This window comes from Budorcas taxicolor, chromosome 10, assembly GCF_023091745.1.
Source record: "Budorcas taxicolor isolate Tak-1 chromosome 10, Takin1.1, whole genome shotgun sequence".
Lineage (NCBI taxonomy): Eukaryota > Metazoa > Chordata > Mammalia > Artiodactyla > Bovidae > Budorcas > Budorcas taxicolor.
Window position 1 is genome coordinate 34,873,036 of NC_068919.1, and position 256,711 is coordinate 35,129,746.

At 44.5% G+C, this 256,711-nt stretch overlaps 5 protein-coding genes across 7 annotated transcripts; 3 read left to right on the forward strand and 2 right to left on the reverse strand.

Annotated features, from left to right (window-relative positions):
* Positions 1-16,825: 16,825 nt before the first annotated feature.
* RHOV (ras homolog family member V) lies at positions 16,826-18,523 on the reverse strand. Its single transcript, XM_052647078.1, has 3 exons — positions 18,288-18,523; positions 17,456-17,514; positions 16,826-17,269 (listed from the first exon to the last, which is right to left on the reverse strand). The coding sequence occupies exons 1-3, from the start codon at positions 18,493-18,495 to the stop codon at positions 16,826-16,828; spliced, it is 711 nt and encodes a 236-aa protein (XP_052503038.1). The 5' UTR covers positions 18,496-18,523.
* A 20,717-nt stretch (positions 18,524-39,240) lies between these two features.
* VPS18 (VPS18 core subunit of CORVET and HOPS complexes) lies at positions 39,241-47,943 on the forward strand. Of its 2 annotated transcripts, XM_052646452.1 has the most exons (5): positions 39,241-39,619; positions 40,695-40,836; positions 43,647-43,738; positions 43,865-45,735; positions 46,601-47,943. In XM_052646452.1, the coding sequence occupies exons 1-5, from the start codon at positions 39,529-39,531 to the stop codon at positions 47,324-47,326; spliced, it is 2,922 nt and encodes a 973-aa protein (XP_052502412.1). In that variant the 5' UTR covers positions 39,241-39,528; the 3' UTR covers positions 47,327-47,943. The 2 variants fall into 2 exon arrangements, with proteins under 2 accessions (XP_052502412.1, XP_052502413.1); XM_052646453.1 differs by lacking the exons at positions 39,241-39,619; positions 40,695-40,836 and adding an exon at positions 41,086-41,196.
* A 22,342-nt stretch (positions 47,944-70,285) lies between these two features.
* DLL4 (delta like canonical Notch ligand 4) lies at positions 70,286-79,378 on the forward strand. Its single transcript, XM_052646536.1, has 11 exons — positions 70,286-70,640; positions 70,745-71,014; positions 71,502-71,559; positions 72,336-72,599; positions 72,998-73,058; positions 73,144-73,274; positions 74,750-74,919; positions 75,103-75,322; positions 76,478-77,180; positions 77,675-77,783; positions 78,317-79,378. Exons 1-11 carry the CDS (start codon positions 70,575-70,577, stop codon positions 78,320-78,322), a joined length of 2,058 nt encoding a protein of 685 aa, XP_052502496.1. The 5' UTR covers positions 70,286-70,574; the 3' UTR covers positions 78,323-79,378.
* Positions 79,379-92,858: 13,480 nt separating this feature from the next.
* CHAC1 (ChaC glutathione specific gamma-glutamylcyclotransferase 1) lies at positions 92,859-95,224 on the forward strand. Its single transcript, XM_052646955.1, has 3 exons — positions 92,859-93,191; positions 93,627-93,662; positions 94,103-95,224. Exons 1-3 carry the CDS (start codon positions 92,970-92,972, stop codon positions 94,502-94,504), a joined length of 660 nt encoding a protein of 219 aa, XP_052502915.1. The 5' UTR covers positions 92,859-92,969; the 3' UTR covers positions 94,505-95,224.
* A 17,462-nt stretch (positions 95,225-112,686) lies between these two features.
* Positions 112,687-204,682, reverse strand: INO80 (INO80 complex ATPase subunit). Of its 2 annotated transcripts, none has more exons than XM_052646168.1 (35): positions 204,513-204,682; positions 204,095-204,264; positions 203,934-204,001; positions 201,056-201,238; positions 198,676-198,796; positions 197,387-197,601; positions 191,768-191,821; positions 190,508-190,711; positions 188,159-188,354; positions 187,217-187,284; positions 185,902-186,111; positions 185,370-185,450; positions 184,422-184,517; positions 178,904-178,963; positions 178,348-178,490; positions 176,720-176,804; positions 175,723-175,840; positions 174,719-174,804; positions 171,663-171,830; positions 171,312-171,445; positions 170,823-170,890; positions 169,996-170,089; positions 169,064-169,235; positions 155,635-155,775; positions 149,860-150,085; positions 145,021-145,148; positions 135,589-135,683; positions 129,591-129,663; positions 121,090-121,248; positions 120,347-120,449; positions 119,429-119,517; positions 117,776-117,928; positions 117,315-117,474; positions 116,395-116,610; positions 112,687-114,239 (listed from the first exon to the last, which is right to left on the reverse strand). In XM_052646168.1, exons 1-35 carry the CDS (start codon positions 204,653-204,655, stop codon positions 114,022-114,024), a joined length of 4,698 nt encoding a protein of 1,565 aa, XP_052502128.1. In that variant the 5' UTR covers positions 204,656-204,682; the 3' UTR covers positions 112,687-114,021. The 2 variants fall into 2 exon arrangements, with proteins under 2 accessions (XP_052502128.1, XP_052502127.1); XM_052646167.1 differs by having other exon boundaries at positions 117,776-117,931.
* Between the last annotated feature and the right edge of the window lie 52,029 nt (positions 204,683-256,711).

The following is a 256,711-nucleotide window of genomic DNA, read 5'->3' on the forward strand; positions in this document are numbered from 1 at the left end:
TCCTGCTCGGCAGGTTTTCCCACCCTTCCGGAAACTGTCCTAGCCCCAGCCCCTGAGGGTGGAGAGACTTGCCAAGTCTGACCACGGTGGGGGGGGAGAAAGAGCCCTGGGAGTAGGGACCTAGGGAGGCCATGGAGCTCTGTTTCTTCCCGGTTTGGGCCTGAAGTATGTAGTCGAGGACTAGGGGGGTGGGGGGTGCATAGGCTTGAACCCTGGTTTGGTTTTTTCGTTTTGTGGCCGAGGCTTTCAGCATCTTAGTTTCCTGACCGGGGGTTGAACCTGGGCCCCTGCAGGGGAGCCACTGGACCACCAGGGAATTTCCCTGAACCCTGGTTCTTATCTCTACTCCTTTGGTGCAGGGGCTGGGGACAAGGGGCCCATCTGGTCACCCACAGAAGCCTTTGCTTCTCACAGGAGTGTAGCTGCTCCCCAGGCTCTGAGCTCCTGCCTTTAGTTCAGGTTCTCGCCTCCAATCCACACCCCTCTGTATAAGCTACCTACCTGCTTGTGCAAAAAAAAAAATCATTCTGTTAATTTACTAATTTATTCAACTAATTATTTATTGAGCTATGTACCAGGCACCACCAACCCTTAGAAATTTGGTATTTTTAAGCATATAGGAAGCACTGCGTAAGTGCTTTACATATCTCAAGTGATTGCCTCAGCATACAATCCAAGGATGAAGGTATTATCATTATCCTCATTTTACAGGCGAGGAAACCAACTCAGCAAAGATCATTTCCTAAGGTCTTAGAGCTGGTGCCGGAGGATTGATTTAAACCTTTACATTACAAAAGAGAGACTTTTTTAAATTATGGAAAGTGCCACACAGAAAAATCAAATAGCAGTGTGAGAGGTTGGAGACTACTTTTTTAAAGGGTTGAAGAGCAACTGAGGTTAATGTCCATATTTCAGTCCTAAGTGTACAGCTCAATAAATTGCCATAACGGCACACACCCAGGAGCCAAGCACCCAGATCAAGACGCAGAACCTTGGGGCTTCCCAGGCAGTCCAGCGGTGCCCCCAGTGCAGGGGCCCGGTTTTGATCCCTGGCCGGGGGGTGGCGCTGGTGGTAAAGAACCCGCCTGCCAATGCAGGAGACTTAAGAGAGGCAGGTTCGATCCCTGGGTTGGGAAGATCCCCTGGAGGAGGGCATGGCAACCCACTCCAGTATTCTTGCCTGGAGAATCCCATGGACAGAGGAGCCTGGCGGGCTACAGTCCATAGGGTCACAAAGAGTTGGACACGGCTGAAGCGACTTAGCACACAAAGCACACACACAGGGAACTAGGTCCCACATACCACAACCAAGTGTTCACATGCCACAACTAAGACTTGGTGCAACCAAATAATAAGTAAATGAATTTTTTTTTAAAGAAGCAAACCCTTATTAGAAGCCCAGGACAGACCTCTTTGTGATGCCTTTCTCATAGCCCTTGCACCTGTGGTACTGAACTGGCCCATCTTCACCCTTCTCATGAGTGCCCATTCCTGAGACCCTCTCAGGATTACTCCCTGCTCTACAGGCCTGTGTCTGCTAACAGGGCCCTCATCACCAAGCACCCCCTTTTCCATTTAGTTACCTGTCTTCCCACAGTGCTGCAGACACAGATGGCATCTAAATCACCTCTGAGTCTGCAGCTCGCCACACCCCCTCTATGACCTTAGTAAATGGTAGTGGTTCAATAAACATTGAGTAGATGGCAGGGGTGGGGCCTTTACTGTGCTTTGGCTGTTTCCATTTCAAAGGGCACTGTATTTTGCTTCCTACCTTGCCAGCCGCTCATGCATCCTTCAAGTTTCAAAATGGGCATGATTCCTCCTCTGGTCCCCACAGCGCCAGGAAACTTCATTATCCCTTGGTTCTCTATGAGCACTTCCAGGCTGATGTCAGTTCTGTATCTCAATGCCTAGAAGAGTAATCAACACAGAATAAGAGTTTAATAAGTGTTTGGTGGACCGAAGGGAGCATCCTCCTCTTATGGAGGGTGGAGATGAAGCGAGATGACGGCAGACAAAATGCCTTCCCTAGCAAGAGCTGCTGGGAAGCAGGCAGGGCTGAGTCAGCTGGGTGACAAGAGGTGGGAACACAGAGGAGCCACTAGGGGGCGCGCTTACCACTGCCAGGAGCTGTCTTTGTGGCAAGAGTTGAACCCAGAGTAGTACACAGTCCCAGACAGGTGTCAGGTATGGAGCAATAAAAGTTGACATGCAGCACCTGCTTTTCTGGAGCTTACACACTGGAGTGCAGGCGGAAGGAATGCAAATACTGTACCTAAACAATTTGGTCCCCAAACTGCTGAGACATTCCCAACTGTTTTCTGCTCTGTCCCCAGCCAAATGACTCCTTTTCTCAGAACTTTCATACCTCTCTTTCTTTGTATAGGCAGTTGCCTCCACCTTGAATGTCTCTTTGCCTCTAGAAAGCTTCTACTTCATGATCCAGCTGAAAAAGCCACCCTCTCATAGCTTCTCTGCATACACACGACCGGGTGTTAGCGTAAGTGGGACAAGGCTCCTCCAGGCCGGGAAGGAGGCCGGGTCTCATTTACCTCAGTATCCACCGTGCCAGAATGCCCTTTCAGATACAGGGTATCCCACAAATGGCCGTTGAATGAAACAGGCTGGTCAAGCCACGGAAATTAAGAAAGAGGTTGGGAAATGGCTTCATAAGTTCAGTTCAGTTCAGTTCAGTTGCTCAGTTGTGTCCGACTCTGAGACTCCATGGACTGCAGCACGCCAGGCCTCCCTGTCCATCACCAACTCCCGGAGTTCACTCAAACTCATGTCCATTGAGTCGGTGATGCCATCCAACCATTGTATCCTCTGTTGTCCCCTTCTCCCTCACCGTCAATCTTTCCCAGATCAGGGTCTTTTCAAATGAGTCAGTTCTTCGCCTCAGGTGGCCAAAGTATTGGAGTTTCAGCTTCAGGATCAGTCCTTCCAATGAATATTCAGGACTGCCTTCTTTTAGGATGGACTGGTTGGATCTCCTTGCAGTACAAGTCTTCTGCAACACCGCAGTTCAAAAGCATCAACTCTTCGATGCTCAGCTTTCTTTATAGTCCAACTCTCACATCCATACATGACTACTGGAAAAACAATAGCTTTGACTAGACAGACCTTTGTTGGCAAAGTAATGTCTCTGCTTTTTAATATGCTGTCTAGGTTGGTGATAACTTTTCTTCCAAGGAGCAAGCATCTTTTAATTTCATGGCTGCAGTCACCATCTGCAGTGATTTTGGAGCCCCCAAAAAATGAAGTCCCTGTGACTGTTTCCACTGTTTCCCCATCTATCTGCCATGAAGTAATGGGACCAGATGCCATGATCTTCGTTTTCTGAATGTTGAGTTTTAAGCCAGCTTTTTCACTCTCCTCTTTCACTTTCATCAAGAGGCTCTTTAGTTCTTCACTTTCTGCCATAAGGATGGTGTCATCTGCATATCTGAGGTTATTGATATTTCTCCCAGCAATCTTGATTCCAGTTTGTGCTTCATCCAGTCCAGCATTTCTCATGATGTACTCTGCATATAAGTTAAATAAGCAAGGTGACAATATGCAGCCTTGACGTACTCCTTTTCCTATTTGGAACCAGTCTGTTGTTCCATATCCAGTTTTAACTGTTGCTTCTTGACCTGCATACAGATTTCTCAAGAGGCAGATCAGGTGGTCTGGTATTCCCATCTCTTTCAGAATTTTCCAGTTTATTGTGATCCATACAGTCAAAGGCTTTGGTGTAGTCAATAAAGCAGAAAGAGATGTTTTTCTGGAACTCTCTTGCTTTTTCGATGATCCAATGCATGTTGGCAATTTGATCTCTGGTTCCTGTGCCTTTTCTAAATCCAGCTTGAACATCTGGAAGTTCATGGTTCACGTACTGTTGAAGCTCAGCTTGGAGAATTTTGAGCATTTCTTTGCTAGCCTGTGAGATGAGTGCATTTGTGTGGTTGTTTGAATATTCTTTGGCATTGCCTTTCTTTGGGATTGGAATGAAAACTGACCTTTTCCAGTCCTGTGGCCACTGCTGAGTTTTCCAAATTTGCCAGCATATTGAGTGCAGCACTTTCACAGCATCATCTTTTAGGACTTGAAATAACTCAACTGGAATTCTGTCACCTCCACTAGCTTTGTTCATAGTGATGCTTCCTAAGGCCCACTTGACTTCACATTCCAGGATGTCTGGCTCTAGGTGAATGATCACACCATCATGGTTATCTGGGTCATGAAGATCTTTTTTTGTATAGTTCTTCTGTGTATTCTTGCCACTTCTTCTTAATATCTTCTGCTTCTGTTAGGTCCCTACCATTTCTGTCCTTTATCGTGCCCATCTTGCATGAAATGTTCCCTTAGTATCTCTGATTTTCTTGAAGAGATCTCTAGTCTTTCCCATTCTATTGTTTTTCTCTATTTCTTTGCACTGATTACTGAGGAAGGCTTTCTAATCTCTCCTTGCTATTCTTTGGAACTCTGCGTTCAAATGGATATATCTTTCCTTTTCTCCTTTGCCTTTTGCATCTCTTCTTTTCTTAGCTATTTGTAAGGTCTTCTCAGACAACCATTTTGCCTTTTTGCGTTGTTTCCTTTGGGGTGGTCTTGATCACTGCCTCCGGTACAATGTCACAAACCTCCATCCATAGCTCCTCAGGCATTCTGTCTATCAGATCTATTCCCTTGAATCTACTTGTCATTTCCACTGCATAATCATAAAGGATTTGATTTAGGTCATACATGAATGTTTTAGTGGTTTTCCCTACTTTCTTCAATTTAAGTCTGAATTTAGCAATAAGGAGTTCATGATCTGAGCTACAATCAGCTCCTGGTCTTGTTTTTGCTGACTGTACAGAGCTTCTCCATGTTTGGCTGCAAAGAATATAATCAATCTGATTTTGGTATTGACCATTTGGTGATGTCCATGTGTAAAGTCTTTTCTTGTGTTGTTGGAAAAGGATGTTGACTATGACCAGTGCATCTCTTGGCAAAACTCTGTTAGCCTTTGACTTGATTCGTTTTGTACTACAAGGCCAAATTTGCCTGTTACTCCAGTATCTCTTGACTTCCTATTTTTGCATTCTAGTCCCCTATAATGAAAACGACTTCTTTTTTGGGTGTTAGTTCTAGAAGATCTTGTAGGTCTTCATAGAACCGTTCAACTTCAGCTTCTTCAGCAGTACTGGTTGGGGCATAGGCTTGGATTACTGTGATATTGAATGGTTTGCCTTGGAAATGAACAGAGATCATTCTGTCATTTTTGAGATTGCATCCAAGTACTGCATTTCAGACTCTTTTGTTGACTATGAGGGCTAGCTCATTTCTTCTAAGGGATTTTTGCCCACAGTAGTAGATATAATGGTCATCTGAGTTAAATTCGCCCATTCCAGTCCATTTTTAGGTCACTGATTCCTAAAATGTCTATATTCATTCTTGCCATCTCTTGTTTGACCACTTCCAATTTGCCTTGATTCATGGACCTAACATTCCAAGTTCCTATGCAATATTGCTCTGTACAGCATCAGACTTTACTTCTATCACCAGTCACGTCCACAACTGGGTGTTGTTGTTGCTGTGGCTTCATCTCTTCATTCTTTCTGGAGTTAGTTCTTCACTGATCTCCAGTAGCATATTGGCCACCTGCAAACCTGGCGAGTTCATCTTTCAATGTCATATCTTTTTGCCTTTTCATACTGTTCTTGGGGTTTTCAAGGCAAGAATACTGAAGTGGTTTGCCATTTCCTTCTCCGTGGACCACCTTTTGTCAGAACTCTCCACCATGACCTGTCCATCTTGGGTGCCCCTACACAGCATGGCTCATAGTTTCATTGAGTTAGACAAGGCAGTGGTCCATGTGATTAGATTGGTTAGTTTTCTGTGATTGTGTTTTTCAGTCTGTCTGCCCTCTAATGGAGAAGGATAAAGAGACTATGGAAGCTTCCTGATGGGATAGACAGACTGAGGGGGAAACTGGGTCTTGTTTTGATGGGTGGGGCCATGCTCAGTAAACCCTTAATCCAATCTTCTATTGATGGGCGGGGGTGTGTTCCCTCCCTGTTGTCTGACCTGAGGCCAAACTATGGTGGAGGTAAATAAGATGATGACCTCCTTCAAAAGTGCAGGCACTGCTGCACTCAGTGCCCCCAACCCTGCAGCAGGCCACCACTGACCCATGCCTCCACCAGAGACTCCTGGACCTTAACGAACAAGTCTGGGTCAGTCTCTGGTGGGGTCACTGCTCCTTTCTCCTGGGTCCTGGTGCACACAAGGCTTTGTATGTACCCTCCAAGAGTCTGTTTCCCCAGTCTTGTGCAAGTTCTGGTGGCTCTCTGGTGGGGTTAATGGCGACCTCCTCCAAGAGGGCTTTTGCCATACCCAGGTCTACTGCACCCAGAGCCCCTGTCCCTGCAGCAGGCCACTGCTGACCTGCGTCTCCACAGGAGACACTCAAACACAGTTCTGGCTCAGTCTCTGTGGGGTCTCTGGGTCCTGGTGTGCACAAGGTTTGTTTGAGCCCTCCAAGCATCTCTGGCGGGTATGGGGTTTGATTCAAAATGTAATTTCTCCCCTCCTACCATCTTGCTGGGGCTTCTCCTTTGCCCTTGGACATGGGGTATCTTTTTTGGTGGGATCCAACAGTCTCCAGTCAACGGTTGTTCAGCAGTGTGTTGTAATTTTGGCATTCTCACAGGAGAAGATGAGTGCATGTTCTTCTAGTCTGCCGTCTTGGAGACAGCTTCATGAAGGAGGTATAAAACGAGATGAACGGGTGGCTGTGTGTGCTGCAGGCATAACAAAATCGAAGTGAGCAAAAGCTGGGCAGTGGAGATCACGGTTCTTGTTTTGATGGGGGTCCAGCCAGCTGCTCGGTTTGGCTCAAACACTAAGAGGAAAAGCTGGGAGGCTGGTAGGTAGAGATCACATTGGTGGGCACTTGGGGATTTGAGCAGAGGGACAAGGGAAGGGAAATCCAAACTGAACTTTAAGAAGTGGACATATAAGCAGGCTATATCATTAGAGGTGGAAACCCAGAGAGAGGGAAGGGAGGAGGAAGCCACACTAAGTAAGTTAGGCAGAGTGACCTTTGTGAAGTACATGGTAGACAGGCAGTAAAGCCTAGTTGGAAAGGTTGCACGCTGGCAATCAGTTGTGCTGTGACCCAAACAGTGGTTTAATTTCTTTAATTAGTTATTACATTTAAAGAATCGGGAAACTTTATTTAAAACACACACACATATCTAGCTTCGAGGTCCACATTCCTGCAGTGATTTAGGCACTAGGTCCTCTTGATCCCCTCAGGCACTAACTGCCCCCATCCCCCATCCACCCTACATCTCCCTAGGTTAGGTGCTTGCCTGGGCCCTCCAGGCATTCAGCTTTGAGCGTCTTATCCCTAATAACCCATCCTCCTTCCCTCATATGGGTGTGTTTTCTCTAGAACTTACTGGTCCTAGCAGCTCACATGAGGTGAGGTGAAAGTTACTCAGTCATATCTTTGCGACCCCATGAACTTACACAGTCCATGGAAATCTCTAGGCCAGAATACTAGAGTGGGTAGCCTTTCCCTTCTCCAGGGGATCTTCCCAACCCAGGGATCGAACCTAGGTCTCCAGCATTGTAGGCAGATTCTTTACCAGCTGAGCCACAAGGGAAGCCCAAGAATATTGGAGTGGGTAGCCTATCCCTTCTCCAGGGGATCTTCCCAACCCAGGAATCAAACTGGGGTCTCCTGCATTGCAGGCGGATTCTTTAAAAGTTGAGCTATCAGGGAAGCCTAATAAACACTGACAAAAACTGTATTGCTTCTGAGGACTTCCCTGGTGGCCCAGTGGTTAGGAATCCATCTACCAATGCAGGGGGCCCAGGTTAGATCCCTGGTCTGGGAAGATTCCACGTGCCACGGGGTGACTAAGCACGTGCGCCGCAGCTACTGAGCCCACTCTCTAGAACTGGTGCACGGCAACAAGAGAAGCCGCTGCAGTTGAAGAGCCCACACACTGCAAGAGTGGCCCCCACTCAGGGCAACTAGCGCGCTGTTCTTGCACAACAGTGAAGACCCAGCACAGCCAATAAGCAAATAAATAGATTTTAAAAAAGAAAACAAAACAGGATTGTTTCTTTGGAACCCATCCCTGCCCCTTTAAACAAACAGCTCTGAATGAGGAGTGGTTTGTCTTATTGCACAAGACCACTCCCTTCCCCACCTTCCCAGGCTTCAGCTAGACTGAGCCCGGGAAGGCACTTCTCAGCCCACCCCCACCCCCCACCCCCAAGGTCAAGAGTGACACCTGGAAACCGCAAACCCAGAAGCTGGCTTCAGCCCCGGAGGTGGCCGAAACTCCCCCACAGTACTCTCCTCCCTTACCTGCAGTAGCTCCTGGGGTTCCATCAGCTGAGCCCAGAACCAGGAAGACCAAGAAAATACACTAGGAAAGAAACTAAGAAGAGCTTAAACATACACACACACACAAAACTCTTTTACATAAAACTGAAAAAGATTTTTACCCAAATGCCTACAGTGTTTTCTTTTTGATAAAATTATAGGTGGTTTTCACATTCTTCTTTTTGTTGACTTGCATTTTTGAAAATTTTCTACAATGAATATCTAATGGTTTCTGAAAAGATACTGAGGTCTGTTTCAGAAAAAAACAAATCATTAGATCAGGAGTCTCTGAGATGGGATAGAGAATGAGGGGCTGGTAAAGGACAGAGAAGCTCTGAGACTTGGTGACTGACTGGCTCGTGCAGACAGAGAAGCTGAGTCAGCGGGGCCTTCAGGTTTTCTGTGCCAGGAATCTGGCAGTGCCACCAATAGAAACAGGGCCCAGGGGAGAAAGGCAGCTTCAGGAGAACCAGGCAGAAGGTGAGGGCTGTCAGGGACCAGATGGAGACTGGTTTTGTTGATCTTATTGTGGGTCTTTGTGGGCTCTTATTGTTGGTCTTAGTTTTTGTTTGCTTTTGTCTAGCCTTACTGGGGAAAGATTTAAAGGCAAATTAAAAGGGTCTATAAACTATGAGATGAGTACAAAGGAACAAGATTTAAAAAGAAACCTAAGAAGGAACATAAGATAGGGCTAGGAATAAGGCAAAAACATACGAGTCTTGTAGTCTTTGGGCCACACACTTAGCTCTGTGTCCCAGCTGTGGGTGCCTCCTGGTGAGGCCCCCAACACCCTGGAGGTGAGTGTGTGGGCCTGGTGGAGAGAATAACCCCTGTAAGGGTGAAGGTGAGGAAGGAGGAGACTACTTGTGGAGAGAGAGTAAACCTAGAGGGGAGAGCGGGAAGTGAGGAAAAAGCAGCTGAGGAGGAGCAGTCAGAGGGGCAGCAGGAAGAAAGAGGCTCGAAGGTAAGGGGTTTCAAAGTCTGCCAGGGTCAGGAAAGGACGATGCTGGGAATGAGCTGCCAGCTGATCTTCATGAATGGTTGAGGAGCCAGGTTGACTCCTAGCAGGTGGCAGAGAGCAGAGTCGGAATGAAATAGTGGGGAAGGGGAGGAGAGGCCCAGGCTGGGTTTCAGGCATGGACGGAGAGGCTGAGAGGACTGGGGACGATTGAACACTGATGGAGTACAAAAGATTACATTGTTGACTCACCAACCCACTTGGAGTTGTCTTGCCAGTGGATTTTCTCTGATCCACTTACCCTCTCCTGCTCGATCCTCTTTGTAACCAGTTTATGATCTTAGGTTAACCAGGACTAGTCTGTGGCCCCCAGAAAATCCATAGTGCTCTATGAAAAGTGAAGGACCTGGACTAGGTGGCAAATCCTTTCTAATTCCTAAACTATGGTTTCAGGTTACAGATTCTAGGGCCACCTGAATACATGACTGGTGGAGGCTGTCAGAGCCAAGTTGTTGAGGCCCAGAGATGGGCAGTGACTTGCCCATGGTCACATAGCCAGTGTCTGGGGACAGAATAGGCCAGGAAGTCTGAGCCCCAAACTTTTTGCTCTGAGGTCTCATCTTCTCCAGATGCCCAGGCTCCTGGGTTAAGTGTCTGTCATTTCTCTGGAAGTGGGACAAAGGAGCCAGGCCAAGGAGCAGTCAGGGCTGTTCCCAAGCCTCAGGAGGCTGGGATCCCAAGGCCCACACACCCCTGTAAACACAGGCCAGAACCGCTGCTTCACATACTGGACAGCTTCCTCCAAATCAGTTCCCCACTCTTCTTGTGCATCTTGAATGTCCCCTGGGAGCCAGGGAGGGGCAGAGAGTACTAATCCCGCTTCACAACTGGGAGAAACTCAGACAAGGAAGAAGGCAGTAATTTGGCCAAAGTCACCCAGTGAGTTGGGGATAGAACTGAGACTGGAGAACCCATGGGAGATGGGGTGGTCGGCGGGACACATGGCCTGTTGGGCAGGGGTGGAACAGTGCCATAGGCAGAAAAGCACACATGTCCTGGGGAATAGAGGGTCCCTGTCTCACCAGGGGGATGATCTTGCCATCTCCAGCAGGTATGGGGTGCTGGGGAGGGAGAGAAGATGGGCAGAAGCAGTGCAACACAGCGAGTACAGATCTGAGGGGGAAACACACAATGGGTCAAGCGTCCCTGGTTGGGGGCTGGGCTCCTCGCTTTTCTGCCAGTTTCAAGGGGCCCCAGGGAATCACTGTGCCCCACCTGGCCCAAAGGCCCCCCTGCTGCCCCTCACCGCCCAGGGGCCAGAGAGTACAGACTGGTACAGGCAAGGGTCAAGGAAGCCAAGAAGCTGCCCAGGCAGGACCAGTGACTGGCTCTGCCTTCCAGAAGGGTATGAGCAGGGTGACCATACGCCCAGGTTATTAATAGAGTTCCCATTCAATCTCAGAAATATCCTGAGTCTGATGATGAATTCCATGGTCATCCCAGTTAGGGGACAAATCTGTTCAGTGGAGGAAGCATCGAGAACATTCCAGTAGGAGGGCAGGCCCGCTTCAGTGCCAACATCCCTTCTCACACTCCACTCCAACCCTGTCTCCCTCTGTCCCACTCTGAGCCTAGGACAACCTAATCTGTCTGTCCCATCAACCATGCCTCCCAGCCCTGCCCTCTGAGAGGTCTATTTCTCGGGGGCAGAGCCTCCAGGCGGCACACTAGAAAGAAGCCTGGACGCAGGGTCAGGGCCCAGGTCCAAGCGCCATCTTGGCCTTGGCTTCAGTCTCATCTGAAAATTGGAGCTAATAAGAGCCCTCTGGCCCATCTGGAAGTTCAGTTGTAAGAATGGAAGGCAATACTGGAGCAGACCAGGCTGCCTAAGCATCGCCACAGCCAGGGACAGAAAACAGTGGTTTCCTGGGACAGTCAGCACTGCCTAGGCCTGGGAAGTCACTCCCTACTGTTGCCACAGCGTGACTAATGTGGCCTCTTGGCTGGCTGAGTTCCGCTCGCCAGAGGATTTGGCCCAGGCCCAGGGAGGGCGCTGACAGCGCAGCCCTGCTGGGAGCGGGGTTTCCTGGCAGCCGGGCACAGTGGGCAGGTCTGACCTGTGAGAGCCTGGTTACCGCCTGGGGCTTGGGCTGGTTGCAAAAGGGGCCGGTACTCCTGACGCAGTCTGCTCTCGGTCTCACTCACTCTCCCAAGCTGGTTCCCAGGAGAATGAGGAGATCAGAGGGTGTGTCACCTCTGCCCTGGCACCGCTCTGCTACCCGGGGGAAGGCGAGTAAGGCCCAGCTCCCTCAAGTGTGCACTCACACACCAGCCCAGCACACACACCCAGCACAAAGATGCTCGTGGAGAAACCCCATCCCCCACACACACAAAGACCCACTCAGAATTGAGCCTGGGCACACACAGACACATAGACATACTGTCCCGAAGAAACAAGGCCCAAACCTAGATGTACACACACAGGCACAGAGACCAACACACATCCAACACACCCATGCATACGTGCTAAGTCTTTGTGACCCCATGGACTGTAGCTTACCAGGTTCTTCTGTCCATGGGGATTCTCCAGGCAAGAATACTGGAGTGGGTTGCCATGCCCTCCTCCATGGGATCCTTCCAAACCAGGAACTGAACCCAGGTGTCCAAGTCAGCAGGATTCTTTACTACTGAGCCAACTGGGAAGCCCAACACACAGCCAGTTACACACATAGAATTGTGCATAATACACACTCCTAACGGCAGGTATTATGTGGATACACAAACATACACATGCGGAGCTACACACATGTCACATGAAGACAGACATCCACGTTTACACATGTAGATACACAGACTTGCACATGCATGGAAGGGTTCAGAAGTCTGCACAAAGGTAACAGCCACTTGAAATACACAGGAGCAAAAACAGGGACGCAGAGGGATGTACATGAACACCAATATGTCATATATACATACCTTGTCATCATGTAGTATTTATTGAACACCCACAATCTGCTAGTCATGCTTCAACAGAAAGAGCCTCTGACAAGTCAACAGGCAAAGCTCCCTCATAGGCCCCATTCACGATCATATGGTGGCCCAGTCTCCAAGCCAAAATTGAAGGATGTTTTTTCTGTAGATGGTCACCAATCCATGGTGGAAAAAATAATCAACTGTGGATTTAATCTCATTTATAAAAGGAAAAAAATATTTAAAGGAAAACAACCTTAATGCACCCAAATGGGGATCTAGTTGAAGAAATTATGATCAGAGTGAAATAGTAAACAAACATACATAAGTGGTTACAGATTCTAATCAGAGTTTGTAATAACATGAAAAAGCTGTTAAAATTTTAAACAGAAAATACAAAATTATATCGAGCATAATCACAAGAAATAGTTCAAAAATATACAGAGAAAACCAAAAGGAAGTAACATCAAATTGTTACTATGGATTATCTTTGGGAATTAAGACTATCGGTACATTTCAATCTTCTAGTGCTTTGGATTTTCCAGTTTTTCTGTAAGAGAAGCATTTATTGTGAAAAAAGAAAATAGATATTTAAAAACATCAACTAAGGGTTGGTTCCACAGATATTAAAAATAATTTTACATCAATAAGCACTAATTTAAGACTGTATATGTAAGAAACATACATTCCTTTCCAGTTAATATATTCAATGTTCCTTTAGATTCAAGAGCAGAGAAAAGAGGGGAAAAGAGGTAAATGAGAGAGATAAAGAGATAAAAACAGTCCCAGAAAAGTAGAGAGAGATCACATGGTAGAGACACAGCGAGTGAGATGGTGGGTTTGGAACAGGAGGTAAATCCCCTTTTGCTCTGTACAGGCATGGGCCCCAGTGCCTCAGAAGGCCTTTCCAGCAAGCCATTGCTCTTTAAAAAAAATATTTATCTCTACTGTATCCAGGTCTTAGTTGCATCATGCGAGATCTTCATGGTAGCATGCAGGATCATTTAGCTGATGCATGCGAGATCTTTAGTAGCAGCATTCGAACTCCTAGCTGTAGCATGTGAGATCTAGTCCCCTCACCAGGGATCAAACCCAGGCCCCCTGCAGTGGCATCAAGGAGCCTTAACCACTGGACCACCAGGGAAATCCCAAGCCATTCCATTACTCTTTAGGCCTGTGGTAAGGGCCCTGGGCAAAGACTTGGAGATGAACTTTATCCTTGGGATCTCCTGCAGGGCTCACTGCTTGGCTTTTTATCTCAAGCACTTAACGAAACTGAAAGTCGCTCAGTTGTGTCCAATTCTTTGCAACCCCATGGACTATACAGCCCCTGGAATTCTCCAGGCCAAAATACTGGAGTGGGTAGCCTTCCCCTTCTCTAGGGGATCTTTCCAACCCAAGGATCAAATCCAAGTCTCTCACATTGCAGGCAGATTCTTTACCATCAGAGCCACAAGGGAAGCCCCAAGCACTAATTGGCCAGCAGCAAATGTTGCCTGGGCCCATGATCCTGTGGGAACACAGGGGCATGAATGGGACTTGTTCCTTCTCCATTTAGCTGGTGATGGTGGGTGGGGGGCGGTGGTGTAGCTTGAGCAAAGGACTAAATTTAAGACAGCAGTGCAGACATTAATGATCCAGGTCCTGCAGAGTATTGACTGGAAATATTGACTTGAGTAGTGACTAGAAGATGGTTACAGGAGAAATTGGGCATTTGGTTGGGAGAGGAGGTGGGGGGCACTTTCTAGAGGATTTGGCAAAAGCAAAGACTTGGAGTCAGAAGTAAAAAATGGGGATCAGGGAGTGGGGATCACTGGGACAATCTGGACTTGTCCAGGTTGGTGTCAGGTTTGTGGTCTTGAGTGCTGAAATGAGAAGCTGGGAGTTCGTTGCAGGCACTGAGATCTAGGAAGAATCTTGAGTCAGGGAAGCGCCAGGAGAAAAGCAGCAGCACTAGGGGGACCGGGGTGGGAAGCGGCAGCGGCAGAGATGCAGGTGCAAGGCGGACAAGGCTCAGTGACCCAGCAGGAGAGAAGACAAAGTGACACGGGTATACTAGTACCATCAGAGAATTAGGGAAGAAGCTGGAGGTGGGAGAGACCCCGAAGATCACTTGATTAGGCTTCCTCCCCCAACCCATAGCGCCTTAAGTCACCTTGGAGCCGTTTGAAAATCTCTAATCCGGAGACTTGAGTGTTTCATTTTGCGAATGAGGAAACTGAGGCACAAGGAAGGAAAAAAAAAATTGCCTAAGGTCATGGTTGATGCCAGGCCCTGAACTTGAACTGGGGTCTCTGCCCCCAGGAAAGGGAGTGTGTCAGGCTGGGTTGAGGTAACAGCCAGCCATGGAGCAGGGGCGTGAGACTCCATCCACCTGAGGGGCAAGGGGCAAAGGGAGACAGCTGGCTGGAGCTCTGGGGGAAGAGCCCAGGTGGGGCAGAAGGTGGACAGTCTTGGCCAAAACTAAACTTGGGGATTATCTGAGGTTTCACTTGGCTAGGATTTTTGTCCCACAGCCACGTTCTTTCTCACACACACACAACTTCCTGCAGAGGGAGCTGGGCTGAGACAGAGGGCTCACCTGGCCCATTAGTTGCCTAGCAAGCGTCCCAGGTGTGCCTTAGAAATACCTCTCCACACGAACAACACTTACCATATACCAACTCTAGAGTTTGCAAAGTGCTCTTATGGCTACTTATAATAGTATATTACTTGGGATATTACCTTTTTTCTCTGAGCCTCCCTTTCCTTACAGGTAAAGTGGTGCCCCTCCCACTCCAAATTCACCTGTTAAACGTCCTTCCAGCTCCAAGTCCAGGGAATGTTCTCTGAATCCCTGCTCCTCTCCAAGTCCTCAATCAATGAACCTTCACTCTCAAAGAATTTCTGGGACCAAACTTCTATTTAAATTGTTGACCAGAGTTCCCTTGTGGCCCACTGGTTAGGACACTTCACTCTCACTGCTGAGGGCAGGTTCAATCCCTGGTTGGGGAACTAAGATCCCACAACCTGCACAGAAGAAGCCAAAAAAAGAGTAAAAAGCAATATAAATTGTTGACACTGGCATCCTGACCTTCACTAGGTCCTTATGTAGCCTTTGAGTGCTAAGTCTAAAGACTGAGTTCAACCAACCCAAGTCCAAGAAGTTTGGCCAGTGGTTGAGGTTTAAGTTGTATGGGGGTCCCTTCGTGTCTGGGGTCTAAACCAGAGAGGCCCTCCCCAATCTGAAACCCTTGGGCACTGCAGACTGTTGGAAGGATCAGAGCAGGAAGGTTAGAGGGCTCAGGATTGCCCCAGAGCCCAGGGCTGAGCACTGTGCTCCAGAAGGGAGGGGGAGAGGGGAGGGGCACCACCCGCCCGGTGAGGTCATGGGAAAGCAGCTCTGGCGCTGACACCTGGGGAAACCCGTTTCCAGGCTGCTTCCCACGCTAGCTCTCCTGGGAACCAGCTAAGCCCCAAACGGGGTGCCCCAAACCCCTCCCCGCAGGCCAGTTCCCATCACTGTTCCATCTAGACCAGTCCTCACCTTTCAATCTAGCCTCAGTCTTTTGGTACCCAAGCTGTCTATCCAAACTGTTGGGTCTTGAGGGACCAACATGCTGACCTCTCCAGAAAAAGACACAGAGACAGCAGCTTCAGAAACTTAAGGCTTTATTTGCAGATTCCACATTGCCCTGTCTTCTAGGCTATGACTTTGGAGAAAGCCCCTTCTTCCTTTAGGCTCCGATTTGCAGCTCCTCCCCCTCCTCTTGCTAGGCCTTGCCTCTCACTTCCTGCCCCACTCCTGTCCAGCCAGTTTGGGCAGTGCTTAGGGAGCCCTGAGACCCAGTTCTTCTCAGGCACCAGCCCCGCCCTCCCTGGCCTTGAGGCTTTGAGGACAGCCCAAGTGTCAGCCTTGCTCTTCAGCTGCCCCACTTCTCTTCTCTCCTTTCTCTTCTTCGTTCCAAGTGAAGCCCTCTGATCTGTCCCCAGCCTGCCTCTAGTCCTAAGGCTCCAAGGCTGTACTTTCTGCTCCTTCTGAATCTCTCACAGACCTCTGTCTTATTCAATTCATTCTAAACTCTCCAAATCAGGGCTGGATACCTTCCAGCCTTCTGAGATGCCCAGCTGTTCTTCAGGCTCTTCCTCACCCCTGGGCCAAGGAAGGGGTGGGGACCACCGAAAGCGGTCCTACTTCAGCCAGGCTGGCTTGAGGGCCCATAATAAGAAACTGGGAATTGGATCCCAAGCTGCTTGGAGGCAGCTGACGCTGTCAGGATCATCCCATGAAAATCAAAGTACTGGCATTTCTCTGTCAGCCTTGACCACAGAAATCCAAGTCAGAGCCTTCCCTCCTCCAGGCCCTAGGCTCACCCTGGCATCTAAGAGCGGGCAGTTAAAGGCCCATGGTTCCACAGCGTTCAGATGGGAACTGAGTCCCAGGGGGGTGGCCTGGCCCTGCCAGCAGAGCCCCTCAAAGGCCCCACACCTCAGGTTCTAGAAGTCTGTGGCCATTGGCCTACTGATCATTTTGCTGCCACAGCTGTTCAAACAAAACAGAAGAACTTCTTCCAGCGGCAGCGGGAGAGGGTGCGCACACCTTTGGCGTTCAGCTTCTTCTCCAGCCGGGCTTTGTGCTCAATGGCACTGAGAATGGCCGAGTCAAACACCTCCTTCAAGTTCTTCTGCGTCAAGGCAGAGCACTCCAGGTAGCAGCAGGCCCGGATTTTCTCCGCCAGACCCTGAGCCTGGGGTTGAGGCACCGGGCCTTCCCGGCCCCCCTGGTCCAGCTGAATCAGTACATTGACATCATCCCTCAGGTCGGCCTGGGTACCCACCAGCAGCACGGGCGCCTGGGGATTGTGAGTACGAATCTCTGGCAGCCATTTCTCTGTGATGTTTTGGAAGGAGCTGGGCTGCACCACACTGAAGCAGGCCAGGAAGACATCTGTATCCGGGTAGCAGAGGGAGCGAAGGCGGTCAAAGTCTTCCTAGGATGGAAAGTCCAGGCCATTATTCCCTGCCACAGGATGCAGGTAATCCCTTGTCACCTGGGTTTAGAGACTGAGACTCATAACTAAGGGCTCAAGCCCTTCTCCATTCCTGATGGACCCGGGATCCTCCCAGCCTCCAACCCACCTCACCCCAGATCAGTAGAGGATGCTCCTACTTCTCACCTGTCCCGCTGTGTCCCAGAGCTCAATGCGCACCGGCGCTCCATCAACCAGGACTTGCACTGCAGGGGAGAGGCAGGGGAAAGACTGAGTTAGAAAGAGCGTTCTGAGATTAGGTTTGATGTAGATACACTACCGTGTATAAAATAGCTAGTGGGAACCTACAGTTCAGCCCAGAGAGCTCAGCTCTGTGCTCTGTGATGGGTGGTATGGGGGGAGGCGAGTGTTCAAGAGGGAGGCATAGGTATACGTATAGCTGATTCACTTCGTTGCAGAGCAGAAACTAACACAACATTGTAAAGAAATTATACTCGAATAAAGAAAAGAAAAAGAGGCTTCCCTGGTGGCTCAGTGGTAAGAATCCATCTGCCAATGCAGGAGATACTGGTTCGAGCCCTGGTCCAGGAAGATCCCACCTGCCTCAGAGCAGCTGAGTCCATGACCACAACTATTGAGCCTGTGCTCTAGAGCCCTGGAACCGAAACTAAACATGCGGTAACTACTGAAGCCGGGACGCTGTAGAGCCGGTGCTCCGCAACAAGTGAAGCCGCCGCAGCGAGAAGCAGCGAACTACAACCAACAGTAGTCCCCACTCGCCGCAACTAGAGAAAAACCCGCGCAGCAACGAAGACCCAGCACAGCTAAAGATAAATGAAGAAAAAAATTTTTTTAAAGAAAAAGAAAGAGCGTCTTGGATCCCACCCAGCCTCAGCAGCGCCACCTCGGGGCCTGCTCCCGCCAGCCTCCCCGGGGGCTTCGGTGCACTGGTTCCTCTGCTCCAGACGCAGCCCCCGAGTGCACAACCCCACCCCAGCCACGCGGCCGTCGAACGTACCGGAGAAGGTGTCCAGCGCTGTGGGCCGGTAGCGCGCGGGGTACCCATTGCAGGTGTAGCTGACGATGAGGCTGCTCTTGCCCACCGCGCCGTCGCCCACCAGCACGCACTTTATGCCCAGCTCGGGGGACGCGCTGCCCCGTCCCGGGGGAGGGGTCGGGGATCGGAGAGGGGACGACTCGGCTTCGCTTAGCTCCCGCGGGGGCATGGCCCGCTCCGGGGACAGCCGGGGACCAGGCTCCGCTGTGATCGGTGAAGCACGTTCCGTAGGTTGCCTCTGACTGAATCCGCGGAGACCCAGCTCAACCGCCAGCCGCTACCCGTGGGTATATGTGGACCCCGCCCACCTCATCTGCATACCCCAAGCGGCCTCGGACCCCGCCCACCCTCCGAGCCTTCTCCAGGACCTCCCTCTACAGCACGCCGCAAGAGGTCAGGCAGTCTCTAATACCAGGAGGTAGAGACGCGGGCCGAAAACGGACGCTCAGGGAATCACACAAGTTCGAGAACAAAGAATTGCCCAGATGAGGCAGATCTCGGTATCCTGGCAGAGACAGATATCCAGGATTTATTGTTAGGGAGAAGAAGCAAATTGCAGAACACACACTGCAACATGTTCAAATTAAACGTTTATTCAAATGAAAACAATAAAAAAAGACATGTTTGAGTATTAAAAAGGCTGGATAATTTTATTAATGAATTACTTTTTAAAAATAAAGAGATTATGAAGAGGCAGAAGATAAACTCAAGAGGGAACACGGCCGGCAAGAATATATTGTACCTCTTCCACAGAAGAGCTTCCTCTAGATTCAGCCTGAAGGCAGGCTTTAAACACCTTCACTCTGCTCCTTTGAAGGATCTCGGGATGCTGGAGAAGCTAGCTGGGGAGGATCTTCAAGGACAATTCTCCAAGTGAATATTTTCTATATCCCCAAAGTCTCTAATATTATCTTCATCATCATCAAAAGCAGATAATAATTACCTGTTTGCTGATGCTGTCCTGGGCCACCCATTGTCCTTGCCCTAGAAGGTGTTTATAGATAGAGACATGATATCTCATGTAGCCCTAGGAAGGTCACCAAGAGAGCAAGCGAAGAATAGCCTGATGCTAATTTCATCTCTTTATTGTAGCCACACCAAGTGACACCAGGCCCAGAATCCTTTCTCTGAATTCCAAGCCTATACAAAGATCTCAGCCTATATAAAGATCATTGAAAACACCTCCTTCACGAGTTGTTGAAGGGAGAGTGTTGGGAGTAGGTCAGTGAAAATTGAAGAAAAGAAATAATTGTATTTTTCAAGCAGTAGGTAGTATAAAAATCCCTAAGTCCAAATTTCAAAATCTCTTGAAAAAAGTTTCAAGATTTCTGATTTTTATTCCTTACCCTCCCCTCCCCACCAACTGTTGATCAAATGTTGAGGACAACAACTAGAAAGTGGCTGATTTAACCATTAAAAACTTGACTGTGGGGAAATGGTAGGATCCCCAGTATTCACTTCTGTATCCCAGTGTCTACATCCTACATTTCTTACCTCCAAGTATCTGTGGATGCTAATAACCCCTTGGTGATGGACAGGGATGCCTGGTGTGCTGTGATTCATGGGGTTGCAAAGAGTCGGACACGACTGAGCGACTGAACTGAACTGAACTGATAGCCCCTGTGACTTCTCAGACACATCCACATAAGACATCCGGCGAGTGAAAGAAGCCTAAAAGTGCTGCCTTCACACTGTGGCACTCAGAAGGTCTGAAAGCTATTCTTTTTGCTCTCCTGGAAAGGGAGCCAAGAATGGGGATTTGAAAAGACCTAGACATCAAGAGACCTGCCCCAGTATTCCCACTTCTTCAACTCATTAGCTGTGTAATTCCTGAGAAATCACTTGCTCCATCTCAGCTGTAACATGCTAGGTGAAGCTTCCTTATTTAATATTTATTTCTTAAATATTTCTTATTTCTGGTGCTAGCAATCTGTGATTCAGGGAACCTAGGGAAATTGCCCCAGTCTGGGTGTCTGAGACAAAATTACTACACACACACTCTTCTTCACCATGCTCTTATCCTTTTACCCAAACTATTATTAAAAATAGTTTTATTGTAGCTGTAAATTTGAGAGTAATCATGTTTAATTCTTTCTGCAGGTAGAAAAGGGAATATAAATAATACAAATGGGGGAGGTATCAGCTGGTCATGGTTAAACCCCACTTGGCCTGCAACAGGCCATTCTTTGCTGGCCCTGTGGATGGGGACACTTTCTAACCTGAGCTGGTTTAGGGACAGTCTTGTCAGCAAGAGATGGGAGGAGGAGACAACCTGGGGAGCTGGTGAGTCATCTATTTCTCACTAAAGACTTGCAATTCTGGTTGCTGCTGCTGCTGGGAAAGTCCCCTCCCGAGGGTGGCCTGAGTCTTATTCCTGTCCACCTGAGAAATTGTCCCAACTTCCGTCAGATACACATTTGCTAAGATTAAAATGTTGCCTTGACTTTCTCCTTGGAGGGATGATCGAATTTAGGACTGGAGCAGGAAATATACAAGATGAGCCTGGGACATTTTGTAGTACAGAAAGTAAAGCAGTGCCAAACAAACAAAGCAACAGGAAGCTGGAGATACATTAGAGGACCCAGAAGCCAACTGAAAGAGCTTCCACAGGCCAAACCTGGGACAGTTTGAGCAATAAAATAAACCAGTATTGGATTATAACCCCAAATATAAAATAAATAGCATATCTATTCTGGTATAAATGGGGGATAATATATAAAACTTCTCGTGAATGATCCAAAATACTGTATGTAGATATTCTACCCTTAAGAGAGCAAACCACCACTCTTGTGGGCCGTGCATAGTGACTTTCTTGCAAAGACTTAAAAGGGTAGGGGAGAAAACAACTTTACAGTGGAAAATCCAGACAAACACCACCTCAAGCAGGTGATCAAGATTAAGATCAACATTGATAAGTCAAGTTGATGGTATGTACCTTTGATGTGATGCAGAGAATGACATTTACCTCTGTGGCCTTCCTCTCAAGAATCGCAGTCTAATCATGAGGAAAACAGGAAAATTCCAACTGAGAGACACTCTACCAAAAGGTGGTCCAGTACTTCTCAAAACTGTCAAGGTCATCAAACAAGGAAAGTATGGAAAACGGCCCCAGACAAGAGGAGCCCAAGGAGACATGACAACTAAATGTAATGTGGTATTCTGAGTGGGAGTTTGGAAGAGAAACAGGACATTAGGTAAAAACTAAGGAATTCTGAGTAAAATGTAAACCTGAGCTAATAATAATGGACTAAAAAATAATAATAATAATAATAATGGACTAATTCTGGTTCATTAATTGTGACAATCAGTGACATCAAAATGTACAATCAGTTCAGTTCAGTCACTCAGTCATGTCTGACTCTTTGAGACCCCATGGACTGCAGCACACCAGGCCTCCCTGTCCATCACCAACTCCCAGAGTTCATTCAAACTCATGTCCACTGAGACAGTGATGCCATCCAACCATTGTATCCTCTGTTGTCCCCTTCTCCTCCTGCCTTCAATCTTTCCCAGCATCAGGGTCTTTTCAAATCAGTCAGCTCTTCACATCAGGTGGCCAAAGTATTGGAGTTTCAGCTTCAACATCAGTCCTTCCAATGAACACTCAGGACCGATCTCCTTTAGGATGGACTGGCTGGATCTCCTTGCAGTCCAAGGACCTCTCAAGAGTCTTTTCTAACACCACAGTTCAAAAACATCAATTCTTCAGCGCTCAGCTTTCTTTATAGTCCAACTCTCACATCCATACATGACTACTGGAAAATATGTACAATATAATGTAAAATATTTATAATAGGGGAACCTGAGTGTGAAAGACAGGGAAACTCTGTGCTATCTTCTTGATTTTTCTATAAGTCTAAACTGTTCTAAAGTTTATTAAAAAAACAAACAAAAAACCCTAATTTTAAAAGTATGGTATTAACACAAAAAAAGACACATAGATCAATGGAACAGAATATAGAACCCAGAAATAAACCCATGCTAATATGATCAATTAATCTACAATAAAGGCGGCAAGAATATAGAATGGGGAAAAGACAGGCTCTTCAATAAATGCTGTGGGTGACCCTGGAGAGCTACATGCAAAAGTATCAAACCTGGACTACTTTCTCACACCATACCCCGAAATAAACTCAAAATGGATTAAGACTTAAAGGTAAGACCCGAAACCATAAAACTCCTAGAAGAATACATAAGCAGTATGCTCTCTGACATCAATCTTAGCAATATTTTTTGGGGGGTCTGTCTCCTAGAAAGGGAAATAAAAGCAAAAATAAGCAAACAGGACTACATCAAACTAAAAAGATTTTGCACATGGAAAGAAACTATCAACAAAACAAAAAGACAGCCTACTGAATGGGGAAGATATTTGCAAACAATATACTCAATAAAGGGACTATATTGAAACTATATCCAAAATGCGCAAAGAACTCATACAGTTCAACAACAACAACGACAAAACACTTGATTTAAAAATGGCAGAGGACCTGAATAGACGTTTTTCTAAATAAGACACACAAATGGCCAACAGGCATATGAAAAGATGTTCAGCACCAGGGAAATGCAAGTTAAAAGCACAGCTGTGAGAATGGCTATCATCAAAAAGAACAATGTGTTGGTGAGAATGTGGAGAGAACACTTGCACATTATTGGTGGGAGTGTAAATTGATGCAGTCACTATGGAAAAGAGTATGAAGTTTCCTCAAAATATTAAAAATAGAACTACCAGGTGTTAGTCACTCAATCATGTCCAACTCTTTGTGACTTCATGGACTGTAACCTGCCAGGCTCCCCTGTCCATAAAATGCTCCAGGCAAGAATACTGGAGCAGGTAGCCATTCCCTTCCCCAGGGGATTTTCCTAGCCCAAGGATCAAACCCAGTTCTCCTGCATTTCTGCTTCCCTGGTGGCTCAGACGGTAAAGAAGAGCTACCCTATGATCCAGCAATTTCACTTCTGGGTATTTATCTGAAGAAAACAAAAAACAGTAATTCAAAAAGATATATGCACTCCAGTATTCATTGTAGTATTATTTACAATAGCCAAGAAACAACTTCAGTGTCCATCAATAGATGAATGGAAAAAGATGTTGTGTACATGTACCAAGGAATATTACTCAGCCATAACCAGTGAAATTTTGCCATTTGTTACAACATGGATGGATCTAGAGGGTATTATATTAAGTGAACTAAATCTGACAGAGAAAGACAAATCCTCTATGACCTGACTTATGTGTAGACTCTAAAAAACAAAACAATTCGGGACTTCTCAGGCAATTCAGTGGTTAAGACTCCACCTTTCCACTGCAGGGGGTTCAGTTTCAATCCTTGGTTGGGGGACTAAGATCTCAGATGCTGTGTGGCACAGCCTAAAAAAAATGAATTAAAATGTTTAAAAGACAAAACAAAATAAAAACAGATTCATCTATGAGTTCTACAGAGAACAAACAGGTAGATGCCAGAAGGAAGGAGGATGGGGGTGAAATACTTGGGAGATTAAGATGTACAAACCTCAAGTTATAAAATAAACCATGAGGATGTAATATACAGCATAGCATAAGGTATATGGTCAATAATATTGTAATAACTTTGTGTGGTGACAGATGGTTACCAGACTTACGGTGATCATCTCATAATGTATGCAAATGTCAAATCACTATGTAGTACATCTGAAACTAATATTTTAAGTCAACTATATTAAAAAAAAACTAAGCCTTAAGTTAAAAAAAAATTAGCTAGCTTAGGCAGAGTGTAAGATTAATAAAATAGTTGTATTTAGTGAAAAAACAAACACACAAAAAAAACTGAAACGTGGTCCTGACATTGAATCATGGCAGTCATAAAGTTTTGTTTCCAAAGTGTCCAACACAAGGTGTATGGAGCTTTAGACTTGTGAAGCTTCTTTAGTTTGCTCTATCTCATAAGATATCCAAGTGCAATTGCTGAGCCGTTTGAGCGATGTGGGCGGAGTATACGGGGGAAGTTAGGAAACTAGCCTCAGGATCAAAGAGGCTCCTAACTGGCAGACCATCCCAAAACTAGCAATCAATAGGTTCGCCAGAAGGCAATGGCACCCCACTCCAGTACTCTTTTGCTTGGAAAATCCCATGGACAGAGGAGCCTGGCAGGCTTCAGTCCATGTGGTCGCTAAGAGTCGGACACAACTGAGTGACTTCACTTTCACTTTTCACTGTCATGCATTGGAGAAGGAAACGGCAACCCACTCCAGTATTCTTGCCTGGAGAATCCCAGGGACAGGGGAGTCTCGTGGACTGCCATCTATGGGGTCACACAGAGTTGGACACGACTGAAGCGACTTAGCAGCAGCAGCAAGCAGGTGTGGTCAAATTCCTAGGCATTTCTGTTAAGCCCTGATCTTATTTAAAATTACTGCATACATTGGAATACCTCCAGCAAAACCTCAACTCAATAAACCAAAAGAAATCTACCCATGTCCACCACTAAGATTCTCCTATTGTTGAAAAAAGGATTAGCAAAAAAAGGAAGAGTTTGCCCAAAAAGTTCGGTGCTGAGGCCCTTTGTCAGTGAAACGTGCCTCTTGTAATCTTTTGCTATATTCTCTGCATACTCCACTCCGAGACTTCTGAATCAGGCCTGCTGCTCAGAAGGAGCCCAGAGACTCAATGAGTAGGTCAGAAAGCTTTGAAATAAAAAGAGGATGCAAGAAAAAGAATTTTATATCCAACACTTAATAAACCTAGGAAAAACTAATTTACCTACATACTGATGATTATAAGGCAATAATTGGATTTTTCTCAACTCCCTAGATGCATCCTGGGAGGGTGTTAAAAGCAAAATTCAGTGGCCTGTGCTGAGTTAGCCTCCTGGTACCAGGGGAACAGATCTTGTTCATCTCCCCTCCAGCTTCTTCATGCCATCTGTCCCAAGGATCTGGCCTACCTCCTTGGCTTCTGCCCAGCCCTGCCCTTCTCCCAACATCCAGCCTTAGTCTTTTCTCCTCCCTGCCTTTCTCTCCACCTCATCTCTACCCACTCGATCCCACTGCTTCTACCTCCTCAAACCTCTCGCTTATGCTCAGACTTCGCTCTCAAGCCCTGCCCAGTACTTTTGTTTGTTTTTAACCTCCTGCAGGAGTTCCAGCTAAAAATGTTCATATAAAAGTACTCTTCTCTCATTTCATTAATAGAGCTCTCCTCCTAACTTCCTCATTTCTGAAAATGCTAACCCAATTCTCTCCAGCTAATGGATTGGAAAGAGTTGGAGCCGACTAGTCTTCAAACCTCACAATGTGCTTGGACTCCTTCCTCTCCATCTTCAGTCCTTTTTGTGAAGTACTTGACACTCCTCTTCCTTTTGGCATCCCTTGCCCAAAGAATCACCTCCTGCCTGCCTCCCTGACTTTGTTTTTCTCATTTCCAGTGCGCTTAGGCTTCCTAAGACAACAAGTTTATTGTTACTCTCCCATTCAAAACACTACAGTGAATCCCTGTTCACTGCCGGATGGTATATGAATCTCTGCTGTCATCCACAGCTTCTGATTACAGTACACTCCCAGGATGGGGTAAACAACCACTAAAACAATCCTTAAGAGAACTTCCAATGATGTAGGAAAGTGTTTTAAAAAATAATGTAAAATGATACAGAATTACACAAACAGTTTTAGCCAAGTATTTTTTTTTTAAGTGTACAGTTAGAATAAAAAAGTCCTGTAAGAAGGGCATAGACCAAAATGTAGACAGTCATTGCTACTGGCTGGGAAGCTGATTTTGCCTGATATGTAATGAACACTTAAGCACAAGTTAGCTATTAATATTATGCTGCTTTATCATCATTTTATCTCCCTTTTCAACAATGAACAAGTTACTTTTATGCAAAAAAAAAAAAACTGAAATAAAAAATACACATTCAGGGACTTCCCTGGTGGTCCAGTGGCTAAGAATCCAAGTTCCCAACACATGGGGCCCAGGTTCGATCCCTGGTCAGTGAATGAGATCCCACATGCCACAACTAAAACTGAGAAGAGCCAAATAAATAAATATTTTAAAAAATACACATTCATTGTATATTTAGAAAAAAAGGAAGCACACCAACATGTCAACAATGTCAGAATGGCAGGATCGTGAATTATGATTATGTTCTCATTCACCCCTTCAATTCCATGAGGTTCTTTTCAAACCCACTGGGGTATAAGCACTGTGGAAAGTGCTCAGTGCACAGTGATGAACAAATCAGGGCTCATGTGTTCCTCCACCTTGCTTTATCCTATGTTAACCCTCCTTCTCTGAACTCAAGGTCTGTCTCACTCATTTTGAGAACATTCCGTGTTTCCTGTGTGCATATCTTATACACAGGATAGGGGACAAGGAGGGACTCATACAACTTCTGGCTCTTACTGCCCTAGCCCAGTGGCATCCCACTTAAGAGGAGCTTATTAACTCTTTGTGGAATGAATAAATGAATGGTGAGGCATGATTTGCCAAATGATAAAGAGATTAGCCCCATGTTCCTTGATGTCACAAGCACTTGTCCAAATGGCTCAGCCAGTCCTCACTTGCTTCTCCTCAAAGACTGGCTCCACTGGTCCAAAGTCTCCGTGGATAGGAATTGGGGCCTGAGACCACCAAGGTCCACTCAACCTTCTGCAGTTAACCCTAGAGCATGTGTTTTCCTTTGATAATCAAGATGAACATTAGCAGCTTTACAAAAAAGAGGACCCAATAAAGAAGCATTCAGTTAATAATGATATCCAAATGCTCTCCTTGGCATTGCTTATATAAACTGCATTTTATATAGTTTGAACCAAGGATGGCATTTACATTATTTAACAGCTGGTTTGGCCCACAGAGAGATGCTGGTCCTTGGGCTGGAGCAGCTTTTTAGAAAATCTCTAGTATGCCGGAGAATAAACCTTTAATGGCTGGCTCCTGGGGAGGAGTGATGGTGAGAGACACACTCACAGAAGTGGATATTTTAATCGCTGGCGTGACCACATAGGTGTGTACCTGCTGAATTTCATCAGTCTGGTTGGGTTTGGAGTGAGTGTGAACCAAGCAAAGAGGGCTTGGAAACAGGCTGAAGGAATAGCAGAAATCCGGCCCAGAAGGGAAAGACTCTGGTCCATTTTGTAACTAAAATTAGCTCAGCTCACCAAGGAAGTGAGTGGTGAGAAATGAGTTGGGAAGGGAGGCGAGAGCCCAATCCAGGTCACATCACAGCTTTTCTTTTCCTTCAGGGTTATTTCACCAGGAAACAGCTAGACCTAGAGATACCTCCCCAGGATACAAAACTTTCAGCTCTAAAACCATGAGGGTTGGTCTCCCTAACCCTGTTAGTAGGGTAGCCTGCTCTTTAGCTAAACCACAGCAATTGAAACTAGAAACAGAGCAGGATTTTCTACACCAACATAAAATTAGCTTTCACTATTTTTTATAAAAGTGTTGATATGAAAGGTACTGCGTTTTGTTCACATTTGTTTGTATAAAGTTAGTATTTCTAAATCAAGTTCTTTTCCCTGCCTTTATTACAAATTATGCTTTTGTCAACAAGAGATAAGCTACCTTGATGGTTAAGAGCACAGATTCTGGGTCAAAGCACTTGGATTGGTATTCAGGTTGTATCCCTTACTAGCTGTTGCCTTTTTTTCTGGGCCTCAGTTTGCTTGTCTGTAAAATGGGATTAAGATAGTGCCTGCCGCATAGAATGTTGTGGGGATTAAACGAATTATAGAGAACGCTTGGAATAGTGTCTGTACAGAGAGAGTACTCTGCAAGGGTGCACTAGTATTATAATCATCTTCCCCTGGGTCAGGTCATGTTTTTTTCAGATGAAGTCACAACCCTGCCTAAGAGTGAACAATACGCACTTGTCAGATAAGATAGGTTCAGGGGCTTCCCAGGTGGTCCAGTGGTTAAGAATCCACCTGTCAGTGCAGTGGACACAGTTTAAATCCCTGGTACGGGACGATCCCACACGCCTGGGAGTAGCTAAGGCCCTGGGCCACAACAACTGAGGCCACGGGCTAGAGCCCATGACCCTCAGCTACTGAAGCCTGTGCACCTAGAGCCTGCGCTCTGCGAAAGAGCAGCCGCTGTAATGAGACGCTGGGACAGCACAACTGGAGAGGAGCTCCAGCTCGCCTCAGCCAGAGAACACCCTCAGGCAGCAGCTGTGAAGAATTGGCACCGCCAAAAATATATAATAAATATTAATTAATGTTAAAAACAGATAGGTTCAGAATTTTGTCTTCTGTGACTCAGACAGGGAACACAAAAAGTCATCATTCTAATATACTGGTATTGTTGTTATCTTTACTTTACAGATAGGGAAACTGAGTCTTCATAGAAGTTACATGACTTGCCCAAGGCCTCACACCTAAGATACAGCCAGGATTACAGAGCCCCATTTATTGCTTCACCACCACCTACTTTTCAGTCCACCCCTTAAGGATGATGGGATAGCCCATCAAGAGGTACAGTTTAGGAAAACACGATAGATAGATAGAGACATTACACACAGAATGGAATATTACTCAGCCATAAAAAATGAAATATCGCCATTTACAGCATCGATGGACCTAGAGAATATTATACTTGGTGAAGCAAGTCAGACAAATATTATACGGTATCACTTATATGTGGAATCTAAAAAATAGTACAAATGAATCTGTATACAAAACAGAAACAGATACAGAAAACAGGCTTACAGTTATGAAAAGGGAAGGTGCAGGGAGGGATAAACTAGGAATATGGGATTAACAGATACATACTACTATGCCTAAAATAGATAAGCAACAAGGACTTATTTATAACATAGGGAAATGTATTCAATATCTTGCAGTAACCTATAATGGAAGATAATCTGAAGATTATCTTCAGAAATATATGAAAAAAATATATAACTGAATCACTTTGCTATCCGCCTGAAACTAACACAATATTGTAAACCAACTATACTTCAGTTTTTTAAAAAATGTAAAGAAAAATAATTATGGGCTTCAAAGCATTTTATCTTTTATCTTATAAACTCTATCCATTCTGACATTTGGGCAGAGATCTTTTTAAAATTTTGCTATTGCAGGGCTTCCCTGGTGGCTCAGTCGTAAAGAATCTGCCTGCCAATGCAGAAGACACGGGCTTGATCCCTGATCCGAGAAAATCCCACATGCTGAGGAGCAACTTAGCCTGAGCGCCGCAACTGTTGAGCCTGTGCTCTAGAGTCGAGGAGCCACATCTACTGAGCCCAAATCCACAACTCTTGAAGCCTGCAGAGTGCCCATGCTCCACAACTTGAGAAGCCACCACAGTGAGAAGTCTGTGCATCACAATGAAGAGTAGCCCTCACTCTCCGCAGCTAGAGAAAAGCTTGCATGGCAACGAAGATCCTGCACAGCCAAACATAAATAATAAAAATAAGTAAATAAAATTATTAAAAAATAAAATTATATTTGGTATAACAATCAACTCTATTGAGATATTTACATCTAAGATACATCCATTTTGACTGTATAGTTTAAGGAGTTTCAACCAATGTATTCACCACCACCACAATCAAGATACAAAACATTTCCATTTCCTCTATAAAGTTCCTTCTTGCCTCTTTCTAGTCAATCCTCCACCCCATGCCAGTTCCCAAGCAAACACTGAACAGTTTTCTGTTGATAAAGTTTTATAGTTTTAAATAAACAGAATCAGGCTCTGTCTACTGTCTTATGTCTGACCTCTTAAAACTCAGCATGCTTTTGAAATTCATTCATGCTGTTGTATGTAAGGGTTGTTGTTATTTAGTAACTAAGTTGTGTCTGATTCTTTTGCGATTCTATGGACTGTAGCCCGCCAGGCTCCTCTGTCCATGAGATTTTCCAGGCAAGAATACTAAAGTGGGTTGCCATTTCTTTCTCCAGGGGATCTTCCTGACCCAGGGATGGAACATGCATCTCCTGAACTGCAGGCTGATTCTTTACCACTGAGCTACTAGGGAAGCCCTGTGTGTAAGCATAATTTTTTTCTTTTTAAATTCTGAATAGTATTGAATGGATGTACTACTATTTGTTTATTCTCTTATTGATAGACATTTGAGTTGTTTCCAGCTTGCGGCTATTATGAATAAAGCTGCTATAAACTTTTGGTCCAAATCTTTAAATGGGTATATGTTTTCTTCCTCTCAGGTAAATACCCAGGTATGGAAGTGCTGAGTCATAAAGTCAGTGCATGTTAAGTGGCTATGAACAGTTGCACCATTTTACATTCCCACCAGCAATGAGTTCCAGTTGCTTTACAGCCTCACAACACTACATATTACTGGTCTTCTTGAACAATTTGGATTTTACTGTTTTTGTTGTGTTATTATTTTTATTCTTAATACAAAGATCTCATTATTTTTAAGTTTGAAAACAGTTTCTGCAGGAGGACATGTGGGTGAATACATAGACATACGTAGTGTGATGGTATGCATGTAAATACACATTAGTGTGTCAAGTCATGCATTAATACAGCAGGCACTTCCCAAGTGCTTACAGTGTGTCAGGTCTTATGACCTAAAAGATTGGAGGCAGGATGAGGACTGGTTGTTAGATTTTATTTGGTTCCACATAATCAGAGAAGGCTTCTTGGCTGAAGCATCTTTTAAAATGTATCCTAGACTAAGGGATAGATAAGAAGCATAGAAACCGGCTTGGAGGCAGTGACGTGAAAACCAGTATTCCCTGGGAGCTGTCCCCACGTGTCTCCAAAGGAACTGTCAGAAGGGTTTGGCTTTCAGAGAACCACAGACTGTTAAGAGATAGTCTTGTTCTACCTTCACCATTTACAGGTGAGGAAATGAGAGGCATTCAGAGGAGCCGGTGACTCGTCCAGCAGCATCTGACTAAGTTAGGTTCCACATACTGAGAAGAAGAGCTTCTGGAGAAACAGCGCAGGAGGGTGGTGGTAGGGAGAGCAACAGCCAGCCTGGGAGTGGCGCCTGGTGAGGTGGTGCTGGGACAAAGCATCTGCCTCCCCTCTAAGACTCCCAAACTCCCTAAAAATGAATAAAACTGTAGGTGCCTGTGTGCTAAGTCGCTTCAGTGGTGTCTGACTCTTTGCGACCTTACAGGCTGCAGCCCACCAGCCTCCTCTGTCCTCTGACTCTGCAGGCAAGAATACTGAGGTGGGTTGCCGTGTCCTCCTCCAGGGGATCTTCCTGACCCAGGGATCAAACCCTTATCTGTTATGTCTCCTGCATTGGCAGGCAGGTTCTTTACTACTAGTGCCACCTGGGAAGCCCCAAACTATAGGTACTGACAACCAAAACTTTTCACCTTAAGACCAAGCAGCTGCAGAGAATGCCACTTCTAGTACACTGTGAATATTGACATTTAAATAAAACTATGACCTCACTCTTACATCCGCACATTGGAAACTAAAATACCAAACTCGTTTGATATCCTACCACATCCGTTTAAAATAATGTGGGGGGCACTCTCTCGTCCCCCTTCTGATGTCTATGTCAGAAGCTTTCTCTGTCTCTTTTTCACTTTAATAAAACTCTGTGACACACACACACACACAAAGAATAATGTAAACAAGCTCCACTTTAACAGTTGGAAAATTTATGTTATTCATTTTCTCTTTCAATATTTCAGTCTTCCTCTCATGTATGTTATGATTGGAATTTTTATTGGTATTGTATCCTAACTGGGTGTAATTAGTATATATATGTTTTTTAACATTACGTTATATATCTTGTGGCTGTGAGGCTCTAAGTCTTTACTTGTTTTCTTTTAAATTTGAATTAAATTATCATTACAATCATTCAATATCAAAGCACAAATATATTACACATTTTGATAACCATGGGATTTTCCAGGCAAGAATACTGGAGTGGGTTGCCATTTCCTTCTCCAGGGGATCTTCCCGATCCAGGGATCAAACCCGGGTCTCCTGCATTGCGGGCAGACGCTTTACCGTCTGAGCCACCAGGGAAGCCCTTATATGTCTTGTGACTGTGAGGCTCTAAGTATTTACTTGCTTTCTTTTAAATTTGAATTAAATTGTCATTACAATCATTCAACATCAAAGCACAAATGTATTACACATTTTGATAAAGTTATATATGAAAAGTAAAATTATACTATAAATACATCTGTTGATGAAATGCATCAGGCTTTTGGGGGGTTTGTTTTCAATTAGTTTATGTATTCATGGATAGAATGCTTGAACGTGACAAAATTCATCATCAGTTTTCTTACTGTTTTGTTCTGTTTAATGTAAATGCGGAGAAACCTTGTTTACACGCATCTCCTTTCACGATAGTTATTTATTATTTTTGGCTGTGTCGGGTCTTAGTTGCGGCATGTGGGCTCTTCGTAGAGGTGCACGCGCTTCTCCCCAGGTGCCCAGCCTCAGTAGTTGAGGCACAGGGGCTTAGTTGCCTCGCAGCATGTGAGAGGTTATGTCCCTGACCCAGGATTGAATCCATGTCCACGGCATTAGGAGGCAGATTCTTAACCATCGGACCACCAGGAAAGTCCTATTCAATGTTTTCTTGTCTTTATTCTCTTTGTGGGAGAACCAACAATTCCAGAGGTCTCTTTATGGGCTCCCTGCAGATTTTTTAAGCTCTGAAGCAATGTACCAAGGGATGAGGTTTCTGTTTCACCATCCAGGTGGGTGTGTGGTGCGCTTTTCTTCTGAAGAGTCAGGAGCAGCAGCAGTGGAAGGGGACGTGACCTTGCTCCCAGGCACCTTCTCTCTTGCTGGTCACTTTTAACCACACATGCTCTGGGCACTGATTCTCATAAAACTACTTGGTGTGGTTTCCTTGGGAGAGACTTCCATACCCGAAAAGGACCTGAGAACCCCAGTTTGAGGACCGCTGACCTAGGATGCCTTCATTTCCCACTTAGACAGTTGGGAAAAAATGTACCAACAATTCAAATATATGATTAAAATAAAAAGTTAAATTTATAAATAAATTCCTAAATCTCCTATGTAGAAGAATTCCAAACCATTTGTATAATACTTAACCCCAAGGAAGCAAAACTCTCCACTTGTTAGGTGTAGGCTGTGTATAGTGACTTCCATCCAAAGGGTACAGTCTAGAACGGAGGATAAAAGCAACTGCACAGTGGAGAAGTCTGGCAAACCTCAGTCAGGGATCAACATCAACAGTGATAAGCAGTGTTGATGATATGTACCCTTGATATGAGGTGATGATAATGCTGCTTTACTTCTTAAAACCCAACAACCCCAGCCTAATCATGAAAAAAAGATAACAGACGAATTCCAATAGAGAGCATTCTACCTGCCCAGTGTTCCTCAGAATTGTCAAGGTTACCTAAAGGACCTTGAAGGAAAGTCTGAAAAAACTACCACAGTCAAGAGGAGCCTAAGGAGAAATGATAACTAAATACAAGGTCGGGACTTTCCTAGCGGTCCACTGGCTAAGACTCTGTGCTCCCAATGCTGGGGACCTGGGTTTGATCCCTGGTTGGGGAACTAGATCCCACAAGCCACAACTAAAAGATCCTGCATGATGCAACAAAGATTGAAGATCCTGCATGCAGCAATTAAGACCCAGCACAGGGAGGTGGGTGGGAAGTTCAAGAGGGAGGGGACATAGGCATACCTATGGCTGATTCATGTTGATGTATGGCAGAAACCAGCACAATATTGTAAAGCAATTATCCTCCAATTAAAAAAAAAATAAAGGCAAAGGAGCAAATAAGTGGGTAGATGAGGCAATGGATCTTATATAATCCTCTCCTGCTTCTTTCTTCTCAGGAAGATAGGACACAGATTTATTAGCTGAGAGTTAGGAGGAGGGGAAAGATTTGAATGGTGTCAAGGAAGACAGAAAGATGTGAAATAGTTACCTAAGAAAGTAGGTGAAAGATCAGAGTAGGGAAACGCCACAGAATCCTGGGGCAGGACTGAGAGCCCCCATGGAGTCAAGAGTCATCTCCTGGCTGCGCATCTGAACACTGTGGTGAAGAGGGGGATGTCCACTGGGGTTCAGACTAAACAGGAGAGAAGTGGGCAGTAATTTTAAAGTCAGATAATTCACAAAGATTAAAGATAGAGAAGCAAACAGGTCCACATTTCAAATATGAAAAGTGCCTGGAATCTTAAAGACAATTAGATATAACTGAAACATATTCTTAGAAATAAAACCAGACAATTTTAGAGCTTAAAAATGACCCTAATGAAAAAAAAAGACCCAGCACAGCCAAATAAATAAAAACAAACACTAAAAAATTATTATAAAATAAATGCAAGGTCATCTGCCGAATGGGGTCCTGGAACAGAAAGGTTCCAGGAAATCTGAATAAAGTATGGATTTCAGTGAATAATAATATATCAATACTGGTTCACTAATTTTAACACAAAACACTGCAAGGTAGATTTTTCTCCTTTAACAAATGTAGAAACTAAAGCATGAGAAAACTCATTCATGCAATTGTTTAATAAATATTTATTAGTGAGTTAGAGTGGAGAAGGCAATGGCAACCCACTCCAATACTCTTGCCTGGAAAATCCCATGGGCTGAGGAGCCTGGTAGGCTGCAGTCCTGAGGTTGCTAAGAGTCAGACACGACTGAGCGACTTCACTTTCACTTTTCACTTTCATGCATTGGAGAAGGAAATGGCAACCCACTCCAGTGTTCTTGCCTGGAGAATCCCAGGGACGGGGGAGCCTGGCAGGCTGCCATCTATGGGGTCACACAGAGTCAGACACGACCGAAGCGACTCAGCAGCAGCAGCACCAGTGAGTTAGGGAACTCCAACAGGTGCTGGGTCTCTTGGAGTAAATGCCCTGCAGGGGCCTCGAGTGCAATAATCCAGATTGAGCTCAATCACGTGACCTCTGCCCCACCCCAACCCAGCTCGTCCTCCTCCCAGACAAAGTTGTCACTGGACCATCTGCTAGGTCTCACAGCAGCTGTCCTGCATGCTTCCTTGCCAGCTCTCCACGCCCCCGCCAGTGCCTAACTTGACACTAAGCCCAGTGGCCCTTCCACAGAAACGTCTTCCCAGTCTACTCTCTCTTTTCCAGGCTGGGCCCTCTCCACTTCTCCTCTGTTTTTGCCTCAGAGCTCATCCTCTCTGATGTGGACTCCACCCAAGCCACCACCCATCTTTCCAGAACCCACATCAGGTGGTTTCATCCCCAGCCAAAACCTTCTGATGGCCCATTCAATAGCTTTCCCAAACTGGCCACCACCAGTCCCATTTCACCCACTGCCCTACTCCCAATGCTCCTCAGCCACCCCCTGCCAGTTCCCCCACCTCCCCACCAGCATCACACTATTTGCAGGTCTTTGCAGATCCACCTGCTGCTTTCCGTTTTTGGCCCTTGGAAATCACACATGCACTTCAAGTCTTAGCTCAGAGTTACCAGTTTTCATACACCAATCCTCTCTCTCCCTGGCCCAGCAGTCAGCCCTTACCTGTTTCATGGCAACTACCATATTTCTTTTCTTAATATTTATTTATTTGGTTGCACCATGTCTTAGTTGTAGCATGCAGGATCTTTTAGTTGGGGCATAAGAACTCTTAGCTGTAGAATGTGGGATCTACTTCCCTGACCAGGGATCGAACCTGGGCCCCCTACATTGGAAGCTCTGTGTCTTAGCCACTGGACCACCAGGGAAGCTTCCCACAGGGGTTTTTTGGGTAGGAGTGAGTGGATCTGCATCTCCAGCTGTAGGTTCCCTAAGGCATTTCTGTATTCAGGTGCTCAGGAATATTTGAGGTATTCCCCACAATCACATCCGTTACATCAAAGCCAAATGCCCGTGCTTCATAAATAGATGCCAGTAGAGGTCAATACAAGGAAATCCATAGCAGTTCTGAGGGAGGCATTGTGGTCAAGGGAGACTTCATGGAGGAGGTGGACTTGAGAGACTCTCAGGTTACAGCCACATTTAGAGTTTATTGAGCACGTGCTCTACATTGAACGTTGTGCTATCCCAATGAGCTTTCACCTAGATCACCTTATTTACTCTTCCACACAGACCTATTAGGTATCATTACACCTATTTCTGTAGATGAGAAGATCAACGCTAAGAGCATCAAATGTACCCAGTGTCACAGCTACCGAGTGACTAGGCATGAATAAGAAGGCTGGTCTCTGACTCTTACTCCAAAGCCCAGCCTAAGGTTGAAGACCCAGTACGTGGGGGAAAACTGCTGTAATCAGCTCAACAGGGAGTAGTATTGAGTGTGTAGGCCCACTTAGGCTCCACCCCATACATCCCAGAGAGCAGTGGAACTGAGAGGGAGCCTCTGGGGACAGTGAGGTGGCTGGAAGAACTCTGTTTCCTTGAGACACCAGCTCCATGCAGGGGGCACACTCTCCCTGCACAGTCCAGACGTGAGGATTCAGCTGTGTCACCCTTCCCTCAGCTTGTTCTGGGGTCATGGATGGTGCGGTGGTAATCTCTTAAGCATTTGCTTGCATTTGAATATTGCTTCCTGGTCTCCTCACTTGCCAGCCACATGACCTTGGACAAAATGCTCCACCATGCTGAATTTCAGTTTCCGCTTTCCTAACATGGGGAAAACAGCAGTGCCTATTTTATAGCATTAGTATGAGGTAAGATGAAATAACACTGAATATTAGGAACTTAGTGTGGTTTTTGGCATATCCGTAGCAAATGTACCTTTTCTGGTTATTTGACCTTCATCTGGACCTATTTGTGTTTATCAAAATGCAGCCAGCAGGTGATCTGGGGTGGAGCCTTACACACGAGCAGCTTCAGGGCTGGGATCACTTTTCTCTGGGCGGAAACCTCCCTACTTTGTACCTTGGGCACCTTCCCTCCTGGGACCTAACCTGCTGCTCAGCGCCCCTGGTGGCATAGCCACATTGCGGCAGCAGGTTTCAGGTGGGAGAGGCCGGCCCGGAGCTCTGGGAAGTTATTTAATATGTTGGACCGCGAAGCAGTCGGGGACACTCCAGGCCCAGAGAACCTTTGGTGAGGGCTGATGAGGGTCCAGTCCTCTGCGCCTACCAGGAAAGTTTAGCAAGAGAAGCATAACCGCACTATGTACGGTGCACATCTGGACGTTTTTGAGAATAAAGAGGGCGCTCTTAGTCATTAATCCAGGGCTGTTGGTTAAAGCCAGGACATTGGTAATCCTGCCTAGATAGAGTTTTCCACTTTAGCAAGGTAGCAAGGCCCATGAGCCCAAGGAAAGGAACAGATTCTTTCTGGGTTGCCCAGGCAGGTGGAAGAGGGAAAACCAAGAGCAGCTGCACCCAAACCCTCACTGTTTCATTGCTCTGGACTCCCCATCCGCCCCCAACATCCCTCATCCCTTGTTCCAGCCAGGCTTTTCACGCATTTGTGCTTCAACAGTGCTGTGGCCATGTCCCTTGTACACGTCTAGAGGGCAAACTTTTTTCTGCTCTGTTCTGTGTGGTGTCCCCAGAGCCAGGAACAGAGTGAGAGAGAGAGAGAGAGAGAGAGAGAGAGAGAGTATGTGTGTGTGTACACGCGCCTGCACTTGCATGCTCATTTGCGGAATGAGTGCATTGCTGAACAAATCATAAACTACTTTCTTAGCATTAACTAGGGCTTCCCTGATGGCTCAGGCCATAAAGAATCTGCCTGCAATGCAGGAGACCTGGGTTTAATCCCTGGGTTGGGAAGATCCCCTGGAGAAAGGAACAGCTATACCCACTCAAGTATTCTGGCCTGGAGAATTCCCTGGACAGAGGAGACTGACAGGCTACAGTCCACGGGGTCACAAAGAGTAGGAGAAGAGCGACTTTCACCTCACAATCAGCATTAACTACCTATTTATGGGCCCATCGCCCCTCTGGATTATGATGTTTCAGGACGGTTGTTGTACTTATCTCTGTGACCCCAGCACCTAACTCAAGTCCAGGAAGAGAGTAAGTGCTCAACACGGAGGAGCCACTACGAACCAGAGACGAGACTAGCTTCCTGCTGGCCGAGCCACCATCTCTGCCACTTTCTGGAAACTGGTGGCTCCCTGGACGTGGGAGAAGAGAGGCCAGGACTGCCTCCCTGTGCGTGTGAAGGCAGGATTTAGGTGGCGTTTAGATTGAAGAAAGGAATGTTCTCCTGGGGACCTATTGTGTGTGTTAGTCGCTTAGTCGTGTCCGACTCTTTGCGACCTCACGGACTGCAGCCCTCCAGGCTCCTCTGTCCATGGAATTCCCCAGGCAACAATACTGGAGTGGGTAGTCTTTTCCTTCACTGGGGACCTAGGGCAATGGACTATTTTTAAATGTGCGAGCGGGAGCTGACCAGAGGTTGAGTGGTCTTCTGCGGGAGGGAAGCCTGGGCGTGAAAAATGCTGGGGACTTTCTCAGAGGCTGAGGCTGGATTGCGCTGGGCGGGTCTGGGAAGGCGACAGAGAAAGCCAGGGTTGCCTCCTGGTGTCAAAATCTAGAACTGCAGCAGAGTCCAGGAGGGTGGGGCTTGTGTTCAGCGGGACCCGTCCACCACCTAGGATCTTCCTTGGTAGCTCAATCGGTAAAGAAACTGCCTGCAGTGCAGGAGACCTGGGTTCAATCCCTGGGTCAGGAAGATCCCCTGGAGAAGGAAATGGCAACCCACTCCAGTATCCTTGCCTGGAGAATCCCATGGACAGAGGAGCCTGGCGGGGTACATACAGTCCATGGGGTCGCAAGAGTCGAACATGGTTTAGTGACTAAACCACCGCCACCAGCTCGGACTATCCCCAGCAGAGAACGGAGCACTCCGCTGGAGAGCCAGCTAGGCCCATAGCCCCGCCTATCCACCACCCGACCCCGCCCCATCACCATCCGGCCCCGCCCACCGCAGACCTCACCGAACCTCCCAAGGGCCGGCTCCGCGACGTTCCTGCGCCAGCAAACGTGGGCCTCTGAGAACCCGGAAGTTACGTTATAGGCGTGCGTCCCAGGGGCGGGAGTCAGCTGAGCTGCTCGGGCGAGGTTGGGATCACCTGAGATCGGCTAGGGGGAACCGGTGCTCTCTTGGGGGCGTGAGTTGGGTGCAGGACTGCGCCAAATTCAAGGAGGCGGGCTCTCCGATCTTCTCACTCTATAAGGCGAGAGTGAAAAGGTTCTCAGGATTTTAAAGAGGAGGAGTTGGCGGTGGCGGATTGCCAGGATCTGTCAGATTCCTGTCGAGGCTGGGGAGTCGCAGCTTCCAATCCGGGGAGACGGGGGTCCCTGGGGGGAGCCCTGTTGTAATCCCTGGGACGGAGGACCCAGAGGCCGGGCACCATGGCGTCTATCCTGGATGAATACGAGGACTCCCTGTCCCGCTCGACCGTCTTGCAGCCCGGCTGCCCCAGCGTGGGCATCCCCCACTCGGGTAAGGGAAGTGAGGGCGCCGCTGCACCTCTCGGCTCTGCTGGCATCTGCATGGGAGGAGCGGAGCGGGTGGCTTCAGGAGCTCGGGTTCACCTCCTGGACCTGCTCTCTGGATTTAGGCCCTTGGTTCTCCTCAGGTTCTTATGGCCTCCAGGCGGTGGATGGTCGAAGTTTGAAAGAGCAGCAAGCACAGCCGCGTGATCTAGGCCATGCCACTAGAGTCCTTCTAAGAGGGAACTGGGACTCAGATAAGGAAGTGACTTGCTTAGAGGGCAGCAGTTGGGAAAACTGACAATAGGTTCAGATGAGAATAGGCTTCATCTGATTCAGTGTTTTTCCCATCAGTCCCCTTCTGGAGGTAAGAGAAAGAATGAGTAAAGAACTGGTGAAAGGGGACTGTTGTAGGGGAAGGAGGGATGAGCCTAGAGGGAACTCTGTCACTGAACAGGGGAAAATGAAGTATCTTAAGCTTTTGGTAGAGCTGTTTGCAGCTGGATGGTGAGGGGAAGTTTTTGTAGAAAGTAGTACAGAGTTGGCAGAGGCATCTGAAGTGCTGGAATATTTTGAGTAGTGATAGAGAAATGAAAGTAAAGGCTAGAGAGAAAGTACCAGCAGTTTGTTAACCAACTGATTGGAAGGGTTTCTCAGGGATCCCTCTGCCCTCATTCTTCTGGAGACTCATTGAGAGCATTATTGCATGGGCAGGGAGGAGGGAAGAAAGTGGAACTAGACTTTAGTTGAGCTGGGATTGCTTGGCCAAAGACTAATAAGGGAGAACCCTCAAACTTTCCCTCATTACCACCAGGAGCAGGTACATAGTGGTGTAATAGCATCCCAAGGGTTCAAAGAATCAACCCCTTACTGCTTTCAGAGGTGTGGGAAGAGCCCAGAACCTATAATGTAGCATAGGACTAATGTAGAGGTGATTAGTAAAGTGCTTGATATATTGATATTTAAAGTGTCACTAACCAACATCCTGGGATAGGAATATGTTAGAAGAAGGTGGAGAGGAGCAATCTGCCTCTTCTTGCCCTTCTTCTGTTTCATAGGTAACCTTTCCTTTGCTCCTTGCCTAGGATATGTGAATGCCCAGCTAGAGAAGGAAGAACCCATCTTCACAAAGCAGCGCATTGACTTTACCCCTTCCGAGCGCATCACCAGTCTTGTTGTCTCCTGCAATCAGCTCTGCATGAGCCTCGGCAAGGATACACTACTCCGGTAAATGAAGACGCAGAAGGTTTAGGAGTGTAGGAAGTGGATTGGTGGTATTTTGGAACTGTTGACTGACCAGGCCTTTCTTCTATTCTGGGCAGTGATTTGGGGTTTTGGGGAAATATCCTATCCTTTTGCAGAGAGAACTGATGTAGTGTAGTAGACCTGGACTCAGAGCTCAGCTCTGCCACTTACAGCAATGGAATCTTGAGCAAGTCACCTGGTCTCTCTGAACATGTCCCTTCATCTGTTACAGACTCTGTGTGTGTGTTTAGTCACCAAGTTGTGTCCGACTCTTTGTGACCCCATGGACTGTAGCCCACCAGACTTCTCTGTCCATGAGATTTCCCAGGCGAAAATACTAGAGTAGGTTGCTATTTCCTTCTCCAGGGGATTTTCTTGACCTAGGGATTGAACCTCTGTCTCCTGTATTGTGGGCAAATTCTTTACCACTGAGCCACCAAGGAAGCCCCTTATAAACAGTACCAACCCACAAAGTTAGTCATGTAGATAAGTGGAACTGTCTAGAGTCCTGAAATAAATTCACTATAGGTAGAAATAAAATCTCTCAATAAAACTAGAAATATCTCAAGTAAATAGAAATAATACATGATAAAAGGTGTTAGCAAAATTTTTTTATCTATTCAGAATAACCATCTGAGAGGAAACAGAGCTAAATCTCTGTATCACAAAAATGAATTCTAAGTAGGATAATTATTTAAATATAAAAAAATAAGCAGTGTGAATATTAAAGAATATTTAATAAATTTCTATGTCCTTGGGCTTAAGGGAGACCTTCTTATTCAAGCTAGAAAATCAAGAATCCACAAAGGAAAAGATAGATATGACTATGTAGTAATTGCTGTTATGACAGAATAAAAATAGAAAAGCATATGAGGCAGGTCAGGACAAAAGACGATGAGAAAATAATGTTTTTCCATATATGACTTAAAGATTTATATTCCTGTTCCTTAAAAAACCCTTTGAAATTAATAAGAAAAAGACAGTTCAGTAGAAGAGGAAAGGTAAACAATACAAACAAGCAGTTCACAGAAGAGGAACTCCAAATTTCCAGTAAATATCTGAAAATAGTTTAAACCTGTGGGAAATGCACATTAAAATAACAGTAAGGGACTTCCCTGGTGGTCCGGTGATTAAGGCTCTATGCTTCCAATGCAGGGGACGTGGGTTCAACCCCTGATTGGGGAACTAAGATCCCTCATGTTGTGCGGTATGGCCAAAAAATTAAAAAAAAAAAAAAAAAACTAAGATACTATTATTTTTAACCTATAAGATTAGCAAGAGTTTAAAATGGCAATGTATGATGCTGGTGAAGATATAGAGAGATGGACTCATATATTGCTGGAAAGAGTATAAATTGCGACCACCTTTTGGAAAAGTAATGTCTGTTAAACTTTAAAATATCTGTGACATTTCCTGGCAGTCCCACTTTGGGGAATTCAAATAATAGAAAGAAAACTACCAGTTTGAAAGGTACATATACAAGGACGTTGACTGCAGCCATGTTTCTGGTAGGAAAAACTAGACCCAAGCTGAATGCCCATCAGTAGGAAAATGATTAAGTTATGATTTGGCCATAAAAGGAAATATTATGCAGTTATTAAGACAATGAGAGCTGTATCTATTGACCTAGTGGAATGTTCATGAAATATCATTGCGAAAAGTAAGGTATAAATTTATAAAAACAGTGATAGAATAACTTTATGTTGTGAACATGGAGAAAGATGTTAATATCAGTTTTTCCTGCTGGGAATAACAGGAATTTGGAAGGAAAGTCATTAACTTTTTCTTCATACATACTTACTTTTTGTTTTTAAATTTGATTGTGTGGGGTCTTAGTTGTGGCACATGGGATCTTCAGTGCAGGTCTCAGGCTCAGTTGCCCTGAGGTTTGTGGGATCTTAGTTCGCTGACCAGGGATCAAACCCGCATTCCCTGCATTGCAAGGTGGATTCTTAACCACTGGACCACCAGGGAAGTTCCCCTTCATACAATTTTACATTGATTCTTTGGTTAGAATGAATGTATCATTTGAAAAGGTTTTAAGAAGGGAAATACCTTAAATAGGGAGTAACCTTAAGGAAATACCCCTCAAGATTACTGTGAAGATTAATTGAGGTCATCCTAGCTCAAGCTGTTAGCATGGTGCTGGGTATCTAGAAAGTGCTCAATAACCATTAGCTACTATTTGTGGTTCCCTTTTTACCCCAGCATTCTGGGATGTCCCTGCCCATCTTCTTGAAGGCACTGGGGTTATGTTGAGCAGAGGGAAAAGACTTCTGCTTAGTGACTTTTCAAAATGAAGTGGATTCTCAGAGCTGAGGGTTCTGAAGAAGGACCCCATATGTGTTTCAGAGTTCCCTTGGGATTGTATTCAGAATTTTATGTGTCTGTGTAGATTTCAGGGAGGAAAGGTTGTGCCTTTCATCTGATTATAAAGAGGTCTGCTGCTGCTGCTGCTGCTAAGTCACTTTAATTGTGTCTGACTCTGTGTGACCCCATAGATGCAGCCCACCAAGCTCCCCCATCCCTGGGATTCTCCAGGCAAGAACACTGGAGTGGGTTGCTATTTACTTCTCCAATGCATGCAAGTGAAAAATGAAAGTGAAGTTGCTCAGTTGTGTCCGACTCTTAGCGACCCCATGGACTGCAGCCAACCAGGCTCCTCCATCCATGGGATTTTCCAGGCAAGAGTACTGGAGTGGTGTGCCATTGCCTTCTTCATAAAGAGGTCTGTGATTAAAAAAAAGGCTCTGCCCTCCTCTGGAGTCATGCTCTGACTCTTGTCTTGACAGCATTGACTTGGGCAAAGCAAATGAACCCAACCACATGGAGCTGGGGCGCAAGGATGATGCCAAAGTTCACAAGATGTTCCTGGACCCCACTGGTGAGTGGTGATAGAGTTCTGAGGTGGGGGTGGGGACTGTTGAGGGTGGGTCACTGCCAGGGTGGGTGGGACCTGAGGGTGGGAAAGGCAGCATCCTCTAGGGTGCCATGCTTTGCCCCCTTCCAGGCTCTCATCTGCTGATCGCTCTGAGCAGCACTGAGGTCCTCTATGTGAATCGTAATGGACAGAAGGTTCGGCCCCTGGCACGCTGGAAGGGGCAGCTGGTGGAGAGTGTGGGCTGGAATAAGGCCCTGGGCACCGAGAGCAGCACCGGCCCCATCCTGGTCGGCACCGCCCAAGGGCAGATCTTCGAAGCAGAGCTTTCGGCCAGCGAGGGTGGGCTCTTTGGCCCTGCCCCGGATCTCTACTTCCGTCCATTGTACGTGCTAAATGAAGAAGGGGGCCCAGCACCTGTGTGCTCCCTTGAGGCTGAGCGGGGCCCTGAAGGGCGCGGTTTTGTCATCGCCACCACTCGGCAGCGCCTCTTCCAGTTCATAGGCCGAGTGGCGGAGGGAGCTGAGGCCCAGGGTTTCTCGGGGCTCTTTGCTGCCTACGCTGACCACCCACCCCCATTCCGTGAGTTCCCCAGCAGTCTGGGCTACAGCGAGCTGGCCTTTTACACCCCCAAATTGCGCTCTGCGCCCCGGGCCTTCGCCTGGATGATGGGAGATGGCGTGTTGTATGGATCGTTGGACTGTGGGCGTCCGGACTCCCTGCTGAGTGAGGAGCGGGTCTGGGAGTACCCAGAGGGGGTGGGCCCCGGGGCCAGCCCGCCCCTGGCCATCGTCCTGACCCAGTTCCACTTCCTGCTGCTGCTGGCAGACCGGGTGGAGGCAGTGTGCACGCTGACGGGGCAGGTGGTGCTGCGGGACCGCTTCCTGGAGAAGTTCGGGCCGCTGAAGCACATGGCGAAGGACCCCTCCACGGGCCACCTGTGGGCCCACTCCGAGCGGGCTGTCTTCCGCTACCACGTACAGCGGGAGGCACGGGATGTCTGGCGCACCTATCTAGACATGAACCGCTTCGACCTGGCCAAGGAGTATTGTCGAGAGCGGCCTGACTGCCTGGACACAGTCCTGGCCCGGGAGGCCGACTTCTGCTTCCGCCAGCGTCGCTACCTGGAGAGCGCCCGCTGCTATGCCCTGACTCAGAGCTACTTTGAAGAGATTGCCCTTAAGTTCTTGGAGGCCCGACAGGAGGAGGCGCTGGCCGAGTTCCTGCAGCGAAAACTGGCTAATTTGAAGCCTGCCGAACGAACCCAGGCAACCCTGCTGACCGCCTGGCTGACGGAGCTCTACTTGAGCCGGCTCGGGGCTCTGCAGGGTGACCCCGATGCCCTGAACCTCTACCGGGAAACCCGTGAGCGCTTCCGCTCCTTCCTCAGCAGCCCTCGCCACAAGGAGTGGCTCTTCGCCAGCCGGGCCTCCATCCACGAGCTCTTGGCCAGCCACGGGGACACGGAGCACATGGTGTACTTCGCTGTGATCATGCAGGACTATGAGCGCGTGGTGGCTTACCACTGCCAGCATGAGGCCTACGAGGAGGCCTTGGCCGTGCTGGCCCGCCACCGTGACCCCCAGCTCTTCTACAAGTTCTCGCCCGTCCTCATCCGTCACATCCCTCGCCAGCTGGTGGATGCCTGGATTGAGATGGGCAGCCGGCTGGATGCCCGGCAGCTCATCCCTGCCCTGGTGAACTATAGCCAAGGTGGCGAGGCCCAGCAGGTGAGCCAAGCCATCCGCTACATGGAGTTCTGCGTGAACGTGCTGGGCGAGACTGAGCAGGCCATTCACAATTACCTGCTGTCGCTCTATGCCCGGGGCCAGCCGGCCTCACTGCTGGCCTACCTGGAGCAGGCTGGGGCCAGCCCGCACCGCGTGCACTATGATCTCAAGTATGCGCTGCGGCTCTGCGCTGAGCATGGCCACCACCGTGCTTGTGTCCACGTCTACAAGGTCCTGGAGCTGTATGAGGAGGCTGTGGACTTGGCCCTGCAGGTGAGCCGGTGATCCTTGACCCCGTCTGGGAGAGAGGACTAGAAAGCATGACCTGCTTTCTAGCTGCGGGGGTGGGACCGTGGCTAAGGGGTGCTGGCCTCTCTCGCAGAGGAGCTGTTGTATAGAGGTGAAGAACACGACTCAGAAGTCAGGGTTTGAATTCTGGTTCTGCCTCGTACTAAGCTGTGTGACCTCAGACTGGTTTCTGAACCTCTTTTTGCCTCAGGTTATTCCACTGCAAAATGGGGATAATATAATAAGCACTTCCCTCACAGGTAAGTTCTACATACATGCTAGCCACAATTGCAGAATGGGAAGGTGCTGAGTTGCATTGCTCAGATCATAAATTATCACCTTAGGATTGTATAAAGTGCTATTTAAAATTTGAGGGAATTTCCTGGTGGTCCAGTGGTTAGGACTGTGCATTTTCACTGCCAAGGGCGCAGATTCAATCCCTGGTCAGGGAACTAAGATCTTGCCAGCCATGCATTGCAGTCAAAAGGAAAAAAAAAATCAAATTCCTGGGTTTGAATCCAAGACTTACTGAATCAGAATGTCTGGATGAGGGCCCTAAAATCTGTATTTTGGGTATTTGCCGAGGTGATTTTTAACTTAACTAATATTGCAGGCCCACCATCAATAAGTAGCATTTGCGTAGCTCTGACAGGGACAGGCCCATTACTGACAGGCCTTCCTGTTTCAGGTTCCTTCCTGTTTCAGTAGCCCCTATTTCAGCTCCCAGAAGCCCGATCTTTCTTGTTGCCAGGAGTGCTGGGCATCCGTTCTCTCAGGCATCTGTCTTTCCCACAGACTCTGCCCTGAGTGGGGAGGGGACTTGACCCTAACACTCTCAGCTTCCCCACAGGTTGACGTGGACCTGGCCAAGCAGTGTGCTGACCTGCCTGAGGAAGACGAGGAGCTGCGCAAGAAGCTGTGGCTGAAGATTGCACGGCACGTGGTGCAGGAGGAGGAAGATGTGCAGACAGCCATGGCCTGCCTGGCCAGCTGCCCCCTGCTCAAGATTGAAGATGTGCTGCCTTTCTTTCCTGACTTTGTCACCATTGACCACTTCAAGGAGGCCATCTGCAGCTCACTGAAGGCCTACAACCACCACATCCAAGAGCTACAGCGAGAGATGGAAGAGGCCACAGCCAGTGCCCAGCGCATCCGGAGAGACCTGCAGGAGCTGCGGGGGCGCTATGGTACCGTAGAGCCCCAGGACAAATGTGCTACCTGCGACTTCCCCCTGCTCAACCGCCCCTTTTACCTCTTCCTCTGTGGCCACATGTTCCATGCTGACTGCCTGCTGCAGGCCGTGCGGCCCGGCCTGCCGGCCTACAAGCAGGCCCGGCTCGAGGAGCTGCAACGAAAGCTGGGGGCTGCTCCACCCCCTGCCAAGGGCTCTGCCCGGGCTAAGGAGGCTGAGGGGGGCGCTGCTGCTGGGGGGCCCAGCCGGGAACAGCTCAAGGCTGACCTGGATGAACTTGTGGCCGCTGAGTGCGTATACTGTGGGGAGCTGATGATCCGCTCTATTGACCGGCCCTTCATCGACCCCCAGCGCTACGAGGAGGAGCACCTCAGTTGGTTGTAGGAAGATGTCAACCCCGAAAGGCGGGCAGGCAGTTGGGGGGCTGTCCCTTGGGAAAGCCACAGCATCATCTGTGCTCAGTCTCCTGGAGGCTGCTGGGCTGGGCCGGTGGTGGGAGGAGTGCAACTATCCCTGTGGTCTTCAGGTATCAGCTGATGCTTTCTGCCGGCTGCCTGTGCTGGTCTTCAGAGCTGCCTTAGAGCTGCTGTTTTGCCCAGGCCATAAGCCTGCTTCCCAGTAGAGGGCCATAGCCTGGAGAAGTCAGAATTCTGACCCCATCACTATCCCGCTGCATCCAACAGCTCCTTTCCTTTTCACTCTCCACACACCTGTTCTCCTTCTGGAGCATTACCTCCTATCCTAGCCTGCCTTTTTGCTGTGGCTCGTCTCTCTCAGAAGCGCTCTCTTCTGCCTGCCTCTCGGTCCCACAGGTGAAAAGACAAGCCCCCCAAGCCCTGGGCATGGGTTGGGGTGAGAGGTGGGGCTGATGGTGGGCCTGCTCTTGTGCACACACTGTCTGGGGCTCCAGTGTGAGGGGTGCCCTGGGGCAGAGAGCCTCCTGGAGGACAGTGGGAGATGGTGATGAGGTGGAGAGCATTAAACTGTCTGCATTGCCCTGATACTCTGGAGTTGGTGCCTTTGTATTGATGCTGGGGAGAGAGTGCTGTGTGAGTGATCTCCAAGAGGGGCTGGGGTGCCACAGGGAGCTGCCAAGGCCCTGCTTACTTTCAAGCCTTGGCCCTTGCTCCTCCTGGAGATGTGACAGGATGATTTTTTGATTCTTTGCCTTCACTCTGTTCTTTCTGACTCCAAGCTTGGGTTGGGCTTTAAGGCCTACCCTCCGAAGTCTGGGCTTCCCTGGTAACTCAGCTGGTAAAGAATCCACCTGCAATGCAGGAGACCCCAGTTCAATTCCTACGTCAGGAAGATCTCCTGGAGAAAGGATAGGCTACCCACTCTAGTATTCATGGGCTTCCCTGCTGGCTCAGATGGTAAAAAATCTGCCTGCAATGCGGGAGACCTGGGTTCGATCCCTGGGTCGGGAAGATCCCCTGGAGGAGGGCATGGCAACCCACTCCAGTATTCTTGCCTGGAGAGCCCATGGACAGAGGAGCCTGGCTACACACCTTGAGGTTGCAGAGTCTCAACTGAGTGACTAAGCACAGCACTCCCAAGTCTAGGAGCAGGGTCTGTTCTTCCCTTTGACCAGCAGATGGTGCTGCTCCCCACAGAACTCTCCACACCCGGGCAGCTGGGGACGCTGACTTCTCAAGTCACTCTCTTCACTAGTGCTTCCTTGGTCTGTTCCCTCCCTGTTGTCCCAGGAGTTTTCTTCTAATCTCACTGCCTAATCATAAATCTAAGCCCCTCATTCTTCCTCCCTCCACTGGCTTACACATGCTAGATTTTGCTTGCCTATCTCTTCACCAGCCTGGAACCCTGCCTTCTCAACTTCTGCCCAATTTTGATACTGCCTTACCACTATTTGGCATTTAATCATAACAGGTTTTTTTTGTTGTTGTTTGTTTCATTTTTTCATGGAGTCTTAACCACTGGACCACCAGGGAAGTCCCTTAACCGTAATGCAGAGGTCCACCATGGAGGTGAGACTGCCGCTGCTGCCATCCATAGCATTTGGCAGATATGTTTTCTCCCCATGTAGCTCCTATGACCTACCCATCCCCCCCCCCAACAACTTATACTTCTTTAGTTGTAGCTTGAGGCTAAGCCCTAGGAAGTCCTGAAGCAGGGCCTTCCTGTGACATCAGCTGAGCACCCTTTGCTCCATGGACTGGTGTTCACAGTCCACTGTCCAGCTTTATGGGTGTGGTCGGTCAGCTGCCCAGACTGAGACAAAATAACTAGTGAGTGTTCCTGGAATCAGGCTCGGGTCGAGTCACCTGGCTAATGATGGCAGGCTTCTCTCTCTTGCCGGTGCACCCTAATCCTCTCCCAAGACATTTATCCTCTGCAGTTCTGGGAGAATCTTGTCCTGCTGATTCTTCCCCAACCAGTAGAACAACAGGGTTTGTTCATGGCCCCTGCCAAGGGGTAGGGCCAGAAGCTGTCCATCTTTGATGAGCCTCAGACTCCCCATCTTCCCCCTGAAGCAAGAGTGGAAACAAAGTGGGGTAGGGTCCCATCCTAATCCTGTTCCCTTTCCAGTGTCCCAGGAAGATTTGGGGGGCCTCCTGCTCCCTTCCTCTCCATGTGGCCTAAGGCTCCCCTCACACCTAGACATGCCCAGTCCAGGGCTCAGGGTACTGCTCCCCACTGTCTACTAGGGAAATCTTGGCCTACCACTGGCATGGTCACTTGCTTACTTGGAACAGCTTGAGGCTTCTGTTTTTGCATATAATGTGTGCCTAATAACATGTTAGTTAAGCAAAGGCTGCCCTACTGCTCCCTCCTCCCAGAAGACTTGGCTAAGACAGCCTGGGACACCCCTGCCCCTTCTGTCCTCTCTTAAGCCTGCCCATCTGGTCCTAGGCTGCTTCCTCTTTCCTGGAAAAAGGCCCCAATCTTTGGCACAGGCAGAATGGGGTTCCGTTGAGTCAGGGCAACGGGAAGCCACGGCTCTTAGATCCCTGGAAACCAAGCAAGGCCTGGAGTGGAGGGAAGAGAGAAGGTCCTCGGGGCCTTGGCCCTAAGCCTGGGGGGAGGACCGGGGCTGGCGGGGGGTGGGGGAGCAGCTGCGTGGGCAGGGGCCAAGATGAATGAGCTGCTTCTGGACCGGTCACTGGAAATAGGAGGAGTGGCCACAGTCAGTGACGCTGGGATCAGGGCAGGAGGCCTGTAAACAAGGAAGCCACCTGGGGGAGATTCAGGGCGGCCACTGGTCCTGGGGAGCAGGTGCTTCCTGAGGCCCGCCCTTGAGAGGGCCCTTGTAGGGGGGCTGCGGGGGCGCCTGGCTGAGTCAGCAGCGGACACTAGGGGGCGCTGTCTACTGGCTTCCCTAACCCACCAACTACTTTCCTCTGCCCCAAGGGGAGTGGCCCCCGAGGGTGTGCCCGCCCCACGTCTGAGGCTCGGCCGACTGCCCACCGCCCTTCTCCTGGCCAAAGCCAACCCTGGCAGGGAGGGCGCAGGGCTCAGAGCCCGGACAGCCCGGGATTTAGTTCATTCCCCAGGGACCACCGACTCCCAGCAGTTTCTGCTCAGCCCCCTCCTGCCCCGCTGCGCCCAACTCGCGTCGCAGGCCGGACACCCTAACCCCATTGGTGGGAGGGCCCCACCAGGCTCCAGCCTGCCCTTGGCGCTGCCCCCCTGGCGCCAGGGAAACAAAAGGTTACGGGGCCCAGAGGGAGTTATCTGGCCCCACCACTAACACCGGGAGAGGGGGCAGGGGAGGGGGCCAAGAGGGGCACACCTCCTCCTCACTCCCTCAACTCTGCAGATTCTTCGAGACACTTTCACAGGCGGAAATTCCCAGAGGTCAGAGGAGGGAAACGGTTAATTCCTTTTATTCAATGGGTCCCCCCTACACGCCTCCCCCCAACTTCCTCCCTCCACTTCCCGCCCCCCCCTGTGTGAACAGGAAGTGGAGAGGAAAAGGCTCTGAGCAGTGCAGCTGGGAGCAGGAGGCAGGGAGTGGGCGGCAGGCTTAGTGCCAGCCCTGCCCCTCACGGGTACTTGCTGGAGGGCCAGACCCACTGTGGTCTGGGAAAGAACCTGCAGTCCCGCGGGCGGGTGGCAGCAGAGCCGGGAAGCAGCCTCGAGTGCGAGCGCTCTTCCCTCAGCCTGCTTCCAGGTCAGAGGCTGCTGCACCGACGGTGCAAAGCGTCCTCGGCCGAGACCCAACTGCCCTTGACACTGCAGCCCCACCCCCACTGCAGGCTGGGCATCCCGAGGCTGGCAGGCATCTCTTCAGGCAGCCGCCGGTCCTGGCACCGGCTCCAGCCACTCAGCCCCTTGGCCCTGCCAGTTCTTTGAAGCTCATGCAGCGCTTCCTGTTTGGGGCAGGCGATGCCAGGGCCCCTCCCCCACCATTGTTCTGTAGAGACCATAGGTCCATCTGTTGCCCCATGGTGGGGCCCCTAGGCAGTGCCACAGGGGAGCAGCCCCACAAAGGACCCTGCTGGCAAGCTTTGCTTACATGGAGCGAGGCTGGGCCCTGCAGCAGGTTGAGGGTGGTGGTCAGAGGCAGGCCCAGGATGAGCAGTGGGACAGAAGGAGGACGCTAGATAGTTCTAGTTCTAGGGCCACCCTCTGCTTCCTCCTTCACCTAGAGCATGGAGACTATACATGCTGGGAGCTATACATGCTGAAGCCACCAGGAGAGGGACACCATTCTTATGCCCAGCTTCCAAAATGGAAAACGGAGGCATAGGGACAACTCTGTCTAGGGCTGGCCCATAAAGGAGCACCAAGTAGGGTCCTTCTTTCAAGGTGATTAGCCTTGCCCACTAAATGCCCTCTATTAGGGGCTTTCCTCTCCGTGAGCAGCTTTGCCTTTTCTCAGCTTTCACCTTGAAGTAGCCTGTGAACTGAGCAACAGGAGCCAAGAGGTCATGGGAGGTTAGGGTGGCCCTTGGCTGGTGACCACAATTGATGTCCACTGAGAACAAGCCCAAGCAGGCCTGGAAGAAAAGGAGAAAGGGACATAGGTTTGACCCCCAGGAAGGTGGGTGCTCCTTCTGGTTTCCAGGCTGCTGTGGCCAAAGGTCTATTTGTGTTTCCCTGGTGGAGAGGCAAGTGCCATGTGTCTCTAGCTCACCTCCTCTGCCGAGGCCTGATCTCATGGCTCTGACCTTAACCTGCTTCCTGCCATAGGGCTAGGAGCCCAGACATGGCTTCCTGCATTTCCCTCACTAGATCCTCTAGCTTCTCTGTCCAGCCCAGGACCTGCCTTGATCACGGCTCCCAGAAGGTCAGAGTTGCAGAAACCTCAGGTGGAAGTCATAGAGTGCTGTGGGACCCTTATTCAAATAAAAGTGTCCCTTATGGATGTCCACTACCTTATATTGATATACTGAGTTTCCCTGATGGGATCTGGGCTGGAAGAAGGCAGGGAACATCCCTACTCACCGCCCTTTCTCCCCCATCCCAATTTCTATGAGCTGCCAGGATGCCCAGGATCCAAGCTGGAAAACCACTGAGCTGGCAACCCCACCTCCTGCTCTTATAGATGCTGAATCTAAGAGGAGAAATTTGTGATACACCAGGCTCCATCCAGGATCCAGTCCCTTCCCTGTGAGATTCAGCATCAGTCAGTAATGATCCCACACCTTCTGGGAGCCAGATACGGTCCTAGACCCTTTATTGTGCTCGCTCTCCATCTCCAGTCAGGTGGGTTGAGCTGAGAGACAGGGGGGCGATCTGGAAAGAGCAAGTGCAATTCTTTGCTCTGCTATTTACCAGCTGTCAGTTTAATCACACCCTCAGAATCTCAATTTCTTCACCTGTTAAATTCAAACATAACAGACCTTGAGAGGCTCATGTGAGCCTAAGGGAGAGCAGGGCAGCACATCTGTGGTAACCCAGGGCCCGGCGCCCACACACCCCTGATGCTTGCTCCACCTCCACTCTCTTTGTGCCCGTTCCTCTAGAGCTGAGAGCCTGTGACTCCCTCTCCTGCCTCTCACGAACCCTTCTGATCACGTCGGAAATCGGAAATCGGAGTGGAATTGGAAGAAAGACGCTTACTTGAGATTTTTCTGCTTCTCAAAAGGTGGTGGTTCTGGGGAGCAGAGGTTCAGGATGAGTATGAGAGAGGAAGCCCTCCAGCGTATAGAGTGTGGCCAGTGAGGTGGGACGGGGTGCCGTCGGGGGGCGGGGTCTGATCTTCTGGAGGAGAGAGGGCACTACTCCAGCTCCAGGGAGCAGATACGAGAGGCTGAGGGGACTAGGCCAGGCACGGCTCTTCTGCCAGCTTGCCCTTCTGGTCCAGCCCAGAGCTTGCACAACAGCCTGGCTGGCTGGCACTCCCCAGAGAGCCTCAGGAAGTCCCCCTTGTCCCCCCTTGACCTTTGACCTTTTGGGCCTGCTGCAGGCCAGAATTCCAGGCAGCTGTCCTCTCTTTACCTTCTGTTCCTGGCGATTTCCCTTTAAGGCTGGGACTCAGAGACACCCCAGACCCCCACTTTACAGTTCATCTTTTTACATGCTCCCAGTACAGACCAGCTGGAGCCTCCCCCAGGGCAACTCACTCTGTGAGCCAGTGGGGACCCCTGGCCACAAGCCAGGATCCTTTGGCATTGGAAGGGCCCAGTCTTTACAGGGGAGCCCCCCCAACAAGTGCTTCTGAACTCCAGACATCCGACTTTAGCCAGGCCCAACTTTTAGCCTTGTCCCAAAGTCCAGGGGGTGAAGCCAGAAACAGCAGACGGAACTCCTCTTCCTCCCCATCATCCTCTGAGCACAGTCAGGAGAACCCTTGGTACTGTTCCACTTTACACCATGTTCTACCTCACGGCACTTGGCTCCGCAATCAAATAATTCCCTTTGGTTTTTCTAGCGGACTTTTTGCTTTTATTTTTTAGGGTTTCTAGGCCTTTTTTTTTTAAGCGATCAGTCTAAATTTGTCATCACACATCCCCCATTTCCGCCCCCAAGGGCCTCCTTTTCATCCCCTGGAATCTGGAAACCATATGTGTGGGCAGAAACCCCCCAGCATCCCCCAGGCACCCTGGCTAGGCTTGGCCTCCACAGGGGCAGCCTGATAGCTGGGGGAGAATCTACAGTCCGGGCTGGGGCTGGAAAGGGAGTTTCTCTTTGGACCTTCCCAGCTCAGGCCATGGAGAAGCCGTGTGGTCTAGTGGTTAGGGCTGGAACACACGAGTTCTGTCCCCAGCCATCTCTTTGACTAATGCCAGAAGCCTGGGAAAGTCCCCTTGGTACCCAAGGGACTCAGTTTCCCCACCAGCTAAGAGTCTCAGAGCTTCACTTGCTAGCTCATCTCCTATCTGCCTTGGTAAAGAGTTTTTTGATCCAAAAATTTTTGCTCTGTCACAAGCTGTGTGATCTTGACAAATGGCTTCATCTTTCTGAACCTCAATTTCCTCTTCTGTTAATTAGAGAGTGTTATTCTGCCTGTCTCCTGGTTGTTTTTAGGCTTAAATAAGAAAACATACGCTCAAGGACCCAGCGTCAGGCCTGCTGTTAAAGAAAAGCTCAATAAACAGTGGTTGTTATTGTTAGCAATAAGTAGAAATATGTAATGAGGTGGGAGTGTGTTCTCAGCAGGCATGGCTCTGAGGCCCAACCTGTCCCTGCCTCTCCTGCCTAGGCTGCCCATCTGGACCTTCCATGGGCCTTCTCAGCTCTAGAAGGGGCAGGGATGCGTTACTAGTAACTGTGGATCAGGGCCGAGGCCCTGCTGCTCTTCCCTGTCTCCATGACGACCCCAGCCCCTCCCCTCCTTCCTTCCTCGGGAGCTTTCTGTTTACTGTAAACAGCTGCCCCAGCTCTGCCCTAGCTGATCCCGCCCAGGGCCAGCCAGACCCTCCCTGAAATGGGCACAGGCTAGATGTATGAAGGTCTGGGCCCAGCATCTGGGCTCCACACAGCCTTGAACAGGCTCTGCTTGGCCATCTTGACCAAAGGGGAGGGAAGAAGGGGGAGAGTGGGTCACCTCAGACTAGGGCAGCCAGAGCCTCAGAGACAAGAAGCAGATGGAGCATAACTGGAGAACCATGTTGAGAGAGCCTGACAGAGAGACCTCTGGCTTAGCCTTGGACTGACCTGGGTTCAAATGCTCACCTAGATTTGCTTACCGTGTGACTTCAGGCTGGTCATTTAGCTTCTCTCGATTTCACTCAGTTTATTGATTTGTAAAATGGAGATTATGATACCTTCCTCAGAGGATTTGTTGGTATTTAGATTGGTGATAATGCATGTACATTATCATGGTGTGTTGCCAGCCTGCACTGATGATATCTGGATTTATTATTTCACCTCTCAGATGCTCTCATGCTCAGGGACCTTGCATGAATCACTGTCTCTTCTGCCACCTCACATGCCTCAGTCACACTAACCTGCAAGCTTGGGTATGTATACACACAGCAAATACATACAAGCCAAGCAATAAAGTGAAACTCACAAGTGTCTGAGGCAAGAGAGAATCTTCATGAAAGTGGAGGAAGAGTCAAGCTGTTTCCTAAGCCATTACTTGGGCCTAAGTGACTCGTCATTGGAGCTGGGGCGTCTGTGTGTAACACCATCACCAGGTCACCAAATCTGCCTAATTCTCTCTCCAATCAGCCCCCAGGATCACACCCACCCTCCTCACTCAGTTGACCACAGTGCAGGAAGAAAGGGGACGCTGTTAGGGTATGGCTCCCCTTTCCTGGGGTCAAGCTTTTGGGGCAAGACGTCTGGGACGTGAGGGTCCTGGCTCCCAGCTCCCAAGGGGCCCACATTGGCTCCATTGATTCTCCAGTGTCCTTGGAAGGACCAGCCAGTTAGCAGAGCCGAAAAGGGAAAAATACAGACCTGCCATTCCCCTGACCACCAGAACCAGGGCGGGCTGGGGTTAGGCAGGGGCATTCATTGATTTGAGTCATTTCCCACAGGACCATGAGTAAGTGTGGCTCTGGATTTCCAGGTCCTACTCCCCACCAAGAGGCCTGCCGGGGTCTTCCAGGACTGGGTCCCTGTTGGCCCCAGGTGTGGCCCTGGGGCTCTGCCTTGGACTTGGCTCATTATGGAACAGGGAGTCGCAGCTGGGGAGACTTGCGGGCTTAGCTGACTCTGCTCCCACACCCCTTGGCCTACAACCGGGCCCAACTCTGGGGTTTCTGTCCTCACCGGGGCCTGGGCTGCATGAGGAAGGAGAGGAGCCCCCAGCACTAAGTCAGCCCGTGGACAGGGCTGGAAATCCCCCACTTCTTACCTTGGCTGGTTGAGGAAACAGCCTCCCGGCAGAGGGCCGCCTCCCGCCAGGGACTTTTCTCTTGGGGTGACACAGCATCCAGGGCAGCTAGAGGGACCCCAGCCGCACTTCAGCCAGCCTGGTGTACAGGGACCATCACACACGACCACCTTCTCCCTGGTGGGCAGCGTGGCACCCAAAGGTCCCAGAACCCAACGGGAACACAGGGGGCCTGAGAGGGTAGGCAGGGAGAGGGGAGGCCACAGCGGGTAGTGATGGCCCGGAAAGTCCACAATGCTGGTGACGTCTGGGCATCCCACCTGGCCCAAATGGTTCTGCACCCAGAGCTCACCAGCCCCTCCTCCACAGTTCCCTTCCCCCACCCAGTCTGAAAGCTCTCACTGATCTCCCAGAGTGGTGGTCTCCAAATTTTTTAGACTATGAATATCTCTGTATAGGTTATATAGTACAGTCAAAACACATATTAAGTATTATTTATTAAAGTTCAACTTATTTTTTAGATAAACAATTAATCTCAATAGAAATTCTCCTATTTCCTCCACCCCCTGGACAGATAGCCTTGCTCATCCCTGCACACAGCCCACTGTGGAGCCTATCACACAGAGATAGGAGGGTCCTTTTCAGAGCTGACCATCCACCTTGCATGAAGGTGCAGGGCACGGGAGGGGGCGGGCTACTTTTCTTAATACATTTGCAAACCACAAACAATAGAGTAACCCACATCTTAAGCCCTTCTGTTTGTTGTTGTGAACCTTAAAAGAGACTTGGTCATCTTAGGTAAGGCCTTATTGCTGCAATCCTGGTTATGCTGAAGCTCCCCGCCCCCAAAGCCCAGGCGGCCTCTCCCTAGAACCACAGCACCTCATGTAGAAAGTGTGCATTTATTGAGGAAGAATACAGAAGCCCAGGATGTGTGTGTGTGTGTTGTATATCCACATATGTGACTGTGTGCCTAGGATGTGCCATTCAGACAGAACTTGCCCCATGGGCACTACTGAGTGGCCTGCTCTTCCTGGCCCACTAGAGGGAAGGCAGGCCCCAGACCCTCTCCCTGCCCTTGGGCATTTGACCCCGACCATGGATCAGCCCCCTTAGCAGGGAGCAGGGCCCCCTCAGGCAGAGGATAAGGGCCTGACTTTTCTCCCAAGGCCAGAGTTGTCACTGGCTCCAGCTGGCCTGGCCGGCTCTTGGGCCAGCACTTCCTCCTTGGTTCAAAAGCCCTGCCCTGGAAGGGTGGCAGAGAGGGAGGGCTCAACCTCCAGCCCCCTCCCCCCTCACTGACAGCTGTAATCTGCTTGGGAAAATCTCTTTTTTTTTCCGCACAGGAAAAAATATTAGTTGTCCCGATAACAAGGAAAACAAAATCCAGCGCAGGGCATCAGAGACTTCCTGAGGCGGGAAACAATGTCCAGGGAGCTCGGTGGAGAAGCTCGAGCTGGGAGGCTGAGGGGGAGCCAGCCGAGAGAGGACACTGGTCCAGGCCTATCCGGCCGGCAGGGCGGGGGGGGGCGGGGGGGGGGGTTGGGGAGTGGGATGCCAGATCGAGGAACTTGGAAAAAAGATTTCCCCCCCAAAACCTTGAAGTCTGGGCTGTTGAGCTATATCCGGGAAATGATTCAGGACCAGCACACGTCCCTGAACCGGGTCGGGCTCCATCAGCTCAGGTGCTCTGAGTCTCTCTCTCTTCCCTCCTGCTCCCCTGTTTTCCTGGTGTTGTCTGGGGGGCTGGGGGTGAGGTAGGAGGGTCCCTTCCTGGGGGCCCGAAGAGGCCATGGGAACCCCCGAGTGCACCTCCCCAGCCATCTTGCCTTGTCTGCCCAGAGCCGCTTCCCTGGGTAACTTTCCATTGAGGGAGGGGGGTTTCAAGAAGAGGAGGACTTTCCCAAAGGCCCCACCCCCAGGCCTAGGAGACTCTGTTGGCCATTTCCCTCTCGGCCCAGGGCACCTGCACTGTTTGGTCCAGTAGGCAAGACCTCTGATCGCCATGGGCTTGGGGGAAGGGGAGGTGAAGCCCTAGGGTTTAAAACAGGGCCCTGTGCTCCTAACAAGCGATAGTTCTCAAAATCTGGCTGCACTCTGGGTCACTTAGGAATCTTTTGGAAAATAACAGTGCCTCCTAGGCCTCGTCCCAGATCAATTACATCAGAACCCTAGGGAGCAGCTCAGGTGATTCCTATGTGTAGTCAGGGCTGAGAACCCCTGCTCCATGAACCTGTGACCCTTTGGTCACTTGCTGGCTGATCCCCTTCACCTCTAGCATCAGCTCTGGCCTCACAGGATTCAAGCCCCTCCGAATTTACCACCTTGCCGGTGGCTCCAGAGGTGCCCACAGAGTTCCCTGACCAGCTGGAGGCCAGCTGCCCAACCCAATAGCAGGTTCTGGGTTATCCCGCCCCCTCCCTCTGCTCCTTCTCCTTCCCCCTGGGCAATGACGCCTGGGGCCTTTGTTCTCAGCCAACAGGAGTGTGACCAGAAACCTACCCGCAGCTTAATTACAGCCCCATTCACTGGCCATAGGCTGGCCACGGTCCATACTCAACCTGCCCAGCTCTCCCGCCCAGGATCCCCCACCCCCACCCCACCCCCTACAGCCTGCAGCCCAGGCAAGCCCAGCACAGCTCCTCTCTACCTCCCAGCGTCATCTCCAGTTTTGTTCTCAGGATGACCCGAGGTTCCTTCCCCACAATGCCCTTAGCCCTTGCTCTGTACAAAATTTAAGGGTCCTCAGGGAGATCTCTGCTCTGAGCCTTTGTGACTTTCCCCAGCAACTGGGGGGCCCTGCCAGAGTGCTGCTGCTGTGCCATGCCAAATACTGAGCTTACTCTAAAGTTAGACTATTTCTGATTCTTTTTTTTTTCTTGGTTCATTTTTAAATGTTTATAAGCATGTCCTAGTCTCCTAAGAGCTTCGTCTACAAGGGGATGTGCACACACAGAAAGCCACAGCCCCTCCTCTCAAAGGCTTTCTCAAAACAGAGGGAGGGACTGTAATGAGCTATCACAAGGTAACTACCATCTAAATTCCTTGAAACCTTCTCATGAATTCCCCACGAGCACAGTGCATGGAGTATTTTGAATACTCCAGAAATGTTTGTTGAGTGACTATTTGTTTCTTAAGCGGAGCACAATATGTACCTCCCCTAGCTGCTGCTGCTGCTGCTAACCTCCCCCAGCAGTACACATAAAAGAAGATCTCTCAGGGGTCTGGGACAAGGTGGGGTTCCAGTGGCATCAGATGGGGGACAGTGGAGGGTAGAATGAGCTGGGGCCTGGGGCCTGACTGAAGAGAACTCACTAGGGTCTTTTTTTGCTTCTGGCCAGGCTTTTACCAGGCAAGGGGCTTACAAGTCCTCAAGGTCTGTCCAAAGGGCCAGTGGGTTACCATTCTCTCTGTCCAAGTTGTCTTGCCCACCTGCAGAATCACCAGAGATCTTGAAAGGCTGGACCACAGACCAGGATTCTCCCTTCTTGGCCTGGGATTCCTAGGGGTCTTCCCTTCCCCCCTGGAGAAGACCACCCCGGCTCCCAACCTTCATCACAGCCCTTTCCAAACAGGTGGAAAATGCTGTGGACAAGTGGCCACCTGGCTACAGGAAAGGGGAAGCCCCAGTGCAGGTCCCTGGGGCTTCATCCTCTCCCGGGGGAAATGATTGGCCAAGAAGCCACTGCCTGCTCCCCAGAAGCTAAGGCTCTGACCCTTGGCCTGGGCAGCACGCAGCAGGCTTCAGGAGCTTGGGGTGAGGGGGCTTAGAAGGGAGGGGCTCCAGTCCCAGCTGCCTAGCTTTGGGTACTAACAGGCCACGCCGGGGGCAGCCGAGATTGGGGGGGGGGCACCACCACCTGCTTTTCCTTGTTTTGTTTTCAGGGCACTAATTACTGTGCTGAGCTCTGAGCTGCCTAATGAGGCCGTTTGGATTTCCTGTTGTTCTGGCTTCCCAAGACCCTTAAAGGGCCAGCATCACTCTAGGAGCGTGCCCGGTGGGACGCCAAGTGCTCTGGTGAGGGTGATCAAGAAGGGGCTATCCCCAGGCTTGGCCTGAATGCCAAGGGCTGTGAGAGGGGCTGATCCAGTAATTTCCCGGCCACCCTCACGCCTTCCATGAGGACCTGGTCAGAAGTGCCCTCGCCGGAAGCAGGAGCTTCAGAACGGTGTAGCCTGGCCAGAGTGTGCGGTGGGGGGAGGGAGAGGCAAGGAGGCCAGGACCAAGGAGGAAAGGCTGGTGATGTCACCAGTGCCCAGACTGTGAGAACCACTGCAGCACCAGGCAGGAGGGAAACGCGGTGACGTCCTGTTCCCCTCACCCTGGAAAATAAACACTTGTTGTCTGAGCAGCCAGCGCCGCTTCCGAAGGGCCAGGCCTGCTGAGTTAGAGGCTCGGAAATGGGCTTGAGCCCAGCTTTGAGCAAAGGTCTTTGCCCAAGTTGCATGCAGGAAGGCCTGTGGGTCAGGCAGCCTCGAGCTCAGCACCTCTACAGCACATCACCCAAACGGGGCGTACAGGGTACATTCGCCCCCTTCTGCACCTTAGCTCTCATCTCTGCAGACAGCTAGAGATGCCAGGGAAGCCCCTTCCACGCTTGTGGGCTGCAGATGCACCAGCAGGGCATGCGGCGGTGGTGGTGGGGGTCACCCGCCTCCTGAGTCTCCCTCAGATTTGAGGCACAGCCTCAGCCCTGAGACCTGTCCCGAGTGCTCCTCAGGCTGCCCTGAACTGTGGGTCCTGTGGGCCCCAAGAGGCCTGGCCCATAGTGCCCTCCCCCACAGACGGGGTGACGACATTGTTGTTCTTATACGGGGCCTTCCGCCTGGAGTTCCGGCTCCGCTAAATGGTGGGAATGAGGGTCCCAGGGACAAAGCCAGCCTGGTTCCCGCAGCCACCTCAGAATGGACGGAATCCCCATTGTGTGCGGGCGCCCCGTGCCCGCCCTCCCCTTGCCCGCGCCGGACATGCCAACAAACAGCTCATTGAGCCCGGGGGAGGGGCCCAGGAGACAACAATGTCCCCCAGCGGGCCAGGGCAGTGAGCTCAGCTGGGGGTGGGGGCTGCCATGGAGGCCGGAGGGCGATGATCTCAGCCTGGGGAGGGCCGGCCTTTGCGACAGCCTGACCCTAGCCTGGCCTCCCGGTGAGGCTGACAAGGCTGACGGGGCTGGCCTGGCCTCGCCCTTGCTGCCCCACCTCCAGAGCCGAGCTGGGAATTGACTGGCACTTCTCACGGTTAAACTGCCCCAGCCCAGGGCGCCAGGCAGGCGCAGCAGGGAGGCCCTCAAGACCTAGCAGAGCCACCTTAGACCCAAGAGGCTGGTGGACCCTCCCTCTAGCGATGCCACTCCAGAAGCCCCTCAACGAGGCCCAAACAGAACTCTCCCACACCACTAGTCTCTGATTACAGCAGGACTTTTGGATCAACCAGAGGATGTACTTTCTATAACCAGAACCACCTAAGGAGCAGGATCAGCCTGAGGAGGAGGTGAGGGTCCTGTCTCTAGAGGTATTCAAGCACATGGGTGTAGAGTATGGGGTGGGCCTAGGTGCCCTTGAGAGCTTACCTCATCCTGAGTTTCTAGATATAAGGCCCCAGCTCATTCCCTTGAGACAACTATAGATTCCTGCAGTGGGTTTCAGGCCTGAAGATGGATGAACCCAAGCTTGACCCAACCCTTTACCCTCTTTCAGGCAGGCTGCCAGGAAGGGCCTCAGGCCTCTGAGGAAAAAAGGAGGAAAGGGGGCGGGATGGGTGTGAGAGGTGGCTTAGGCAAAGCAGTCCCCATGCTCAGTATAGGAGTCAGGGATGCCCTGAGGCTGCTCTTGTTTACAGGGCTCTGTCTAAGGTAGGGTGGAAGGAGAGAGCAGCTGCTGGCAAGGAAAGCATGGGGCCTCTCCCAGCAGGTCAGCAGGGGTCTGGCAACCTCAGGTGCCCAGACATCTCAAGGATAGGACCCAGGCATTGCTGTACACCTGGCCACCAGCCACAGATGCAGAAAGGCTCATAGCTGTCTCTGGCCCTCCCTCTGCACCTCCCTATTCCAGACCACCTGCATACCACTGCCAGATAGTGGCGGAACACTCTCCTTGGCTCAAGAACCCAAAGGTTCCCCGTTGTTGCTGTTGTTCAGTTGCTAAGTCATGTACAGCTCTTTGCAACCCCATGAACTGCAGCACGCTTTATTCAGTTCAGCAGGCTTCCCTGTCCTTCACTATCTCCTGGAGCTTGCTCAGATTCAATATCCATTGAGTTAGTGATGCCATCCAACCATCTCATCCTCTGTCGTCACTTCTATTCCTGCCTTCAATGTTTCATAGCATCAGGGTCTTTTCTAATCAGTTGGTTTTTCACATCAGGTGGCCAAAGTATTGGAGCCTCAGCTTCAGCATCAGTCCTTTCAATAAATATTCAGGGTTCATTTCCTTTAGTATTGACTGGTTTGATCTTTTTGCTCTCCAAGGGACTCTCAAGAATCTTCTCCAGCACCACAATTCGAAAGCCCATCGATCAAGGCTGAATTAATCTGCCTGATAGAGCTCCATATTCTGTCCAACGTCATGTCCAACCCTCCACATACAAAGTCCACTCCAGCTATACCTACTTCGTTTCCACCTGATCCTTTTCCTCCCTCCACCCTCCTTGGCAGGAATACCCTCTCTTCTCTTTTTCTATGTCCTGCTCTTTTTTTCAGGTTCAGTGTGTTCCCCTCGTCCACCCAGAAAGCCTCCCTTGAACTTGGGGTCCCCCATGCCTCTCTGGTTCTTCAGGATATCACATTCCTTTTCAGGACCCTCAATGTTATCTGCATGTCCCATAGGCATTAGCAGCTGAATCTGATGTTCTTTTTAGCCTCACTGACCATAGCCCAGTGCTAGGCATGTAGTCAACCCCATTCACAACTGGTTGACTGATGGACCAGACTCTGAGTGTACCTGCATCCACATGCATAGGCCCTGACCCAGGGAAACATTATGGGGGTGCACAGAGCCATGCCACAAATGGAACAGGTCTTTTGCCTGCATTCTTTTGATGCCCACTCGATAGACCCATCCTAGCTCTTTCCAGCTTCCTCCTTACCTGGAGAAGGGTGGTGGTAATGGGGGTAGGGGATCAAGCCTCTTAGAAGAGGAAGGGAAGCAAGAGACAAGGGTGACGACCATAGCCACGGGGCGACACACACAGGGATCTCAGTGCAGAATGATTCCAGCAGTGGAAATGTTCGTGCCGCCTGAGCAGGACTCGTGAGAGTTGGGTGAATGGGCACAGAACCAGGCTAAAGCCTGTCTATTTCTAAACTTACAGAAATAGCTAAGGCTCGTGCTGAAGCCCCTGGTGTTGGAGATCCTAGGTATTCACCATTGCTCTGGAAATTCTCTGTGAGTTCCCAGACCTTAAAGTAAGCCTGCCTCTTTGCTGCCAAGTTCAGGTGGCTGGACAGCTCCACAGGGCTGGATCTGAGAGCAGCAGCCAGAGGCCTGGGGGCAGGAGAGGCAGAGGACATTGACTCACAGTGGTCTAACACTGTCCAAAAACCCCTCAGGGCTGAGAGGAGGCCCAGGTCCTAGCGCCTCTGAAGCCTCCCTGGACTTCTTCCTGGACAAGGAAAATCCTCTCGGTTGGAGGCTCTTTACTAATCACAGGCAAGACAAGTTACTCATTAGTAGCATCAACATGCATTTCTCATCAACTCCAGAGGAGAGTTCAACATGGATTAATGACTGGGATACATAGTGTAGACACTGTCACAGGAAGTTCTCCCATATGTCTAACCTAAATCCTTCCTGCCACAATTGAAGCCCATTTCCTCTCATTCTGACTGTGGTGGGAGACGGAGTCAGTTGGTCACCATTCTCTGCTTAAGACCCATCACCTACTTGACCATGGCAGTCAGATTGCTCCTCAGTCTTCCTCAGGGAGCTGTTCCTCAGGGAGCTGTTCCTCAGGGACCTGCTCAGGTCGCTGTTCATGGAGGTGGCACCTGCCCCTGGCTCTTTCTCTGTGTGTGAGAGTATGTGAAGCACAGCACTTCCTGGTTCTAGCCCGACCTTTCCCCCCAGGGAGGCTGGAGGGGACCCTGGCCCATCTGAGGAGTCCCCACTCCCAGGCTCTGGGGCTGCAGAGAGGGAGAGCTGTGACCCCAGCACCTATCTCTTCCTCACTTCAAGTCCTGGGTGGAGTCTGGGCCCAGAGATCAGAGGTCATGTGGAGAACTGAAGAGAGGTCAGAGTTTCTTCCAGGAGATGAGTTGTTGCTCAGCAGAGCAAGGTGAAGTGCGCACGAGGACATGGAGGGGTCAGGTGCAATGTTGGGCCTTGATGCTAAGGGGAGGCCAGAGCCAGGAGAGGAGAGTGAGGGCTGAGCAGGGGGTGGGGCAGGTGAGAGCTTCCCACCTGTCAACGGTTACTGAAAAGAGAGGTTTCAGGGACAGGTGAGCTGTATGCTGGGGAGGGGACAAGAGCAGAGGAGAGTGGAGGCTAGCACACTCATGGTGGAGGCTAGTGAGTGAGAGGGAAGAAAATCCTTGGGGCAGAGAAACTGGTCCCAGATAGAGGGCTGAGGGGCGCCTGAACCTTTACCTTCAACTCAGGCTCTGCTCCCCATCCCACCCTGTCCTTCAGCATAGTTGACAGAAGGTTCCCTGTTCTCAGCAATGCTTTTGTCCCATGCCCTCTGTTCTCTAGCCCTGTGAGCCCTCTCAGAGTCCCCTCTGTCCTGAGAGACCCAGCAGGAGGCAAGGTCAGGCTGGGCAAGGCCTGCAGCCTGAGGGTCTCCACAAAGCGGCCCCCTGAGCCTTCCCTCCCTTCCCCAGTGGCCTCCCTCCTAATTTGTAGGGTGGGGACAGGAAGGAGCTAGGGAAGGGGAAGCCAGGGGCTCTGGGAAAGTTGCCGTGGAGGCTGCCATAAACCCTGGACTCATCTGTGGCTGGAAATACCCGCGGCATGGCTCCTGGCCCAAGCTCTCCAGGCTTCCCCTGGGTTTGGCAAATGAAGCTGGGGCAGCTGCCAGGTCACCACCAATGAAGGCCCTTGCTTCCAGCCAGCAGGTCTCTGCCTTGCCTTCCTCTCTCTCCTTCTTTCCTTCTAACTAGCGGGAGTGCTTCCTTCCTACACAGTCAGAAGAGGCTTCCCAGGTCAGGGACGAAGAGGTTTCTCAGGTCAGGGACGGACCCTCAGCTGCTTCTCTTGGGCCCATTGTCTCTTCAGGCCAAAGCTATTCTTGCTGAGAAGGAGAGGGCTCAGTCCAGAGCAGTTGCCCCAGCCCTAGGCACCATTTGCCCCAGTCTTCTGAGAAGGTAAAGAAGACAGAGAATGGGGCTAGCCCAGGCCTGCAGGCTTCTGGGAGCCTGGCAGAGAGAAGGTGGGAAGCCCTCCTGATCTTATGGGGAGCCAGAGCAGGCACTCTGACTCATGTGTAATGGCCTCACCCACTTGGACATCCTTTCCTTGGGACATTTGGATCATCACTCATGAGCCATAAACCAGCGGACAGCCCAGCCCAGTCTGTGTGCCCTCTTGCTGATGCATGGAGGGCTGAGACCCCTCAATAACCAGGGCTGTTCAGAAGTTGACTTCTCCTCCCAATGCCTCTGCTCAAAAACCCCACTGTGAAGGAGGAAGGGTGGGAGCTTGAGACCTACTTGGGCCCTGGCTGGAGGTCATGTGGTCATGGGCAATTGGTTCTTCCAAACCATCTCTGTCTAAACCCATTCTCTAAGCTCCAGACTTCTCCTTTCAGTTGAGAACCTTCTCATCCTCTTCTCACAAAAGACCCGCACAGGGCCTTCTCCAGAGGAGGTTGTGCAGTCTCCTTTCCATGCCCCACCTGGCTTTCCTCTCTTTGTTTCCACCCTCTGCTCTTTTGCCTCATCCTTTATAACTGCCTTCAGCTCTCCTTTTTTTATGTTCTTTTCTCCTGGAACTTATTTGCAAATGCATAATCAGTTGCCCTCCCATCCTTTATCCCCATTGCACAAATAGGAAAACTAAGGTGTAGAGCCATAGTTGAATTATAAGCCCAAGACCATATGGTTGAGAAGTGCCAAGAGTCAGGTCTGCGTCATGCTCATTCACCCCACTCAGGCAGAGGTCGACCCTCCTGGGCTCTGCCATGGAGATTCTTCAGAACCCAGTGGCTATCAGCACAGGTGTCCCAGGTGCTATCCCTCCCTCCTTCTCACAGGGGCTCTCGCATCTTATCAACAGCCACTGCATTGTCTTCCCCCTGTGAAGCCCCCAAATGAGTCTTGAAGGCCACCACCAAGTCATCATCTTCCTCTCTCCTCCACCAGCTTCAGGCCTGTCCTATGGGAAACCCGCTCTGTCCCGGGGGAAAGACCCAGAGCAGGCAGTTCCTTGTAGGGACTCCAGAGAGAGGTGACCGAGGCCCCGCGGGGCGCCGCCTGCCGAGCGGGAATCCCGGCCCTAACCGCTGGCCCCCCTCGAGGGGAGGGGCGAGGGCGGAGGTGGTTCTGCGGCGGCATCTGTCCCAGGCGGGCGGGAAGCTGCTGCATTAAATTGTAAAATCGATTTATTGACCGGCAGGTGCGAGCAGCGGCAGATGGAGAGTAGCGCTGCTGGGGCGCATCTGCGGGGAGCGGCGGCATCGATCCCGGCCCCCCTCCGAAACCCGTCGGTCCTGGTCCTTTCACGTCGGCTCGCTCCCAACTGCAGGGCCAAGGTCCGCGAAACTGCGGCGCCTGAGCGGCTAGGGTAGCTCGGCCCCCCTCCCCCACCCGCCGCCTGGCCTCGGGGCTCGGGCTGGGCCCCCACGGCTGCCAGGCCCTGCCAGCCCCACTGCCCCAGTTGGCACGCGGCGGGCCAGGCTGACGCGTGGCAGCGCCCTGCGGCAGATGAGGCACGCGCCGGCCTCATTTCAATGTGAATGGATCGAATGGAGCAGCCATGTGGCAGCAACAGTTTGCAAATCTCCCCGCCTTCTGTGCAGCTCCCCGGCCGCCGCTCCCTGCACGTGGCCCCTTCTCCGCAGCGACCGCAGCGGCGCTCCTCAAGGCTTAAGCGCCCCGCCCAAGCCAGACTAGTTCCCCGACCCCTGGACCCCTTCGGCGGACGCTGCCCCCCGCTCCTATCGCGCTCCTACCTGGGCGCAGGTCTTCCCGCAGAGAAGGCTGTCCCCGGGGTGGGTGTGCAATCCGGCGCTGAAAGCCGGGACGACGCGCCGCCCCCTCCCACCGGGTGGCGGCGCGAAGGCTACCGAGTAGGGGAAGGGGGCCTGAGGCTCTACTTGGTCCCAGTCGCACCCTAATCACTGGGGGTCAGCTTGGGGGCAAGGCTTCAAGACAACTTTGCCCCCTCCGGGCCTCAGGTGCGGGTCTTGCCTGCTGGGGTCACTGTACAGCGGGCCAAACGGAGAGGACATCAGAAGCCAAAGGTTCCTGGGGTAGAGGCTGTGGGCCTTGCCTGAAGCCAGGCCTCGACCCTCCTTGGGCTCCAGACGTTGGGCAGTGTTGTGGATGCCGGTGGGGATGAGGAGCCGTGGACCCTCGAAGGCCCACAGTCAGTCCGAGGAAGCCCAGGTCCCTGGGGCCTTGCTTCCATGCCCCCTCTCCAGAGCGTGGCCCAGCGTCTGCATAGGAGCAGGGTCCACACATGTCCTCATGGGTCCCACCCCACTGTGACTTTCGTCCTCTGACACCCTCACAGCCTCTTGCTCCTGGGAGCCCCCAGGACACGTTTTGGGCCACAAGTCACAAGTGGGAGGCAAGTGGAGGAGCTCCAGTTGTGAAGTCTTCACATTTCTATTTCTTGCCCACAAAGCAACCCTCTCCTGCTCAGCAAATGTGAGCAAAGCTGGACCCCAGCAGACTGGAGTGGGTGTATAGGGCCAAAGACCATATCCTAGAGTCCCAGGGCAGTAAATGAATTTCTGGAACAGCACCCCTTAGCAAATAGGTGCTTCCTGAATGCCTTTTGATGGGGAAGATAATTTAACCCTTTCCTCTACAGGTCAGAGGATTTCTATTTCTTGGATCCCTTGCAAGAATTCTCGACTCGGAGGATAATGATGATGTTTGTGTCTGGTCCTTGACTGTTTGCAAAGTGCTTATAGGCACATTAGTCCGGATGTGTAGAGGGATGGAGAGTGTTCCAGTTCTTCCAATACTGAACAAGATGCCTCCGGTGGGACTGGATGTTTCCCTTGAGTGTCAGGCTAGAGCCAGAGCCAGAAAAGGAGCCAGGTTTTTGGGTTGGTTTGTTTTTCTTATTAATGAACTCTCAGGCTAGGATTTTGGGGTTGAAAAGGACAGAACTAGATAGGGTTGGATACCACCTCAGAAGAAAGTGAGGGGCACTCTTTGGCACCCTAGGCAGGCCTAAGGGACCCGTAGGGTACGGGAGGAGAACCCACTTGTCAAGATCGCTGGGAGGCCAACCCTGGGCTCCCCCTCCCTCGGGCCTGGGGACTCCGCCTGTCCATAACCTACATTAACTCTGGAGCGCAGCCTGGGCCCATCTGCCGGCCCCCGCCCCACCTCGGTTCCCCACGCCAACCCGCTCGCGCCAGATGGTGGCTGGGAGGGGTGGCCGTGCGTGGGGGACCCCGAGCCCGTCTCCTCACCTCGCCCCTCCCCCAACCCACGCTCCCAACCTCTTGTTTCTCATCCTTCTCCCCCAGTCCCGACTACCACCCTCAAGTTAAAAAAAAAAAAATCAGATCATACTCGATCTAGGCAGCTGTTGAGCTCTGCGCCGTGCCCCTCCAAGACTCCCCTGGGCCCGCGCCGCGTCCCTGCTCCCCCCGCACCGATCTTATCGCCCGACGACAGCCATAGCTGTGCGGGCGGGCTGACAGCTGAAGCCACAGGGCCCCGCCGCCCTCAGCGTCGCAGAGGGAGAGCTCTTCTGTACCCCCCGACACTGGGAGAAGCCGGCCCTCCGGGGTCTAAAGCCTCCGGGGATCACGCCGGTTCCGGGAAAGCAGCTGCACTGCCGCCGCTCTGAGAAGTGGGGCCACCCAGGGAAGACGCTAAGGAAAGACGGGGGAAGCCGCCTGAAACTCAAATGAGTCCGCGCGCTTCCAGTTCCAACCTACATGTCACCCAAGGAGGAGAGGACCCGGGTCTGCCGGACCTCGGCCCCTCATCTGGACTCTGGTGGCTTGAGCCAACTCTGGAGCCAGGAGAGTTCCTCCCTGCCCCAACGGAGCGACAGGACGCGGGGACCGGGGCTTGAGGCTGTTGGGGCTGGGGAAGAATGTAGGCGCTGGAGCTGAAGCTAAACCCAGGTGAGAAGAGGCGCTGATGGCGGAACCAGACCCTTATTACCATACAGCTGAGGACGCGCCCCCCTATGTTGGGGACCACGCCCCCTTACCCCCAGCACAGGGACCACGCGTCTTGGGACTGGCACGCGCCGAGCCCAGGCGGGAAGCAGAAGGGAGGAGGCACGCGCTGGACACGCCCCCTGCAACTGGGGAGAGAGATGCCCATCAGGTGGAGGAACCGAGCCCCCGAGCCTTGGACGCTTGGCCCTCGCCTAGTCTGCACTGGCCACAGAGATGTTAATGCGTCCGCTGACTTCCCTGCTGCGCCCGGTGGTGGTAGGGTGCGCGGGCGGATGGAGGCTCACAGGTTGGGGGCCGACGACGTCAGGGCTCCCGAAGCTCCGGGAGGGTAAAGGAGATCCGAGTCCTTCAGCGCTGGTTTCGCTTTCTGAGCTTAAGTTCCCTTTACCTGCTCGAGGGCTGCAGGTAACTAACGCTGGCCGTGGACACACCGCCCACGGGGACTCCCCAGTGTCTCCGCCCCCACTACCATCCGGAAACCACTAGCTCATCTTTCGCCCCATTCCCCCTGATGCTCCCCCTAGTCTTCCCGAGGCCAATGTCTCCTCCTGTAACCCAGCAATTGCGGAGAACTGGTCACCTCGGCACGCTCTGAGCTGGGGGACCCAGGAGCTGAGTGAGAGCGGCCCAGAGGGGCGGGGACCTGTGCCTGACTGGCTGGCGGGGAGGGGGGAAGGCGGGGGCGGAGGCCCCTCCGGGCGGCGCTGGGACTGTAGCAGCTAGAGGCCGGAGGGGAGGGGAGAGTGACCACGAGTCTGAGTGACAGGCGGGTGAAGAGAGGAGCCAATATATATAAGGAAAGCTCCGGAGAGCGCAGGTTTCAGTAGCGGCGCTGAGCGCGGTCAGTGAACGCGAGGCCAAGAGCCGCAGCTCAAGCCGCCTCAGTGCCGCGTACCCGGACACTAGCCTGCTTACAGCACCAGGATTAACCCGAGGACACGTCCTCAGAGCTGCTGCCACCCAGCCGCCCTCACCTGGATTACCTACCGCGGCAGTTGGAGCGCAGTTAGCGCGAAGGAGAGGCGGAAGGAAAGCCCCGAGCGGAGCCTGGCTTTTCAGGGACCCCTCCGGCGGTGGGGCGCGCGGGAAAGCTTCCTAGCCCGCGGGTGGAGAGCGCGACGCCCCAGGGGATGGCAGTCGCGTCCCGTCGCGCCTCGGGCTGGGCGCTACTGCTGCTGGTGGCACTTTGGCAGCAGGTAACGTCCCCACCACTCTCTCCCACCGCGCCTGGGGCCTGACCCCCGGGCGCCCACCGAGCTGACCGCTCCCCTTCTTCCTTCTCTTGGTCCCTGTGCAACAGCCCGCGGCCGGCTCCGGAGTCTTCCAGTTGCAGCTGCAGGAGTTTGCCAACGAGCGCGGCGTACTAGCCAGCGGGCGGCCGTGCGAACCTGGCTGCCGAACCTTCTTCCGCGTCTGCCTTAAGCACTTCCAGGCAGTCGTCTCTCCCGGGCCCTGCACCTTCGGCAGCGTCTCCACGCCTGTGCTGGGCACCAACTCCTTCGCCGTCGGAGACGACAGTAGCGGCGGGGGACGCAACCCTCTGCAACTACCCTTCAATTTCACCTGGCCGGTGAGTACAGCGTTGGGCGCACTGGGAGGTCACGAGAGAAGGGGGCTCCCTGGGAACAAACCCTCTCTCTAGACTTGCTCACTCCCTCCAAAAAAGGGGGGGCGCTCTTCTGATCCTTCTTTCCGACTCTTTCCTGGGACCTCACCCTCCTGTAGGCTCTCTCACCAGTCTATCTCTTCCCAGTTCTACGTCCCATCTTCTCCTAGATCTTGGGATACGATTTTCATCACCTGCCACCCCGGCTATTCCTCACCTCCGAAAGACTCCCCCGTACATTACCCCTTCCTTCAACTCTCCTGCTACCCGGGATTCTCTCGCCTTCCCTGCTCGCGCGCGCTGCTGAGCACAGACCCGTTATGTTGACCCGGGTGCTGTAACTGTATCCTGCAATTAGATTAATTAAACCGGCTGCCGAAAGGCACCCCCACCATCCCCTGTTCATCTCGCCATCTCTCTGTCTTCCCCGCCCCCTCCTTTCTGTTCCCAGGGTACCTTCTCACTCATTATTGAAGCTTGGCACGCAGCAGGAGATGACCTGCGGCCAGGTGAGTAGCTCGCTTCGCGGCCACAGGGGGGCGACACGGCGCAGCGCCGAAAGAGTTAATCTGTAATAGGCGGGGGAAGTGCAGGGTGGGGGGTGGGGGGCAGGACGCTCAGCTAGGCCGGGAGCTGCGCCCCGCGCTGGACGCTCGGATTCCGCCCGCTGCCTGGACTCTGAGCACAATTGCGTTTCCTGCGGGTTATTTTTGGCGTGGGAACGCGGGGAGCACGGCGGTGAGAAAGGCCGAAGCTGCCAGCGCCGCTGACGGGCCCCTTCCTGTATTTTACACCTTTCGCGAATTCCGCTCCTTTGGAAAGGGAATAATGGCTTTGGGATGTTGTTCTGACACAGAGGAAAAGGATATTTCAGCAGCACAACAATTCTCACTTTGAAAAGGAAAAAGAAAAGCATTACCATCTTTGAGGGCAGAACCCCTGAATGGGCACCAGAGGACCCTTTGCTCCCAGGGTCCTCAAAGGCCTGGAGAACTTTTTTTTTTTCCCTTTTATCCCCTCATTTTGACCTCTTTTCCTCTTTCCCCTGCCTATCTGCCTCCAGAACACTGGGATATCTTAACATCCTTCTATTGTCCCCTTTTTGAATGGTATCAGGCCCTCTGCACATGCACATATAGAGCAGCTAAGCAGTGGGACCCTTGGGTTCTTCTGGCCTGTGCTTGCTGGCAGGTGGGGGTCATCTGGACAACTGGTTTGATCCAGCAGTTGCTGGCACTCTTGGGGACTGGCTGCCCTTCCTTGACCCGGCCCTCTGCCCCTTCAGAGGCCTTGCCACCAGACGCGCTCATCAGCAAGATCGCCATCCAGGGCTCGCTAGCTGTGGGCCAGAACTGGTTACTGGATGAGCAGACCAGCCCTCTCACAAGGCTGCGCTACTCTTACCGGGTCATCTGCAGTGACAACTACTATGGGGACAGCTGCTCGCGTCTATGCAAGAAGCGCAATGACCACTTCGGCCACTACGTGTGTCAGCCAGATGGCAGCCTGTCTTGCCTGCCCGGCTGGACGGGGGAGTACTGCGAACAGCGTAAGCAGCCAAACTCCCACCTGCCTGGAGGGGGGTCCCCGGAACAAACACAGTGGCATCTTGTCATCTGCAGTCTGCCTCCCTTGGAGAGCGGTCTGGGCTGTCCACTAACTGGGCCTCAGGAACAGCTGGGGATGCTTAGGACGGGCTTGGACTCTGCCCTCTCTCTTCTTAGCGTTCCTCCCCATCATGCTAAGTCCACAAACACCCCGTTGTTGCACTGGATTCTCCTTCCCGGTGCCATTATTTCTCTTTAAGTCATCCATGGCTCCCTTGGGAGGCCAGGAGTGGGAAGTAAGCCCAGGAGAGCTGGGGGCACCCCCAGGGCAGGAGAGGGAGAATAGGACTTCAGAGTCATTGGCAACCCGCCCTCACCCAGCCCTGTTTTCTTTCCTCAGCTATCTGTCTTTCTGGCTGTCATGAACAGAATGGCTACTGCAGCAAGCCTGCAGAGTGCATGTGAGTAGGGGCCGGAAGCCGTGAGGGGGGAGCCATCCCCTGGCCAGGCCCTCACCTCACCCCCAGCTTGTCTTTTGTTCTACAGCTGCCGCCCGGGCTGGCAGGGCCGCCTGTGCAACGAATGCATCCCCCACAATGGCTGTCGCCATGGCACCTGCAGCACCCCCTGGCAATGCACTTGTGATGAGGGCTGGGGAGGCCTGTTCTGTGACCAAGGTGAGTCAGGGCAGAGAGAGGGGCTGGGCTGGGGGTGGAAACCAGAGCTGTCACCTGGACCTTTCCTACTTGATGACTGATGAACTTTCCCAGTATCCTTCAAGGAGCTTGGGACTTGGAAGGATCTTAACAACTGGCTTAACATGAGCTGGTGGGTCCTTCTTCCTTGGGTGCTAGGGAAAGAGGGTGGCTGGAGAAGCCAGGAGGATGACAAGTTGGCAGCCTGAAGGTGGCCTCATAAATTCCAACAAGGCCAGAGAGAGGGGTGCCAGGCTCAGTTCCTCTTTCGACCTTGTAGTTACCTATTAACCCCCTAAGTGTTTGCTTACCTGCCAGGGCTGTTTGAGCAGCTCTCCCCTAAACAGCTGTCTGGTGGGGTGTGCCCACGGGCTGCCCCGAGGCTGTGGGTGCGGGGGACTTCTGGGCGGAGTGACATCTAACCGCCTTCTCGGTGAGGCAGAAACAGCCTCCCTTGTTCTCCCCAGCAGCACTTGCCAGGCAGCTGCCTGAGCCCACAGTCTTCCTGGTGTTTGAGGGGCTGGTCACTCTTCTGGCTCTATGGGGGTCTGCCAGCCTCAGTGGTGGGGGAGGGAGCCTTTTCTCCTTCATCCTCATAGCCAGCTGCAGCGCGTTCCTCCCATTTTCAGGGTCAAATGGGGTGGCTGCTGCCATGGAGACACCAGCACAGGCCAGGATAGGGTGGGCAGGACGCTTGCCAGGATAGAAGGAACTTGCCTGGGCCCTGACTTGCTGGCAACAAGGGGCCTGGAATTCAGCCCCTGTTTTCTTTGTGGATGTGTGTGTGTGTCACTTTGTCCCCCCTCCACGCCCCTCTAACACACACACACACACACACATACACACACCTGGTTCCTGCCATGTCTCTTTCCTCCCCCAACATTTGCTCCCAGGTGATACAGCCATATACTCGTCTTACTCAAACATAGCCCTTATAGTCCCTGTATTTGCTCTGTCTGGTTCTCCCTCCCTGTCCTCCCCGAATAAGAAAACAAAGACTTATATTTCAAAATACCCCCGTGACACATTCTGCTTTAAAAAAATGCCTGGTAACCACCTATGGTGGCTCTAGCCCTCCCTCTACTCTTGCCACCTGTTAAAATTGCAGCCCCCTTCCAGGCTTACCTCAGCTGCCCCTCCGCCATGAAGCCTTTTCTGACTTCCTCCTCAATATGTGGCCTTGCTGTCGCCTCCTCCTCTTTACCTTTATGTGTTTGTGAGCTTACCTGCAGGCAGGTGTCCAACTGTGTTTTTTCAACTTTGATTGATTGCACTCCTCAGACGTGGTTCTAGGTGCTTCTATATACATTATTTCACTGGGGGAAGAAGGGTATTTGGACCTGGAAGACTTTGGGTTGAAGCGCCAGGTCCGACCATGGACAGTGAACTTGAACTCCATGGAGCCTGGAGGTGGAGACCATTTTTTGGCTCTGCTCAGCTGGTTCCTGTCTCCACAGATCTCAATTACTGCACCCACCATTCCCCATGCAAGAATGGGGCAACATGCTCCAACAGTGGGCAGCGGAGCTATACCTGCACCTGTCGCCCAGGCTACACTGGCGTAGACTGCGAGCTGGAGCTCAGCGAGTGTGATAGCAACCCCTGTCGCAACGGAGGCAGCTGTAAGGTGAGGCCTAGGCAAGCCCAGAAAGGCAAAGCTCTGGCCGGGTGGTAGCTGGGCATCCCCACCCCAGGCGGCCAGTGAATGTGCAGCCATGGGCAGGCACTATGGGCAGGTGGGAGCTAGGTCCCAGCCATGAATCCCTGCTCCCCAGGGTTTGACTTTGGCCCCTTCCTGCTCTCATTCCAGGACCAGGAGGATGGCTACCACTGCCTGTGTCCGCCGGGCTACTATGGCCTGCACTGCGAACACAGCACCTTGAGTTGTGCTGACTCCCCCTGCTTCAACGGCGGCTCCTGTCGGGAGCACAACCAGGGGACCAGCTACGCCTGTGAATGCCCCCCCAACTTCACTGGCTCCAACTGTGAGAAGAAAGTGGACAGGTGTACCAGCAACCCGTGTGCCAATGGTGCGTCCTGTTGCCTTGCTAATCTGATGGATCGGCCCTGGGGCCCAGAGAAGTTTCTGGTGAGGGAGGGTCACAAGAGGAGGAGAGAGGCCTTGTGTGTCACTCTGGGCAGGCTGAGACGGATCTGCATCTGCTCTGGATGCTGAAGAGCTTGTTTGATCATCTGGGTGGCTTTGGAAGAAGGGCAGGTTAGCAGTGGGTGCAGGCCATTGGAGAGGAAGCAGTATGCACACTGCCTGGCTTCCATTCCTGTTCCCATGTCCTGACCTGGCTGGGGTGGCCTCTGACCCTCCCCAAGAAGTCCTGGATAGAGAAAGGGATTTTGAAGGCCTCATGTCCCTCTTTGAAGGTGGCTAGCAGGTGAGGGCCCGGCTCATGGAGGACTCATCTTGCCGCATGGCTATGGGGAACCCGGAACCTTAAGGTGTCTGGAATGTTCAGCATTTGGGGGGCACCATGTATGTTGTCTTTGGTCTTTGTCTACTTGGTCCACTGGTGACCATCTGGGAGACGGACAGACAGCTGTGCAGGGGAGAAGGCTGGAGAGGGACCGGAAGGGCTGAGGTGGAACCTGCTCTCTGACTAGTCACTAGTTAACTCCCCAGAGCCATAGTTTCTTCATCACCAAGTGGGAAAATGTACTACCTGTCCTCTGTATTTCATGTGGTTGTGATGCTTAAGTGAAACAATAATTTATTTGAGCATTTACTGTACACCAGACATGGGCTCATGTCTTCATGCATTATTTTACCTGACCTTCAAAAGAGCCTATAGCATTCTTCTCCAATTTAACATGTGAGGAAACTGAGGCTTAGAAATAAAATAAAGCAGCAGGTGCCAAATCCTTAGTTAGAGAGAGACAGCTGAGATTCAAACCCAAGCTTATCTGCTTGATTCTACTGTAAAGCTCTGTAAGCAGCCAGTGGTTTTTATACATGAGCCCACTGAGGCATAGAGGGAGGACCAGGGTCATCCTTAACTCAGGGTCTCCTGACCCTTCATGCAAAGAACTCTGTAGCAGGATCTGTATATGCTGGCTGTGTTCTGGAGGCAGGAGGACCTGAGCTTGGAGCTGGTTCCTGGGATGGGGCGCCCTCTGCTCCAGGGGGCGTTCCCTGGAGATGGCTGACTTGTGGCCTGTGTGTACCCATACAGGGGGCCAGTGCCTGAACCGAGGTCCGAACCGCATGTGCCGCTGCCGTCCTGGATTCACTGGCGCCCACTGTGAGATCAGCATCAGCGACTGTGCCCGCAGCCCTTGTGTCCATGGTGGCACATGCCACGACCTGGAGAATGGGTTCGTGTGCACCTGTCCAGCCGGCTTCTCTGGCCGGCGCTGCGAGGTGCGGATGCCTGTGGAAGCCTGTGCCTCGGGACCCTGCTTCAATGGGGCCACGTGCTACACCGGCCTCCCTCCTGACAACTTCGTCTGCAACTGCCCCTATGGCTTCGTGGGCAGCCGCTGCGAGTTCCCCATGAGCATGCCCCCCAGCTTCCCCTGGGTGGCCGTGTCCCTGGGCGTGGGGCTGGTGGTGGTGCTCGTGTTACTGTGCATGGTGGTGGTGGCAGTGCGGCAGCTGCGGCTCAGGCGGCCCGACGGCGGCAGCAGGGAGGCCATGAACAATCTGTCAGACTTCCAAAAGGACAACCTGATCCCCACTGCCCAGCTCAAGAACACAAACCAGAAGAAGGAGCTGGAAGTAGACTGTGGCCTGGACAAGTCCAACTGTGGCAAACAGCAGAACCACACATTGGACTATAATCTGGCCCCAGGGCTCCTGGGGCGGGGGATCCTGCCCGGGAAGTATTCCCACAGCGATAAGAGCTTAGGGGAGAAGGCGCCACTGCGGATACACAGGTAAGCAGCACCTGGAGGCCCAGGGGCTTCCCAGGGACACATCTATGGTCCTGCCTGGGCTCCCCCAGGAGAGGTGGGAGGCTGGCCCCAAGCCCTTGACTGCTTTTAAGCAAATAGGGGCTCTTGCTGCTGACAGGCTACAAATCCAATAAGATTTCTTCCAGGCTCCTTTTATCCCTCCTTCCCATTCACTCATTCATTCATTCACAAAGTCAAATGTCCACAGTATGTCACTTGTGACTCCAATTTTCCTCCAGCATGGCTTGCCTCCAGTGGCAAACTGGCCTTTCCAGGCCTGAGACCCTCTGTGGCTCTCTCAAGGCCTGTTCCCAACTGCCTACCAGGCTAGCACTGGGTATCCCTAATCCCTGTGTATCTTCTCCCAGAGCCACCTTGGCCGGTTCCCTTTGGCTCTCCAGGGTCCAGCTTAGCGCCCCACCTCCTCCAGCCCTCTGCTCATCTCCCCCTCACCGGCCTGTCTTGTGTTCCCTCAGTGAAAAGCCAGAGTGTCGGATATCAGCCATATGCTCCCCCAGGGACTCCATGTACCAGTCTGTGTGTTTGATATCAGAAGAGAGGAATGAATGTGTCATTGCCACAGAGGTGAGTGATGGGCCCGCCTTCCCTTCTAGCATGTGCCCTCCTACCTTTAGGGAGTGAGAAAGTGGCCTGGTCACTCTTGACCCCAGGGGCCGCTCCTGAAGGGTGGGTCGGAACCCCTCCTTGGCAGGCCTGGTTCAGTGGCTCTTGGATCTCTGCTGGCTTCGTTGCCACAGAGGGTGTGAAACAGGAGCCGCAGTGGTGAGCCAGCCCGGTCTCTTCCTGCTGTGTTAGTGCTGGGCTGGGCGGCGTGGCACCTGGCCAGCTCCCGGGAGCTGCTTCCCAGCTGCTGGTGGGTGAGGGTGGTTGCCTTGGGCCCCTCCTGCCCCTACTCACTGGCTTCCTTCAGTGGCCCCCTCATGGGCACAGACTTCCAGGCATGGGTATGTGTTGGGCCGGAAGACCAGGAGGGCTGCCCCACCTCCTCTTCACACCACCTGCCTCACTGGCTTCTCCCAGGGAGGCCCAGAGCAGCCATGGAGGGAGTGCTGGTACCCCAAAGTAACCCACTTTCTCCCTTTCCACATGCCCCCCAGGTATAAGGCAGGAGCCTCCCCAGGACATCCCAGCTCCACCCCAGCAGCTGGACCTTCCTTCTGCATTGTTTACATTGCATCCTGGATGGGACATTTTTAATATGCAACGTGCTGCTCTCAGGAGGAAGAGGGAATGGCATGAACTGGACAGACTGTGAACCTGCCAAGAGATGCAGTACCCTCCCACATGTTTGGGTGTCTGTCTGGCATCAGATTGGCAGCCGCACCAGCCAGGGGAACAGAGGAGAGGAGAGGTGGCACTTGGACCCGCCCTGCCAGCAGCGGCCTTCAGAGGGCTCCTTGGGGCTCCAGCCTATTTTCCAGAGGAAGGGGCAGTGGTCCCATGGGGCCTGGAGCTGCTCTGGCTTCCACTGGCATCTGTGTTTCCAAAAGTGCCTTGGCCTGGGTTCCATGGCAACAGCTGGGTCCAAATCAGAGAGGAGAGAGGAGGCCAGTAAGGGCAGGGCCATCCGCCAGCCGGGAAGCCACCTGGTGCAGCTCTTGGCAGGAGTGTCCCTGCAGGTGAGGTGAGCTCCCGGAGCAGAGAGGAGGAGCACTTTCTGCCCCATGCTTCCAACGACTGCATGTGGGCCTTGCTCCTGACACCACCCCATCCTCTCCGTGGCCCGGGCTCTCTGGGTATGGATATTGGTAAGCCTTCCCTGGCTGCCACAGCCTCTGGCCCTGGATGCCTCAGGCTCCTGTGAGCAGATGGGGGAGGGCCTGTGCCTCTTCCCAGCCAGGGGCACCAGGCCTAACTGGGGAGCTCCGGGCAGAGATGATAGAAATTCTGTTGAGGGAGAAACTGGGTGCTGTGGACACCCAGATCCTTCCCTCCTTGAAGCCCATTCTAACGGCTTCGAGCCTGGGCTCTGCCCATACCCACTACTGCCCCCGGACTACCCTTGAAGCCGATCTTCAGAAATCAATAATATGAGTTTTTATTTTTTTTGTAGTTTATTTTGGAGTCTAGTATTTCAATAATTTAAGAATCAGAAGCACTGACCTTTCTACATTTTATAACATTATTTTGTATATAATGTGTATTTATAATATGGAACAGATGTGTACAGGAGTTTATTACTTCTTGGGTCCTGTCTTTGTGATGACAGAGTGGGAATCCTCCTGACTCCCCTTCTCATATTTCTGCCGGCTTCCCCCCACCTCCCCCGCAGAACTTCCGGGACCTGTGTATGCACTTGGGATTGGCCTGCTGTGCTCCGGGCCCTCATCCTCTTCTAGTCCTTGGGGAACCAGGCTTCACCCATCTCGTCCCCAGCCTGGGCCAGCTTTCTCTACCTGATGGCTTGAGGTTGGCTGCAACCCCCTTTTGCTCCTGCCATTCCTTGGGGGATATGCCCCCTGGCCTGACTCTACCCCTCTTTTCTCTTTAAGTCTAAAAAGGCTTATGGACACCCTAGTCAGCCTAGGAGATACACGAATTCAGGGGAAGGAGGCAATCCAGCCAGTCTTCCTCTTTACAAAAGGAGCCTCTTGTCAGAGCACAGGGTCTCTGAACCACGATAATGTCTGGGCCCTTCTTCCTGCTGCTGCAGGGTTTTAGATGGACTGGCACCCTGCTCTTTTTTTAAGCCATAGCCAGGCACTGGTCTTTGTGCCAGGGGATTTGCCTTGGGTCTGTCCTCCTTGCAGCTGGGCAAGAGAGCTGGCGCACTGTGCCTGTTCTGCCCTGAGCTGCTAGTTTCCTGAAGACTGTAGAGAGGGGATGAGGAAGAGGAGGGAGGCTTCCCTGAGTCCGGGTTTCTCTGGCTGAGGCACTACTTTTTTGACGGAGTTTCCAGTCTCAACTTCATGGCTAGCTTCTTCTAAGGCTCAAGGTGGTCCCTAGGGTGCCACAGTCTTCTCTCTACAGCCACAAACATGTCCCCTGGAGAGCAAGTGATGAAAAATGAGCCACTGACAAAAAGCCGAGCAGATGCTCCTAGCTCTCAGTCTGTCCAGTAAAGCAAAATAGACGCAGCAGATGCTCCCAGTGGAGACCAAGCACATGCAGCGCTTCGAGCTTCCCTTGTCTCCTGCCTGACACACACAGCATACTCACCCCTCATCTGGGTACTTATGCCCGATACAAGGGAGCAAGAGACCGAGGCTCGTGCACACTCACCCAAGTGCACACGTTCCACGCCTCACCACTGCTCTCTGTTCCCCTCACTGCACACACAGGGTATCAAACAGGAAAGCATTCAGGGAACCGTTCCCACAGCCTGAGCCGGCAGCAGGGGGAAGAACAACACGACCTCACTCTTCCTGCCCAAAATGAAACAGGAAAGCAGCTCCCGGGCCCTGGGGGGCGGGGGAAACTGGGCTGGGACACGAAGGCGAGATGACGAGGCTCCCATGTGGGGGACAGGTAGGACACCCGCGGGCCTGCACGTCCACACCACGGTGTTGTGCTGGGCTGCACGGGCTGCCAGGTCCTGAGGAGAGAGTCCTGAGGGGAGCTGGCTGGTCAAACCCACCCACCTGATCTGATACCGAGCCCACTTTCTGGGGAAAGAGAGGGTCTCTTCATGCACTTGGTCTGGGCAGCTTCACCCCGTAGCTTGTGCCGGGTTCCACCTCTACTGCCATGTGCCAGGCACTTGGGGTGTGAACAGGCCACAGTGGAAGCCCTTCTTTCTCTGGGATGTCCAAGTCACTCCCTGAGGGTTTGGCCCCTTCTCATAGGTAAGGTACCCAAGTTTTTCCTGATGGAGTGTTCAGGTGTATAGGAGAGGCCCCAGGCTTGGCAGACACAAAGCCAGATGATAGCTGTGGACTCACTGTGAAGTGTTCTTCATGGCTTATCAAAACACCCATGCTTAATCTGCACTGGCATTTCGCAAGAGAATTCAGAGCACTGCAGTTCCTTAGCCTGGAGGCAGTGCCCCGTCTAAAGGAAAGCCTAACCCATGGTGACTTCCAGTTCTGAGGACAGTGGCTTTTCCAGGGCTTACTGGCTGGTAACCACCTGGATATCACCGTGGGAGGTGAGGTAGAGAGAGGCTGTGAAGAAGAGTGGTTCAGCTAGGGTTCCCTCTCCTGCCTCAGAGCCAGATTGGTCAGGGGATAGAAAAAAAGGACAGTGGTTCTTACCTCGCCCTCCTTCCCCCCGTCCCCCGCCCCGTCCCGGGCTAGATGAGGCCAGTAGACAACTCAGGTTGTGTGGCTGCTCCACTTCTTACGAGGACCCACAAGGGTCCTCCTCCCTGCCACTCTCTCCCCGCGGGTCCGCAGGATGACGACCCAGCCCTCCGGCCCACGTGGCCAGCTGCATTCCGGGAAGGGATGGAAGTGATTCACTCAGGGAACTGTGAGTGTCCCTTCCCGGGGAGAGGATGCGCCTGGGAGGTCCCAGTGGCCTTCCCCAAGCGGCCGCGCCCTCCCTCGCGCCCAGGGCGCACGGCACTGCTGGATCCCGGCCGGCCTGGAGCCCCGAGCGCCGGCGGAAGAGGCAGGTGCGGCGCGGCCGCACCTGCCGCCCCGGACGCCCCGGAGGTCCAGCGGCTCCGCGCCCCCCGCCCCCCTCGAGCTCTTTGTTACAGCCCGACTTCCTGTTTGCGGCCTCCGGACCCCGGCTCACTTCCCGGGCCGGGAAGCCGCCGAAGGCCGCGAGTTTCTCGGAGACTCCCCGCCCGCTCGGCTCCGCCTCCTGCAGCCCCGAATCCCGCCCCCAGCCGGGGAGCCCGCGCCGGGCCGCGGCCGCGGGAAGCCGGTGTCGCCGGCGGGCCATCGGGCGGGACTGCCTGGGCCCCGTTGCCCGACAGCAGGGGGCGCTGAGCGGCCGCAGGGCCGCACCTGGACCGGGACCGCGGTCGCTTCGCACGCCTCGGGGTCAGCGCTTCTCTGCCCTGGAGGTCACCAGGACGAGCCGGAGGAGGGGGGCAGCTCGACGCGGGTTCAGTGTCGTCTTTGTCGCGCAGAGCTCCCTCCAGGCCTCGGCCCCCTAAGCATAGAGAGTAGATTGGAGAAAGCTCAGCGCGATGCTTTCCCCTAATTATGCTTCAGCTGTGCCTGAGAAGCGAGCCCATCCCCAAAGTCTTTGAGTTATTTTCGCAACCAGCGCCCTCCCCACCTCACGGCCCTCTGGGCCATCCCTGCCCGCATCTTGAGTGGAAGGAAACAGACCGGCCAGAAAGGACACCAGGTTTGAGCTGGGAGGCTGAAGCTTCTTCCAGGACCACCTGTCATTGCCAGATGACCTGGGACAATCCATGCATTTCTTCATTCCTTCCACACTGAGTACCTTTTATATACCAGGCATTGGCGACACCTAGGAAGCCAGGCATCTAGTTAATTATCTTTACCCTCTCAGAGAATCGCAATACCTTGTGTACATTACTATGAGGTTGAAATGAGTTAGTGTATGAAAATATTTGTGAGCAACAAGTCCGTTCCCCCCTCCCCTGCCGCCCCAGGTAGGTTCAGTACAGTTCAGTTGCTCAGTCGTGTCCGAATCTTTGCAACCCCATGAATCACAGCACGGCCAGGCCTCCCTGTCCTTCACCAACTCCCGGAGTCTACCCAAACTCATGTCCATCAAGTTGGTGATGCCATCCAGCCATCTCATCCTCTGTCGTCTCCTTCTCCTCCTGCCCCCAACCCCTCCCAGCATCAGGGTCTTTTCCAATGAGTCAGCTCTTCGCATGAGGTGGCCAAAGTATTGGAGTTCAGCTTCAGCATCAATCCTTCCAATGAACACCCAGGACTGATCTCCTTTAGGATGGACTGGTTGGATCTCCTTGCAGTCCAAGGGACTCTCAAGAGTCTTCTCCAACACCACAGTTCAAAAGCATCAATCAATTCTTCGGCGCTCAGCTTTCTTCACAGTCCAACTCTCACATCCATACGTGACCACTGGAAAAACCATAGCCTTGACTAGACGGACCTTTGTTGGCAAAGTAATGTCTCTGCTTTTTAATATGCTATCTAGGTTGGTCACACGGAGAAGGCAATGGCACCCCACTCCAGTACTTTGCCTGGAAAATCACATGGATGGAGGAGCCTGGTAGGCTGCAGTTCATGGGGTCGCGAAGAGTTGGACACAACTGAGCAACTTCACTTTCATGTATTGGAGAAGGAAATGGCAACCCACTCCAGTGTTCTTGCCTGGAGAATACCAGGGACGGGGAGCCTGGTGGGCTGCTGTCTATGGGGTCGCACAGAGTCGGACACAACTGAAGTGACTTAGCAGCAGCAGCAGCAGGTTGGTCATAACTTTCTTTCCAAGGAGTAAGTGTCTTTTAATTTCATGGCTGCAATCACCATCTGCAGTGATTTTGGAGCCCCCAAAAATAAAGTCTGACACTGTTTCCCCATCTGTTTCCCATGAAGTGATGGGACCAGATGCCATGATCTTAGTTTTCTGAATGTTGAGCTTTAAGCCAACTTTTTCACTCTCCTCTTTCACTTTCATCAAGAGGCTCTTTAGTTCTTCTTCACTTTCTGCCATAAGGGTGGTGTCATCTGCATATCTGAGGTTATTGATATTTCTCCCAGGTAGGTTAATCTTTTTTAAATTTATGCCAGCAAACCACTTTGGGAGCTTTCACCATCCCAGTCCACAGGATGGAGGAGAGGTGCTAGAGAGGAGCTTGGAATCTGGTTGGATGGTCCCAGCAGTAGCCCTGGACCAAGGAGGCAACTGAGATGCCAGGTTGCCTCCACCATTTCTTCTCTTTGTGTCCCTGTCTTTAAGGAGCATCACTAGTCTAGGTCAACCTCCTCTGACGTGGGGAGTAACGGAAGAGAGACCTGGGCTGTGGGAAGTGACAGCAGGACCCCGAGTCCTCTAGAGTCCCTTTCCCCTTGGAGATCTACCATAAGTGGCTTTTAGCCCTGCTCTTGCTAGTATTCTGGCCAAGAGTGGGCTCAGCATGTTCCCTTCATCCCCAAAGACTCTCTTAGACCATGACGCAGGGTCCAAAAAAAGCCAGCCGCAGCTACAGTCAGAGCCAGGGTAACTAGCATCTCAGGAGTCTGGATTTAGCCCTGGGCCCATGGCTGTCCTGTGTCATGGCACCCCCTGCAGGGCAGAGCCAAAACCCTGCCAGGCAGGGTGAACTGTCTGTCTCCAGTGATCCCTCCTCCTGACTCATGCTGGAGGCAAAGCAGGCCCTGGTGGTTAGCAGACAGGTGTGTGCCTTTGACCCGTCCTAGGGTTGCTTTCCCTTTCCCATAGTGGCAGGTATTTGGGCGAGGCCCATCCTACCGCTGTAGGACGTTCAGTTTCACTTCCATCAGTGACTCCCTTCCGTCAGTGCTTCCTCTTCTAGCTCTCTGATAAAAGAGAACTACAATGTTCTGGGATCTCCTGCCCCTTTTCAGTAGGCCCCTCAGGTTGTTGTCCCAGCTGCTGTCATTTAAGGCTTTACTTCCGCGGCTCTCAGAGTCTACTCCCACAGTCAGGGCTGCTTTTCTAGGTTCACTTCTAAAGCCTGGTGCCCCCACACCCCAGCATTTCTGTGGGATCTGATGTTTGCCTCTGGCCCCAGCGTCTCCCCTCTTTGCAGCTCTGTCACCCCACTGAAGTGATCCCCACTGTTGTTCTCCCCAGCCCTGAGCCAACCACTTCCTGCCCCCACAGACTACACCTTTCTTTTTCCTTGGAATTGGAAGAGAGACTCCACCATCCCAGTCCTCTGCTGGAGCCCTGGCCCCTCCCCTTCCAGGACTAAGCCCCACGGTCCGAATCTCCCAGGGTATCCTATCAGCTGTGTCTTCCCTCCTCCTTGGCAACTAGAAATCGGCAGGGAGCCAGGTTTTCCCACTTACCCATGCACCCCTCTGCCAGGGCATGAGTGACCCCTTACAGTCCCCGATTTTGTGGGCAGGGGACCAAGTGGCCTTTCTTCCCTTGGCTTTGGATTCAGTTGGTATAACCAGCAGAGCAGCTGTCTTCTCCACTTCTTTGTCTCTTCTGAGGTGGACTGTATCAAGGGTTTCAGCTCCTCCCCATCCTGCCTGAGAGTTGGTGGGAACACATGGGCCAAAGACCTGAGGATACATTGATCTCTCATAGGTTTGCAGGAGATATAGCCCCTAGTAGAATGTGGATTATTTAACTTATTTAATCATTCATTTATTTAAGCATCACCCTGCTTCCCCCAAGCACACAAAGATAATCTCCCTCTTTGGTCAAGAAACTATTCTGTTAATAGCATGCTTGGATTTATTTACACTAATGATGAAATATCAGAAAGAGAAAGCAAAAAAAAAAAAAAAAATCCTGTGTAAAATTGTGTCCAAAAGAAATACCTAGGAATAAACTTAATCAAGGAGGTGAAAGACCTAAATGCTGAAAACTTTAAAACATTGATAAAGGAAATTAAAGATGGTTCAAAGAAATGGAAAGATATCCCATGTGCTTGGATTGGAAGAATTAATATTATTAAACTGGCCATACTACTTAAAGCAATCTACAGAGTTAATGCAATTGTAATCAACATACCCATGATATTTTTCACAGAACTAGAATTAATAATCCTAAAATTTATATGGAACCACAAAGCAACTACTAAAGCAATCTTGAGGGAAAAGAACACAGTGGGATGCATAACCCTCCCAGGCTTCAGAAAATACTACAAAGCTACAGTAATCAAAACAGCATAGAATTGGCACAAAAATAGACATGAAGATCAATGGAACAGAAAAGAAAAGTCAGAAATAAACCCATATACCTACAATAAATTAATGTATGACAAAAGAGGTAAGAATATACAATGGAGAAAAGACAGTCTCTTCAGTGAGTGGTGCTGGGAATGCTAGACAACAACCAAGGAAATTAGAACACTCCCTCACACCATACACAAGAATAACCTCTAAATGGTTTAAAGACTTAAATCTAAAACAAGACATCATAAAACTCCTAGAAGAGCACATAGGCAAAACATTCTGGACATAAATCATAGGAATATTTTCCCAAGGCTAAAAGAAATAAAAGCAAACATAAATAAGTGGGTCCTAAGCAAACTTAAAAGCGTTTGTTTGCATAGCAAAGGAAAACATCAACAAAATGAAAAGAGAACTCAATCAATAAAAGGGCAGAAGACCTAAACAGACCTTTCTCCAAAGAAGATATACAAATGGCCAACCAGCGTACGAGAAGATGCTCAACATCACTAACTGTTAGAGAAATGCAAAGCAAAACTACAATGAGGTGTCACCTCACACTGGTCAGAATGGCCATCATCAAAAAGTCTATAAATAATAAAGGCTGGAGAGGGTGTGGAGTAAAGGAACACTTTTACACTATTGATGGGGAAGTAAATTGGTGCAGGCACTATGGAAAACAATATGGAGGTTCCTTACAAAGCTAAAACTAGAGCTACCATATGATCCAGCCATCCCATTCCCAGGCATATATCTGGAAAAAACAAAAACTCTCTTCTGAAAGGATATATGCACCCCCATGTAAATAGTAGCACTATATACAATAGCCAAGACATGGAAACAACCCAATTGCTGATCAACAGATGACTAATTTAAGAAGATGTGAGATATATATATCAGTTCAGTTCAGTCACTCAGTCGTGTCTGACTCTTTGCGACACTGTGGACTGCAGCACGCCAGGCCTCTCTGTCCGTCACCAACTCCCGGAGTTTACTCAAACTCACATTCATTGAGTTGGTGATGCCATCCAACCATCTCATCCTCTGTTGTCCCCTTCTCTCACCTTCAATCTTTCCCAGCATCAGGGTCTTTTCAAATGAGTCAGTTCTTCACATCAGGTGGCCAAAGTATTGGCTTCAGCATCAGTCCTTCTGATGAATACAGGACTGATTTCCATTAGGATGGACTGGTTTGGATCTGCTAGCTGTCCAAAGGACCCTCAAGAGTCTTCTCCAACACCACAGTTCAAAAGCATCAATTCTTCAGCGCTCAGATCTTTATAGTCCAACTCTCACATCCATACATGACTACTGGGAAAACCATAGCTTTGACTAGATGGACCTTTGTTGGCAAAGTAATGTCTCTGCTTTTAAATATGTGGTCTAGGTTGGTCATAACTTTTCTTCCAAGGAGCAAGCGTTTTTTAATTTCATGGCATATGGTAAATGGTGGAACTAGGCTAAAATCCGGACAAGTTAGTATTAGAGCTCATGTATGGGGAGATTTTTCATTCTTCTGGAATCAACAGCTTCATAAAGCAACTTCATCATTTAGCATAATAAATTCACACAATCCCTGGGCTCCTAAGGTACAGCCTTCCCTTGTTTCAGATAATGGTGCCCACTAACACCAGGAGTTGATTACAGTGACTGGAATGAGGAGAAGGAAATTAGAAGTGACCGCTTGGAGGAACAATAAGGAAGGATTAATTTGGGAAAGATTCAGAGAAGGAAGCCACCAGGTATGCATCATGTGCCAATCATGTGCAACTCTGCAAGGTGGAGGCAATAGTCTCATCAGCTGTTGTGAGCTGGCATCTCTGTGTGTATGACGTCTGTAGCCCCACCGAGGGGATTTTAGGAGGAAAGATGGGATAGTTGCTGCCAGTGTTGGAGAGAAACTGGATGAGGTGGGCTGTTTACTGCCTGGGAGTGTCCCACTGGGAGGGAAAGAGACAGATGTTGGCAAGGATAAGCAAGGAAGAAACAGGCGAGACAATTTCCTGGGAAGGTGGTCAAGGCCTCTGGGCCAACTTTTGTGGGGGTTCCTATTTTGAAATGGCAACCCACTCCAGTATTCTTCCCTGGAGAATTCCATGGACAAAGCAGCGTAGCAGGCTACAGTCCATAGGGTTGCAAGAGTTGGACACATCTGAGTGACTGACAGTTTTACACACTATTTTAAGAGGGTCAAAGTTAAACCTGTGTCACAGGATTCCTCCTCCTCTGAACTCCAGGGTGCCCTGGACTTTTCCAAGAGCGTCACTTCTTCTACCTTCTTTTGCAGAGAACCTTCCACGAGCCAGGACTGTGCTGGTTCTGCTGGGCCTTCAAAAATGACGTCTGCTCTCTGGGAGCTCTCAAGTTCGTAGGAGGCAGGGTGTCAAAAGCTCATTAACAAGGAGTCTCTGGGGTTGGACTGCCTGCCTTGGGCCCCAGGCTGTATCTTGCTGCTGTGTCACTGTAGCGGGTTACCTAACTTTCCTATGTTCCAGACTGCTCATCTGTGAAATGATATTTACCTCACAAAGCAGCAGAGCAAAATCACTTAGCAAACTGCCTAGCTCGAGATAAGCACTCGATACATGTTTCTGTTATAAGCATGAACTGGAAGGGACAGAACTGAGGTGAGGGGTCTGGGAGCACAGAGGAGGGAGTGACTAACTCTGCTTGGAGCAAGAGCTGGTCACTGATGAATTCTTCAAAGGTGAAGTCGCTCAGTCGTGTCCGACTCTTTGCAACCCCACACACTGTAGCTTAACCAAGCTCCTCCGTCCATGGGATTTTCCAGGCAAGAGTACTGGAGTGGGTTGCCATTTCCTTCTCCAGAGGATTTTCCTGACCCAGAGTTCGAACCCAGGCCTCCTGCATTGTAGGCAGACACTTTACCCTCTGAGCCACCAGGGAAGTTATTAAAGCCTGGGGCTTTTAGGAGGAAGTCATGGAGAGTTTAGGAGAGTGAGCATCATGAAGATATTGCCCAGGTGACTCTGATATGCTATATCAGAGAATCATTAACTACTTAGCCAACAGAGAACCATTAACTACTCTTTAAAAGTAATTTTGTATTGTTACAAGTTACATTTCATAAGCCTTGCAAAATAGAGAAAAGAATCACCTGTACTCTTAATACCCCAAATCCATCCAACATTAGTATATGGTGTCCCCATCTTTTTCCTCATGAATCTTGTTTTTGTTGTTTTAATAGTTTTAATTATAGTGCATGAAATAGTTCCTGTTTTTGTCTTACTGTGCAATCATAAGAATTTTTACTACATTGTTTTCCTATTTTAAACTTCTTTTTCTAAACATGAGTAATTTATGTTCTCTTGAGAAATTCTCAATCTCAATTGGTATAAAAAAGGAAGTGCAAATCTCAGTAGTCCTACTACTAAGAGATAATCACTGAGCATTTTTATGTTCTTCTAGATTTTTTCCTATGGAAATGAACACATATAGATTTTTTTAAGTTAAGAAAGTTATTTTAAGTTATTTTATAATCTGCTTTTCACTTAATTACATAAGTGTAGTCATACATAATTATTCCCAATGACTGCACAGATTTAATTTCATGTCTATATCAAATTTATGTAACTAATCATCCCAAAGAAAGGAAATGCCAAAGAATGCTCCAACTACCGCACAATTGCACTCATCTCACACGCTAGTAAAGTAATGCTCAAAATTCTCCAAGCCAGGCTTCAGCAATACGTGAACCGTGAACTTCCTGATGTTCAAGCTGGTTTTAGAAAAGGCAGAGGAACCAGAGATCAAATTGCCAACATCCACTGGATCATGGAAAAAGCAAGAGAGTTCCAGAAAAACATCTATTTCTGCTTTATTGACTATGCCAAAGCCTTTGACTGTGTGGATCACAATAAACTGTGGAAAATTCTGAGAGAGATGGGAATACCAGACCACTTGACCTGCCTTTTGAGAAATCTGTATGCAGGCCAGGAAGCAACAGTTAAAAGTGGACATGGAACAACAGACTGGTTCCAAATAGGAAAAGGAGTACGTCAAGGCTGTATATTGTCACCCTGCTTATTTAACTTCTATGCAGAGTACATCATGAGAAACGCTGGACTGGAAGAAACACAAGCTGGAATCAAGATTGCCAGGAGAAATATCAATAACCTCAGATATGCAGATGACACCACCCTTATGGCAGAAAGTGAAGAGGAACTAAAAAGCCTCTTGATGAAAGTGAAAAAGGAGAGTGAAAAAGTTGGCTTAAAGCTCAACATTCAGAAAACGAAGATCATGGCATCCGGTCCTATCACTTCATGGGAAATAGATGGGGAAACAGTGGAAACAGTGTCAGACTTTATTTTTTGGGGCTCCAAAATCACTGCAGATGGTGATTGCAGCCATGAAATTAAAAGACGCTTACTCCTTGGAAGAAAAATTATGACCAACCTAGATAGCATATTTAAAAGCAGAGACATTACTTTGCCAACTAAGGTCCGTCTAGTCAAGGCTATGGTTTTTCCTGTGGTCATGTATAGATGTGAGAGTTGGACTGTGAAGAAGGCTGAGTGCCGAAGAATTGATGCTTTTGAACTGTGGTGTTAGAGAAGACTCTTGAGAGTCCCTTGGACTGCAAGGAGATCCAACCAGTCCATTCTGAAGGAGATCAACCCTGGGATTTCTTTGGAAGGAATGATACTAAAGCTGAAACTCCAGTACTTTGGCCACCTCATGCGAAGAGTTGACTCATTGGAAAAGACTTTGATGCTGGGAGGGATTGGGGGCACGAGGAAAAGGGGACGACCGAGGATGAGATGGCCGGATGGCATCACTGACTCGATGGACGTGAGTCTGAGTGAACTCTGGGAGTTGGTGATGGACAGGGGGGCCTGGCTGGCTGCGATTCATGGGGTCGCAAAGAGTCGGACACGACTGAGCGACTGGACTGAACTGAACTGAACTGAATCATCTATTGCAGGATTTTAAGTCATTTTCTCTCTGTGTGTGCATTTCTCCACCTGTGGATTGACCATATTTTACTTGAACATTAAGCTATTTTTGGATATTTAAGTAGCTTTACTTCTTTTGCTTTTGCTATAATAAGGAACAATGCACTGAAAAACCTTGAGGAATATGGCCTTCCACATATTTTTAATAATTTCCTGGAGTTGAAGTAATGGGTCAAAGGGCAGGCTATTTTATGATTCTTGATTTGTATCATGAAGCTGTTTTCAAAGGGTTGTCTGTATCAATTTAGATACTTTCAGCAATGTATTAGTATCCCATTTTCACCTTCCTCCCAACTACCAAAGGAGATAGAAGGAGGGGGGATATTTCCCCTGAGCAGCAAAGGAGGTGCTCATATGGACCAAAGAGAACACGATAGAGAGGAGACGAGAAGAGGGGAGGGTGCACATGGCAAATGGAGGGAAAGAGAAAGGAAGAACCAGAAACAACCATTCATCTGTATTTTCCTCCCCAGTTGGAAAAGTAATTCATGTTCCTCGAAGAAAATCCAAACTTTTCCATAAATATTTACGTTTAATATGAAAATCCTCCTCTGGTGACAGTCTCTGCTAAAAGTTTAAATATATTATTCCATATTATTTCTTTTACTAATATTAATGGGTAACTTACTTTGTTTTTAAAGATCTAGCTTCATACTATACACACCACAGTGCATTCCTACTGGAGACTTTATCTTAGGCACCTTCGGTGTCCAGATCATTTTTAGTTTAACCACCTAATTGCTTTGTCCCCTTTCCCTGCCAGAGGACTCACCCTGCCCCTCATCAGCAGTTCCCCGACCTCGGCAACAGTCCTTTGGAGCCAGTTCTGCCAAGTGCAGGCCTTCAGCTGCCTGTTTCCGTTTGACCCTGGCCGCTACTTAGGGGGTAGGGGGTTAACCCCAGGCGGCACGACATTCCCTGGGTCGTGAAGCCAGTAGCCAAAGGCTGGTAGCTGCTTACGGTCCTCTAGAGACCTCACCTGGGCCCTCCTTGCCTTCCACTTCCAGAACCTCCGTGCCTAAGATTAACCCAACCATTGTTGCCAAAATCTCCTGTCCGAACAAAACTAAACCCATCACCTTGGGGTAGGATTGGCCTGGCTTGCTGGCTTTATGGCTTCTCTCCGCAGGCCTGGCCACCACCACCGGACTGCTGTTCCAAGCGCTCTGACCGGCTTTTCCCAAATCTTATTTTGGGCTTGGAGCGTCTCACACCTGGCCTGGGGCGTAGTCCCCACGTGATGCCCGCAAGCCCTGGCCGCCGGGTCTGACTCAGTCTCGTAGCTTCTGCAGAACACTTTGTCAGCCCCGTGACTCAGTTTCTCCATTTGCTCACGCACGCCAATAGCATGAGGCACTTATGCGGAATGCGGAGATGCCTCCGATAGCTTTTCCAGAGTACGTGCTCCCAGGTGAAGCCCCAGAGATGCGCGTTTACGCCGCCCAGAGCTCTCGTTCTTGACGTGTCCTGCACTGACCCTGGTAATGAATCCGTGCTGCCTGGGGTGGCAGTGACTCGGTCAGGTGCACTGGCAGGAGTGCTTGAGAGGCATCCTCCGGAGACCCGCCCACCATGATTCTTGAAGGGGCCAAGGCATAAAGGGGCTGCCGGGGAAATAACCGGTGCCTGCGTCCGTGCCCACTGCCGGCCGCCTGACGCAATCTGAAGCGCCCTTGCTGCATGCCTGATCTGGGAAAACCTCCTCCGCCGTTGCATCACTCCTGCCAGGTTTGCTACAGAGGTGGAGTCGAACCAATCAGCGGGCTCGCTGGGCCCGGGGCAGGCCACGTAGTTACCCACTCAGAGGGCGGCGCGGTTAACTGGACAGGAAAATCCGAAGGTGATTGGCCAAAAGGGAATTTGCCCCGCCCCAATAAACGCGAAAGCTGGCTGCGAGGGGTGGGGCTTCCCGGCCGAAGGGTTTAAAGAGCGCCTTGGACGGGGCCGCGCAGCTGGAGCGACCAAACGGTGCCAGGCCAGGTGTGCGCGTCGGTCGGTCCTTCCGTGCCCGCGCCGGAGACCAGCCCCGGAGGCCGCCCGGGCCCGTCCCTGTGCCCGGCACCATGAAGCAGGAGCCTGCAGCCCAGAACTCCCCTCCCGCCTCTCCGCCCTCCTCACAACCCCTCTCCGAAGACGGCGACCCCCAAGCGTTGTGGATTTTTGGGTACGGCTCCCTGGTGTGGAGGCCCGACTTCGCCTACAGTGACAGCCGTGTGGGCTTCGTGCGCGGCTACAGCCGCCGCTTCTGGCAGGGAGACACCTTCCATCGCGGCAGTGACAAGATGGTGAGCATCCGACCCTGCCCGGGTGAATGACGGGGGTTGGGGCAGGATAGTGAGCGCTGCGCTGGTGCCCTGGAGTATCCGGGCCTATTTGGGCTGACAGTGACTCCGTCCTGATGGGGGAAATGGGAGAACCTTGCAAGGCGTTGTGACTTAAATTTGTGTGCCTAGTGGGTCACTGTGTGATGGCTAGAGCCTGATCCTGTGGATCACCGTGTTGATGAATATTTCTGATGACCAATCTGGACCACTCCCATGTGTCTACCTCTCTTACATACATGCATCACTCCCTCCACTCCCACGCTCCCGACCTCGCCCCCCAAGAGTGGGGCTATTTGAGGCCTGCGATAGAAGGGTTACTAAGGGTTTTCTCTACCACTGAGGGCTGAACTCATTTCTAACTTGTTTTCTTTTTAAAAATCTCTCTTCCCTCCCTAGCCTGGTCGTGTGGTGACCCTCCTTGAAGATCGTGAGGTAAGTGCCAGAGTCAAGAAAGAGATTCAGCATGGAGGGGTGCAGACAGGCAGAGCTCATGGACCCTTGGCCACAGGCTAGATTAGATAGATACCCCTCTGGCTGAGAGGAAGGTTGAGTCTTGATAAGTGCTTCTCACAAGAATCACCTGAGGATCTTTTTAAAACATAGATTTTAATATGAGATTTAGAGTGGCCTGAAACGCATTCCTAACAAGCTTACAGGTGATGCCGTTGTTTTTCAGACCAAACTCTGAGCCGAATTTTTGTTCTCTCTGGGGCTAGTCTGCCTTCTCAACCCTGAGTAAGGGAGGGTGAGGGTTTGCTCTATTGATAGTAGAGGGCTCATCAGCAGTCTGCCCACTTCCCTTATCGAGCACAGGCCTGGGTGGGATCAGAAGGAACTTTGTGACTGACTCTGGTACCCATATTTTCTCCCAGGGCTGCACTTGGGGTGTGGCATACCAAGTGCAAGGCGAGCAGGTGAGCGAGGCCCTGAAGTACCTGAACGTGCGGGAGGCAGTGCTTGGCGGCTATGATACCAAGGAGGTCACCTTCTACCCTCAAGATACCCCTGACCAACCACTCAAGGCATTGGCCTACGTGGCCACCCCACAGAACCCTGGCTACCTGGGTCCTGCCCCCGAGGAGGCCATCGCTACACAGATCTTGGCCTGCCGAGGCTTCTCTGGGCACAACCTTGAGTACTTGCTGCGCCTGGCGGACTTCATGCAGCTCTGTGGGCCCCAGGCTCAGGACGAGCACCTGGCCGCCATCGTGGACGCTATAGGCACCATGCTGCCCTGCTTCTGTCCCACTGAGCAGGCTTTGGCACTGGTCTGAGGGGCTGAGCCCCTGCAGGGAGTGCCTACATGGATGCGGGGGCCAGGTCCCCACTCCAGTGCACATAGACAAGACTTGATACAGCTGGAGCTCACTGAGAGGACTCAGTGGGCTGACAGGGGCCTCTCTTAAGCCCCTGCGTGTCCACCAGCCCCCAGATCTCCTGCTTGACACCGACTTACTACTTGAAACTTTATTTATTGCACCATGTTGGTGTGGTGGGCAGGGTGGGGGGCCTGCCCTAGATACAGGGGAACTGCTGAGCAGTGCCCCACCCCAGGTGCCTGGTGCCTGGCTGGAATCCCCCCAGTGCTGCTACTATCCCCATGCTACCCAGGCCTCCATCTTCCCAGGGAACCTCCAAGAGCCTTGACCGTCTGCCCGCCCCCTCCAGACCAACCATTTCCCAGCCCTAGAAACACCGCCTGCCAAGGGTCCCAGCCTGCTGGTGAGGGTGTAGGAGGGAGTGAGGAGAGGGAGCCCTGTAGGATCTGAGGCCCTGCAGCCTGTTCATCCTCCGGGTCCCCAGGGCAGGCTGGCTCTGCAGCCCAGACACAGCTGCTGAGGCTGAGCCAAGGCCTCTTCCCCATTTGGCTTTGTTTCCCTGTTCCTCAGTCTGTCTGTCTGGGCTACTTCTGTCTGTCTGTCTATTCCTGGGAAGCTTATCACTGTAGGTAGGCCCTGGCCCTTTCCTAGTCTGTCCCATACTGTAATCCATAAACTGACCTCATTATCTGTGCTGTGCTGGAATATGGTTCTTTCTTCAGATGGGGGTTTGGGATGAGTGAGGGGGTGTGCCCCCGAAAGACTCATTAGAGGGGGAAGGGCTCCCTCTTCATCCCCCATGGCTCTCCCAGAGAGGAACTGCTGAGCAGGCAGGGCTGCGGGGTTCTTAGTGCACACGAAGAATGCCCCCCAAGGCATGCAGATTCTGCCTGGGCCGCTCCACTTGGCAGCCCTGTGAGTAGTCCTTGCCAGTGGCCTGGTAGCCTGCATCTCCCCCAGCTGCTCTGAAGAGGTGGACAGGTGTGGAGTTCACATCAGGTCTCCCTCCACTTGCAGGGTCAGCTGCTGCCTCTTCTTAACAGGGAAGCTAGACCTCTGGCTTCCTGATGAAGGAGCCATGTGGGTTCAAAGGGCTTCAAGGGCAAGGTGATGACAACTTGTGAGACAGTGCTGACAGTGCAGGCCTGGAGGACCTGGTGGCCCTTTAACTTCTGAGGTCCAGGAGCTCGTTTTTGCCTCCTGGCCCTTGGTGTGGTCTGTGCCTTCTCTGTCACCCTGACCTACCTGCCAGGACTCAAATCCAAAAGGGAGTCCCCTTTTGGACTGGGCACCCCCAGTCTGCTGTTTGTTCGACATCTGCCTGCCTCTGGCTATTCTTCCCTCCCCCAGCCCTCCCCTCCCCGCCAGGTGCAAGTCCCAGACCCCAAGATCTCAGCCTGACCCTGGGCTCCTCAACTGGAAATGGCCCTTCAGTGGATTGACCCTTTACTCCTGGACCTGTGGAATGGGTGCAGGGGCCAGATAAGGCTCTTGCAGCAGAAGCGCCTGGCTGTAACCCAGCCTCTCCCACACTTGCTCAGTGACCTCCAGAAAAGCCGTCTCTGAGCCTCTGTTTACCCTGGGGTGCTGTGTGGTGGGTGTTGCCGCCACTCTTGTTATGGCTGGTGCCCTGGTTTGGTCTTGGTGTCCCCAGCAGGGTCAGCTCTGACCAAGCTGGACAGCCGTTGTGCCTGGGAAGGGTGCCCATGTCTTGGCAGCCTTGTGTCTTGGCCATTGATGGGAAAAGAAGTCCAGCCAGGTTCTTCTGGGAGCTTGGTCAGGACAGCACAACAGGAGGAGGTGACGGGAGGCAGGGAACCCTGGGCAGCTGCCTTCTGTGGCAGGGCAGGGCCAGACAGCCAGTCTGGATACTCACATCAGAGCCTGCTCTATATGAATAGGTGTAGGGGTGGGGAAGGTCACTTGCCTGCTGCACGTGGTCTCACATACTTCAAGTCATTCATTCAGCAAGTATTTACTAAGGTGCTGCTACATGCCACGCACCAATTTAGACACTGGAGATAGAATAGAGAAGAACTCCTGCTCCTCAAAGACCTCTGAATGGTGACCATTCAGCCTGAAATGTGTCATGATGGGAACAGGGTACTCAGTGTAGAAAGGGGTCTTGACCCTGAGGTTGAGGGGAGGTCAGGGAAGGCTTTCAGGAGGAGAAATTATGAGGTTGAGAAGGGGTCTCTAGCAAACAGAGGCAGGAACAGCTTGTACCAGAGGGGTGCAAGATCAGCCCTGCTGGGACAGTGCGGTGGGGAAGAGGGCATGGGGAAGGATGGGTAGCAAGACCTCATTTCACTGGCTGCTCTGGTGAGCTGTGCTGTGGAGGTGGAATTCCTCCTGGGTTAGTGGGGGCCCCCTGTGGATTCTGAGTGGGGAAGAGGCTACTTAAAAAGGAACACTGACTGCTGTGTCAGACTGGAGGAGGAAGGTCAAAGGCCAGGGAGAGGGGAGGTGGCTGGAGCTGTGGGGTGCAGTGGGAAAAGACAGGAGGGTAGATTTGAGAGCCGTTTAGATAGTGAGAGCAGCAGGATTGCATGTGGCTGGCTGATGAGGAGAGAGTAGAGGGCCAGGGTTCTCTGCAGTGGCAGCCTTGGAAAGGGTGGGGGTGGAGATCTGCCCAGATGTTTGCCTTGGGGGCGCCTGTGGGCAGTGGCATGCACATGGGTGTTCCGGTGGCAGCTGGATATGTGGGGCTGGGACTCAGGACAGTCACATGGGCTGAAGGTAGAGATTTGGGAGCTCCACCCATCAAGCCAGTGCTTGAAGCCGTGGGAGCAGAGAGAAAGAACAAGCCCCAGGCCAACCCTGAGGCCTCCGGCCCTGGCAGGGTGAGCAAAGCAAGAAGGATTGGGAACAAGCAGCTGGAGAGGCAGGAGAAACCAGGAGAGCGTGGTTTTCTGAGAGCCAGGGTCACACTGCTGAGATCTCAAGGGAAATGAGACCAGAGGAATATCCACTGGATGAAATGCCAGGGGGTCCTCAGTGGTGTCAGTGGTGGGGAACCACAGGGTGGGGCTGAGAAGCTAGTGGGAGGGAAGTAGACAGCTCCCCAGAAAGTTGACTCTGAAGAGAGAAGCTGACGGGTGACTGAGAAGGCATGGAAGTCTGAGGACCCCAAGAGCTTCTGTTGATGTGGGATATAGCAATTGACAACATTTAGTGTATTAGGAATTGAGAAGTGTAAAACATATTTTATCAAATAAGAAAAATCCATTATATGTTAACATATTTTAAGGAAAAATGATTCTACCTTTTTAATGGAAGCAGCTGAATTCTTTTCCAAATTCACGTATAGCTCTTGAAAACTCTCCTGTACCCTTGTGAGAAAATGAGAGTGAAAGGCTGATAACCTCTCAGTAGTGTTATGAAAATCGTTTTGACCTCACAGACCTCCTGAGAGGGTTTTGAGAACTCCCAGGAGTCCGTGAGCCATTTTTATTTATTTATCTTTTTATTTTCTGTTTTAGTTGAAGGGATTTAGGCAGGATGGGTGCCCAACCATAGACCACTGGCATTCTGGGATTCAGGAGTTAGCAGGGATCTTGGAAATCATGGCTCAGTGGTAAAGAATATGCCTGCAGTGCAGGAGACATAGGAGACATCCGGTTCCATCCCTGGGTCGGGAAGATCCCCTGGAGAAGGAAATGGCAACCCACTCCAGTATTCTTGCCTGGAAAATTCCATGGACAGAGGAGCCTGGCAGCCTACAGTCCATAGCACCGCAGAGAGTCCCATAGGGTCTCAAAGAGTCGGACATGACTGAGCGACTCAATGCACACAGAGAAATCATCATCTTGTCCATCATCCCTCAAGGGCATCCTTCTGGAGAACAGGGGATGAGCAGGAAGGATCAGTCAGTTCACTCGCAGTTTGTTGTGTCTACAGCAGGCTGAGGGGCCCTGGACCTCCAGCTGCGGGGGAGCCGGACTAGCAAAGTCTCTCTCACACCTAGCCTGGGGCAACTCCGAGCTCAGGGAATAGGGCAGAGGCAGCTGGGTCAGGGAGGGCCTTAAGGAAGCTGCTGGAATCCACGGAGAGGAGGCGCACTCCAGGTTTGTGGGGATGGCGTCAGCAAATGAGGGAGGGACAGCGCGGAGGAAGCCTGCGGGTGTTGGGGACAAGGTGGCAAGCTACCTTGGAGTCAGTCCTTGGAGGCAGTGTTGGACTTTATCTTGCAGGGAAGTAGAGTTCGGTGGTGATGTTTTTGTTTTTCCTCCGACAGAAGGGTCTTTGTTTGTTTTTGTTCTTTTTGTTTTGTCTGCTTGTCAAGCAGACAAGTGTTGTGTTCGGGTCTGGGCTTAAGGAGGCTTGTGCTTGTGGCAGGGGAAGGCCGTGAGGCAGGCAGGGGCTGGGAAGGGCTGAGCCAAAACCAGCAGCAGGGAATGTGGGGACACCTCCTGGCAGCCAGTTGAAACGGGGGATAAGCAGGAGGGGATCCCAGGGTTTTGCTGCGTAAGAAGGAAACGGCAACCCACTCCAGTATTCTTGCCTGGAGAATCCCATGGACGGAGGAGCCTGGTGGGCTACAGTCCATGGGTCGCAAAGAGTCGGACGTGACTGAGCGACTTCACTTTCACATTGCAAGGGCACGTGAGCAAACACGACTTCAGCCTACAAACGCCTTTCTAGGGCTGACGGGCTCTGGGGGTTCTCCAGGTGGCTCCCCGACTGGGTCCCAGGAGGGAGATTGCTCCTGCTAGTGCTGCCATTCCTCTGAGGACAGTGATGGCAGAAACGCGAAAGGAGCTGGGCCTCGAACGGGGGACACCTTGTCTCTCCCCGGGCCTGGGTCTGAGGAGGGTCAGGGCGCTCTGGGGCCAGGCTGGGGGGATAGGTCACAGGGAGGGTGTCACTGTGGGCCTAGGTGGGAGCGTGAACGCCAGCTCTGGGATGACCACATACCCCAGAGTGCCGGGTAGACAGTCAACAGGCCTAGTTTACTCCTGTTGTTCTGAGGTAGTTATTACTTTCACTCTCAGAGCATCCAGGTTTGGGTAGTTTAAATTGCATGCTGGCTGTGGGAACAGGGACCCAGCAGTTTTTTGCCGTTGTTGTGGGTTTTTGTTGTTGTTGTTGTTTAGTTCTATTTTTCAGCCATGCAGGATCTTAACTCCCCACCAGGGCCTGAGCCCACGTCCCCTGCAATGGAAGCACCCAGCCTTAACCCCTGGTCGTCTAGGGATGTCCTTGAGCAGGGCTGCTTAATCTGGCACCTGTCAGAGGCAGTTGACAGAAACCCCTAACCACCCCTGTCCCCTCCTGCCCTCTTCGCCCTGTCCCTGGACCCCCGGACCCTGCCCAGGGGCGCGAGGGCACCACTCTTCTCTGCCCTTTCCGGGTGCCCCTGGAGAGTCCCACCAGGCCTGTGCTTCCTGGTTCATGGTTGCCCGGGCATTCCGTGGGCATGAGGGAGAGCAGACACACCCTGAAGGTGCCGCCATCAGGCACTCTCCCCCATCACCATCATCATCCTTGCCCCTCCAGGAAGGAGAGGACACCGGGCAACGCCCACACCCTCCAACTTGATCAGTGTCCCTGCCCTGCAAACACTCTTCAGGGTAGACCATTTCCCTCCACTACCACCCCCCCAGGAAGGTAGAGCCCCGGGGTGAGCACCCCCTCTGTCACCCTTAAACGTGGGCCCAGTCTCCTTTCTCAGACCTGCTGCTGTCCTCCCTGACCTAAGGGTGCCCTCCCAGCCCTCCCACCCACTCCCTAACACTGCCTCTTTCCCCAGACCACTGTCATGCCCTCCAAACTGATCCGTGTCCCCAGTTCGATGCCCTCCGGGATATTCATCTTCTACACGATTTCAAATGTAACTCTGACCACCGCTCTGCCCACGGATGACTTCCCATAGCACGTTGTGTCCATCGGGGTAAACGTCCCCGCCCCCAGCCCCTCCATCCTGCTCCTGCTTGCTGTCTCCTCCCACCTCGTGCTATTTCTGGTCACCATGCCTTTGCTTCTACTACTTTGCCCATGCGACACTTTGCCCAACCTTCTCACAGCCTTCGGAACTCAGCGCCAGCATTGTGCGTGCAGAAGCTGCTGTTGACCTGGGCTGGGGCTGGCTGGGGCTGGCTGGGTCCCCACCTCGTGTCCAGGACCCCACCCGCAGGGACGTGATCGCTTGCAGAGATGTCCCTGCTAGGCCCCGCCCATCCCCCTTCCCCAGGGCGGGAGCTGAATGTCACCCTGCACGTAGCACAGCTCTGGGCCCCACAGAAACTCAGGGGACCTATGGGGAGTGGGGTTTAATGAGACACCCCTTCTGAGCGCAGTGTCACGCTTCCCCTTGGAGGGAAAGGCCCCGTGAACACCACGGTCATGGCCAAGGGAAACGACGGCCAAGCTGCCTCCTAGGGCTAGCATTCAAAGTGAATGTTTCTGTGCATGGCCCAGGAGTGTGGGACAGGGAGCTGCTGGGGCCAGGGTGGACCAGATCTGCTCGGCTTGGGCAGACCAGCGTGTGCCTGTTGGGGGGCCACTGACTTACCCTGGGCCGCCCCTCTCTCCCCTTCAGTCAGTCGGAGAGAGGTCAGGCCCTAAACACACCAGGGGAAGGGCCGCTCTTTGCAGGCAGGTCAAGGGCAGGCTCTGAGCCCTTGCTAGTCCTCTCTGCTCTGGGCACCAACCTGGAGGGCTCTTTGTCCTGTCTCCTGGGCTAGTGCTCCCTGTCCCCACAGGAGGGGGAGCTGGGCCCTCCTGGGAATGACCTGAGGATGTTGGTGACTGGTGGAGGAGGGGACGGTAGTCATGTACCCACCTGTGTCTCCTTCCCCACCCCCATGGTCAGACTCCTGCCAGGCAGGCCGTCATGTCCCTGCCAGGTCAGCGGGGTGGCCCTGGCTGGGAGGATGCGGAGTCCATGGTGTGAAAGCTGCCCATACGGGGTGCCTGAGTCATCCATCCGCAGGAGTAGGCCCTAATTCATGGGGATTTCCGCAAGAAGGGAGACCCACTTCCTGCTCACAGGTTGCTTGCTGCCCTGAGAGGCATGACACACACCTGATATGCCTGCCACACACCTGCGATGTCCAGGGTGCCTTCTTACTTTGTAATCCACTCTCCATTAAAGCCTCATCCCTGCCGGCTCTGGCCTGGCTAACTCATCACGCAGACCTGAGGGCTCAGTTGAGATGTCCCTTCTCTAGGAAGCCTTCTCTGAACCTTCTCTACTTGTCCATCATGGCCAGGCTTTGGGGCCCTGACACGCATCTCTAATATCTGTGCTTTTTATCTTGCACATTTGATGGCACTGTGCTCCTTGTTGGCCTCCCCAGTGGACTGTGCGCCCTTGACGTGCTTCGCGGAGCCTGCACAGAGTAGGTGGTCACCTTGTTTGCTGAATGAAAGCCCACGCCCTCAGTAAGAAGCAGACCCTGGCAAGGGGAGGATGGGTTCTGAGGAGGCCGTTCTGGGCTCTATCTTCACTAAAGGGACAGTGCGGCAGACATGGGTGGGCCAGTGGGGGTGCAGGGGATAGGAGGAGACAGACCTGCAGTGATTATCCTCGACCCCGAATCTGCCAGGGCCTTACACCCTGGGCAAGACATTGAATCACCGTTCAGATGCAAAGGAAGAGAACTGGGCCGGGGCCCAGAGTTTCCAGTCCTGTTTTAAGCCTTGTGTCTTAGACCAGGCTCTTTTCTTCTCTCTGGGCCTTCATTTCCTCAAATGTAAAATGAAGAGCTGCATGAGAAGCCTGCTCCCATCCAGCTCCAGGGTCTTCCCTTTTACAGGAAAGACATGGGCTTGCATTTGAAGGGACTGAGTTCAAGAACCAGGGCTCCATGTGCCCTGTGGGTCCTGGGCCAGGTTATTCAGCATCTCTGAGCTGCAGTTTCTTCCTCTTTAAAGCAGGAATGATAATCATATCTCTTGGCTTCTTGGTATTAGATGTGCTATCAGGTGGAAGACCCTTACACACTTTAAAACAACATGCGAATGTTGGTTATTATTTAACATTGTCATTTTCCACCAACACCTAATTAGTTACTCACCAGAGTGTAAGCTCCACAAGGGCCAGAGCTGGCACCTCCCTGTTCACTGCTGTGTGCTTAGGGCCAAGCTTTGAGCCTGGCTTATCTCAGGCCTTCAAAAAATATTTGCTGGACAGAAAAATGGATAAGTGAAGTTTGTTGAATGACTGTATGAATGAACTCCGTTCACTTAGCAACCTGAGGACAAGTCAGGTTGATGGGCAGAGGGAAAAGGGTGGGGAGGCGTAGGAGGAAGGGGGGTGTTCCCTCGGCTGCCCCACTTTGCTGTGTTGGGGAGGGTGAGTGAAGAAAGGCAGGAGGGGAAATGAGGGGAAAAACAAACTTAGGGCCATAAGACAAGGCCATACAATTCTGCTGGATGTCTTCTTGCAGGTGGCCCCACTGTATCAGCCGTCTCCCTGATGAGGGCCCACCTCCACCTCTCACGGCACTGCCAGCAAATGGGGAAAGGGAGGCAAGAGGAGGGCTGGGCCATGGTGGTTTGTTTACCAATAGCACAGTCCTCCTGGGTCATGACACAGCCAGCAGCATCTGGCCCAGCTAAATATATCTCCTCTGCTGGCCTGGACCACACAGCCAGCCCCTGAAGGCCAGGGACCACCCGCTTGTCCCTCTGGGTTGGGCCCCGGGCCTCCTCCTGACCCCGGAGTTCTGTGTCCCCAGAGAGCCAAAGGCTAATCAGGGCCCAAACCAAATGCAATTGCTGGCTGAACCCAGGAAGATGGTTTCATTTGGATGGTCCCTCTGGGACTTATGGGGAGAAAATCCAAATTTTCCAGCAGTAAGACAACCAAATGGCCCATCTCCCTTCCATGGTGTATTTGCAGTCATTATGAATGTTTAGAAGAATATTTATTACTGTTCAGAAAACATTTTACTCTTTTTGCAGTACTTTCTTAACATTGCTGTATAATGTTAAATGGAAAAAAAGAGATACATAGTATGAATACAATCATGTATTTAAAAAGCATAGAAATATGTCTGGAAGGAATCACTAGGAACTGTCAACACAGTTTGTCTCCCAGGAGGGGAGCTGGGGGCCAGGGGCTGGGATGGAAGGGAGACTTTTTATTCTTATGCCCTTTTGTATGTTTTTGATTTTGAACTGTACAAATAATTACTTATTCATAAATAAGTCAAGTATATAATAAAATGCAGAGCTGCAAAACAAAAGTCCTGAGCACAGAGGCCCTGGATATCCTCTCAGAGGTTAAGAGCACTGATTTGGGTGATGGGCCATGCAGAGAGCTCCCTTTTTCTACCCAGAGGAAAAGCTGGCCCCATGCCCAGGTCAACCAGAATACCTGTTCTGTAAACCCAGAGCAGATATTGATACTCAGAATCTAATGTGAGGGATGGGAAAAGCCATACCTGCCTGAAAATATCTCCGCATGGTATCTGAATTTCTAGTCTATGCTTTTCCCTGACGTTCAGCTTCTCTAAAGTCCCCTTGAAAACATTCAGGTGTTGGGGTGGTGCTGCCTTGTCATCATTTTATCAGGAGAACTGAATTGAAATTGGAAGACAATTGTAAGAAAATTTTCTCTATGGGAAATATCTTACTTTCGTTTGGCTTTTGGGTTTTTTTCTAAATTTCCCTTAAAAACCTACTTCTTTTATTAAAGCACTTATAATAATTATATAAAAAATAACACATACTCATAATAGGAAGTTTGGAAAATACAGAATGGTATGAAGAGTTAAAACTCATTCATAATTCCACCATCGAAGAAAGTTTACTTTCTTCTAGTTCTTCTTACTACTCTATTAAAAACTTACATATATACATAAAAACATAAACCTCATCTATTTTGTGTCCTATTTTTTCAGCCTAAGATTGAATTGTAAGCGTTTTTCCTATGTCATCAGATACTCTAAAAGATATGATTTTTAATGGTCACTTAGTTCAACATAGTGATGTACAAAATTTATTTAACCAATTCTATGTCATTTCCATTTGGGTGGTTTCCAATTTTTTTGCTAAATTCTATTGTGCTGCCACAAGGCCTTTGTTTTAATTGCATACAAAACGGTCTTAAGCCAAGGAGTTATTGGTGAAACTCAACAGTTATGAGGAAGGGAGATTTTGACAAGACTCACTCTGGGTTCCTGCTCCATTCCCCTAGGGTTCAAAGCCCTGCCCTACATCACACTTGATTATTCCTGAAAATAGACCCCTAAAAGTAGAGTGGCTGGGCCAAAGGCATGGCCATTTCTTAAATTCCTGACACAGATTGTCAAACTGTCCTACACAAGGCCCTATCCCTTTTCATTCCCACCCTGGAACTGGGTGTGTGAAGCCTAAAGCCCCTTTTAAGAAACAGTATACAAAATTAAGCACAAAAGTGAATATTTAGAACAGAAAAAGAAAAAGACCTCAAAAATCATAAAATAACATTATTATATATAAATAGGTTGAAACATATGAAATTGCCATATTTGTAGATTAAAAAGCAGTTTCATGCTTTTCAACCTAAGATTTTTCCTCTTAAGTTTTTGGCTCCATCTTCTTTTTTTAATGTCTACGATCCTGTTTATTTGGAAAGTCTATGAAATGTGTCTACGCTGTAAACTATATATATTTTAAAAATTTATTTTATTTTTGGCTACACTAGAACTTGGTTGCTGCGCACGAAGTTGCAGCGAGTGGGGGCCACCCTTTAGTTGTGGTGCAGAGTGTAGGCTCTAGGATTCGAGGGCTTCAGTAAGTAGCAGCTTGAGGCCTCAGTAATTGTGGCTCAGGGCTCCAGAGCAGGGGCTCAGCAGCTGCAATGAACAGGCTTAGTTGCTACACAGCATATGGGCTCTCCCCAGACCAGGGATCAAGCTGGAGTCCCCTGTGTTAGCAGGCGGGTTCTTAACCATTGGGCCAACAAGTCAGTTAAGGATCACAGGAGAAGTTCAATTAAGTATCTAACTTTTAAGACAGTAGCGGCACCTTGTCCCCAGACTTTCCTCTTCCTATATTTCTGCAAAGCAGCACTAACCATGTAGATGAGGACAGAGCATGGAGATGGCAGAGAAAAAGGACGAAGAGAAACTTGGACCTTAAATGTGTAGTGAAAGTGTTAGTCGCTCAGTTATATCTGACTCTGTGCGACCCCATGGACAGAAGCCCATCAGGCTCCTCTGTCCTTGGGATTCTCCAGGCAAGAATACTGGGTCACTATGCCCTTCTCCAGAGGATCTTCCCAACCCCGGGATCAAACCTGGGTCTCCTGCATTGCAGGCAAATTCTTTACCATCTGATCCCCTGAAGGAAGTCCTGAAATGTGTAGAACATACTCAAATTCTTAAGGGAGAGATATATGGATTTTCCTTTTCATACTGTTCATGGGGTTCTCAAGGCAAGAATACTGAAGTGGTTTGCCAATCCCTTCTCCAGTGGACCACGTTTTGTCAGAACTCTCCACCATGACCCGTCCATCTTGGGTGGCCCTACAATGGCATGGCTCATAGTTTCACTGAGTTAGACAAGGCTCTGATCCAAGTGATCAGTGTGGTTAGTTTTCTGTAATTGTGGTTTCTACTCTGTCTGCCCACTGATGGATAAGGATAAGAGGCTTGTGGAAGCTTCCTAATGGGAGAGACTGACAGTGGGGGAATCTGGGTCTTGCTCTGATGGGCAGGGCCATGCTCAGTAAATCTTTAATCCAGTTTCTTTCTGTTGACAGGTGGGGCTGTGTTCCTTCCATGTAGTTTGGCCTGAGGCAAAACAACGGTAGGAGTAATGGCAGTAATGGAGACCTCCTTCAAAAGCATTTATGCCAGGACTGTTGTATTCAGTGCCTCTGACCCCACGGCAGACCACCGTGGACCCGTGCCTCTGCCGGAGACTCCTAGACGCTCACAGGCAAGTCTGGCTCAGTCTCTTGTGTGGCCACTGCGCCTTTCTCCTGGGTCCTGGTCTGCGCAAGGTTTTGTTTGTGCCCTCCACGAGTCTCTTTTCCCAGTCCTGTGGACGTTTTGTAATCAAATCCCACTGGCCTTCAAAGTCAAAATTCCCTGGGAGTTCTCAATCCCTTTGCTGGATCCCCAGCAAAGGAAATCTATTGTGGGCCCTAGAACTTTCATGACAGTGCGAGAACTTCTTTGGTATAATTGTTCTCCAGTTTGTGGGTTGTTTGCTCAGTGACTCTATGGTGGGGTTCACATGCCAAGCCTCCCTCTCTGCTACAGCCAGAGCCTTCATCCCCACTGCAGGTAGTCACTGCTGGCCCGTGGCTCCACAGGAGAGACTCAGACACTCAAAGGCAGGTCTGGCTCAGTCTCCCGTGGGGTCTCTGGGTCCTGGTGCACACAAGATTTTGTTTGAGCCCTCCGAACATCTGGTAGGTATGGGGTTTGATTCTAAATGTGATTTCATCTCTCCTACCATCTTGTTAGGGCTTCTCCTTTGCCCTTGGAAGTGGGGTATCTTTTTTTTTTGGTGGGATCCAACATTCTCCTGTTGATGGTTGTTCAGCAGTTAGTTGCAATTTTGGAGTTCTCACAGATGACCGCACATCCTTCTACTCTGCCATCTTGTGGATTCAAGATCAAACAAGTCAATCCTAAAGGAAATCAGTCCTGAATATTCATTGGAAGGACTGATGCTGAAGCTGAAACTCCAATACTTTGGCCCCCTGATGTGAAGAACCAACTCATTAGAAAAGACCCTGGTGCTGGAAAAGATTGAAGGCAGGAGGAGAAGGGGATGACAGATGATGAGATGGTTGGCATCACTGACGTGATGGACATGAGTTTGAGCAAGCTCCGGGGCTTGGTGATGGACAGGAAAGCCTGGTATGCTGCAGTCCATGGGGTTGCAAAGAGTCAGATAGGACTGAGTGACTGAACTGAACTGAACTGATATGGATTTACATCTTATTTAGAAATTGCATTTCTGGATCTTTCTTATAGATGGTATGCTGCCCTAACCAAAATAGATGATGACATTATTTGCTCAGAGAATTTATGGTCCAACCCATGGAGATCTGTAATTGAACAGTCCCTAGGGATGACCAGACTTTTCCCATAAAGGTGAAGCATGGGGGAATGGAGATTAGAGATCAGGTTCAATTACACTGGCCTTTGAGATCACCCAGTTAATTTTTCTTGCTCTGGCTGAACCCTAGTGATAGAATACATTTGTTTGCATTACCTCCAGCTCTTCCTTGGCAGAGCTGTTCCTAGGTGTTTAAGTTAATCAACTTTTTGGGGGGGTTTTTAAAAGAGAGATTAAAAAAATCTACAACCTTTAATGAACTGATTCAAACCAGAACAGCCAACCTAGAATACTGGGTTTATCCAGAACTCATGTACTAGAGCCCAGCAGAAGCCACAGGCATGCACTGAAGCTCAGTGTCTTTATTCCCAGGAAACTGGGCAGTTCCTCCTTCAGGATATTTACTTTTCCCTGGTTCAGAAGTTCTGAGCTAGGTTAAATGGCTTCTCGCCTCCAGTTTGGAAAAGGTAACTCTGAAAAGGGAGGTTAGATTTCGGCACAGACACTCAAGGGGCACAGGTTGTGTTCAAAGCAGACTCGAACAGCATACCAGTGTGGCTGCCAGCATGGCTTAGTGTTGGGCACATGGCAGTCTCAGCGAAGGGCACCAGATGCTTCTGTGACCCAGGTCCTCAGGAAGGGTGAAGATATGTTCAGAAGGGTTAAGCTGTGGTATTCAGAAAATCTCTTAAAAAGAGTCCTGTGCGTGCATGCTAGGTTGCTTCAGTTATGTCTGACCTTTTGAGACCCCACAGACTAGCCGACCAGACTCCTCTATGGGATTCTCCAGGCAAGAATACTCGAGTGGGATGCCATGTCCTCCTTCAGAGGATCTTTCCAACCCAGGGATTGAACCCTAGCCTCCCTGCGGCTCCTACACTGCAGGCAGGTTCTTTACCACTCAGCCACCTGGGAAGCCCTAACCGAGATAAATTCTGGTGTTTAAGGGGTTACACATCAGCTCTCTGAAAGACCAAGCTATTCAGATTCTGCATGAGAGGGTTCCTGCTGCCTTTTCCACACCCACGGGCTGAGGACAGACCGAGACCTCTGAAACTGCATGGCCCTTCTAATCCACTGCATCACCCCTCAGCCCCTCACACCCTCCACTGCCCTCCCTCCTCAGACTTTCCCAGGCAAGTGCCTTCATGATGACAAGGCATGAAGCTGCCTGGCATCTTCTAGGCCCTCTCACCTGGGAAATGTGAAGAAACAGCCCACATGTAAGCCTGATTCAGGGTGGGGTTTAGGGTGGTGGGTGCTGGTGCAGGGTTTGAGATGTTGAGTGTCCTTGGACGTTCTCCCAGAGCGCGGCTCTCAGGAGCAACAGCTGGGCTGGTGGTAGGGGATGGGGTGGGAGGGGGCTTAGAAAGCTCCCCATCATCTCCTGCAGCTGTGACCCTCTATGCCCCTGCTTCCTTTTCCCTTCAGAGGCTGTGCAGTCTGACTTCCAGTCCAGACTAGACCGAGAGGTCACCTCATCCCTTGGCCCAGGCATTCATTCTTGGCCCTTGGATCCCAGGACCTCAAAATCCCAAGGGGCAGGAGAGCAGAGAGGCACAGGCCCTGCAGGGGTGCTCCCTAGAGCCCCCGGGCCTTTGGGGAGACACTCTTCCCTCTCTAAGAGAGAGTCTCATGCTCAGGAATCTGTGTTTCTCTCAGCCAAGGTGCCAAGAACCGAAGACCAGGAACTCAGAACTGTGAAATGTATCCTGAGCTTTGTAATTCCCACTGTCTGGTTCTGCTTTTACCTGCTGTCTTTGTTTTGATGAACAAGAAAACCTTTACTATAAAAGGAAGCAAGATGCTCATTTTTCGCAGCAAGGCAACCCCCTCCAGTATTCTTGCCTGGGAAATCCAAAGGACAGAGGAGCCTGGTGGGCTACAGTCCATGGGGTCGCAAAGAGTTGGACACGACTGAAGCGATTTAGCACGCGTGCACACAACAGGAGAGAACCAAGAGGACACCTCCTGCAGCTGGAGGTAAAGGAGGGTAACTGGGATGAGAATGGGCGGCGACTGAGTCCCAGGACCTGATGCAAGGACAAAACAGGAGCACAGGAATTCAGGGGCCTGGTGATAAGGGAGGCACCCAGCTTCCACAAGGACCCAGGAAGTGGGTCTCAGGCATGTCATCCCTCCTCTTTTCCTTTCCTTCTGCCTCCCCCTACACCCAGCCCTGGGACTTTCCCCTGGGACTGGGATCTCTATAATCCAGCCATGGCACTATTTGCCCTGGACACTTCCAGGATGACAGAAGGGGTTATTCTTTTGAGGGCTGACATAGGTCAAGCTCCTGCCACCCTAGAGTCCTTAGGAACTTCCATGCAGGGACCTCCCCTCCAGGCAGATGCCTCTCTAGCAGCAGCATTTGCTACCATACAGCAAGCACTGGGGTGCACAGTTTTAAGACAACAAGCCCTGTGTTTTCTAGAACAGAGCCTGCTCTCCACAGCCAAGTAGTCTGAAAGCACCATGAAGGTGGCTGGCTGGGACAGCCAGCACCAACCAGGGCTGCCTCCCAAACTGCACGGCTTCACCACACTCTGGCAGACTCAGCAGGAGAGACCTGGCAAATTTCTCCATGCCCCTGAGAATGGCTTAGGAATTAGTTGAGAAAGCTGACTGGATGTAGCTGAAAATAGTGGGCCCAGGGATCACAGACTTTCCAGCAATGAAAAAAGCTACAGCTTGGTGATGACTATACAGGAAAGGGCAGCAGATCAGGGACCTTCCTTTATACCTAACGTGTTTAAAAGAGGTCTACCCAAGACAGAAAGGCCATGGAGAATAATCATGAATTGATAGATTTAAAGGCAAAAAAGTGAGAAAACATGTATGGGACCTAATTTTCCTGGAAATGCTAGTTTTTCATTTTCTCAGGTGGATTGAGTAATATAACATAAAATGTATTTCCTGCACAGGGCTTCCTGGCTGGGTGGGGCACACAAGCAGAGATCAGAGTTTATTCTGACAGGGCTGGAGGGGGTGCCAAGGCCTTGTTATTCCAGGTGTGGTCCAAGGCAAAGCAGCCATCACCTGAGGCATGTTAGAGATTCGGTTTCAGGTGTCATCCTAGACCTTCTGAAATTGAATATGCACTTCAAGAGGATGCAAGGTGATTCATATGTATATTAAACTTTGATAAGTATTACTTAAATAATTATCACTTATTAAATGTTCCAGGTTTTTTTTTTTTTTTTAAAAACCAAGCCTTTTTTTCCCTTTAGTTTAACGCCACACAAAATCTTAACCTGGCAGTAAAAGCAGAGCTGCTGTTTAATTTGGAGGGCCCACGTCCCTTTTCGCCTATCACTCACAAAAGCCCCTGAGGGATATCTGAGGATCTCTAAAACTCCAGGTCCAGGGGGTTTCCAGAGACTCCTGCATGGAGACTGTGCTAGAAAGCCCAGTGCAGTCTCCACATTTCCAGGGCTGTTCACAGGGACTCAGTCTTAAAATCTACTTACCTAAGGCCCCACAACTGGTTCATGTGGAGAGAGGACTCTAGTGGAAAGGATGGCCTGTGTTCCAGGCCTTCTGGAGGAATGATTCTAGCAGGTAGAATCCCTCAACAGCCCTCTTCTGTGTTTTAGGGACTGGTTCTTTGGGTTCATAGGTGAGTTGGGCTCTCACATGGGAGGCGGACAAGTGTTCATAAAGTGTGTAAGTTGGGGACAGGACTCAAGTTGTTAATGAGTTTGAAGCCTTCACTTTTAAGATTCAAGCTCCATCTATGAACCCTCAGGTAAGAGAGGGACAGGTGAGAGAAACATCAAGGCCATGAGCATCCCTGAATATGACATGTTAGCTGCTGCTTCAGGGACTGGATTGAAAATGCCTAACAGGGGAGCATGGCAGTGTGTCTGGAGAAAGAGATGACTGGAGAGCTCTGGTCCAGAACTCACATGCTTTTCAGGAGGAGGCTTTATCTAGCCTATCCACATCTGGGCGAAGCTATGCGAGGATGAGTTGTCAGGTCTATAGAGAGGTGACCACCGTTGACCTTGGTGCAGTCTGAACAGTCTTGTCACTGAGGGGCAGGCTAAGTAACGAGAACTAGAGAGGATCCATCCTAGTGGGCTTGTTGACCAGAAGCCACAGTGGTGACGACAACAGGGTATGGCTCATTGGAAAACTGACACAGGTTTGCTCTATGCAAGGCCATGGTCAAGTTTACCAGCAACAAAACAAGACCCAGCACGCATGACAGCGCTACTTAAGATCAGCAAAAGGAGGAAAAGGCTTACCCTTGTGACCAGGAAGCAGCAGATGCTCAGGAGCCAGCCCGCCCCTATCAAGGGTGTGCAGGGTGAGCCAAGGCCCAGGCGGCCACACAGCCAGCACAAACCCCGCTGGATGGTGACGCAAGAGTACATCACTGTCTTATGAAGCTCAATTAGAGAAATACTGCTAGCACAGGCTGGAGGGCTCTCTCTTCCCAACTGATCAGAGAGCTAAGTTTTCAAAGCCTGGATGTCTCTGGAATCCCTAGTTACATATTTCACTGTTTTCTTTCACGATTCTTACGACAGCTAACTCTGAGAACAGTGTTCATTTCACAGTTCCTCAGTATTTCTGCCAGCTTAACTGATAGTGGGTACTGCAACTGCAAATGGGGCAGGTTTCTGGGGTTTATATACACATATTTGTATACACATCACATTTCTAGAAACTGGGACCCTTAAGTTCCTATTAGTTGGGGATTCTATGTATAATACGTTGCTAGGATAACCTCTCACTTGTGGTTTTTGAAGAAAGAATGTGTCAGTTTTTAGACTGCCACTGTGTAAACCCCTAATGGTAGGCCCGGTCAAGCAGCCGACATTAAAGTCCTGGAGGCAAAGTCCAGAGTCATAAGGAGCCCACACCCCGAGGGCCCTGGCCTGTCAGGCACTTGGTCAAGCCACCCCTCTGATGGCTGGAGGCACATTCCTATGGCCATCAATGCCTACAGGGCACTCCTCGTCCCACTGACCACCTCTCTGATGATAAGAACGATCATGATGTCGGGGTTCTGCTTCCTCTTCATCCTGCCACTCTCCCCCAGGAGCCCTATGATGGCCCCAAGGAGAGGCAGCTGCAAAGACCACAGACACCTCAATTTACATAAAATTATCTCACTCCATTTTATTTAAGATTTTTCTCCAGTTAGTAAAAGAAAGATGTGTCTCTCTTTATACATATGTACAGGTTCAGTTATAAAAATAGACAGCACATTCAAAGAGAAAAAAAGGCTTGGCATTTTTCTGATTCCCTCTAAATAGCATCTGTACACAGGAGTCTGGGTTTGGGCAGGGGAATCTTAATGATTTAAATTAAATGATTCCCCTACCACCCCTACTCAAAAAAAAAGTTTAAAAAATCAATCTATCTAAACTCAATTCCGCGATTTTCAGGTGTGCAAATTAGAGGCGGACCCGCCCAGAAGCACCTGCTCCACCAGGGACATCAGGCTGGGGGTAGGCAGAAACACCTCCCATGTGAACACCACCCCTTTGCCGCTTCTGAAGGGAAGCGAGCTTGGGCTGGCGGGGCCAGGCTGGGAGGTGGGTGCTGAGCCTGCCCTTGCTCCATCCTCTCCATCTCACTCCACCATCCCTTCCTTTCTCAGTGCAATACAGACAGTGCATACAGCCAAGCAGGGGGCTGAAGGGCAAGGGCGGGGAGACTGTGCATTCAGGAGGGGAAAGGGGAGCCTGCAAGAGGGGCAGTGAGGCTGTCCTGCTGATTGAGGTGGCTCCTGGTCTCTTACTGGCTTCTGGGAGTCCCGGGGTGGGAGCTGCGGCTAGTTGCTGGTGGGACCTGAAGGTTCTCTGATGCGAACCATGCAGGGCAGGAGAGGAAATGCTGGGAAAACAACTGCCTCCACGCCTGCTGCCTCTAGCCTTGTGCCATCCTCACAGCCACCACCTTGTCCTATATTTGCTGCTCTCAGCCGTAACACTCTGGTGAATGGGTTTGGAGACTTGGGTTGCTCAGCTGAGAACGCCAACTACATGATTTCCTCCCTTCCGAGCCCCCCAGGAAATCACAGCCCTAAGAGAAGTCTCCACCGTGGAAGGCTCTTCACAGCACTTGTAGAGCCTTTGCAAGGGACATGGCCAGAGCTGAAGAGTGGAATGGGGATGGAGACTGTGTGCCTGAGCATCGAGACGGGGTCTCTGTCAGCCCTTCCCCAGTGTGAGGTTTAAGACTTGCCTATAAGGTCCTTTGAGAGGCTGTGGGTCTGATCCCTGTCCTTAGGCCTTTTTCCTACAGGCAACCCCAGAGCATTCCTCTAGAGACATGGATGATCCAAGTGCTCACACCAGCCACCTGCCTGTTTTTCCCTTGCTGCAGCTGGTCCTTGCTGCCCCGTGGCTTGGGATGGAAGATGCTGCACTGGGCAAGCTATCCACAGACCGCCTGCAGGCCAGGGCGTGAGCCCCTGTGTGGCTGAAGGAAGCTGGAGGGCCAGATGGTTACCGTCCTCCCGTGGGGTTGGTGCCTTTGCCCTGTTTGCGGACCAGGGAGTCTGGGGCTAGGCTGCTGGTCAAGTGGAGGCTCTTGGGAGTCCCAGGAAGATTATTTCCTTTGCCTAAAGGGGAGCTCAAGGGAGAAGAGGCGCTTGAAGGTCCAAAGTCAGCAAGGCCAGCAGGCCGAACGAGGGACGTCTGCAGAGGACTGCTGGCAGAGATTCCTGCGGGGAGAGAAAGACAGGCAAGAAGAGTGTAAGCGCCCATCCCACATGAACTGCCTCAGCACCTGACCCTGGTTCCTGGAGTCAGGTCTGGAGGTGAGGTTGTGGGGAACCCCGTACCACTTGTTGTTCCTATCAACTGTTTTTTCCTGTAAGAGAAAACCAATACCTGCCCAGCCCTCTCCACATTACTACATCTACAGGGAGCAGATGTCACCGAGGCACTCAAGAGCAGAGCACACGTTACCCGTTGGGAAGCCAAGGCTACAGGAAGAGCTGTGACAGGCACTGATGTGTTTTCTTATACAGGCCGGCTTCCTTCCTGGGACAGCACTTGTGAGCTGCTTCCTTCTTAATTTCAGATGTCCTCTACTCTGCAGTCCATCTGACCAGAGGGCACAAGGCTGCCCACTCTATCCTATGTCTACACATGCAGCTCTCGCGTTGCACACAGCCACACTGCTCTCTAAGACCTACTGCTTTTAAGGAGCTGGTTCAAATCTCCTGTACAGCAACTCTTTCTAACATTCCTAAAAAGGAATTCTACATGCTCGGTAGGCAGACTCGTGAATACTCTCACCCACAGTGGAGCTGTAGGCAATGACCGAATCCCTTGCTTTCCAAGCCCAGTCACCAAGCACTGCCAATGTTTCTTGTGACACTCTGCCTCCTGCTGCCTCTAGAAGAAAGCCTGATGAGTGTCATGTTTTGCCCCATGTGGGGGTGAAACCCTGCCACGGCAGCCTTAACTGTTGCCAGGACTGCTGTTTCCCAAGGATGTGATGAGCTGGCAAGAAGTTAAGAAACACAGGGCTAGGCTATTATACTTTACAGTTGTTGAACAAAGGAGAAAGGAGGAGAAAGGGGAGGTAAATGAACACTTATTGAGAACTTTCTATTCAATAATGCTTTTACTTGCTGCAACATCCTAAATTTTAAGCATGTGTTCTGAATGGAGAGCAGTGCCCGAACGGCAAGTGCTGCCCTTCTCACCACTCTGACCGCCCATGGTCACACGTCTGACGAGCTTCTGCCCATCAGGTCTTTCCAACCTTGACTCCCACAGGCCCTTTGCAGCACAGTCTGACTGACCTGCTTGGTGACCTCCAATATGCCTAGGTCGTTAAAACCTCTGTCACCAGTGGAAATCCTTTGTCAACCTTCTCTTTCCTTCTGAGTCTGGAAGCTTAGTCATCAAGTACATAGTTCTTCCTCCTTCTGATCTACTACAATTAAGGTCTTTCCTCTTCTCTCACTCAATGGTAACATACTACCTTCTACTGCCACTAAACACATTCCAGGCATGGCTTCCTTGTCTCATTTTCATTATATATTCAGGTACGGGGTCCATGTGTTATACTCCCATGCACACAGGTGTTGGGTTTTGTGTGTGTGTGTGTGTTTTGGCACAGTGTGGTTTGTGGGCTCTTAGTGGGATCTGAACCCAGGCCCTCAGCAGTGACAGCAGAGACCTAACCCATGGACCACTAGGGAAATCCCTACAGCAGATGTTTAATCCTAAGGTGGTGGCTCACAAAGCTGAAAGTTGCTGAGTTGTGTCCGACTCTTTTCGACCCTGTGGACTATACAGTCCATGAAATTCTTCAGGCCAGAATACTGGAATGGGTAGCCTTTCCCTTTTCCAAGGGATCTTCCCAACCCAGGTCTCCCACATTGCAGGGGGATTCTTTACCAGCTGAGCCAAAAGGGAAGCCCAAGAATATTGGAGTGGGTAGCCTACCCGTTCTCCAGCAAATATTCCCAACCCAGGAATCAAACTGGGGTCTCCTGCATTGCAGGCGGATTCTTCACCAACTAAGCTACTGGGTAACTGTTAACTATACTAGTCTGCACTACAGAAATGTAATTATTAAAATGTGAGTCGGGGGAAAAAATCAGTTCTCAAAGCAGGAGAAATGTTTAAGCAACATTGTCAAGAAATTCACCTTTTTGTTTTTCAGTTACTTCCACTCTGAAGGCAGCACTACACTAGGTCACAAGAGCACAGGGAGTGTCAGGACCACTTGGTACAGAGGCGCGCTCCAACACGGGCTCTGGGCCCAGGGGTCCTGCCTGCTCTACCTGGCAGAATGCTCAGCAGCCCTCCAGCCTGGCCCCAGCCAGAACGGCGCCTCAGTCCCTAGGGGCCCCGCACCTTTAGACACGTTGTACCCGTATGCAGCATAGGCCGCGGCGGAGGCTGCGGCAGCCCCTGCTTTGGCTCCTGCCATGGCGGCAGCACTGCCTGCAGTGGACTTCCGGCTCCGGCCCTTCCCGGCTCCTTTGGCTGTGCTCCCCGAACCTTTAGGGCGGCCTCGGCTTCGGGCTGAATGACCACGTCCTGCGGCTGGCATTTCCTGAATGGAAATCCCTGTGGGAACAAATTGGTCAAGAGGGGAAAGAAAATCAATTTCTTATGTGTGACGAGAATCTTCTCCTGGACACAGAAGATGGCTTTCGGAGTGTTTTGTTTCAGGACTCCTAGGGAGGTCTATGTCCCAATCTAATGGCTGAGCCACACAGTCACACAGCATTAGTAAGAACTGTGAGTAGCTACAATGGCCTGACACGTCAAGTTGCTCTTCATTCTCTAAGAGTGGCGCCATTGCTCCTGATTTTTTCTTTGAACTGGGTCATTACTAAACGAACTCTGGGGGTATGCTACTCGTGATTCACCTGCACAATCCAATGCTCTCCTGCCTTGGGGAATCGACTTTTACTCCCAAGTTGCAAACCTAGAGGGACTCAAGAAATAGCAGCAACACTGGGCCCCAAAGAACAAAGAGCGGAAAGGCCCGGAGAAGTTAACTATAACTAAAAACTAGCCAAAATACGGGTGAAATATGAAGAACAGGAATGGCTAGAAAACAAAGAAGTTCGAAATCTTTATGAAGTTCTTATTTTGTTTTCCTTAAGCCTTCTCATTCTCCCTTTCACTTGAATAGGCTAGTAAAACAAAGAGACTTCAAATGTTTTCTGCTCTACTCCACTCTTCTTTAAAGGAGGTAGAAAATGCCATTATCTGAGAAGGAACCAGGACCTCGCCCAAGTGGCAGGGACAGCTGCATCACTCACCATTCACAGTGTCTGAGACAGAGCCCGTTATGGAAGCAGGAGAGTTGGTGGCTCGGGACTGAGGGGCTGAGGAGGCGGGGTCGTCCACAATGACCAGCATGTCGCTGCTGCTCTCATCGGGGGGAATGGAGCCGGTGTGCAGCTCACTGCTGATGGAGATCTAGAGGCGGAAGGGTCATGATCACCACTCCTCTCAGAGCCTTCAGCCCTTGTGCCTCAGTGAGGACATGCTTCCTAGGCCTCCCCACCATTCCCTCTCCTCCCTGGCATCACTCCTGAGATTCAGACCCCCTACTGTGGCTCTGGAGAAGGCAGTTCGCCTTCATTTGCTTTTCTCCTGATGGATTCCTTGTGAAACCCCCTTTACAAGGCAGGCAAATCCCCCAAAAAGCAAAAGCTACCCAGTAAGGACACAGCCCCCATTGCTGCGATGAAGGCATCACTAATAAAAGGAGCCTCACCTCACTGAAAGGGCTGGGCATGGCTGAGTCCACGCTGATGAAGGAGTCGTCCCCATCCGCAGAGAGATTGGAGTTATCAGCTGAGGGAACAAATGGGATCACCAGGTTCATACCCTCCTTTCTCCTTTTGCCATCCAATTCATCTTCTTTTTTCTTCTGGGAACACACAAATCAAGAAATACAGAAAAAAACATGAGGCTAGGCACTGAGAGAAAAGTAGGGTTGGAGAAGAAAGTGATGACAGATATTTGACTCTTTGTAAACGTCTAAGTTTCACTTTATTCAATTAGCATATTATTAAAAAAGAAAAAAATCCCAAGGAAGGAGGAAAGGAATCACTTAGTACAAGTTCATGCATATTCTACCATAATAATACAGAGCTGAAAGGCCAGTCACACTGAATGGAGCTGTGCCAAACAGAATCCGAACAGGGCGAGGGTCGGTCAGCTTCCAGGGCAGCCTCGCAGCACTTTTCAGGCTGAACCAATGCAGCCCCACAAGCGGGAGAGCCCCTGCTCTTAGTTTATTTTTGCACATCTGTTTTTACTCTGCCTTCTTTTTAAATATGCATAAGGGGAATGAAGGTTCTTCTCATACACAAGGAATACTGAAGTGGCTTTTCATTACCTCCTCAATTTACACGAAAATGCTTAAGCACTGAATGACTGAGCTACACCGAACAGTGCTAGAGCCAAGTTCAGCAGGGCTTTGTCACAGGTTAGCGACGTGGAATCAGAGTGTGCTTAGAAAATTGTGGGAATCACATTCATCCACTGCACCTAACAGCACTTGTATCTAGAATCTGTTAGGGTTAATATGGTATGTCTTTGGGGCGTCCCTGGTGGATCAGATGGTAAAGAATCTGCCTGCAATGTAGGAGACCTGGGTTCGATCCTTGCGTCGGGAAGATCCCCTGAAGAAGGAAATGGCAACCCACTCCAGTATTCTTGCCCGGGAAATCCCATGGACAGAGGAGCCTGCTGGGCTACGGTGCACGGGTTCGCAGAGTCGGACATGACTTAGGGACTAAACAACAATAAAGACTAGCTTATGATAAGGATTACTGGCATGTGTGCAGAAACAGCAAGACAGGAAGAAATGGAGGGGAACTACATCCCATGTTGCAGCTAGGCTGGTGGGCTCAAGCAGGAAATGTCAGAAGGGATACAAAAACAAAAACAAAGCAAAAAACAGCTCAGCCCAAATCCTTGGCACGAACTGGAGAAAGATGAATAGCGTGACAGTGATTTAATTTTCCAGTAGTAGATGATACTAGAAGAATTGTGGCAGACGGGCTGGATCTAATGACCTCTTAGGCCCTTTTTAAGATTCTGCAGAATCTAATAATCTAACATTCATCTTACTCACATTTGGACTTAAGCTTTTAAAAAAAGTCCCAGCAAAAGGTTTCTACAATTACATGTGACCACAGACCCATATAATATAATTATGTCTGTGTGGGGAGTACAACCCTACCAAGGCTGCATTTCTCTTGCTCGATCGTCAGTCAGGACAGAACTGTTACATAACACACACAGATGGAGCTGGATACCAACCAGCAACCAAGATGACAAGCCTGTATTCTATAGTCTTTTCTGGAAGGACCACTCAGCACCCCCATCAGCCCCAGTCCACCACCCCAACTTGACATACCTTCTCTGCGTACTTTTCCCGCTTGCGCTTGCGTTCTTTAACTCGGTTGGTTTCCTCCTGCTGGCGTTTCTCTTCTTGCCGAAGTCTCACTATCAAGAAAATTTTAAGATCTAATGAAGCACCTGTGGCAATGTTGATACTTATTCTCTGAAACTAAGGTGGGCTTATTCTTTGATATTATGATTCAAGGTATGACTTCCATCCATTTAAGGCAGGCAGGTAACTGGTGGTTTCCTAACTTGGAGAACGAACAGAGTTCCTTGGGTTCTAAACAGTTTTGGGGTTCAGACCATGATTCAGTCTCATTGTCATGGGCCTTTCCATGCCTTTCCTTTTCCCTTTTCTTTTCAGCCTTTTAATATCTGTGCACTGCACAGATCAAGATGGTTACAGAGTCCTGAAAGGTTTTCAGAAGGCGGTGGCACACGTGAGCACCATAAGAAAGGTGCTTCAGCACATTTTTTGATGTGATGCTGTCCACGCCTGCAGAAGTTTACAAGGTTAAGTCTGAAACCCACTTTCTGGCTTCTCAAAAGCCAGAAATACTGGGAGAAGGGTCTGAATATTACATACGGCAGTGTGCTTTTCCAACTTTTCCATTAATTTCACAAAAATATTTCTCTGGACAGAAGAGAGTAAATTCATTACTGCTGAGGAAATCTAGGAGGTAGCCTTCCTGTACACATTTATTTGAAGTCGTATTACTCTTAAAATACACCTATTTCCTTATACTCCGTAACATATCCTTGTATGAGCTTTAAAACAAACTATTAACCAAAAAAGTGTTTCTCCTCAAACACAGTCTGGCTTTGTCTACCCTTGGGACATAGTCAAGGGCCCTTTCATTTTCAGATACGTGGAGCCAGAGGAATCATCTCTGTAAGGACAGCACATTAATAAGAGGTCTAGAGTACGTACATTTCTTTTCCAACTCTTCATCGTCTAGAAGAAGACTAACCACCTCTTTGGGTTTCAAGGTATCTGGTTTGAAGTTTCCACCAGAAATCACCATCCGTTGAATCTAATCCAAAGCAAAAAAAAAAAAAAAAAAAATCACCGATAGGCATCTGTTCCCTTATGGAAAATATCCAAAAAGAAAGAAACATGTTTCTCAATCTGTAATTCTGGTAAGGCCCCTGGATTTCCTATTTTTTTTTTCATTCATGTGACAGGCTCACCCAGGTCATTTGTGCCAACAGAAAGGACAATGAGAACGTCTTTGCTTGAAACTGTTGATATCTGTAAGATCCAATTATATTGAATCAAGAAGGAAAAGAACCAAAAATGATAATTTCTTTAGAAACTAGCAAATTAAGCATACAGCTCAGAGGCCGATCACACCGAGAATACCAGGGCAGGAACAACGGCCATTTCTTCCTCCCATGAACATGAAACTATGTCAAAAACAAGGGCCACAACTGGGGTCTTCTTCAAATGAACGACAGGAGAATACAGGGTGTAGATACCGTTCCAGAAGAAAAGGAGTGAGGAGTGGCTAAGCCAGTGCACGCTGCTTTTGTACAGACTTCATTTTATCTTCTAGTCACAAGAAGTTTCAGCGCTTTCGGGACCAGGGAAAGCCGAGCGTCTGCGTCTCGGTCAGTCACTGTGGCTGAACTACTTTCTCTGCCAGCACAGTGCCTCCTTTGCCTTCTGCTTACCTCGCTCTTCTCCTTGGCTCGCTGCAGAATGCGTTCTTCAATGGTGCCCTTACAGATGAGTCGGTAGACGGTAACCTGCTTTGTCTGCCCCAAGCGGTGGGCCCTGTCCATGGCCTGCTGGTCTACAGTGGGGTTCCAATCGCTATCGTAAAAAATCACCTGTGCAGGCAGGACAAGAATACAGCAAAGACTGAGGCGCTCTCAGGGCAACACCAGGAATTCTGACAGCAACCCAGCCATTCGTCTATTTCAACACTTTGATACCAGATTTTTTTCTATGATATAAAGATGAAAGATATCTACTCATAAAACCAAGCCATTCCTTCACCTGCTCTGGGTGAAAGACTCTGAGGGTTAAAAAGAGAGTGGCAACAATATTAACACTTAACATCCAGGGCTTACTATTTGCCAATCATTGCACTAGATGTTTTATGTGTATTAACTCACTTAAATTCCACTACCATATGATTTAGTCACTATTAAAAACCCCTACTTTATATAAATAGATGAGGAAACTGAGACTCAGGGAACTCAAGAGACTTTATCCAAGATCACACAGGCTAAATAAGCAGTGGGCCTGGGATGTGAAATTCTTCTTTTTAACCCTAAGCCTACCTTGGTAAGAGACAGGCATGGCTTTCCTGGCATTCTCAGGTTCCCATTAACAGGGTCATTTCCTGTCTCTTGAATTTCAGGCAAGAAATGTTTAAAGGGTTCTCTGGAAGCTACTTCTAGTTTGCTAAACAACAAACACAAAGAACAAAATGTACTCCCTACTCCCCTGACCCATAGGTGATCCTAAAACCAGTAGAATCTTGGATCTTCAGTCCTGAAGCTACTATCAACACAGTGGATCTCTTAAAAGAAAGCCAGTTCAAAGTTACCCTCATTGCTCATGTGTCTTCCTCTACGTTCAACCAAGTCACCAAATCTAGCTAGAACTTCTTCAGAAACAAACCCATTCTTTCTATATTCCCACTGTCCTTCTCCTGGACCAGGATCTCACCATCTACATCTGGCTCACTGATGCTTCAGTGGGCTGCTGTCTATGGGGTCGCACAAGAGTCAGACACGACTGAAGCGACTTAGCAGCAGCAGCAGCAGCAGCTATATACCAAGACGACTTCACTTTTATTCTTTCCTACCTCTTCCGTTTTGTCAGATAGTTCTCTTTGGTATCCCTCACTTATGTTAGTTTGACTGTACCACTTCTTGCTCAAGCTGATTTTCTGACTTAGACCTCCCTGATCTCTCCTGCCTGTAACAATGTTTCCTTTTCCTATTCCTTATGAATTCCTATTAGAAATTACAATGGTCGAAACCTGTTAAGCACTTAAAACAGATGTGCATACATATCTCACTAAATTTTCATAAAAACCTGATATATTTCCTTCATCTCATAAATTAGGAAGACTGGCCTGAGTTCACAGTCTTAATAGTCTCCTTTTAGAAGCTGCACTATTAGCAAAATGTTGCATTGCCTATCCTGGTCCAAGCTCCCACGTAATCACTATTTTCTAAAGGTATCTGATTATTTCATATGTATTATGTATTTTACAAATTTTCCCGCCTAGTGCTATTGGAGGACAGACACCATCCACCAGAACAAAGTAAAATTCTACAAATACTAGTCAATTGATACTAGAATCTCTAAGATGTGATCCAAACTAGAAAAAGCGCTAAAATGTAAGCAAAAGAGTAATTCATCTCTCTTGACACTGTTCCTCTAGATGCTTTTTCCATTGCTTAACACTACTTCCCTGGTGGCTCAGATGGTAAAGCGTCTACCTAGAATGCCGGAGACCCGGTTCAATCCCTGGGTTGGGAAGATCTCCTGGAGAAGGAAATGGCAACCCACTCCAGTATTCTTGCCTGGAAAATCTCATGGACGGAGGAGCCTGGTAGGTTATGGTCCATGGGGTCGCAAAGAGTTGGACAAGACTGAGCGACTTATGACTTATGACTAACACTATTCCTAAGTAATTTATTTTCTCATTTAATAATGGAAGCAATTCTTTTGCCATTTTCTGCAGAACTCACTTGATGTGAGGATGGATAAAAGGCATCAGCATTTTTAATGTTTTTTCCTCTAATAGTAAGAACCCCCACTGGCTCTTTCTTATGGAGCTCCTTTTGTCTTGCTCTCATATGAGGTATAATTCCTCAACTTGTAGTGTAAGTTAGAATCCTTGAGGAAAAAGAAATTACAAACTGCCTGCCAAAGAAAGAAAATCATTATGAAAGCTTATTGTTAAGCCAGTGTCCACAGATCTAGGATCTGGAAGTATACATTTGTCACTTGTTAGAGGAATACAGAAAACCTGACCACAGGACATTTTGGAACTTCAACAGGATAGGCAAAATTCTAGAAAATTCAGTTTAAACTTTCAGGGAGAACAAAGGAAGAGAGGACAGAGTTAATGCAAGTGAGACCTCCAACTGAATTGGGGTGGAGGCAACTGTTTGCCCAACAAACCTAACATGACTGCATATGTGGAAAATGAGAGTTGATGTCACACCCAAAAGACAGTACCTTCAGTAGTCCAAGCCTAAGGCAACGAATAGTTCAGCATGAACTCATAATGGGCAACCCTATATTATGAATCATTTCAGAAGTGTTTCCTCCATATTTACATTTTTCCTAGAAGTCTCAGTGGCAACCAAACCTGACTCAACTTGGGTTCTTTTGAGGTCATCAACAGTAAGAAGATTGGAGCCTAAGGAGATAGGTTTGCAATTTAACTTTCAAGTCCCCTCTTTCCCCAGTTTAGTGGCTTTTATCATTCAAATGGATTAGAAGAGGTAAAGAACTGGTGAGGAAGAGAGAATAAAATAAGATTCTACTTAGCCCTATCTAATAAGCTGTTGATGTTTAAAAAAAAAAAAAATTCTACCTAGAAAAGGACACAGAAAAATAATATGAAACATATATAAGCTAGCAAGTTAAGACAAAAATAAGAGAGATATAAACACCAGATAAGATGTATGGTTATTATCTACCTCAACAATAGAAAATGAACACTGAATCAACAATGACATAAACTCAGGGGAGAAAATGTCCATCAGGGTAGGACACTTACGATACCCGTCTTTATGGAGCTCAGTGACATTCTAGAGAAAAACAAGCAACAATTAAGAATGCAACAACTGACTTAACTAGGAAAGATCAGAGCCACTCCACAATGCGTGGCCCAGCAATGACTAATGGGAAATATATTAATTGTCAGCACTTTTATGAAGTTGTAAACAGCAAGCTGGGAGGGCACTGGGAAGGGGGAGCAAAGGAAGAAGGTGAGAGCTGAGATGTGTGGGATGCTCTTGGCTCTCTAAGTCAAAGACAGAGAGTTTCAGGGGATGAGGGAGTGAAAATGGGAAAACTGAGAGGAACAACTGGAAACAGCTGGACCAACACTTGGAGGGAATAGGGGGAGAATGTGTTAGAAGTTCAGTTCCTTGGGAGGGCTGAAAGCTGTCCCATGGTGTCTCATGGGACATAAGACTTCTCACACTGCTTGCTACTATGGGACAAAAGCTCCTCAATCTCTTTCTACACAAACATTTAAAACAGTCTAACGCAAAAACAAAACCAACAGTGCAGTTTATAACAATCCCTTACTAAACAACGTCAAATGCCTACTTTAGGAAGAATACACAAAGAACAAGGCAGAAAGTAAGGGGCAGCTGCCATTAATTTCATGCTAAAATCATGTTTTTATTAAAAGAGTGAGTCAGAGTCTCACTGTTTACAAATACATGTTTATATATGCATTCTCAATCATAAAACATTAAGTTTTTCCTGACAGTTTAGGGTGACTAACCTCTTCCTTGTCCATAAATGGTTCTGGGGATCTTCCAAAGCTAAATAATCTCAGGGCAAAGGAAAAATGCCAGGCAAGTGGTTAAACTTATTGTTTCTCTAATAATACACACAGGGAGTATAACTTGACTCCACACAAACCATTACTTAGCAACTCATTTCAATCGTGTAGTTCCATTTTTTTTTTTTTCCTGAGTATTCTAAGAGGTTCTAATCTGTGAGTCCCTTAGCCTTCCCCTCAAAATTAAATGTAAACTATATCAGAATTGGAGACTCAGAATATTCAGAGCCTCTACGTCCCAGGATGTAAAGAGAATACCTATTTCTGCTCCTCTAGTTGTGGGGTTAGGGTTCTTCCTGACCAGCAGGAGTAGTTCACTTGTGAAAGACAAGCTGTGAGAACTAGAAGCATGGGACTTCCCTGGTGGCTCAGTGGATGGGAATCTGCCTGCAATGCAGGGGATACAGGTTCGATCCCTGGTCTGGGAAGATTCCACATGCCATGGAGCAACGAAGCCCATGCACCACAATCACTGAGGCCACGTGCTCAAGAGCCCACATGCTCCAACTACTGGATCTCCGCCTAGAGTCCGTGGTCCACAACAAGAGAAGCCTGAGCAAAAAACCCACAACACCAGAAGCATGATGCAGCTCTGCCCCCTCAAACTTGCTTATTTTTTGGTTATTCCAATGAATGACTAGGTGAACCATTCCTTAAGAAACCATAGTTCAAACTTGAGATAGCCAGGCTGAGAAGGGAAAGATAGGTTCATCAAATGAACCAATGCTAGGTCTCCCCAGGTGACCTCATCCAGCCTCACGGCCTTAAACATTACCTATGACCTGGTGACTCCAAAATATATCTTGAGCTTCAATCTTTTTCCTAAAAACTACACTCTACTGCCTGCATGACACGGCTACTTAATGTCTGCTAAGAACCTTGAACTTAATACACCCCAAACCGAACTCTTGAGTTTCTTTCTCAAACCCATTCCTCTGTGCACTTTCCCTTAACCAGTAGCTGGTACCTCCATCATCCTGGTTCCTCACATTGAACACCTTGGACTTCTCCTTGACCCACATGATCCACATCCAGTCTTAGCAGTAAACCTCACTGGCTGTGCCTTCAAAATATTGATACACGCAGATTCCAAATATCTCTCAACACCGCCACTACTTCAATCCTTGCCCAAGTCACCACTGCCTTATGTCTAATTCCTAACTGAACTTCCTGCTTCCACCTTTCTCCCTATGGTCTTCCCCAGTCCACAACCCTTGAAGCCAGAAGCATACATTTTCTCTGTTCAAATCCGTCCAGTAGCCTCTCTCTTCAAAATCCTAACCATGGCCCATGAAGTCCCACACAATCTGCTTCTGTCACTTATTTGACACCACTCTGCCCACCTTCATTCTGTTCCCCCTACAAAAGGCTTCGCTTCATTTCGATTATGCCATGCGTGTTCTCACCTCAGGGCTTTGCACTTATCTCCTTTCCCTGGAATGCTCTTGTTTTAGGCCACGTACATAATTGGCTTGCTTTTCTCACTTTCTTCAGATCTTGGTGCAAATGGCACCTTATCAGAGCTTTATCAGTCTATATAAAACAGTAACCCCTGATCATGAATGGGGTTTTGAAAAACAATCAGAAGTTCCCCAGGTGGAAGAAGAGGTATGCCAAGGAGAAAGACTTATGATGAGGGAGCTGTTTACGTAGGCAGCGCTAGTGGTAAAGAACCCGCCTGCCAATGAAAGAGACACCAGTCGATCCCTGGGTCGGGAAGATCCCCTGGAGAAGGGCATGGCAACCCACTCTAGTACTCTTGCCTGGAGAATCCCATGGAGAGAGGAGTCTGGCGGGCTATAGTCCATGGGGTTGCACAAGAGTAGGACATAACTGAAGTGATTTAGCATGCACATGATACAGTATGGGAGGTTCAGGAATCAAGTCAATCATTGTTTCTGGAATATAAATTATGGAAGGAGCAGTAGTCTGGCATTAGGCTGGAAAGGGAGATAAAGGCCACAAAGTGAAGGGCCTTGTATGTGTAAAAGAGCTTACACTTTATCTTGTAGATGACAGAGACTCCCTGAAGAGTTTTAAGCAAGGGATTAGCATGGCTGATAAAGAAGGGTATAAACAAACTGAGGAGGTATGGGGCTGGGCAGCTGAGAGTGGAGTCCAAAAGATCAGCTAGGAGAAAGTGATCAGTCTTGTACTCACATTAAGAGTAAGACTATCTGGGCCCACTGCTGTCAACTCCTAGGCCACGGTCGGAGGATCCCCTTTAACCCGGGACAGAACTTAACACTTTGCTGAATTGAATCTGTGTCTGGATCAGTTCCTACGAGCTCAATTTTCTATTTCAAATATTCATTGGCTTTGGCTAGTTGGAGCAAAGCCCGGAATGTGGAGGGGAGTGGGTGGGGGAGCATGGGCATTAGATAAATGTAATAACTGGGACCCACCCACACACTAAACAGTGTTTCAACATCCATCCAAGAACCAAGTTACTTGTCTCCAAATCCTCCAATCTGCGCCTGGCCTGCCCCATTAGGCACTGCTTGGTATGAGGGAAGAACCTAGTGTGGCAAGAGACATGCTCGGCATTCTCACCCAAGTACCCATGACTCTGAGGATAACTGCAGTTGGCATGTGGAGACCAGGGCAAGAAGGGGGAAGCGGGAGACCCAGAGATAAACTCAGGCTCAGTGTTTGTGGGGGCTGTGCAGTGACAGAGCACTCTTCCAGGAAAGGCTTATCTATCAACCCTGGAGGGGACAAAGGTGCCGGAGAAGAGGCTCCTGCCCCTGGGAAGACCCTGAGAGTTTCCACCCTCCTCCAGCCACGCCTCCAGGACATAGCAATGCTGCACCAGTGCAGGGTTCTGGAGTACCGCCTCTCCATCCATCTCTCTTCCTCCTCTGAGGCTCCCAGGCCCCAGTTTTGGCGCTTCAATCCATATCATGTGTGACTTTTTTACCCATCCTGGGAATCCAAAGCCTTCCCTGGACTCCCATCCCCAGCTTTCCCATAGTAGCAGAGCTGAGCACAGAGCCAGGCAGGCAAGGCCTAAGGGAAAGGAAGGCTATTTGCGGCCTAGTATAAATAACCAAGTTCTGGACCTGGCTCTCTCATTAGGAGCTACAAGGGCCACAGGATCCCTGAGGGCTATTAATGTGCAGGCACTGGGCACACATGCTTTCTAGGCAACATTTCACAGCTATAGGAGAAGGAAGGATTATTCTATTCTGTTGAGGAGGAAACTATGGCTTAGAGCAGTCAAGCAACTGCTTCACGTTCACATAGTGAATAGCAGAGCTGGGATTCAAACCCACGTCTCATTTCTCTAATTTGAAGGAATCTAAAAACTATGGAACCTGCCCTCTACCACCCACAAATTTACAACCAAAGTAATTAATCAGAAAAAAAAAGAAAAAGAAAAGACTGTGACTAATTGGGCCAGTATGCGTAAAAACTAGAGCAGAGAACCAAGGGGCAAAGGGAAAGGCAACTTTCTGCTGACATGGCACCAAGCGAGCTACCTCATTAGAGGACTTCCCAGAACAACACTGCCACCACTGACTGCCTTCTCTCAAGATGGCTGAGGCTTATGATGTGCAGGTAAGTCACAGAATCTACCCAGTAACGCCTCCAGCAGACCTGAGGCCATGGAACCCAGTTCCAAAAAGGTTAACTGGCTGAAGTTTAGATGCTGAGGAAAGTTCAGCTGAGTCCTGTGGCTGAGACTCTACTCGGTGATGTTATGGATTCTGTTTTTCCATGCTTGAAGGCAAGCAATTCTACAGTGCAGCAGTTAACAAGCAGAAAGAATGGACAGTCTAGAAGCGGAACCTGGGAAACAGGGGGTCTAGTTCAGATCTACTGCTGTGAATTTATCCAAGCTTCTTCACCTTTGGACTTCATTTCTCCATGACCCTCCAGAGTTTGCATCTTTCTCCTATTTGTAGGGATTCTGATGTTCTGTATTTCACAGAGGTACCACAAAGACCACATTAAATGGTATTTGTAGAGTCATGCCATCTACAAAACAATTTCCCACTTATGCATTTTTATGTCTCAAGGTTACCGAAATTGTTTTTAAATATATATTGTATCTTGGGAATAGTTCTGAGATACAAAAGGAATGTTCTTTTCTTCTCCCATACTTCAGATACTTCAGATGCTGAAGCATCCCTCTAAGGAGAGTAGGCATAAAGGGATAATTTGATGTCTTTTTATTTTTTAAATCACCAATTTCATAGCTCTCCAACCATGTTTAGAAGTTTAGGATATAAAAATATGAGTTTTTCCTATGATGGAATAATACATAAGAGTCATAAAACAACCCTTTCTGATTTGCTCAGTTACAGCTCCTAAAACAAACAAATCTTGTTGGCTGAGTTTCCTAACAGTCCAGGTGTTTAGAATAGTATCAGACACACAGTATACTTTTACTAAATCTGTGTTGAATGAATGTGTAAGAAACTTCGAATAAGAAAATAGAAAAGAAGTCTAAAAAGGAAAGCTGAAATGTTCCAGGGCAAATGCAACTACTTCTTTTTAACACAACAAGAGGCAAAGAAATAAAAAGTTTGTGACACATAATAAAGGATAGTATCAACCAAACAACATATTTACAGTAGAAAAACTACATATCCAGTATATTTTTAACTCGTTACTTACGGTATCTGCGGCAGTCAGATTGATACCCAGTCCTCCAGCTCGTGTACTTAGCAGGAACACAAAAATGTCATTCCTGCAGAAGAGAGAGAGGGAGAGATATTTTAAGAGGAAAAACTGAAAATGAAAACTGGCATGTGGCAAAAGAGAGGGATCTCTGGACAGAGAACAATGTCTAGGCCCAGAAGGTTTTGGTGGTTACCCAGACCTGATCCACGTTTCTCTGACACACTGAAAGGTGTCAACAAAGGTGCTGGGTTGCTAAAACGAAATTATGGCAGTCATCTTCCAATCTGTAGATAAACTTTTGCTGCCTACTAATACTGATTGATAGGCAATATAATTTAAAATATTTGGCAAAAGTAACAGAAAAATATGCCATGGAAGTAGAGACGTCTCTGTAATAGTCAACTGTTTAGCAAGTCCAACTATTCCCAATTCATACAGTGGGGAAAAATAAGTCAGTATTTCCTGATGTTTCCCCAAAGAATCATGATTTTCAATAATCTGGGAACTAATGATCATAACTCCAAAGGACTCAACTTCATATGAAAAAAGTTAGTCCAGAAAAATGACCAGAGGTCAGGATTAAGACTCAGGTTATGACTTCTAAGTATTCAGTTGAATTTAGGATTATTCCATGAAGACAGGCTAAAATTAAAGCACTTTTCTGATGGATGCCAACATTGCCCTTAACAGAAATAATAAGATATAGTTTTCTCAGTTCCCCTCTATATCCTATATCCTTTTGAAGAAACTGAGGATTATACAAATAAATCAGTAGGTGCGCCTGTCACTCATTCAGGCAGTAAATATTCACTGAATATCTTTTAGGAACAAAGGCCATGACGGATCAGAAAGGACAGACTGACTATAAGGTTTATCTGTGTACACACATGCACTTAGGGGCTCAGTTCAAGCCCAGTTCTTGCAGATAACATGAATATATTCAAGACTATCTTGCATTTTCATGTTTCTGTCACCTGAGGTTATTTTCCAGAACATTTCTATAGGAAAGGGATTGCATTATACTGATGAACAAACTTTACAGCCCTCTAAATCAAGCTGCTGATCCCTTTTCTTCATGACTATAATGAGGAACAAAACCAGAAATTCATTACCAGTGTTATTAAAACTGCAGGTCATACCTATCATTGGTCATGAAATCAGTTTGGTGGGTTTGGTACATATAAGTTACAGAAATAAAAAGAACAGATTAGAAAATATTATATCACAGGTCATAAGCATAAGTATTTTTTCTGATTTTCTGACATGGTAGATATGTATTAAATCTCAGTGTAAGATAAATTTTATTCTGTGGGTTCCAGTTTAAGAGAAAAAACAAACACACTGACATCAGGATGCTCTCATCCCTTGATGCCGTTCTTCCTTGGTAAAGTCACTTGACTGCTAAAGGTCTGTTTCCTGCACTGTGAAATGAGGAAGCTCTGAATAAAATAGCTGAAGCGACTTAATGATGACATATCAATGGCAAATATGAATACCAGTGAAGGAACTACTCTGAAGTAAGTATCCTGGCTAAATCCCTAGGCTGGGTAGGTCCTAGTAGAAACCTGTCCATTAATTTGCATTCCATTAAACACAGCTTTCCTAGAGGCAGACATGGATAACAGATCATGTTTGGAGGTTTCTTATAGGGCATGATTCCAAAAATACTGGAAGTTGTGCTCATTTATCCTTGAATTTTATCATGAAGCCTAATATTTCAGAATTTTATTTATATATTATCGTCTTTCACAGTTAAATCATAAAGGGCAAACCAAAAAGTTAAAAGGCATCTGCCAGTTTACAAACACATTCTCCCCTAGATACGGGATGATGTTAATGCAAGCTTGATACCTCTTAGCCCATAAGAGAATATTTAACCACAATAATGCTTCAAATAAACACTGATGTAGCTTTCCAGGGCCATACTAATCTCTACAAGATAATCTTCTCTACTTTGGCCTTAAGAAGACTGCTCAATCCCATGCATCTCTCTCTCCTGCTCTGGTGGGTACAGAGGCAGGAGTCAGAAGCTTCTTTCCAACATCTGTGTTAGAGCTGATGGAGTCACCTGACAGCCAGGACTTTTTGTTGATGTGGGCATGGGGTAAAGGGTGGGACAAGGAGAGAGATAGAAGGTAGCTGAGATTTATAAAAAAGAATAGAGGCAGAAAGATGGGTCATTTCCATAGTCTGCACAGCCAGAGAGATAAGTCCCCAGATGTGGCAATTCTTCAGAAACAGGGACTATATACAGAAAAAAACACTAGAGAAAGGAATCTAGTTAAAAATAAATTAGTAACAAAATTTAGAGACATTAATGGTGAAAAATGCTCTTCTGGGGATGTCATCTATATATCAAGAAGATACCTTTTAGTGATAAGGAGATGGTAAGCAGCAATGTTTGGCTGTACTCAGTGTAATTTCATCATACTCTAATGGAAAAATAGAGTCTTAGATTATTAAAAGTCAAAGAAATTAGTGTCCATCCCGGATCACACTGTTGGATCATATGTAAACCAAAACATCTAAAATGAACTGCTGAGAAGTTCCTTTCTACTTAATAAATCTAGCATTGATAATGTAAATTAATGTTTTGGAAGCTGACCAAAAGGAAGAAAATAGAATCCCAGAAGGCAACATGATAGTTCGGGTGCCCTCTATGGGGCTAAAAAGGAATCTCAACTCAGGGTCTCTATTGGAATGGGCCTTAGAGACCAGGCTTCAGGGTGGTCTGTGAAGCAGCCTATGAAATCATGTAGCAAAGACATGCCTAAATCTCACTCTAATTCTTTTTTAGATAAGGCCACTTTGCACCAAAATACTGAAATAGTGCTGGGCATGTAGCTGACTTTGGGAAAGACTTGATGATGACTGGAAAAGAGCTAGAATTAAAGACCCTGGAGCTTTATTTATACTCTCACCAAGAAGGAAAAAATCCACACTATGCTCTTACTTTTGCTCATATTTTCTAGTCACCCGAATAATCAGGTACGGTGGTGGGGGCGGGGTCCATTTGGGAAATGTCATGGGATAGGAGGAAGGGAAGCAAAGGCCAAGGCATCCCAGAGCAAAGCCCTTGTGAATGGCTCAGTCTAGGATCACGTACTGGTCACATGCTCTGAATGTTGCCCAGTCAGGACATCCTGGCCAAACAGTCTTTAGTCTCAGTCAGACTCTTTCCTGGAAGGACCCCTCATAAATCAATCTTGTATGAAGGGAATGTAAATGGCTTTTTATAGGAGTTCTTGTTTACTCTGGCTGACCTTCGAGCCACAGGGCTTTCCAGTTGAAAATTTTTTACAATTTTTTCTTTTGATGTCTTTTCATTAATAACAATGAAAATATTTGGCAAGGATGCTTTCTTGTTTTCAAAAACACCTGTCTTTTTCTCTATATTGGGTTAGCCTTTCAAATTTATAAGTTGAGAACTTTGGAGGGACCTGTCTCACAGGCTTCTGATCAGCATAGATACAGTTCAGATTCTATACATGAGAGAGAGATTATTTCCTAGCCATAATCCTAATTCTAATCATCTAGTCTAGCTCATCATGTAGGAAGGGAAGAAGACTTAAGTCTGTTTTTTCATTTTGCCTATTAGATGCCAAGTGTTAAAATGACTGTTACGTTGGTTGAGTCTAAATAAAATTCACTGTTCCCTAAGTAATTCTTAGTTGCAGAATCTGGACACTCAAGTAAGGTTTTCCAGGAAAGTTTAAAAAACAAAGTATTTACTAAGTATATCTAGTATAATTTAATGGTGAAAATACCCTTTTTTTAAAGCTAAGCTACTGGGATTGCCCAAGTAATCACAAGTAAGAGATTTTAAAAGTAGTAAAATAGATACATCTACTGATTTTTTTCTCCCATGAAATCCCCAGTTTAGGGAATTGGATCAGCTAGAAGAAAAGTTGTAGCTCTATAACTCAGAAGCCCAAATTGTTTACAGATCAACACATTACAGCTCTGGTTGGTTATTGACATCAGCAGAATTTTCTATAAAGTAATATGAAAATATGTAGTCTTAAACACTCATATCCCTTCACTCAGTAATCTCTCGTTTGAATCCTTATGAAGACAATAATCTAAAATGACGACAAAGCTTTATAAACAAAGATATTCAACATTTTAACAACAGAAAGATGGTATATCCAATGTAATGGAATATAGGTCATTAAAAATAATGACTATGATGACTTTTTTGATGATATATGAAGATCTTTATGAAATACTGTTAAGTGGAAGAAATGAGGACACATAATCATCTGTACAACATGGTATCAACATGTAAATATAATTACACACACATATCAGAGCCTAGAGGGATAAACCAAAATGTTAACAGTGATGAGACTGTGGGTATTTTTTACTTTATCAAATAACCCCAAATTTTCCTCAATAGGCATTTTATATAATACAAAATGGCCACAACTGTTACTTGAAAAAAAAAAAAGCTTTTCTATAAAGGAGATTCTCAAATGTACAATATCAAACATATTAGTGGGGGAAAAAACCACAAACAGTAGTAGGTGAAAGACTGATGACTTGATGACTTTTCTTCTAACACATATGCCTGGAGAGAATATAGGCACCCCAGGGAAAACAGTCTATAGATCTTATATGTAAGATCCTCATCAGTTGGAGCTCTGAACATTGGACTAGATCAGGACATAGAGAAATGTGTTTCATTTGATTTCAAAATCAAGAAAAAATAAAGATCAGCTGGTAAACTTTTTCTGGGGTGAGGGGAGGCACAAAACAATATGCAGTGCTAGGAAGCACTACTATGCTTATACATGTCCCACTTAAATAATCAATTTACAAACTGGCCAAAAGCTTCTGCTAGGTAACAAACTAAAACAGGTCCAAAGAAGTTCTCCCCCTCCACTGCTGGTCAAACAGCCACCTGAATTCAGAGGCAGTTTCAACTCAGGAGTTATTGCTCTGAGTATGCACTGTAAACTAAAACATCAGGACGCACCCCCTTACCCATGCTGTATTACAAAGGATTGTGCAGTAACAAAAATTCTCAGAGGGCATGCAGGCTATGTTGGATTACAGATCTGTTTTATGTTGAAGTAAAACATGTTTTAAAACTGAAATAAAAGAAATTTTAAAATTATAACCTAAATACAAGTGGCTATATGCTTAATTTTCTTACCAAGAATTCAAAAGCTAAATAGTAACAGATTACACAATTAAAGGCCAAAAATTCAGAACTGTTCTGACTTACAGAACATTAAGACCTAGTCTATTCCTTCGTTCTCAAGGAAAATTAAGGGTTGAGTTCAGGAGACCTGTACAGCCTGGCTTTCTCCTTGGAGAAAGCAGTAACTAGACCCTGCTTATTACAATGAGAACCTGCACTTAGAATAATTATGGCTCTGTAGGCCATCAGCATCCAGCAGGCGGTATTTGAAATTTCACAGGCTTATTATCGGGTAGGACAGGTACTGTAAGTGAGAGCTGCCAGATGAATAGACTGCACACTATTGCAATTTGTCAGAGTGCACTGTATCACTACACTATTAGGGGCAAAGCAGGAAAAAAAGAAGGTATTTTTCTTTAAATTCACACAAAGTAAAACAGGTAAGCAAACAAAATGAAAATCAACTATAAGTCAATATCCAGAGATAGCCACTGTTAACATTTATGAATATAGCCTTGTGGACTTTTTTTTTACATACATATTATTCACATAAGAAGGATCCTGGTTCATACTCAGAAATTATTTCTTTTATTGTGCAAAGATACAGGTACTGATTCAGTAAGAAAGACTATTTAGAATACCAAAATTACCAACTATTCATTTCCTCTCTCTCTTACAGCCACCCAGATCTGAACCACCATAAGCAGATGGAGCTACCTCTTAAAATGGCAGGAACTGTATCATGACTGCTTAACAACCTGAGATGTACTGGTATTTCTTTGAAACTCACCATCTCAACTAGAGGAAAAATCAAATGACAATTTCTGTAATTTCTATTAACATTACCTGGTTTGAAAATCAGCAACCATGTCCCGTCTCTCTGAGATCTTAGATGAGCCATCAAGCCTCATGTAGGTATGCTTCCTGTAAACCATATATTCCTGCCAATCAGAGAAAAAAGATATAATAAGCTTGATGCAAATTACTGCATTCTAATTCTCAGAAGCATCTACCCACCTTATCCATGGAGGGTAAGTCATTCTATCCAGAATGAAGACAAAGCAATCTCAAAAGTACAGGAATTTGATTTGTAAATAAGCTTACTATCAGTGTGTAAAAATAGAGGGTACCCTGAAGATTACAACCACTCTCAATTTCAACTTAGACTAATCTTATTCCTGCAGACTTTTGTAGATTTTGTGAAAAAACAAACAAGTGAAACAAAATAAAATCTCTAAACCAAAATGGCTTTTCAGTCACCAACCAGGTGCCTCTCACGGCTATGGAATATCTGGTTTTCTTTCAGGAAGCAGCACTCACCCCAGTGGGTTTCTCTCCAGCAAATTTTTGCTGACCAAAGTCCTTGAATTTACAACCCAAGCTCCCTTCTCTCAGCACAGCATGCATTACTGTTAAGGGAGACCTAAGCAACAGGGTAACTTTCCATGGCTGAGTATGTTCTTGGTGTCATCTGTAAGAAGAATTACAACTTTTAAGAACAGAGAAGGTATTTCAAGAGATGCAATGGAGGGAATATATATCCATTCTTGGAAGCTGCAATTCTTCTTACAGATGATGTAATGATTTCCTCTTTCTTTATCCAATCATATAGATTGCATTTCAAGAAGTGCACTCATTGAGGGACTAGTATCAAAAGCTAATATACCTGCCGATTTATAAGAAACACCATGAAACAGTGTTTTTTTTTTTTTCAGTTCAAATAAAATTTTTTCCTATTGAAAAAGACTAATCATTTCTACATTTGGGAGCTATATACGCTAAATAACTTTCTGTGGTCAAATGCTCTTTTACTGTAATCCTCTCATTATGCAGCTCTGATACCTGGCTGGGTACTTTAGTATGCAAGGTTGTTATAGTCTGGTATGGTTGGTATAGTGTATGCAGCAGCACTCTTAAAGCAAGCTGATATGTATGTATGTTTTTAGTCTTCTTTTTTTCACTATTTGTTTCTGTCTCCAGGGGATTCTTTAAGGACTTTGGTAATCAAAGAGGGACAGAAAATATTCAGTCAAAGCAAGTTTCACATTCAGCCCATATAGCCCTATGATGGGAATGGGCTAATGGCAAAAGAGTAGCAGCGGATGTTTTGGATAAAGAGGAATTCAGGAAAGAAGATGAAAAATAACAGCATGAGGATGGTCTTTAGAGGCTCACTATACCTGGGCAGCTATTCCATCAGATGTGGCCATCCAGAACAACAAAATATCTAGATTATAGAGAGAAAGCCCACAGATTTGAATTTTAACCAAAAAGTAGACTTCCTGCATAGGCACTCTTTTGCCTTTTGAACCAGAACTTCTGAACTTTAATGATAGCAGTGATGAATGAATCTTCCTGTAGATCCTGCTGTACACATCATTTATATATCAAGGTCAGAACACCACCAGAGATATTAATCCTAGACCATAACCAAACCAACACTGATTACAGACAGCCTGTTACTGAAGCAACGGAACTGAATCTTTCCTATTTGCTGCTTTAAGCCTCTGCTCTCTCACCCACGGGAATAGTGGCATTTCAGAAGGCTTAGATGAGTCTAGATCCTATTTCAATAAATAGCTTCAAAACAAGTACATGGACATGGGAACACCAGTTAAACACAGAATAGAGGAATAGCTATATTCTCACACTATAGAAAAACATCTAAAAGGCTGAGCTAAAGAGACAACTCAGTATTTCTTTCATTCACAAATTTTGGTTCGTGAGCCAGAAACCCCCAAACTACCTAGTTTGTGAGCTAGGCAGCCCCAAAGCTACCTTAGACATCTCTCTAGAACTCTAGGATTTCCCTGGTGGCTCAGATGGTAAAGCGTCCGCATACAATGCCAGAGACCCGGGTTCAATCCCTGGGTTGGGAAGATCTCCTGGAGAAAGAAGTGGCAACCCACTCCAGTATTCTTGCCTGGAGAACCCCATGGATGGAGGAGCCTGGTGGGCTATAGTCCACGGGGTCACAAAGAGTGGGACACGACTGAGCAACTTCACTTAGAACTCTAGGCTGTTTGAAAAGATACTTAATTTAATAAAATATTCATCTGGAAAGAAAAGCCTTATTTTTTCCAAACATTAATTTCAAGAGCTGCTCCATTCTTAGTCTAGTTCTCCTATAATCCTAAAAACAACTAATGATTTAATATAAAATTCCGTTCTTTTAAATAAAAAGATGAATTCTAACAAATGATTTGATAGTAGTCACAGAACTTTTGAAAATTTAATTTAAAAATCTATTTAAAAAAACACAGAGCAATTATTTGCCAATTAAAAATAAATTTTAAAAATCTATCCCCACTTAACAATCTCTATCAAAAGGTTTTCTAAGATCCATTTTAAGTGCCTTGCTTAATATATTCTTTTCAAAGCCAGCAGCTAAGAGTTGCTTAACCAGTACTATTTTTTGAGTTTTGCAGTTAAATATCTTTTAAGGGTGGCCCAGGATTCCCATTCGCCCCTCAATCCTCTGAATTCACTCCCATGCCTGAGGACCACAGCTGGATGATTACCGCTTGCTGGATGACTGTACTATGCTGTGTAGGAACCAAGTCATGTTAGCAGTCCAGTGCTTAGAACTCATGTGACAGGACGACCACTACCCAGTTCTTCCTGACATCTGGCACTGGGGAGAAACCAAGGGCATTCTCTCACTCAAGTCTACTTGGGTTATTTAGGAAAGGCTAAAAAAACGATCTATCAGTGTGACTGAATTTCTTGGAACCCTGTAAACTAAAAATTCCTTTTGCTCCACTTAAAGCAGCAAAGAGAGGCACTTCTCTGGCAGTCCAGTGATTAAGACCATGTCGCGGGTACAGTTCAATCCATGATCAGAGAACCAGGATCCCACATGCTGTGCTGCCCACCCTCCCAAAAAAAAGCAGCAAAGAGAAGACAGAAACCAAATGTAGACCTTCCTCTCCCAAGTCTCATGATTTAGTACTCTCCCCTAATTAAACAAATATGAACACCAGTTTTCTCAAGTAGATCAATAACCACCAACCAAAGTAAGCTCTAATTCTCCTTGAATTAATAAAATACAAATTATGGCTTTTAACATTTAGGAAGTCTTTAGACCTATATAGTTCTAGTAGATGCTATTTTTAAAAATTACTGGAAGGCAAAGGGGTTATGGACAAGAGGTACTCCTGCCATCTGAGGACTGACTTTCAACTAGGATTAAAACTCCTGGGTCCCACTCCAGGAATTCTGACTCTGTAGGTCTGAATTAGGGCCTAGACTGGTCTATTTTTTAAAAGTTCCAAAGGTGCTTGCTGATATAAAACATCCAAAGATGTTATAACCAGAGCTGAGAACAACCACTCCAGAGCGAAGGCAGAGCAGGGTCCCTTAGAATCATGCTATCTCAGCATGCCCCTCAGATGAGCAACACATGAAGTGTGTTAGAAATGCAGAACTGAGGAGCATACCCCATATATCCAATAAATCAGAATCTGCATTTAACAGGAGTGACTTGTAAGTACATCCACACTGTTACAGAATACATCCTTATGTTATTTCTAAGGCACGGGAACACTTTTTTCAAGAAAAATCTTATATGGAACCCCTCTAATAGAAAATAGATTTAAAAAATTTACTATTCTAGTTAACAAACAAGGGTATGGAGTCCAGGGCCTCACCTATTTAATGTCTACACTTTAAGTCTCCTTTCCTGTACCCAACCCCATCTGTTGGAAAACCACTTTCTTAGAATACAAATTGAGAGGACAGGTCAGTTCTGGAACACATTCCTAAGTCCTACTTTTTAAGCAGGAGCATGTGAACAGAGGTATTAGCAAAACTCAAAATAGTTTCAGGAATGCCTCTCAATCCTTTAAAGTACACTAAATAAAAGCAAACATTCACACCAGTGATGTAATACAAAGGGTCTAGGTTCACCTTGAAGGAGTAGTGATAACGATGATGGTTTGCATTTACCGAACATTTACTAAATAACAATCACTATTCTGGGTATTTTATCTGGTTTTGCTTATCTAGAAAGGCTATTTCAGACAGGTATTATTATTGTCAATCCTATATTTAACAGATGTTACGTAAGATCTCTAAAGTGACACAGGCAGTAGGTAATGGAGCTAGGATGAGAATTCAAGTAGACTGGATCCAGAGCCTTTAGCTTAATCCTTCTACCTACTGCTTCCAGACAGAAGTTCATTACCATTAGAAGAAAAAAGGGGGCAGGAGAAGCCCCATAACCCTCTGTATAACTCTCATCCATCATCAACATAAAGAAAGAGTTAACTGGGCACTTGAAAAAATAAAGGCAAATGTTTACATATCCCTACAACAAACCTTCCATTCTGAGACTTCTTTTTTATTTCAAAGTTGTCTCTGGTGTTCATTTTAACCCAATTTCACTGTCATAAAACAATCTGAAGGAAAGTCAGTATTATCCACAAACCTGCAGACCTAGTGTAACTTTATTTTTCTAGACATGCCCCCTCCCATCCTTGAGGTTCATCACCAACAAAAAGTGAGACTTCTCTCAATGTCTACAATTTCTCTTTTGTCCAAGCAAATCGTACCAAGTGACTGAAATAGGGCAGTTATCCTTCCTTCATCTAATATAAAGCCCTATGGAGCAAGACTTGATCACAAGGCACTGAAGGGCCCACAATCTGCCTTCACCCTACTTGTTATTCCCCTTTCTTCTATACAATATGCTCCAGTTACACTGAACTCACCCCTTTCCCAACCCACACAATGTCATGTACCCTTCAACCTCCATGCCTTTTTACATGTGGCTTCCTTAGTCTGAAAATGCCCTTCTTCCTCACGGTTGAAATTCTATTTAAGTTTGGTTTTATGTCATTTTATGTGAAGCCTTCCTGAAGTGACCAAGTTAGAAATAAATGTATCCCTCCTGCTATCTTCAGCTCTGGTCATGCTTTATTTTTGGCATTAGTATCAGGGTATACTTGACAGTTATTTGTGTGATGTACATACACATAAATTCTTCACTCAACACATCTCTTGAAGTCAAAGACCACATTTAACTGGTGTTTACCTCTGCCTGGCACAACTCCTCCCTCATAAAGAGAAATGAACTAAACAGGAAAAATATAGTGTGGTTGCAAACATAAATTTCCTTCTATCATTTCTAAGACCTAATGAAAATGTTAGTTTACAGTGACCTCAATTTGCTTTTCATTCCATGGAGCAGTTATAAAATATTCAGTTTCCCTGTATGTTCAGAACCATAGTTCCCAAAGGTTATTTGGAGTGCTAAGAAAATCAGCCCATAAATGACAGAATGTCTGTTTGGGATGAATCCTTCCCCAGTGAGGTACTTGCTGACTACACAACTTATACGACCCAGTGTCTCAAATATCATCATTAGCTATGGATTATCTGGATTTAATTCTGTGTTGTATTATTTTCATATATTGGTGCAGTGCAAGATTTGTCTGGGTTTCAATACTTAACAATCACAACACATACAGCACCAGTTGGCTGACCCTTCCCAAGTATTCTTGTATTGCATAGAAAATATTGAGACTTATTTCCTTAAACTACAGACTCAGTTGCTTGATGCAACAGGAATGAATCTCAACAGAGATGATGCAGAGATAACGTAAGTCATCTGTAGTGAGTTAAAGCTCTCTGCAAGTTCTAAACTATGGGGAGTGAAGGGGAGTGTCACAAACCAGGGTAAAACGGTGGTGGTGGGGAAAGTTCTGACATCCAGCTGGATGCCACCATCCCAACTGGACAAGGGCTATGCCTGTGTTCATAGAAGCCGCATCAGCCAAGATCCTATATGTGACTCGGTAAATACAAAATAAACTGATAACATAACATTTAGTGACCTGCCATACCTTCCTCTATGTCCTTAACTTCTACCCATGGCACACTAAAAGTTCTTGGCCCTAGAAATTACTTTCCTTTTTAAATCCCTTATCCAGAAATACTATTTGGATACCATGGGAAAAGATAAAATATTTCTGAAAACAGAATTCTATTTGGAAGATCTGACACATTTACTAGAAATTTAAATTAAAGTCAGATTTTTGCCCAAGAGAAGGAGGCTATCAATCACTTTAGAAAATACTGAGCAAACACAAAGTGCCTTGATCTAGTATTTTGCCCAAAATGGAAACCTGGCCATATAAAAGTGTGTAAATTTTTACTATCTTTTAGTTCTTCTGAATCCCAGAAACAAACACAGAGCCAGGGTTAAAGCACAGAACAAAAAACCCAAAAAGGCTGTTGGGTAAACGAGATGCTAACGTACTCCACGGCTACACAGCAGAGTATCAACAGCCCCATGCGAGCTCTAATTTCTGCTCTACTGTAAGTTTTTCTTCCCTCTTTGATATACAAGATGCAAGATATCCAGGGAAAAAGACAATCCTGAAAACTTTTTTACTCTAAAAAGTACAAAAAGTAAAAAACAAAAAAACAAAAAAAACACACAATACCGTGAGAATGAAGACTCAAGGCCAAGGTGAAGATATTTTTTCTTTTTTAATACTTGGTCATGTTCTAAAGTGGAACATGGCTTTATAGTGAAAGCTTCCATCATGAAAGTGACTGGAAAACCCATAATACTCTGAAAAGAATGAAAAATAAACCTAATCCTGCATTGTCCCAAGATTCACAACACATTTACACTTCTATGAATGATTCAGTTCAGTTCAGTCGCTCAGTCGTCTCGCACTCTGCGACCCCATGAATCGCAGCACGCCAGGCCTCCTTGTCCATCACCAACTCCCGGAGTTTACCCAAACTCATGTCCATCGAGTCGGTGATGCCATCTGACTATGAATGATTAGACATGTATTAAACACTGTGGGCACTGTAATTCTATGCCCACAAAATAAATTTCGAGGACTAACCTCTTGGAATACAAAATGTAATTCATTTGAGTAAACAGTATTAAAACAAATGAACAGACTTTAAAAAAAAGAAACTTTTAAATTTAATGTTGAAGGAAAAGAGTACAGTAGTAATAGGAATAGTATAGTGGTAAGGAAACTAGACAACAGTTTCACTTTAATTTTTCAGTACAAACAGTTGCAAAACTTGCTGGCTTCAGCATCCTAGATGCATGTTCTACACATGGCTAAAGAATGTTAGCAGTTGTGAAATTCAGGGTTTGAATTGGCTTTTCCCTAATTTTTAATTCCCCATAGAGTGATGCAACTACATTCAGAGAAGCTTCTCAAGCTGCCACTATTTGCTAAGCCTACCCACATAGTCCATTCCCTCTAAAAATCCTGCTGGATCATAGAGACAGAGGGACCCTGGTGAGTAGGGTTTAGAGCACTCATCCTGAACAAAACTCATCTGAATATACTTTGAATTACTTATCCTAGTAATAATTAATATTTATGAATACCTAGAAATGTGCAATATACAGAATAAGGGACTAAAATGCAGGACTCTGTCAAACTTAACCTACCCACACTCACCTTCATCTACCAGAGCTAGCTTATGTTTTGGTGGCACTCCCTTTTTCCTGGAACTTCCCTTCAATGTGAACCAGCTTTTAAGACTTTATAACATATTGATATAGCCTTGGGGAAACAAGATCAATGATTCCCTCACAAAATTTGCTTTTTGCTTATTGCTTTTTTCTATAATTCTAATCAGTGAAACATTACTACATCATCTATACTTTCCTGACTCTTCAGGAAAAGGCAAGAACATTTTATCTAAAAAAAGTCCCACTGAAGGAAAGTTACTCATATTATTTTGGCATCATTTAGTTTGAGGAGAATATTAAGGATTCAGGCATAGACTTTCAGAACAAATGTATGGATACCAAGGGGGAAGGGAGAGGAGTGGGAGGAACTGGGAGACTGGGACTGACACAAATACGCTGCTGATACTATATACAAAATAGATAACTCACGAGAGCATACTGTCCAGCACCGGGAGCTCTACTGAAAGCACCATGGTGGCTTTACAGGGAAGGAAGTCCAAAAGGGAGGGCAGGTTACATGCAGATTACGACTAACTCATTTTGTTGTATAGCAGAAACTATCACAACATTGTAAAGTAACTATACTCAATAAAAATTAATTAAAAAAAGAAACAGATGACCTACTCACAATACAAACAAGAAACTTTCCCTTGTTGACAGCTTTCTAGAGGCTAAATACTTTTTATTAAACATAAAACTCAGTGATTAAATTGACCCTGAATATCATTTGTTATGTCTCTTGCTAAAAGAAGTTGCATGCTTTTGTAAGAGCCTGCCACTGAATTCAGATAAACTGACTGCAAAATTCAGTGAGCCAGCCTTGGCTTCTGAAGAACCTAAAATTCTTACTGCTACCCTTCTTTCCTTCTGTATTGACAGAATCTCTAACTCTCTTATTTCTAGATAGGGATAGTCATGGTCCAGTTTCTACTTATTTACTACCAACTAGTCTCTGAGTAGCAGGGTTAAAAATTAAAGCCTTAGATAGTTAAAACACATGAAAAAAACATGAGAATATTTACACACTATTGACATCCAGGTGCTTTAGTCTCTTGACGGATGATTTTCCAAATTTTTTGCACTAAGACTAACTCTACTGGTCTGTGATCATTATCCTCATTTTCACTCCTCTGTTTATATGTCCATGACTTTCTCTCCCTCAAATAGTAAGCCACTACTTTAGCAACAAGAAAGCAGAGCAAATGTCAACCCAGAGGTAACAAAAGAAACAAAATATGTTCTGCAAAATAAGACAGAGCTCTCTCTCTCACCATAATCCACTGGTTGCTAACTTTGGTTATATATTAGAAGCCCCTTGGGAGCTTTTAAATATCCTAATGCCTAGGTTTTGTTCTCAACTTTTAATATTAATATAAGAATCTCTGAGGATGGGACCAGACATTCATATTTGTTAAAGCTCCCCCAGAAGACTGCAAAATGTCATCAGGTTGAGAACTACTACACTAACTCAGGTAGAACAGCTGGTCTCTAATAGAGAACTAATTCCAAATCTTGTTTTCCATATGGAATTTCACAGGACCTTTCAAGAAATTCCTAGGCTCTGATCTACTCGAAAATTAGGGAATTTCTTCCCTAGTAAAAGGAGGAAAGAGGGGATTCTATTTCATTGCTATAAAGAAGGAGGAAGAAGTCCTTTACACACTTTCATCTCTGCCAGAAGTTGCTTTCTCTGCCTTTACAGATGGTAAAAGCATGAAGACAAGTTTGGTGTTTCCATTAAGCAGCACTGACGTTAGTCATACCCGTCTGATTCTTATAAGTCAAATGCCAAGTGTCCTAGTCCCCACAGTTCTTTCTCCTACCTCCAGCAGGTCTATCATCCTGGTCATCTGGGAGTAGATAAGGACCCTATGTCCTTGAGACTTGAGCCGAGTCAGCAGGACATCAAGGGCATACAGTTTTCCACTGTCAGTGATGAGGCTCTCCTTGCCTAGGGAGAAGAAAAGGGGGAAGTGGAAAATTGTATTTAATTTAAGCAGCAAAATCACTCACTGCAAAGCTGTATGCAGCCAAAATTACTACAACCAGGATGCTTGTCCATCAGGAAAGCAGGAAAGTACTCTAGAGAAGACTGCAAAGTGCTTTAAAATCATAGCCAGTAGTGTTCTGGGAAGAAATATCCTCAAGGAGGGAGGGAGGTCCCTTCCCAACTGACAGTTACCAGTAAGACATCTGCTAAGCAGCTAAGGTACCTGAAAATTTCCCTGTTCCACATTCTTATTCAAGAGACAGCAGGTCATGTAGACATCTAAGAGTAACATCCATGCCATACCTGCTGTAAGTGACCTGAGAAATCTGTTTTTCCTTTGTTCATTCTATCTCTAGGAATCTCTTTCTACCAGTTCTATGGCTAAATTAAGGTTTACCTCCTGAATGCATGAGAATGTAGAGAAACAAGGGCTTCTCTTCAGTTCAGTTCAGTTGTGTCTGACTTTTTGCAACCCCATGGACTGCAGCACGCCAGGCTGCCCTGTCCATCACCAAGTCCCGGAGCTTGCTCAAACTCATGTCCATTGAGTCAGTGATACCATCCAGTGATACCTCATCCTCTGTCGTCCCCTTTTCCTGCCTTCAATCTTTCCCAGCATCAGGGTCTTTTCCAATGAGTTGGCTCTTCGCATCAAGTGGCCGAAGTATTGGAGTTTCAGCTTCAGCATCAGTCATTCCAATGAATATTCAGGACTGATTTCCTTTAGGATTGACTGGTTTGATCTCTCTGCAGTCCAAGGGACTCTCAAGAGTCTTCTCCAACACCACAGTTCAAAAGCATCAATTCTTCATCACTCAGTTTTCTTTATGGCCCAATTCTCACATCCACAAGTGACTACTGGAAAAACCATAGCTTTGACTTGATGGAGCTTTGTCGGCAAAGTAATGTCTATGCTGCCTAGGTTGGTCATAGCTTTTCTTCCCAGGAGTAAGTGTCTTTTAATCTCTTGGCTGCAGTCACCATCTGCAGTGATTTTGGAGCTCAAGAAAATAAAAGTTCTTACCTGCCCCTAGAGACACTTAAACACCAAGAAATACACTAACAAAACAAAACAAAAAAACACTCTCTTTCGGATGATTTCAAATAGGTTGGCTGGTAAATATCATTATCCTAAGCTGTAATAAAGGCACTAGGGCTTATTCAGCTTTTTCAGAAAGACTTTGGGTTTCTGGGAAATGGAAGCTGCTCTCACTCACTAATTTGTGCCTTTCTCCTTCCTCCTCCCATTAAAAAAAAAAAAAAAAAAGGCATTTCAGCCAGAGATCTTTAGAGAACACTTAACTCAGAAATTTTCATCTTATCCATTCAGTATCATTCAACTCCCATCACATTTCAGGAAGTAGAGTTTCCTGTTTGCAGACTGGTCCATAAACATGCCCTAACAATTGCTGATATTAGGAGGGGAAGAGATGAAACTTAGGGGAATGAGAGAGGTAAGAGTATATTTGGAAGTGGTTGTGGGACATAACAAGGGAGACAGAAAGGCTAGAAATACAACTACTAAAAGTAAAACAAGAAAACTGTTAAGAAAAACATATTGTCTACTTTTAGTTTCTAGGTCTGAACCCATGGTTTTTCTCCTCTGAACTACAGAAGCTGGCTGTTGAGAGCAATCCAAGAGTTTTCAATGGTCATTTCTCTGTTCTCACCACTATCTGCCAAGTGCACAACTGATTGTATAAACTGAATGAGAACGGATGTGCTGACAGCATCACAACAAATCATCAGCCACTCTGTTTTTGCTACAAAGCCACAGGTCCTGGATGTTTACTCCTCTGCGCTACTGCCTGCCTTTTCCCACCTTCGGAACATTGCCAGGCCGCATTTCTCTCCCTACCCCCACTCCCTGACGCTGTGGCACACACCTTTGTTCAGTCTCTTTGTTTGGTCCTGTTTAGATTATTGAAATGCTCTCCTTTTTGTTGGTCTCCTGACCAACACAATCAAATGACTGCAGCTGGGACAGAACCGACTGCTAAGCCCTCTTGCTGGCACCAGACAAGGAGGCCTGTATAAATTCCCAGTCTGATCAGGCAGGCAATGCTTTCATAACAACTCCAAGGGTTTCTCCTTGTCACAATTACCCTTCTTTTAATTGGGTTCCCTGGGGTCCCTCAATTTTGATAGCTCCTAAACATTCCCCACAGAGGTACCAATCAGCTTCAGACAATAAGTTTCCTTGTTTCTCATTAAAAGCACAGGAAGGGGGAAAAAAAGAAACCCATATATTTTTCAGTCACTGAGTAAGAGCGGGCAAGCTAAGAGCATCAGATTTCTGCAGCTTGCTTATCTCCTCTTTCCACTCGCATATACTCCCTCAAGACAAATATTTAAGCATATACAAATCTGTCTTGTGTGTGAATTTTGAGAAGTTTCAATTCATCTCAAAATCACGATTCGATGATTTTCACACATTCCTGCTTCTCACATCTACTTTACTTTGCTAAGCAGAACACACTGATGCTAGGATTAGGAAAACTCAAAGATGAAGATGTACATACACTTAGAAGAGAACTCTGATGAACCTAAAAGAAGCAAGAAGCTGTACCTAATGTCAGCTTGTTACTGCTTAGGTGGGGGAGATGGAAGTGGATGGACTGATTTCTTTGGACTTGCCTGAAGGAAAAGATCTAAAAAGAAAGTGACCAGCAACACCCTTAAAACACTTCAGCAGAAAAGTGTTTTCTTCCATGGCACACACCAGTGCCTTCTGGGACTGACATCCATTACTCAGTTTTCAGGAGCTACCAAAGTTGCCCTGGACAAGAATACCACCTGTAGCTAAGCAGGGCATAGAGTCAAGAAGAGCACAATTCCCAAGAAATTAGGCTGATTCTGCCAAGTCAAACCTGGGCCCAGCTCCTTCTTTAAAACAGAGGCTCAAAAAATGGTGAGATGAACAGATCTATGCTACCATCTTGCAGTCTTTCCTACAATCCTGCAACGCAACCTTATAGTATTTTCACTTAGACACAAGCTCTTACTGACCACAGTATAAGATGTTGGGTCACCGACAAAATGAATGTATCCAGTGGCAGTAAAATTAGGATAACAGGTAAAAGACAGTCTCCTTTTTCCAAGGAGAGGAGACTTTTGAAGTGACTGTACATACTTCTTTTGGTGAGACACAGAGACACATTCAAGGTGTGAAATCCACGAGATTCTTGATCAGTCTTGCAAGGAATATAATGAAACCAACTCTTCCCAGGCAAACAGAAAATGTAAAAGTATAGAGGAAAGAGAGATAAAATACAGGTTCCAGTGACCCCCTCCACCCCCCACTGCCCTGCCCAGCCAGTCTACTGAGCACAATGGGGTCAGTGAGGAGCTGGTTGGTTCTCACAGTAAACAGCCAGTGAGGCTGGTGCTTTTTATCGATGCGAAAAGAACTCAGACACTTCCTGCTATTTAAACAAGGTCCATTTTTCTTTCAAAGAACAGGAAAAGCCACAAGAGATTCCCACAGCGCCAGCAATAAGCCTTCTCCTTGTGTACTGGGAACTTGGGAGTCAGAATGAAGAAGGGAGAAAGGAGAAATAAGGTGTTATCTTATTGCTTTCAACACCTGTGCTCATCTTCTGCTTGGGACTCTGCGGTTTCCAAACCCGCTGGATTTTATTCCTCTATTCCTACTACCATCCAGGTCTGCTTTGTACCTGAGCTTCCCCTTATTTTCCAACAACAGACCTGCACCCACTGCTTTCATCTAATTTAAGTCAGATATGAAGTCATATAAATACTGCTCTTATATACACAAAATGGTATCTTCCAGTTCAAAGCACCCCCAAAGCAACTAACAGGTTGACCCAAAGTCCCTCAACACTTGATAAAGTTAACATTAAATGGAAAAGCCAGGCCTTAAAGCCTAGAACCCAGTTATCTATTAGAAACAGCAGAACCTCTGTTTTGAACACTTAACTCTAGTTTACTTCCTTCATATGCCTGTAAGATGAGCACAATCAAAGTGGCAGAGCAGTTGGACAACTGAAACAAACGTGGAAGCTTTAAGCTACTACTTCAGTGTGCCAGCAGGTGTAACAAAGAACATAAGCCTATGAACCCTGTATTCGGTTTCCTTAAAGTAGTCTCTCTAAAGTGAAGATGAAAACCTAGTTTCCTTTCAACCCTCGACCTTGACCCTAGGAGGTCTGGGAATCTGCTAGCATTTTGGCACAAAACACTGTTTTTCTTCTGGTTATCATTCAGATCTCTAGTGCTTCGTGCAGAACACTGTTTATGCTACTTAAACTAGGCTTTCTGCGAGTGACGACATTCTCATTCATTCCACTGGCAAGGGCACAAGACAACTGTACTCATTCGACCTAAAGCCTTTCTTACCAAATTTATTTTCCTACACTCCCTGCACTGCAGCCCCATCGTCAGCCCAACTCCGGATCCTGGCCACCAAAGAGTGGTATTCCTTTCTCTTGTCAAAAGAGAGTATTTAGGCAGAAATCTAAAATAGATTTCTCTTTCCAGTCAAGTCACAAATTACTTCAGTATTCTTACCTATAGTCACTAAGGGTAAAAGAGGAAATAGAAACACCAAGAACTCTTGAATTCCAAATATTTGAAATCACTGCATGAAGTTAACAGCCTGGTTCTTCCCTTGCCAAAGAATGAACACATGCCAAGAGAAAGGAGAAGTTACCTGGAATTCTGATGAAAGACCAGCCATTCTGAGGCCTAATGCTCCACAGTCCTCCAGCTGGTTCTGGAAAGAACAGGGACCGTCGATTCAGCCAGTCTGCCGCCAGTTCAGGGGCCCCATTCAACAAACACTGCTTGGCTGCCAGACTCCCCCCTTCCTTCAGCACTCGCCGCTCATATTCTGCACTTCGGTCATTGCAGTAAGAATCCAATGGCACTGCGGTGACCTGCAGGGAAAGATTCACGTGAGACGGTTCTTTGACATTTTCCACACGCACTAAGCCCTTTGGGAACTCTGACTTTGAAATGAGACTTATGTGGATAATTCTTAGGTAGTGGTTTTAACTTCCCTGCTCTGACAAACTTAATAACTGACTTAGTGAGGTTCCCCAGCTAAAAGGCCAATCTCCATAACATGAACTTGCAACAAACTAAGGATCCAGAGACTGCTGGAGTTTGCAGATAACTGGGACACTAGGTCAGGAGTAATTCTATAGCGAGAGTCACTCTGCCATCTCCCTTCACTGGCACAGTGCTTCTGGCAAAGTTCTATAAGCCATACACAGTGTGGTGAGGCCACAAAGGGAGTGTGAGACAGCTATCGTTAAAGAACTGAAGAGTGTTCTCCTGGCGCATTGGAAGCTGTCTTCAATGCTTCTGTGGCGCAACGCCCAAGTTTATCAACATTTGTTTTTCCTCTTCCCTGACCAGGCTGCTGACTGACAAACCCAATGGGAGATAACAGACTCTTTCTTTCAGGATACATGCTGTGGGGAGCACTAGGTGGTAGGGAACGGAGAAAGCAGTTGCCAGAGAGTAGTGAATTCATTTCTGGGCTAGGGCAGGGGCTTTGCACAAATTTTTATCTCACCACAAGATGCATCTACATTCAAATGCTGACCCCCCAACAGAAAAGTAGTCTGTCAATTTAAAAACTTCGACTTTAATTCTTTTTTAATGACCTGAGTCTATTCCCACTCTAATAAGCAACTATGCATTCAACTCTCTGTGAATCATCTGGGTTGATAAGAAGTCTGAGGTTACCTTTTGTTAAAATTTGGAGGTTTTGATTATGTGTAAGCCCAGGTTGATAAAAAGGCTAAAGTCTCATTATTAGCAGAAAATTGCTCAGAAGAGTCATGGAGCTAGACCAAGAGATAGGAAGAATGTGGCTAGAAGGAACAAGGGCAGAGAGATGGGAGAGATCAGAACATGAAGTACTGTACCTAGTTATAAAGTCTTATTGTTTCTATTATTTTTTAGAAGTTAGACATTTACGAAAATCTACCTTACTACTCACTTTTCTATTTTTATGCTCATCAATATTTAGGGCAATGGTTGTCAAAGGAACCTTCTTGGGAGTTTATCTAATGTGCAGATTTTGATCCAGGTCTAAGCGAGGAGTCACTAGTTCTAGGTTTTTGACACGCACCCAAGCATCTCATACTATTCATGGCAGGAGGAGAAGGGGGCAACGGAAGACAAAATGGTTGGATGGCATTCACTGACTCAATGGACATGCATCTGAGCAAACTCCAGGAGATGGTGAAGGACAGGGAAGCCTGGCATGGTGCAGTTTATGGGGTCGCAAGCAACTGAACAACAACAAAGCCAAACCTTGAGAAATACTGCCTTGGAACAGATAAACAAACAGATAGCTAACTATGGGGCCACTAGTTTCTGCTGGAAACTAGTAGTACTAGTGTTAGTCGTTCAGTCGTGTCCGACTTTTTGCAACCTAAGGACCGTAGCCTGCCAGGTTCCTCTGTCCATGGGATTCTCCAGGCAAGAATACTAGAGTGGGCTGCCATGCCCTTCTCCAGGGGATCTTCCTGATCCAGGGATCGAACCCAGGTCTCTCACATTGCAGGCAGATTCTTTACCATCTGAGCCATCACGGAAGCCCTGGTGGAAACCAGAGGTACCAAAACTGGAGAAAGAACATCATTCACCAATTTACCAAAGAGTACACTACTCTGGCCTGCAGATGAAGCTAAACTGAGTTTGCTAGGAAGCAGTGCCATCTATGGTCCAGATGCAAAAGTACAGTGGGTAGCTGGCTGAGACCCCGCACTCCAAAATCTAGAAGTGTGAAGTGAAAGTCGCTCAGTTGTGTCTAACTCTTTGCAATCCCATGGACTATTCAGTCCATGGAATTCTCCAGGCCAGAATACTGGAGTGGGGGGTAGCCACTCCCTTCTCCAGGGGATTTTCCCAAACCAGGGATCGAACCCAGGTCTCCCACATTGAGGGCAGATTCTTTAACAGCTGAGCTACCAGGGAAGCCCCCCAAACCTAGAAGGCACAGGCATAAATCAATTTACCTAGACAGTGCTAAGAACAGGTTTTGGTAATCTCATATCACATTTACCCACTCCAAAAGGAGTTTGTTCTCTTGCTTTCAAGTTATTCATTTTTTTCCCACTGAAAGTTGAACAAAGGCAAATAAAGACTGAAAACACAAAGCAGATGATTAAAAATTTTACACTCAAAGATGACCACTTTAATTTTCTTTAAATTTTACTGAAGTATAGTTGATTTATTATAATGTTGTATTAATTTCTGCTATATAGCAAAGTGACTCAGTTATACATATATATATTCGTTTCCATTATGGTTTATCACAGGATAATGAATACAGCTCCTGTGCTATACAGTTGGCCCTTGGTGTGTATCCGTCCTATGTATAAAATAATTTGCATCTGCTAATCCCAAACTCCCAATTCTTTCCTTCCTTCCTCTCCCTTCTCCCTCGCTATTTTTTTTTTTTTTTAAAAGCAGAATATACATTGGAATTATATAAAAACTTTGGGCCCATGTTCTTGAGATGAAAAATCAAAAGCTAGAAATTCATGAAGGAACAAGGCAAAAACAGCTGACACAGGAAAGAATGTTTTTCCTGTCTGGACTCATTTCTAGTCACTCTTTTACAGTTTAAAAACAAAACAACTTTTTTAGTTATAAACGTTCGCCTGTTTTCCAATTTCATTTTGCTAATAGCCTTCCAAATTCAGGATTAAAAACTAGGAGGTTCCGAAGGCACAGCTCGTAGTGAAATATTTTTTAATGTTTCGTTAAGCTTACTTGGCAAGAGCCCTGAATCAAGATATATACAGAATCACAGATGTCATGCTTTAAGTACATAAGCAGTAAACCCACGAGGTCCAAAGGGAGGTAAACATGTCCATTTCTACTTAAATCATGCCTTCCAAGTCAGCTCTACCCTAAACAGCCCACCTCCACCCATTCTGCCCACCCCAAGCAGCCTTCCCAACTGCTCAGAAGCAGGGGAGATGAAGTATGACATACCATTCCTGCCTCCCCACAAATGGAAATGCACACTCCCTTTCGTCTCACATGAGCTGACCCCTGTTGCTTGCTTCATTAACTTCCTAAACTCTAGTATCTTTAGGGGCTGCCTCCTCAAGCATTCAGCGCGTCCTTCCTGAGGACATGTAGATTCCTGCTCTAGCTCTAAGAAGCGTGACCGCTCCAAGCACTTTAGTTTTTTGGTATGATGAATTCCCAGGGTCTTAGTTTATTAACCTTGTAGAACGATTTCCTCAGCTAATGATAATTCCTTCCTTAGTGACACAGTTCTTCCTGAACTGACCCTAAAGTTTTCATAGCATGTGCCATGGAAATTAATTTGTCTTAACTCAAGGCCAGGGTTGAGGCTTCAAAGGAAATCAGTTTCTCTCCACCACAGATAGGTTAGAAATCAATATAATTAAAATATCTCATGAAATATTGCCTTACTCATACCCCAGGCCTGATCTGAAGACGTGTGTGTATAAAACATTCAGACATGCTAAAAACTTTTCTTCTAATTATGGTGTGATTACTCCCATTTCAGATTTAGCACAAGCTACTGAAGAAACTCTACAAACAAGTATAGGGAGAGGGGCAGAAAAGACAAGGATGCTGGAGAGAACCCTTCAGCCAGATGAGAAAAGCTTTCTCTTGCTTCCTGCTTGCCCCCACACCTTTACACGATTATAGTCTTCAATTTACTACTGCTTTTTAGGGAGATATCAGTATCAGACACAATAGTTCAGACTTCGGCCTCCTCAGAAATAATACTTAAGTAGAACAGTGGGAATTTTTATGTGTAAATATGTCAGGAAAGTGGGGTTATTCTTCAGAATAGTTGGCTACAGAGCTCCAAGTGGTATAAATGAAAAATTTTATGTCCATAAATGCAATTACCATCCAGGGCAGTTCACTCTTTATTGGCTCCATAAAACATGGGGAATATGAGAAGTGAAAATGTCCTGACAACCCTCTCTCAAAAATCCAGACTTCCTCTTATAGGTCTCTCTGTATACATTACAGATTAGAAGAAAAAAAGGAAACAACTACACAACTATGAAACCTGAAGGCTGCTTTCTATGTAAGCACTTGGCTTTAAATTTTGCCTAGAAAAAGTGCTTTTCCCTACATCAATTTAAGCTTCAAATACCAAGAATGCTTTGGAAGAAGTGGGTACATACAAAACCCAAATACTTTCTGGATAATCAATATAAATCAAACAAAGTTGATCATGGGAAGGGAATCACGTTTGTGTAGCACAGGATCAGCAAAGAAATTCGGGCAGGCAGGAATCAATGGGCCTCAGTACTATCATCTCATTTCCACCTGTCATCTTTCTTTGGACCTTATGCCAGATTCTGACCTTTGATAACTTAATAAAGTAAGGATGTAAGCTTATATAAACAGCGGTAGAGAAACATCACAAACAAGATTTAAAGTCTTCACCTTCTTTGAATGGAACTGTGAAAATAGTAGTCTTGCTAGGATAAGTGGTGAAAACAAGATAAAAACACAGAAAGGTAAGAAAAGTCAACCTCTTAGTGTGTCCTGGGCTAACTGAAAGCTGCCCCTTAAAGCAAATGGAAACAAGCTGGAAAGACAGAAGCTAGTTTTTGCTCTAACAGCAGTCTGGCCACATCTCTACTTTGCCCCTCTCCCTTCATGTACTTCTTTGTGGTTTAAGAGAGCTTCTGCCTGGCTCTTATCAAAAAGACATGAAAGAGTGGAAGATGTAAGCAAAGTAAACAGCTGCAGTGTTCCAGGAGAGCCTTTGGAGAGACACTGTCAGCTATCACCAGAGGGCCCTGTTTTCATAAGCAGGGTATTAGGAAGGATCTAACAGCTGTTTAAAGTTGAAGCCACAACAGAAATTACTCCCAATCTACAAGTAAGACTACAACTACTGAATGGAAGATATGGCACAACAGTCACTTTTCAGAGGGAACATACTTGTGAAGGACAGTCCAGGCAGGGCTGCTGAAGAAAGCTAAGTTTCTTGATGCTGGAGTATTAGTTTCCCTTTGTTATATGGAGACTATACCAAGGCGATAAGGCCAGATCAAATCTCCATCCCAATCTGGCCCCAGCCTCTGAAAAACCTTCAAAAACCTCAACACAGTTGACAAATGGCTCCCTCTCCTTTTCAAATATTCCACTGTCCCTGTCCCTGCTACTGGGTGGTAATCCACCTGACAGATGGCCTGCTCCCATGGTAGTTTAGAACCCTGGACTAAACAAGAGGAACTGCACAGATGCAACATCAGAGAAAGAAGCCACTTCTAGCTGCCATACAGTGGTTCTCAAGCCAACACAATTCAAAGTAAGGGATACTGTCTTAGGAAAGCTAGGACCACAGATCCTCTTTCTAAATACTGAGCATTCTTATTAAGACATGGACCCCCTGAAAACTAGTTTATTTCTTTAAACACCACCTATTTTATTGCTTCTCTACTGTAGCACTTACTCGTGGACTGGCCACACACAAAAACGATGGCAGCTCAGTGAGCAGGCAGCAACGAAGCGAGGAGGTAGCTGATCTCCGCTGATGGATGACCTGGTCTGAGTAGCCACTCACTGCTTTACAGTGGCTGCTGAAAACCAGAGACTACAAAACAAAGATGCAAATTAGTGCTACTGACAATTGTTTAATGTAAGCAAAACCAAAAAAAAGTCACAGTCAAGGTTCATGCTAATTTCAAAATGTGTTTTATCAGTGTACTTTAAGTAAATGTCATCTCTAATTCTACCTTTTTCCAGAAGTGAATACTGTTTATTATCAATAGTTACAGCAAAATTTTCATTAGACAAAACATTTCGTGTATCTCAAGGAAAAATTGGTTCATTGTTAAACTGTTGATACAATCATATTTTGAGTTAAAAATGATGACCAACAATATTTCCTGCCAAATTCTTTTAGGCAGATGAATTTAGTATTACATGCTTGTACTAACAATGTAGTATAGTTCTAGCAAGGTTAGATGTTCTATTTATTTGGAGACATCAATACAAGTGGTCAGGAACAAGGAACAGTCTCTTTAGTTTCTCTAACTACCATTAAAAAAATTAAATCCTTTACTTTCATTACTGTATGAATTCATTTTAAGAGACTTAAAGCTCATGTTAAAGCTTCAGTTTGCAGTCATTCATATGAGAGATTTTTTAAGTATGGAATGTTCACATACAAAGAAGCAGTCAGTGGGATTAGGGTAGTGTATATTGTAGATGCAGTTCCTTCTTCAGCTCAGTGTTAAGACACTTTACCTTTGGATCTTCGTTCTTGATTATTTCATTTATCTGTCTTATTGGTTTCTCAAGGCAAGTCAGTATACAAATAACCACATGAATGAAGACAATACAAAAAACTGCAAGAAGAACAGTAACCAGGACCCACTGCAGGAGAAAAACAGTTGTAATTCCAGTACCACGTGTCCAGTGCCAAATCTCAAAGACTCTGTACGTATCTTCTCCTAAAGTACATGGGTTCTTCAGGATCACAGTTGGAAAGACTCCATCTCAAGTGTCTAGTAAGACAGGTGCATCATAATCTACTTTAAAGAAGCAATCAGCATGAACAAACTGAAAGGCTTTAACTGCTTCCTGCAGGGTTGGGATGCCTTTAGTGACTTCTAATCACACAGTTAGGAAGTCTTTACAACCCTTTATTATGATGCTGGACTTGTGTAGCTTTGACAAGTTTGCTAATTTTCTCCAGATGTTGAGGTCCAATCATTAACCAGGAAATAATGTTAATCTTCTGATATCATTTTTCAATAATATTTGTATTCTCTTTATGTTGGCTAGCATCTGCACTGAGGTTTATCCACCTTTCTACATATTTATCTTCATTATCATCTGAATGCCTGAGGATCGTTATGAAGATAAATAGATCAGGTGTCACCCTGTTCTTTCAATACTGAATACTGACAAGCTAGGATCAATTACAAAAAAAAAACCAACAAACCTTATTGCTGACACATAGCTGAAGGTTAAAGAAATATATGTATATATATATACACATACACACACATATATATAGCCAATTTCCTTGTTTTTTTTTTTTGAAGTTCACTTCTGACTATTAGTAACAGTTCTTGCCCCTCCGGGGGTGAAGATGACATAAACATAGCAACTGCTGCTCATCTGTAGTATTTCAAGGCTGCTAGCTGCAGCGTCCACCACCACGCAGGTGGCTGAGATGGCAGCAGTGGCGGGCCTAAAGACTTTTGAACTCTTTCCTGACCAGTATCTAAACAGTATCTCAGTCAAGAATCTCTTAAAGTCAACCTCATTTTCAGTATTCTTAAATGGCAAAAAACAACAGGTAAGAGATGAAAAGAATGATTATTTCCTTCAATTATTTTCTCTTCAGCACTGTACCTATTAATAAGAAAGGGATACAACAGTCACTATAGGGAGCCTTTTAAACACACTATTTTGCTTGAGATACCTTTCTAGAAAAAAGTCTAATGATAATTTTATTTCTGGGGTCGTCATTCCTAAATTAGGATGTGTTCATTTGTCTTATCTCAGCTAGGTTAAGATGGAATTCTCATTTGGAGTCACTAAATCAAGGTGATCTACAGCTGATCCCAGATTTAAAAAATAATTCACTAGTTTAAAATGCTCAACATACACAAGCCTTAGCTTTTAAGAAACCCTGACTACTCCTAGTACATTTCACTCATCTATATACTTTTCTAGGTTATTTTCTCTTAACATGGTTTTATTACATCTTCCCCAGTACAGGTAGTTCCTGGTACCAAACTGCCTCATTTCCTCCACACAATGACATGAAGGGCTAGGTATCGCTAGATACAGAAAAATTTAGTGCTTAATACAGTAGAACATAAAGGACACCTTAGACACTACTGTGTGGGATATGGGCGGGTGGGTGGTACAGAAAAAAAGGTTTATTACTTTTTCAGTCTATTTTGGCCTAAAACAGATTAGGAAAAAAGAACGCCACACAATGAGAGATGTGACCTGGTAATAAAGTGGTCACGGGTCTTGCTCTTCTGTTGTCCCTTCCTCGTGTCCTGGACTATCTCATTACTCCATAGGCACTGGCAATTGTGAGTCCTGCTGCCAGCACCATAATATGCACACACGTGAAGGCAGGCTTCGTTAGAGTCTTCTGGCACCATGCAAGTCTCAAGGGAAAACCACAAAGCAGTATGACAGGCCCCACAGCGGCATACTTCATGCCACAGTGTAGCAGAGAACACACTGTTATCTGTATTTTCCCCTCAGATACAGATTTGCCCACTTAACAAGGGGCCATATTTTGTTTTCCATGTCTTCTTTAGAATTAAAAAGAGTACTTATGCTAATGTTAGGCCTTCATTACTTAGAAATTAATTTTCTGCTTTTGCTCTTAAAGAACACACAAACCCAGATATAGAGAAATTGTCTCACTTAAAACGAAAGGGCACAGTGTTTACAGACCACTTGCTAAGATTACATGGATTCTATTTTCACAGATGGAAATACAAAAAAACTCTGAAAACAATGGTTTTCCAGAGCTTTCCACAAGGGTGCTGGCAGCTCTCATGATTTCAGGAAATGATGATATAGATACTGCAGTTGCAAATTAACGTCTAGGGGAGGAGTTTTTGGAAACTTCCTGTTTGGAAGATTCTTCATCAATAGCCATTCAAAGCTCTCTAAGCATTTAATAGAGTACAGTGTTTAAAATTCAAAACAAAACAAAAAAAACACATCACTTCTCCCAAAACAACTCTTTATGTTTAGATTCTTTTGTATATTTTAAACTGCAAAATCTGAAATGCCCTCAATTTCTATGAGTTAGCTGGCTCACTAGAGTTGTAGTGAGCCAGTTAACTCATATAATACCTAAGCAGACCATTACCATGACAACAGCTTCTCAGAGACTAGGATAGGAAATGAAATCGATGCTGTACCCTTTCTGCCAATTACCATTTTTAACATATTATTTAACTGGATATAGTATAAAATCTGTTCCACCTCCCTGAAAGATGGCTCAATGGTATATTTCCTACAGATTCTGGTTTTTGTCTTTAGTTTTCAAAGCAAAATAAGATTAAAAAAAAATAAAAAAGATTCATGTGTATGAGACTTGCACTCTAACCCTTGCAAAACTGTACAAGAAAGGAGCTCCGGTGAGAGCCCACACTGGGGAGGGAGGTATGTGAGAATGAATTCACAAAAGTTTTGAGCTAAATACTATTCCTTCTTGGACTCATCACCAGTAAAGCAGGGTAAAGAACAAACAAGAAAAGGATAATCAGAAAAGCACTTACGTCAAGTAAGAGATTTTAAAAGGCCCTAACTTTGTTCAAAATACTCCTAAAGTGTCATCTGATCTGTGTCCTTAGCCTAGTTTTTAGTTCCTCGATGTTTCTATATACCCCCACAAAGCCAGTATTATGAGAATGGTACTTCTTCGAACTCTGTAACACAGGATTCAAATTTAACATTCACTGCTGGGTAAGAAGAAGAGTTTTACAGGTATACTCAGTGGGAAAAAAAGAGCTTCCCACTGTTAAAAATTCATTCACGTCCACAAGCGGCAAGAAAGATGGGAGGATTGGATTAGACTGCTGAATATAACTTAGGTAATATGTTATTTAAAGATAGACTACCAAGAAAAAGATGACAACATGTAGGTAAGTCAACATTCAATAACTTCCTCCTCAGAAGAATAACAAAAAAGCGTTCACCTTGATCTGATGATAGGAAGCTGTATTTAGGAGACAGGCTGCTGGAACAATACCTGCTACTATTTATAACATAAAATACATGAAGACACAGAAGAGAACAAAATAAAGGGTTTTCCGCAATAAGAAGATAAAAGTGAATATGGAAAAAATTAACTCAAAATTAATCTGATAGCTCCAAAGGAATTTTATTCAGAATTATTATCTGAGGGCTTCCTTGGTGGCTCAGGGGTGGAGAGTCCGCCTGCTAATACAGGAGACAGGGTTTGACCCCTGATCCGGGAGGATCCCACATGCCATGGTGCAACTAAGCCTGTGCACCACAATTACTGAGCCTGTGCTCTAGAACCTAGAAGCCACAACTACTGAAGTCCAGACATCCTAGAGCCCGCGTTCTGCAATAAGAGAAGCCACTGCGACAAGAAGTCTATGCACCTCAACTAGAGAGCAGTCCCGACTCTCTGCATCTAGAGAAGAGTCTGCACAGCAATGAAGACCCAGTACAGCCAAAAATAAAAATTATAAAAAAGTTATTATTTGAATAGTATAAGTATCCTGGCACTCACTTTCAATTTTAGCATTTCCCTTTGTCTCTTCTCTCAGGTTTGCTTGAGAATAATCCCCAACTTTTAAGACTGATTTTGAACATGAAATCAGGATTCATGTTTTCCCATCAAAACATTGAAACAAATTTGCATTTGCTATGCATATAAAACAAGGCCACTCTACTTTGTAGTATCACAAAAGAAATCAAAAGCAAAACAAAGGAGCTGGAGAAACAGCATCTCTACAGCATTTTGTTTCCAAATAATCAAAGTTACATAATCAGAACTAAGTAGGCAAATAAAATGAAAATGCAAGATAAAAAGAACAGAGCTTGCAATGAAAAAAATTGTTCACAAAGAGTTAGGGTTTATGAGCAATGAATTTTGGGCTGAAGATAAATGGCATATATTACACCGTATTAACAGTTTCCCCAGCTGACATTTGCTTCGGCTAACAAAACTGAACAGACAGGTAACATGGAGAGAAGGGAGTGATGATGTCAGCATCCCTTCCAATTTAAGAACTTTCATGGTATCACAGTCAGAACTCATCTATCACCTAAGCCAAAATCTCACAACAGAGAACACCAAAACAAGCTTGGTAATGAAGTAACTAATATAAAAGGCACTGAGGCTCCTCCGTACTCTCTCTCCTGAATCACTCACTCTGGGGGAAGCCAGCTGCCATGTCATGAGGACACTGAAGCAGCCCCATGGAGAAGTCCACGTTTTAAGGAACTGAGTCCTCCAGCCAAAGTGGGCACCAAAGTATCAGGCATATAAGTGAGCTGGTACTATGGCTCCAGTCAATCTTTCAGGTAACTGCAACCCTAGCTGATATCCTGACTGCAACTTCATAAGATTTTCTGAGTTGGAACCACCTACCTAAGCTGCTCCCAAGTTTATGACCAACAGAAACTATGAGATATTAAAAATGTTCACTGTTTTATGCTGCTACATTTTTGGGTAATTTGTTTTATAGGTATAGATAACTATTAATACTACAGGGGTAATATCCACAATTGATACCCTTTTTATAATTACTCTTTGAGATGTCTAAAAACTAGCTTCTTTCTGCTGGTATATGGAGAAGGCAATGGTACCCTACTCCAGTACTCTTGCCTGGAAAACCCCAAGGCTCCAGTCCATGGGGTCGATAAGAGTTGGACACGACTGAGTGACTTCACTTTCACTTTTCACTTTCATGCATTGGAGAAGGAAATGGCAACCCACTCCAGTATTCTTGCCTGGAGAATCCCAGGGACGAGGGAGCCTGGTGGGCTGCCATCTATGGGGTCACACAGAGTTGGACACAACTGAAACGACTTAGCAGCAACAGCAGCAGCTGCTGGTATATTTCTTATTCCCAAGAAATGCCTCTAGATCTCAGCTCAAATGCATGGCAAAAATAACCAATGTGCAATAAACTCAGTGCATGACCAAACAAGTTACCAATGCCACCTGTATTTCCCAACATCCAAGGGAAGTTAGAACCCTTCAGAAAATTTTATTTTAAATAGAGAGGAAGATTATACTTCTAATTTTAAGTTGGAGGATATTCTCTCAGATAAGAAAACATACAAAATTCCAAAGGGGGAAAAAAACATCCTTGTGGTCCAGTGGCTAAGACTCTGAGCTCCCAATGCAGGGGGCCCGAGTTCAATCTCTGGTCAGGAACTTGATCCCACATGCCACAGCAAAAAGTTCACATGCTGCAACTAAGGATCCCACACCTGCAACAAAGATCAAAGATCCCGAGTGCTGCAACTATGACCTGGCACAGTCAAATAAATTAAAGAAAAAAAAAAAAAAAAAGACAGAACTGAGCTGTTTTTTTCCTTTTGGCTACACCACTTGGCATGTGGATCATAGTTCTGCAACCAGGGATTCACTCCTCCATTGGAAGACGGACTCATAACCACTGGACCAATAGGGAAGTCCACCAAAAATGGCAGAATTATTTAATAGCATTTTTTAAAAAAATGTTCAGCTTGGTTTCAGTCTTTCTGAATCTTGTAAAATATTCTTTGTGTTTGAGAAGTAGCTTTCTATTAATTAAAGAGCACCTACCTGAACACTGGTTCTCTACCATGTAAAAAGGAAAGTTAATCACTTTTGCATCCTTTATCAATCATCTTTCTTGTATGTTTGATTTCCCTTTTAACTGCCTTCTTCCTTTTTCATCTTCAAATCTGAGTCTCCTTTCTCTTACAAACCTCAGCTTTAACCCAACAGTCTCTCCTGAAAGGTCTTCCTATTCTTTTTAATTGTCATACTTCATTACCCACTTCCTAACCAGAATCTCTCTCCTTGTAAATCCCTGCCACCTGGGCCTTCTCTATTCTACCTGTACTCATAATATCAAAGAGCTCCTAATCTCACTCTTCAGTGTTCACCTGGAACTTTAGTTTAATACTCTCCTCATCACAGATCCCCATGTCCAATCTTTCCTGTTGTCATAATCTTAAGATTAGTCATCAAATACCAGTGGCAGAGATCTCCACTGATGAGCTGTAATGACGAATGATTTAACAGCCTTCCTAAAACCAACTACCAGATTATTCCCTCCCAAAGCTTGATAGTAGCCACCAAAACTTTATCCCCCCAGGATTACAACTGTAGCATCTGCTGGAGAAGGTGAGTCAAAAAAGGTTGAAACTCCTGGTTTAACATCTACATCCCAATAGACTGGCATTCAAAGATTCCTTTGGAAGAAAGGTGACTTACTTATCCAGCCTTTTTTCTCACCACTGCTCTTTATTTTGGCTCAAATCTTTAACTTGGAATATTCTTCCTCCTATCCAGGTCCCTACCACTCAAGATCCAATTTTAAACAATACCATTTCCATAAGAGTTTTTTTTGTCCGTTTTAACCTAAAGTGATCTTCCATCCTGAACTTTACCACTAGTCATCTACTGTTATTTTGGCAGTGTAATTATGTCTTCAACGCTGATCTTGAGTCCTTTTAATTTTGTGCATGTCTTTTTACTATATGCATGAATGATTTTTCAAACTAGAAAATAGAGACTATGATTGTTAACACACCTCGCCCACAATAGGCAGTGATGCGTGACAGGTTCAAAAACCACATTAATTATAGTACCTTCTCTTTGTAGGAGTAGCCTGCCATTGGGGAAAGGCTACTCTGAAGGAGCATTAGAAAAACCCAACCTTAAGCCAAGATCACATTCCACCCCTGGAGATTCTTTCAATCAACAAGCTCTTCTGATACACATACAAATAATGGACCCATTCGAATGCTCAATCTCATTGGCCCTTGGGATCAAGCAAGTGAAAAACAGCAGGAGAGAAAGGGTAAAGAGTGTGTGGAAAACAAAAAAAGAAGTCCTTTCTCCTGTAAACAGTTCTCTCCTCTATTAACATTTCTTACTCAATTAGGCATCTTTTGCTGTTTAGGTCAGTGGTCTCCAGAGAAATTACAGCAAGCTTCACAATGTAAATAATATTAATATGTTATTTGTGTATCATTTTAAATGAAATAATACACAGGTACTGGATAAAAATGTTTTAATAACAGGGGGGCATAATCAAGACACATGAGGCTAGTGGTATTGCTGCCAGGAGTTTAAACTAAGACAGATGAGCTGATTCTAAATTTACATGAAAATGCAAAGGGCCAATAACAGTAAAGGCAATACTGAAGAAAAACAAAGACAGAGGACCTGTGCTACCAGTTTCAAGTCTTATCATGGAGCAAGAATTATTAATAACCGGTACTGGTCAAGGATAGACTAATGGACTAATAGAACAGAACATGATGAGAAACAGGCCTACACATATACAGCCATCTGTTTGACAAAAGGGAAGCTGTAGTGCAACAAGGATGGTCTTTTCAACAAAAGAAGTTGGGTCAAATGGATATGGATATCTATAAGTAAAGAAATGACAACCCATAACATACACTAAAAACCCAGTTTCTTGTAGATTTGAATGGTAAATCAAAAAAATTTTTGGAGAAAAACAGAATAATCTTCACGACCTCGATAAAGACAAAGATTTCTTTCACAAGATACAAAAAACGCTAACAATTCAACAGAAGACAGTACTGAGAGTGAAAAAGTAATAGGTAGAACAAAGAAAAATAAGCAAGTGTCTTGAAGAAGCATTTCACAAAGGAGGTTATCCAAATGGCCAATGAGCATCAGAAAAGGTATTCAATATCATTATTCACAAGAGAAATGTAATTTAAAGCCACAGTGAGACACTATCACATAGAAGGACTAGAATGAGCAGACAAGACAACGTCACACGACTTGTGCATTTTCCTATATGTATGTTAATATCTCTAGGATAGCCAAGGCAACAAGAGAAAGGCTAAAGTTTTTAATATATTATACCCATTATTTCTTCCTGTTTTTCTAATCACCTGGGCCTGTTATCTACTAATGGAAAGCAAACAGTCATATTTTCAGGATCTACTTAGCTACTTCTTAGGTTCATGAATTCAAATGGTTATTAATTAATATCACTGGAAAAAAATTTTAACTCTCTAATCATTGACTAGGCTACTTCCTGCCCTCTCAAGCTTTAACGACCCACAATTATATGCCAGTCTTTTTCTAATCTTTCAAGACTTTTCTTGTCCTTCCTGAAGTTCTAATTCATCATAGGAATGACAGCAAATACCTTTCAAGTCATATTTTCAGGACATAGGCTGAAACTAGCAAGCACAGTTATAAATTTGCTTCCTGTGAAAATAAAAATTTTCTCTCTGACCCCACAGTAGTAGCATCCCTGTATAAGCAAAGGGCTCTTTCAGGGGATCTGTAAATTGTATTAATAATGCCAGAATTTTTTCGTAGATCTCAATGACAACAAACAAGTCACGTCAGGAAAAGGCACAAAGCACATACATGATGAATTTATCACACACAAACGACAAACAAAAAGAATTCAAGACAAGGGACTTCCCTGGTGGTAGTGAAGAATCCACCTTTCAATGTAGGGGACACAGGCTTGATCCCTGGTCGGGGAACTAAGATCCCACACGCTGTGGGGCAACTAAGCCCTCGTGCCACAACTAGAGAGAAGTCCATGCACCATAACGATAGATCCCACATATGACAACTAAGACCTGATGCAGCCGCAAATAAATGAAAAGAACCCAAGACCTTGCATTTAAATCCTATCAACAAATCCAAACATTATCAAGACAATTATTAGACTTAAGTCTCACCACTGTTGTCCAAACTTGACAAGTCACCTTCCCCCCACCCCCAAAAGACTCATTTTTTTGTAAAAAACTGTAAATTGGCAGGATTAGAGGAAGTGTGTTTTTCATATATGTATGTACACTAAAATATCATGCATCTTAAGTTTTAGCTTTTACTCTATACTCTTAACTAATAAACTTTGGAAATCTGTTTTAAAGAATCAAGTATTCAAAATTTCCTTCTCTACTCTTCTTGCAAAACAGGCAATGTCATGTTCTCTGAAAAAATATTTCTTGAATAAGAAAAACTTGCTTTGGAGAAATCAGTGTGAGAAGCAGCATGACAGTGTTGAGAGGCATGTTCTAGCAAAGCCACTCTTGGGGGAGATTTTCCATAATAAACTATCTGCTCAGGTTTGAATTAGGTTTTCTTTTTTTCAAAATTACTTATCTTTATTTATATGATTTTTGAATAGGAGGAATATAACAGGTATATGCCAAATATACTAAGACAGTCATCAGTAGTAGTTGATCATAAACTACATGTCAGAGTAACTCTGCAATGAAATATGCATACTGCTCTCTGAGTAATTTCTGATGGTCTCTTTCACATTCAGAAAGTAAGACCCTTCCTTAGTCCCAAAATGTCAGTTTCTTTCCTTACTATTACACAAAATGATCCAGAATCTTTCTACATGGTGATTCTATTCACCTAGTCTTGATTCTTACATAACTACAGGTAGTATAAAATATTCTTGTGAGTCATGGCCAGACTGAAAAAGCCACAGTTATAATGGGCTTTATTAATTGTTACACATAGAGCTTCAACAAAATAATTCTTCAATCAGAACACAGTCTAACCTTTAAGGCTAGATATCATGTAAAGATCATTCTACTTAACTGAAAGCAAGTATTTCTTAGAAAAGATGTATCAACCAACTCTGGCAAGGTACACTGCCTGGTTGATATTTCAACATATATATGTTGGAGATAAGGATGAGAGCCAAAGCAGAACAGCATCTCTACACGTCCACGATTAGCTTTCAGCTACCTGTGGCTCAGTAACTCAGTTCTACATGCTAAGCTACTACAAAAGCAAACGTCTGCTTACAACATGAAATAAAAGTAAAGAAGAAGAAATGGAAGTGAATCTAACTTCGGAAAAACCAATTTCACATAAAGCATGCTGCCCACATCTAAATTTCTCAAGAAATTCACTGACTGAAGGACAGCACGGAACAGGTGCTCTGAACACACTACTCTATTTTCAGAAAGCAGAAGAATACAGATAACTGATTCATCTCTTTCAGTGTTAGGTAAGATTGAAGCATTGATGTAATAGGGCACAACAAACTCCAAGGGGCAATAGTGCTTTCTGTACCAAAAATAAAACTAGTAAAAAAAAATCTGTATCTTTAGCAATACACAGTATCAAATGTAAGGAAATCAGACTATAAGAGAGAGGTTAAGCAACTGTCTACTAAACATAGCAGTATTTACTAGAAGGAAGTCACCTCGCCACCACTGACTATATTATTCCAAACAGAATTGGAACCCAATTCTATTCTCCTTCTGCATTACTGATCTTATCTTCAGAGTCCATAAAAGTACATGGAGCAACACTTGAGAAAGAAACGGGAAAGAGAAGAAAAAGAAACCACATGGGTTCTTCGGTGGACAGGGGTCAAATACCAGATGCAGCCAAAGAACATCCTACATTCTATAGCAGTCACCAGTGTGACTGAGGACCCCTTACATTTTCTAGAGGATACAAAGAAAATTTACACCTTTTAAACTTTTAATCTAGTTAAAGAACTATAAAATATAAACATACATATCGCTTCTCAAAATTCTCCAGCGTTATCCATTTCATTCAGAATAAAACACATAAAGTCCCACATGATCTGAACCTGCACCTATCACCTATCACTTTCCCCCTTACCTACTATATAAAGGTGAACAATTATATGAAAAAATGTTCAACATCATTATTTTCCATGGAGATGAAACTGAAAATCACAAATTCAAAAAATGAACTGACAGTACCAGGAGTAGACAAGGAAGATGAACAGTAAATCTCTCACACTGTTGGTGGGAGTTTAACTTTGTAATACCATTTTGGAAAAATATTTGGCAATGGGTTGTTGTTCAGTCACTAAGTCGTGTCTGGCTCTTTGCAACCCCATGGACTTCAGTACGCCCAGCTTCCCTGTCCTTCACTATCTCCTTGAGTTTGCTCAAATTCATGTCCACTGAGTCGGTGATGCTATCCATCCATCTCATCCTCTGCCACCCTCTTCTCCTTTTGCCTTCAATCTTTCCCAGCTTCAGGGTCTCTTCCAATGAATCAGCTCTTTGCATCAGGTGGTCAAAAACTGGAGCTTCAGCTTCAATATCAGTCCTTCCAATGAATATTCAGAGTTGATTTCCTTTAGGAACAACTGGTTTGATATCTTGCAATCCAAGGGATTCAAGAATCTTCTCCAGGACCATATTTCAAAAGCATCAATTCTTTGGCGCTCAGCCTTCTTTATGGTCCAACTCTCACAAGACTTCTGAAAAAACCAGACCTTTGACTATAAGAACCTCTGCCAGCAAAGTGACATCTTGGCTTTTTAATACACTGTCTAGGTTTGTCACGGCTTTCTTTCCAAGGATTAAGTGTTTTAATTTCATGGCTGCAATCATCATCCGCAGTGATTTTGGAGCCTAAGAAAATAAAATTTGTCACCGCTTCCACTTATTTGCCACGAAATGATGGAGGCCATGATCCGAGTTTTTTGAATGTCGAGTTTTAAGCCAGTTTTTCCACTTTCCTCTTTCACCCTCATTGGCAATGGGTACTAAATCTAAACATACATGTGTGTGATGATACAGCAATCCCACTCCTGGATATAAACGCCAAAGAAATTAGTGCTTGCATTTATCAAAAGACATGTACATGAATATGTACAGCACTTTTATTCATAATAGCCCCAAACTGGAACCAACCTAAATATCCACCAACATTAGACTAATAAACTGTGATTAGAAACAGGCAATGGACCACTTCACAGCATTAAAAAAGAGTATCTTTTTTTTGGTGGTCTGTTCTGAATTTGAGGTTTCAAATGGGAAGAAGTATGAGAAAGACTTCTGGGTGCTGGAAATATTCTATACCTTAATCTAGGTAGTTGTTACACAAATGCATACACAAGTGTAAATTCACATATTTTAAATGTGTACTTTAAAATATGTGTACTTCCCAGTGAAGTTATATATAACATATATATTAAAATATAAATGCACATATACTGTATACACACATAAAATGTCTATTAAGTTATATGTAATAAATTGCAACAATACACTGCTCTCACTCCTATGGGAACTTTTTTTGACTGCCTCAGGTCATCTTTTACTTTATTACTTTTATTGATTGAAAGAAAAGGGAAGGGAGTACTACACAGATAACTGATGCTGAAATAATTGCTTACCTTTAACAAAGGGCAGCTGGAAAGGTTGGGAAAGGAGAGTGGAAAATTAACCCCAAGAAGGAAATCCTTGTTTCTCATATATTTCTCCTGGCTCTCCCCTTCCGGCTCTCCCCAGGAGCGCAGCTGATGGAGCCTGTAGGAGGCTTTCAGAGACAGGAAAAGAGCTAACCATCTGAAACAAACCACAGCAGACATGCTTATTCAGTGCTCCATGGAGGTTTGAGGGTAGTTCATAGCAGCGAGGAACCTTGTCTCTCATTAACTGTCTCTTCTGTCAATCTTGGGCATTTTAGACAGTTCTTCCAAACAAAGTCGCTTCATACTTTTGTTCTATAAATTCTATCTTTGGCATGAATTGGGTTTGCTACTATGAAAATCCTCTGTAAAGCTCCTCTTAGTGTTAAGCAATATTCAACTCATCGCAAAACCTCTCATAAAAACATCCTCTTTCTTATAAAGGAGATAAGCCTCTCCTAATGAGGTCATTATTTTTTATACAAATATAATACAAAGCAGTAAATTAAGTAAAAGCCATTATTCCAAAGAATAAGAACAGAGAACTAAGTTTCCCAGAATACATAAGGCAGGTTATGCTACAATCCCTACTAAGTAAAGGAATCATCAGCCATCATTTGCCCTGAAGAAACAAATAAAACAAATTTCCACCTAGAAATTAAGACTTGAAGACCTTCTGGTAGCATTTGGGAGAAGAACCTAAAGTTTTTATTTAAGGTACAGCATGAAGCATTGTACAATTATTAAATTTTCAAAAGAAAGCTATGATTTCCTTACAAAGCTTTAATTCTTAATACAAAAAGAATGAGAGGCTCTGTAAGATCATATAATACTAAATATTTAATTTCACAGAATTCAACATTTGCCCCTATTTATTCTGAACTGTTCTCTCATTAAACAATGAACAAACTTCTCACCTGGCTAAAAGTCCCTGAAGCATGAGGTTTGCCATTTCAGCTGGAGATACATCAATAAAGCGAAGGAAAGAGAAACAGCTTTCTTCATTAACACCTGGAATATCAAAGAACAAAGTGAAACCCAAGAGAAAACAAGAGACAACACTCAATTAAAGCCTGCTGAACTGCTGGATTTGACTTAAGAATTTAAAACTATTCTAAAGGTTCCAATACAGCCACTTTGACAGAAGACAGTGTCATATTTTTGTACCACAATCACAAGTGAAAGAGGCAGACACATGAGATATGACACATATGGGCCAGAGTGGAGCTGGCTCATCAGTTACTTCTGGGGTTTCGGACCCTTGGCTAACTGCCTTCCTCTTTTTATTGTGCCAGGAGAAGGAAAAGCAAAGCAAAGCACAGAGGTGAAGAATTCTGAACTTCTGCCTCAATACTTTGGACAATGGTCAAAGTTGAGCAGCGTCCTTTCCTTAGACTAAGCAGAGGGGACCTAAAGAATCAAACTAACAAGAGCCTGCACTGTCTCTATCACACCTTTATTCAAAGGTGTAAGAAATTTTAAAGAGACAGATATAAAATAAAGATGGAAGGTCAACTGAAACGGATAGAAATTAAAAAAAATTTTTAATACTTTTTTTCTGTTATAACCACAAAGCCTACTAGCATCTACAGATAAAAGACAACTAACTTACTTAAATCTTATCAAGACTATAAACAAAAGCCTAGCGTTCAGGCAAAGCCACTATTAGTTCCAACTCAGCAAAACAAAGAACATCCTGATAAATCCTTGGCATACTTTCCTTCTCAAAGACCAAAACACCTACCTTTTCTGTGAAAGAGAGACTGCTGGATATAGTCTGGTGCAAATGGAGAAAGAAGAACCCTTAACCACCTGTAAAGTAAGTAAAATAAAATAAATCCAAACCCAAATATAAATATCAGGAAGTTAAACTGGAGGCTCCAAACTAAAAGAATCTTTGAAGGTTTAAAACTGTTTCTACCTTTGAGAATTTTGTTGCCAGGCAAAAATGATACCATATAAAATGATAAAAAGTACATCTTTGCACACAGGTGAACATTCCTCATTCAGAAAGGGAACTGCAAGTAATTAGGGCCTTTCAGGTCATCCAGTTAAACTCTTGATAGTACACAAACCCTATCACATGATCCCTCAACAAACAGTTGTCCACCCATTGCTTAAATACTTCGCTGTTGTGGAACTCATTCTCAATTAGGTTTATCTACTAAGCCACAAAACCCCAAATTACAAAAGCACTCTTAGAGCAAACAGATATTAATTAATATGTGCTCACCTGTCTCGTGAATGGTTGAAGACCCTGATCTGTCCATGACGGTAGATAAACTTTGAAATCTGGTATGGCTTTAGGGAAATATGAAATGGAGACCAAGTTTCTTGTCGTTCAAATAATTCTGGGTGATTACATACCTGAGAGAAAGGGAAATGATAAGACAATAGTGTCCTGTGCAGACATCACTATGAAGCAATGGGGGAATCCTAAACCCTGCAGGTTTACCTTTATGAATATATATATTCCCATTTTCATTCTTTAACAACCTTTGTTTATTTGGCATCAAGGCTAGATAGAGCCTCTTCCTTGAAGTGGGTTAATAAAGACTCTAGGGCGGCTGACCTAAGCTCTTACCTTCCTAAACTGCATGACCAGATTCATGAGGCTGCTGGTGGTTGTCTGTGCTTGCTGGGTAGAGCCCATAGAAGACTGTAATAAATCTTCAATGGAAATTTTGTTCTTTAGTGCCTGATACAGCAGTTTCTGTCGGCTGGTCAGTTGGCAATACATTAGAATCTCAATCTAAAAATGAATAAGGACATTTATATTCTGAAAACCAGTTTGTAAGAAAGCTCAGTATTACCATAAAGTTGGATACTCATGCAAGGCAGATTATGATTGGAAAGAAAACAGTATACATATCTCAAGAAACTCAGTATCTCTATAAACTTGTGATATGGCTAATTCAAGAAACTCAGGATCTCTATAAACCTATGATGTGGCTAACTATCCAAAATATGAGCTTTTCTTGATCCTCTTCCCTTGTCACTCACTCTACATGCTTTCCATGGGCAATTTCTTCCATTTCTAATAGCACCAACTACCATCAATCACAGTAACTTGCAAAAATATATTTCCAAACATCCCTAAGCCCTATATTTCCAACTACCTACTAAAATAGTATCACTCAAACAGTCTGTAGCAATTACATTTCTGATGTATCAGAAAAAAATTTCTCTTTCACAATTTACTTGATTAACAGCATTGTCATTTACTAAGTTGCCCAAAAAGAAACTTCAAAAAGTCAAAAAGTCAGCTCCGATCTCTTCTCTTTCATACTCCATGTTCTATCATTTTCTAAGTTCCTCAACTCAACCTGGAAATTTTTCTCTAACCACCCTGACATACCACAGAATCTCACCATATCTAACTTAGACTGCTATTACTACAGGAGCTTCCTGCCCCAATTTCTCCTGGTTCCAAGAAACCTTCCATGCAAATCTTCTAAAGTACCCAAGTGCTGGAAAACCTTCAATGTAAGTTACTGCCTATGGTAAAATATTACAAATTCTCCTGTAGGCAGAGGCCTCCCATAGTCTAACTTAACGTACTGTCCCAATCTCATGATGTTCTCCTGTATTTCTCAGCAACAACAGTCTGAATAATGTTTGCCACACACGCTGCCTATTTGAATACTGACCTACCTTTGTTCATTCTTGTTGCTTAGCACCCATTTCCCACCATATTTCCTGGTAAAAGCCAACTCATTATTCCAGATCTAGCTCACATGTCACCTCTGCTTTGATACCTTCTCTAACCTTCCCTAACAGAACTATCCCCTTTCTGTGTTCCCATTATACTTCACATAGATCATCACTATATATCCTATGATACAGTACCAACTATTTATATATTCATCTCCCTGGGAAGTCTGAATCTCTCTACATATCAGTTGCTTGCAGACAGTAATAGTTCAATAACATATATATCATTTAATTCACAGATTAGAAACACTGCTGATGTTTAAGAAATTTATAATACACGCAGCAGTTAACAACCACACATCTTCTGATCACCTCGCTGCTGCTGCTAAGTCGCTTCAGTTGTGTCTGACACTGTGCAACCCCATAGACGGCAGCCCACCAGGCTCCCCAGTCCCTGGGATTCTCCAGGCAAGAACACTGGAGTGGGTTGCCGTTTCCTTCTCCAACGCATGAAAGTGAAAAGTGAAAGTGAAGTCGCTCAGGCGTGTCCGACTCTTAGCGACCCCATGGACTGCAGCCTACCAGGCTCCTCTGTCCATGGGATTTTCCAGGCAAGAGTACTAGAATGGGGTGCCACTGCCTTCTCCATCACCTCACTAATAACCACTAAATAAGAGACATTATGATGCTGCTATTGTTTTTAAGCTGTTTCTGATATAAAAGCCTCAAAGATCTATTTTATTTAGTGAAGTATTTTCTATCACGTACATCTGTGTGATACTTCTATTTAGGCAAAATCAACCAGTTTCACAAAACAGCCATAAAGTTTTTTTTTTTAAGGAATAAAACAAAGGTACACTTCTTTCCCTCTCTTTGAAGGTGTATGTCACCACCACAATCCTATGAGAGTTACTAAATTTCAAAATGATCCAGCCTCTGGCAGTGACAGTGAGAACCACCTGACATTATCAAGAACCTCGAAAGATGCCTTTCATATAGACAGGAGAACTGTGAGAAACAGGTGTAATCTATGTGAGGCAGGAAATACTCCAAAGGAGTTAAGAACTGGGAGGCAAAAAAAAGACGAAAGGAGAATATTGGGAGGATTCACAAGCAATAACAGAAAATTACAGAGGTCGGGTAAAAATTCAAAAAAGGTATTTATGAAGCATAATTATACACTTTATGAGAAAAAGTAATACAACCCAAAGCACAGTAAACTTCTAAACCTACCTCTCAGTCTGCAGAAATACAGGAGACAGAGGAACATGTCAGAGACCACCACAATGATGCATTGAGCAAAATTTGATATGTGGAAAACTCTGGACAAACCACCCAGTTTCCTCAACAAAGAATTGCAAAAGGGAAAAAAGAAGGGTGGGACTAAAAGATATCTAAGGGACATATCACCCAAACACTGCATATGAACCTTGTTTGGATCCTGACCTCAAAAAGTGAACACTTTAAAAGAGAAAGGAAGAAAGAAAGAAGCATACACAAAGACAACTGGGGATATCTAAGCACTGACTGGGTATGTGATACTGCAATGAAGTAACTTCTTTTTTTTTTGTAGAGATGATAATGATATGTGATTATATATCTTAAAAAACACCAAATCTTTCAGAGATACATATGAAAATATTTATAAATGAAACAAAAGACATTCAAGATCTGCTTCAAAATAATCTAAAGGGGTGAAGAATGGTCATAGGTTGATCATTTAGGCTATATGGAGGATTCATTATACTATTCTTTCTTTTATAATATTTCAAATTCTCCATAATAAAAAGTATAAAACAAAAAAGAAAAAACTATACTTGCCTTGATTATTTGACTCATCTTAAGTCTATGTTGACCCTCCCAAGTTTAAAGGTTTTCTCTCAAACTAATTACATTTCAACTTAACATTTACCAAGGAAATTTTTAACCCTGGAATTTTAAGTTGGTGTTTATCAAGCCCTAAACTCACAAGACTGACTTTCTTACCTTGTCAGACAATTCATTTTCCACATCTTTCTTGATTCTCCTCAGCATAAATGGCTTTAATATCATGTGTAAGCGAGAGAGTTGATCTGAAATGGCAGGAGACCCCCCCAGACAAATAATACATTATATCAGTTTAACACAAACAAAAGAAATATCATGATCATCTCTCACTAAATACCTCTGGCATAATGATTTATTTACAAGACTGAAACAATTTTTCCCAGGTAGGAAGCCAAGGATCTGAACTTTCCACAGCATCTTCCTATAGTCAATTGGGCAAATGCGTTTTGCTATCATTTACTCAGACCAATAAGGATGACTTTATTTTTATCAGAATTCACCTTCAGAATGTTTCAAGAACATTTTATCAATAATAGGGTTCTCAAACAGGTTTAATGCAAGCTATATGGGACTCCCAGTGTTGCCCCAAAATCATTTTTCAAAGTGTGTCGGCATATTAACAACATGTAGTATAAGAAATTACTTAAGGACTTTTCTAATGGTAGATATCACTTCACATTCTGTAATAAATACTCCATAACTCTCTTAAAAGATACTAGTCAAGAAACAAAAAAATTTATAATAAAAATTCAAAAATGTTCAAAAAAGAAATAAATCCTAATATGTAAAGAAAAATACCAAAAATTACCCTTCTAATATTTTGTTTTTATTACACGCAAAAAGTCTTACCCCATTTCACAAAGAATATAAAGTTTTTCAGAATCTATGTGGAAAATGAGGATTTTGTAAGCCAAAATGTGAACTTTGCCTGTTCTGCCTTGAGTAAATAGTCAACACTACAGCAGCATCACTTGATAAGTCCTTTTTTCACTCTTAGACACACACAAAGCACATAAAAAAGAAAAAAATTTTATTTTAAAAGAGAAAAAACTTTTGTCTCAGATCCTCTTATGCATACTAGAAGAAAATTCTTTACACAGAAGAAAAGATACAATTACGTGTTGGCTACACTAATAAGAATGAAAGTTCATAAAAGTACTCACTCTCATCTATGGCAGATTTGTTTTCGGCATGGCTCTCAATGTCCTTGGAAAACCATTCATTAAATTCCTCGTGTGAATCAAATAATGTTGGCATAATGAAATGCAACAGAGCCCAGAGCTGGAAACAAATGAAAAGTGAAATAGCTACAGAGCAATGAAATGACAGGATGTGAAGACATAATGAGTTCAGAGAGAGAGAAAAGTGAACTTCCAGATTTGTTTACCTGTGTCTAGGCGCATGCATATGTGTGACTAAGTGAGAGTGTATAAGCACACGTCTCATCAACCAACTTTAACAAGGCACTGTAGCAAATTGTGGTATTTTTCAATTAATTTTACACTCAAAGTCTCAAAGTCCTGCTCAGATTTTGCAGTGAGACAGTTTTCAAATTTATACAAAGATCCATCCACAACTGAACACAGTATGAGGTAGCAAAACTTGCTAATAATAACTCTAGATCAGGGATCAGTAAATTATGACTTCTAGTGCCAAGTCTGGTCTGCCATCTACTTTTATAAATCAAACTTTATAGTGGAACATAGTCATACCTATTCTTTTATATATCATCTATGACTGCTTTCACATTACAATGGAAGGTTGACTAGCTGTGCAGTGACTATATGGCCCATAAAGTCTAAATATTTACTATCAGATTCTTTATAGAAAGTTTTCTGATTCCTATTTTAGATGATAAGAAAGAATTTTAGCTCCTCTCAGTGTTAAAGAATATTACCTTTTCATCCTAGTATAAAAATATCTCTGCATCAGATGAGTAGCATTCTTAATGTGATCATTATTTAAGTACCAAAGAATAAAGAAATTTACTTGCCTTGTGTCAGAGGATAAGAAAATAGGAATGATGCCTCCTCTGCACCTCCCCACAAAACACCACATAGGGCAAATTCTTCCTTTTACATGGGGAATTATAAGTTGTATACAGCTGTAACACTCTGGGTGGGCCTAGGTAAAGAATTCCAATCTGTTACTTGTGCCTACCTCTGCCATGGTGTTCTGAATGGGGGTCCCAGTTAGCAAAAGCCGATTCCGACACTGAAACTGCAAGAGTATCTTCCAACGAACACTGTTCAATAAAATGAGCAATAAATTCCAAGTTAGCAGTAAATCTTTATTCGCCTTACTGAGAACCCTTATTTCTAGAAATGCTTTTCAAAAAATAACAAACATTCAGAATCAAGCAATCTACAATAAGCACAACTGAAAAATATCATTCAACAAAGCTGAGGATAGGAAATTTCAAAGGAATTGACTTCTCTATACTGAAAACATGATATTAAGGTATTAAAGTTTTAAAACGTCCTCAAATAGGCAGTGAAAGTGTTAATTGTTCAACTGTTTGCAACCCCATGGACTATAGCCTGGCAAGCTCCTCTGTCCATGGAATTCTCCAGGCAAGAATACTGGAGTGAGTAGGCATTCTCTTCTCCAGGGGATCTTCCCAACCCAGGGATCGAACCCAGGTCTTCTACATTGTAGGCAGATTCTTTATGATCTGAGCCAGCAGGGAAGCCCAAAAAGGCAGAGTAGGATCCGTTCTGGCTTGATAAAGTCCTTCACTATCTTTAGTCAGTTTTGTTGATACAAACCATATAACTGGTGGCACTAGTGGTAAAGAATCTGCCTGCCAATGGAGGAGACCCAGGAGTCACAGGTTCAATCCCTGGGTTGGGAAGATCCCCTAGAGGAGGAAATGGCAACCCATTTCTGTATTCTTGCCTGGGAAATCCCATGGACAAACGAGCCTGGTGGGCTACAATTCATGGGGTTGCAAAGAGTCAGACACAACTAAGCGACTGAAAATGCATAGTGGAAAGTTTTAAAATTATTATTCTATATGCTTCTAGTGTGAGTTTGGAGGGAACAATGGAAAATGAGAAAGGGTGTGAGAAGAAAATACAAAGTGAATGAATCTACTGCTCCTGGCCACAAGCATGCCCTACTTCAAAAGAGTGAAACAGGAAATTATGCTCTTCAGAGAATGGAAAGGTCCATGGAAAATACTATTCTGCCAGTTAACATGGACTTCTAAGAAAGTCCTATGAATTCACCAAGAGTTAATAAAATCCATCAAACTCAAGGTCTAATACCACTGAATAACACTTCACAGCCAAGCACTCATTTACTATTCAGTTTGGGAGCTTGAAGGTATTAGAACATTTTAAACATGTAACTTCCAATTAAAGGATTCTTGGGAGTCTAATAACCATCCAGGGACTAGGATAACCTGCATAAAATAGTAGAAGCTATAATCCACAGAATTTAACATTCTGCTTCCTACCAAGATCTGTAAAGTAATCCCTCAAGCAAAGGGCAGCTACCCCTTCCTCCACAGAAAATTTCCCTCAAGAATGAAAATCAGTTAAAATGCCATAATTATTGAGTGAGGAGGAAGAAGCTGAGAAAAATCCTCACACTCTAAACATTAATATTTATATTCCATGAAAATGCAAAAAAAGAATTTATGCCTTCTGGTCAGATACATGGTTTACGCAGATACCACGTTTTGAATTCTCTCTGACCTTCATTCTTGAGTGTGTGTGTCATACACGTATCTATGTATCCGTACGTCCTCAGTCCACAGACTTTATTTCTACTACTTGCATTACCTGGAGCTACTCTTGAGTGCCTGAGCCTCATCCAATACCATGTACTGCCACTTGACTCGCTGGAAATACTTTACATCCTGTACCACCAGCTGGTAACTGGTGATAACCACATGGAAGGGGGCATCCTGAGTGTAGAGGGTCTTCTGTAAATATAAGAGGGCAAGGGTGAAAAGAGAAACCTAAACAATTCATAATAAGACAATGAGGAATGGACTGTATTTCCTAAGGCCAAGAAGTTTAAGATAGCCTTAAAGATATGTTTCTCATGTAGGAGATGTGTAGTGAATTAAAGTGTAATTGTTTTTAAAGTAGTCACCTTAATCACAAACCTTGTTAAAAAGTAGTCATCAGCTTATTAAAGAGAAAAGTTCTTAATCCTGACTGACTGTCTATAACAGGAAAAACATTGTAAAAGAAAAAAAATTACATCTGCATAGAAACATGTAAGATTTTATGTAAGAGAAATTATTCAAATCAACTGGAGAAATAATGAATGCATATATGTGTGAATATGTATATGTGTGTGTGTATATGCTTACAGTAAGCTGAAAGTTACCTGACTCCAAAACCTCCTGATGACTTTTCTGTCATGAGGATTTCCCCAATATGGTAGCACCTGGAAAAAGGACCAATATGTATATTAGTTTCTACTGATAATCTTAAAAGTATCATCGTAAATATAGGATTTTCTGGTGGCTCAGATGGTAAAGAATCTGACGGTAATTCAGGAGACCTAGGTTCAATCTCTGGGTCCGGAGGATCCCCTGGAGAAGAGAACGGCTACCCTCTCCAGTATTCTTGCCTGGAGAATTTCATGGACAGAGGAGGCTGGGGGGCCTACAGTCCATGAGGTCGCAAAAAGTTGGACATGATTGAGTGACTAACACTTTCACTTTCATCATCACCAATACATTATTCAGAAAGGCTTTTTTAAAAACCTTAACAGAATGAGTATAGGAATTCCTCTTCTATCATTACTGCACTAGGAGCTGGACTAGCACTCTTTCTAATGACCCAGTTAAAACACAGATGCAAAACAACTGTTTGAAAAGGCAACAGAGAGCTACCTGGGCAGTGAAGAATTATAGTTTAGATCTAGAAAAGACAGGAAAGCCTAGCATTGTACATGTTCCCCTAGAGAGTGCTGATCCTTCCCAAAAGTTCTAGTTGAGACACTATGAAACTGAGAAGTTGCTTTTCTTTTTTTAAAAGGACACAGGACCCACAAACAAAAAACTGTAGTTTACCTCCCTGGCCTTAAGTTGGGAATGAAGAGATACATACACACTGGTAGTAAAGGTAAACTATACATACACTTGTTTTATCAGATTCTGAAATCTAGCTTCAATTCATCCCAACTCCTGACTTAGATTAATGGGGCTTTGGATTATTACTGTCCCAGAAAAAAATTACTGTAGGCAAAAAAATCCACAACAAAACCCCAAACACACATTAATCCTCTCTCTGGAAGAAGAAATTAACATTCAGAGCCCACAATTATCTCCAGAATTTTTCCTATACATCTGGCATTAAAACAAAACCAAAACAAAAATTTTAGAAACAAACTTTTAAACAAATGCTTGTTTGTTCACAGAATTAAAAGAGGAGATTCAGAACTTCAGTGTTATACTAGAAATTACAAAAGAACCAAAGGCAATTTCTAGAACTGAAAAAATAACTAGAATTAAGAATTAAATGATGAGTTCAATAGACTGAATCAGTTGAAGAGAAAATTAGTGAACTACAAGAGAGGTCAGAAGGAAACATCCAGACCAAAGCATGGAGAAACAAAAGAATGCAAAATTCCGCAATTCTGAAATGTACCTAGATGTAACTCTCATTCTTTTTATTGTTACGGGATTCAAAGTGCTTCTTGAATCCATAGCTTGATATGTTTTGTTCTTCTGAAATATCTCAGAGATGGAAGCACAAATATGCAAGAAGGGATGAAGATCAATGAGAAATGAATGTGAATAATATGAATAAATCTAAATAATTTCAAAAGTACAAATAATAGTAAAATGTCTTCTGGGGTTTAAAATATAAAATATATACAAAAACAACTGTGTTAAGTCTAGAGAAGGGGAGTGTAGTTACAGTACTATACTAAGGTCTTTCTATTATCTGAAAAGTATTAACAGTATTAACTTGTATTTTTTTTGAGAAAGTTAAGCATGCATGTTGTATTTTCCTGGGAATCTACTGAGTAACAGAATGAATATATAATTAGCAAGTTTAAAAGGGGTAAGAAATACTACTACTTCCCCAGTAGTCCAGTAGCTAAGAATCCACCTTGCAATGCAGGGAACTTGGGTCAGTCCCTGGCTGGGAAACTAAGACCCCACACACTGTGAAGCCAAGAAGCCTGTGCTCCACAACTACTGAGCCTGCAGACCACAGCTAGAGGGTCCATGTGCCACAACAAAAGATCCTGCATGATCCAACAAAGATCCCTCGGTCTGCAACTAAGACTCAATGCAGCCATATAAATACTAATACTTTATTTTAAAATAAATATTATTTATTTTATTTTTGGCTGTGCAGGGTCTTCCTTACCACAGATGGGCTTTCTCTAGTGGTGATTCATGGGCTACTCAGGGCTCAGGTGCCCTGCAGAATGTGGAATCTTCCTAGATCAAGGATTGAACCCATGCCCCCTGCATTATCAGGCAGATTCTCAACCAGTGGACCACTAGAGAAGTCCCAATAAATAATATTTTTTTAAAAATAAATAAAAGAAAAAAAAATAAGGGTAAAATCGAATCGATTCAAAAGGACTCAAAGGGAAAAAAGAAAAGTTAAACAGGTAAAAGAAGAAAGCAAAGAGGCAACAGATTTAAATGTAGCATATCAATAATTACATTAAAAGTAAGCACAGATATTCCAAATAAAAGAAATACATGTTAAATATAAAGATACAGAATAGTTAAAAGAAAAAAGAGAGCAGGCAAACACTAACCAAAAGTGTTTGGTTAGTGAATATCAAAGAAAATAGATTTTAAGATTTTCCTTCTTAAAGAAAGAATTTCGTATTAATAAAAAGTTCATTCACCAGGAAGATAAAATTGTAAATCTGTGTACATCTCATTGCCTTAAAGTAAAAATAAACAAGAAAACAAAAATGCATAAATCCGTAACTGTTGTCAATATTAACACACTTCTTTCAGTCAGTAATAGGACAGGCAGACCAAAAAAAAAAAAAAAAATCAGTAAAGATGTAACAGTAAAGAACAAGTTAACAAACTTGACCTAATCAACATATACACAAAAATGTACTTAACAAGTGCAGAAAAACTATTTCCACACACACATAGGACCACTTATAAAAACTGCCCATGTGCTGAGCCATAAAAGCAAAGCTCAACAAATTTTGAAGGATTAAATTAATAATAAGAAGCATATTTTCTTATCAGTGGATTTAACCTATAAATAACAAAAAGATATCTAGAAAATCATCCTTTGTTTAGAAAATAAGAAAAACACTTTTAAGTAACCCATGAATCAAATAAGAACTTGAAGTAGAAACTGGAAAGTATTTTGAATGTTAAGATAATAAAAATGTGACACCTCAAACCTTTGGATGGCTATGGTCATGCTAAGAAAACAATACCCTTGAATAAACATTAGAAAAAGCTGAAAAGAAACCATTTAAGCTCCATCTCAAAATGACAGAAAGATAAAGACGTTTACCCAAAAAAGTAGGAAAAGAATAAAAAAAGAGTAGAAATAAATGAAATAGAAAACACATTGAATACTCAATTTTAGGAATGAAAAGTGGTACATTAGTCAAGAGAAACAATGTAAACCTATTTCATGAGGAAAAGGAGGGAGGTCATAGGCACTAATCATACTAGAACCATAAAACCAGTGTTACTCAGACAGTTGCCAAATAAAATGAACTTTTAGATGTTATCATAATAGATCTAAGTATCTTTTGAATGTAACCAGACCTTAAACTTGAGTAATGTCTACTTCTGACTATGTGCTGCAGGGAAGTGAACACATATCTGACAATTTGAAGGAATAATGGCAATAGAAACAATGAATTAATAGACCAAATGTCATCAAACTTTTTCTATAAATAGCCAGATAGTAATTTTAGCTTTGTATGCCAGTCTCTGCCACAACTACTCAACTCTGCTGTTGTGATGTTAATGCTGCCACAAATAATAAAATTTAATATTTATGTAATATATATATATCAAACAATATATGTGTACTTAAATTTCATATTTCATTTGCAATGAAATATTATTCTTTTATAAGCAACAATTTTAAAAAGTAAAAAAAAAACCAAACCTATTCTTAGCTCATAAGCTGTACCAAAGAATAGGAGGTGAATTCCTCAATAAATTAAATAAAAAGTGATAGCATTTCCACCCCTAGGTTATATCCAAAAGAACTGAAAAGAGGACAAGTATTCAAATAGAAACCTGTACATGAATGTTTACAGCAGTATTATTAACAATAGCCAAAAAGAAGAAACAATCAAAATATCCATCGACAGATGAATGGATAAACAAAATACAGTATACCCAGAAATTCACTATAATATTATACTCACTATAATATATGTTATGACTGAATATTATTCAATCAGAAAAAGGAATGAAGTGCACAACATGACAAACACCTTGAAAAAACTGCTAAGTGAAAAGAAGCCACATGAAAGGTCACATTCCAGGTATACCAAATATTCAGAATAAGCAAATCCACAGAGACATGAGGACAATTTGTGGTAGACAGGGGCCAGAGGGAAAGGGAAATAGGGAAAGAGATTTCTGTTTGGGATGATAAAATTCTGCAGTCAGACAGCAGTGATTAATCACAACAAATGTACTTAATACTACTCAACTGCACACTTTCAGCTGGCCCAGAAGTCCTATTTTACTGACCCCTAAACTAGAGCTTCAAAAGGAAGCTCAACATACAAGGGAAAACTCAGTTTCAGGCACTGGTATAAAGTCAAAGGAGAGGTACCAATGACGTTAAGGAGTACTACATTGCCATCTATTGGCCTGTGAAGGAAATATTGAAGGTGGTTTCTAAGAAAATTTTAAGACTTAACTTCTTGATCTCCTCATTGTTTACCATGTAACAACAAAAGAGCAGAAAAAAAGATGAGGCACTCCATATTCAATGCGAAAAAACTCTATAATACTCAACAAATTGCCTTAGAATGACCTCACCTCCTTAGAATGGGCTGGCCAAGCTAAAAGCCATATAGATAATGTGCCTTGTAAACAGTTCTTAGGTCTATTAATTCAGCTACAAAGGTGGAGCCACAGACACAAAAGTGCCCCAAAGTGGAATATCTCAGAAATGTCCCTATTCCTTACGAAGCATAAGCCAGAAAAACACCTCCCATGCTCTTAAAATGTGTGGAACCTGTTTATTATGGAGACCCAAGATCAGAGATCATGTCAATATCTCTTGATACATAATCTCCATAAAATCCTTCTTAACATGCAACTTCATTATCATTATATTCCTTTAGAGACAGTATTTAACATTTCCTTCTTTTTACTTGCAAATAAGATAATAAATCCTATCCATTCTTTCTTACATCCCAACAGCTTTGCATAATTAAACTCCTATTTAAATCTTGTCCATATTTGATGTAACATACTTCCTTGCTGATCACTTCCTATGTCAATCTCAATTATTTTCCTCTACATTAGTTAAAATCAATTTTCACATTGTTACCTTAGGGCATTATAACCTGGACCAAGACCAAAGAGGTGGCTTTGGAGTGTCAAGAAAACTGACTATGATTTATCAAAACCTACATTAAGTCAGCAACATAGATACTTTCTATTATGGCAGTACAACTGGGAGCTACAATTCATGTGGCCAATACAGCAAAATCACTCAAACTGGACTTCGGCTTTCTCACAAAACAGAAGGATCCAACATGCTCTCTTATCGTTCCCATCAGTAACTTCAATAGGAAGTGTATGCAAGGTTATTTGAAAAAAATACAAGAATTAAAAGCTATTATAAGCAATTAAGGAAGGCAGCAAAAATGGAGTCAGAATGTTTACTTTAAAAAGAGAATTATTATTGATTTTTACCTTAAATTTAGGAACAAATCTAGTAAACTCCTGGTGCCAATTGTTAAGTGTGGATGCAGGCGAAATTATTAAAAAAGGTCCCCAAATGTTCTCTCTCTGAAACAGAAAATCTGCATCAGCCAACTGCAGAAAAACTGAAGAGATTTAACTCAAAATTATAATTAACAACAAAAATAGTTTAATAGGCAATGTACTGTAACAAAAGAAATGGTTCCCATTTCTCATACCTGTACACTCAATAATAATATCATATGTTAAGACAAATAATATTCTATGTTACAGTAACACAAACAAGGAAGTTGCTAGTAACATCTTAAGAAAAAAATATCAAGCAATTACTCCCACTCCCACCTCTTACAGGTCCTAATCTGTATCATTCACAAAGCATTTATGATATACTGACTTGTATGTGTTGCTTTTCCTTATACTAGATGATCACAATAATATTACTATTATTTAATTGGAATAGAGCGTTTTGCTTTTTTCAAAATGACTTCACACATTTTTTCTCATTTAATTCTTACAAAATTCCTGTAAGGTAGGTATGAGCCCCACTTTGCAGAAGTAGAAACTAAACCTCAGAGAGTTAAAGGGAAGTCAGGTCAAAAGAGATAACTGTCCAAATTAACACTGCTAGTACGCATACAGCTGAGATGTGAAACCAGGTCTTCTAACTAACTGCAGTGTTTTTGCCACTACACTGGTGGTTCTCAACAAAAGCAGGGGATGGGGAGTGAAAACATGTATGCTCAAAACCTGTCCTAACATTCTTGAAAACTAGAAAGTTTCACCACACTGTGTCACCTTGTAAAGGCTTTCAAGACAAGGACCAAGACCTAATGTCATGGTATGCTACAGAATCTAGCATAGTGCTTGATAATGGCTCAGTAGAAAACAACCCTAGGATTGAGAGAGAGGAAGATGAAAAGACTGCATGCATCTACCCACCTCAGCCAGATGGGCCAGGAGGGCAATGCTCTGTACTGTCTTACCAAGGCCCATTTCATCTGCAAGAATGCCATTAATACCCTGGAAAAAAAAATAACAGAGTTTTTTCTCACGCTTCATTACTGCCAAAAAGAACTACCCAAAGTGTCAGACCTGTTCAAACAAAAGTGACTAGAGATACCCAGTTTCAGCACTATTACTCACTACTGTAATGATTCCTTTTGTCAAATCCAAGCTATAACTCTGAATCATGATACATGAGACAAATGGGCCAAACGCAGTTTTTCAGCTAATCTAATCCAGGTACAAAAGCAATCAGGCTTACTAAGACCACTTAAGACAAATTTTATACACGATACAAATATTTCCCAATAAAGCTTCCAGGTTAGAAATAGAGACATCTTTCTGGTTCCTGCCAAAAGACAACCCTTTTTTTTTTTTAAAGGATGAAATCTAAAACATCTTGTGCTCATTTCATAATATATAATCTACAAACAAAACAGAGGGGGTAGCACATAGTTCTAAAATTCACCTGTTCATAGAGATTTGCCAACCAATTCATGCCTTTCAGCTGATAACCTTTTAATTTGCCATTAAATATTGTAGGCTGTGGAATATCCTCACCAGCCCGGATAGATGGGTTTGCCAGGCTATAACTCTCCCCAAACCCAGTGCCAGACTTGTTTGCTGCCCGCAGGGCAGCTGCTCGACTTTCTTTTGCATCTTCATCAAATGACCTTGTCTGGAAAATAAAAGTATATTAGAAGAAAAATATAAGAGGAAAATAATTAAATTCAAATGAAATTCATAATGCCAATTTATCTATCTTGTGCTGGCTGGAACAAACTTTCCAATAATGTAATATATCGTATTACATATAAAGCATGATATAACTGACTCTTGAACAACAAGGGTTTGAACTGTGTAGGTCAACTGACATGAAAATTTTTTCCACTAAATATGTACAAGAGTACTACATAATCCTGCCATTGGTTGAATCTGTGGATGTGGCTCCATAGACATGGCAGACTGACTGTAAAGTCGTACAAAGATTTTTGACTTCAGGGTGTGTTGGCACCACTAACTCCCAGAGTTACTTAATGGTCAACCGTACATTAAAGTATATTACTAATATTTCAAAATTAACAGTTGTATTAAGCATACACTTGTGATAGACAGGCACTAAGCCATATTACATAATTACTTGCTTCATCAATTAATTTATTTCAAATGTGATATAAAATCTATTTAACTGGTCAGGGTTTTTTGTCTCTATCCTTGACTTGGATTCTGTCAAAGTGACACAGGGGCTCCTATGCAGTATATTAAATGGTGTTTACTTAACTGTGTTTAATTAATGTTTACTTAATTCTTTACTTAATTTAATCTGTTTTTTCTTTCTGATTTCATATGTCACTGTATCATGAATAAGCAAGTTATTACTAAAGTGAAAGAATGTGCTAACTTAGCATTTTTTAGGCATGATATAGCTTTCTTAACAATTAAGAGTGTGGTATTTTTCACTAAACAATGATGCACTTCACTTGGTATTATCCATACTTACTGGAGAGGACAGAAAAAAAAAATAGAAAAACTCTCTTAGCTTTAGTCAACACATTTTTAAAGCTTAGAAAAGCGAAAGCTCGTTTCCCATCTTCCCTCAAGTATTCCTACTATTATTCTAAAGTAAATAGAGCTACAATCCCCATCGAATACAGTCTCATACATATATACACATTCAACAATGTTTTTAATTGAAAATATGATTAAGTTTAAAGGAAGACTACCTAAGTGAAAGGCTGTAAGGGTATTTCCAGGACCCAACAGTTCATTTCTATAAGACTCACCCGAGCCTGATGAATATGATAAGCATTTTCAGCATTCTTCAGGGCCTGGGCTTTGAAATGGTTACTATCTGAAAAGGGAAAAACTCTGATTATAACATCTCATTAACTGACCTCTTTCAAGGATGCAATTTATAGAAGCATATGTGAATCCCTGATTCCACATTCTGTTTATCCCTAAATTCAAAGAGGGTGAGGGAGAAGAAAAGGATCTAATTATTTGACAGACGTAAGGACCTGGAAGTGGTAATGGAGGCAGGGGTCTCCCATGGTCTCCAGGAGCCAAAGTCAGCTCACAAAAGCCACCAGGAGACTGAGCTCCGGTTTTCCAATCGTGCATTTCATGCACGAAGCAATGCTAAAGTCAGGAAAAGTAAGACAACGAGGATTCAAAATTGTAATATATTTATACTGGGTGAAACTATTCTAAAATAAAATAATAGAGAATGTTTAAATCCCAAGATAATCTGAAGCACTCTCATTTTCTCTTACTCAATATGATCTTGAGTACTATTCTCTGTGAAACTCCTCTTAAACTTTACACCAATTCCTCCCTCTCTGTGTGGTCACTAAAGTATCAAAACAGTCTCTTCTCATGTTTTACTTGCATCACCAAGAATCCTGTTGTGTGAGAGACAAATTCACTGCATTCTTCTGATAAAATATCTTTTATTTCTATTAACAAATCAAAACACAAAATCTTCCCAAATTTGCCAGATCAAATAATCACACCTTTTCCTCTTTAAATTCTTCAATAAAAGCTTCTCATATGCTTATTTTATAGAAACATTCATACTTTCCCTACTCCAGTTAAAATAAAGTTCCCTTTTGATCAACACTACTTATTGATCAAGACAAAACTTACAAGAATTAATAATGAATATAACCTGAAATATGAAAAAATGTGGGGTATCTCCTTTCTCTAATTTCTGATTCAGGACTCACCATAATCCTCCTGTGTGATGTTAACTACCACCCCTCCACCAATGTCAATTTGTCTCTGTGCAGAACTATCTTCCAGTTTCCTTAAGATTTCTTCCTGGATCCCATCATGACCCATGTCTCGTTTACGACTCATGAAATGGGCATATAACTCTGTCTGGGTGATCAGGAAGTTCAGTTTTCGCTGTTGCCTCTTAGCCTAAAAGGGAAAAACGTTGAAAGTGAAAAGAGTCAAATCATCAATCATATACAGGGTAGTCAACAGCATTCACTAAACCTATACATAGTCTGCAAACAACTCCTTTACAAATTCTTTACATTAAGAAAGGGAAAAATTGCTAAAGAACAAATTTTATTTATAATCAAGACAGTGGCACTAAAAGCCAGGAATAATCCTCACTTATAGCCTAATAATAACCTATATTTTGCTCTCCTTCCTTTAAAAAATGAAATCTTTTTTCCACTAGGCTGCTGTCTAAAACGCTTAATTCTTTATTTCTTTACTTTTAACAGCACTACCATGCCAACTAAATTCAAACAACATATGTTACTTAATAACTTTGGTGACAAATATATGTGTACAGCTTTATTTTTAAAAACATATATGTGTTCAAAACTCTACTTTAACACTGAAAGTCAAAATAAGTGATAAAGAGCTATAAATTATTCTGCAGGAGGTATCTGAGACTAAGAAGCCTATGAAAAAAAGAAAATGCTGCCCAAAACAACCCATTGTTCATCTGTGATAATAAGAGCTACAAATCATGAATACAGACTAAATATAATATCACAAACACATAATTTTTTTTTAATGAGAAAGATAAATTCAAAGTGCCTCTGAAATTACCTAGTAAGAAAAATAACCATTATGTCAGTAAAAATCGTTCTTCAAGATAAACAATAAAATGAGTAAGCAAATGATCCAAAAGACTGAATTACATGAAATACAGCTCACACAATAATACCAAATCAAAGGGTCATTAATTTTGCATGAACTATTTTATAGTAAAACTCCTATGAAGTATACTTGAGTTATCTTTGATCCACCTGTACAAAATAAAAACAGTACTAAAATAAGTAACATGGCCAAGGAAAGATATAAGTCCCAAAGTATGCGACATAAAACCAGACTTCTCCTCAGGGTTTTTTTTTTTTAAAAACATTTTAGCCAGATTCAGATTAGGGAAAAAAATCTGAGAGAAAACAGATTTCTTTTCATAAAGTATATGGATTTTCACTAAAGCTAAAGTACCATCCAGAAAACCATTCTAAATTAAAACAAAAAAGCAACATTCCCTCCTACTGAAAGGAAGTAAATTACTATATGTTTAAATAAAGAAGGCAAATTAAGGGAACAAGGATCCATCAAAACTGTCTTAATTCAGAAACTCACAGAAAAAGATGGAAGTCAACATAATCACAGATGAAACTCTTATCAGTTAGTTACCAACATATTGAGACAATGTCAAACCTAGATTATAAACCAAGTCACTTTCAAAATTTCAAGATCTATGACTAACTCAAATGCCTGTAAACTCAGTGAGCAAGTATTTCTAACAGCATCAAAAGTTTACTAACTCAAAACACGTGTGTGTAAAAATACACATTGCCCAGGGACTTAAGAAACCTGGGCAAAATCTATACTGCCCATCAAAGGCATGAGACAGGAGGGAAGATGCAGAACTCAAAAAAGCCTCTACAGCTCTGTTTGACAGGAGTACTACTTATACCTGAAAGAAAATATCCAATCCTCCAATTCTTTTCCTTCTCCAGATCTCAACTGTCCCTCCACTCATCCCAATGGGTTTACCAATGGCAACACAGTGGCTCTGTCTTCTTAATCTCTCCTCTTGCTTACCTGAATAATATGCTCACTTGATATCAAGCTTAGCAAGAGAACTGACTGCAAGTTAAAACAGAAAAGTAGGTGGGAGAATGGGTCTCAGAAAACTGCAACCAGTCCTGATCTTCCAACAAACTGAAATTACAGCCAGCACCTGGAACTAAGCCAAGCTAAACTATAAGCTGTTCTCTTTTTCTTTCATTCCTTCCTTTTCTTTCCTTTTTTTTGGGGGGCGGGGGGACGAATGTCCTCCAGAAATAAACAAAAGAATAAGGCTACAAAGAATATAAGAAATTAACACAAAAGAGAGGTGAAGGCCAGGGAGAAGACCTTACTAAAAGAATAAAAACAACTGATTTACTGGACTAAAATCACTATCCTCAAAGTTATGTGTTAAAATATTTTTTCGATGGTTTCATTGGTTAGATTTATAACTTATGAAATGTAAAACAATCTCTCAATATGGCTGCAGCTATTATGATTTTCGAATTTTCATTCTATTGCCCTACCTCCCGCATTTCTTCATCCAGCTTCCGCTGCTCCAAGGCTTCCTTCTCTGCACGTTTGCGGTGTTCCTTCTCCACTTTCTCATACTTCTTCCAGTATAGAAGCATTTCCTTGGTGAGGCGGCGGGCACGAGGTAAAGTCTCCTTACAGTTTTTTTGGGCCTGCAAGGCAGCTCGACGCACCTCCTTCATGCATTGGTGGGCGAGCTGCAGATGACAACGTAGTATGACAATGGAGGAGGACCCAACACTGGGGCCAGTTCTCTCTGGACTCTAAACCACAGCATCCCTCAACTTGCCCAGTGCATATATCGTCCTCCTATGGCCATATCTTTTTCTCTTCCAATCTGATTAACATCCCTGAACAGGAGTGTGAGCTAGTCCCAGGTCTGTGAGAAATCTACAGACCTTAGAAGATGAAAAAAATATATAGTAACCTACAATGTTCTAGGAAGTTTTGAAGTATTGTTAAACACCTTACTATTAAGAGCTGTTGGGAACTCCCTGACAGCACAGTGGATAGGACTCCAAGCTCTCACTGCCAAGGGCCCTGGGGGTTCAATTCCTGCTTGGGGAACCAAAATCCCACAAGCTACATGGTGTGGCCAAAAAACTAACAACAACAACAAAAAGAGTTGACAATATTTATTATATGCTAGGCACCATTCTAAGTTTAACGTAACTAATTCATTCTCCATAAAAACCCTATGAAATTAGTATTTTATGTATAGATGAGAAAATGAGGATGAGTAGCCCAAGGACACACAACTAGTAAGCTTACCTCATCTAATTCTCACAACACTCAAAGTCGTACTGTTGTTGTTGTTGCTCAGTTGCTCAGTCCAATCCAACTCTTTGCAACCCTGTGGACTGAAGTACGCCAGGCTTCCCTGTCCATCACTATCCCCCAAAGTTTGCTCAAACTCTTGTCAATTGAGTCAGTGACAAAGTTGTATTAACTCCTTCTATGAGAAAGTATTAATACCACCATTTCTTAGATGAAGAGTCTGAGCACAGGATGATGCCATGGTTTGACCAAGGACTTAAGAGTGGGCTATGGTCTTACCCAAAAAGGTATGAAAACCAAAAAGGCAAGGAAGAGCAATTCTATTTATAAAATAGATTGAAAACATTTAGAAACTCTCTCAAGTACTATTAGATTATCAACAGGTCAAAAGAGATAAGAACAGCAAATATAGATCTAAATAACAAGAACATATTCCAGCAAAACATAAAATGGGAAATATAAAACTGTAATCTTACCTTGCGGCTATTGGTGAGAAACAAGTTACGAGCTGAAGCTTTCTGCTTATTGGCCTAAAATATTTAAAATAATATCTCAATTAGGATTCCTTTCTGAAAAAAAGATTGTGTAGACTGGTACTGTCATTTATTGATCTCTATGAAGATTTTAAAAATGTCAAACCAAGCATATTCAAAGTACATTACTTTTTCAATTAAAAAAGACACATCACTTCCAAGAGTTATCCAAATGTACCACTCAGAACCACACATAAAGTCCTAAAGCAAATTTGTATACTTCTGGGAAGAATTTAAGTTATATTTAAGGCTTGAACTAGGAAAATGTAACAACATATACTAACCCTGATTAGGACACTGCTTTCTAGGGCCAGTCTGCAAAGAAGCTGAGACAGCAGGGCACTCACATACAGAAATCATTTGGAGAAAGGTGAACTAGCCTCTCAGTTTGTGATTCCAGTTCTACCTCCAGCCAAGGAACACCCACTGCCACTATTACTTAATTTCTACCACCACTTGACCTCATCTTCTTCAACATAAATTCCAAGGCAGACCTAATACAAGATGAGTCAGCAGCCCACAACCAAGTCTCAAGCTGCTTATTATGTCTTCCACTTCAATTAAAAAAAAACAAGCAACCATCTGCAATAAAAAAACCTGATTTCCCATGAGAGCCCATTTATTTGATGTGAAAAGAAGAGACAGAGCCTAGTGGCTCTCTGATTATTAAAGAACTTTCCTGACTATAAAGAACCAACAGATTTAAAGTTACACAAAGGGCCTGAAAGTCATTTCTATAATAATCCCACCTCAGACTGTCTGATTAAGGGAATTTTTTTAGGGCTTTTATCAAAAACTTTCTCTAAAGCAGCTATTGCCACTCTAAAGATAAAAATCTAAAATATTCTCACTGAATTCCTTATCATCTGAAGGCTCTTCACCAGATATGAAATGAGTTTTTCTATAACTTTTCCCATTAAGAATATTCATACCAAGTAAACAGGGCACATGAAAAGATGCTCAACAGCACTAGTCATCAGAGAAATGCAAATCAAAACAAAAAGGAAATAGCATCTCACACCTGTCAGAATGGTCACTATCAAGAGGACCACAAATAACAAATGTTGGAGAGGATGTGGAGAAAAGGCACACTGTTAGTAGGAATGTAAATTGGTACAGGTGCAATGGAAAACAGCATGGAGATGGCTCAAAAACTAAAAACAGAACTAGCACATCATCCAGCAATTCCTCTGCTGGGTACATATCCAGGGAAAACAAATACATCAATTATTTTACGAAAATATTAATTGATTTAAAAAGATACATACACCCCAACGTTCACAGCAGCACTATTTACAATAGCAAGATATGGAAGCAATCTAAGTGTCCAACAACAGATGAATGTGTGCCATTTGCAACAACATGCATGGACCTAGAGAGTATTATGCTTAGTGAAATAAATCAGATAGAGCAAGACAGTTACCATATGTGGAATAAATTCCACTTTTATGTGGAATCTAAAATATAAACAAATGAATATAGTAAAACAAAAACAGTGTCGTAGATATAGAGAACAAACTAGTGGTTCCTAGAGGAAAGAGCGAAGAGAGGGAACAAGATAGTGATATGCGATTAACAGGTTCAAACTACTATGTTTTTTTTTATACTGAGTTGTGTGAGTTGTTTATATATTTTGTATATTAACCTTTGGCCAGTCACATCATTTGTAAATATTTTCTCCCATTTTGTAGGTTTTCTTTTCATTCTGTCAATGGTTTCTTTTGCTGTGCAAATGCTTTTAAGTTTAATTAGGTCCCATTTGTTTATTTTTGCTTTTCTTTCTTTTGCCTTAAGAGACAGATCCAAAGAAATATTGCTACAATTTATGTCAAAGGTTGTTCTGCCTATGTTTTCTTTCACGAGTTTCATATCTTATCAGATCTTCAACTCGAGTTTATTTTTGTATACGGTGTGAGGAAACTGAACTAACTTTAGAGTTATGGAAAAGGTGCAAAAAATAGAGTTCCCTTACTACTCCCCACCCCCGCTTTCCCTAATTTTAGCAATTTATATAATCATAGTACAATTATTAAGAAAGGAAATTAATACCAGCAAAGTATTGACTAAATTACAGGTCTTATCTGAATGCCAAGAATTTCTGCACTAATATCCTCTTACTGTTCCAAGATCCTAGAACAGGATCCAACAATGCATTCATTTAGTTGCTCTTCTTAATCTCTTCCTGGATGTAACATTTCCTCAGTCTTTCTCTTTCATGTCCTTGACACTTTTGAAAAGCACAATCAGTTATTCTGCAGTGTCCCAAAATGTGTGGATTTTCTCGTGTTTCCTCAAAACTGGAATGACATTATGCACTTCAGCAAGAAAAGCAGAGAAATGAAGCACTGATGATGTACTCCTCCCAGCACACCACATCAAGGAGTTCATGGTATGAAAATTTATATTACTTGTGATATTTACTTTGGTCATTTGGATAAGGTGCACTCTGCCAGTTTTGAGGTTATACAAATTCTGTTTCTCCTCTTCTGCCCTCTAATTTTAGCATTCATAAATGCATCTAGTCTGCAACAAGTATTACTGTGGTATCTGCATAAGGATAATTTTATTTTCTTCTTTCCTTCTATATATATTAACTGAAATTTCATACTGAAAGGTAGAGATGCTCTATCTAGACCTTTGTCTATTCAGGTATTTATGAAGTATGGGCTGATAACTATTTCTTTTATTCTGTGGGTTAAAATTCAGTATCATTATTATTTTGTTGCTCAAATTATTCTACCTTTGGCCATGAAGTGGTCCTTTAAGTTTGTTCCTGTGTTCTTTTGACAAACCCCTCCTTCCCCTCCAACTTTTTTCAGAACTTCCATACTTTCTAGCAGCACTTAAAAGTGTTTTAATGTTTATTTTGCTGGTTTTTTGGCGGGGAGTAGGAGGGGACAGAGGGCAGAGGGGTGAGTAAAGGCTATGCTGTGTGGCTTGTGGAACCTTAGTATCCCAACCAGGGATTGACGCACCAAGTTCTAACCATTGGACCACGAGAAAATTCCCTAAGGTTCATTTTGCATTCTCCCTGCTGAGTTCTGGAATACGGTACTTCTTTAAGGAGCCCTGATTCCTTTTACTAGAGAATAAAAGTTGTTTAGAAACCAAGACCTGGTTGCCAGGTATCCTCATTGTTACTAGGGTGTCACTGCTACCAGAGGTAGAAAAAAAAACATACATAAACACCCAAGTATATCTCTGTATCTGGGTGTGTATATAAAACCATGAATTTATACTGATACCTCTGATTCCAATCAAATTTCATGGGCTTCATTTTAACTTTCCCCTTCCTTCTTACTTTTAATTTCTTTCTCCAGAAGTGAAAACTGGCTCTCACATACAATGTATTTACTGATTTGTTCAATGCCAATATACACATAAAGTAGTTTCAAAACTGTTAACTTAGACCCCTGGGAGAAACACTTTTTCTGTGTCAATCATGGCATTTACGTATAGCTCCATCAGTCCTTACCCTTTCATATCTGATCAAAATACTGTTTCCCTCAGTTACTTATATGAGTTCCTTGTTCCACACTCCCTGTAACTTGATTATATTACTCATTTCTAATACAGTTAAGTATATTTGTTCCTATTTTTATTCCATTTTGCCCACACATCCCCCTAACCTTCCTCTCCAGCCACATCCTGACTGGCTTGATATTTTATTTTGAAGTATGTCAGAGACACATAAAACATTAGTATGGTTCTGAAAATCAGCCTTGTACAAGATACACTCAAAGACTTCCGCCTCATCCCTGCTACCCTGTTCCCATTCCTTCCCTTCTTTCTATCCTTTTCCCACCTGCCCTTTATAAGGAATCAATCACTTTAATTTCTGGTTGATCCTTCTTGAATTTCTTTTGAACAGGTATTTGTGCATTTTCTTAATATTCCCTTTGTTCTCACATGAAGGGTATATTTACTTTTTAATGTTTTGCCTCTTTCATTTAACTGTATGTCCTAGAAATTACTTTATATCAGCTCAGAGAGGTCTTCCTCATTCTTTAACAGCAATATGATAATCCACTGAGTAGACCTGTCATCGTTTAATTCAACCCCCATATATGGACATTTAGACTGTTTTCATTATTTTGCAATTACAAATAATGCTACAATGAATAACCTCATTTACACGTATTTTGTGTGTTTACTTTAGGTAGATTCCTAGAAGTGGAAGTACTGATTTGAAAGGTAAATGCATCTGTTGCCAACTTTCCCTCTAACACAGTTCTAATTTGTATTCCGAGCAGTAATGCATGAGACCACCTGTTTGCCCAAAGGCTCCTTAATAGAATGAATTGTTATATTTTAAAATTTTTGCCAGTGTAATAGGTGACAAATAGTTTTATTTTTGTCTAAGGGTACCTAAGTGGTTTTTCATTTGTATTACCCCAATTATGAGACACTTTGAACTAAATCTGCGGTAATTTTTCCCCTCAATTGTTAAGTTCTTTTTGTGTTGGAGACAATAGCCTTGTAACTATAGTATTCAATGTAAATAATGTCTCACAATTTGTCAGCTGTCTTTTGTCAGGCAAACTCTTATTTATTTTTTTTTTCAAACTCTTATTTTTATGTGGTCAAATTTAAGAGTATTTTCTTATATTACATCTGGATGTTGAATTATAAAAACTTTCCTACACAAAAATTAGATTAGAAATGCAATCATTTTATTCTAATATTTGTATGATTTCATTTTTTTACACTGACATCCCAAATCCATTTAGAGTATATGTGTGAAACACAGACCTAATTTTACCTTTTTTTTGAAAAGGCTATCTAGTTGTCCAGCACCACTTATTAAATGTACTAGTCTATCTGCCTATTCATGTGTCAATATCATGCTATTTTAATTGCAGAGATTTTACAGTGTGTTTGAACGTTTGGGAAGGTTTTTTTACTTTTTCTCTAGCAATTCTTGCATACTGACTTTTTCCACAGAGTTTAGAATCAGCTTCTAAATTCATGAAATATCCTGTTCATATTTTAATTAAGGTTGCACTCAATTTATAATGAAGCAATTAATTGAATAAAATGCAAACCACTGGTGAATCTAAGGAATACAGACATTCCTTGCATTATTTCTGCAACTTTTAAGTTTGAAATTAGCAAATCAAACTAAAACATTCAAACAAATTAAAAGAGCAAAATGAATGCTTACATATGTTTTTCCTAATCATTCACATTTTCTTCTAATACCTGTGATTATTCAGTAACATCTACACGTTTACAGTGTCTAAGAAAACACATCTCCATCATTTTGTTTTAATCTCCTGTATTATCACTTTAAATTTTGCTGTCAAGTCTCTATTATTTTATGTAAGAAAATGGTATCTCTTCCTCAAAGAGGTCTCCCTCCATTTTTTTGGCAAAGGAGCATAACACAACAATTAAATCCTGATCAAATTCTAGAAAATCAATTAACCAAGGAGAGAACTATCCAGGATTCTCCTAATTCCAATAGATAGTTTCTTCCTGAATCCTGTGAAAGAATCCAGCTCCCCCAGCTTCTTTTTGGAGGGCAGGCAGAGAAAATTCTACCTGGAAGCACTGACTGACCTTTGGTAGTTCCTTCTTCACAATGCTGAGCCACACTTTCCTGCGACGGGCATTGAGCTGCTCAATGGATAAGTGCTTCTTCTTGGTGCCAGGAGGAGGTGCATCATGAGAGAACTTGGCAAAGACTTTGGTCTGGTGGTGGTGGCGACGAGGGGATTCCTCAGACGAAAGTTCTTCATCTCTTCGCCTTTTCTTCTTCACTTTTTTCAACTTAGCTGCAAAGGAACAGACTCTCAGAAGGTTGCCTTTCTTTTTTTCCACAGGAGAAAGTCATAAAACAACCTTATCACTTTAAGAAAAATCAAGATTCTTTTCTCATTCCACTTAGACTAGCAATGTTTATCCCTTTATCTATCCAGGTCCATGAATATTCCAAGAAGATCACACTACCTTGGAAAAGAACACTGGATATCCCTGTTTACATGAATGAGAAATAAAACACAATGTTGAGAACTGAATTTCTTTTGAACCCAACAATAGGAAGGGAGGCTTACAAATTATCATGAGCTCAAGTAATGATCAGAAGGAAGGAAAAATTTCTATTTGGTGGCAATGTGAGGTGACTAAAAAAAAAATAACAGAGAAAGAAATAATGCATTTGCTGATATTACACTAAGATCTGTGAAAAGAAAATTATACATGAAAGAAAAACCTAGCTTGAAAGGGAGGGTAGAAGGATGAGAGACTATAGAGATAAAACAAGGAGGATGTGGAAGAAACAAGGGAAGAAGGCTAAAAAGAGTTTTTCTGAATAGCGTGTTTAGGGGAATAAAATCTGCCTAGTACAGATAGTCTAAAACTTTCCTTTCCTATTTCCTTCCTGATTTCCAGACGCTTGGAACTCAAGAGAGGAAAGAGACATTTCCTGGCAAACATGCAAACAAATACTCCTGAAGATCAGGAGGTGATCTATTTTAAATCACTACATACAGCAACAATTATATCTTATTCCAAATACTTCAGGTTACTCCTCATACCTCCCTATGTAACCAACTTCTTTCTCTCCCAGAATACTTTCACTATTTAGACAGTATGTAGAAGAAAAAAAAGGAATAAACTAATCGGCTTAAACCTCCGGCAAACAATCTATAGTTCTCATGTCTTCATAATTCTAGAAAAGATCACAAACCAAACAAAATAAGTTTAGTTATATTTAAAATTAGTGATGAGATAAAGGAGGCTAGGGTTTTTCAGATGAAGCAAATTTCTACTACATGGATTACGTTCAAAGTCCAAATGCACCTGAAACTGAGAATGAGTAAAGGTAGAAGGCAAGTCAATATGCTTACCTTTAAGTTTCTTTTCTTCCTTGAATTTCTTTTTTTTGGGTCCTAGAAGGTGCCGCTGCTGCTCATAGAAAGGGTCATAGGTGGAGAGCAGCCCTGCACTGTAGTACTGGTACTGCTGCAACTAAAACAGGCAAAGACATGATGCTTAGAAGGGCCCGTCTCTCTTACAGCTCAGTCTTCAAATCATCGCTATTTAAAAAAGCCATTCCAGAGGAAAAACCACAGTTGCTACATGTACTGTTCTTCCCATATATGTATTCTTATAGTATAAAGAGACCAATGAAGATCTAATACATCAAAGTGAATTATTTCCTTAACTTCCAAACAAAATGGTTTCACTGGCTATGCACATAGCAAGTTGTTGAAAATAACTTAAAAAATCAAACAAACAAAAATCCTTCATAATTCTGAGTCTCCACCAGAGTATTTACTTTGCTCTGACACATATTTGTCATTGCCGAAAGGTCTCCTCTTGAATTCATCAACAAGAAACAAACATATTTCTATTACCAATAGGTCCTCAGATTTACTAAGATTCCTAACACCTGCTTTTCTGGCTCTTAGTTTTATATTTGGTTTGAATAGTCCCCAGCCATCCAATTCTTCATTGTTTAAAGTCTTCTCTCTTCATTTCCCACTAAGACAGTTTGACAACATTATACATAGTGTTTTTGTTACCAGAATTCAAACATACGAATAATCTACTTTTTTCTGTCCAAAGAGCAATCTTTTCAAACATTTCATTTAAATTGACTTCCAAAGTTCAATGGGTAACCATGATGATAAATAAATAAAATTAGGTAGTCCATTGTTGAATCTCTTTCCTGAATTATAGCCAAATGAATTGTTCAAGGACTGAAGCTAGCATAGGGGAGTGCCGTGAAGAACTACTACAAGGTCTATTAAAACATTCATCGAACTGCACACTTAAAATCTGTGAACTTTTCCACATGTGCGTTTTACTTCAATTTAAAATAAACAAAAACAAATATTTTGAATGCTGCTGCTGCTAAGTTACTTCAGTCATGTCCAACTCTGATCTCACAGACAGTAGTCCCCCATGCTCCTCTGTCCCTGGGATTCTCCAGGCAAGAATACTGGAGTGGGTTGTCATTTCCTTCTCCAATATTTTGAATACCAATTGCCTTAGCACTGTACTTTAAGAAGGAACTCCTTGTCTAAGTCAGAAGTCATATATTTTACTATCTGTCACTTCTACAGGTTTATAACTTTTAACATATTATTCAAAGCTTTCTAAACTAACTTTGGACCTTAATGGTGGAAAGCTTTTAGGTCTTCAAATATCCTATTACTCATTATGTACAAAGTGTTGAGACTTCTGGCAAAAATCAGAAGGCATTGATAACAGCATTCAAATAACTGCCACTTAAATCATTAATCTAATGTTATTATGTGAAGAAAGGGAGTTTTTCCAAGACAGGAACACTTTCAAAAAAACAACTGCATTAAAAAAGCAACCGTAAGAATTTTAAATGGTGCCTTGGAAAACAGGCTGACAGTTCCTCCAAAAGCACAGAGTTACCATATGACCCAGTGATTCTTTTCCTCGGTATATGGTCAAGAGAATAAAACAAACTCACACAGAAAACCTATACACAAATCTTCATGGCAGTATTATTCATAAGAGCCAAAAAGTGAAACAGCTCAATATTCATAGCTATGATCCATAAAGCTCAAAAAGTAGAAGCAATCCAATTAGTTCATCAAATGATGCATGGATAAATAAAATACAGTATGTCCATACAATGGAATATTATTTGGTAATAAAAAGGAAAGAAGTACTAATAATACATGTTACAACATGAATGAACTCTGAAAATATGCTAAGTGAGAGAAGCTGGACATAAAGCACCACATGTTTCATTTGTACAAAATGTCTAGACTAGGCAATTTATAGAGAAATGGTGGATTGATAGCTGCCTGGAGCAGAGCGGAATGAAAAGAATGAGAGGGAAGTTTCCTAGTAGCTAAGTGGTTAAGATTCCAGGCTTTCATTTCCGTGGTCTAGGTCAATCTCTTATCAGGAAACAGATTCCTTAAGCTACAAGGAACAGCCAAAACTAAAAAAAAATTTGAAAAACAGAATGAGGAGCAAGAACTAAGTGGAATGAGACTTCTTTTTGGAGAAAATATTCTGAAATTAGATAGTGATGACTGTTACAAGTTCTAGAATATACCAAGAACTGAACGGTATACATTAAAACACTGAACTTCTTTGGCATGTGAAATGTTTTTCAATTATTAGAACAACTACAACCACCATCTAAATATAAAGTTACAAAGATATAGTTACAATTAATATAAACCAGAGGGTAAACACCCAGCATGAAAACCTGAGATTTCTGCTGGAACTCTTTACCTCCTTCTCTTTACTATACTTATTCTGGTGAAGTTTCTTATATTTGTGCAGTCGCAACATATTATGAAGATCTTCTCTGCTGAGACTGAGTTCTTCCTCTTCGTCATCATCATCTTCTTCTCCTTCATCGTTGTCTTCACTATGAGAATCTGCCTCACTGGATTCATCACTCAGCAAAATGCTCTGAAAAAGGGAGGAAATGGAAATGGAACCTCTGATATGAAACAATTACTTTCATAATCCAAGGATTCTTTTTTTCACTTTTCAAAATGACAAAAACAGCTGGAGGATAATCATTCTAGTTTCCCTTATACTATTCTTTACCAATTCAACTGAAAAACAAAAAGGTAATCAATTAAACCTACTATGTCAAGGCTGTATATTGTCACCCTGCTTATTTAAATTATATGCAGAGTACATCATGAGAAATTCTGGGCTGGATGAAGCACAAGCTGGAATCAAGATTGCCAGGAGAAATATCAATAACCTCAGATATGAAGATGACACCACCCTTACGGCAGAAAGTGAAGAGGAACTAAAAAGCCCCTTGATGAAAGTGAAAGAGGAGAGTGAAAAAGCTGGCTTAAAGCTAAACATTCAGAAAACTAAGATCATGGCATCTGGTCCCATCACTTCATGGCCAATAGATGGGGAAACAGTGGAAACAGTGGTAGACTTTATTTTGGGGGGCTCCAAAATCACTGCAGATGGTGACTGCAGCCATGAGATTAAAAGACGCTTACTCCCTGGAAGAAAATTTATGACCAATCTAGATAGCATATTCAAAAGCAGAGATATTACTTTGCCAACAAAGGTCCGTCTAGTCAAGGCTTTGGTTTTTCCACTGGTCATGTATGGATGTGAGAGTTGGACTGTGAAGAAAGTTGAGTGCCGAAGAATTGATGCTTTTGAACTGTGGTGCTGAAGACTCTTGAGAGTCCCTCGGACCGCAAGGAGACCCAATCAGTCCATTCTAAAGGAGATCGGTCCTGGGTGTTCTTTGGAAGGAATGACAGTAAAGCTGAAACTCCAGTACTTTGGCCACCTCGTGTGAAGAGTTGACTCATTGGAAAAGACTCTGATGCTGGGAGGGATTGGAGGCAGGAGGAGAAGGGGACGACAGAGGATGAGATGGCTGGATGGCATCACCAACTCAATGAACCTGAGTTTGAATGAACTCCGGAGTTGGTGATGGACAGGGAGGCCTGGCGTGCTGTGATTCAAGGGGTCGCAAAGAGTCGGACACGACTGAGTGACTGAACTGAACTGAAACCTACTGATCCCCAAGTAAAAAGCACTAAAACATAAGAAATGCTATTAAAAGCAACAAAGCTAAATTTCACTTAGTATATATACTACACATAAGATAATTTAACTAAATGTCAAATTCTAAGACAAAAAACTAAACAAAAGCTAAAAAACTAGTATAGCATAAAAGGGAATATAGAATGCTAGTTGTGATGGCTGATAAAGGAGAAACAACCCCAAAATCCATTAAAAGACGAATGGATAAACAAAATGTGGTATTATCCATATACCAAAGTATTATTTGGCAACTGAAGTGAAGGAAGGAGTACTGACGTGCTGTAACATCAATGATCGTTGAAAACATTATGCTAAGTAAAAGAAGCCGGACAAAAAAGGCCACATTTAATGTTTCCATTTATATCAAATGTCTAGAACAGGCAAATCCACAGAGACAGAAAACAGGTTAATGGTTGTGAAGGGCTGGGGAAACTAGAGAATGAGTAACTGCTAATGAGTAGAATTTCTTTCTGGAGTGATGAAAATGCCCTTGAATTAGACAGTGGTGATGGCTGCAATAACTTTATGAATGTACTCAAAATTATTAAATTATAAATTTTAAAGGAATATTTAATGGCATGTGAATTACATCTTGATTTTTAAAAATATGATGGTGAAGCATAGAGGTTACTGCACTCCCAACAGTTTAAAACCTCACTCACATGAAGCAAATCAGGACTTTACTGAGTCTTTTAAATGCCCTGGTGATAAAAATGAAAGGATAACTTTAAACCACATTGAACTCTTCACAAGAAAAGTATAAAACAGAGAAATAATTAGTTTCATTAGAAGAAAGGCTATCCTTAATTGAATTGAGCTAATGACAGTAATCTTGTAAGAGTGTAAATGAGATTACGTCACTCCCGTGCTTACAAATACTCCAACTGCTTACCACTGTAACCCAAGAGTTAAAATACAAATTCAACACAGTGTACAAGGCCCAACATGATAAGCCAACCTCAGCTTCTACTATCCTCTTACTGTACTCCAGCTGTATCAGCCTTCATTACTTCCCCAAACATACCAAGTTGCTTGTCCCTTAAGACTTCTGTCATTTTTCCTTCTTACTGAAATGCTTTTATCTTAAACCTTTAGAGAGTTCTCTCTGATCATTCAGCTAAAATGCTACCTCTTTAAAGAAACTATTTATTTACTTATGTACAGGCTTACTCCCTCCATTAGAATGTAAGCTACTCAGGGTGGGAACTCTATGTATCTATGTACAACAATGTTGCCCAAGGCAGGATGCCTCAATCAACATCTGCTGAATGAATGAACTACTCAGATACAAATAAAAAATAAACTGTCCTTACAAGCCAGTAAAGGCAAGGATCTTATCTGATATATTTCTGTACTCCCTTGCTTAGCATAGGGCTTTATTCCTAAAAACTTTGTTAAAATGAACTTTGCTGAGTCCTCTAGACTTTTCTCTATAATCTCTTAAAACACCACCCAGAATAAAAGACTCCTGTCTAGGAAAATCTCTGCCAGTGTACCAAAATTAATCAGTTACTTTTCTATTTGTAATTTTAGTGGGTTATTTAAATTATAAATGTTCTACCTTATCTCTTACCTTTAGCCACTTTCTGCTTTTCTTCAACTTTGAGAAGTTATATAAATTCCCTTTGTCAAATTTTGATTCTGTGTAAAGAAATACAAAGAATAAAAAAAAAAGAAAGGACAACTGACCCAAGAAAACTGATAGTTCAAAGAGGGATCTCATACCACACTAACCTGACTGTAGAACTCCATTCAATGAGTATGTGTTTAACATTTCAGAAGTGCTTGCTCCAGAAGTCTCACCAAGCAATGAATTCGGAGGTTCTTCCTTAACTTGTATCAAGGGATCTCCAGACTGAGGCAATAGAGGATTACTGTCATCCAGTCCATCTTCACTTTCATCACTACAAATTAAAGAATGATGAATCCACAATAAAAACTGACCCAGAAAAATATTACAATTTATGATTAGTAGACTAAACACTTTACAGAAGAAATTGATCCTTTGGTTAAACTGACTGTATTTTATTTGAAAGAGAGAAGGGAAAAAAAAATTCTAAAACCAGTAAGATATTTTAACCCTAAAATCTACAGGAATAATGGGAATCAGAACTGTGGTAAAACATTACATTGGGAAGATGGAATACCATACCTAGAAATATTCCTGTTGAAGATGGCTGATGTTTGCCGCAGGAAATGGTCCAATCGGAGGGCCCTCTCCAGGTATTGAAGGTAGAGGGGCTTTGCCAGCTCAGTGCAGCCGCCATCGTCCCCGGCACCCAACTCCGAGGCCATAGAACAAATCTGTCTTCATGCACAAGGGTTTCCGACTGCACAGCTGCAGAATGGAGATAAGCAGTACAAAGATGAAATGCTATTCCCTCTCCCTTTATTTTGCCTGCTTGCTATCAATGTGAAGAGAAATCAAAATATAAGTCTACAGATGATAAGGCACTGCCTCCTAATGCAAAGGCAGAAGTTAAAAGTATGAAAAAAAATCGAAATATAGAAATACTGTCATCTATCATTATGAAAATTCATGATACTTTTAATAACTACTCACAACTATCCAAATCTGTACCATAAATTCACTGTTGTACATCTCATTGAGGAGCACTTGTTCTCAGCATCACCCTTGCAAACAGCTACTTCCTTTTTCATTTTGTATTTACATTCATACATATGTGTGAGGTAGTAATTGTAATCCATTTACAAAGGATTAGATACACTGGCAAAGTATTTTACTATCCACTCTCTTATAAATATGCCATTAAATATAAAGATTTAGAAATGATTTTTAAAACTGGAGCAAACAGAATAAAAGTGAGAGTGAGAAACCTGAGCATTTTCTTTGCTACCTTATGTTGTTAAGGAGAATGTTAGAGTCAGGACATCTTCACTAGAGAATCGACATGACAACTTTCCCCCAACTCTCTTTCATGTAACATCTTCTACCTCATAACTGGGTCTCTTTAAAGAGTTATGGGGTTGAGCCAGGATTAAATAATGGGACAATACAGAGCAATTAGCCCACCATCTGACACACAGTGAGTACTCAACAAATATTAACAGCAAATTATTTTGTAAAGTTGATAATCCAATAAATTCAGGTATAATCTTTAAAGGAAACCCAAGTATCTTTATATTGAGTTGTCTTCTCTTTTTATTATGAAGCATTAGTCACTCAGTCATATCGGACTCTTTGTGACCCCATGGACTGTAGCCTGCCAGGCTCCTCTGTCAATGGGATTCTCCAGGCAAGAATACTGGAATGGGTTACCATTCCCTTCTCCAGGAGATCTTCCCAACCCAGATATCAAACTCAGGATTCCTGAATTGCAGGCAAATTTTTTACCACTTAGCCACCAGAGAAGGGGCCTTTTTATTTTTATTATATATTTAAAATTTTTCCTAATATAATCTTTCTTTTATACTCCCTTAATTTTTTCTTAAGAGAATGTTAAAAATTCTCCCCTGATTGTGCTACAGATTCAACATAATCCCTATAAAAATCTCAGCAGGCTTTTCTCCTCCTCCCCGCCCCCCGGCCCCACCCAGAAATTGACAAGCTGATTCTTAAATTTATATGCAAACTCAATGAACCTAGAATAGTCAAAATAATTCTGAAAAAGAACAGGACTGAATGATTTATACTGTCTGATTTTAAACGTATTTATAAGAAAGCTACAGTCATTAGGTCAGTGTGATACTGGTATGAGGATAACCACACAGACCAATGAAATAGATCTGAAAAATCCAGAAATAAACCTCGTATTTATGGCAATTCATTTTCAATGAAGGTGCCAAGGCAATTTCAATGAGGGAAAGGATAGTCTTTTCAACAAATTGTCCTGGACAACTGACTGTATAACACATACAAAAAACTGAATTTAAACCATTTACCTCATACCATGCAAAAAAAATTCAATATGGTTCAGAGATCCAGGTGTAAAACCTCAAACTATAAAACTTCATTCTACAAGGAAAAAAACCCTCATAATTTCAGATACTTTGCCAACAAAGGTCTGTCTAGTCAAGGCTATGGTTTTTCCAGTGGTCATGTATGGATGTGAGAGTTGGACTGTGAAGAAAGCTGAGTGCTGAAGAATTGATGCTTTTGAACTGTGGTGTTGGAGAAGACTCTTGAGAGTCCCTTGGACTGCAAGGAGATCCAACCAGTCCATCCTAAAGGAGATCAGTCCTGGGTGTTCATTGGAAGGACTAATGCTGAAGCTGAAATTCCAATACTTTGGCCACCTCATGTGAAGAGTTGACTCACTGGAAAAGACCCTGATGCTGGGAGGGATTGGGGGCAGGAGGAGAAGGGGACGACCGAGGATCAGATGGCCGGATGGCATCACCAACTCGATGGACGTGAGTGTGAGTGAACTCTGGGAGTTGGTGATGGACAGGGAGGCCTGGCGTGCTGCAATTCATGGGATCGCAAAGAGTCGGACACGACTGAGCGACTGAACTGAACTGAAAGAACTCTGGCAACTAAATAAGATAAGTCAAGTAAAAAATATGCAAAAGACTTTGAACAGATATTTTACCAAAGAAGATATACAAATGATTAATAGAACATGGAGATGCTCAACATCAAAAACTGCAAATTAAAATTACAGAAGGATACCATTTACACCCACTAGAATGGTCCTGGTAAAAAGATAATAATTGCTAGGGAAGATGTGGAGAAACTGAAACCCTCATACATTGCTGGCGAAAATGTAAAATATTATAGCCACTACTGAAAAGTTAGGCAGTTGCTTGAAAATTTGAATACAGAGCTACCATGTGATCTAGCACTTCCACTCTTTGTTATCTATTCAAAAGAAATAAAAACACACATCTACCATTCAAAGCCTTTTATGTGAAATGTTCACAGCAATATTATTTATAATAGTCAAAAACTGAAATAATCTAAATGTCTATCAGATAGTGAATGGATAAACAAAATGTGGCCTGGACAATGGAATACTAATCAGCAATAAAAAGGAATAAACAATTCATATATGCAATAACATGAATGAGCCTCAAAATTTTGTTACATAAAAGAAGGGAAATACCAAAGACCACATAATGTAAGATTCCATTTATATAAAATACCCAGAAAAAGAAATCTATAGATACACAAGGTAAAGGACAGTGAAATTTAAAGATGCTTACTCCTTGGAAGAAAAGTTATGACCAACCTAGACAGCATATTAAAAAGCAGAGACATTGCTTTGCCAACAAAGGTCCATCTAGTCAAGGCTATGGCTTTTCCAGTAGTCATGTATGGACGTGAGAATTGGACTGTGAAGAAGGCTGAGCGCTGAAGAATTGATGCTTTTGAACTGTGGTGTTGGAGAAGACTCTTGAGAGTCCCTTGGACTGCAAGGAGATCCAACCAGTCCATTCTGAAGGAGATCAGCCCTGGGATTTCTTTGGAAGGAATGATGCTAAAGCTGAAACTCCAGTACTTTGGCCACCTCATGTGAAGAGTTGACTCACTGGAAAAGACTCTGATGCTGGGAGGGATTGGGGGCAGGAAGAGAAGGGGACAACAGAGGATGAGATGGCTGGATGGCATCACCGACTCAATGGACGTGAGTTTGAGGGAACTCCAGCAGATGGTGATGGACAGGGAGGCCTGGCGTGCCGCGATTCATGGGGTCACAAAGAGTCGGACATGACTGAGCGACTGAACTGAACTGAAAGGAGGAGCGACTACAAATGGATACTACAGATCTTTTTTTCAGGCGCGTTGGAAATGTTTTAAACCAACACTGTAGTGATGGTTGCACAATTCTGTAATTTTGCTAAAAATCATTGAATTGTAACTTAAGGTGAATTTCAAGGTATATAAAATATTAGCCTTGGTAACAAAGTAAGCAATGTCAAAAATACTTAAAATACTTTTTCTCAAAATCTTTATAAAAAACTTTTAAATGAAAGTTTTTTTTTTTAATAAAAACTTCAATACATTCTACTTTTCAAATGAGGCCTAACATGTACCCATTCCAGATAATTTCATAGAGACTTGGTGTTTATAAGCAAAAGGACTTCCCTGGCGGTACAGTCGGTAAGAATTCACCTGCAATGCAGAGGACACGCGTTTCATCCCTGGCCTGGGGAGGATTCTACATGCCGCAGAGCAACTAAGTCCATGGGCCACAACTATTGAGCCGACACGCTGCAACTACTGAAGCCCAGGTGCTAGAGCCCGTGTTCTACAACAAAAGAGAAGCCACTGCAATGAGAAGCCTGTGCACTGCAACAGAGTAGCGCCCTCTCGCCACAATTAGAGAAAGCCGGTGTGCAGTAATAAAGACACAGTGCAACCAAAAATAAAAACAAATGAATAGATGAAATAAAGCAAGGGATTTCCTTGGTTGTCCAATGGCTAAGACTCTGCATTCCCAGTGCAGAGGGTCCAGGTTCAAACCCAGATCAGGGAACTAGATCCTACGTGCTGTGACTAAGATCCAGTGCAGCCAAATAAATAAAAGTAACCATTAAAAAAAACCCACCTATTTAAAAAAATAAAGCAGAAGTATCAGATAATAATGTAACACATTTAATATACATACAAATTAAAGCACATCAAGCTGCTACTTGGAATACCTAGACAGTCATTTTTCCAAAGAAGACATAGATGGCCAACAGGCATGTGAAAATATGCTCAACAATGCTAACTATCAGGGAAATGCAAATCAAAACTACAATGAGGTATCACCTCACACCCATCAGAATGGTCACTATCAAAAAGTCTACAAGTAATAAATGCTGAACAGGGTATGGAGGAAAGGGAATACTTCCACTCTGCTGGTGGGAATGTAAACTGATTTATCTGCTGTGAAAAACAACATGCAGTTACTGTATGACCCAGCAATGCCACTGTTGGGTATACACCCAAAAGAGATGAAAATTCTAACTCAAAAAGATAAATGCACTCCAATGTTCATAGCACTATTCATAATAGCCAAGACATGGAAGCAACAGATGAATGGATAAAGAAGATGTGGTATATATGTTGCAGCAACATGGATGGACCTACAGAGTATCACCAAGTGAAGGCAAACAGAGAAGGACAAGTATCATTATGACATCACATACATGGAATTTAAAAAATCATACAAATGAACTTATTTACAAAACAGAAACAGACTCACAGACAGAGAAAACAAACTTATGGTTACCAAAGGGGAAAGAGGGAGAGCTGACTCATTGGAAAAGACTCTGATGCTGGGAGGGATTGGGGGCAGGAGGAAAAGGGGAACAGAGGATGAGATGGCTGGATGGCATCACTGACTCGATGGATGTGAGTCTGAGTAAACTCCGGGAGATGGTGATGGACAGGCGGGCCTGGCGTGCTGCGATTCCTGAGGTTGCTGAGTCGGACACGACTGAGTGACTGAACTGAGTAAGAGATACACATCACTGTATTAAAATAAAAAGGATTTACTGTTACTGAACCATTTTTCTGTACACCTGAAACTAACACAATATGATTAATCATCTATCGTTCCATATAAAAAGAAAAAATTGCTGCTTGGCTCCCTCCTAAGGTTTTATTACAAAATAATTGATATTATGCTTTACTTAATTTGCCTGATAATAGAAAAAGATCTTAATTAAGGGACTGTGAAGGTATGACTACAAAGAAAACACTAGATGATTCAAAATGAACTATTTCTTAAATAATTCCTTAGTTTCTAGGCTGCATACTAAACATGAACTCAAAACCAGTTATGTCCAGGAAAGATCAGTTATTTGTATAGTCTTACAGTGCTCAATGTGCCCCTTGGGACACCCCAGTCCTATCGTCTGATCTCCCAGAATCGCCTTTGTAGCGTATCACCACTGACAGCTGAAATGGCAAACATGAAACAGCACTCTCTTATTTCCACAAGACTCAAGGAGGAGGTGTATGAAGTTCTCCACAAGAAGTTTTATGATGATATCTGGAGAGTCAATTAATATTTTTAAAGTGCTTGATTAGATTGTCATAAAATATACATAAAATTTACCATTTTAATCACTGTTAAGTAGAAAATTCAGTAGCATGCACAAATTAAGAACACCCTGAAAATGCTTCTAAACTTCCTGTTAGATCCATCCCCATCTTCATGTGAAGAGCGCCTTTTAAGATTCATCTAACCACAGGCTCTCACTGCAATTTCAAAGGATGAAAGAACTATTAATACACGATGTCAGAGCAATTCACCACTGAGTGACCTGGTCTATACCCTGAACTCTGGCTCTTTAATCCCGATTACCCTGCAACTGGGACTGTGATCACCCTTTAGTTCTCAAATAAAGCTTGATATCCATGGTAAAGTATCTGCCTTCAAATCAAACCCACATACATCAGACTTACCTACCTATGTTCATGTATGGTCCTACGCTGACTGCTTTGCATTCTCTAATCACTGCTATGCCTTTATGGATACTGCCTTGCTCTTATCCTATAAATAACATCTCTGTAATAAGTCTCACCAAGCTGAGATGAAATCTCTCAAAGACAAAATGATATAACCTGTTCCAGGAAACACTTTCAGATTATTCTTAGCTAAAACTTTCCTCTTCTTTGAACATCTATATGGTTATTTACAGAAAGGATGGCACTTACATGATCTTACAGTTGACTAACTGTACATATACATGCATGCCTTAGCTCCCTTATTAAATAAACTTGCTAAAATATTTGGGCAAAGAATCCCTATCTAACGAATCTATTTGGTTCTGATATTTAAAAATGACCATATTAATTTGCTTTTCAAAACATAGTCTTAAATGTCAAGGCTACAAAACTCTAGTTCTAATGTTACTTTCTATATAAAGACAATCTGTAGTCAATGACCATAGGCCTCCACGTCCATCCTGGACACAAGACCTGCAGATAAAATTTAAATAAGACAAATCAAAGATAACAAAAGTCAGGTAACAGAAACAAGGAGAATGGATTCAATCATTTATTATCCATTGAACAACAGAAGAATGCATGAACTGAATGAATATCTTTCAGGGAATCCTCCATAAAGTTGTCTCCCAGGCAAGCTTAGATAAATATGGGGATAGAAGAGATCAAGGTGTTACTTCTAGACAAGAAGCTGAAGGATACCTGCACCAACTGCCAATTCTTAGCTGAGAATTTCCATCCTCCCCCAAATGAAAGACCTAACAGGGAAAGCCACCCTACTTCTGAATAGGGGTGAGCTAACAGGCTCTGTTCAACAGTAGCCTAATCGAAGAAACAGTTCTTAGCTTAATTTTAATTTTGTTTTTTTTAAGGGAAAGAGGTGAGTTCTAATCTTTATTTCTTAACAGCAATGGTAATAACATGCTATATCACAACCACCTCATAAAATACTACAATTCTGGCTATTAAGTATTTGTCAGAAGATCTAAGCATTTAGATTTTCCATAATTCCCCCCCCACCCATTTTCTCTTTATAAATATTGCCCCAAGTTAGTTTCACACCAGTCATTTAGAGAACCATTTCCCAAAGTTTACTTCTCTAAGTCCTAGCTCGAAATTAATAAATGACCATGGATATTAAAAATATCAGGTTTCCCTGGTAGCTCAGCTGGTAAAGAATCCGCCTGCAATGAAGAAGACCCCAGTTCGATTCCTGGGTCAGGAAGATCTGCTGGAGAAGGGATAGGCAACTCACTCCAGCATTCCTGGGTTTTCCCTGGTGGCTCAGCTGGTAAAGAATCCACCTACAACATGGAAGACCTGGGTACAATCACTGGGTTGGGAATATCCCCTGGAGAAGGGAACGGATGCCCACTCCAGCATTCTGGCCTGGAGAATTCCATGGCTTGTGTAGTCCATGGGGTCGCAAAGAGTTGGACACGAATGAGCAACTTTCACTTTCATTAAAACTATTAATGCATTAAAGTCAGACTTAAGATTCTTCACATTTCCAATATGCTAATGTGCTTCGTCTCTTTTCAAGAGGAATTGTCAATTTATTTGACCATTTTATGGCAAAATCACTCATCAAAATATTTAAGAGAAGACCAGAATGAGAATCACTGACTTAGTCAGATATCTAAAGACAGTTCAATCATAACTGCCTTTCAGAAGTAATTCCTGGTGGGAGGGAGGTTCAAGAGGGAGAGGAAAATACATATACCTATGGCTGATTCATGTTGATATATGGCAGAAACCAACACAATACTATAAAGCAATCCTCCTCCAGTTAAAAATAAATTTTTAAAAAGAAATAATTCCTAAACTTATCTATATTAGTACAGAAGAGGCTGAATTAAAGTACAGCTCTTGTGAAAACTATAGCTTTAAAGCATTTTAAGGACTGAAGACAGTCTATAGCAGGTTATAGGCTAAAGCTAAAAGGCCAAATATTAAGGTAACAGAACAACTGGATTTCCCACCTGCACTCCTCCATAACTCAGGCAATCTGTAACCCAAACCTATTATGACTGAATGTGATTTACTGAGTTCAGAGCCACAGGCTACATTAATAATCTGCAGGGCTATGGCACAAACAAGCAGGATCAGGCCAAATAAAAAACTTTGTAATATTTTTAAAGCTAGAAATAGACCAAAAAAGAATGGAGATGTTATTTGCACATGAATATTAAAGTCACATTTCACTCATTCAGCTATTCAATTGCTGAACTCAGTGTAGAAAAAGATATTTCCTTCAGAGAATTTAATGAATAAAAAGAGAATAAAAAGCACACATGGGAACTTATTTAAGAAATGTACAGATAAAGTGCAATGGAAGTTCAGGAAAAAAACTTCCTGAACTTATGAGTGTCAGACTATGTTAAATGCTAAACAAGGAATCTGGATGATTTACAAACATCTATAACTCTGAATTACAACAACACAAGAGAAGACTCTATACGTGGACATCACCAGATGGTTAACACTGAAATCAGATAGATTATATTCTTTGCAGCCAAAGATGGAGAAGCTCTATACAGTCAGCAAAAACAAGACCTGGGAGCTGACTGTGGCTCAGATCCTGAACTCCTTATTGCCAAATTCAGACTTAAATTGAAGAAAGTAGGGAAAATCACTAGACCACTCAGGTATGACCTAAATCAAACCCCTTATGATTATACAGTGGAAGTGACAAATAGATTCAAGAGACTAGATCTGATAGACAGAGTGGCTGATGAACTATGGATGGAGGTTCGTCACACTGTACAGGAGACAGAGATCAAGACCATCCCCAAGGAAAAAAAAATGCAAAAAAACAAAATTGCTCTCTGAGGAGGCCTCACAAAGAGCTGTGAAAAGAAGAGAAGTGAAAAGCAAAGGGGAAAAGGAAAGATATACCCATTTGAATGCAGAGTTCCAAAGAACAGCAAGAAGAGATAAGAAAGCCTTCCTCGGTGATCAGTGCAAAGAAATAGAGGAAAATAATAGAATGGGAAAGACTAGAGATCTCTTCAAGAAAATTAGAGATACCAAGGGAACATTTCATGAAAAGATGGGCTCAATAAAGGACAGAAATTGTATGGACCTAACAGAAGCAGAAGATATTAAGAAGATATTAATAATACACAGAAGATATTAAGAATACACAGAAATGTACAAAAAAGATCGTCATGACCCAGATGATCACAATGGTGTGATCACTCACCTAGAGCCAGACATGCTGGAATGTGAAGTCAAGTGGGCCTTAGGAACCCATCACTACGAACAAAGCTAGCGGAGGGGATGGAATTCCAGTTGAGCTATTTCAAATCCTAAAAGATGATGCTGTGAAAGTGCTGCACTCAATATGTCAGCAAATTTGGAAAACTGAGCAGTGATCACAGGCTGGAAAAGGTCAGTTTTCATTCCAATCCCAAAGAAAGACAATGCCAAAGAATGCTCAAACTACCACACAATTGCACTCATCTCATACGCTAGTAAAATAATGCTCAAAATTCTCCAAGCCAGGCTTCAGCAATACGTGAACTGTGAACTTCCAGATGTTCAAGCTGGTTTTAGAAAAGGCAGAGGAACCAGAGATCAAATTGTCAACATCCGCTGGATCATCGAAAAAGCAAGAGAGTTCCAGAAAAACATCTATTTCTGCTTTATTGACTATGCCAAAGCCTTTGACTGTGTGGATCACCACAAACTGGAAAATTCTGAAAGAGATGGGAATACCAGACCACTTGACCTGCCTGTTGAGAAATCTTGTATGCAGGTCAGGAAGCAACAGTTAGAACTGGACATGGAACAACAGACTAGTTCCAAATAGGAAAAGGAGTACGTCAAAGCTGTATATTGTCACCCTGCTTATTTAACTTATATGCAGAGTACATCATGAGAAATGCTGGGCTGGATGAACCACAAGCTGGAATCAAGATTGCCAGGAAAAATATTAATAACCTCAGATATGCAGATGATATCACCCTTATGGCAGAAAGTGAAGAACCAAAGAGCCTCTTGATGAAAGTCAAAAAGGAGAATGAAAAAGTTGGCTTAAAGCTCGACTCTTGAGAGTCCCTTGGACTGCAAGGAGATCCAACCAGTCCATCCTAAAGGAAATCAGTCCTGAGTGTTCATTGAAGGACTGATGTTGAAGCTGAAACTCCAATACTTTGGCCACCTGATGTGAGGAACTGACTCATTTGAAAAGACCCCTGATGCTGGGAAAGATTGAAGGTGGGAGAAGGGGATGACAGAGAATGAGAGGTTGGATGGCATCACCGACTTGCTGGACATGAGTTTGACTAAACTCTGGGAGATGGTGATGGACAGGGAGGCCTGGCATGCTGCAGTCCATGGGGTCGCAAAGTGTCGGACACGAATGAGCGACTGAACTGAACTGATAACTCTGAATGAGGAAACAGCAGAGTTTAGGATATGGATCCTTCTGTATGAGTTAATGAATAAAAAATGAAAAGTGTGATGAATACAATCACCTAAAACTTAATGCTTCCAAAAACCCAGGCCAAATGGCTCCACCAGTGAATTTTTCCAAACATTTAAAGCAGAATTAATATCAATCCTTCACAAACTCTTCCAGATAACAGAAAGGAAACTCTATGACATCTGCATTACCTTGATTTTTAAAGTCAGGCAAAGATATCACAAGAAAAGTACAAGTCAGCCCTTCATATCCCAGATACAGAGCCCACGGATATGGAGGGCTGACTATACCATTTTATAGAAGTGACTTAACTTCCACAAATTCTGGTATTTGCAGGGGATCCTGGAATCAATCCCCCACGGGTACCAAGGAAAGACTACAAAGACTAATCACCCTTTTAATATAGATACAAAATCCTCAACAAAATACAGCTGACCCATGAACAACATGGGGATTTGGGGCCACCGACGCTCCTTGTAGTTGAAAATTCATGTCATGCTGTTCTGTACCTAAGGTTCCATATCCACAGTTCTGAATCTATGGATTCAACCAGCTACAGATGGGGCAGTATGCAGTTATTGAAAAACAATCTACATATAAGTGAGTGCATGCAGTTCAAACCCATGTTTTTCAAGGGTTAACTGCATCATACACAGAATCCAACATTATATAAAAAGAATTACTGCTGCTGCTAAGTCGCTTTAGTCGTGTCCGACTCTGTGCGACCCCACAGACGGCAGCCCACCAGGATCCCCCCATTCCTGGGATTCTCCAGACAAGAACACTGGAGTGGGTTGCCATTTCCTTCTCCACTGCATGAAAGTGAAAAGTCAAAGCGAAGTCGCTCAGTTGTGTCTGACTCCTAGCGACCCCATGGACTGCAGCCCACCAGGCTCCTGAATCCATGGGATTCTCCAGGCGAGAGTACTGGAGTGGGGTGCCACTGCCTTCTCCAAATTAGACACTATTACTAAAGTAGAATTTATCTTAGGAATGCAAAGTTGGTGTCATACCTGCAAATCAATGTGTTACACCTCATTAAAGCACAAAACCCACTTCATCATCTCAACAGAAACAGAAAAATGATTTGACAAAATCCAACACCATTTCAAAATAAAACAGTCGACCTAACTATGAACAGTCTTCACTACTGACAGCCGTGTTTAAGACTCCATGCTTCCACTGCAGGGGGCAGAGGTTCCATTACTGGCTGGAGAACTAAAATCCCACAGGCCACAGAGTGCTGCCAAAAAATAAACAAAATTTTTAAAAAGGGTGGGGGGGGACTCCCTCAACCTGATAAAGGACACTGACACAAAACAGAGCTAACACCATACCTAATAGTGAAAGACAGAACGCTTCCCCCTTAAGATCAGGAACAAGACACGGTTGTCTGCTTTCACAACCTCTATTCAAAACTGGACTGAAAATTCTAGCTAGGGCAATTAGGAAAAGGAAGGAAGGGAGGGAGAGAGCGATGGCAAGCACCCAGACTGAAAAGAAAGAAGTAAAACTATATTTACAGATGACATGATCTTGTACAAGAGTAGATAACACTAAGGAGTGCTCTAAAAAATGATTAGAACGAATAAGCAAGCTCAGTTATCTTGTAGGATACAAGATCAATATACAAAAATCAACTATATTTTTATATACTGGCAACGAACAATCTGAAAGAAAAACTAAGAAAATAATTCCACTTACGTTACCATCAAAAAAAATACACACTTAACCAAAGAACTGCAGGACACTGTTGAAAGAAATTAAAAGAACTAAAAAAATGACAATATCCCACAGTTCATGGATCAGATGATTTAACATTTTTAACATCTCAACAATACACATCAAAAATCCAAGCTGCCTTTTTTGAAGAAATAGACAAGCTGATTCTAAAATTCAGGGAATTCCCTGGTGATCCAGTGGTTAGGACTCAACACTTTCACTGCTGTTGTCCAGGTTTCATTGCTAGTCAGGGAACTAAGATCCTGTAAGCCACAGTGCAGCGAAAAAAGTAAGTAAAAAATAAAATAAAATTCATATGGAAATGTAAGGGACCTAGGACAGCCAAAATAATCTTTGAAATGACAAAGTTGGAGAATTCATACTTTGATTTTAAAATTATCCACACAGCTGAAGTAGTTATTAAGATATATGGTGCTGACATAAAGTGAGAAACATTGATCAATGGAACAACTGAGAGTCCAGAAATAAACCCTTACATTTAGGGTCAACCGATGTCCAACAAGGGTGTCAAGATAATCCAGTGGGGAAAGACCAGCCTTTTGAACAAATGGCACAATGACAACTGTACAGCAACATACAAAAGAATGAAGCTGGAACTCTTCCTTGCACTACACACAAAAAATTAACTCAAAAGAGATCATAAACCTAAATTTAAGAGCTAAAAGTATAAAACTCTTAGAAGAAAATGTGAGAAAAAAATCATGAGCTTGGATGAGGTAACAGTTTCTTAGATAATATACCAAGAGCAACAGCAACAAAAGGAAAACAGATAAACTGGACTTATCATCTTTAGTGCTTTAAAGGATACTCTCAAGAAATTGAAAATTCACTAATAGGAGAAAATACTTGCAAATCATATATCCGATAAGGAATTGATTGATATCCAGAATATTTTACAAAGCTCTTAAAACACAGTAATAAAAAGGTACTCAAATTAAAAATGGACAAAGGGGACTTTCCTGGCAGCCCAGTGGTTAAGACTCTGCACTTCCAGTGCAGTGGAGGCAGGTTCCATGCCTGGTCAGGAAACTAGTAAGATCCCCCATGCTGTTTGGCAATCCCCAAAACAGTTTTTTTAATTAATTAAAAATGGGAAAAGGATGTGAATAAATATTCCTCCCAAGGGGATATTTCAATGGCTAAAAGTACATGAAAAGATGCTTCAGCATCATTAGAGACCAGGAAAATACAAAGCAAATCCACAATAAAACCCACTAGGATGATTATAATAGAAAAGACAGACAGTAACAAGTGTTGGCAAAGATATACAGAAACTAGAACCTTCGTACACTGCTAGTGGGAATGTAAAATGGTGCAGCCATTTAGGAAATGTCTGATACTTTTTCAAGTAGTTGAACATATGTTTACCTTTGTCCCAGCAAATCCACTTCTAGGTATACCCAAGAGAAATGAAAATATATGTCTGCAAAAAAAGTTAAGACTTAAATTTTCATAGTAATATTCGTAACAGCCAAAAGGTGGAAACAACATAATGTCCATCAACTGATGAATGGATAAATATAATGTGGTATATCCATACAATGGAACATTATTTGGCATTAGAAAGAGTTGGAATAATTACTAACACATTGTAACACAGATGAACTTTAACATTATACTAAGTAAACAAGCCAGTCAACAAAGCCCTTATATTGTTTGATTAACTTATGAGGTATCCAGAACAGCAGCTCCATAGGAAACAAAAAATGATCAGTGGTTGTGTGGGACAGGAAGTTGGGACAGGCTTAAGTAGGGGCTTCTCTGGTGGCTCAGTGGTAAAGAATCCACCAGCCAAAGCAGGAGGCACGAGAGACACAAGTTCAATCCCTGGCTCGGGAAGATCCCCTGGAGAAAGAAATGGCAACCCACTCCAGTATTCTTGCCTGGCTTTTTCCATGGATAGAGGAGCCTGCCGGGATACAGTCCATGGGGTCTCAAAAGAGTCAGATACCACCTAGTGACTAAACAACAAGTGTGAATGGAATGTGACTGATAATAAACAGAGGTTTCTTTGGGGGCTGATGAAAAGGTTCTGACACTGAGGTGACTATTGCCAACTCTGTGAACATATTAAAACCAATGAATACACTAAAACTATATACATTTTAAATGGTGACTTTTATCAACCAGAAATTATATCTCAATAAATGTTACAAGGTGCCATTTCTGCACAGGAAAAAAGTTTAAAAATGAGCAAAAATTACTTATAACACTATACAAATTTAAATATCATATGGAGGGTTCTTACAAAATTCTAACAGTAGTATAATACCTCTAGCACAGAGAACCTACTGGATAATTTTGTTTAAAAAGATTATTACTATTATTATCCCACTTACAGATAAGGAACCAAAGGCTTACACGTTAAGTAACTTGCTCAAGTTCATACCACTTTAATAGGGAATGTGGATTTGAATCCAAACAATCCTTGAACCACTATAAGACTAGAAATTTATTATATAAAAGGAATCATACTGCATAGGGTCACAAAGAGACAGACACAACTGACTGACTAAACAAATACTGTATATATACTTTTGTATCTAATTCTTTGAGGTTTTGAGTATGTTTTTGAGATTTATCCATGTTACTACATACCGTTCATTCCTTTTTGTTACTGAATCAGACTCCATTACAAGAATGAATATAATTACAATTTATCTATTCACCTGCTGATGGATATTTGGGTTTTCATTTCTCTTTGGGTAAATTCTGAGGAATAGAACTGCTAGGTTATAGGTAGGTATATGCTGCTAAGTCGCTTCAGTCGTGTCCGACTCTGTGCGACCCCACAGATGGCAGCCCACCAGGCTCCACCATCCCTGGGATTCCTCAGGCAAGAACACTGGAGTGGGTTGCCATTTCCTTCTCCAATGCATGAAGTGAAAAGTGAAAGTGAAGTCGCTCAGTTAAGTGTCTGACTCTTTGTGACCCCATGGACAACAGCCTACCAGGCTCCTCCGTCCATGGGATTTTCCAGGCAAAAGTACTGGAGTGGGCTGCCATTGCCTTCTCCAGGTAGGTATATGTTTATCCTTAAAAGAAACCACCAAACAACTTTCCAAAATTGTTCTGTTTTATACTCCCCACCCCCAACAATGCATAAGAGTTCTAGCTGCTTCCCATCTTTGTCAACACTTTGTATTATAATATCATCTCACTGTTGTTTTAATTTGTACATCCCTGATGACTGATAAAGTTGAGTACATTTTCATACGCTTAATGGCCATTTGTGTAAATTCCTTTGTGAAATGTCTGTTAAAGTTTTTCAACCACATTTCAGAAAATTTCAGTCTTTTTATTACTGAGTTATATAAGTCCTTGATATATCACAGATATAATTCTTTTGTCAGATATATGTATTACTATAACATCCTTCATGTACATTGGCTAGTTCATCTATAGATTTCTCAATCAAATCCCAGTTTTTGAAGAGACTGACAAGCTCAATCTAAGCTTTATATGGAAATACAAAGGATGCAGAATAGTCCACACAAGTTTAGAAAAGATGGCTAAAGTTGGGAGTTCACTGAAACTTTCAGTAACTCTTGAAATCAGTGTAATCAGATGGTGCTGCATTGGCAGAGGACAGACAAATCAACAGTACAGAAGAGAGTTCAGAAAGAGATCCATACTTACACAGTCACACTGTTCTTGACAAAGGCACTAAACAATTCAATAGGGAAAGGAAGGGGTTTTTTTGACAAATGGTACTGGAACAACTGGAGATCTATATGGAGGAGAGATTGAACTTCAAACACCTACACTTCATATCATACACAAAAGTGATGTGAGAGACAAATCAGACTTAAAAAGTTAAAACGATAAAGCTTCTAAGAGAAAACATAAGAACATATCCTTGTGATTTTGGAGTAGGTAAAAATTTAATAGATAGGGGGTACTAACTACGAAAGACAGGAACTACTAGCTACAAAAGAAAATATTGATAAACTGACTTCATCAAAATTAAAAACTTCTGCATTTAAAAAAACTAGTCAGTCCTTCTTTGCTTGGTTTCATTCTTTATCAGTCTGCAACAGTATTAACAGTCTGCAGAGAAAGGGTATTACTGCAAACTATATGTAGTCAGACGCAGTAGCCCTCTTTGCCATATCCACACCAAATAAAGGTGCAAATTCTCTCTAACACAAAAGCCTTACCAAGATTCTGCTGGGTTCCAAGGCCACTCAGAATTACTCCAGAAGATCCTTATTACACTTTCCCTTTTGCTCTTCAGATTAGGATTCAATTTCTAGCCACTGCCCTTAAAGTACTTTTACATTTCTCCAGTGCCCTTAAAGTATTTTTTGTATTTCTCCAGTACCAGGTTGGAGAATGAAATGGCAACCCACTCCAGTGTTCTTGTCTGGAGAATCCCAGGGACAGGGGAGCCTGGTGGGCTGCCATCTATGGGGTCACACAGAGGCGGACACGACTGAAGTGACTTAGCAGCAGCAGCAGTACCAGATAACACAGATACAAAAAGTTCCCATTAACATATGCTATGCTTAACCAATATTCCTTACTGTTAAAATATCTTCCCTAACTCTCCAATATTTTACAGGCAGCAACAATTTACTGTATACTTAAATGGGCCAACTAAGTAACTCCCATTTCTCTTAGTTCTCTTAGTTGGATCTGCTATTACTGTGACTGTTCTTTACCTTAGGTCTTTCTGTATTACCTTATTATCTGTTGTTTACTAAGTAAGAAATCATATGCAATATCAGAAGTAGGTGGAAGTTTAGTACCTGAATACTCCCCTCTTTGGTTCACAATGTGGAGCCTTGTACTAATGTACAAAGCACAACAAAAACTGCTTTTCTTTAGTTTCCTGTTTAAAAATTCACAAATAATTAAAATGGATTAAATTTGCAGAATATAAAAAACATGGGGGAAATAATCCAAATTCCAAAATACATAATCTGTACAATATACTGACAAGAAATTTAATAAAATTCTTATTTAAATCACTTGTTCCCTAACCAATAAAATATCTTGTATCATTCCATTTAGCTGAAATAAAGACTACCAGCAACTTCTTCCCATTACTATTAAATATTATATAGTTTATATTTTATAAACTATTAAAATCTATTAAAGTATCATTTAGCAATTCTACAAAAAATAATCAGGGTAAAATTTTTTTCTCATGAATGCTTTGAAAGAGTAAGAGTAATTAGGTTCTACAGGCATTTATTTCCTGCCCGCCATAATTATACAACTCTAACAACAACAAAAAAAAACTCAATGGCTCAGCAAAAAAACATTTCTGCATTCACTGAAATCTTTCTCATAACCCTAACCATAAAAAAAACTTTCAAAGCCAGCCTCAGTTGGAAGTATAACTCTTGTTATGGCCTGATGAGAGAAGGACAAGGGACCTATCACTGAATAAGAGCCCACTAGCTGTGAGGGGCTTTTCTGCCGCTGCTGCTGCTGCTAAGTCACTTCAGTCGTGTCCGACTCTGTGTGACCCCATAGATGGCCTCCTGCTTTAATAATACTAGCTCATTTAATCCTCATGGTAATTTAAACTGTATTCCCATTTTAGTTAGGTTAAATAACTTGCCCGAGCTAGAATTAGAACTCAGATGTGTTACCAGTGACTCAAAAGCCCCAATTCTTCACCACCCAATTCTTTACCACAGACTCTGCTATGATAAAACAACAAAGAGACAAAAGAGTGATCCCATGAGCAGGTCTGCCCATGACAGTTCAATTTTATGCCTGTTGTCTGAAACATAATTACCAACATTCTCTCCTCACTTCCAAAAGTATCCACGTTTGAACAGTATCTGGTCACTCTACACATGGCAAGTTAAAGAGGAAAATAATTCATTAGGTACTCTTTAAATATTCTAGTTGAACCTAAACTTTCCATTCAAACCACTGAATATGCACTAAAAAGCTAAAGAAGCCACCATGTCCCAGGACTGAACTAAGCAGGAAGGAAAAACCTTGTCCTCAAAGAGCACAGGCTGACAGCGGCCTCTACATAGGTTGACAGGAAGGCCAGAAAGCACCTGCTCCACCAAAGCAACAGTTCCTACTGTAAGAGCATAGGAATAATTTAACAAACCCAGGGTTTCCCCAAATCAAAGTCTGAGACAAAAATTACACCTGCATGGGCTTTTTTTGGTCGGGGGTGGTGGGGGGGGCCGGCGGGCGGTGGACTGGGGAGGGGATGCTTCTTGCTACTCGGCTTGCGGAATCTGAGTTCCTCAACGAGGGATCGTCCTTGGCCACCATGATGAAAGGGCAGAGTCCTAACCTCCTAACCACTGGATCACCAGGGAACTCCCTACATCTGCACTTGAAATGGAATGAAGAATTCCTGGCTAAAAAATCATGGCCCTTTCAGAGAGTTCTAAAATGGCAAAGAGAAAATATTTTGCTTATCTTATAGGTATATTGTGAGAAAGAAAAAGTACTTATCCATGATTACCTTTCCCTACTTTTCTTCCTTAATAAAATCAGAATATATATCAAAATGAAGTATGTTTCCAAGGATGACGACAATTACAATGTGTTTGCTTTCTTCTAGGTAAAGAATCATTTCAGCTTCCTAGAATAGCATCTTCAAGACAGGGAACAAACTGCATTTTATCAAAATAATAAAAAATAAATTATTAGCACAACTGCCTATAGGGGAGTTCTGTAGTATACACCACAGACATGACATCCGGTCAAACAAGTTTAATCCCCGTTAATTAAGAATTAATTAGAGTCTAAATCAAAAAAAATCCAAAAGGGAGGAAATGCTTCCTGAGGTAGCCAGTGGACCTTTCACATCGTAATTTTAAAAAAAAAATTGTTTTATGTTAGGCTATGTTAGAGGTCCCTAGTATATTTCACAAGTCTTCTGGTGAAAAGAACCCAATCTAAATTAATGACAATTTATCAAATTAAAAATTTGAAAACAAAGCTAAAGATTCCTCTTACTGAAGAATTACTGACTTTAACAACTTTCACAGCTAAATTCATGAAAACACTTACCTTTTTCAGGGAGTGAAACAGCTGACAAATATATGCACCAGTAAAAGGGAAATTACAGAACTGAATCCACAGGCCCAAAATCTTGAGCAATTCAGTTTATTTCTCATCAAAAGGAAGTTAACATTAACTTACTTGATAGATATTTGCGAAAAATAGAGATTCTCACAAAGAGCTGAGATAACTTAGTTATCAGTTCCATATAGTTAACTGTCCATTATTACAAAAGTAATGGTTGAGAGTTTATTATTGAGAATAAAAGGTAAGAGACATTCATAACCAGCCAATATTATAAAATTCACTTTTCTACTCAGTTTTCCTATACTAAAAGTCAGTTTTCATTTTGGGGCTGAACACAGTAACCAGTGTGGGTGGTAACAGAGAAGCCTTTCTTCACCAAAGGAAGTCTGAGAAATCAAAGTTCAGGTAATTCATCCTGGCAATGAACCATCTATAAAAGCATGAGGTGAATTGTATACTAAACAGCTCTTGCTTTTCAACTGTATTTCAGTCACTTAAGACATGATATTTTTATTAACACCAAATATAATTACTTTCATTATCTTTATTTTATAAGATACACAGATATTATAAACAAGGCAAGTATGTTTACACCAAACTAGGTGTCCAATAAACACTTTTTTAACTATTCAAGAAGCTTGGGGGTAAGGGAACTTCATCACAAGGAATTCCAACTGAGAATTCAAATTTTTTATTTTGTTGCATCAAATGCAATAAGACTATGTACACACATTCTATTGAGAACCAGATGCCATTTTATTTGCATATGCACTTCATATATACATTCACATATTCAATTCTTTTATGACATAGACAACACTATAACCCTTATTTTACAAACAAAAAAAAGAGTTAAGCTTAACGTCTCCCCTAAGGTCACACACAGCCAAAGTGACAGAGCCAGGACTGGAATCCAACAAGTCTGACTCCAAACTCCCACATATTTAACTATTCCAACATTGTCTGAAGGACCTCCAACAAGCAGAGGCTCCAAGGGCATAAAGCCATGCTAATGAAGTATTCCAAGCAGTATATTTATTTATTCAATCATTTATTTAGACCAATATAGAGTCATAAATATTGATTTTATGTTATGGGTTATAATCCAGTGCTGCTTTATTCTGCTGCTCAAATCGTTGAGTTTTGACCACTGGGAGCTTTTTCAGTTGGTCCCTGTGCTCCTCTGACATATCCTCATCAATGTGGAATGCTGGTGGTGGGAGCTGTAGTACTTCCTTACCTTCTGATGCTCCAGGCTCATCTTGTAGATTTCCTGTATCAAACCTAGAGTTAGCTACTTCTCCAAGGAGCTCCAGTTCCTTTTATTACATAATGGTATAAGAAAACACGATGTGGGTACTAGGTATGCTCCTAGGTTTTTAACCTTCTCTGCACAGAGCACAGAAATATACCTGTGTGTATATAAACCCATGTTATGTATGTGCCTCTAAAAATTTGTATATGCAACCACCTATACCTGTATCAAGCTAAACACGGATTCATACTGATGACTCCAACTTTAATCCATCACCACAAGATTATTCTAGCCTCCTTCCCTTGATTATCTGTAAATTCTTACCCTGACAGTAAGTAGTCCGTCTCCCACCATCCATTTACTTAATTGTTCAATTGTAGTCTCTCTGTGTTTCAGTATCACAATTAAGTGGTATGTCTCATAGAACACAATTGTAACAATTAGACTACAGTGCTCATATGCAGTTCCTTAAGAGTCCACTCATTTTCAAGGTTACTTAGGTTAGCAGTTCCCTCCTCCTAATTTTAATAAGGCGGTTTCATACATTTATAATATTATTATATTCTCCTTTCACAATCCGCATTCCTTCCTGGAATCCTTCAACCTCCGAAATGATTTTCGCTTAATTTGGACATACTGAAGTTTACTCTGTGCTATAAAGGCCCTGCAAGTTTAGCAAATGCATAATGTCATGCATCTACTACTACTGTAGCCAACAGAATAATTTTCTCAAGCAGTATTTCAAATGAACCAAATGGTATTACAATCCTCTATGGAAGCAGCATGGTTCGGTAGTAGAAAGAGAAAGTGAAGTCAAGAACTTTTAAGTTTAATGCTACTGACAAGCCATACAGACTTGAAGAATAATAGCTATCCTTTCAGGGTCCCAAGAGTCTCAGTGTAAAATGAGGGAGTTTCAACTAGATGACAATAATTTATGGCATTTATTAAACACTTTGTGTCAGGGATGATGCTAAGCACTTCACATGGATTATTTCATTTATTTCTAACAACTCTACATATAAAGTAAATACTTTTATGTATTATCCCTATTGAAATGATGGAATTAAAGGCTTAATATTAACTAGCACAAGATCACCTAGCCAGAGAGTTACAGAGCCACGACTCTAGAACAGGAGTTGGCATGCCCCGCGTGTCAAACTCAGCCTGCTGCTCATTTTTATAAATCCTGACAGATAAGAATGGTTTTTAAGTTTTGAAGTAACTGGGGAAAATTCAGGACACATGAAAATTATATGAAATTACAATTTCAGTCCCCACAGTTTTACTGGCAAATAGCCCCACTCATTCAGATACATATTCACTTTGGCTGCTTTCACAATGCAATCGCAGACATGAGTGGCTGAGACAGAGAAACTTGGCCAGCAAAGCCTAAGACTTATTACCTGACTCTACAGAAAACCTCTCCCAAACCCTACTGTAGAGTCTGGCTTACTATTATTTTCTAAGAATGATTCTAAAAAAAGGCAAATTATTACTAACATTAGAATGACAACCTGGACAGAAATATTTTAGACCCTGAATTAAAAAGTTTAATGTTGTAAAACATCATCTCTTTGCACTACAATTTTAAGTAGAAAGATATTTCTATCTACTGGTATTCATTACATAAACACAGGTTAATGCATTGTAATGATTTTCTTTACTGATGTATTTTTACCTGTTATCTAAAAAAAGACTTGAGATATTGTCTATTCATAATAAAAAGTTTCTGACTTCAATACTTTACAAACGAAAACTCTAGATTAAACTGTCAAAACAAAATGGTACTTACAATTATAGCTAACGCTTGTTGAGAGCACCCTTTGTCAGGTTCCACTGTAAGAATTTTTAGGTCTCTGTGAGCAAGTGAGTGAGTGAAGTAGGTATTTCTATTATCTTAATTTAAAAGATGAATTAACTGAGGCTTAAACAGCTTTCCAGAGGCAACACAGTTAATAAGAGAGCTAAAATGTGAACCCAGGTCATCTGGCTCTAGCATCTAAAAGGGGTCTGGCTATACTACAAGGCCACTGGATGACAACGCTTCTGTTAACAAGGCAGATTAGGACCTTTAAACAAATGAAAAGAATGTTTCACTATATTAAAACAAACAAAAAAACCTAAGTACTAGTAATTTATATCAGCACGTCAAGAGAAACATTTAGGTTTATACTTTTACACTTATCCATGGCACCCTATGGCTTCCCTGGTGACTAGTAAAGAATCCACCTGCCAATGCAGAAGATGTGGGTTCAATTCCTGGGTCAAGAAGATCCTCTGGAGAAGGAAATGGCAACCCACTCCAGTATTCTTACTTGGGAAATCCCAGGGACAGAGGAGCCTGGAAGACTATAGTCCATGGGGTTGCAGAAGAGTCAGACACGGCTTAGTGACTACACAACAAACAAAAAATGGCATCCCAAGAGTTTGCACAATTCTGTTTCTCTTTGCAGAGCCCCTCTGTACTCTCCATACATAAACATGTTGTTGTTCAGAAACTAAGTCAGGTACAATTCTTTTGCGACCCCATGGACTTTAGCCCACCAGGATCCTCTGTCCATAGGATTTCCCAGGCAAGAAGACTGGAGTGGGTTGCCATTTCCTTCTCCAATATATATACATACAATTGGATTAACTCACTTGTACACGCCCAACAGTCTTACCACAGTCCCTGAGTGTGGCAGATGCTCAACAACTCACTGTTGGGCGGATCAAAGCACATTCAGTATGTGTTCAATAAATAAATATTGAGTGAATGAATGAACAGAATAAGGAGTTTCCTAAACCATTAGGTTCAAGTATCATTAAATGGTTGTTGACCTGAAATGGACTAGGGATGGAAAAGTCTCTGGCTTTGTGATATTTAAATTGGGTCTGGTCTGTTTATGAGTTTTAACCACTTTCTGTGTTATTAAGTTTCATAAACAAACCACTCATTATACACCTATCTAACAATATTTATCTTTCAAGCTAGTTCTAATTTTCCAGATTAACAATTTAATAATAGTCCATCTCAGTCTTCATCACTCCACTGTGAAATCAAATTTATCTTCATATGCAAACCTCACTGTTGCCTTCATTATTTATATTGGAAACTTCCCTCCTGCTTAATTTGTTCTTCTTTGAGGTGTAATAATTTAAGTCTAAGAGTGAATGCATTGTGGTTTTCTACCAAGATAATACAAATACAGTCCATTTCTAAATTTTATTTTTCATACCTCTCTCAGGAGTGACTTTTTTAAACATTTATTTACTTATTAGACACACCATAAGACATGTGGGATCTTAGCTCCCCAAGAACTCAAACCCATGCCTCCTGCAATGAAGCATGAAGTCTTAAACCACTGGACCAACAGGGAAGTTCCAGGAGTGACAAATATGTTGACAGTCTTTCTAGTAATATCCAGACAACAATCTCAGAGATAAATTGACCACCTGGCCTAGCATTCCTTTTACCATACTGATGTTCACTAGCCATTTTTCTGTTCATGCACAAGGAATGAAAGATTTACCCAGTTTATCCTCCTCAGTTAACTAACTTCTTGCCCAGAAAAGGTAGCTGTCACATGCAAACCCAAAGGCAGCTTATCTGTTTATATTCATAAGAAATATGAATCATTTTGGTACCAGTACAAAAAGGTGAACACTATACATATACCCCGAGAAAACCCTATATGCCGTACATGTTCTTTCCTACTGCATAAGTTTCCCCTTCCAAATCAAAACTAAAGGTATGTTAAAGTTTTTGATATGTTCTTCAAAGGTGAAAATAAACTAACATTTCTCAATATGCTGTCTTATAGTTGATATGTCATTTAATCTCAGAAGTGAAAATTATTGTACCTGTTTTACAAATACAGAGAACTGAACAAGTTCATTGGCTTGTTCAGTGCTAAGCAGGACTCAAACCTAAGTCTTTTTAAGTTCAAAACCAATGTCTTTCTATTATACAACCAGGTTTCTCTTCAGCTAAATTATCACTCACTTTTCCCCTAGAAAGTCCTGTTCATGTGAATGCAAATTTGAGCCAACAATCCTTCTACTTCTTAAAAAAGAAAAAAAAATCACTGGTTTGATACATATAAAATGACTTAGCTACATGTTCGACTCTCTAGGGCAAAGGCTCTTTAAACTAGGGTTCAAGAAATTGGATGGGAAAAAATGTACATCCTTATTTTCACTAACCTATAACTGAAATTAACATTTTCTTCTATGCTGAATGTAGTTCCCGTAGCATACCACAGCAGTATGAGCAGGACAATCACTAGTTGTTAAAACGTAAACTATATTTTATACATTTGAAAAATAAAATTCTGAGAAGGGGTTCAAAGGTTTCTTTAAACTATAAAGGGGTTCAAAGCACATAAATAATGTAAGGATACTGCTCCGACACCATCACACAGTTACCAAACCTTGGTAATGAAGGTTTACAAAGGGATGTCACACAGTTTATTCATTGTCTTTTCATCAGTTTAAAATATGGGGAATTCCCTGGCGGTCCAGTGGTTACGACTCTGCTTTTACAGCCAAAGGCTCAGGTTCAGTCCCTGGCTGGGGAACTAAAATACCACATGATGCACGCCAAATTTTAAAGAAAAAAAAAAAAAGGACAGCATTTAATCCCAGTGATTTTTTTCACATCGAATTTGTCAATGACGTTGGCTATTACTGATATCCTACTTCTGACCTAACACATATGGAAATCTCTCTTACTTCTTTGTGACCAACTTTTCAACTCTAAGCAAACCTACTGTACTACAATTAGCAAGCGAATCCAGTGCTTCTACAACTTTCTCATTTAATGCACAGCCATAGTTCAAACGTTTAGGTTCCTTCACTCCCCCAACTCATATGCTGAAATCCTAACTGCCAAGGTGACGCTATGAGGTAGAACAGGAGCCCTGCTGATTAGACCAGTGCCCATATAAGGTATTTAGTAAGTATTGACGAGTATGCTCTTCTCAGTCTTCTGCAGGCTACCACCTAGTGTATCAAAATCCTTGTGCTTAAGAAGCAAACCTGTCACCCACTTCACTTATTTTCCTACACAAATTCAAAGTTTCCTATTAATCTGATCCAGTTCCTACCAATCTTATCCAAATCTTATCCACTCTAAAACTCAATGCATCCCAGCATTTGTATTTTGTGTGAACTTTATGCTAACGTGTTAAATCCCCAAACCAGTTTTAACCTTGTGGGCAGAAAAGATGCCTATTAGTCCCTCCCTAGTCCTATGTCTACACAAGTTAACGTCAAAAACTGTTTAAGGATACCTTCCCCTAGTAGTACCATGACAAACTTTCACTAAGTGAAATTATAACATCACAGCTTTAGGTCTGCAGCTGAGACTGAATCACATTTGTACCTTGATGTACTCAAAAACGTTTTTATTAGTCATAAAACTTCTAATCATATTTGTGCTCGTTACATTAGTTTTTTCCTATTAAAAAACACAGACCTTTAAAAATCGATTCGGATTCTTCTGAAACAAATTGTAGAGGAAAAAAACATAGTAAACTAAAACAATGGAATATAACTCTCAAAAATACAAATTTATTTTACAATCTAGTTGAGTATGTGACTTTTACCATATGTAATAACCAAATAAATGTTTTATAGGAAGAGCTTGAGAATTTCAATAAAACACAACCAGAATTGGAACACTAACTGGCAACAAAAAGAAACAATGTCCTGATACATGCTACAACATGAAAGAGCCTTGAAAACATGGTTAAGTGAAAGAAGATACCCACAAAAGGACACATATTGTATGACTGTTTATATGAAATATCCAGAGTAGGCAAATCTACAAAAACAGAAAAGAGATTAGTGATTGCTAGGGGTTGGGTGAAGAGGAGAAGGGAGTAACTGCTATGGGGGCTTCTTTTTGGAGTGATCAGTTAGATAGTGCACTGTGCCAGCTATACAACTCAACTCTTCTGCTAAAAATCATGGAATTGTACACTTTAAAAGTCGGAGCTTTTGGTATGCGGATTATATCTCAGTAAAGGTGTTACTTTAAAAATGAATAACAAAAAGCCGCCACTTGTAAACCACAATGAAAATTCCCTTTGGGAAAGGAAATCATGAAAGTCATTGATTGGAAAAGTAAGCTGGTTACCTGAAATGTTAGCAAAGTCAACCACCTCATTTCTTCTTCCATTCTACCAACAAGTACACGAACATGCAACTAGATAGTGTTTGAATCAAAGAATTCAGCAGAGCTGGCTGTTAAACTAAAATAGTGAGTGCCTTCTTAGAACCTCTCACTCCTAAACTGTAGGGGGCTTCCACCCTCGCTGATTACGGAAGTAGTAGTTTTCAACAGCGACCTCAAGAAGGAACGTCAAATTAGATGACACTTGCCTAGACGCCCTACAAAGGCCAAAAAGCCTAGAAGGGGTGACACCTACACACTCCTAAGTGTGCGCACGTGTTAGGCTGCACCCAGCCAACACCAACAAGCAAAATGGACCATTCACCCAGATCCCAACTCGCTCCCATAAACTGACACACTACCAAGCCCTTAGAGCTCATCTGTTTAAAAGGACAAATACAGCAGTCCACACCGGGTTCCCACTCGAGCCCAACCAGCCCCCGCCCTGCCCCACCCCACCCCCAAACCCACACACGTGTTAGCCGACACCGCCCCACCGGGTCCCACGTGCACCAGGTCTAACACACTCCTCACGTGTGGGCGCCCCACGGGCTTTCTCGGCTGGCCGAGGTCACCGCGTGACCCCGGATCTCCAGAGGTAGGAGAGAGTAAGAACAAGGCCCAGATCCCTGAGGTCCCAACCCTGCGAGGAGTGTCCACACCCATCCTCCCTACTAACCCCAACAAATCCCAGGGCCGGGGGCGACGGCCCCTTTAAGACGAGGCCCAGTCGTCGCCCACAGAGAGGGGCGCAACGGGGCCTACACAACCCCCCCTCCGTTCGTCCGCCCACGTCTAGTCGCCTCACCTCGGGCCGCCGGGCCCCGCCGCCGCGGCGGCGGCGGAGGGGGGGCGGGGTGCGGGCGGGGTCCGGAGGGGGGGGTCGCCCCGCCGACGGTGGAGCCGCGGTTCGCTCTCTGAGGCCGTGGGACGGTGACTGCGTTGGGCGTGGACGCTCCTAGCTCGCTCCTTCGGCGGCTCCTGGGACCCCAAGATGGCGGCGGCGCTGAGGCGGCTGCGGGCGCTGGGCCGGCGGCGGCGGCGGCCACTTTCACTCACTGAGAGGAGCGGAGCAGGGACACGGGGAGCCATGGCGGGGGGGAGGAGAGGCGCCATAGCCAGGCCAGAACAATCGAGCCGCTACTCAGTGGGCTTACCCCCGCCCCGCCCACGCTCACTGGTCGTCGCCAGCCCGTGGCCGTCCGCAGTGCCGCTGCCGTCGGCCTCGTGCAGCTCGCACCCCGCCGCTGCCGCCTGACGCCCCGCGCTGACCGGGGTTCGGGGAAAGACCCTGATCTATGCCATCTGAGGGCAGATTGGTCGGGGCTGGGACTGGCGAAGATTGCCGAAAGGCGGCGGGGAGGAGGAGGAGGATGTCATCGCTAGAGTGAGCAAGCAGATCTCGCGGGAGCAAATGTCGCGAGACCTCTCTGATCTGCAACCGCCAAAGAAAGGTTACTTTTCCCGGAAGTAACGTCAGTCCAAACGGCCCGGGATCCTGGGAATGTTTGTTGCTGCAGATGGAAGTGGGAGGGTACTTGTGATTAGTTTGTTAACGGCTACCAAACACTGCTCAGTTCACTTGAGGATAAGTATAGGCTCAGGTGTGATATTTTACATTGTTTTTGGTCCCTTTGGGCAAGGTTGTATATTGTGGGGAAGGCCCTGTTCTGTAGGACCACTCTTAACACAATAGTTTGGGGCTTCAGTTTGGGCTCAGCGACCAAAACTGCGATGCTGTGGCACCGTTGAGCAAGGTACCTAAGTGAAGGTTTTAGGATTCAAGCACCTGGGAATACACAAACCCGTCATCAGAAATGTCTCAGTATTCTAACACCCACCCAATGAACCTCCGAAAAGGGAGTAATTGACCTGTCTGTGCCAACTCAACAGTTTGCACCCTCTGCTGCCCACATTGACTAAAATTAATGCAACTCGGTTAACAGCATCTGTGATGAGAAGTAGCTAGTGTACAGTCTAATTGCAGGTAAGGATTAGATGTACTTACTGAAAGTTAACTATTTCATTTCCCTCGTCTCATGTTTTAATTCATTTAATTCTGGCCCTTAGCATTTAAACAAAACAACATTCGCTTAAAGTCATAAGTAGCCTTCTTGTGCCAAATTCGCTGGACTTTAAATTTGCTTAAAGGCAAAAGTTCTACACACTTTCTGGGGACTTTCCTGGTGGTCCAGTGGTTAAGAATCCTTGCAATGCAGAAGGATTCAATCCCTTTTTGGGAGACTAAAATCCTGCATGTAGTGGAGCAACGAAGATCCCATGTATACAACTAAGACAAGATGCAGATTAATAAGTTTTTTTTTTAATTACACCCTTTGTGAAAGAGATAAGGGGATGTAAGAACACACACAAATACCTGCTCATTTGTCAGGGAGAGGAGTCAGCACCTGCTCATTTGTCAGGGGGAGGAGTCGGAGGATACACCTGAAGATAAAGTGAATTATGTCCTGTATGAGAAGGGTGGGGAGAAGGAGAGAATGGGAACAAGGTTGCAGGATTAACAGGGGAGTGGCAATTTTGTATAAGACTGTCTTTTAGAACCCTATGTTTCACATACCAGAAACATAAACACCTAAAATCAACTGGGATAATATTTAAGCAACAACCCACTGACTGGAGCCGAAATCAAAAGGAAAAGAATAAAGAGGGAAAAGTCAGTAAACTAGGGAGGGACCAAGATGTAGAGTCCCTTAAAGTTCAGATGTAGGTAGTCAGTTTGTTTTCTTTGTCTAAGCTAACAAATTACTACAGAATAGTGGCTTGCTGTTGCTGCTGCTAAGTCCCCTCAGTCATGTCCGACTGTACGACCCCATAGACGGCAGCCCACCAGGCTCCTCCATCCCTGGGATTCTCCAGGCAAGAATACTGGAGTGGGTTGCCATTTCCTTCTTCAGTGCATGAAAGTGAAAAGTGAAAGTGAAGTCACTCAGTCGTGTCGGTCGTGTCGGACTCCTCCTGACCCCATGGACTGTAGCCCACCAGGCTCCTCCGTCTGTGGGATTTCCCAGGCAAGAGTACTGGAGTGGGGTGCCATTGCCTTCTCCGAATAGTGGCTTAACACCAATTTATTAGCTTACATTCTGTAAGTCAGAAGTCTGACAGTCTCAAACTGGACCAAAATCGAGGTGTTGGCTGGGGTTCCTTACTTTATGGGGGCTCTTGCAAAGTGTTTCCTTTTCCAACTTCCAGAGGCTACTTGGATTCCTTGGCTTCTGCCGCCCTTCTTTTTATCTCAAGGCAGAAATGACAGTTTGGGTCCTTCTCATGTCACATCAGACCAACTGTTAACCCTTTAAGGATCCCTGTGATATACAACAGGGCCACTCAGATAATCTAGGATAATCTTCCTATTTTAAAATCAACTGATTAGCAACCTTTCGGAGAAGGCAATGGCACCCCACTCCAGTACTCTTGCCTGGAAAATCCCATGGACGGAGGAGCCTGGTGGGCTGCCATCTATGGGGTCGCACAGAGTCGGACACGACTGAAGCGACTTAGCAGCAGCAGCAGCAACCTTTAGCTCATCCGCAACCTTAATTCCCCTTTGTCTGTAACCTAATATATTCAGGTGGCAGTAGTGGTAAAGAACCCACCTGCCAATGCAGTAGATGCAAGAGACACAGGTTCGATCTCTGGGTTGGAAGATCCCCTGAAGAAGGAAACGGCAACCCACTCTGGTATTCTTGCCTGGAGAATCCCATGGACAGAGGAGCCTGGCAGGCTACAGCCCATGGGGTCACAAAGAGCCAGACATGACTGAGCATGCATGCTCATAGTTGATCACATTCTATTTAATTTATTCACATGGATATCCTTCAGGGGATAACATTATTCTGCCCCACCCTCCCCATTCTGTCCTAGAACTTTTGATATACAACTCTAATCTTTCATCTATGACTTTCACATTAAAGTTCAGTTTTTTCCAATCTAATAGTCTTGCATTCTTTTTTTTTCTTTTTTCTTGCCTCACTGGACAACTTGTGGGATCCTAGTTCCTGACCAGAGATTGAACTCTGGCCCCTGAAATGGAAGTGCTAAGTCCTGATCACTGATCATTTCTGTGGTATTCTTGCTGAAAATGTATAATCTCACTCAGTCACAAAAAAAATTAGACAAATTGAAAAGGGGGGATGTTCCAAAAAATAATTGCTTAATACTCTTCGAAACTGTCAAGATCATGAAAGACAAGGAAAGATCTCAGGGCAATTAAAGACTGCTGGGGACTAGGAAGAAATAACAACTAAATGTAATATGGTATCCTGTAAAGAAAAAGGGACATTGGTGGGAAAACTGGTGACATGTATATAAGGTCTCTAATTTAGCTCCTAATCTGGGGTCGCCCAGAGTCGGACACGACTGAAGCTACTTAGCAGCAGCAGCAGCAGCAGCATTGGGTACTAATGTTCATTCCCTTGTTTTGATTACTGTGCTAAGGTTCAGTTCAGTTCAGTTGCTCAGTTGTGTACAGCTCTTTGCGACCCCATAGACTGCAGCACGCCAGGCCTCCCTGTCCATCGCTAACTCCCGGAGTTTACTCAAACTCTTGTCCATTGAGTTGGTGATGCCATCCAATTATCTTATCCTCTGTCATCCCCTTCTCCTCCCACCTTCAATCTTTCCCAGAATCAGGGTCTTTTCAAATGAGTCAGTTCTTCGCATCAGGTGGCCAAAGTATTGGAGTTTCAGCTTTAACATCAGTCTTTCCAATGCATATTCAGGGCTGATTTCCTTTAAGATGGACTAGTTGGATCTCCTTGCAGTCCAAGGGACTCTCAAGAGTCTTCTCCAACGCCACAGTTCAAAAGCATCAGTTCTTCGGCTCTCAGCTTTCTTTATAGTCCAACTCTCACATCCATATATGACTACTGGAAAAACCATAACCTTGACTAGATGGACCTTTGTTGGCAAAGTAATGTCTCTGCTTTTTAATATGGTATCTAGGTTGGTCATAACTTTTCTTCCAAGAGGTAAGTGTCTTTTAATTTCATGGCTGCAATCACCATCTGGAGTGATTTTGGAGCCCCCAAAAATAAAGTCTGTCACTATTTCCCCATCTATTTGCCATGAAGTGATGAAACCAGATGCCATGATCTTAGTTTTCTAAATGTTGATCTTTAAGCCAACTTTTTACTCTCCTCTTTCACTTTCATCAGGAGCCTCTTTAGTTCTTCTTCACTTTCTGCCATAAGGGTGGTATCACCTGCATATCTGAGGTTATTGATATTTCTCCTGGCAATCTTGATTCCAGCTTGTGCCTCATCCAGCCCAGCATTTCTCATGATGTACTCTGCATATAACTTAAATAAGCAGGGTGACAATATACAGCATTGACGTACTCCTTTTCCTATTTGGAACCAGTCTGTTGTTCCATGTCCAGTTCTAACTGTTGCTGTAAGATGTTAACATTGGGGAAGTTGAGTGAAGAAAATACAGAAAATCTTTTTTCCACATTCTCTGTAAGCCTAACATTAGTTCAAAATAAAAGTTAAATACTTTTAAATTCCATTTAATTTTTCAACTATATTCATCTCTGTTATTGAAATATAATCTCCCGTTGACTTTGGAATCACAATGTTCTGGTTTTCTTTTTCACTTTGGAGAGTTTTTTTTAACAACCACAGCAATTAGTCCACTAGTTCATAGATTCCGATCTTGACAAAATTAGGGATATGCAGGAACTTACATGAGAGTACAAAACTATTTTAAGACACACTCTGGACTGTAGTCCAGTGGTTAAGAATCCACCTGCCAATGCAGGGGACAAGGGTTCAATCCCTGGTCTGATAAGATTCCACATGCCATGGGGCATCTAAGCCCTTAGGCCACAATTACTGAACCCTGTGCTCTAGAGCCTGTGCTCCGCAACAAGAGAAGCCACCGCAATGAGAAGCCCACACAGGGCAACTCGAGAGAGTAACCCCCCCACCCCAACTCTCCAAAACTAACAAAGCCCACTTGCAGCAATGAAGACCCAGTGCAGCCAAAAATTAATTAATTTTAAAAAATAGACATACTCTTTTCAAATTCATTGCCTAACTTGAAATCACAGGAGACACAGAGGGACTTCACTTGGGAGGAGCTGGAAGTCTAAACCTCTTCTCAGATGTAGCAGAAAAAGAAAGGCAAGCATATGAGCAATAATAACCATGAAACTGCCCCCACCAACCATCAGCTCCATCCAGAAAAGGGATACTTCACACCATCCTGACTGCTAACAAGAATTCCAGGGAAAACAGTGAAGTGAAGAACAAGGGCATCCTGCCTGGTATCTGTAATGTACACACTTGAAACATTAAAGCAAGGGCCAGAAACTGATGGTTATTGGCCATAACTGGTTTGTCATAGCTTTTCTTCCAAGGAGCAAGCATCTTTTAATTTCATGGCTGCAGTCACTATCTGTGGTGATTGGTAGTGAACACTTGGAAATATTTGATGCAGGAACTATCCCAAATGAAACAGTGAAATGAGTTTTATCACATGGTAAGCATGGAGCAGCCAAAATCATACTGGAAGAGAGTCTTGTTCAGAGTGGAGAATGAAATGTCCTGACAGTTGTAGAATGAACGTCAGCAGGAAACTCAAGTCCTCTGAGAAGGAAAACAAAGCAGCTGTTGGAGGATCTTTGAGAAGTATAAAGAATTAATTAGAGAAGCTTGTTACTAAAGATACTTTCTTTCTAGAAAGGCAATCTGGCCAAGCTGAGGGAAACAGCAAATAACTACTAATTGTAAATAGTATCTTTCACAGCAAGTTTCTCAGCATTTAATATCTACAGATGAGACATGCATAGCTAAACTGATTAAGAAAACCTCCACATATATCTGGTATTAATGTTATATATTCCATTCACATTCATCATCTCATATGATACTGTAAAGGTGATAGTATGAGCATTTCCATTTTACAGATGAAAAAAAGAACCTCAAGGAGATTAAGTCTAAAATCACAAATCCAGTCAATTAGTAAATCCAGGATTTGACTCAAGACATTTGAAAGAAATTCAGAGCACTGTGGTGAAAAGCTCTGAGGTACAATGCAGAGATTTTTATCTCCTCAGGGCATGCTGGAATTTTAAGATATATGTAAAACAGGCAAAGTACCAAACAAATTCAATATATTTAATGATAATGACAACAGATCCCTTTTAAGTTGGTGCTAGAGTCGGAAGCCTGGCAAGAAGGAGGATGTAAAAAGAAATAAATAAATTTAGCCATGAGTGATTAAACATGGCCTATAGAAAGTTTTATAAATAGCTTTATATGTTTAGCTTCTTTTCTCCTTTGTGGTTATTTTATACTAGGGAAGATGTAACAGGGAGAGTTAGATTGTTATGAGGATATATTTAAATATCTATAGAAAGATAATTTTTAATATTGCCTTAAATGTAGGTGCAGTAGATAGTTCTGATGCCAATAATATATTTCAGGTGGCCTGTGCTTTCAAATATCTTATCTGATGTGATATTCTGAGTTTCTACCTTGAAGTCAGAAGACTATGAAAACCACCATGTGGGTAGGTGAGTGGAACACTAGAAATAAAGGACAAAAACAGTGTGAAATGGTGTAGCCACTGTAGAAACAGTCTGGCAGTTCTTCATAAAGTTAAGTACATTGCTACCATTTGATCTAGCATTCCACTCCTAGGTATAGACACATATGAAAACATATATCCACATAAAAACTTCTATACAAATGTTCATAGCAACATTATTAATAATAGTCAAAGTATACCTAAATGTCCATTAGCCAATAAAGGGGTATACAAATGTATATTCACACAATGCAATATTATTCAGTAATAAAAAGGAATGAAGTACTGATACATGCTGCAACATGGATGAACCTTGAAAGCATTACATTGAGTAAAAGAAGTCAGTCACAAAAAAACACATATTACATGACTCTATGCATGTGAAATGTCCAGAATAGGCAAAGTTCTAGAGATAGAATGTAGATCAGTTGTTGCTTAGGGCAGGGGAGGTTGTAGGAAGAGACAATAATAGCTAAAGTGTATGGGGTTTCTTTTTTGAGGTGATAAAAATACTCTAAAATTGATTGTAGGGATTTCCCTGGCAGTCCAGTGGTTAAGACTCTGCACTTCCCCTGCTGGGGGCATGGGTTCAATCTCTGGTTGGAGAATGAAGATCCCGCAGACCATGCTGCACGACCATAAATAAATAAATAAAATAGATTGTGGTGATAATTGCATATGCTTGTGAATATACTAAAACTGCTAAATTGCGCACTTTAAATTGATGAGTATGTGAACATATCTCAAGAATGCTGTAAAATAGAAAAGGACCAGCATGAAGAACTTAGAGACCAGATCTTGCCAGCAATATCCTCAAAGGCCCTCTTTTTTTCCCTTAGACAATGCTTAAAGCAGAACAACAACAAAAAGCTAGAGGTGTTCTCCATATGACCCAGCAATCCCACTGCTAGGCATATATCCTGAGAAGACCAAAACTGAAAAAGACACATGTACCCCATTGTTCATTTCAGCACTATTTACAATAGTTAGAACATGGAAGCAACCTAGATGTCCTTCAACAGATGAATGGATAAAGAAGTTGTGGTACATATACACAATGGAATATTCCTCAACCATAAAAAGAAACACATTTGAATCAGTTCTAATAAGGTGGATGAACCTAGAACCTATTATACAGAGTGAAGTAAGTCAGAAATAGAAAGATAAATATCGTGTACTAACACATATATATGGAATCTAAAAAGGTGGTACTGATGAATTTACCTGCAAGGCAGCAATGGAGAAACAGACATAAAGAACAGACTTACAGACACAGGGAGAGAGGGGCGGAGAGGGTGAGATGTCTGGAGAGAGCAACATGGAAACTTACATTACCATACATAAAATAGATAGGCAATGGGCATTTCCGTTATCTCTCAGGGAACTCAAACAGGGGCTCTGCATCAACCTAGAGGGGTGGGATGGGAAGGAAGATAGGCGGGAGGTTCAAGAGGGAGGGGATATATGTATAACTATGATTCATTGTGATGTTTGACAGAAAACAAAATTCTGTAAAGCAATTATCCTTCAGTTAAAAAATAAATTAAAAAAAACAACTAGAGGTGTTCTTAAATTAATCTGATAGTGGATGTGTCCACATTTTAGCTATTCAGAATAATCCAAGCACGGTTATGATTTGTATAATAGGACAGCCCAGAGGCCAATCTGGTTCTAGCCCAAATCTAAAGGTCCTGTGAGGCTGGAAGAGTATTCCTGAGTTGGTCCCTAGCAATCCTGAGTACCTGTACATGTTCCACACCTATCCTAATCTGAATTCATACCCCATAAGTGTAGACCATATCCAGACAGATGTCAGGGACAGAATGAATAGCTACTTATCATCTCTTCTCTTTCCCTGTACAGGCAATGAATGCCTGGGGACTGCTGTGTGTCAGATCTCAAAAAAGGGAGAAACCAGTTTGACTTCATGCCAGCACTAGAAGTGACATGACAAAGAAGGCTGGAGCTGAACCATGTATGCACAATGGACTCAAGGGAAGAGAGGACTCTTGGGTTTCTGCTTTTTTGTCTGTTTTTATTGGAGTATAGTTGATTGACAACGTTGTGTTAGTTTTAGGTATACAGCAAAGTGAATCAGTTACACATGTATATACATGTACTCTCTGCTCATTTGGGGTTTGTTTTTTTTTAGGATTTTTTTTTTTCCCCATGTAGGCCATTACAGAGTATTGAGTAGAGTTCCCTGTGCTATACAGCAGGTATAGTTATCTATTTTATATGTAGTAGTGTGTACATGTCAGTCCTAATCTCCCAACTTATCTTTCCCCCCACCTCTTATCCCCTGGTAACCATAAGTTTGTTGTCTACATCTGTGACTCTGCTTCTGTTCTGTAAATAATTTCATTTGTACCCTCAAGAGTTAAAGCAAGAGACAAACCCAATTACAGGTTCTAGGTTGTTTCTGTTGTTGCTTCAGTTGTTTAGTTGCTAAGTTGTGTCCCACTCTGCGACCCCATGGATGTAGCTCACCAGGCTCCTCTGTCCATGGGATTTTCCAAGTAAGAATAGTGGAGAGGGTTGCCATTTCCTTCTCCAGGGGATCTTCCATACCCAGGCATCAGACCTCTCTTGCATTGGCAAGCAAGTTCTTTATTGCTGAGCAACCAGGCCAGCTAGGTTGTTTCTACAACCAGCCTATTTGCTTTCTCCATGTCAGAAGCATATTCGAAAAAGAAAAAGAAGCATATTGGGCAGGGTTTAGAAGAATTCCCATGTACTTATTTCCCTTTGACATGTGCTCAAAGCAAGTCTCAGAGAAAGCAAACCCCTTACTCTCAGAGGGGCAAATCCAGCTGGTTCTTGACAGGTTCACTCATCCTATGAAAAGCATGAAACATTCAGGTAATTTTCCAGCATCCTCTCCATCACAGTCAACTCTTAGAAGTCCTCTTTGGGTTTCAGGCTCTTCCCTCACCAGAGTGTTAGGTCTCACCTCACCTCAAGGAGACACTACGTTGCATTTCATCAACAACACACTTTCCACAGTACCTTTTGCCCTACCAAACTCCATCTCTGGGATTGTAAAAGCATATTGGAGCAGAGTTCAAAGAGGATGGGGACATTAACCAGAAGGGAGCATCTATGTGCTCCATCTTTTCCCTAATGTCTGTGGTTTTTTGTTCTCTTTCTTCAAGACCCAACTTGTAAATTTGAGAGAAACTTAGTGAGAAGAAGGAGTCAGTCAATGAGAACCAAGCCTGGAGCGTGAGGCCCAGGGAGACGCTGAATTCATGCCAGTGATGGGCTATCCAGGACTTCCCAGATGGTTCAGCGGTAAAGAAATCTACTTGCCAATGCAGGAGACGTGGGTTTGATCCCTGGACTGGGAAGATCCCCTGGAGGAGAGCATAGCAACCCATTCCAGTGTTCTTGCCTGGAGAATTCCATGGACAGAGAAGCCTGGTGGGCTACAATCCATAGGGTCACAAAGAGTCAGACACGAATGAGCAGCAGAGCACACACACACAATGGGCTATCCAGCAGACTGGGCCACTACCCACTTTTTGGCCTTTTGTGGTCTACCTTGAAACTGTAGGCATAAAAGGGGGAGTGATTTTTAGTATTACAATGAAGGCATAATGAGCTAAAGATCAATGACGGAAATATTCACGAAGTCACTTTGGTTGCAGCCAGTTTTTATTGCATCCTAACAGCTGCACTCCTTCTTCATTTATCTAGCAGTTGTGTCCAGCCACTTTCCCTCCTCACTCAGAATCACTAAGTGGGGTCCATTCCACTTAGGAGGGATCTGATCTTGAGGGTTTTTAGATACAGTTAGGTCCTGGTGGGAAGGAATAGCACTTGGTTACCATATTCCATGAGAGCTTTCATGGTTTCTTCTACTTGGAGAGCATACTTGAGTTGTTCCATTCAAGGGAATTAAGGTTCGAGTCCCAATCTGAGTTACACAGTTTCAACCCCATTCAAAAGGATCATCCTTTCCTTTCAACTTTTCATATAGAGGCCTAGATATTAGACCATATTTAGGGATCCAGATGTGGCAAAACCCAGCCATCCTCAGGAAACTCCTAAGCTATCTTCCAGTTTTAGGGTAGGTGAGGCTGCAAATGGCTTCTTTTCTCTGCTGGGATAGGCTTCTCTGAGCTGTGAGAATGAAGCCTAGATAGGACACCCTAGTTTGTGATATTTGAGCTAAATCTGGGACAATGTATGTCCAGGGTTTAGATGGATTATCACAGGACTGGCTCCTGCAGCTAGCCTACCCACACCCTCATCCCTGGGCCCAAACCTCGGGATTTAATCCTAGGAGGTCCACTTGTTCTGCCTACGTAAGGTTTTCCCCAGCCATTACCATTATTTCTTTGTGCCGTGGTCTAGGGGCACACCTATCTCCCGTTTGTCTCCCATTAGGTGGATAGTAGCCCCAGTGTTTGTATGATATACAGGGTACAGGGCATTCAGGGACACATAGAAAGGAATGGGTGAGAATGTGTGCATGCAGTTTATATTCTAATGGTTCTGTGAATGCCCATTCTTAGGCCTTTCCTGATACCCCCAGGCCCTTTTATCCTCTGACTTTTCCTCCTCTATATCTTGGTTATTAAGCACCTGCTGGCTCAGACGGTAAAGCGTCTGTCTACAATGCGGGAGACCCGGGTTCGATCCCTGGGTTGGGAAGATCCCCTGGAGAAGGAAATGGCAATCCACTCCAGGACTATTGCCTGGAAAATCCCATGGACAGAGGAGCCTGGTAGGCTACAGCCCATGGGGTCACAAAGAGCTGGACACGACTGAGCGACTTCACTTTCACTTTCACTTTCAGGCAACCTTGCTGAGGTGAGAGGCAGGGAGGGCTATCTGGTTCTGCTTCCACTTTCTGAAGTTTTCACCTTATGTCCAGGTCACTTTGGGAAATTAAACAGGACCTCAGGATTGCATTCCCTTCTAATCACTCAGGACTACTAGTAGTATAGATTTGGTGATATTCCCTGGGGCACTCTAGGAATACGGAAAGGTTTTGTGTTGGCTTCTAATGATTTCCTTTGTCTTATTATGATTGAGGTTTTTTTTGTTGTTGTTGTTTGCTTGTTTTTAATCCCTGCTGCATGGTGTGAGTTTCTCTGAAGTAGGCAGGGGAGCCCTGTGAGCCCTTTGTAAGACCAGGAACCCCAACACCTGGAAGACCTGTGAGCTGCTGGCCAGACAAGAAATACTCACTGCCTACCTGGCCCCTCTGCTTGGCAGGCGAATCTTGGGTGATTATCAACTGAGGTTCCACAAGTTCTCCTCCTGGTATCGGCACAGAATACCAGGTGCCTTAGTGACCTGGTGAGCACCCCATGGGACTCCGTCGTGCTTTTAGCACTCACGTGGTGTGAAGGCTGAAACTCCTTCTTTTTGGTTGAAAGGAGAAAAGAGAAGACCCTTGACTCAGATAGCTGTGCCACTTCCTAACAGACCAAAGTTAAGAACTTACGTGCCTAAATGGCTCTGGCTCTGAGGCAGTCCTGTCTAACCTGTGGGATATTCTGACTGGGGAAGGACTATCTTAAGCACAGGTTGTTATAAATTCAAGGGGGACCCCCAGTCACATCAGTCTGCCCCATTGGATACCGCCCATTTTGGTCTTTCAAGGAATCCATTAACAGTTCGGCACTGGTTCCAAATTTCCTGAACCAGAAATCTTATTTGGGTTGAATCTTATGGTATTTGTGCAACTAATTTCCAACCAGGGTCCAACAACCTGGCAGGACTTCCTCTGAGGTAGGTCCCCAAAGGAAAAGGAGAGCTCATCCAGGTATATGTTCCATTTATGAAGGCATGTGGCAACCTCTGAGCGAGACTAGACTAAGCACAAAGAGGAAAAAAAGATTTTATTTTATTATATTTTTATTTTTATTCTATTTTTATTCCCTGGGATTTTATTCTATTTTTATTCCCTGGGATTCTATTTTTATTCCCTGGGAATTGTTAATGGGGTTTGCCAGTGACAGTACTTAAGTCAAAAAAGCAAGCTAGAGCACTGAAGACATGCCCCTCAAACACACACACAGCCGTTTGAAAAAGTCTGAATTATAGGTTCAAGGCATTTAAAATTTTCTCTGCTCATAACTTGGCTATTAAGCTTATTAAGAGGAAGTATCAGACAAACAAAATTAGGTTGTTTCCATATCTTGACTATTATGAATAATGCCACAATAAACATGGCAATGCAGGTATCTCTTCAAGATCTCATTTTCATTTTCTTTGGGAATACTCAGAAGTGGGATTACTGATAATATAGTAATTCTACTTTGAAGTGTTTGAAGCTCCTTCATAGTGGCAGTACCAATTTCTAATCCCACCAACAGTACATAAATATTCCCTTTTCTCCACATCCTCACCAGGACTTGTTAGCTCTAGTCTTTTTTATACTAATTATTTTAACATATAAAATGATGATTTTGATTTATATTTTCCTGATGATTACTGATGATGAGCACCTTTTCATGAACCTATTGATCATTTGTATGTCTTCTTTGGAATAATGTCTATTCAGCTCCTCTGCCCATTTTTAATATCAGATTGTTTGTTTTGATCTGTTGCAAGGCAAGGGTCAAGATTCATTTTTTTTAACATATGGATTTCCAATTGTTTCCACAATATTCTAGATCCTTTGTTTTTCATATAAATTTTAGAATCAGCTTACCAATTTCTATCTGAAAAGGCTACAGGGACCCTGATAGTATTTGTGTTGGATCCACAGATAAACTTGAGAAGAATTAACAGCTTAACAATATTGACTCTTCCAATACATAAACAAAGTGTGTGTGTCCATTTATTTGTCTTTTTAAATTTATGTCATCAATTGTAATTTCAAAATATTAATACCAATCTTGTACATATTTTCTTACTTTCACCCCTAAGTATTTCATGGGTTTCTTGCTCTTGTAAATGATATTGTTAGCATTTTAATTTCTGGTTGCATGTTGCTATTTTATAGAAATATGATGGATTTTTAAACCTAAATCTTGTCTTCCTACAACACTGTAATATTCACTTACAGATCTAGTAGCATTTTGGTAGATTCTTTGGGACTTTCTACATAGACAGTCATGTTGCCTTTGAATAAAGATATATCACAGGGAAATAGGAGGTAACTTAAGGTCAATATGGGAAATACTGGTCAAATACGGGAAAATCATCACTTGAAACCCATAATTACACGCTATTATATATAAAATAGACAACCAACAAGGACCTGCTGTAGAGCACAGGGAACTATAATCTTGTAATAACTTATAATGGAAAAAAATGTAAAAAAGAATATATGTATATATTTGTATTTATATATATGTATAACTAAATCACTACTGTACACCTGAAACTAATGTATTTTTTGGAAATGAACACATTTTAAATCAACTGTATTTTAATTAAAAAAAATTTTTAAAGCCATCATAAATGATTCAGGCTAGTGTCATCAATATATGATGTTCAAGCAGGCTGGTGAAAGTTTGAATAAGAAGAAGATATTTTGTTGTCGTTTAGTTGCTAAGTCAGACTCTTTACATAGTCTCAAAATATCTGCCTACAAAATACTTATTAACTGTAAAAAGTAAAAAAGTAACTTCATAGTGAAAAAGCCTGGGAAACATCACCTTAACCAACTGATCAAAGCTAACAAAGTTAATAACACTGGTAATAATACTAATTGAAAGCATGTGCGTTCTGTTATGATGCACTTCTGTGGAACTATGGATAAAGTAGTGTAACCCCAATCTAATCATGAAAGGGTATCAGTTCAGTTCAGTTTAGCTCAGTCACTCAGTCGTGTCCCCATGACTTTGCGACCCCATGAATTGCAGCATGCCAGGCCTCCCTGTCCATCACCAACTCCCAGAGTTCACTCAAACTCACGTCCATCAAGTCTGTGATGCCATCCAGCAATCTCATCCTCTGTTGTCCCCTTCTCCTCCTGCCCCCAATCCCTCCCAGCATAAGGGTCTTTTCCAATGAGTCAACTCTTTACATGAGGTGGCCAAAGTACTGGAGTTTCAGCTTTAGCATCATTCCTTCCAAAGAACACCCAGGACTGATCTCCTTCAGAATGGACTGGTTGGATCTCCTTGCAGTCTAAGGGACTCTCAAGAGTCTTCTCCAACACCACAGTTCAAAAGCACCAATTCTTCGACACTCAGCTTTCTTCACAGTCCAACTCTCACATCCATATATGACCACTGGAAAAACCATAGCCTTGACTAGACGGACCTTTGTTGGCAAAGTAATGTCTCTGCTTTTCAATATGCTGTCTAGGTTGGTCATAACTTTCCTTCCAAGGAGTAAGCGCCTTTTAATTTCATGGCTGCAATCACCATCTGCAGTGATTTTGGAGCCCCCCAAAATAAAGTCTGACACTGTTTCCACTGTTTCCCCATATATCTCCCATGAAGTGATGGGACTGGATGCCATGATCTTCGTTTTCTGAATGTTGAACTTTGGGCCAACTTTTTCACTCTCCTCTTTCACTTTCATCAAGAGGCTTTTTAATTCCTCTTCACTTTCTGCCATAAGGGTGGTGTCATCTGCATATCTGAGGTTATTGATATTTCTCCTGGCAATCTTGATGCCAGCTTGTGTTTCTTCCAGTCCAGTGTTTCTCATGATGTATTCTGCATATAAGTTAAATAAGCAGGGTGACAATATACAGCCTTGATGTACTCCTTTTCCTATTTGGAACCAGTCTGTTGTTCCATGTCCAGTTCTAACTGTTGCTCCCCACCCCAAAAAAAATAAAATAAAATAACTGTTGCTTCCTGACCTGCATACAGATTTCTCAAGAGGCAGGTCAGGTGGTCTGGTATTCCCATCTCTCTCAGAATTTTCCACAGTTTATTGTGATGCACACAGTCAAAGGCTTTGGCATAGTCAATAAAGCAGAAATAGATGTTTTTCTGGAACTCTCTTGCTTTTTCCATGATCCAGCAGATGTTGGCAATTTGATCTCTGGTTCCTCTGCCTTTTCTAAAACCAGCTTGAACATCAGGAAGTTCACAGTTCACATATTGCTTAAGCGCGGACGGCTGCCACCCGGCGCACTAAGCGCGGGCGGCTGCGACCCGGCGCACTAAGCGCAGCCAAGAGGAGTTACCCCACGTCCGAGGTCAGGGGCAGCGGCCGAGAGCACCAGGCTGCGACAGCGCAGGAACCGCCGAGAGGAGCTGCCCACGTCCGAGGTCAGGGGCGGCCGGGAGAAGCTACCCCGCGTCCGAGGTCAGTGACGGCCGGGAGGAGACACCCCGCGTCCGAGGTCAGGGGCTGCGGAAGAGAAGAGCTACCCTGCCTCCGAGGCCAGGGGTGGCGGCCAAGAGGAGCTACCCTGCATCCGAGGTCTGGGGCAGCGGGGAGAAGCCACCTCGCACCTGAGGCCAGGGGCGGCGCCCGAGGCCAGGGGCGGCGCCCGAGGCCAGGCGCCTAGCCGGGAGGAGCAATCCGAGAAGCGGTGGCTGCGCGGGCACAGTAGGGCCTAGAGGAGCTATCCCACGTTGAAGGTCAGGAAGGGCGGCGGTAAGGAGATACCCCTCGTCCAAGGTAAGGAACAGCGGCTGTGCTTTGCTGGAGCAGCCATGAAGAGATACCCCATGCCCAAGGTAAGAAAAACCCAAGTAAGATGGTAGGTGTTGCAAGAGGGCATCAGAGGGCAGACACACTGAAACCATACTCACAGAAAACTAATCAATCTAAGCACACTAGGACCACAGCCTTGTCTAACTCAATGAAACCAAGACATGCCTGCAGGGCAACCCAAGATGGGAGGGTCATGGTGGAGAGGTCTGACAGAATGTGGTCTACTGGAGAAGGGAATGGGAAAGCACTTCAGTATTCATGCCCTGAGAACCCCATGAACAGTATGAAAAGGCAAAATGATAGGATACTGAAAGAGGAACTCCCCAGGTCAGTAGGTGCCCAATGTGCTACTGGAGATCAGTGGAGAAATAACTCCAGAAAGAATGAAGGGATGGAGCCAAAGCAAAAACAATACCCAGCTGTGGATGTGACTGGTGATAGAAGCAAGGTCCAATGCTGTAAAGAACAATATTGCACAGGAACCTGGAATGTCAGGTCCATGAGTCAAGGCAAATTGGAAGTGGTCAAACAAGAGATGGCAAGAGTGAACATCGACATTCTAGGAATCAGCGAACTAAAATGGACTGGAATGGGTGAATTTAACTCAGATGACTGTTATATCTACTACTGCGGGCAGGGATCCCTCAGAAGAAATGGAGTCGCCATCATGGTCAACAGAAGAGTCCAAAATGCAGTACTTGGATGCAATCTCAAAAATGACAGAATGATCTCTGTTCATTTCCAAGGCAAACCATTCAATATCGCAGTTATCCAAGTCTATGCCCCAATCAGTAACGCTGAAGAAGCTGAAGCTGAACGGTTTTATGAAGACCTCCAAGACCTTTTAGAACTAACACCCCAAAAAGATATCCTTTTCATTATAGGGGACTGGAATGCAAAAGTAGGAAGTCAAGAAACACCTGGCGTTAACAGGCAAATTTGGCCTTGGAATGCAGAATGAAGCACGGCAAAGACTAATAGAGTTTTGCCAAGAGAATGCACTGGTCATAACAAACACCCTCTTCCAACAACACAAGAGAAGACTCTACACATGGACATCACCAGATGGTCAACACCGAAATCAGACTGATTATATTTTCTGCAGCCAAAAATGGAGAACCTCTATACAGTCAACAAAAACAAGACCAGGAGCTGACTGTGGCTCAGATCATGAACTCCTTATTACCAAATTCAGACTCATATTGAAGAAAGTAGGGAAAACTGCTAGACCATTCAGGTATGACCTAAATCAAATCCCTTATGATTATACAGTGGAAGTGGGAAATAGATTTAAGGGCCTAGATCTGATAGATAGAGTGCCTGATGAACTATGGAATGAGGTTCGTGACATTGTACAGGAGACAGGGATCAAGACCATCCCCATGGAAAAGAAATGCAAAAAAGCAAAAAGGCTGTCTGGGGAGGCCTTACAAATAGCTGTGAAAAGAAGAGAAGCAAAAAGCAAAGCAGAAAAGGAAAGAAATAAGCATCTGAATGCAGAGTTCCAGAGAATAGCAAGAGAGATAAGAAAGCCTTCCTCGGTGATCAGTGCAAAGAAATAGAGGAAAACAACAGAATGGGAAAGACTAGAGATCTCTTCAAGAAAATTAGAGCTACCAAGGGAACATTTCATGCAAAGATGGGCTCGATAAAGGACAGAAATGGTCCGGACCTAACAGAAGCAGAAGATATTAAGAAGAGGTGGCAAGAATACACAGAAGAACTGTACAAAAAAGATCTTCATGACCCGGATAATCATGATGATGTGATCACTCATCTAGACCCAGACATCCTGAAATGTGAAGTCAAGTGGGCCTTGGAAAGCATCGCTACAAACAAAACTAGTGGAGGTGATGGAATTCCAGTTGAGCTGTCTCAAACCCTGAAAGATGATGCTGTGAAAGTGCTGCATTCAATATGTCAGCAAATTTGGAAAACTGAGCAGTGGCCACAGGACTGGAAAAGGTCAGTTTTCATTCCAATCCCAAAGAAAGGCAATGCCAAAGAATGCCCAAACTACTGCACAATTGCACTCATCTCACATGCTAGTAAAGGAGGGGTAGGGATGGGAGGAAAATGGGGGAGGCTCTAAAAGAGCAACATGAGGGATCCTTCTGTAGATGGAAATGTTCTGAATCTTGACTTATCAGTGTCAATATTTTGGTTCTGATAGTGTGCTGTTGTTTGGCAAGATGTTACCATTGGAGAAGATGGGTGCAGGATATATGAGATCTCTTTGTATTATGCTTTACAAGTGCATGCAACTCTAGAATTATCTCAAAATAAAAACCTAATTTAAAAAATAACTTGCCTATATTCTTCAAAATGTCATTGTCATGAAATATGAAGAAAGATTTGGGAATTGTTCCAGAATAAGGAAGACTAAAAGGACATGACAGTGAGTGCAACAGACAGTTTTAGATTTTCTCATGCTCAGTTCAGTTCAGTTCAGTCGCTCAGTCGTGTCCGACTCTTTGCGACCCCATGAATCGCAGCACGCCAGGCCTCCCTGTTCATCACCATCTCCTGGAGTTCACTCAGACTCACGTCCATTGAGTCAGTGATGCCATCCAGCCATCTCATCCTCTGTTGTCCCCTTCTCCTCCTGCCCCCAATCCCTCCCAGCATCAGAGTTTTTTCCAATGAGTCAACTCTTCTCATGAGGTGGCCAAAGTACTGGAGTTTCAGCTTTAGCATCATTCCTTCCAAAGAACACCCAGGACTGATCTCCTTCAGAATGGACTGGTTGGATCTCCTTGCAGTCTAAGGGACTCTCAAGAGTCTCTCCAACACCACAGTTCAAAAGCATCAAGTCTTCGGCGCTCAGCCTTCTTCACAGTCCAACTCTTACATCCATACATGACCACTGGAAAAACCATAGCCTTGACTAGACGGACCTTAGTCGGCAAAGGAATGTCTCTGCTTTTGAATATGCTATCTAGGTTGGTCATAACTTTTCTTCCAAGGAGTAAGCGTCTTTTAATTTCATGGCTGTAGTCACCATTTGCAGTGATTCTGGAGCCAAAAAAAATAAAGTCTGACTGTTTCCACTGTTTCCCCATCTATTTCCCATGAAGTGATGGGACCGGATGCCATGATCTTCGTTTTCTGAATGTTGAACTTTAAGCCAACTTTTTCGCTCTCCTCTTTCACTTACATCAAGAGGCTTTTTAGTTCCTCTTCACTTTCTGCCATAAGGGTGGTGTCATCTGCATATCTGAGGTTACTGATATTTCTCCCAGCAATCTTGATGCCAGCTTGTGTTTCTTCCAGTCCAGTGTTTCTCATGATGTATTCTGCATATAAGTTAAATAAGCAGGGTGACAATATACAGCCTTGATGTACTCCTTTTCCTATTTGGAACCAGTCTGTTGTTCCATGACCAGTTCTAACTGTTGCTTCCTGACCTGCATACAGATTTCTCAAGAGGCAGGTCAGGTGGTCTGGTATTCCCATCTCTTTCAGAATTTTCCACAGTTTATTGTGATCCACACAGTCAAAGGCTTTGGCATAGTCAATCAAGCAGAAATAGATGTTTTTCTGGAACTCTCTTGCTTTTTCCATGATCCAGTGGATGTTGGCAATCTGATCTCTGGTTCCTCTGCCTTTTCTAAAACCAGCTTGAACATCTGGAAGTTCACAGTTCACGTATTGCTGAAGCCTGGCTTGGAGAATTTTGAGCATTACTTTACTAGCATGTGAGATGAGTGCAATTGTGTGGTAGTCTGATCATTCTTTGGCATTGCCTTTCTTTGGGATTGAAATGAAAACTGACCTTTTCCAGTCCTGTGGCCACTGCTCAGTTTTCCAAATTTGCTGGCATATTGAGTGCAGCACTTTCACAGCATCATCTTTCAGGATTTGAAATAGCTTTACTGGAATTCCATCACCTCCACTAGCTTTGTTCGTAGTGATGCTTTCTAAGGACCACTTGACTTCACATTCCAAGATGTCTGGTTCTAGATGAGTGATCACACCATCGTGATTATCCGGGTCGTGAAGATCTTTTTTGTACAGATCTTATGTGTATTCTTGCCACCTCTTCTTAACATCTTCTGCTTCTGTTAGGTCCGGACCATTTCTGTCCTTTATCGAGCCCATCTTTGCATGAAATGTTCCCTTGGTAGCTCTAATTTTCTTGAAGAGATCTCTAGTCTTTCCCATTCTGTTGTTTTCCTCTATTTCTTTGCATTGATCGTTGAAGAAGGCTTTCTTATCTCTCTTGCTATTCTCTGGAACTCTGCATTCAGATGCTTATATCTTTCCTTTTCTCCTTTGCTTTTTGCTTCTCTTCTTTTCACAGCTATTTGTAAGGCCTCCCCAGACAGCCATTTTGCTTTTTTGCATTTCTTTTCCATGGGGATGGTCTTGATCCCTGTCTCCTGTACAGTGTCACGAACCTCATTCCATAGTTCATCAGGCACTCTATCTATCAGATCTAGGCCCTTAAATCTATTTCTCACTTACACTGTATAATCATAAGGGATTTGATTTAGGTCATACCTGAATGGTCTAGCGGTTTTCCTGCTTTCTTCAATATGAGTCTGAATTTGGTAATAAGGAGTTCATGATCTGAGCCACAGTCAGCTCCTGGTCTTGTTTTTGTTGACTGTATAGAGCTTCTCCATCTTATATTATTGAAACAGGTGGCAAAATCTGAACACAGTCTTTAGCTTAGTGCTATATCACTCTCATCTCCTGATTTTGTTAAATGTACTCTGGTTCTATGAGAGACTTTCTTTTTGTTATTAGGTGATATACACTGAAGTATTCCAGAGTAAAAGGATGATATCTCTGCAACTCAACATGATTGAGAAAAGAAGTAGGGAGAGTGAAAGAGACGATAAACAAGTGTAGGTAAATGCTAACATTTGGAGAGCCTGAATGAAGGGTATCTAGAATTCTTTGAGCTATTCTTGTAACTTTTCTATCATCTGACATTATGTATAATTGAATAAAAAACATTCAAACCAAAAAAAAATCTATTGTATAAACATAGAATGAAATGCTATTCTTCAACAAAAAATACCAAATTATATGGGAGAACATGGTAAATCTCAAAAACATTACACTAAATGAAAGAGGCATTACAGAAAAGATTATATGCTGTATGATATGCTTACATGAGTTTCTAGGATAGGCAAAACTATGACAGAAAAAATCAGAACAAATGTTGCTTCCAGAGGGTGGAGAAGAGAAAATTCCTACTGGAATGGTGGCACTAGATGATTGGTTAGGATGCTAGCAGGTGTTCAATAGTACGAGTACGTATGTTCTGAGTCTCTTCAGTCATATCTGATTCTTTGAGACCCCACGGACTGTAGCCCACCAGGCTCCTCTGTCCATGGGATTCTCCAGGCAAGAGTACTGGAGTGGGTTGCCATGCCCTCTTCCAGGGGATCTTCCCCACCCAGGGGTCAAACCTGCATCCCTTAAGTCTCCTACATTGGCAGGCATGCTCTTTACCCCTAGCACCTAATATGGAGTCAGGGGCACACTTAATATTACGAGTGTTCAAGTGTTTGGGGTGAAGTGTTCTGTTGTATTTAACTTCCTCTGAAAACCATCAAAAAATAAGGTGACAACTGTAGAATCTGGGTGTGGATGTAGTGTGTGTGTGAAAGTCACTCAGTTGTGTCCCACTCTTTGTGACCCCATGGACTGTCCATGGAATTCTCCAGGCCAGAATACTGGGGTGGGTAGCCTTTCCCTTCTCCAGGGGAATCTTCCCAACCCAGGGATCAAACCCAGGTCTTCCACACTGCAGGCAGATTCTTTACCAGCTGAGCCACAAGGGAAGCCCAAGAACACTGGAGTGGGTAGCCTATCCCTTCTCCAGGGGATCTTCCTGACCCAGGAATCGAACTGGGGTCTTCCACATTGCAAGCAGATTCTTTACCAACTGAGCTATTTGTGTACATATAGTAAGATTATGTTACAGGAGAAGGGGAAACAAGATGATGGTCACTTCCCAGGTCTGGGGTTAGTTCCTGGGATGGGCTGCCAAGTGAGAGTCCTTGACTTCATGTAGGAAGGAATTCAAGAGCAAGCCAGAGTAAAGTGAAAGCAAGTTTATTTAGAGAGATACACATTCTATAGGCAGAATGCAATCTCTTTTAGACAGTGAGAGCAAGCCTTGGCATTTGGGGTTGTTAGTTCTTATGGGCTGGGTAATTTCATACAGTAATGAGTGGGAGGATTATTTCAACTATTTCAGGGAAGGGATGGTAATTTCCAGGAATTGGGCACCACCTACACTTTTGGCCTTTTATGGACAGCCTTGAAACTGTCATGGCACCTTTGGGTGAGTCATTTAGCATGCTAATGTATTACAATGAGCATATAATGAGGCTCAAGGGCCACTGGAAGTCAAATCTTCTGCCATCTTGGGCCTAGTTGGTGCTAACCAATTTTTGTCATATCCTCAATAGCTGTGTCATTCTTTTAACTGTTGTGCCCTGCTCCCTTCTTTCCTGTCTCTATACCAGGAAAAAAAGTCACTAAAATAAAGTAGTATATATTCAGAAATTGTTATCAAACACAAGTTTGTGTCACACAGTGAAACCAAATAAACATTCCAAAGAATTTGGAGCAGAGAAAATTTTATTTCAGGACCAAGCCAGGAGAATGGGTGGCTCAGGTTCAAAAAACCCAAACTCCTCAATAATTTTCAGGCAAGAGTTTTTATGGGCAAAATTTGAGGGCTGCAGGGTGTGTCTCTGTGGCTTTCTTCTGATTGGTTAGAGGTGACATAACAGGGTGGTGTTATCATCCTCTATCTGGATGGGGGCCTCAGCTCCTGCAAAACTCAAACATATTATTATGTATATTCCTTCCTGAGGAACCAGGACCTTGACCTAAATTGAGGTATAGTTGATTTATGCTATTGAGTTTGAGAATTCCTTATATATCCTAGATACAAGTCCTTTGTCAGTTTTGTGGTTGCTTAAATTTTAACATAAACTTCTCCAGAAGAAGAAACAAGTAAAATTTGCTGAGTCTTCTTACATGGTAAGTCACTGACTTAATTTGTGTTCTTATGTGTTCCATTAAGAGTATTAAGATATATGAAGTAAACACACCTAGTAGAAGGATCCTGGATCGAGTAAATACTTGAAAATATTTGTTGTAAAAGCAAAGCCAAGAATCACTTTGGGATATATGCCTGCCTAAAGGCCAATACTAATATGAATAAGAGAAAGTGTGGGCACAAATGACCATGTTCATTGATAGTAGTGACATACAATATCACTTGACGTTTTCCCCACTTTTCCCAGTAAAGTGGGTGGGAGTTTGTCCTTTCTGTCATCTCTCTCTTTTTTAAGCCTACTGACTCTTACAGGACTTGTCCCATTGCAATGACAAGAATTACAGGACTTCGGGCTGTGTAGCTTGCAGTTATGAAGCAGCATATTAGAATTAACAGAACACTGTTGTGATGACTGGGATAAAATACCAAGGGGGAAGGGGGGCAAATTATGTTGCTGAAATCTAAGCCTGTTCTGCTAATGTTTCAGCTACTATAAACCCAAAAGGATTTTCACCCTCTTTTGATTCCCTGTATGAATTCTTGGATTTCCCAGGTGGCTCAGTGGTAAAGAATATGCCTGCCAACAAAGGAGACATGGGTTCCATCCCTGGGTCAGGAAGATCCCATGGAGAAGGAAATGGCAACCCACTCCAGTATTCTTGCCTAGGAAATCCCATGGACAGAGTCTGAGCCTGGTGGGTAACAGTCCCTGGGGTCACAAAGAGTTGGATGCGATTTAGCCACTAAGCACACATTGTTTCTTGGCTGCTCCTCCTTTGTTTCTGCAATCCTTCACTTCCCTGATTAGCACCTGTTTGAATTTGCCCTCTGGAACTCAGGGAAGGTCTAGGGGGCTGAAGCCTATTCCCTATAAACAAGAAATGGGGAACACAGAGAGGATATGTACCCAGGAGGGCCCCCCAAAGGTTCCAGCTTGGTTTCAGATTTTTGAAAAAAAAATCTAGGATTCCATTGCATACAAATAGTGAAAATAACTGTCACTAGGCTACAATTTTGATGAATTGCTTACATAATTTGAATCATGAGAAGGGATCCAGATGTGACCTTGTTAACTTAGACCAGTAAGTTTCATTTTTCATACTTAGCATTGATTTCTCAAACTCTTTTCAAATTCTCACTCCTCCATGAAACTTTTGTTTCTCCCTACTCTTTT

Bases quoted from the DNA above. Each gene is read 5' to 3' on its own strand.
- RHOV (XM_052647078.1), bottom strand. From the start codon at position 18,495: ATGCCCCCGCGGGAGCTAAGCGAAGCCGAGTCGTCCCCTCTCCGATCC. The intron at 17,515-18,287 runs GTACGTTCGACG...TCTCCCCTGCAG, and splicing joins AGCGCTGGACACCTTCTCCG to TGCAAGTCCTGGTTGATGGA. The intron at 17,270-17,455 runs GTGAGAAGTAGG...TTTCCATCCTAG, and splicing joins TCTGGGACACAGCGGGACAG to GAAGACTTTGACCGCCTTCG.
- VPS18 (XM_052646452.1), top strand. From the start codon at position 39,529: ATGGCGTCTATCCTGGATGAATACGAGGACTCCCTGTCCCGCTCGACC. The intron at 40,837-43,646 runs GTAAATGAAGAC...TTGTCTTGACAG, and splicing joins GGCAAGGATACACTACTCCG to CATTGACTTGGGCAAAGCAA. The intron at 45,736-46,600 runs GTGAGCCGGTGA...GCTTCCCCACAG, and splicing joins CTGTGGACTTGGCCCTGCAG to GTTGACGTGGACCTGGCCAA.
- DLL4 (XM_052646536.1), top strand. From the start codon at position 70,575: ATGGCAGTCGCGTCCCGTCGCGCCTCGGGCTGGGCGCTACTGCTGCTG. The intron at 72,600-72,997 runs GTAAGCAGCCAA...TTCTTTCCTCAG, and splicing joins GGGGGAGTACTGCGAACAGC to CTATCTGTCTTTCTGGCTGT. The intron at 77,181-77,674 runs GTAAGCAGCACC...GTGTTCCCTCAG, and splicing joins GCGCCACTGCGGATACACAG to TGAAAAGCCAGAGTGTCGGA.
- CHAC1 (XM_052646955.1), top strand. From the start codon at position 92,970: ATGAAGCAGGAGCCTGCAGCCCAGAACTCCCCTCCCGCCTCTCCGCCC. The intron at 93,192-93,626 runs GTGAGCATCCGA...TTCCCTCCCTAG, and splicing joins ATCGCGGCAGTGACAAGATG to CCTGGTCGTGTGGTGACCCT. The intron at 93,663-94,102 runs GTAAGTGCCAGA...ATTTTCTCCCAG, and splicing joins CCCTCCTTGAAGATCGTGAG to GGCTGCACTTGGGGTGTGGC.
- INO80 (XM_052646167.1), bottom strand. From the start codon at position 204,655: ATGGCCTCGGAGTTGGGTGCCGGGGACGATGGCGGCTGCACTGAGCTG. The intron at 191,822-197,386 runs GTCAGTCAGTGC...TAAATATTTTAG, and splicing joins TGAAGAAGGAACTACCAAAG to GCCAATAAGCAGAAAGCTTC. The intron at 129,664-135,588 runs GTAATGTTAATA...TCTCTTCTGCAG, and splicing joins GTTGCTGATTTTCAAACCAG to GAATGACATTTTTGTGTTCC.